Raw genomic sequence first — 214,232 nt, 5'->3', positions numbered from 1 at the left:
CCCAACCAGGGCCAGTGATTGAGCCTGCAACCGACTTACCTGCCCGTGTTCGCAAAAGAACCCAGGACCCTTCCATCCACAGCCTATGGCTCTCTCCACTGAGCAAACCGGCTAGGGCACTAACAGTATTTTTTAATACTATTTACATAGCTCCCTCTGCAAACTGCCTGAACTTGGGGATTCTTTTTCTGGGAAGCCCAGAAGATTCTCTGTGGCTGTCCCAAGGGCCTGTCAGGCCTTCCCAGACATCCAGCCCAGGAAAGGCAATTGCTCCTTAGTCATGATTTCTATATCATGAAATCTTCATGGGTGCATACAAAATAGTTTCTTTGAATTTCTTCTCCCTAATTTTTCTGCTAAACTAAAAGGTATGTGTCACTATTATCTTTATTTTTCTTATTATTATCCTTATATGATATTATATTAGGTGTTCCCAAATAGCACATAATTTATTTTGTTAATGTTCTCTATTATTTCTTTTTGATTATTTATGATTAGTTTTTTATGTTAAAAATTAGACAGTTTTTTAAATTTCATAATTAATTATTTGTTTTTTCTAGAAATGTTTAAAAGTTTATTTTAAAAACAAAAATTTATCCCTGACTGGTTTGGCTCAGTGAATAGAGCATCGGCCTGCGGACGGAAAGGTCCCAGGTTCGATTCTTGTCAAGGGCATGTACTTTGGTTGCAGGCACATCCCCAGTAGGGGGCGTGCAGGAGGCAGCTGATAGATGTTTCTAACTATCCCTCTTCCTTCCTCTGTAAAAAATCAATAAAATATATTTGAAAAATAAAAAACATACACTTTTAAAAATAAAAAACAAAAACAAAAATCCTATATAGTTTAAACCACTTCATTCAGTGTTTCATTAAAATGAATTGTATATCTTTAGGACTTCAGAAAATCAGTTTTTCAAAAATAATTTATTATTTTTTGTTAATCCTAACTCAAGGATATATTTTTTCCATTGATTTTTAGGGAGAGTGGAAGGGAGGGATAGAGACAGAAACATTGATGTGAGATAGACACAATGATTGGTTGCCTTCTACATGCACTCCAATCAGGGCAGGATTGAGCCTACCAAGGTATGTGCCCTTAACCAGAATTGAACCCACTACCCTCAGGCTGAGGGCCCATGCTCTAACCATTGAGAAAACCAGCTAGGGCTCAAAAATAATTTTTAATATAAGACTAAGCCATTTTATTCAGAGTTTTAATTATTGAATAAAAATTGGTATTTTAAAATTTTTCTATTTTTATAAACTACGTGTTTAATTTTTTTAGTTTTTCAGGACATGTTTTAGAAATTTTAGATTTCAGAAGACCTTCAAATTTCTCTTATCCATTTCATGAAGCATAAAGTGTTAGTTTCCTTAAATATTTTATATTTAAGACCTAGCCAGTTTGGCTCAGTGGGTAGAGTGTCGGCCTGTGAACTGAAAGTTCCAAGTTCGATTCTGGTCAAGGTCACATGCCCGGATTGTGGGCTCACTCCCCAGTGAGGCACTTGCAGGAGGCAGCTGATCCATGATTCTCTCTCATCATGGATGTTTCTATCTCTCTTTCCTTCTTCCTCTTTGAAATAAATTATATATATATATATATATATATATATATATATATATATATATATATATTTAATAGATTCTGTTTTTTTAAAATATTTTTTTCAATGTTTTTTTTTAATATATATATTTTATTGATTTTTTACAGAGAGGAAGAGAGAGGGATAGAAAGCTAGAAACATCGATGAGAGAGAAACATTGACCAGCTGCCTCCTGCACACCCCCTACCGGGGATGTGCCTGCAACCAATGTACATGCCCTTGACCGGAATCGAACCTGGGACCTTTCAGTCCACAGACTAATGCGCTATCCACTGAGCCAAAACGGTTTCAGCTAGATTCAGTTTTTTAACTTTTTTTTGCTTTGAAATTCAGAAAAAATTTATTTAAGATCTGAAATACAGTTCCTAAAATATCAACTTCTCCAGAAAACCGTGGCTACACAATAAAGCATTGCCTCTATCATGTTAGAATGTGCATTAGACTCAAATACAAAAATCATGAGACAAACCACCATCCTTCAACAATCAGAGCAAAGAAAGAATGCCTGAGGGACAACATAGATGGACTTGCAGAGGCTGGGCCGTTTTATTTCAAGCACCATTTAAAAAAGAGCATAATTGCATGTGTTTTCCAGAATATACATTAAGTAGAACCTTTGGCACTAGGAATCAGGGCATTTTTTATCACATAGCATTAACACATAATTAGAAAATTGTGTCATGTAAAAGAGATAGAACCACCAACATTCAAGCAATGTTGTCAAGCATGGAAGAAAATGTTCTACTGAATGTATCTTTTTTGTCTAATTACTGCATACAATGGTTGAAATGAGAAAAGGAGCTTGTAATCCTTTTATTTTCTGTTTAAAACAGAACAGAAAAACTGAAATATAAGTCCTGTTATACATTAACAATTTTTTTAAATTTCTTTATTAAGGTATCACATATTTGTCCTCATCCCCCCAGTCCCATCCCCCACCCCTCCCCACCCCCCTTTTTGTCCTTGACCACTGGTCAGGCTCATATGTATGCACACAAGTCCTTTGGTTGATCTCTCCCCTTTATCCCCACCCTCCGTCTGAGGTCCAACAGTCTGACCCATGGCTCCTTGTCTCTGGGCCTGTGCTTGTTCATCAGTCTATGTTGTTCACCGTTTCCCCTGGATGAGTGAGATCATATCCTACTGGAAATACACGTATAAGAACCGAAAATGAGACAAGCAATAATGGTTATGCTGAAAGGCAAGTGAATCAGTCTGTAGTGAGTTTCTTTCTGGGCCAACAGTTCTTTTGAGACCCAATCTCAATGTCAGACAGTTCCTTATGTGTACATGTCAGCAATGATATTTCTGTTCTGGATGGTGGACAGGTGGTGGTAGTGCAGGTCCTACATTAACAATTTTAAAAGACATCAATTATATGAGAAAAAGTCTAAGGACAAAAAGAGTGTTTACGGATACCAGACATGATGGTGAGTGCTCAGAAGACCCTCACAGGGCTTTGCGGTGGTACTCAGCCAAAGCTGCTTCGTAATCACTGGCAGTAAACAGAGATGCAGCGTTCTTTGCCAGATATTTTAGGATATCACACCAATAGCCCAACAATAACCTAAGGCTCTTCTCATCAACGGGCGTGTATGCCAGAATTCTCCAATTCTTACAAATAATCTCGGTCTGGTGCTCCAGAAACTTGGGACTCGGGCGCATCAAGGGGAGCCAGAGGATTTCAGCTCTTAAATCTGTAGTGCGGCGGAGTGCCCAACATCACGCTGAAGTATTCTTCCATTTCTGCAACAACTTCATCCGCTGCGTATTCCTTGTTGTTGACATTTCTCTGCGATTTCTTGCAGCTTGCATACTCTTCTGGAATGGCATCTACATGTTTCTTAGCAGGGAGTTGAAATAGCTGCTTCTGCCTGGTAACTAAGTCCCAGTCCTCAACAAGCCATGGTTTTAATTCTTCAGGAATCTTTACTGTAACGGCGATTCTATTCTTTTTTTAAAAAAATATATTTTGCCAAAACTGGTTTGGCTTCATGAATAGAGCGTTGGTCTGCGGACTGAAGGGTCCCAGGTTCAATTCGAACCTGGGACCCTTCAGTCTGCAGGCCGATGCTCTGTCCACTGCGCCAAACCAGTTAGGGCCTTTCTATTCTTAAATGCATTCTCGCTTTCAACAGTGGGGTCAGCCCAGGCCCTTTTCTTTTGAGGCGACTGAAGGAGCTTCACTGGTATTGCCACCATCCCTGTTTCCAAGAGTCTTCTGCTTGTTCTTTGTCTTCCTCACCAATACAGAAGAGGGATTCTCTACAGAGCACCCCACCCTCTACCATCTGCCTGGGAGGGCTGGTTCCAGATTCTGCTGTGGACCAGCTGTCTTTGCTGATGAGGCCCCTCTCATCTTATTTTTCTGCATATTGCTTCTAATTGGTTTTTTGAAGTTGTCTTTTTCTGCAGATTGTTATCCACGAGTTTGAGAACCCTGTTTTCTGAAACTCATTCAACCCTGTTTTTATTTCCACCAATAATCCTCTTTCTTCTTGCTCTTCCAAGAACTCCTAGTGTTTTCCCAGATAGAATCTTACAGATCTCCAGGGTTGTTTGAAAGGATGAGGTGGGAGACAACTCAAGATTCTATAATCAGGATCAAGTCTTCTGATCCTTACTATGCGGCAAACTTAGTTTTCCTGGTAATGGCCTGAAATGGAATCCACTTCCTCCCAGCACCGGACATGTGATCACTGCTGTCCCTCCAATAGCCATTAACCTTTTATTTTGAAATAATTTTAGATTTATGGAGGCGTTACAAGATGGTACAGAGTTCCATATATTCTTTCCCCAGTTTCCCCACTGTTAATATCATACATTTATCACAACAAAGAAATTAACATTTGTATAATGCTATTAAATTAAATTATGGCCTTCCCCCCCCTCCCCCGCCTCTAAGTTTTTCTGTAGTCCTTTTTCTGTCCCAGGAATAGATTTAATTTTTATACATAGCTACTTTCCCACATTTTTATTAAATCCAGAATATCATTAAATTCACAAGACTGACAACTGGTTTTAAGAAATATATTTTATTGATTTTTTTTTTTTTTTTTTTTTTTTTTTACAGAGAGGAAGGGAGAGAGATAGAGTTAGAAACATTGAGCTGGGACCGGTTTGGCTCTGGATAGAGCGTCGGCCTGCGGACTTGAAGGGTCCCGGGTTCGATTCCGGGCAAGGGCATGTACCTTGGCTGCTGGCACGTCCCCGGTGGGGGGTGCGCAAGAGGCAGCTGATCGATGATTCTCTCTCATCGATGTTTCTGACTCTCTATCCCTCTCTCTTCCTCTCTGTGAAAAAATCAATAAAGTATATATTTAAATAAATAAATAAACTGATTTAAAATTATTAAAAAAGAAAAGAAACATTGATGAGAGAGAAACATCGACCAGCTGCCTCCTGCATGCTCCACACTGGGGATGTGCCTGCAACCAAGGTACATGCCCTTGACTGGAATCAAACCTGGGACCCTTGAATCCACAGGCTGATGTTCTATCCACTGAGCCAAACCGGTTTTGGCACAACTGATAAATTTTTTTAAATATATTTTACTGATTTTTTACAGAGAGGAAGAGAGAGAGATAGAGAGTTAGAAACATCGATGAGAGCGAAACACTGATCAGCTGTCTCCTGCACAGCCCCCACTGGGGATATGCCCGCAACCAAGGTACATGGCCTTGACCAGAATTGAACCTGGGACCTTTCAGTCCGCAGGCCAGTTTTGGCACAACTTATATTTTTTAATGACACTAATTAGGTAGTATAGCTGTTGTCTCAAACATGTATTCATATGTCCTGTTTTCATCTCTGCTTGAATATCTTTTTTTTTTTTTTTCCTGCCTAAATGTCTTATTTGCACAGAGAAGTTACCAAATGGCACAAGGGTACCAAGCATACCTCATGGTGCTTTCCCCAACAACATTATGGCAGAGAAGCATGGGGATTTAAAAAATAATCTGCAGTTAAAAAAAAAAAAATGTATGGTCTTTGTATGTTAGTGTCAGATTGTACTTGAGAAGTTGGGTTCATGTGATTTGTTGCTAGAGATGAAATGCCCCATACACTGGCAGCAGGCTCCTTTCACCCAACCATGTAGAATTTGTCAGCACCACGCTTGGGACTGCGGATGCAGTCAGTGGACACATTGACCCATGACATGACAGAGACACGCCAACCAACAAAACCTCCCACTGCAGATTGCTGAGTCCGCAGGTGTATCACCGGGCTGCTTGGTTAGTTCCCTGGTGAGAAGTGCCCCAGCTAGAGGGAGCCTACAATTCTGATCTGGTCCAGGGAGGCCATCCACAACAGGGAAGCTCATGCAGTACAAACAGCCCAGCCTGTTTGTTTGTTTGTTTTGTTTTAAAATACATTTTATTGATTTTTTACAGAGAGGACGGGAGAGGGATAGAGAGTTAGAAACATCGATGAGAGAAACATTGATCAGCTGCCTCTTGCACACCCCCCACTGGGGATGTGCCTGCAACCAAGGTACATGCCCTTGACCTGAATCGAACCTGGGACCCTTCAGTCCGCAGGCCAATGCTCTATCCACTGAGCCAAACCGGTTTCGGCCCAGCCTGTTTTTATCCAGCAAAGAGACAGAAGCAGACGTCTGCTCGATTTCATACTCAAGGGCACTGACTGGCAAAGGACATGTTTTGTCAAAAACAAGTTAAACATTGAAGAGGAAAAAAAGTGTGAATTTTTATTTTTCATTCTGAATGGTTATTAACTAAAAAAAATAGATGAGTGGGCTGACACTTTGGAGTATCTAAATGAACTTAATAAAAAATTGCAAGGATTGTAAAAATGTATAGTGAGAGAATGTGTGGCTTTGCAGCAAAATCCAATTTTGGAAAAGTGAAAATAGGTTATTTAGTAATAGGTTTGGTCAGTTTTATTTTGAATCCTAAACAAAAATTAACACGAACAAATGCAACGAAAATCACTGTGAAATAATTATTGGGAAAATAAGTGGGATGGGGGATGGGGAGTCCTTGATGCATCATATTCAGAACTGGCCACACACGTGGAGGAGAAGGAAGCACTGGACTTGAAGGAGCGGAGCTTTGCTCCCTTGAAGATTTTTTTGTTGTTAATCCTCACCAAATGATATTTTTTCCATTGATTTTAAGAGAGTAAAGAGGAGGGAGAAAGTGAGAGAGAGAGCCGAAACCGGTTTGGCTCAATGGATAGAGTGTCGGCTTGGGGACTGAAGGGTCCCGGGTTCGATTCCGGTTAAGGGCATGTACCTTGGTTGCAGGCATATCCCCAGTAGGAGGTGTACAAGAGGCAGCTGATCGATGACTCTCTCTCATCAATGTTTCTATCTCTCTCTCTTCCTCTCTGTACAAAATCAATAAAATAAAAAATAAAAAAGAGAGAGAGAGGGAGAGAGAGAGATACATACATGGATGTGAGAGCAACTTATTAATTGGTTGCCTCCAACATGCACCCAGGGATCAAACCTGAACCTGCAACCTGGGTATCAGGTATCAACTGGCAACTTTTTGGTGCATGGGACAACACCCAACCAACTGAGTCATACTGGCCAGGGTGCTCCCTTGAAGAATTTAAAAGACTGCATTAGCCCTAGCTGGTTTGGCTCAATGGATAGAGCCTCAGCCTGTGCACTGAAGAGTCCTGGATTTGATTCTGGTCAAGGGCACATGCCCAGGTTGCTGGCTTGGTCCCTAATAGGGGGTGTGCAGGAGGCAGCTGATCAACGATTCTCATCATTGATGTTTCGATCCCTCTCCCTTCCTCTCTGAAATCAATCCTTTCTATATAATAAAAGCCTAATATGCAAATCAACTGAATGGCAGAATGACTGATGAAATGACCAGTTGCTAGGACACACACTGACCACCAGGGGGCAGATGCTCAACACAGGAGCTGCCCACAGGCCCCAGGCCAGCCAAGGTGGGTGCCAGCGGGTGGGGAATGGGGGGCCCATCACCCCACCAGTTGTCCCACAGATTGGACCTGATTGCACGCCAGAGCCTTTAGTAAATTTCGTGCACTGGGCCTTTAGTAAAAATATATTTAAAAATAAAGACTGCATTAGCTGATTGAACAGTAAGAAAAGTTTCTGTCCATCACAGGAGCTGCACACCCTGCTCCAATTGCTGCCAAGGCCAATGTAAACCAAGTTCTTGCCTAGTTTTTGTTTTCTCTCGTTAACACAGCCTGTCATGTAGACATGCTCCATAAAAAAGAGGAATGACCGGGACCAGTTTGGCTCAATGGATAGAGCGTCGGCTTGGGGACTGAAGGGTCCCGGGTTCGATTCCGGTCAAGGGCATGTACCTTGGTTGTGGGCATATCCCCAGTAGGGGGTGTGCAAGAGGCAGCTGATTGATGACTCTCTCTCATTGATGTTTCGAACTCTCTATCTCTCTCCCTTCCTCTCTGTAAAAAAATCAATAATATATATATTAAAAAAAAAAAAAAAGAGGAATGAGAGGAGCGACCAAATGTCTTGGCCCTAATCTGTTTGGCTCAGTGGATAGAGCATTGGCCTTCAGACTCAAGGGTCTCAGGTTCAACTCAGTCAAGAGCATATACCTTGATTTCGGGCACATACCCAGTGGGGTATGTGCAGGAGGCAGCTGTTCGATGTTTCTAACTCTATCCCTCTCCCTTCCTCTCTGTAAAATATACCATATATATATATATATATATATATATATATATATATATATATATATATGAAAATTGCTTGGATCCCTGTCATATAGAAAATTTAGTATCAAAAAGTCATGTTCATCAAAATGAAAATATTTCATCTGGAAAGTTATATGAGTCAATGTCTTTTCCAATACCTAGGATTTTGATTGTGTAATGTAAATGAAAGCATAACACCTCTTCCACCTGTCTGGCTCCTTCCAGTGCCCCTCCCTTCCTCCCTCAGCTGCTTTGGGGCGTTTGCTCTCCTGTGAAACCGATGCTTCTCTCTCTTTCCTTCCATTCTGCTTCCTCGCTGTGCTGCTCAGCGTGCAGACCGGCTCCTGCCCCTCTCTCTTCCTCTGTGGCTGCCTCGGAGAAAAGACAGTGCTTTCTGTCAGTGTTCCTGCTGCTGCCCTGGTGGGTGGGTCCTGGCCCAGGTTGGAGAGGTCCTGTGGCACAGATGGATGGAAGCTAGAGTTTCCAGTTCCTCCTCTGAACCAAGAGCCTCAGCCTCCAGACCTTTTCACAGGACATGTCCACCCCGCAGTCGCTGCAGTGCCCCTGCACCGGGACCCTTCCCCTGAGGCCCCAGCGGACAATGCTTTTCCTTTCCAGCCTCCCCATTTCCTCCCCTGGAGACTGTCACCCTGAGAGCAGGAGCCCAGGTGGTGCTGCTGGGCTGCTGGTGTAATCTGGGGTGTTCTGAACAAGAGGTGGGTGTGCACTGGTCTCACATGGCAGTGTGCATTTCTGGGGCCTATGGTTGGGGGGTGCCACCAACAATCTCTACAGTGACAGCTTTTTACCCAGCATAGGACCATCTCATGGTTGACATTAGATACTCTGACCCAGGCTGGAATTGGTGAGGAATGACCTGGCCTGGGGAGCGGGGGACAGGGCTGGCTCTGCTGTTCCAGAAGCCTGCCCGCCTCAGGCCGGGTCAGCTCACGTGGCCACAGTGTCTGCTAGGACCTGACCAGACGGAAACACCCCCTCTCCTGCTCCCACCACCACCTCAGGTGGACGGTTTGGGGGCATGGTCCATGGTAATTGTGTGCCATTTCAAGTCCTCATCTCTAGTCAGCCAAGGAAGCACTTTGTTTTTATCTTTTTTAAAGATTGAATTTAACAACTTTATTTTTATTTATTTTTTGTTCCTTACCCAAGGATATATTTTAGTGATTTTTATTTTTTAATCTTTTTAAAAATACATATTTTTATTGCTTTCAGAGAGGAAGGGAAGGGAGAGGGAGAGATAGATAGAAGAAACATCAATGATGAGAGAGGATCATTGACCTGTTGCCTCCTGCACTCCCCACACTGGGGATCAAGCCCACAACCCAGGCATGTGCCCTGGCTGGGAATCAAGCCATGACCTCCTGGTTTGTAGGTTGATACTCAACCACTGAGCTATGCCAGCCTGGCTGCTTTACTGATTTTTAAAGAGAGGGGAAGAGAGAGAGAGAGAGAGAGGGAAGGGAAGGGAAGGGAAGGGAAGAGAAGGGAAGGGAAGGGAGATGATAGAAGCATCCATTTGTACACACGCCCACCTGGGTAGAACTCTCAGCCTAGGGATGTGACCCTACCAGGAAGCGAACCAGCAAACTTTCCGTGCACTAGACAACACTCCAACCAACTGAACCACACAGTCAGGTCTGAATTTAACCATTAAAGTGAACAACTCAAGTGGTATTTAGGGCATTCACAGGCTGTACAAACACCACCTCTAGTTCCACATTTTTATGCCCCCAAAGGAACCCTGTGCCCATTAAGCACTTGCTCCCCATTCCGCCCTCTCTTATGGTTTTTGAAAGGTAAAATGCACCTGGTAAAAAAGCAATAGATCAGTACAGCCATAACTGCTTTGACTCAGTGGATAGAGCGTCGGCCAGTGGGCTGAAGCGTCCGGGTTTGATTCGGGTCAAGGGCACATGCCCAGGTTGCTGGCTTGGTCCCCAGTAGGGGGCGTGCAAGAGGCAGCCAACCAATGATTCTCATCATTGATGTTTCTCTCTCTCCCTCTCCCTTCCTCTCTGTGAAAACCAATACATATGAGAATACCCACAATGGGTAGTCTCTTTCCCCACCAGGTCCCCAGGAGCCTCCATTGTTAGCAGTGTTTCATGCATGTTCAGGCAACTCATCTGTGCACTCTTCCCCATCCTGCTTCTTGTCACTTAACTGCCTCTCAGATCACCCACACCAGAATGTGTCCACCTGTTTCCATCTCAGAAACAGCTGTCCAGCATTCCCTGGTCCGCAATTTAAGTTCTAGCTAGATCTCTAGCTTCCCTGCTCAAACCCTCTTCCTCTTTCTTAACACCTCCTTCCTAGATCACTGCCCTGCAGGCAGTCCAAGCTGCCCAGCCCCTCCCTCCTCTGTAACCCACTCCTGGTACCCACTTTTCCAGTTTAGGGTTGGGACAAGGCCAGCCCCCATGGCTGTGGGCTCCCAAAGGGTAGGAACTCTCTTCCTACATGTTGTATCCCCAGAGCCTAGTGTGGTGTCTACACACAGTAGATGCTCACTAAATGTCAGGTGAGTGGTTAGGGTGGAAGGCAGATGGCCAGGAGGCTGTGAACTGAGTGGTGGAGGTTGAGAAGGTCGGGCTGGCCTTCAGAGGGAGGGTGCAGAGCAGCCGGTGTCTCTTGTGTACCCTTTCTGAGAGCCTGCTGCCTGTATCAGGCTGTGCCAGGTCCTGGTTTACTGTAAACCCCCAGGATTCTCCCTCCCTCACACCCTCCCTTCCTTCCTTCCTAAACCCAGGGAGAGAGCCTCACACTGCGCCCTGGTGGTCAGGGTGCCCTCTACCAGTGACCACGTGGCTGCAGGTCCCGCTTCTATCACGCTGTGTTTACCTACAGGACATATTTTATTTTTTAAAAAAAATAACAAGGGCCCTGGCCAGATGGCTCAGTTCACCAAAAGGTTTCGTGTTCGATTCCTGCACAAGGCACATACTTAGATTGAGTGTTCAATCCCCAGTTGGAGGCAACTGATAAATATCTCGTGGGTGGTTTTTGTTTTTTGTTTTTTTCTCTCTCTCTCTTTAGCCCCCTTTCCTCTTTATCTAAAAATCAATAAAAAGCATATCCTTAGGTGAGGATTAAAATAAATAATAAAAATAACGTATCATTTTATAAGCCAAGTTTTTTTCAACCATACAAAAAATTGCCTTTACCCATCTCCCCCGCTAGCACAACTAAGTTTTTTGTTTCATCTCCTCCCAGCCTTTCCCGGGCCACTTATCCAGCCAGGCCAAGAGAACAGGGTCATGTCCCGGCATTATGCCCCCTCTAGCATACCTTCTTGGCAACTCACCGGGAGAATGGGACTGTTCACGGGGAGAGAGCACCCTGCCTGGAACTCCTGCTTCTCTGCAGTTTCCCAATGTTCTTTCTTAAAATATATTTGTATGGCTTTCACAGAGGAAGAGAGAGATAGAAACATCTGTGATGAGAATCATTAATTGGCTGCCTCCTGCATTCCCCACCCTGGGGACTGAACTTGCAACCTGGGCACGTGTCCTGACTGGGCATCTAACTGTGACCTCCTGGTTCACAGGTCGGTGCTCAACCACTGAGCTGCACTGGCCGGGCCCTGACGTTCTTTTATTTATTTATTTTTTAATATATCTTTATTGATTTTTTACAGAGAGCAAGGGAGAGAGATAGAGAGCTTGAAACGTCGATGAGAGAGAAACATCGACCAGCTGCCTCTTGCACACCCCCTACCGGGAATGTGCCCGCAACCAACGTACATGCCCCTGACCGGAATCGAACCTGGGGCCTTTCAGTCTGCAGACCGACTGAGCCAAGCCGGTTTCGGCCTGATGTTCTTGATAAGGCCATGCATCAGACTATTCCACCTCTTTAGATACGTTCACCTTTCCAATCACTGGAGGCCACTTGGAACCTGATTGTCGTTTTCTCTCTAGCCATATCCCTCTCCTCCCTCGGGTCTTGCAGAGTTCCACTGGACTTTTCTCTCTGCCACCAACTTTCCGTGGGGACGGTGCGCCTTTGCCCCCATTAAATCTCTTGGAGGATAAGGACCCCAATTCACATCTCTCCATGCCTCCCTATCAGGGCCTCCTACCTGAGTTTCCCAAAGCCCCTTCTTCTTTCTCCCTGGAAATCCCCGCTTGCATGACAAGCCAGGAGCTCATGACACTGTGGTTTCAAGCTGGGGACCCAGCTGTGAGGGAGACGGCAGAGATGTGTATCCCTGGCCACTCCCTTCCACAGCCACAGCCCAGCCCACCCAGAGCCCGGCCAGTGCTGGGAGGCCCAGGGGAAGGCGGTCCATCCCTCCCGGGCCCATCACTGGTCACTAGAGCCCCCTGAGCCTTGGCGTGAGAGGCAGGTGGAGCCTGAACCACGTGGGCCAGGCTTAGCCGGTGTCGCCGGAGTTTCAGTTCCGCCACTCTAGCTGCCTGACCCCGGGCAAGGTGGCCAGCCTTCCCAGGACCATTTCCTTTTTCAGACAACGACAGTAACAGTGACATCTTCCTCAGAGGTCACTGTGAGGATTAGATAAGATCACCCCCCTCCAATGCTCAGGACAGGTTGGCACACACTTAGTGATCAATAAATGTTAGCTGTGCCGAAACCGGTTTGGCTCAGTGGATAGAGCCTCAGCCTGCGGACTAAAGGGTCCCAGGTTCGATTCCAGTCAAGGGCATGTACCTTGGTTCGGGGCACATCCCCAGTGGGGGGGTGTGCAGGAGGCAGCTGATCAATGTTTCTCTCTCATCGATGTTTCTAACTCTCTATCCCTCTCTCTTCCTCTCTGTAAAAAAAAAAAAAATCAATAAAAAATATATTAAAATAAAGAAATAAATGTTAGCTGTGTGCACCAGGCACCCTACCGGGGGGTCAGGGATACAGAAAAAGAGGCACAGGGACTCTCAGTGGGGAAGGCAGTGAGTGAGAAAAAGTAGTAATGGAGTACAAGGGATGAAGAAGGGGCCTGAGGAGGAGGAAGAGAGGTCAGGAGGGCTTCCTGGAGGAGGTAGCATTCCCTAAGAAGGAAGGAAAGATGGTTGGTGCAGAGAGAACTACAGGATCAAGGACAAAGGCGAGGAGAGGCAAACACGAGGATAACAGATAGATAGGGAGGACCGCCGAGGCTCGGCCTGTGTCTGAAGGACGGTGAAGAATTCTAGGCGGGAGCACCTGGGCAGATGCGCCAGTGGGAAGGAACCTATAGCTTACAGGTGGAGGATGGGCTGGATGGTGAGCGAAAGCGAGCAGGTCCATCATGTGGAGGCTGTGAGGAGACCCAGGCCGGAAAGGAAGGACCGCCCCAGGGGCAGCGGGCTTCTGGCACGGTCAGAGCTCAGCACTGGGAAGCTGAGGGCTCGGTGAGTAATGATGAATGAGTGAGCAGTTCGTGACTCGAAGGCTGCTGATGGGAGCCGTTGGGTGGATGGTTGTGTCTCTTGCCCAAGATGGAAATAACCGGATGAAAGCCGGTGGTGATGTGGATGGGACTAAACTCAGTTGGGGGGCGTCAGCAGCCCCACTAGAGAACCAGTGTGACGCCTCATTCCAGAACTTGGGCAGAAAACCAGAGGACCGGGAGCAGAGCTGACCTGCTCCCCGAGCCCAGTGAGGAAACTGTCTCCTGATTTCCAGGCTTGGAATTTCAGCCATACTAAGGCTCTGTGGACTTCGCCCACCACTGTACTTCAGACTGTTGTGGACCGTCCTGCCCCTCCTTTCCTTGGTCCGAATTCTCCCCCTGGACCCACTGCCCCTGGCACCCACTGTCCCCGGCACCCCAGCCAGCATCAGCCTGGCCTGGGCTCCCTGGTCTGGATGCTAAGTGCCTAGAGCTATGGAGGGTGGGCTTGGAGCTGGTCTGGTAAGGTACAGACAGAGACTTGATCACTCAGGGGTGGAGGTGGGAGGGGTGTGAAGCCCTGGGAACCACTGTAGGACCCGGGCCTGTCCTCGCTCCTCCATGGAACGCCAGGAAGGAATCAGGGCGTCCGAGCCATGGGAGAAGATGAGCTGAAAGAAAAGAGATGGTGGAGGAGTGGGCAGTGGGCCACAGCAACAGAGAAATCCACTCAAGACAGCCTGACAAGTGTCCCTTGGCTTAGAGAAATGGCAGCCTCCAGTGACCTTGGCAAAGGCAAGGAGCTGGGGAAGGGCGGAGGGCAGGAGAGATGGAAACACAGAGACAAGATTCCTCTTTCCAGAAGTCAGAGTCAGGGCAAGGAAGAAGGCGGCAGAGAGAGGTGGGGAGGGCTTGGAGCTCAAGGGAGACCCAGAAAGCACTCAGCCAGGGCTCCTGAAAGGGAGGAGACAAAAGAGCACAGGAAACCAGAGCTGGTGGGTAGATAACCAGGTAGCCAGTTGGGGTGCGGGGGACCACCGCCTGGGACCAGCAGGGCGGTGTCAGTTCCAGGCCAGGCTGCATGCTGGGCTGGAACCATGGCTGCTGCTCCAGAAATAAGGACAGCTCTGCAGGTGCAAGCTTTGCCTGAGGACAGACAGGACAGGGACCCCAGAACGGGCAGTCCTCTGGGGAAGCCTGCACAGGCCGCACGCAGCTCGGACGGACTTCACGCCAGTCACGCCTTCATCTGGAGGGAACAGAGACACCCCTCCCCCCAACCGAAGTCTGGGTCCCTAATGCCAGAGAGGAGACAGATGAAGGGAAGGGCGTTCCTTTTCCTAGGAAGCCGGGGGAGAATTCATCCATTTCTGAGTCAGAAGCTGGTGGGTCTGGGTCTGGAGGAGACTGTGGTCGGGGTCAGGGTGGAGCGACCGAGGGGATCCCCGGGTGGGCTGGGGACTCTCCGGGGACTGGAGCCTCCGAGGCAGGCGCCCGGGACTCGCGTTGGGCTCCGTCCCCTCGGGTGCTCACACCGCTCCGGGAGGAGGAGAGAACGGCCCTGGGTGCCGCCGTGAGGAGCCGGGGGCCGACGACCCACGCCGCAAACGCAAAGAGAAGCAAACCCGGGAACCGAGCCCTGGCGGGCGCCGCGCAGCCGCAGAGGAGGCGGGGCGCCGCCACGTCCGGCCCCGTATGGTAATGTGGCCGCCACCGCCCCGCCCCGAGGGGGGGCCGGACCGGCGCACCGCTGCGGGGGCCGGGGTGCGGCGGAGCCGGGCGGCGCGCCCGCGGAGGCCGGAGAGCGGGCGGACTAGGCCAGAGTCCGGGCCGGCCGGGCGGCCGCGCGGGGCGGGCAGGGCAGCGGGCCGCCAGGGGGTGCGGGGCCAGGCGCCCCCCGCGGCGCGCAGTGGTACGGCCCGGCCCGGCGGGGCGGGGCCAGGGTCATGTGACGCGGCCGCTGCGGCCATTTTGTTTTGCGGAGCTGGTATTTAGAGCGCAGCGGCTGACTGCCCGGGAGCCTTCGCCGCCGCGTCCGGTCGCCCGCCTCGCGCCGCCGCCCGCCGCCCGCCCGCCCACCCGCTCGCCCGCTCGCCTCGCCCAGCCGGTCCTCGCCCCCGCCGCGGCCCGCCGAGCTCGCCCCCTCCCCACCCGCAGCCATGTCCGAGGTCAAGAGCGGCGGCCCCGAATACGCCTCCTTTTTCGCGGTCATGGGCGCCTCGGCCGCCATGATCTTCAGCGGTGAGCGCCGCGGCCGGAGGGACCCGGGGGGGCGCCGGGGCGCGTGGGTCTCGTGCCCGCGGCTTGCCGGGGCTTCGGTGTGTGACGTCACTCTGACGTAATCCCAAGCTGTCGGGGTCCCGGGGCTCACGTGACCGCGGGCGGGGGTCCGGGCCCAGGAGGAGGATGCCTGGGCCGCGGGGTGTCCATTGCAGGGCATACGGGTTGGGTCGGGGTGCGGGTCCCAAGGGTCTCCCCGGGATACCCGGGCCGGCCTCCCTGCTCCCGTTCCGAGCCGGTGCGGGGGTGGGGCGATGGCGCCGCTGCCATCTTAGTCGGGAGAGGTGGGGGGAGGCTGGGGTGGGGGCGCGCGGTCCTGCGCCTGCTCCGCATCCTCCGGCCCTCCCCCTCTCCCCCCTCTTTCCTCCCCCCAGTCCTGCGGGAAGGCGTGACATCACACCTCACACAGCTTTCCACACGTAGGGCCGGCCCAGTCCGTGGGCGGTGGGAATGGGGGATCGGGTCCTGGTGCTCCCAGCCGAGGACCACAGCCCTGGCCCTTCCCTCCATCCCCTCCTTCCCGCAGCCCAGGCCCAATGGGTCTAACCCTGAGGTAGGTGCTTCCGGTTAGGGCTTGTCACTGTTTCCCAATAGCCCTGTGTGGGTTTGTTGGGAAAGCTGGGCTGAGCAGTTGGTCCCGAAAGCGGGCAGGAACCCAGGGGTGGGAGTGTTTGGGATTGAGACAGGCCGAGGACAATGGGAGCCTGGCCAGCGTCAGCGCCGTGACGTGTGGACGCTTGCTTTAGAGGGGATTGCACAGAGGATCTCAGCATTGAGGGGATTGGGTCTTTGTCCTTCAGGGAGTTTTCTAGTTGAGGCCCCAATGAATGAATGAATGAATGACCTTCCTTTCCGTAAGGCCTGGTATTGGGAAGGGCTGCCCTAGGCATGGAGAAAGGGGCCTTCCAGGGTTCTTGATGGCACCCTACTTTTGAAGTTGGGTCTTGACAGTCCTGAGGTGTTGAATTTAGTGAAAATTGGCCCGGGAGAAAGATCACTGGGGGCAGGCTCAGGAATGTGCAACCCAGGGAGGTGAGTCCTGGCCCAGATGCAGCCCCCATGGACTGGTCTGGCCTGGTCTGGGTCTGGTTTTTGGCTTTGATGACCACGCCCTGCCCCACCCTACCTGATGCATTGGTAGGCTCCCAATGCAGGTATGTGGAGGGTTTGAACTCCAAACAGCCTCTGCTGACTGTAAACACTGGTGAGGCGGGGACTTGGGGGGCTCTGCTCTCTGGGAGGCCTCCCTCTCCCTGAGCCTGCCTGCCAGTCACGAGCTGCTGAGTGAGGCCTGTCCTTTCTATCATGTGCCCGTAAGAGGTCATTTGTGGTGGGAGAAGGCTGAACTTCCCCTTCCCTTCTAGCCAGCGCCTGCTCTTTCCACATCTTCAGGGCTGACTGCTCCCCAGAACCTCCCGGCAGGCTGCCTCGCCTCCTTACCCCAGCCTTTTCTGGGCTTGGCCTCCAGGATTCTGCTTAACTGGCCTCCTTGGGGTGCTACTTGTGGCTGTCACTTATTCAACAAGTCTTGATTGAGCTCCTACTATGTGCCAGCCACTGAGACATAAGTGAATAAAACATAATGCCTGGGGGTTTCCCACCATCTTGCTTTCTCCCGCCTCCTTACTCCATCACCAATGAATTTCATGTAACCCACCTATGTCCCTCCTTTGATTGCAATGTATAGAGAAATAAAAAAAAAAGAAACCCGCCATTCTACGGAGCATTATCTCAATCCGTTGAGGTTCTGCTTCCCGGCATATGTCAACAGTTTGGCTCAAATAAACTCACAAAAATTCTTTAAAAAAACCATAATGCCTGCCCACCTGGAATTCTGGCTGTCACTGTTTGCCCCCGAAGCTGAGTTTGCCTGTTAAGCACGTTATCTGTATCCAGCCCCTAGTCGCCCTCTGAATACCAGGTGCCTCTCTTTTCCTTCTAGAACTTACTTTGTACTTTCTTTTCCCCCCATTTATTTTCATTGATTTCAGAGAAGAAGGGAGAGGGGGAGAGAGAGAAACATCAATGGTGAGAGAGGATCATTGATTGGCTGCCTCCTGTAAGCCCCCTACTGGGGAATGACCCAACAACCTGGGCGTGTGCCCTTGACCAGAATTGAACCCAAGACCCTTCAGTCCACAGGCGGACACTACCCATTGAGCCAAATCAGCCAGGTTTACTTGGTACTTTCAATGGAACCTGACCGGCAGAGCTCCAAAAGTTACTGAGCATAGGATAGACTGATCCAGGGCTCTTTGCTGATCCCAAGCTCCTGGATTTTGAGGCCATTCATTCCTATTGTTCTAAATGCAGCTTCATTCCTTCTTTCCCTACCTGGGGCTAATTGTGGTTTACTTCTTTTTTTTTTTTTTTTAATTTTGATTTTAGAGAGGAAGGAAGAGGGATAGAGAGAAACATTAATGATGAGAATCATTGATCAGCTGCCTCCTGCACGCCCCCTACTGGGGATCGAGCCCAAAACCAAGGCATATGCCCTTGGCCGGAAACAACCTGGGACCCTTCAGTCTGCAGGCCAACACTATCCACTGAGCCAAACTGGCTAAGGCTGTGTTTGACTTCTTATTTCATTTCTCGTTTAACATATGGTCGGCAAACTGCGGCTTGCGAGCCACATGCGGTTCTTTGGCCCCTTGAGTGTGGCTCTTCCACAAAATACCACAGCCTGGGCAAGTCTATTTTGAAGAAGTTGCATTTGAAGAAGTTTAAGTTTAAAAAATTTGGCTCTCAAAAGAAATTTCAATCATTGTACTGTTAATATTTGGCTCTGTTGACTAATGAGTTTGCTGACCACTGTTAAGTGCCCAGAACTGACCAGTAACTGACACTATACTCTCTGTCTGGAAGACAACACAGGCTGGGCGCTTGACGTGTTAAATATGTCTTTCTCCAAGGCTTGTCTTCCTCTGCCTCCTGTGCCTATGTGAACAGGCCCCTCGGCTCTCAGGCCTCAGGTGTCGCTGCTTGGCTGACTCCAAACTGTCCCCAGCTCTTGGCCTAGATATACCCTGGCCTGCCTGGGGCTTTGCTGATTGGTCTTCTTACTCTCAGGCCTCAATCTCCATCTCCCACTTCAGCTTCCTCTTTTTTTTTTTAAACTTGTGACCAAAAGAATCCTCTTGATTCTTCATCATGTCTTCCACGAAGCTGTCAGATGTTCCTTTTCCATAATTTTGTGGCTTCCTCCCTGCTGGCAGACACCTTGTGTTTGGTGCTGTTTTCTTGGAACTGCCATCTGATCACAGTCTCCCTGTCTCCATTGGATCTGGAGCCCCATGAGGCTTGGCCTTCAGAACTATCCAGGGCTTTCTCAGACACCTGCTCCCCAGCCAGACTGCTTTTCTCTCCTGCTGGTCACTCCTGTTTCTTCCCTTCGTTCTTGTTGCCATCCCCAGCTACGTGATCTCCCTGCTGCCCCCTGAGAGAGGGGCCCAGCTCACTTCCTGCCTCGCAGGATTCCAGTGCTGAGTTCCCTGAAATGGTCTCCCGCTAAGTGCCATGGCAGCCTGTGCTTTCACCCTTGAGCCGTGGCACTGGCCCCTTGCACATATGTGACAGCCTGACGTGCTGGGCCTCCATCAGGAGCCCAAAGGATGCAGTGCAACCAGGAGAATGCCAGGAAAGGCTTCATGAAGACAGAGGCCCTGGGCCCCAGGCTAAAGCCGCTGAATGTTGAGGCAAGCCTGTGTTGAGGTGCCTCTGGGACCATGGGGAGGGAGGCAGTTCAGTTCCTTTGCCCCACCCTTGTCTCCTTCCTCCAGTAGGTCCCCATCCAGCACTATCTTAGCATCTCCATTCAGGCTGTTTGGAATCTTCCTGTTCGTCATCCCTCACTCAGATGTTACCTCTACGAAGCCCTTTCCCAGACCCCGTCACTATCCACTCTCCTGAACATGTCACTGTGCTTGGAGGTGCTGCCTCTGTGTCCTCATCAAGCCTAGAGCCCTAGGAAGGCAGCAACCCTCTGAGTTCTCCCCTGCTTAGTAAAGAGCAGAATAGGTACCTTGTGGCCCACATTGGTGAGCAAAATGTGCAGAGGAATGGCCAGGATTTTCTTGGCCCCTTCCATCTCCAACCCATGTTGTCCTCTGCTCAAGAAGTGCAGTGGAACCCTGGAGAGCAGGTGACTGAGTCAGAAGAGCTACCTTGACCTACTGTGGTTTTCTATTCTGGGCAAAAGTTACTCTAGACTTCAGAACCAGAAGAGGGTAACTTTCAGGAAGGCAGCTACTCTAAGAAGAGAGAGGAGGGCAGCGGAAGAGGAGCCAGGCTTTCCTAGAGCCCAACCCCATTACTGGGGCGTGGACAGAGGCAGGCTTCTGGGAGGTCTGCGGAGGCCTCACAGTTGTGCTGGGTGATGACTCCACAGCCCCTTGTCTTCCTGTGCCCTTTATCCTCTCTGGTTATTTAGAGGATCCTCCCCAGACTTAAGGGTCTGGGTCTGCTGTATGGTTGCGGGTGTGCTCATCCCATCAGCACAGACGCCACCTCTCCTAGCATTGTGTCCCAGGGCAGGTGCTGGGAGTTTAGTGGGCAGGGTGGGGAGTCGGAGAAACTCCGGCCTGAGAGAACAGGACTTAGCAGGCTGCTTCCCCTGAGTAGTGGCCAGACCTTGTGTGTCCTGAGGCTCTTCCATCATATTGTCCTTGGGCACAGCCCTAGGGCCAGCAGGCTGACGCTGGCCTAGCATCTGGGCTGCCAGTGTGCAATCCCGTGCTTTTCCAGGCCTTGGCGCCCCGAGTGCCTGGGACCCCGGGTGGGACAAAATGTGTCCAGAATCTCCAGCAGGACAGCAGGGGCCCAGCTGCCTATTCCCGTGTGACTGCCGCAGCCTGTTAGAGCTCCTCCTTTTAGGTTGGGGCAGCTGAGCCGAACTTGGGGGCACGGGATGGTACGGCAGGATTGGGGAGTGCGAGCACAGGGGGGGTTCCTAGCAGAGCAGGAGCCCAGGTGAGCCACCCAGCTCTCAGGACCTCTGGCAGAAGAAAGGGGCAGTTACTGGGGTTTTGAGTGCTCGGCTGTGACCATTTCCCCTGAGGGTCACCTCCTGCCCCTGGCCGGGCACCACTGCATTGTCTCTGTGCCAGAGTTACCGACAAGGTTCTGGTTCCAGATGCCGGGCTCACTTTGCTTCCTCCCCAACAGCCTTGGGTGCTGCCTATGGTACCGCCAAGAGTGGCACCGGCATCGCGGCCATGTCTGTCATGCGACCAGAGCTGATCATGAAGTCCATCATCCCAGTGGTCATGGCTGGCATCATTGCCATCTATGGCCTGGTAGTGGCAGTCCTTATTGCCAACTCCTTGACTGAAGGCATTAGTCTCTACAGGTGAGTGCTGGGTTCCTCCCACCACACCAGCCTTGCCCTGGTTCAGGCCACTGCACAGGGCTGGAGGGCTGGAGGGCTGAGGAGTGGGCTAGTGGCCTGTGCCTACCGCCTTCCCCAACACAGCTAATGTCTATCTCATGTCCTCTCTCCCCCAGGAGTTTCCTCCAGCTGGGCGCTGGCCTGAGTGTGGGCCTCAGTGGGCTAGCAGCTGGCTTTGCCATTGGCATTGTGGGTGACGCCGGAGTTCGGGGCACTGCCCAGCAGCCCCGACTATTCGTGGGCATGATCTTGATCCTCATTTTCGCCGAGGTGCTGGGTCTCTATGGTCTCATCGTCGCCCTCATCCTCTCCACAAAGTAGCTCCTCTCTAAGCCCACCAGCCACAGGATATGATGTAAAGACCACCCCTCCTCATTCCAGAATGAACAGCCTGATACACATGCACGGGGCAGCTGCCCCCCTCTCCCCCCAGTAGTTGGTCTTGTAAATGCGCAGTGTCCTAGTGCCCATCGTCTGTTGCCCCCTCCCGCCCCGTGCCGTGGACATCTGGGCCCACTCATCATCACCCACCCAGGTCCCCCGACCAGTGAGGATGGTGGCTTCTAGCCACCCCCACCCATTTACCTGCCCTAGAGTGCTCTGTGTATAGGGATGAATTCGAGTTGTCGTTTTCACTGGATGTTTATTTATAAAGATTTGACCTGTTCGCACGTCTGTGGAGCAGCCCTGCAGTCTCCCAACTATAATAATCTTTAGAGTGTTGCTTTGTGGGGTTACCGTGTGCCCTGAGGTTTTTTTGTATGGAACCACTGCCCTCCAGCCCTAGCTGCGGGGCCATGAGCTGGGCCTACCAGGCCCAGACCCGTGTCCAATAAAATTCTCGGATGTGACTGGACATCTGTGTGTGTGCTTGTGTGGGCCAGGGGAAGGGGAGGGCTGCTAATCCGCGCGTCAGAGGGCCGGAGGGGGTGCGGTCACGTGGGCACGCTGGCCACGTGACATGCGCTGCAGTCAGCTGAGGGTCATGTGGGTGGGGCCCGCTCCGGGCAGGATAGAACTGCGGGGCTTCCGGCGCCCGCAGCTGAAGTCGGTTCATTCGGCTCAAGATGCGCGGCGGGGAGGGCGCCTCGCGGGCCCCAGTGCTCCAGCTCACCAACTGCCGCATCCTGCGGGGCCGGAGGCTGCTCAGGTGGCGTGCGGGCCGGCGGGCGCGGGGCCGGCGCTGCTGGGGTGGAGCCGGCGGGCGCAGGGTCTGGGCGTGGTGGACGCGGGCTGGGTGCCGGGGCTGGGCCGGCGACGCGAGCCCCCACCCTCTGTCCGCAGGGAGGATCTGTGGGTGCGCGAGGGCCGCATTCTGGACCCAGAGAAGCTCTTCTTTGAGGAGCGGCTCGTAGCCGACCAGCGGCGGGACTGCGGGGGCTGCATCCTGGCGCCCGGCTTCATTGACGTGCAGATCAACGGTGCGGGCAGGGCCTGGGGGCGGAGGCCCGGGAGGAGCTCCGAGCACCGTGCGACCTCCTCTTTTCTGTGGCCACAGGTGGATTTGGTGTTGACTTCTCCCAGGCCACAGAGGATGTGGGTTCGGGAGTAGCCCTGGTAGCCCAGAGGATCTTGTCGCACGGAGTCACCTCTTTCTGTCCCACCTTAGTCACCTCGCCACCAGAGGTTTATCACAAGGTGAGGTCAGGCGCCCGGCCTCCAGCCAAGGGGGCCCGAGAAGTAGCCAGCTCCTTAATTTTCAGGTACCATCTCCTCTCCCCACAAATGCCCCTGGGCGCTTGGGTCTGACCTTCCGCCATCTGGTCCTTGGGTCCTGTCCCCTGGTCGTTCTCAAATTCAGGTGTCCCTCTGCCTGCTGCCCAAGGCCCGCTGTCATTTCCGGTCTGCCTGCTGCAGCTGTCCCCACGGGCCTCCACATTTGCTGCCTCAGCACCTTCACCTGTCACGTGCCTTTCCCACTCTATACTCTGGCTACCTCCAGGTCCCAGAAACTGCCTCCTGGATCAAGGCCATGGACTTTCCCATTGCCACACCCTTAGCCACTTCTCAGCCTTTCCCTAGCTAACCTGCCTGTGGTATAGGTATGTGGTAAACATCGTCCAGAGAGAAGCTCCATTGTACTCCAGCCTTTCTCTGCTGCCCCTGCTGCCCCTGCCTACACCCCACACCCTCCCACTCCACTTCTCACCTGCAAGGCCTGCTCTTCAGGTGTCTGGGGTCCTTTTTCCTTTAAGAAGTTTTACTTTTCATGCAGTTTCTTCACTTCTTGCCACATTTAATTATTTGGTCTCGTTCTCTGTGTGTGTATGTTTTATTTTTCCTGGAGGAGGTTGTATAGGTTGTGCCTCTTCTTAACACCTAGCTATTTTAAAAAATATATATTTTATTGATTTTGTACAGAGAGGAAGGGAGAGAGACAGAGTTAGAAACATCGATGAGAGAGAGAGTCATTGATCAGATGCCTCTTGCACACCCCGTACTGGGGATATGCCCGCAACCAAGGTACATGCCCTTGACTGGAATCGAACCCGGGACCTTTCAGTCCCCAAGCCGACGCTCTATCCATTGAGACAAACCGGTTTCGGCCACCTAGCTATTTCTTAATAGCATGGGTATTGTGTAGGCATAATAGAGTTATTGAATTTAGGAAATTGTTATCTTTTAAACTACCCTCTTTGTTCCAGTTTTGTAGTATTTTTTCTTCCAGTACAGCAGTGTTTCCCAAACTTCTCTCATGAGAATCACCTGGTTAAGTATACAATTTTACCAATTGTTCCCAAAAATTCTAGTTTAGCACTTCTTAGTTGGGATTCAGGAATCTGTAGTTTAACAACTCCACCAGGTGATTCTCATCATGAGAGAAGTTTGGGAAACACTGCAGTACAGGATCCATTCCCCGATCATTGATTGCATTACCCTCTGTGGGTTCCCTCCTGGGTGCGGGGAGATAGCACCAGAGCCAGGAGCTGTGGGAGGTGGATGTGGGCTCCTTACTTTATAATCTGTCAGCTGGGAGATTCATTACTTCTTTAAAAAAAAAAAAAAAAAAAAAAAATATATATATATATATATATATATATATATATATATATATATATATATATATAAAATTGATTTTTTACAGAGAGGAAGGGAGAGGGATAGAGAGTTAGAAACATCGATGAGAGAAACATCTATCAGCTGTCTCCTGCACACCCCTATTGGGGATGTGCCCACAACTGAGGTACATGCCCTTAACTGGAATTGAACCTGGGACCCTTCAATCTGCAGGCTGAGGCTCTATCCACTGAGCCAAACCGGTTAGGGCCGTGGTCGGCAAACCGTGGCTCATGAGCCACATGCAACTCTTTGGCTCCTGAGTGTGGCTCTTTCACAAAATACCACTGCCTGGGCTAGTCTGTTTTGAAAAGTGGCGTTAGAAGAAGTTTAAGTTTAAAAAATCTGGCTCTCAAAAGAAATTTCAATCGTTGTGCTGTTGATACTTGGCTCTGTTGACTAATGAGTTTGTCGACCACTGGATCAGGGCTCCTTACTCCTTCTTAGCCTCAGCTTCCTCAAACCTAAAGTGAGACTAATAATGGTATTCATCTTTTAGAGTTGTCGGGTGCTCAGCACCGTGCTTGGTATATATTAGGCACGAGCTAATGTCAGCTGTGGACGTGGTTCTGGAGACCTAGCACAGCTCTTCCATCAGAGTCAGGCGTTCAAAACCAAACTCACCTTCCTGTAACAGACTCGCACCTGATTCCATTCTTTCTCTCCTGGTCATTATCCTATAATTTACCGAACCTGGAATCCTGGGACATGCTCTCCCTCTTACTCCTTTGTTCTTTGTCTTCCCCCTTCCCAGTGAGACTTAGTGACTGTTATCCTGGTCTCCTGAAGAGCGTACAGGGCTCAGCTCAGTACGCACACTCCTCTCCTGCCCTTATCTGCAGGGTGAACACCACCGTCCCAAACATCGTCTCCTGCCTGCCACGCGTTTGCTCTGCCCAGGCACATTCTGGCGGTTCCAGGCAGCTGCTCTCCTCCCACCCCCACCCCTCACCCAGCCTCTGCCTTTCTGTGTCTGCTGCGCCCGCTGGTTCACATCCTTCTCCATCTACCTGCTCAGTACACTGGCCCATCTGATACAGACTGAGGTCTTTTCCTCAGGAGAAGGGGCTATGCGAACACTTTTATTCCCAACACTTACAGGATAAAGGCCTTGGGAAGCAGAGAGTAAACGGATTTATGGTGGGAATTGTTGAGGGCTCTGAACATAAAAGTTTTAATACAGGTTTTTATCATCTTAGAAACTATAGGACTGCTCACTTGGATGTCTCCCGTAGCCCCACTCCAGTCCACGCCCCCTTCTTCGATGGCCCGTTCATACTGAGCAGAGCTGGATTGCCACTTTGTCCGAGTTACCCGAGTTTTGTCATCTTGCTCTGGTCCACTGAGATCACCTGCTCTTTCTCGGCTGTCCTCCAGCCTTGCCCTTTTCTGCCCTTCCAGGAGGGAGGTTAGCTTGCATTGTTGTCTGCTTTTCTGAGGCAACGTCAGGTACCTCCTCGGGGGGCAGCCAGGTCACGGCCTCTGGCCCACATCTGCACTTTTACCTTCCCCACTCTTTCCTCCCTTGTAGGTGCCTCATTCCCTTCACCTTTACACTGTTTTTCATTCTGTTCTCTCTGCTTAATGCTCTCTCACTTTCTCTCTTAAAGCTGTTCTGGAAAAACCCACCTATTGTCTCTTCTTTGATCTTCAGTGAACTTGTACATGTTATAACTTACATGTCTTATTAGGAAAAATAGCCCTTTGCCCCCCCCCCCACTTCTCACTGAGGGACAGTCACTTTTTTTTATTTTTTTTATGGGACAGTCACTTTCAACTCAGTTGACCCTTTGGAGTTTATCCTATTATCTCTAAAAACTGCGCTGGTACTCCTGCTTGGCTTTAAGCTTAGAGCAGTATATACTTGCTTCCCATCAGGAACTTAATGACTGGCTCTCTTTGGCCCGTTGAGCAGAGTCTCTTTTAGCTCCTCTGGCTTCTATCTTCCCCAGTAGTTTCTTGCAATTTTTGTAGATTAGTCACTGGGACTATGTAAAGAGGACTTGCAGCTCATTTACATTTTTTAAAAATCCTCTCCTGAGGATTTTCCATTGCTTTTGGAAGGGGGGGGGGGGGTGGGGGCAGAGAGAAAGAGAAAGAGAAAGGGAAAGAAACATATGTTTTTGTGAGAGACATATCGATTGGGTGCCTCCTGCATGCTGACCAGGGCTTAGGATTGAGCCTGCAATCCAGGTGTGTGCCCTTGACTGGGAATCCAACCCGAAACCCTTTGGTGCTTGGGGCTGGCACTAACCACTGAGAAACACGAACCAGGGCTACGTTTTTTAAAAGATATATTTTTAAATTAAATTTTTAGAGGAAGAAGAAAGAAAAGGGAGAAAGAGAAACATCAGTGTGACAATGGAACATCAATCATCTACCTCCTGCACAGCCGAACCCCAGGCCTGTGCCCTGATGGGGATCAAACCAGCACCTTTCGTGTAGGGGATGATGCTCCAATCAACTGAGCCACCCGGCCAGGGCTGCATAGTTTTTACCTGCTGACTTAATGCCAGGCTTTCTGCCAGTTGTTTCTCTCCTCTTTGGGGATATTTAGACAGACCACGGGTTCCATCTGGCTCGTCTTCTTGTGGAAGCTTTGGGACCTACTTTTCCAGCGCTGGCTGCTGGCCTTACCTGGCCACGCTGTCTTGGAAGTCCCCTGACCCTCACTTGGGGGGGTCCCTGGCCTCTTTCTGCTGGATCTTTCTGCGTCCCGAGTCTTCCTCTCTGCTGGCTTACATCTGTTCGGTGGAGCGAAGTGACTTTCGGAGAGAGGGGTCGGAAAAGGTAAAGGTTTGAGATCTTGATAGTCTGAAAATGTTGTCTCTGGATTGATGGCTTGACTAGATTAGAATAATAATTCTTTTAATATATTTTTATTGATTTCAGAGAAGAAGGGAGAGGGAGAGAGAGAAACATCAATGATGAGAGAGAATCATTGATCAGCTGCCTTCCACACTCCCCTTACTGGGGATGGAGCCCGCAACCCCAGCCTGTGCCCTTGACCAGAATCTAACCTGGGACTCTCAGTCCGCAGGGTGATGCTCTATCCACTGAGCAAAACTGGCCAGGGCTAGGAGACATTTTTCTCTAGGATTTTAAAGGCACTTAACTTCCAGAGTGCCGATGAGAACTTGCAAGCCATCTGACCCTGACCCTGTGTGTGACCTGTCTCTTCTCTCTGGAAATTGTGGGATCTTCCTCCGTCCCTGGTCTAACGTCTCAGCGGGACATTTCGGGGACTCGGGGGAGCGCTTCGACTTCGCTGGCCTTCGTCGGGGCCTGTCAATCTGGAAGTTCAGTTTTGGGTTTTTTTGTTTGTTGGGGTTTTGTTGTTTTTTTTTGTTTGTTTGTTTGTTTTGGGGTTTTTGGTTTTCTTTAATGATTTTTCTCCATCATTTCTTTGTCTTTTCCTTGTGGGAGTTATTCTGCTGTTTTAACATTTAAAAAAATATAAGATATAAGATGTGCAAGGGAGTTCCTCTGGCCTGGTAGCTCTGGTTCCATCCTGTAGTGACATTTATTATATATTTTTGGCACTTTAATGTGCAAGTGCTTGCTTTCCCTCCTGAATGTTCTTTTTTTCTAACATCCCATTCTTTTTGTTGTTGTTTTATTTGTTTTGTTTTAGGAATAGTTTATTGATTTTTAGAGAGAGGAAGGGAGAAGAGAGAAACATCAATGTGAGAGCATAACATAGATTGCTTGCCTCTTACATACCCCCTCCTGGGGATTGAGCCTACAACCTGGGCGTGTGTCCTGACCAGCAACCACCTGGGGCATTGCAGGATGGAGCAAACTGAGACACACCGGCCGGGGCTCACATCCCATTCTTATTTCATGGGTACAAGGCCTCTCTTACATGTTCTCCTTTCCTTGGGTTTTGCTCTCAGCCAGGCGTGTCCTTTCCAAGGCTTTCTCGAGCTGGTGGCCCTGGCGGTGTGTTCTGATTGAGAACAGCTCTCAGCGAGCCACCAGGAGCCGGGGGTGTTCTGAGAGCACCCTTAGGCTGAGATCTCTGAGTCCTTTCTCCTGAGCTGGTCAGATCCCCAGAGAAGAGTCCAGTTCTGTTCAGAGGGAATAGTCCTGACTGGTGACATTCAGGGAGCATTAAAAATATAAACTTCAGCTGAAACTGGTTTGGCTCAGTGGATAGAGCATCGGCCTGTGGACTGAGGGGTCCCAGGTTCAATTCCGGTCAAGGTATTGGGCACATGCCCAGTGGGAGGTGTGCAGGAGGCGGCTGATAGATGTTCTTCTCTCATCGATGTTTTTAACTCTCTACCCCTCTCCCTTTCTCTCTGTAAAAAATCAATAAAATATATATTTTTTACAATATATATCTATATTATAGACTTCAGCCCCAGCTGGTTTGGCTCAGTGGATAGAGCATTGGCCTATGGACTGAAGGGTCCTGGGTTCAGTTCCGGTCGGGGCACATGCCTGGATCTTGGGCTCGACCCCCGGTGTGGGGCGTGCAGGAGGCAGCCAATCAATGTGTTTCTCGAATCATTGATGTTTCTATCTCTCCCTCTCCCTTCTTCTCTGAAATCAATCAATCTGTGTGTGCGTGTGTGTGTGTGTGTGTGTGTGTGTAACAACATACACACACTGCAGCCCTAGCTGGTTTGGTTCAGTGAATAAAGCATCAGCCCACAGACTGAAGGGCCCCAGATTGGATTCTGGGCAAGGCGTACTTTGGTTGCAGCTTGATCCCTGGCCCTGGTTGGGGTGCATTTGGGAGGCAGCAATCAACGTTTCTCACATCAGGTCTCTCTCTGTCTCTCCCTCTCCCTTCCACTCTCTAAAAATCAATGGCAAATATCCTTGGGTGATGATTAATGACAACAATAAAAAATATATAAAAACGTCAGGCCCTGGCTGGGTAGCTCAGTTGGTTAGAGCATTGTCCAGGTTGTGGGTTCAATCCCTGGTCAGGGCACATATAAGAATCAACCAATGAGCCCTAACCGGTTTGGCTCAGTGGATAGAGCGTCAGCCTGCGGACTGAAAGGTCTCGGGTTCGATTCCGGTCTAGGGCATGTACCTTGATTGCGGACACATCCTCAGTGGGAGGTGTGCAGGAGGCAGCTGATCGATGTTTCTCTCTCATCAATGTTTCTGACTATTCCTCTCCCTTCTTCTCTGTAAAAAATCAATAAAACATATTAAAAAAAAAATCAACCAATGAGTGTATAAATGAGTGGGACAACAAGTCAATGTTTCTCCTTCTCCCTCTCCTTTTCCCTCTCCCTCTCCTTCCCCTTCCTCTCTCTCTCTCCCCCTCTCCCCCCTCCTCCCTTCCTCTCTCCAAAATCATATACATTTCATTTTAGTTGCCCCATTTTCTGCTTCTACCCACGTGTGGTTTACTTCTCTAGGCTCTTGGCATGGCATATCGGGGGCCCAGCTGCTCTTTAATGAGGCTCCTGCGGTCTGTCCGCCCACTTCTCCAGGTGCCAGGTGTTGCCCGCCTGCGCCCACGGGGGCTTTGGGGCCTTGTTCCCTTCCTTTCCCCGCAGCGTGGCTGCACCCATCTGCCCAGCACTCACTGTCGGGCTCCAGCCAGGAGGAGGGAGCTGTGGGCTGGGATGCCTGCCTGCCTGCCCACCTACCTCCACGATCACTACATTGTGTGAGCACCTGCCACACACAGTGACCCTCATGACTGTCCTGCTCTGGGCACAGTATGGCCGGACTGGCGGTGCCTGAAACCCTTCTCTGCCCCTTGCTCTGCCTGGATTGCATGCACTCCTTCTGCCTCTGGCCCTCAGGGAGGCCAGGCCATCGCCCTGTCTGGGTCCAAACCCTTGGTGCATGCTGCCTGGACTTGGGCCATGCCCCTGACCCTTGCCTGGGGGTCTCCTCGCCTCCCGGTCCTCCTAGGAAGGCCTGTCATCCTTGGTGCTGCTGACCTGCCCCGTGGTTCTGAGCGCCATGCTTTCCCGGACCAGGGATGGGGGGCGTTGACCATCTTGAGCACTAGACCAGGCTCCGGACTGTGGCCGTGGCTAGGCTGTCTCATTGGTGCTGGGCCACTGGGGCAGGGCTTTAACAGCTGGTTCCCCCCAGGTCCTTCCTCAGATCCCTGTGAAGAGTGGTGGCCCCCATGGGGCAGGGGTCCTCGGTGAGTGGCTGACCCCCCTCCTCGCCCCCACCCTGGGAGGTTCCTGTGGGACCTGTTGGCAGTCCCTATGCATCCAGATGCCCAAACGGGGTGGGAGGGTGGGCCGGTGAGAGGCCTGCGGGAGCCATCCACTCCCTCCTACCAGGTGTGCACCTGGAGGGTCCGTTCATCAGCCGGGAGAAGCGGGGTGCGCACCCCGAGGCCTACCTGCGCTCTTTCGAGGCCAACGCCTTCCACGACGTCCTGGCCACCTACGGGCCCCTGGACAACGTTCGCATCGTCACCCTGGCCCCCGAGCTGGGCCGGAGCCAGGAGGTGATCCGGGCCCTCACGGCCCGTGGCATCTGCGTGTCCCTCGGTGAGGGGGTGTCCCCAGCGGGGGGGGAGGCCGGCGGGGCCCTGGGCTGGCCGCGGGGTCTGAGTGCGGGTCCCCGTGCAGGGCACTCTGTGGCTGACCTGCAGGTGGCAGAGGAAGCCGTGCAGAGCGGGGCTACATTCATCACCCACCTCTTCAACGCCATGCTGCCTGTGAGTGCGGCCCCGGGCGGGCGGGCGGGCGGCCTGGGCCCCTGCTGTATGGAGCTCAGCGTTTCCATGCTGGCCCTGCCCAGTTCCACCACCGGGACCCTGGCATCGTGGGGCTCCTGACCAGTGACCGGCTGCCCCCAGGCCGCCACATCTTCTACGGAATGATCTCCGACGGCATTCACACCAACCCTGCCGCCCTGCGCATCGCCCACCGGGCCCATCCCCAGGGTGAGCGCCTGGGCAGGGCGGGGGCAGGGAGGAGGGCCATGTGGGGCAGGTCCTGAGGCCTCTTCCCCCCCAGGGCTGGTGTTAGTCACCGACGCTGTCCCTGCCCTGGGCTTGGGCAATGGCCGACACACGCTAGGGCAGCAGGAGGTGGAAGTGGATGGGCTGACGGCCTATGTGGCAGGTGAGTGACCATTGTCCCCACCTGATGCCCACATCAGAGGAGCCTCTCAGCCCCTCTGGTGGAGTGCAAGCGCCTGGGTGTCCCCAGCCAACCCACATCCCATCCAGCGTGCCTGGTGGCCCCTGCCCTCCACCCCCCCAGAGCCTGCCCTCTCTGCTCTCAAGGCACCAAGACCCTGTGCGGCAGCATAGCTCCGATGGACGTGTGCATCCGGCATTTCCTGCAGGCCACAGGTCAGCCAGGCTGGGAGGCGGGGGGGTGTGCGTGTTGGGGCAGAGGCTGCATCTGAGAGAAGCTGGACATCCCTTGTCTGTCATGTCTAGTGGGGTTCCTCAGGGATGGGCGTTAGTAAGTTGGTAAAGTCCCACCCATAGGGAGGGGGAGAGGAGGACAAGCAAGCAAAGAGCGGGCACCCAGGGTGACAGGCACCCAAGCCAGGGCACCCAAGACTCTGCCCCCATGAGAGCAGGGCACTGGTCCAGGGCCTATGGGATTGCAGGACTTAGCAGGTACAGAGCTGTGATGAGGTGGAGGGGGCCAGAGCAGCAATCTAGGTTCTTGGGGTTATCTGGCAGAGGTTGTGGTTGGCCAGGCCCCATGGGGCTCTTTGCAGCTGGGAGCTGAGGGCCACCAGGGTCCAGGTTGCTGTTTAGAGCAGCAAGGAGACAGGCTGGATGCAGGAGGCGGAGGAAACTGGGTTTGGTTGACTTCTTGGTAGCGGCAAGCACCAAGTCCTGGGTGGCCTCATGGATGCCCAGGGTACTGCTTTCTTATGGGGTGCTCTCCCTGGGACCCAGGAGAAGGAGGGTCCCCACAGGGTTGGGATGGGTGAGTGGCTGCCAGGGATGAAGCTGGGTGGGGGAGGGTGGGTCTTGTCAGCTGCTGCAGAGTCCTGGGATGTGGCCCCACCACCCCCTATCCCTAGGACTTGGCGCTCCAGGGCTGTGGGGGTGGTGAGGATGGTCACCCCTGTGTCTCCTGAGCAGGCTGCAGCGTGGAGTCGGCCCTGGAGGCGGCGTCCCTGCACCCCGCCCAGCTGCTGGGCCTGGAGAAGCTCAAGGGAACCCTGGACTTTGGGGCTGATGCAGGTCAGGGTCCAATGTGGGGCGGCCTGGGCAGCCTGAAGGTTCAGGAGTCCTGGGGAGGCCTGGCACAGGGACCGGTGGGCAGAGGTGGAATCTCTCCTCCGTCCAGGCAGCCTTCCCCAGCCAGCCAGCCAGCCAGCCTCAGCAGGTCCCACTTCCCCAGCAGGCCAGGCTTTCTGACCTCGGAGACAAGATCGGGCAGGGGCTGCTGGGACCCTTACTCCTTTCTCCTACTGCCAGAGTCTCGGTTCCGGGGCCTCGGTCAGTCTGTGCTGGGTCAGGGTACCCTCTCCTACAGAAGTGGTGTCCCAGGCTTTGGTTTTCCCACCGGCCTGGGGCTGGGGTAGCTGAGGCAGCCCCACCCCTGCCTCCTCCTCACTGTCCCCCTTGGCCCAGACTTCGTGATGCTCGACGACTCCCTCCACGTCCGGGCCACCTACATCTCCGGCGAGTTGGTGTGGCAGGCGGCAGCGGCCAGGCAGTGACCTGGGCCCCAGCTGGAGGACACCCCGCCTCACCTGGACACGGACAACATGGGCTGCCGAGGAGCTGGTCTCCGAGGAGTGAAGGGGAGCCCTGTCCTGGGTGAAGACCTTAGCCCTGGAGGCAACTGGCTCGGATAAACCGTCTACCCCAAAGGGACTTGCCTGGTCTCTGAGTTTTGCTTCAAAGCAGGCTTCTTGCTGTTTCCGCTGTCACCCGGGTGGCCCTCCTGGGGCGGGGGCTGGGGCTGGGGCTTAGGATTGGGAGCGGGTGGACTCCAGCTCAGCCCAGCCTTGCAGGGAGGCATCATGGGGTTTGTTGGAACTATCTGAGGCCTGCAGACTCGCAGGCAGATGTGTCATTTGGAAATGAATGGAGGGTGGGAGGCGGAAGCCACAGGCTATCGGTTGAAAAGCTGAAAACTGGCAGAAGACACTTGGGGACAGTGAATGGAACAATTTCAGAAGTTTGCCTGTTGTGGGGGCTGAGGGAAAGGGTACATCTTGGAATTTTAAACAGAAGAGCATTGGTCTTAGAGACAAATTAAGATATGGGCAAGGAATATTTAATTTGTGCTCTCGGGTGGGCACTGCATACAGAGGTCTGGAGGCCGGGTGTGTGGGTGTCCTGGCTGCTCTCTGCACATCACCCCGCACTCCTCGCTGGCCTCAGAGGGAGCACACTGGCCTCCGGACCCCAGGTGGCCCAGCTCTGAGTTCAGGAGGCAGTGGTTGGACGCCCCCTGAGCTGACAGTGGCCACTGCTCCCTGGCCTACCTGACTGGACCGGCCCTCGTGCCACCTTCACAAGCCCCCAAGATCGCCCAGGCTCAGAATCTCTAGAATCTTCTGAACAACCCAACTCCCAGGAGGGCTCCATGAGCCATCCTGTACCTGCTGTTTGTGCAGCTGGAGGTAACCCTGTCTGGAGTTGGTGGGCAGTGTGTGGTCACCAATGCCCTGTGCCCTGCAGGACACAGGGTCCGACTGGACCCCGCCGTCCGAGTCTCCTCGCCCTGGCAAAGGTCCCTGGGAGAGGGCAGATGAGCTCGGCTAATAGGTTGGCAGCTGAGCAGTGGTTGTCAGCACTTTCCTGGCACTGGGCCTCATTCATAATCTGTGGGTATTCACATGCTCCGTTCACCGGCCAGAAACTCAGAGGGCTGTCCTCTGTCATCGGGGCGCTGAGTCGCAGCTCTGTGAGCACTGGCCAGCACTTGGCCCCGCCTGGTCACCCATGGGAGCCTTCCTTGGGCCTGTCAGCTCTCTGGGGGGGAATCGTGGGGGACTGGTTGAGATAGATGGTGGCCAGCCAGGTGACACCAGAGAGGGCAGGAGCTAGCACTGGCTGGGAAGAAAGCACTCAGGCAGAGGGAACTGCCCCGCAGTGCAGAGGCTCAGTGTGTGGAGGAGCAGAACTAATGGCCCCTGGGGCTGGAGCGGGGCCCCGCAGCTGCAGGGAGAGCTCTGATGTTATTTGAAGTGTAGAGGCAGTGGCTGAAGTATCTTATTTTTTATTGTGATAAAACATGTAACAATCATCATTTTTTACCATTTAAAAATATATATATTTTTTTATTGATTTCAGAGAGGAAAGGAAAGGGAGAGAAAAATAGAAACATCAATGATGAGAGAATCATTGATCGGCTGCCTCCTGCATGCCTCCTACTGGGGACCAAGCCTGCGACGGAGATATGTGCCTTTGACTGGAATCGAACCCAGGACTCTTCAGTTCTCGGGCCAACACTCTATCCACTGAGCCAAACCAGCTTAGGCATTTTCCCCCCTCACTATTTTTGAGTATACAGTTGCTGGCATTAAATACATTCACATCATTGTGCAATCATCACCACCATTTCCAGAACGTTTTCATCACCCCAAACGGAAATTGCATCCATTAAACACTAACCCACATTCCCCCTCCCCCCGCCCTGGCAGCCGCCTGCCCACTTTGTTTCTACGTCTGAGGCTGCCATTTTAAGTTTGCTTTGAGTTGCTGGGGGGTATGTGCTGGGCAGCAGGGAGACGCTGAGGGGCTGGCTGGCTGTGGGATGAGATGAGACGGGCTTGCCCAGGTGGCAGTGAGATGAGACGGGCTTGCCCTCCCGTGGGTGTGGACGGGGAGGGGGAGGTGATGCTAGGTGTGTGCCTGACTCACTGCAGCGGGGGTGACTCACGGAGATGCGGAGGCTGAGGAAGGATCCCTGGGAGGCGGCCTGGCCTGCCCTTAGGCTCTCCCGGCTTGTTGAAGGTGTGTGAATGGGGAGGCTCGAGGGCCCGGTGTTGGTCAGAGCCTGGCCCAGGGACTGGTTTGGCCCAGTCTGCCACCACGGTTTTGTTTTTTTGTTTTTTTAAATTGTATGAGAGTTTATTCCATTTCTGCTGGCAGTATGGGAGAGCAGCAGGTCATCCGCAGAAATCTCTGCAGCTCCCCATGAGCCAGCAGCTTACACAGGCAGGATCACGTGGTGGAGCAGGGACTGCGGGCTGAGGAAGTGGGAGGCTGGGGTGGGACTCCTGTTTGGGCAACGAGGCTCTTAATCTTTCCGTGATCGTAGGCAGTTCCCCGGGAAAATGGTTTCAACACCCAGGTCCGCGGGCGTACAACTCCCCGCGGGCGTACAACTCCCGTACAACTCCCAGCTGGTCCTTCTTTAACCAGCATAGGGCCATCACGGTTAACAGCCTGATTAATATTTCCCATAACCATCGCTACTCCCCAATGTTCTGTTCTTGCCCCTACCATTTCCCCACTGCTGTTTCTGTCATCTCATATCTACCAGATTAGTTTTAGATGAAAAGTCTCGTCCTGCTGGACTGGATCTGCTTCTGCCTTGAAAGCAGTTCCTAGGGATGGAACACACCACATGCAGGATCTGGGATATGTTTTATATCAACTGAGAATTATCAGAAAGTTTAAAACAGCACATTCCGTTATGCTGAAACAGCCTGGTTTTCTAGAACTGTCTCCCTGGCCTGGCTCAGCTCTTGATTTATCCCACGTGTAGCCCGGGAGGCGGCATTCGGGGCTTTTCCGTGCTCTGCATTCAGGAGCCCCCCATTAGCGGCTTTAACAAAAGTGGTCAGAGCGACACAGGGCTCCACAGGCGGGAGCGTCATTGCAGTCCAGCGCCATGGGCTTGAGAATGTCTCTCTCTGGTTCAGACCCTGTGAAGTTTCCGAGGCTTAAAGATAGTCATCCTAAGGAACAGGGCTCCCCTCCCCGCCCACCCCACTCCCGTGCTATTGGCAGGGAGTCACCCTACATCTCAGAAAACAGCCAGCCAGCGGCTAAGTATGTCCATTACGGTAAGGGAAGGTGAAATAACCAGAACAATTCCTATTGTATAATAGTTAGGAGCAACTGAAAGACAATACTGGACCAGACCTTTGCCAGAGGGAACCACTGCAGCGATCTTTAGAGGAAACATCCCTACATCCTTCTCCCAGACAGTGGGTCCCCACATAGAAAGGTCCCTGTATATGACTTCCCAAAACGAATGGATGAGTGGGATAATTCTGTATATTATCAGTAGGTGTCCCGACTCCGACTCAGCAACATGTAAGGCCAGTTCTGCGTAGGTTCCTCCACTGCCAGCCTCCGGCACCTCTTCACACTCCCAGCTGGGACGAGGGCCTGCCGCTGTGGGAGATGGCCAGCCGCACATGGGCCTCAGCGCTGGCAGGTTCCTTCTGAAGCCCCAGGCTTCACCTCGGGATGACTAGGACACTGTGGAGAAGATGCACTCAGGGCTGGACGCTGATCTGCAGAAAGGTTTTGAGTGGTCCAGGTCAAAGAAGGCAGTTTGGGAGTGGGGGCTGGACCACAGGTTTCAACCATTGGGAGAGTGACAACCACCCCCCAAAGAGGGGCTGAGCCTGAGCAGCCGGCTTTCTCAGTGAATCTGTCGTAGGCAGTTAGGCCTGAGTGAAGAGGAAGATATGCCCCCTGCAGAGGGTCCCCACCACAGAGCACCAGGGGCCTAGCAACAGGCAAAACTCCAAGCACCACCACTGCCGTGAGCATTAGCCCCTGCAGGTGACATCTGGCCTCCGCGGGTTTCAGCTCCAGCCCCGAAGCAGCAGCCAGCCAGCAGGGCAGTGACGTGGCTGACAGACCCAGCTGCCGTGACTAATGACCCTCTGGCCTGTGCTGACCAACTAGTGAGAGTGTGACCTTGAGGGGACACACTTGGGAACCAGATGAATATCCTGAGATTTCCCCCTGAAACCTCCTTATAAAAGCCCTCAGCACTGAGCCCCAGGCAGCTACCTATGCAGCTGCCAGAGCCTCTCCTCACCCCGTTCTCCCACATGTGTTTTCCTTGCCTTTTTCCTCACCTGAGTATATTTTCCCATTGATCTTTAGAGAGTGGAAGCGAGAGAGAGCAAAATACTGATGTGAGAGAAACACGTGGATTGGTTGCCTCTTACACGTGCCCCTCCAGGGCCCGGGCCAGGGAGGAACCTGCAGCCAAGGTATGGGTCCTTGGTCAGAACTGAACCCGGGACCTTTCAGTCCACAGGCTGATGCTCTATCCACTGAGCCAGATTGCCTAGGTTGCCTTTTATCTCCTAAGTTCCAAAGGCCCTTCTTTTGCCCTGATAACTTGTTTCTTGAACCCATTTCTTCTATGGCTCACTTCTACCTCGCAGACTTTCTAAATAAACTTTATGGTTTTCATCTTGGCTCTGAATTTCTTCTTAGGCAGGACTCAAGATTGCTGAACCCATGTCTGTCTGACTCACCAGGTCTAATACCTGGCGCCCTTTCTCCACCAAAACTCCAGCTTAACCTGCTCCACTAGACCCTAGACTGAGGGTGCCTTCTCAATCCTCCCAGGTGCTCTCCGGGGACCCACAGGCCCAGGATGGGATGCAGCGCATCAGAACGCTCCATAGAAGGGCTCAGCTGTAGAGAGAGAAAATGGAGCGGGCCTCTGTGGAGCCAACCAGGAATCCCAAAGGGCGGCATGCACCATGGCGAAGCTGAAGGGGCGAGGTAGTCCTCTGAACCAGCAAAAGGGGAGACGGGCCGGAAGCCAGGAGCCAGCAAGGCAGAGTAGCCCAGTGCTCTCATGGCACCTACAGACCGGGCTTAGCCCCACCCTGCTGGGCTCTGCCTCTGCACATCTTCCTGCCCCACAACCCCCCGCCCCCCAGCTCTTAACACCCCTATAGGCCTCCCCTTTTCCCTCCTCATGCCACTGCATCTCTGCAGACATCAATTGTACCCCTAAATGCCCTAGTACCTCAACCCTCTCCCCTCTGCCTGCCTTGGAACTTCCCTTCCATTAACAGCTTGGTGCTGTCCTTCCCGTGTGATCCTGCACGGGTTTCCCCATTTGTGGCTGGTTTTGTTTTATAAACTGACATTGCCTTCTTGATAGAGCTCTTCCATTCACCATTTTCTTAAAATATATATTTTATTGATTTTTTTACAGAGAGGAAAGGAGAGAAATAGTTAGAAACATCAATGAGAGAGAAACATAGATCAGCTGCCTCCTGCACACCCCCTACTGGGGATGTGCCCACAACCAAGGTACATGCCCTTGACTGGAATTGAACCTGGGATCCTTGAGTCCGCAGGCTGACGTTCTATCCGTTGAGCCAAACCGGTTTCAGCCATTCGCCATTGTTTTAGTTGAACATGAAGTAGAGGGCTTCCCTGTTGGGGACACATGCATCTGTTTCAATACTTTAACAAGGTGTCCCGTGTTCCCTAAGATGGATATTCCCTAACTTAAACATATCCTGCTTTGGACAATTTCATTCCTTTTCATTCCTGCTTACCCCAAGCCCAGCTGCTCTGGATTCCTACTCCACAGAAACTACATATATATATATATATATATATATATATATATATATATATATATATATATATAAACCTAAGTGACCAGGAATCCAGGCGACTGGTCACTCTGAGGCACACTGACTCTCAATGCACAGAGTTAGGCTCCCTCCTATCTGGATCGGGCCTGCAGGAATCAGGCTTTCTCCTGTCAGTATCAGGCCGAAACCGGCTCTCTGACATGCCTCCAGGGGTCCTGGATTGCAAGAGGGCACAGGCCAGGCTGAGGGACCCCACCAGTACACAAATCTGTGCACCGGGCCTCTAGTAAATAATAAATGTTCTCTGTGCCTTTAAGTTTTTTTTTTTTTAATATATATATTTTATTGATTTTGTACAAAGTGGAAGGGAGAGAGATAGAGAGAAACAATAATGAGAGTCATCGATCAACTGCCTCTTGCACACCCCCTACTGGGGATATGCCCGCAACCAAGGCACATGCCCTTGACCGGAATCGAACCCGGGACCTTTCAGTCCCCAAGCCGATGCTCTATCCATTTAGCCAAACCGGTTTCGGCTGTGCCTTTAAGTTTTAAGGAAACATTACACAATGCTAGATAACTAATGCACTCGCTGTGTGAAGTTAGGCAAGTTCCATTGCCATGGAACCCCATTTCCTCCTTTGTGCTGAGCAAGAAATACCTGAACTGGCACAGGCCAGGTGCAAGCACAAAGCCTGGCTTGCAGTTAGTACTTCACGCAAATGGTCCGTGTACATTATTAGGCAGCCTTTCAGCCACCTCCCAGGATGGGTGTGGTCATCCTGCCTCTTCCTCAGTGGCACTTGCATCACAATGTCAGGCCAAGACACTGCACTCTTGGCCCAAGGTCACCCTTCTGCCAGGAACAGGCTCTGGGCACAGGAGGGACAGAGAAAAGCTGGGGGCTGTCCCATTCCTCCAGCCAGGATGCCCGTGAACTCTGCTGGGACAGGTGAGTACCCCTCCCCTCCTCTCACTGTCCGGGGAAGGGCAGCCAGAGCTAACACACGGAGGAGGTACGCTGCCTCTCGCCAGGAGTGAGGAGCGGCCTGGCCTGGCCTGGGCTTTACACACTGGCTGCCACGGAGGCCCCACCAGAGCTGAGAACTGTCCTACCCTCCTCTGTCAGCGCCACTCCCTGCCTTTCTGCTGCTGCTGCCTGCTCAGCTGCCTCCTTCAGGGCTACCACCACCCCCCTCTCCACACCCTCCCTCCTCACCCCTTCCCTGTGGCTGGCCACCATGTGCTTGGCTCCACCTGCTGCTCCACTGGCTCTAGTGCTCAACCTGCTCTTTCTCCTGTTCTCTCTGTTCTCTGAGTTACTCAGGAACTGCATGGCCATGTTTTGGTGTAAGAGGCTCTAAGTTTTTTAAAAAATTTAAGACCCCAGTTCATAGTCTGCAATTTGCTGCTTTGCCTTCACTCTCTTTCTCTGCAGAGCTTTGCCTTTTTTTTTTTTTTTTTTTTTTTTTTTTTTCAGTAGCTGCATAGAATTCTCCAGCAGTAAGTTACCATTCTTTTGTTGCTAAGTATTTTGGTTGTTTTTCTGTGTGAGTGTGTGTGTGTCACATTAAAGCCATGCTGTCACAAAGATCCTAGCACAGCTTTACGTTCCCATGGGAGAGCTTCTTAGAATTTCCACAAAGAAGATATACCCATTTCATTAATTTTTATTTGCATCAATGCTGAAGAGGCTAAGGAATTCTAAAGAGGTTTGTAAAGAGAAGCAGTAGCTGCTGAAACCGGTTTGGCTCAGTGGATAGAACGTCAGCCTGTAGACTGAAGGGTCCCGGGTTCGATTCCGGTCAGGGGCATGTACTTTGGTTGCTGGCACATCCCCAGTGGGGGGTGTGCAGGAGGCAGCTGATCGATGTTTCTAGCTTTCTATCCCCCTTTCTTCCTCTCTGTAAAAAAAATCAATAAAACATATATATTTTTTTAAAAGAAGCAGCAGTAGCCCCTGCCTCATGTCTCCCTACTCGTATTCCACTTACTACTGTTTCAGCGTTCTTCCTGTGATTTATGTCCATCTTTTTATTTATTTATATATTTTTTCTTAAATATATTTTATTGATTTTTTTTTTACAGAGAGGAAGGGAGAGAGATAGAGAGCTAGAAACATCCATGAGAGAGTCATGGATCAGCTGCCTCTGGCACACCCCCAATGTACATGCCCTTGACCGGAATCGAACCTGGGACCTTTCAGTCCGCAGACCGTATGTCCATCTTTTAAACACTATCTCTGACTTTTGTTTTCATTATCTACTACCTTTCCACTAAAAGGGGTGAGGAGTCAGCTCACTCATACTTTCTCCAACTCCAGTTTCTACCAAGGTGGAGTTTGATAATTACCAGCTGAATCAGCGCATCTGTATTATGACTGTTAACATCACCCACAGCTGAGGTGAGTGAGGTGCCTAGGAAACTGTGTTGGCCCTTCTTTCCTGTATGGCTCTTTTTCTGGAGTTTTCCTCATAATCTCTGCCAGCTTCTTAATTCAGTGTTGTTGTTTTTTCAAATTTTATTGATTTTTTACAGAGAGGAAGGGAGAGGGACAGAGAGTTAGAAACATTGATGGGAGAGAAACATCAATCAGCTGCCCCCTACACACCTCCTACCCAACCAAGGCACATGCCCCTGACTGGAACTGAACCTGGGGCCTCTCAGTCCACAGGCTGAAGGTTTGGCTCGATGGTCTATCCACTGAGCCAAATCAGTTAGGGCCTTAATTCAGTTATTTATGTGGTTAATCCCACTAAAGAATCTATAATTTTCAGTATTTTTTCTGAAGCTGTTGAGTCTGTGTGTGTGTTCCCCCTTGTCATAGTGGGATTTCTCCTCATTATCCACTTAAAATCGCACCTTCTCAAAAACAAAAAAATAAAATAAAATTGCACCTTCTCTCTGAGCACTCTTGAGGCCTGCATACCTAATGTTCTTTCTCTCCCACAGCATTCATTACCTCTAACACCACATAAGACATGTTTGTTATGCTTGCTGTCTCCACCCCCACCCCAGCCACAAGTCAGTGGTATCAGAGTTCCCTTGGGGCAGAGATTTTTGTTGTCTCAGCAATGAACTGACAATGTGTAGTGCAGCGCTGGCAGAGTGAGGACACTCACTGTGTATTTGAACAGACTCCCCTGCATCCCTTCCTGCCTGTTCTCTTTCTTCCTACTTCCTGGATCTCATGCTTTTCTTCTTCCTTTTTAAAAAAATACATTTTATTGTTTTTTTTTTTTATAGAGAGGGAGAGGGAGAGAGAGTTAGAAATATCGATGAGAGAGAAATAGCAATCAGCTGCCTCCTGCACACCCGCTACTGGGGATGTGCCCACAACCAAGGTACATGCCCTTGACCGGAATTGAACCTGGGACCCTTAAGTCTGCAGGCCAATGCTCTATCTATTGAGCCAAATCAGTTAGGGCTCATGCCTTTTTTTCTTGGTTTAGTGGAGCACATTCCTCAGTCACTTTCTGTGAAAAGGTGCTTATGAGATTATATATATAAGACTCTATAGTGTATATTTACACTCACATTTAGTGCACACTCTGGAAGATTTCTTCACATGCAAGATGGTAATGAATATTGAGTATCTCATAAGGTTGTGATGAGAATTAAGGTAAATCATAAGATGGTTAATATTCTCTAACGGTTACCATTAGTGGAGGACTAAAATAAATATAAAACAAGGTTTGCTGGGAGGCAGTTGAGTACAGTGGCCGAGGTCAGGGTGTCATGGTTGATCAGGGCAAGTTTTGAGTCCTGAGCTCTGTGACCTAGTAACTGTAACAGGGTAGGAAAGTCACTGAAGCCTCCGCTTCTTCATGTAAAAAATGGAAATGGCCAGAGAACCTACGTTTTGTTGTTGTTAGTCCTCACCTGAGGATATCTTTTCCATTGGTTTTTAGAGTGGACAGGAGAGAGAGACAGATTGGTTGCCTCCCGAATGTGCTGGGCTTGGGGGCCTGGAATCAAACCTGCAACCCAGGCATGTGCCCCCTTGACCAGGAATCAAACCCGAGACCTTTCGGTGCCCCAGCCAACACCTAATCGCTGAGTGACGCCAGCGAGGGCCAGAGTGCCTACTCTTAACACACAGTAGGGGTTATTGATTAAGTTAATGTGCCTAATGTTCCCAACTGTTAGGTGTGGCTTGGTACCATGGCAAGAGCATCTACCTTGAGCTTGTCTTTGTGCCAGCTGAGGGTGAGACTGTCTGGAGGAGGGTCGGCAATGGGCAGTTGGCAGCATGCATCAAGTCCTGAGAGGAACGCCTGCATTTGACCCAGCAGTTCTATCTGCTAATAATTTACGTTAAGGAAATAAGTATGGGTGTGCCTGGATTTAAGTAGGGTCTTGTTCATGGGGCAGGAGGCCGGGATCCACTTCGGTGTAAGTTAGGAGGGAGCTTCATCAATATGGGCCTATAAGCTGTACACTTCCTCCAATAGTCCTCCTGGACAGGGCATGGTTAAGTGAAAAAGGTGAGTGTCAAAGCAGCAGGAGCCCTTCTGGGGGACAGAGGCTCCACTTGCCTTTTTATTGTTTCTAAAGATCAGTCCATGTGCCGAGGACTGGAAGTCTGGACAGTCAAACACAGGTTTTAGCCTAATGGTCCAAGGACAGCCTGGCACTATGTATGGGTGTGCCTGGCACAGTCTGGCACTACCAGACCTGGGGCAAGTTACAGAACCATGTGCTATGCCTCAGCCCCCTCACCTGGAAAGTTGGGCAACAATCGCTGGATGTTTGTTTCCAGTAAATGAGATCAGACATGAACATTCCTTACTAAGAATAAGTGTTAGCGGGGCTATTACTGCTACCCAACAATTAAGTCTGCCAGTGAGAATTAAGGGTTCGGTGATTTCATTGTTGCTCCTGTATTGCCTAAAGTGTTATGTTAAAAAATAAGCACGTATGTCTTTTGGAAATAGGGAAAAAAGTTATTTTAAAACATGCAGACCTTCGGGTACTGAGATGATTCTACTTTTGTTTAAAACATCATACTCGTGCTGTGGCCAGTGGTTGAGCATTGACCTATGAACCAGGAGGTCACGGGTTCCGCCAGGATCTTTCTATTTCTTGATACCTCTCTCTTCCTCTCTGAAATCAATAATAATAATAAAAAACCTTATTTTTAGCCTACACCGGTTTGGCTCAGTGGTAGAGCGTCAGCCTGCGGACTGAAGGGTACCAGTTTCGATTCAAGGGCATGTACATTGGTTGTGGGCACGTCCCCGGTGGGGAGGGGGGTGCAAGAGGCAGCTGGTCAATGTTTCTCTCTCATTTGACGTTTCTAGCTCTCTATCTCTCTCCCTTCCTCTCTGTAATAAAAATCAATAAAATATATTTAAAAAAAAACACCTTATTTTTTAAAAATCACCATCACACAACAATGTGAATGTACTTCATGACACAAAGTGTACACTAAAATGGCTAATGTGGTCAATTTTATGTCTATTTTACCACAATTTAAAAAACCAACATTAAGTGCTTTAATTGCTGGTTTGCCGAGAAGTTCCTCAAGGGGGACAGCTCCGGGGACCCATGCACCGACCTCTTCAAGCGCTACCAGCAGTGTGTCCAGAAAGCAATAAAGGAGAAGGAGATTCCCATCGAAGGACTGGAGTTCATGGGCCATGGCAGAGACAAGCCTGAAAGCTCTTCTTGACCTTGACAGTCACCTTGAAAAGACTCCTCAAATCAGGAAATTTGAGCCCTCTGGATTTTGTCAATTAAGGCTGTGAAGATAGCCATCAATTTAATGAGGACTTATTTTCCTCCTAGATGTTTTCTTCTCACTGTGAACCACCACTTTTTACTTGGGGATGACTTCTCACTTGCTCTGACATCTTGCAGGAACTTGCTAAAATGGAATTTCTTGGGATTATGGTTGCAATACTTCATCTGGGATCAGCTTTAAATATATCTTGTATCTAAAGACTGATAAACTTGTCAGGATAATCATGGTTGCCTGACCCCTTGCCTCGAGTTACTAGTATGTCTCAAAGGACATTAGAGATACTGTACTGTGGTCATTGTTCATGGAAGCAACTGGTTAGGACCTCTTTTCTCTCAGGGAGCTAATGCTCTGAAAAGGGATCCCAGTATGACTGCTTCAATCAATGCCTGGGAGTTTTATTTTATATAGTAACTTAACTGTTAAACTTGCTCAATGGTTAGCCAAGAGGAAGCTTTTAACAGTTCCCAGCCTTAACAACAACAGGTGTCAGATCTCAGATTACGATGTGAAAGCTTCAAGAACGTTAGAGCGAACACTATTTCAGTTCATAGTGCAGTTCAGTCATTAAGATCTTTGGAGTATGCTATGGAGGAAGATGCCAAATTGCAAAGATTTGCTGCTGTGGCCAGCTTTCAAGCTAAGTCAATGAATTAAATAATCCTGTATATCATGAAAATGCCAAAATACTGTATCTGGTTAGGGGAGAAAGGAATTTTCTTTATTTGTGTGGTTTATCCACCCTGCCCTGTAATGTCTGTAATCATGAAGATGGAATAAATTGTAACATTTAGTTTCTATAACAAACAAACAAACAAACAAACAAAACAAAAACCAACATTAACATCATCATTAACAATAACAACTTCCAAAAAATTAACATCATCATCATCATCATCATCATTATCAACTACAAAGAAAATTATAAGCAAAGAAGTTCTGAGCGTGCTCCTGGGGCCATCAGCGGAGATGAGAAGGGACTGTTCTTTGCCGTGTAAATATGACTCGATGGCCCCCATCTCCGACCGGGAACAGCTCTCGGTTTTGTAACCGCTCAGGTTTCCTCTCGGCGTTCATGCGGAGCCGGGCTTCCGAGCCTGAGCGCGGGCGGGAGCCCAGCCTCGCCTCGGGTCCGGGCGTGACCTTGGCGGCCCGGCCCCTGCGAGCCCCGTCTCCCCAGTCCGGGAGCCCGAGATGACAGCTCGCCCCCCGCACCGCCCCGCGCCGCCCCGCAGCCTCGGGATTGGCTCCCACCCCGTCGCGCCTCCGCCTCCCACCACAGGGTCGCGCGGCGCCAACCAGCTGGGCCCCAACCCGGAAGTGCGGCTCCCGGGCGCCGCCTCAGCGGACCGGGGCCGCCGCGTGACGACGGCGAGCGCGGCCAATGAGCGCGGGCGGCGGCCGCGGCTTGAAGGAAGTCCCGCCCAGCGCCGTGCGGGGGCGGGGCGGCGAGCGGCGGGGCGGGCGCAGGGTGAGGGCGGCCATTGCTGGAGCTCCGCTGCGGAGAGGAGGACGCTGAGGAGGCGCAGAGGCGCGCGGGGCTGCGGAGAGGAGCCCGAGCCGCCGCGGGGCCCATGGCCAGGACCACCAGCCAGCTGGTGAGTGCGCTCGCGGCGGCCGGGGCCACCGGCCCGTCACCGCCCCGAGCGCGGCGGCCGCCTGGGCCCGACGGAGCTCGGCGGCCCAGGATTCCGAGGGCCGGGCGGCGTCTCACCTGGGGCCGGGCACCGGGGCGGAGGAGGGCCGCGGGCGCTGCGGGGACCCCATCAGCCCCCGAGGGGAGCCCGGCGTCCGTGAGGTGGGCGCCGGTGCTGACAGGGGCGCAGAGGGCGGGGAAGCCGGGGAGGTGTCACAGCCGGTCGGGGTGCAAGTGTTTGGAAAGTTTGTTTTCGGCGCGGCCTAGAGCCGAGCCTTCGGGGTTACTTTTCCTTCTGTGCGCGGAGGGGCCGCCAGGGGCCTTCACCGCCAAGAGGTGCCGGTGCTCTGCCCCACAGAAGCAGGAGGTGGGAGCTCGTTCCTCAGAGCACCTGGGGATGCTCCGGGCCTTCCGAATTCCCGGTGAGCACGGAGGCCGCGGCTCCTTTCCCGGCCCCGGGGCTGCTGTTCCTGACCTGTGTCCGCGCTCCTGCGGAGCAGGCACCGGTGCTGGGGAAAGCCCCTGGGAAGCTCGGCTTAACCCCACTGACCGGGGAAAAGGGAGCATGGCAGGGCGGAGAGGTTTTGTGGGGAAAGAAAAAGCATTTGATAGGTTAAATGTTTTGCTAAAAGTATATCTAGCGTTTCTATGTTTTCTCTATTTTGCTAATAGTATTCCTATATTTTTATGTTTATTTCTCTTGACCTTGGGTTTTATACCTTGTGTGCGAATGTGGAGTGAGTGAGGGGAGAATGTCTAGACAACTTGCAAAGAAATGTGCTTGACCCTTATCGTTTGGGGGTGGCGGTCCTGAGCCCTTTGAGGATCTGAGGGAAGGTATGCGTCCTCGCCTGAGAAGAACGCACAGCTGCATTGCATTTTGTAATGACTTCAGGAAGCTCTCGAACCTTCTGCAGCTCACCCGTGGACTTCGCGTTAAGAACACTGAGCTTGTGGAGATGGGTGATAACCCAGGGTCCAAGAGGAGGAGAACCTGTTCTGTGGAAGAGAATGGTGAAAGGCACAGGGGATGTCTGTGATTATTGCCACAGGGGCGCCTGGGTGAGCACACACAAACAGCATTTAGGAGGTTTGGTGAAGCTCAGTTGAGGCTGAGGCCGATGTTAATCCTGGATGTTTGTAAAAGAAACTTGCACACAGTGATGCTGTTGCAGTGCACAGTGTGTGCTTTGATGGTGTCCATTGGAGGAGAAGAGGTGCATTTTCTCATAGTCTGGGTAGCTCCACGGGATGGTATTTGACACGGGGTGTTTTCTTGGCATGAGGCAACTTTTTAGTGCAAAACGCTGGAATCCAGTGAGAAGAAATGAATTACAGAAGAGATTAGACCTCCCATCAGGAAGTGAGAGGAACCAGGATTTTGTGTCTGCAGCTAGGTTCCTTCACATGTGGACTCTGCCACGTTTCCCATCAGTAATGGCAGACACCCCAAAATAGGGTTTTCTTTCTTTCTTTTCTTTTCTTTTCTTTTCTTTTCTTTTCTTTTCTTTTCTTTTCTTTTCTTTTCTTCTTTTCTTTTCTTTTCTTTTCTTTTCTTTTCTTTTCTTTTCTTTTCTTCTTTTCTTTTCTTTTCTTTTCTTTTCTTTTCTTTTCTTTTCTTTTCTTTTCTTTTCTTTTTTCCTACATGAGGACCGGTAGATTTGCATGGTTCAATGAGCTTGCTGTCCGTAGATTTGCATGGTTCAATGAGCTTGCTGTCAAGTTTGGAATTCTAAGGAGGCACTGTATGAGTGATTTATTTTCCTGTTTCTATAAGTGTGCTCAGCCAGCAGGGGGCAGTAGGAGTTGTGAAGTGTGAAATGGCCCGCCCAGCTGGATAGTGAGGTGGGCCCTGGGCGGTGGCCCCCTGAGTGAGCACTTCCTCTCAGGCAGGCACTGGGCTGGATAGTTCACACTGTGCTGCTCGGCTTCTGTCAGCAGCTTCCAGGTGGGGTCATTCCCATTGTACAGGTGTGGGCACGGGCGCAGGAAACGTTAAGAACCTGTGTGGTAAATAGAGTCTGTCTGAGGGACAGAGACCAGGTGCTCCCCTGCCCCTCACGGGAGGGTCTGCTGGGCAGCTCAGTGCAGCACTCAGTGTAAGGAAGTGCTGCGTCCCCTGCCCAGGAGTCTTTCCCCGGGTTGTGCCCGAATGTCTTAACTGGGCTGGAGGCTGGAGGGACGGTGATAGGTGGAGGGAAGCACACTATTGCTTTGGGCAGAGCTGAACTCTGTGGCCCCGGAGCCTGTTGCAGCCTCACACTGTCAGAAAGCAGCTGTTTGGAAAGAGGCTCTGGTTCATCCTCATTTGAGGGCTGGTGTTCTGAATGGTGAGGCTTGGAATCCTCCCTTTGGAAAAAAGAACTGTGCAGCGATTTTGTTGAAGGAAGACGTGGTCATTAGCAGAGTGGCTCCCTGCAGCTGCAGGTGGCGGTGTGTGTGCAGAGGTGGCTGTGTCTGTGTGGGCCGCTGGTGGGGAAAACAGAACATGGAAAGAAGTGGGTTCTGACTTTCATTCTCCCTTTTGGTAGGTAGCTCCTCCTCTAGAGTGATGTATTTCTTCCCCATGACATCCCTACCGCAGTTACTGAGCTGAGTCCAGCCTGGCGAGGTGAAGTCCCATGCTGATGAGGTGGAAGTGTGGGTTTGTTCTACTGTTTGGACATGTGTTTCATGAGAGGTGTCACAGCACATGCATGTAGAGATGTGGGGCCTGGAAAGAGGCTTAGCTTTGGGCAGCTAGGGAAAGCAGGTGTGGCCTCTAGGCTGCCTGTAGCACAGCTTGGGGAGGAGGGAAAGGTATCTCCTGGGTGTGTGTCCCTTGAATTTGTGCCCTTATCTCCTGAGACTCCTGATGGGAGGTTTGGGTGCACGTAGGGCAAGTGCATGATGACCTGGGAAGCACTGCATAGATGGGGGCGGGGAGGGGGGGTCCATTCCTTCTGAGATGATGATGTGTGGAGAGCCTTCACTGGCACTTTACTCTGCCCCCTCCTAAGGGAAACCAACTTTGACTAGAGTGAGGAGCTGATGCTGAGGACACTTGATGCAGAAATGACTCCCTCAGCAAGTGCAGGGCTGGACTCACGTGTGCCAGCTCTGCCTGCCTGCCCTTGTGATGACAGCTGGCCGGAGGGGTGTGGAGCACAGTTGTTTTGAAGGCAGGTTCAAAGGGCAGATCACCAGGGAGGAAGTGCTGGTGTGGAAACTGTAAGTTTTAGACAAGTATCATTTAGGACCTGACAGTAGTGCCTTCTCGTGTAACCAGATAGCGTTCTTGTTCATTGTGACACGAGGCCCTCAGAAAAAAATTTGTTTGAATATTGAGAATTGTTTGTGTATCCACTAGCTGAGTCAACACAACAGGCAGAGTGTGTTTCTCAAGGAGAGCGGGGAATGTGTTCTGATGCTCCTGTCTGAGAGAAGAAAGGCCTGTTGGGTTCACGATGGTTCTTGGAGTCTGTTTACAGAGCTTGATGCTGTTTGCATTTATATAATTGCACAAGGTTTGTTTCTTTTTCCTCTATTTTTTTTTTATTACTTTAAAATCCTTATCCAAGGATATTTTCCCATTGATTATTAGAGAGAATGGAAGAGAGAGGGAAAGCCCATCGATGTGAGAGAAACACCTTGATTGGTTGCCTTCTACATGTGCTCCGACCAGGGCCCGGGCCAGAGAGGAGACTGCAACCCAGGTACGTGTCCTTTACCAGAATCGAACCCGGGACCCTTTGATCTGCAGGCTGACACTATCTACTGAGACAAACTCGGTAAGGCTTCCAGATTGTTTTGACTTGGTTAGCGAGATAGTTCATTCCAAATGATTTAGGTTTGAGGGCGCCAAATGCCTTATCAGAGCAACCGAGTCAGGTTTCTGTTTAAATAGTTGGATCACACCCAGCCCTACAGAAGCAGGAGTGACAGCATTGCAAACTGTGTGTGAAAAAGATGGCCAGGTCTGACATTAGCAGCCCATGACCAGGCACATGGCCCACAGAAGGACAAGCAAGTGTGCTTTCCACCTGGAGTGTTTCTGAGGGGCCTGAGGAAGGGGACACATAGTTCCTGATGGCCCAGTGACCTCCTCTATCCACAGACAAGATTGCACGCCCTCTGTACCAGCCACTGGGCTTTATTTATTTATTTATTTGTTTTTTAATGATATTTTATTGATTTTTTTACAGATGGGAAGGGAGAGAGACAGAGTTAGAAACATGGATCACCTGCCTCCTGCACACCCCCTACTGGGAATGTGCCTGCAACCAAAGTATATGCCCTTGACCAGAATCGAACCTGGGATCTTTCAGTCTGCAGGCTGATGCTCTATCCACTGAGCCAAACCGGTTTTGGCTGTTTTTTTTTTTTAATATTTTTTTATTGATTTCAGAGAGAGTGAAAGAAACATCAGTGATGAGAGGGAATCATTGATGGGCTGCCTCCTGCACGCCCCTTGCAAGGGATCAAGCTCACAACCCCAGGCATGTGCCCTTGGCCCGAATCGAACCTGGGACCTTCAGTCTGCCCTTTCCACTGAGCCAAACCGGCTGGGGCTGGGCTTGTGGGTATTGAGCCCACAAGCCGGGCATGTGCCCCTTCGGAAATTGAACCGTGACCTCCTGGTTCACAGATTGACATTCATGCACTGGGCTGTAAATCAGCTTGCAGCCTGGGGGAATAGTAATATTGACAGGTCCGGTTTGAAGGAATGTCTGGGTGCTAAGAATTTCTTTCCGGTAGTCCTTGTCCTCTGTTTGTGGAGCTGGTGGCAAGCTGCCCACGTTGGAGAGGGCTGATGAGAGGTTGCATGTGTGTGCCTCTGCATATAGAATTCTTTAGGCTAAAAGCTTAGCGTTTACAATGAATTCCATTGTTAACATCTCATTCTCCAACCTGTTTTTCTCTTTTGGAATTAATTTCACAGAAAATTCAATCTCCTTTCGGCACAACCACAGAAAAGGCAAGGCAGCTATGCTAGGAAGGGGGCGCTGAGGCAGGGGAAGCACTGGGAAGAGACGGTGGTGGCCGGCAGCGGGCAGATAGGCCTCAGGGTGTTGAAGGCTCTCACTGGGACTCCTGCCGTCTGTAAGCCTGAGACAGGTGCTTGGAGTTGACTAACACAAGGTGAAATATAGACTGGCCTGGCTGCCTCCCTGCTTTTCTTCCTCCTCCTTTCCTTGTTTCTGGTAAGTGAACTCCAAATTGATGAGTGGTGGAGGTGTGGCTGAATGTCATGCTAGGCACAATAGATCTTTCTGATAGCGACCCGCAGGTTGAGAACTGCTGCTATAGAGCCTAAGACCACGGAAAATACAGATATTTACATTACAATTCATTCACAGTAGCAAAATTACACTTATGAAGTAGCAACGAAAATAATTTTATGGTTGGGGGTCACCACATGAGGAACTCTGTTAAGGGCCGCGGCATTAGGAAGGTTGAGAACCACTGGTCTAAGAGCTCCCCTGCTGTTTGTGCTGATCTTGCCCACATCACACTGTGTCCTTTGTCGCCATCCAGGTTAACAGTTACAGGGGATCAGCTGGGTGGTCTGTCACTCTTCACCCAGAGGTGATACTTGTTTCAGAGAGTAAAGGAGAGGGGAAGAGAGAGAGAGAAACATAAATGTTGACAGAGAATCATTTATTGGATGCCTCCTGCATGCCCCACACTGGTGATTGAGCCCACAACCCTGCCTGGGAAATGAACTGTGACCTCCTGGTTCATAGATCGCATTTTAACCCAGCCAGCATGGCTCACTTCACTTTTTCCCCCCCACTTCACATTTTTGAATACTGCCTAGTATTCCTCTTTCTAAATGAACCAGAGTAGCCATTTTTCTACTAGTGGACATTTACCTAAGCCATTTCCAGTTGTTAGGAGTCATTTCTTAACCTGTTAACCAGGGAATTCCCTTTTTAATTACGCAACATATAATGGGCGTGTACTCTTTCATTAGGACGTGTCAGTACGTCACGCCCGGAGGATGTAATTTCATATAATTTTTAAAAAATTTATACTTAAAATAAATGAAAAGACTATGAAATATAAAGCAGAAAGGAAAATACAAAATTACAAACAAATAGAAAAGAATACCAACAAAAAAATGGAAACATTGAATTAAAAAAATTATAAATTTTACAAACAATTATAAAGATTACAAAAAATATATATATTTTATTTCAACACACAATAAATAAAAAAAGTTAACAATTATAGAACAGTAAACAAAAGCACACAAATAAAATAGAAATATTGAGTTTAAAAAATTAAAATATAGATGTAAAAATTCAAAACTCAACTTCCGTGTGATATATTTTAAAACAATTGTTGATACATAGTGCTACCTTACAATCCAGATACCAGTATGTAGATTCTTTCCTAACACCTTTTTTGTAACAAATCCATTTTCTGGATTTAGTTTTTCCTATATCGCTTTTCATTTGTTCTGGAAAATGCCTTTCAACTAAGCGTGATGGTTTAGATGTAGAGCTGCTTGTTGATGTCTTTGGGTGGGTTTTCACTATGTTGTTATCTACCAATTTCTCTACACACTCTATCAAAAAGTGTAATCGATCCAAATGACCTTTATCTTTTTTTTTTTTTTTTAAATATATTTTATTGATTTTGTACAGAGAGGAAGTGAGAGAGATAGAGAGTTAGAAACATCGATGAGAGAGAGCCATCGATCAGCTGCCTCTTGCACACCCCCTACTGGGGATATGCCCGCAACCAAGGCACATGCCCTTGACCGGAATCGAACCCAAGACCCTTCAGTCCCCAAGCCGACGCTCTATCCATTGAGCCAAACCGGTCTCAGCTCTTTTTTTTTTTAAGCAAACAAGATCTTTAATCAATATCTTTATCTTTTTTGTATATAATATATGCATTGAAGCAGCACATATCAATTAATCGTAGGAAAATTTTTTTATAAAATTTTTTTACCCTATTACGGGCAGCCATGTAGGCCACCATAACTCCATCTCCCAAATCTACGTCGCCCATATTCTTGTTATAATCCAGGACAACATTCGGTTTTTCTTGCCTTCTTCCTCTCTTTTTAATCATTGTCTTTTCGTCACTATGAATAGAACTGAGCATCAATATGTCTTTTTTATCCTTCCATTTTAAAACCACAAGTTTGTCTTACGTTAAAAATGCTCCTAGCACGCTCCCTTCTAGTCAGATTAAGTACTTTTCATACATTCACTCGTTAAATCCTCACAGCAAGCGGGGGGTTCCCGTTCTCCTTACCCCTGACTATGAGGTAAGCAGGGGTCCTCAAACTTTTTAAAGTGGGGGCCAGATCACGGTCCCTCAGAGAGCTGGAGGGCCGGACTATATGAACTACTAATTCCTACTGTAACACCTCGGTTGCGCTCACTGCCCAAAAAACCTGGTGGGCCGGATCAGACTCCTCTGCGGGCCGCATGTGGCCCGCGGGCCGTAGTTTGAAGACCCCTGAGGTAAAGGGTCTGAGCCCCTGAGAGGTGACGTACCTTGTTCAAGGTGAAGCAGCTAGTGAGGAACAGTGCTCAACTCAGCAGAGTGCATGTTGTAACAGTTCAACAATAAACAACCCTTCTCTACTTGTAGCTGTAATTGAGATTGTCTATCCAAGGCCCATGACTATCCAAGGCCCAGGTTCATTTGCAAAAGGTTTACACAGTTTAGTAACTAGTGATTAAGCTATTGGAACTCTTGAGGGATAGAGAGTTAGAAACATCAATGAGAGAGAATCATCCATCAGCTGCCTCTTGCACACCCCCTACTGGGGATGTGCCCGCAACCAAGGTACATGCCCTTGACCAGAATCGACCCGGGACCCTTCAGTCTGCAGGCCAACGCTCTATCCACTGAGCCAAACCGGTTTCGGCCTTCCTTGCTCTTGATAGCACTGTGCCATTGGCACACCTCCCCCAATTCTCAGAGGCAGTGAAGTTACAGAAGCTTGTCCTGAGAGGACCAGGAGATAAGAGAGAGAAGCACAGGAGGGGTCCTATCTGAGGGGAAGTAGGGGAGGAAGAGTGGGCTGGGGCACAGCCTGTGGGAGACTCCTGGTGGGAAAGGCGTGGCCTTGAGGTAGGGCTGTGGCCATGGAGAGCCAGGGGGACCTGAGGGGCTTGCATTTGGGGTGCATGCATGTCTGTGTGTAAGAAAGGCTAATGATCATAACTCTCATGGTAACTCGGTACCTGCAGGAGCGGGCAGAGGGTCGTATGGTCGAGAATGTCTCTGTGAGCAGCTCCATTTTATTAGGGAGGACAGGGATAAATGTAGGGCACACTGGGGCTTTGTTGCTTTAAATTTTTCCAGAGAGCTCTGGCCTGGTAGTTCAGTTGGTGAAGCGTTTTGTACACCAAAAGGTTGCAGGTTCCATCCACCATTGGCATGCATGTGGGAGGCACCAATTCAGGTCTCTCCTCTCTCTGAACATACCCAAGTGAGGACTTAAATTTTGTTTTTCTCTCCTGAGATTGAAAATTCAGAAGCTATTGAGGAACCAGAAGTACAGTAGAGAGAGATGTGCTGGGAGGGAATGACTGACCCACAGGACCTGAGGGCTGGCAGGCTGGATGGGGATGCCTCAGGAGCCCTCACCGCCACACGTGCCCACTGGTCAGCAAGTGTACGCCAGATCCTGCAGGTGTCAGAGTGCTGTTTGTGCAGCTTAATTACTTCTCAAGATGTTTTTAAAAATTATCCCTTTAGAATAACACCTATAGTATAAGTAAACATTTGGAGTTTTCATACTGGAAGAGGGCTTTTTTCTTTTTCATTTCATAACTGATGCTTAGATGCTTTACAAGGTAATATTGCAGCCACCATTTTCTTTAGTTGCAGAAGTAAAATTATTTCTTAAACATACCCATGCTAGTGAGTTATGCCTGTGGGAAGAGAAACCACGAAGCACCAAGTCGACCCTGTAAACCTCTCCATCTGGGAGAGTCCCTGAGACTGGTCTTGCGCTGAGGTGCTTGGCTGGCTCCTGTGGCCGAGGCAGGAAGGAGGAAGGCTGCTCATGACTTGTTCCTGTGTCATCGTGCCGTAGTGTGGAGTGCAGGGGACACTGCTGGGTGCTTTTGCAGCGGTAGTGGTCTAGTGACCAGCATCTCTGCCTTGGACTGATGCTGGGCAGCACAGCCTTGGTCAGGCTGTCATCAGACAGGAGGTGCCCGGGTCCTCGTGGGCAGCCCTGTTTCTCAGGCTCCTCCTCCTGTGGGTTAAGGTGCCCCTTGGGGTGTTTCAGGGGTGCTGAGGTCCCTGCCTGGTACCCAGGGGTTTGTCTGGAGGTAATCTGGCCGCTGTGAGTGTAGAGCTGCTCCTGCCTTGGGCCCATTGCACTGGCTGGTCCTCTGTGGAGAAAGCTCTCCCAGTGTCCTTAGGGCTTTCCCCACATCCTCAGAGTCACCTTCCCAGTGAGGGCTTCTCTGTGTACGTACATTTACACCAACCCATCCAGGTACTCCGTCTCCCTTCCTGCTGTATTTTTCTCACAGAGATTATCACCATATGACACACTGTAACTGTTACCTGGTTTCTGTTTTTTGGGGGTCTTTCTACCCCACTAAAATGTGGGCTTCTTGAGGTCATGGGCTCCGTTTTGCTCTTTGCTGTCTCTCCAGGGCCCAGGAGAAATGTATGGCTCACAGGTGTTCAGTAAATCTTAGTTGATGAAGTGGTAAGAGCAGTGTGATCTCAAGAGCACTGCATTTGCCTTAAATCTTTGAAGCTGCCACGAGGTGCTGGCGGAGGCCCTGCCATTTCACATAGAGCATGTGACGGAGAAGCAGGTGTGTGTGTGTGAGATCATCTATTATTGCCATTTCCACACTCAGAGTTCTTTCTCTACTCACTTGGATGCTGATTTCAAAATGACTGGTTTTTCCTTCTGGCTCATGAAGGCTGCTGTGTTGAATCTGAAACAGAGAGGAAAGCAAAACTTTAAAAATATATTTTATTGATTTTTCAGAGAGAGGAAGAGAGAGGGACAGAGAGTTAGAAACATCGATGAGAGAGAATCATTGATCAGCTGCCTCCTGCACACCCCCCACCGGGGATGTGCCCACAACCAAGGTACGTGCCCTTGACCGGAATCGAACCCGGGACCTTTCAGTCTGCAGGCCGACGCTCTATCCACTGAGCCAAACCGGTCCCAGCGGAAAGCAAAACTTTAAAAAAAAAAAAAATGCTTTAAAGTTTTGCATGATTAGCTCTTCTTACATTTCACTTTCTGAACATTAGCATCTCTCTCCTGGCCATTGCAGCACCATCTGAGCCTCCATCACCTTCCCTGAACAGTACTGCAGCCCTGCCACGCTCCCTCCACGCCGCTCGCCACCCAGCCAGCGGGCTGCTCTGCACCCCACACTTGTCCCCCTCTGCCATAGCCACCCTCCCAGCTTAACCAGCTGGTTCTGTCAATGACGTCGGCTTGTCACCCCATTAAGATGTAGCTTCATAGGGGCAGGGACCATGTTTGCCTCAGGCCGTGTCCTAGGACCCTGGCTGGCACAGTGGCCATGTTTGTTGAATATTTGGGTTAATAGCATCATTGATTTACCTCTTTTAAGGAACTCTGATAAATAAAATGAGTGTGTATATTTTTTAATGAAATAATAGGATAACCGTGGCTTTGAAGAGTCAGGTGTTCTTAGAGAAGTCACTCCATGGCCTGAGTTGCTTGAACTGGGCACATTAACGTCTCAGAGTGACCCTTGGCCACCCCAAGGCTGAGGATACGGAATTGCGGGACATGCTGTAACTGGCAAACAAGATATGTCTGCTGAGCTGGGTGGAGCAGGCGGAGGGGTGGCAGAGAGGTTTCTGGGGTGACGCGTGGAGTCCTGTGAATCTGAGGTGGAGAGGGATGGTGCTTGTGGACCATGGGTGCTGCCAGCATCCTCTCCTTGCCTCTTCCCATCCTGACTCGGGGCCACCTTCCTCATCTTCCTGTATCTCTGCATGCTCCCTGTTCCCTCCTTGCACTGTGGTCCCCCCAACCAATGCAGGCACGACTCCACTCAGGCCCCCGAGCATTCTGCAGTCACAGAGCATGCTTATGGTGACAGCCAGCTGCCAACAACAAAGTGAAGGTGACTGACTAGTTCATGGTAACTTATAGGAAGGTGGCATGTGTCCCTTTAAGGAGAGGCTTGGTAACACCTTTCAACCTCTCATTGGAATTGTGCTTTGTGCTGAGTGAACTTGCCAGGCATCTTGTAAAGATAAAACTTAGCCTCAAGTGCATTCATGTTTACAGATGGGAAAAACCTTGGCTCATACCTTTATCTTGTGACAGACCCTGTAAAGTGTGCAGCACACACAAGATCTCGATCCTAGACCACCCACAGGATCCAATCTAAGAATATAGATACAGGTTTAAATCTTAATACCTTTCACCTGCTGTCAGGGGACTGGGAGGGCGGGTCTTCCAGAGGTGATGCCCACGGGAGCAGCTGTTTCAGGCCTGCTGTGTGTGCCCAGGTGCTTTTCATGTCCAGTGCCCCAGCTGGATATATTCTCATTCTGCAGTGGCTAGTTTTATCATGGAATAATCGGGGCATTCTTCATGGCAAACAAAAAAGCTCCTAGCTGCGCTTTAAAAAAAAAAAAAAAAAAAAAATATATATATATATATATATATATATATATATATATATATATATATATATATATTATTAAATTATTATTTGTGTACATATTTAACATTGCCCCCCCCCATACATACCCTCCCTCCCCAGAGTTTTGTGTCCATTGGTTGTACTTATATGCATGTATACAAGTCCTTCAGTTGATCTCTTATCTCCCGCAGATCTCCCTCCCCTCCCCGCTGTAATATATATATATTTTTTTAATTGATTTTTTTACAGAGAGGAAGAGAGAGGGATAGAGAATTAGAAACATTGATGAGAGAGAAACATCAATCAGCTGCCTCTTGCACACCCCCAACTGGGGATGTGCCCACAACCAAGGTAGGTATATGCCCTTGACCAGAATTGAACCCGGGACACTTCAGTCCACAGGCTGACGCTCTATCCACTGAGCCAAACCAGTTTTGGCCTAGCTGGGCTTTTCAAATCCCTACTCTCAGTTGAATTTGCTTCATTCCTTTAAAAAAAAAAAAAAAAAAGCACAGGAATGTAATTCAGAAATTATTGGGTGCTGCCGAAACCGGTTTGGCTCAGTGGTAGAGCGTCGGTCTGCGGACTGAAAGGTCCCAGGTTCGATTCCGGTCAAGGGCATGTACATTGGTTGCGGGCACATCCCCCGTAGCGGGTGTGCAAGAGGCAGCTGGTCGATGTTTCTCTCTCATCGACGTTTCTAGCTCTCTCTCTCTCTCCCTTCCTCTCTGTAATAAAATCAATAAAATATATATTAAAAAAAATTATTGGGTGTAATCTTATAGGAAGTGAAATGTCAAAGGCTGGCATTTGGAAACAGCAATGTTGAGCTGAGTTGCAGCCCCAACTTGCATGTGTTGAGTCAGGAGTCCAGGAAAAACTGAAAAAGCAAGCAGGTGCTGTGCTTGGCGGTGTCCTTGGGCTTCAGCTCTGCGGCTGCTGGAGTGACGGGACTGCTTTCCCGGGAGCAAGGGGCTGTGCTGAGACGTGGATGAGTGCGTTCTACCCTCTTGGGAGTTGAATGTGGATGAGGGTCACTCCACCCTCATTAGAGATATGCCCACTCCCTCCTCAGCCTCCTCCACCTCCCACCCCCACCCCTTGAGCTTCCTGAATGCCCATTGGCTCTGGAGGGCTGTGAGTGCCGCCTTCTGCTCTGTCTGGTGTTTCTCAATGTAAAGCTGCAGCCCTGGCTGGCAGTCTTACTGTGAAGCCTCATTAATACTGCCATTTTATACTGTAGGTCATGGGTGTACCTTTCTTATTTCCCTAACACTAAACCCAGAGCCACTTCTGTGCTCTGCTCCCCTGGCCTGGGTACCCCCTGGTCCGACATCTTGACCTCCAGGGCATTGCCCCAACTACACAGACTTCCCAGATTCCTCCTTGGGTCCCACCCCTGGTCACATACACTCCCACGGGCCCGCCCCTTCCTCCTCATCCTCTGGACTCCCATCGTTCTTTAGGTAAAGCCAAAGGACCCCACAGATCAGCTTTAGCAGCCTCCCTACTGGTGAAAATAATCACCATTTTCTTTAAAGGGGCTGTGGTCTGGAACAAGGGTCGGAGCTTTACCCATTGTGTGAAAAGAGCGGAACCATAATATTTGTACTCACCAGGTTCAGGAGGTATTCATCGGCTCACTGCTACCTCACAGCCAGCTGTCAGGTCGGAACAGGATCAGAGGGAACAGGGCTCCGCTGCACCTTCAGAGCCCCCAGGGTGCCTCCCTTGTTACGAGGGCTGAGGCCTCAGTGCCAGCCTCAGTCAGCTAGGACCCTGGGCTCAAGGCCATGGCACTGAGCTGGGTATCATGCTTGGGACTGGGAACCAGTCTAGCAGGGAAAGGAAGTTTATTGAATGCCAACAGTGTCAGCAGCAGGATACACACAAAGGTGACGCAGGCCTAAAAAGTTTGGACGGACGTTGGATGGGACAGAGGGAGGGCAGGTGAGCCAGAAGGAACTGCAATGCTCAGGTGCAGAACACCCCTGGGGAGCCCAGGAGAGCATGGGGAGAGGGCCTTGCGCTGAGCCTCTGAATGTGAGCATATGTGGAGAAGGCCAGGTGTGGGAGTGCCCCTTGCTGAGGCCCAGCCGCTCAGAGCCACTTAAAACAGTGTCCTGTGTGGCTTTACTTAACAACTCATGTGAATTTTACACTTGAATCCTTATTCTTTTTTTTCTTAATCCTCACTCGAGGAGATTTTTTCCTTTGAGTTTTACAGAGAGTGGACTGGAGGGAAGAGAGGAGAGAAAGAGACAGAGAGAAACACTGATGTGAGAGACATTGATTGGCTGCCACCCACACACACCTCCGCCAGGGCTGGGGATTGAACCTGCAACCCAGTTATGTGCCCTTGATTGGGAATAAAACCCGAGACCCGTTCCATGTGTGGGCTGAAGCTCTAATCACTGAAGCACACTGGCCAGGGCTCCTTGTTCTATTTCGAATACAAAAATGTTTTCCTAAAAACCCCATAGAGGCCACCCTGACACACTGGATCAGACACACTGATTTAGAACTGGGGGTTCGCTGGGGAAACCCTGAGATGCTGAAAACCAAGCGGCCTTCAGTGATAGGCTACACCACCACCAGGGACAAGCCAGCCTGTCCAGCTTTGCCGCTGATGAGCAGCACGTAAGGAAATTCAAAAGCAGTCTCCGCCATGGAGTCATTTCAGTTCCCTCTGGCCAATTTCCTCTTGAGGACTCCTTGTAATTGGATGAGTTTTCTTAAGAAACAGGCCCGAGGTGGCAGGGTTAGGACAGGACAGGCAGCACCATATGAAAGCTGTGTGCTTAACACTGCGATCCACACTAGTTGGTTCATTGATGCCAGGATGGCTGAATTGCTGAATCCCACTCCCAGGGGCTCCAGACAGTGTTGATGGCAAATGTTTGCGCACAGAAAATCCTATGCTTTTGTATTTAGATTTCAATGGAGAAATTTGACAGAAAGACTATATTCTGCATTTAGGTCAGACACTGAACCCTCTTAGTTTCCAGTTTCCAGTGGCCACCCCTTTTCCATTGCAACAAAGGAGTGGTGGTGTCCAGTTCCTAGTGTGTTCGTGGAAATCCAGGAGTGACCCAGCCCAGCTGCAGGTGTCCGGGGGAGGTGTGAAGCCTGCATCCATGAGCCTGCGCCAGGGGTCCTGGGGCCTGAGCACGGTGCCTACAGCCTTTTGTCAAGAGCAGAGGCAGGGCAGAGCCCAAGTCATATGCTGTCCCAGGAGACCTCTGACCGAGGTCCTAAACTGAGGGAGGCAGTGAAGACAACCCTGGCTGGGAACCCCACGCACCACTCCTCCCCGCCTGCCCAGCAATGCTCTGAGGACCAGGCAGGCCTCCCAGCCTCTCAGACAGCCCACCCCACACAGCTAGGCACACCCTGCCCATGCTGCAGGCCCAGCAGTAAAACTCAGCCCTTAAGTTCAGAATTGAATGCACTGCCTAGCCAAGCATCATGGATAAATTGAATGCCACTTGTCCTTAACGGCTGCCACTCCGGGACACCAGGTCTTGAAAATGGCAAGGAACAAAGGTAGAGAATGACAGGCTCTTGCATAAGATTCTAAACAAAGTATCTCTGTTGACATGTCACACTCCAGCTCCATCAGTTTCCTTTATAGAGAGCTTTTGCACTTGGCTCCTTTCCATCACTTCCGGATTTCCACAAACACACGTCCACAAATGGACACGACCACTACTATGTTGCAACAGAAAAGGGATGGCCACTGGAGACCTGAAAATAAGAGGGCTGAGTGTCTTGAGTTAAATGCAAGATTTATTCTGTCAAATTTCTCCCACTGAAATCTAAACGCAAAAGCGTAGGATTTTCTCTGCACAAACATTTGCAACCGATCTAAATCAGAGGCACAGTTTTTAGATATTTCGAATTTGCACATAAAAGCTTCACCTATGCCCTCTCTTCTGCTTTGTTTTCTAGTTTCTCACATCCTTGACCAGAAGAAGCGGTAGACATCACCCACTGCAAGTGAGGAAACGGAGGCCCAGAGACCAGACGCTTGTCCCAGGCACCAGATGCACACAGCAGGGATTGGACCTCACACAGCACACACTGCCCACATGTCAGCTGAGTGTCAGCTGGTTCTGACTTAGTTTTCCCTACAGGAGACCCCACAATGCCCTGTATGCACCGAGATCTGAAACCTTCCGGCACACTTGGGAATAAAGGAAAAACAGGCTCCAGGTAGAGACGAGGATGCATACGTCAGGGGCTCCAGGCCATTCTGACCCTCAGCACTGCCCCTGGACTCCCACCCGGGAGACAAACCCTGACATCAGGACTCTGACCCCCGGTGCCTCCCCAGCTGCAGACACACCGTTCAGTGTCGCTTTGACTTCAGGATGACACACACGACTCAAATAAGGCTCCCTGAAGCAAAGGCCCCTCAGTGAGCCTCCCGAGGAGGCTCCTGGAGCAGCTGTGCCTCAGCTTATCTGAGGGAGTGCCACCAAGCGCCAGGAATAGCAGAGATGGTCCACAGGGCCCGACCCATTTAGAGATCATCACCCGAGGGGGGAGGACAGTCGTGAGCATAATGCAGCCCCAGTGCCACCTGCCCAGGTCACGGCTGCTATGACCTTTTACGTCACAAGGCAAGGGGACACCCATCTGCCAGGTTTTATCAGGTGCTTCCCTCCTGAGAGACATCTCAGGTACAAAGCTCCTGCACGGAAATCCCCTGCAATATAACATGACTATGAGTGTGGGTGTTTAACATAACTGCTGGCATTAGAAAATCAACGAGAGACAGAAACAGGTGAGACTTGTGACCCCCTGGGGCAGAGGCACCTTGTAAGAACCAGGGGCCCTGCCAGCCTGGGAATGGGGGCTCCTCAGGGCCAGTCTCCAGTCCCCCTGGGCACCAGCCGCTCTGAGGTGGAAGGCAGGACACTGCAGACAGGACACCAGCCGCTCTGAGGTGGAAGGCAGGACGCTGCAGACAGGACACCAGCCGCTCTGAGGTGGAAGGCAGGACACTGCAGACAGGACACCAGCCGCTCTGAGGTAGAAGGCAGGACACTGCAGACAGGACACCAGCCGCTCTGAGGTAGAAGGCAGGACGCTGCAGACAGGACACCAGCCGCTCTGAGGTAGAAGGCAGGACGCTGCAGACAGGACACCAGCCTGGGTTCATACCTGGCCCACTGCTCTAGAGGCACCTGAGCCCTCAGCACAGCTGTCTCCGGCCACCGCCCTGCTGGCTCCCAGGTGGCCTCTGCTCTCCCTGCACTTGGCTCTGCTGGCAGATTCCACCCTTCCTCGCTCTGGGGCTGAAGGGCAGGCCTGCGGCTCCTCTGCTCCCTAACCCCCTCCTCAACTTTTGTATAAAACACTGTGTATAAAAGTTATGTGTTCTATTTAATTCTTATGCTTCTGGTCATCCTCACAATAAAAAATTTTTTGAAGATATCAAAAATTTTTTTTTGAAGATTTAAAAAAAATAACTAGGACTGCCTGGGACTCAGCGCCCCTATATCTGTTTTGAGATACCTCAGCCTATCTATCACAATGAGTGGCTGGCCCACCTCATCCTTCCAGAACCATCCGCACACACCTAACCTGACTTGCAAAAGCCAAGATCCTGGAGGCCAATGCTGAGGAAACCAGGGCCCACCAGAACACAACTGTGGGGGGACATGGGTGCATCCCCCCTTAGATCCCACCCGGGATGCCTTGAGCCTCTCCCAACACACACCACCAAGGCATGCCAACTCAGAGCAGTGTCCCCAGTTTCTTGCAAGAAACCAGGAAGCTGTGACCCTCCCCCAGGCACAGGCTCCAGTGCCCGCAGCGGGAGCTGGCCTTCCAGGACCCGTCCTCCCACCACCAGGGGCTCTGAGCATGAGGAGGCACCAGGAAGCAGGGAGATAGCGTGTGTGTGCCTGAGGGCGAGTTGGCACCACGAGGTTTGGGTGAGCCAGGGAGGCTCTGTAAGAGACATTAACAAAAAGACATCATAAGGGGAGAGTGAAAGCATTTTCGGTACCTTCTTTCTAAAAGTACTGAAGTAAGATGAAGACTATTAAGAGCCGACCCCACTGACTGCAGTAACCCAGCTCCAAGCACCAGGCAGGGCAGATGTTCCAGCCACCATCTTCCTTAATGCTCACCAGGCCGCCATGACTTAGAGGCACATTAACTTGCCCCAAGCCACACAGCCCATTAAGTTGTGGGTGGCGTCAGTCAGGGCCAGAGTACCAGCGGGGTTGCTCCATCCCACCCAATACCCACATCCCCATCGCAGACTGGAGTTTTCTGGGTGCTCTAGTGTGGGGACAGATGACCATTAAGACCTAGTGAGAGCACTGGTGCTTGAACTGGAAGGGTCCTGGGTTCATTCTGATCAAGGCCTCATGCCCAGGTTGGGGGCTCGATTCTCAATTGATCAGGAGGCAACTGATCAATGATTCTCATCATTGATGTTTCTATCTCTCCCTGTCCCTTCTTGGAAATCAATAAAAATATATTAAAAAAAAAACACACAAAAAAACCACCTGCTGGCACCCAGGCCACACAGACCTCCTCCCTTGGTGCTCCTTTAGAGGACCTGAGACTGCGGGCCCAGCGCTGCTGACCAGGAGAGTCCCTGGAAAAGAGGTTTCACCGCTCACAGGTGAAAGCAGCCTGACAACCTGGCCACAGGCGGGCATCTCTGCCCTACAACTCCATTGGTAAGATCAGTGTTCTGACGCCGCTTAAACTAACACCAGCCACCTGTGCTCGGGCAGAAAGAGGAACTGCTGTGGGCTGACACCACTTCCTCCGGCTCCCTCAGATGACTGAGGGCGGGACAGCTGATGGCCGGGGGGGCCGGTGCCCTGAAGCAAGCGCTTCTCACCTTTTTAGGACTTTACAGCATTGACTGGGGCTGGCTCAGGCTCAGGGCAGAGGAGCCCTCCCGTTAGGCACATTGTGGAGAGATGACCCCTCTTCTGGGAGCACCTGCTGGGCTCAGCGGAGGAGAAGGAGGAGGACTGCTCCCCGCACGGGACCATTCCCTCCGGTCCTGAACCAACCTGGATGCGTGGTTGGGGCTAAGCACAGACCCAGAGCCCCATCCTCCAGCAAAGTGGGAACTGACACGCACCAGTGTCTCAGGACACCCACTCGTGGCCTCAGGCTGGCGCACAGCTCTCATCAGGACAGGAGCCACTCGTAAGAATTCGGCCAGTTAAGCCCTTCACCTCTGATCTGGTTATATGAGACAAAATCTACCATTTCCACTCGGAATAATCCCCTTCTCTTACCAAGTGGCTTAAAATATCATATTTCCACCCACAGCCCCATCACTGAGCCCTGCCTATAAAGTTCCTTTCACTATCTTCCCAATCCTGACTCTTGCCAACACCAAGCACGCCTGGAGGGAGCCCAAGCAAAGAACTGAAAGAGCAAGTCATCAGAAGCAGCACGATGGCCCCACCCCTCAAACACCCACCTGCTGCCACAGAACCTGCAAGCGCAAAGCCAGGACTGGCCCTGTCAGAGACCAGGGCAAATAGGCGCCCACAGTTTTCTCCCGGACGGGCTCAGCTGCAGACCAAATCCCCTCAATCTTCCTTCATCTGAGTGCTTTACCATCAACAAGCAGTCGTAGTTCCTGTTGCCCTTGTACTCCGAAAGTAGCTCCACATTGAAACGGGGGCTGATTCAGCTCTATACAAGGTCTAACCTGTTCAACAGTACCTATGGGCCAGCTATCTTGGAATACAAAGACTTAACCAAAATGAATCGCACATCAAGTATGACAGAAAGCAAGCCCATGTTTTCTCCTCTTAAGCATGAATTTTTAAAGTAGTCAAAGGGATGAATGGACTTACCTGTGTGCAAGCTACAGTTAACTGGCTCAGAACCAATTGTTTCAATGTTGAACAGCCAGCCATTGCCTCAAAACAACCCGAAAGACAGGAGCAATTTACAATCTGACTCAATACATGAAACAGGAACGCAGGAGTAGAAATGCCGGTGAATGACCGCTAGGACCCACTGTTTAAAAAGAAAAACAAAACAGTAAAACACACCCGCACTATAAAAGGAAAATCATAGCTCACAAAGCCTATTTCTATCCTGGAGAGGACTGTCATTTTCTGGGAGGTCAGTTCTCTCAGAGAACGTGCTCTAATGAGCAAAGGAGGGATCTGAGGAGTGGGGGTGGGGTGGAAGGTGGGGAGCCAGAGGGCTGGCATCCCAAACTCTGATTTCTATCCAGGGGTGGTGTTTCTGCAGTAACTCAAGAATTCTCATTTCCTGATCACAGGTCATGCCACCCTGAGGACAGTCTCTGGCATGCCTCTCAGACTGGAAGGATGTGAAGTTTTTGGGAAGCCTTATGCCTGGCAAGTGCTGGGCTGGCAGGGAATGAAGCCACGTGCTATTCAAGCAGGGGTCTTCAAACTACGGCCCGCGGGCCACATGCGGCCCGTAGAGGAGTCTGATCCGGCCCGCCAGGTTTTTTGGGCAGTGAGCGCAGCCGAGGTGTTACAGTAGGAATTAGTAGTTCATATAGTCCGGCCCTCCAGCTCTCTGAGGGACCGTGATCTGGCCCACACTTTAAAAAGTTTGAGGACCCCTGTGCTATTGCATAGGCCCAACTGAACGACCCAGAAAAGAGAAGGGTTGTGAATTCCCTGGGACAAACATAGGTAACAACTCTATTCCAACAGCCTTTTCTGAGTTTCAATCCAATACAGCTTGTATACCTCCCAAGATATACTCTGCCTTAGCCACACAGTCTTATAAGAGTAATGAACAAAGTAATTTACTTTCTATTACTGTCTGGAACAACAGTGTGAGCATTATATTATACGAAGACAAGCTGCAAACCAGCCTAGAGATTCCTATCCTTTTGCTAGGGCAGTGGGAAAACTAGCATAGTGAGGAAGCAGTCTGAAAAAGACTTCCCACCTGGCCCTTCCATGACGCCCCTCATCCACCCCTTACTGTGAACCACATTCCCTCTGAAACATCCCTCTGTGGACACCACCTTCCCAGAATGCTCAATGGGGTGCGTGTTGTGGCTGAAAACAAAGCACCAATTCTCCAAACGCAAGTCCCGGGGAAAGGAAGACGGCCGTGTCGGCCCCCCTGGCCCACATTAAGTCAAACGCCTGGAACGGGAAAAGCGAAGGACGCCAGGGCTCTCTGGTTCCAAACCCAGTGAGTACACCGGGACGGGACAAGGCGGTGCTGACACACCGGGGCCAAAGAATGAGATGTGGGGTGGAGCGGCAGGTGCCAGGGTGCCAACCTCTTTCCCAGGCCCAGGGCAGGGAGTTTGGGGGCTTGGGTGGAGCTGGGGACCAGGGGAGTTCGGGCCACGCTCACCTTGTCGGAGTCCAGGTTGAGTTGGCTGGCACAGAAGGTACAGGTAGATTTGGATCCCGGGACAGCATGTGCCAGATGCTGAGGAAGTAAATGCTGAGCAGGTTGAGTTAGACATGCTGGGCCAGGCGCCCAATCCTGGGATGCAGCGGGGGAAGCAGCTCGCTAAGGTTCTCTGCCATGATTCCAGCAAGCCCTGCTGCCCTGCACCAGAAGCACTGGCCTTTCCTGAAGTCCCCCGAGCTGCCCAGCACATTCCGTGCCGGCCCCGCCTCACCGAGAGGTGGAAATCCGGAGACGTGGTAGGCTGTGCCTCTCCCCACGCCCACCCCAGCCATGTGCGTGCAGCCTGTGATCCATTGGCTTGGGGCTCAGGACAAGCTCATGACCTCAGTCCAGCGTGTGCTGTGCACCGACAACTGCTCTGGCCCAAATCCAGGCCTCGCCCACCCCGATCCCCAGCCAAAGGAGAAGCTATGCAGCAATGTCTACACTCTTCATGCTTTTTTATTACAAGACTACCTCGCATGTGTGTAAAACTCATCATCCAGCAACTACATCTAAGCACAAATATTTGGGGGAAAAAGATTCATTAAATTATATGATTAAATCATTGACCAAATAGAAAATTTATATAATAAAGCCAGAGAAAAAGTTGTAAAATATAGTTTACAATAATTATTCACATTCAAGGCTGTACATCAATACATATAACAACCTGGCCCCCAACATGAATTCAATCCAAATAATTCATATATTAGATTTTAAATAACACAGACTGAATTAGAGGCCAACAATAGCCAGCAAATAATCTTATATAAGAATAAAAATACAAAAGTGTATATCCTAATATCATTGCATTATTTGTTTCTCTTTTTTTTTTTCTTTTTTAATTTTTGCTTTGCCTGTACATCACAGTTACAGCTACAGACCAGGTAGAGAATATCACACGTTCTAAGTGACTGCCACCAACCCTGAAAGACAACTAACAGACTATTGCCTCGTCTGATTTTGTATCAAGGAACAGGTACAGCAGCTCTAAATACTGTGGGAATTAAATTTTGCCGACGTCCAATCAAACCTATGATGGTGATAGAGGCTTTTCACCCGCAAAATGAACCCGACTCATGGTCATTCAGCTAGACAGATTAGACTAGGGTGGATCACACAGGTAAAAAAGGATTGCCTTTTGTAAAAAGGTCTCTGTACATAATGTCTGTTGTTCCCTCGTATTGAAGAATGACTTACGGGGGAAATGCAGGTACACGAAGGCTTGCTCAGTGGCACACCACAGCTGTCTGAACCAGAGAGAACTGCTCTTTGCTGGAACAGCTTCCTCCCCAGACCAGTTCTCCACAGGCCGCCTGCTCACAGCCCTGCCAGCAGCCGTGCCCCCCAGAGGCTCTGGCAGTGACTCCTGCCCTGGTTAAAGCATTGCCCGGAGGCTGCCCAAGAGGCCAGGGCCACACCCACTTGAGTCACCGTCCGTCCAGGTTAGGTTTGGATGTGGAAAGAAAGAATATGGAAAAGCAGCCGAAACCGGTTTGGCTCAGTGGATAGAGCGTCAGTCTGCGGACTGAAAGGTCCCAGGTTCGATTCCGGTCAAGGGCATGTACATTGGTTGCGGGCACATTCCCGGTAGGGGGCATGCAAGAGGCAGTCTCTCTCATGGACGTTTCTAGCTCTCTATCCCTCTCTCCTCCTCTCTGTAAAAAAATCAATAAAATAAAATAAAATTAAAAAAAAAAAGAATATGGAAAAGCATGTATGGCAACAGCTCCAAGAACAATACCGTCTCCAAATGCTCCTGGCGACTGCATCCTCAGTCTAAGGACTGGCCAAGGGAGGGGGGTTTGAGATTCAGAGGAGGGCAGGAGACCTAATTCTGGGCAATTCAGCCACAGTCTTTGGCGGAGCGATGTGCCACTGAGCATGGTACCTAGAAAAATTCTCATGCATGTTTCCCTTCAGAATCAATAGACCCCAAAGTAAAGCGGAGAAATTAAGAATGAAACCGAATGTGGATGGTCTGAACATGAAGACAACTAGACAACCTGCAATACGGTGGGTGAGGAGAGGGAAGTCCTTATCAGCCAGGATGACCACTTTCTGCCATGAAAAAGCCTGGCCGTGTGCTATTCTGAACCAAGACCCTCTGACAAGTCCCAGGATCTGAAGAATGGGGGAGGAGATGGGCACACACTTCTGTAAAACACAACTGTGTCTGTGACTTTTTCCCTTCCAAGTACAGCTTTTGCTTTTTCACTGCTTCCAAACGGCCCAGCACATCAGGCGCCAAAGCTTGCCCAGAGGACGGCAGTTGCTCACAAACACAGGCGACAAGTCCGTCAACATCCATTACCTCAAATTATGAGATGGAAAGCATCGAGCAAGTCCGGCGGATTTTGAAGCCTGTGTCAATTCAGTCAACTCAAGATGCCATCGCAACACTTACAGTGCTGATCAGCTGTCTGAATCTTTAAAGGATATTCAAACTCGACTCGTAAATAGAGTCTCATCTCCTTATGTCAGATGCACGATTTGATAAGCTTGAAAAACTGATAGGGGCTGTTCAAGTTAAAACTACTCAGACAGGATTTTCACAAATAATCGGTTCTAAAATAGGAGAGGATATAGTAGACTTCAGGCCAGGGCTTAATCCACAACCTGGTCTGTCAAAACAGCAAGCGGGGCTGGGTCCACTGAGACAGCAGGAGTTCCTAAGTCATCTAATGCAATCCTTGATTTCATACAGGGCATTTAGTGTCACTGATTTATGATAGTTAAGAATTAAAAAAACAAAAAACAAATGGCCCAGCATACTTTGAGTCTATAAACTCAAATTACAAGTCACCCAATAAGCATGTGGCAAGATCAGTTCAGCACTTTCTATCTCCTGACTGTGCAGATACAAATTCAGTACCATTGTAGACACAAAGCACAAGATTCTGAAAATGTCACCAAGCACTTGAAAGCCATAGCAGCAGGGGTGGGAAAGTAACTAACATGCAAGCACACCAGATTTTTTCAATGAAAAGGAGGAAACTGACTTTTGGAAAAATCTGTCACAAAAATACTGCAGTAATGACATCATTTTTAACATTAAAAAAGAAAAAGAGCAGTCTTATTCCAACACTGTTTGAATAAGAGTTTCAATACAGTTTACCAGGAATTCATTCATTTCTTCAAAATCTGAAGGAAACAACTAAGGAGGTCCTGTTTTAGAACTCTGAGCATCTAATCATCAGATCAGAGAAATAAATTAATACCACCTTTGAAACAAACTTTTACTCAAAAATACTACTTGTGGGGATGGGGGTAAGAAGGGTCAGAGTAAAAAAATCAAAGATTTAGAAAGATAGTCATCACAGCATTATTTAAATAATGAAAAACTAGAAACCATCTAAATATTTTATAACAGGGAAATAGATAAATTATAAGACTTATAACAAACTCTACAATCATTAAAAACAATGCTTCTGAATCATTATTCATGATATGGGGAAATGCTTAAGATAAAATATCAACTGAAAAAAGCTGGATGCACAGCGGTATATATTGGCCCTGGCTGATGTGGCTCAGTTGGTTGGAGCATCATCCTGTGAACCAAAGCGTTAAGGGTTCAATTCTTGGTTAGGGCACATATAAAGGTTTCAGATTTGACCCCCCAGTTGGGGGGTGTACAGGAGGCAACTGATGGATGTTTCTTTCTCACACTGAAGTCTCCCTTCCTCTCACACTAAAAATCAATAATAAAAAGAACATGTGTTTTATGTTCCCAGTTTAGATGAAAAAAAGCAAACGAATTTGGGGCAGGGAGAGGATAGGTTATACACCAAAATGTTCACAGTGGTCTTTACTGTTTTTTTTTGTGTTTTAGGAAACAATGTTTTAAGAAAACAGTGAGTCACCTAGTGCCCCCTGAGCTGGCACACTGCCCAGGGTTGGGCTGGTATGTGTACCCTGGGGCCATCTCCTGCAATTCCTTCAGGTCTGGGCCACAAATACCCCAAGAGGGCTGGAGTAGGTGTAGTTCTCGCCAGCTTTGGCATGATCACAAGAGCCATTTTTCCAAAGCAAGTCTGTCACAAGTTGTTAGGTTCAGAAAAGCAGGCAGTCATTGGTGCCAATCACTGGGGGGGGATTTGCACTCCACAGGGAGCTGCCCACTGCCCATGGCCCTGGTCAGGTCCAGAGAGAAGGGAGGGAACCACCCTCTGCCAACCCAGTCTCCTCAAGTCCCTGGAGACAAGCAAGGCACAGGGAAGAGCACAAAACCACCTAGCTGTCCTCCCTCCCCTCCGTGCCAGGACAGGCCACATGGTAAGGGGCCGTCTCCAGTTGGGGGGTACTGGGTTTCACTTGTCTTTGCCAACTCTCAGTAAGACACATGGCTCCTGGATCTATTAAACAGCAGGGCATTTTCTTTCTCACTTGGGATAAATCCACATTCATATTTCTAGGTATGTCTGTGTATGTACAGAGACCCTTGTCCACAACTCAGAATGTAAGGCACCTGCATGCCAAGATGATGGTTGTAAGGACAAGTTGGATAAAATTAAAGTTGGCAGAAGTATAGGGTAAAAGAATACACATGGGCCTTTAAAAAAAAAAAAAAAAAAGGCCTCTGAGTGAAACAGAAAGTTGGCTTACAGAGAAGGGCTCAGCTTATGCTGGGCGGGCGAGGGCAGTCACTTCAGCTGTCAACTTCGAGCTCAACCTGAGCCCCTCATTTTCTGGTCTCAGAGGTTAGGATGGAGCTTGTTGGTTAAGCCCAGGAGGTAGTGGCGACATCCAGAAGGCAGAATGCGAGGGAGGACTTGTCTCGTGAGTAGCCCAGCTGAGTGCTCTTTCTAAACACCAATACCAGCCATGCTCATTCCCTGTAACCAGACGCCTGGGGAGATGCTGCACAGAAACCGGCTCCTAACCCTACACACACACACACACACACACACACACACACACACACACAGATGTGAGCTGTCGTTTCCTCAGATTTCACAGCAGAGGACAGGCCCGAACAGAAACCACCAGCAAACCTGGCTACAACCTCTGCTCAGCCCTCTCCTGCCCAGCAGTGAGTCCCCACGCCCACTCCCTCCCGGGTGAAGCACAGCCACTCTGACGCCAGACAATGTGAGCAGCCTCTCCTCTCCGCCTGGACGCCGGCCACAGAGGCGAGCGGTGTGTGAGGGGACAGGCAGGGAGCCCGAGGGGCCTTCCTGTGGGAGCCTCTGCCCGTGCCGTGGTGGAAGGCTGAAGGAAAAGGTGTTCACCCCCTGAGCAGCCTGCAGGGCCGGCTCTCCCCACTGGACAGGGCTGCCCCCGGGACACCGGGAAGGGAGAGGAACAGCCAAGACCCACCGTCTGGGGAGCAGCAGCGGAGAAAATCAAAGGACGAGCGGGACCCGGACCATGTGAGGCTACCGGAGGGTAGGTCTGCCTCTAAGCACTGAAAGGAGGGAACCGGAAATGGAAGGAGAGCAGGCTGGGAGCTGGGTTCAAGTGCAAGGCGGGTTAACCCTTTTTTTCCAGGCAAAGTCCACTTGACGGTGACCAGATAACCTGGCACCATGAGAAGGCATTAGATTCTCACTGCTGGGATGTAAGAATTTTTGGCTGTGAGCATATTCAATCGCAACATTGAAAAGGGTGCGTGTGGGTACTGGCTGGGAGCGTGCACTCCTCCCACCACCCAGATGACTGAGTACCGTTCAATTTGTGAGGAGTCTCTTGGTTCCTAATTAACTGGTCCTGCACTTTTAAACAGACCCTCGGGAAGGCTCATCAGGTCTCACTCCTCCACGTGGAGACCACCAGGCTGCCCTGGTCTCAGGAGGCTGGCAGAGCCGTCTGCTGGTGCAGCTGGGCTCACCGGGCTTACTGCTGACCGTGCTCCCTTCAGCATGTGTGTGGGCTCCAGCCCTGGAGGGCAACACTGCTCCACGGGATGATGGATCGGAACCTTGCAGGCAGTGGCTTGTATTTCACCCGACAGCCTGTCCCACTTCTCACCACTGGGAGCCTGCCTGGCAGTCACATGTGGAGCACCTGCAGACAGAAATCCTGCAGCCAGAGCTACTTCAGGAGGAAAGCAAGAGCCCGCAGCCCAGGGGATGAGCCGTGATCTGGGGACACGAGGAAAAGGGCCCAGAACCTCCCCACCCCATGGAGCTCAGAGGCCGCCCCAGCAGAGCGCACACAGCTCCTGTGAGGAGTTCCATGGTCACCCAGAGGGCAGAAGGGCCCAGACACACCGTCCCCTAGGTCACAGCAAGACCAGCAGGTGACGGGGTGCACGGCGAGAGCTGGAGCCACTGGCCCGCTGGTCCGGGTGGGAATCAGGCAGACGTGCACAGCACTGGGTCCTGGCACAGGACAGCCCGGGGGGCTCCACAGAGCACAGAGAGCAAGCAAAGCGACCCTGAATTCCTGTTCATTATCGTTTGTTCTTTGTGTTGTTGGGTATTTTTTTCTTCTTTTCTTTTAAATAAAAAAGCTGCAAGGGTCCACTGTCTACATTCCCCTGGAGACGGCTGGCAGGTGGTCTGGAAGCGTCCCGGAGCGCGGTGAGCTGGGGGGCGCGTGTCCTGGCAGCGAGGGCGGGCGGTGGGCTGTCACTGCACGGTGTTGTCTGGGTGGCTCTGGTATCGGTGCCTCCACACCTCCTGGATCTTTTTGCACCATTTGTGAGCATTCCCGCTCGGATCCATCAGGTAATACGTCCTGTTTGGCTGCAGAGAAAGAAACTATTAATGTTCTCAAAGAACTGAGTCTCCCCAAGACCAGCACCTCAACTTGTGGGGGAGAAATCACAGAAAGAAACCATCACGTGGCCAGTGTGGCTTAGTATTTGAGCGCCCACCTATGAACCAGGAGGTCACGGTTCAATTCCTGGCCAGGGCACATGCCCAGGGTGTGTGCTTAATCCCCTGACTGGGGTGTGCAGGTAGGCAGCCAACCGATGATTCTCTCTCATCATTGATGTTTTTCTCCCCCTCTCCCTTCCTCTCTGAAATAAATAAAAATACACTAAAAGATGCCGAAACCGGTTTGGCTCAGTGGATAGAGCGTTGGCCTGCGGACTGAAGGGTCCCGGGTTCAATTCTGGTCAGGTGCATGTGCCTTGGTTGCAGGCACATCCCCGGTGGGGGGTGTACAGGAGGCAGCTAATCGATGTTTCTCTCTCATTGATGTTTCTAACTCTCTATCCCTCTCTTTTCCTCTCTGTAAAACAAAAAATTCAATAAAATACATTAAAAAAAATATATATATATACAAAAGAAAGGAAGGAAGGAAGAAAGAAACTGCCATCCTATTGCAGGTACCTCTGAAAGCACATGAACATGAACATGTGGATTTCTTCCTTGAACATACATGCAGATATTAAAATTGCAGGTGATGACTTACAGATCCCTCAGGTCACCCCCAAAGTAAAAAACAAGCACAGGTATCTCCCAGCCCAACTCAGACTGAGCCATGAAAGAGGGGCTCTGACATGTGGAAAAGGGGAGACAAGTGCCGTGACCCCAGCTCCCTCCCCATGCTTCACATGGAAGTACAAAGGCCTCCAATGCCTTGCGAATGAGAACCCACAGGGACAACCTTACCGTGTGGACAAAGAAGGTTTTAAAGTTCTTGGCCTCTGGTCGGAGTTCTTGTGACCATGGAATTTCACCTTTCAGGACTTTGTTGACAGGATCCACATAATATAAGTGTGGCCCTTCTGTAAGTAATAACTGTCGTCGTCGTGCAAATAAACCCTGACAAAAAAAAAAAAGGACCCCGCTGGTTAAGGCTCAGAAGTGGGTGATGACAGTGCTTACTGCTGCCTCAGAGGCTGGACTGTCAGAGTAGCTCAGAGTACAAGAACCACTGCCAGCCACCTGTCCACTCACCTGGGGAAAAGGGAGCGTGCACACCTCATCCCCCATGTGGACCGGCTTTGGATGAGAAAGTGGAAGCACTTACTGCTTGGTTTTGGCGATCTGGATATGGTCGCCCCATTTTAGACTCCCCTCCTTTGGCTGCCATGTGCAGGAACAGCAGCACAGGCCGCCCACCAGCTCACGTCTCTGTGGCTAAGCAAACTCTGACAGCCCCACAATCAGCGGTCAGCCCACTGCTTCTTGTGCCTTCTGCTCCATCCGAGGCACAGAGCTCTGCCTGTGAGAATTCACCTTCATGGAGGTTCTCATCCACCGAGGACACCCCAGGGTGGGTCAGAAAAGGGTTTCATGAGGCCTTGGCTCAGCAGATTTATGGAGTCTGATATGTTTTGATAAAATTAATCCATAATAAAATATATAATAAAACATAATAACAATTTTCCAAAAACAATTCTAGGCCCAGTTGGTGTGGGTCAGTGGTTGAGCACTGACCCATGAACCAGGAGGTTACAGATTGATTCCTGGTCAGGGCACATGCCTGGATTGTAGGTTAATCTCCAGTAGGGAACAAACAGGAGGCAGCCAATCAATGATTCTCTCTCATCATTGACATTTCTCTCTTTCTTTCAAATCAATAACAAAATTTTTTAAGTTAACAAACAAACAAAACAATTCTAATGAAGTATCAGATGACTGTGGTGATGTCAAGCAGAACCTCCTCAATGGAACAGAACCTTTACTAGTGAACCCAGCCTTGTGGAGACACCGGGACCCTGGCTTCTGAGAACAAACAGCCGAATAGCTGAAATCTCCCTTAGCTAGGGAATCTAGAGATGATCTCTCAAAAGGAAAGATGCTATGTGTGACAAGTTACCGCAGGAACCTGAGAGGAAGGCATGATCCTGATTAAGAACTAGGAGGGAGGAGGCCTGGCTGGTATTGCTCTGTGGTTAGCAAGTTGGCCCTCACACTGAAGGTCACGGGTTCGATCCCTAGCCCTGGTCAGGATGCAGGCAGAAGGCAGACAATTGATGTGTCTCTTTCACATGGCTCTCTCTCCCACTATCTCTCTTTCCCTCCCTTCCACTCACTCTGGAAAAAAAAAAAAAAAATCAACGGGAAAAATATCCTTAGGTGAGAATTAACAATAACAAAAGAACCAGGAGGGATACACAGAAAGATGCAGTGGGAATCTGACTTACCTTTCGCTTATCTACTGGACCCATTTTTAGTATTAAATTATTTTCTACAAACTGGTGCCTACAAAAGAAGAAAACAAGAATGAGACACTCATGAGTTAGACAGAAATTCTCCAAACTCCTCCCTTCAAAACAAACCTCCAATGGCATTTGTGAACTTTGCTTTAACCAAGCCTCTCTCTTCACAGATCCAAACTCACTTGAGTAACACGAGGAAACTCCAAATGTAACTGAGCATACAAGCTCTGTTGCTGTATAGAACTTCCAATCTGCCTTTGGACCAAATGCCAGAAATATCACCTGCTGTCCCCTCTCACTTGGCAGCCTTCACACAACCAAGGAAAGGTAGAGGGAGACAGGGCTGCAGCGTTGAGCCCATCACACAAGTCTTTGTTTCTTTAAACAAAGCAAGACCCAGACACAAAACCCCTCCTAAAGGGCAGAGACTGCTGGGAGTCATTCTGAGGATGAAGCCTGTGTTCATATGTCACCTCCATAAGCTGGGACCCCAAGTCAGTGTTCAGAATCCACTGAGCCACTTAGAATCATAAATCTCTAAAAGACTCAAGTTGGACTTGGTTTAAGAATATCTCATCTTAGCCGAAACTGGTTTGGCTCAGTGGTAGAGTGTCAGTCTGCGGACTGAAAGGTCCCAGGTTCGATTCCGGTCGGGGGCATGTACATTGGTTGCGGGCACATCCCCGATAGAGGGTGTACAAGAGGCAGCTGGTCGATGTTTCTCTCTCATCGACATTTCTAGCTCTCTATCTCTCTCCCTTCCTCTCTGTAAAAAATCAATCAATAATATATATATTAAAAAAACATTAAAAAAAAGAAAAGAATATCTCATCTTAACTGATGGCTCAGTTGGTAGAGTGCTGTCCCTATACCCAAGGCTGCTGGTTCAATCCCTAATCAGAGCAATCCAAGAATCAAGCAATGAATGCATAAATAAGTGAAATAACAAATCCATGTTTCTTTCTTAAAACCAATTTTAAAAAAAAGAACATTTCATCTGGTGTTTCTACCATAGTATTAAAGTACTTTTATTCAAACATGATAGAAATTTGGAAGAGAAAGCTTTAAATACAGTTTTTTAAAATATATTTTTTTATTGATTTCTGAGGAAGGGAGAGGGAGAGAGACAGAAACTCAATGATGAGAGAGAATCATTGATCGGCTGCCCTGCCTCCTACACACCCCCTACTGGAGATCAAGCCTACAAACCGGGCATGTGCCCTTGACCAGAATCGAACCTGGGGCCCTTTGATCCACAGGCCAGCACTCTATCCTCTCAGCCAAACCAGCTAGGGAAAATGCAGGTTTTGATTTAATACACATAATTAGCAAAATATAGGTCTCTTTGATTTCTAAGAGTTTAAAAGAGGCTGTTTTAATGTCTGCAGGCTCTTCTGGTTAAAGCTAACAGTTACTGGTTTATGTTCTGATTTTACTAAAATTCCTGATCAACCAAGGTTCTATTGTAGAAACAAAATATTTTATATTTGAAAACATGTCAGACAACTGTTCTATCAAACAGTGACAATTTCAGCACGTAATTATCAGCTCGCTCACATACTTCTCTGGCTCCTTTTGGGACCTAGAGCATTTTCAAGCAGAATGGCCAAGCTGCTGGAACCATGTTCTCCCACTGAGTGTGCCTGGCCTAGCGTGACCCAACCAGACCAACACCCACACCCCAGTGCCCACTGGGCTTGCCTTGCTGAGACCCCATCAACAAGGAATGAGGCCCAAGCAAACTGATGCAGCATCATGTGGATTTTGAAAACTACTAAGATGAATATTAACAATAAAAAAGGGCTGTGTCCTCTACAAGGAAAAGAACAGTACTTCACTCTCAGAGGCACTAAAAAACAAACAAAACAAGGCTTGAAGCAAAGAGAAAAAATCAAGGAGCTTTCTGAAAAGGACATCCAATGCAGCTCTGCTGCAAGACAGAATTACATGGAAAAACAATGGAGCCTAATAGCTCTCTAACTTACAGGCCCTGCTCCATAAGAACTCATGTATAATAAAGAACCAAAAGTTTATAACAAGGGGAGACTTTAATTAAACAAGGGCAGGGTGGAGGGTGTCAATGTAAGCCTAGGCCAGTTCACAGCCTCAGTCAGCTGGGCTGCTGGGATCCTAAGCCAGTGGGCATAAGATCGCCATCAGGCAAATCTGTCAGACGTGCAAGGGAAGAAAAGACCTTCCAGCATTTTTGCAGCCTCACATGGATTAACAGGAGAGACAATTTAAATTATTATATCAAACAAAAGAAGAACTGCCGGACCGGTTTGGCTCAGTGGATAGAGCGTCGGCCTGCGGACTGAAAGGTCCCAGGTTCGATTCCTGTCAAGGGCATCTACCTTGGTTGCGGGCACATCCCCAGTAGGGGGTGTGCAAGAGGCAGCTGATCGATGATTCTCTCTCATCGATGTTTCTAGCTATCTCTCTCTCTTCCTCTCTGTGAAAAATCAATAAAATATATTTAAAAAAACAAACAAAAAACCCCCACAAAAGCCGGGACTGGTTTGGCTCAGTGGACAAAGCGTCGGCCTGGGGACTGAAGGGCCCCGGGTTCAATTCCGGTCAAGGGCATGTACCTTGGTTGCGGGCATATCCCCAGTAGGGGGTGTGCAAGAGGCAGCTGATCAATGACTCTCTCTCATTGATGTTTCTAACTCTCTATCTCTCTCCCTTCCTCTCTGTACAAAAATCAATAAAATATATTAAAAAACAAAAAAACACACAAAAACCCCACAAAAAACAAAACAAAAGAAGAACTGGAAGGAAAAAAGAAGGGGATATTGTTCAAGCCTACTTGGGAAGGGCTACTAATAAATTAATTAATAAAAATACTTTTTATTGATTTCAAAGAGAAAGAGAAGAAGGGAGAGAGAGAGAAACATCAATGATGAGAGATAATCATTAATAGGCTGCCTTCTGCATGCCCCCTACTGAGGTTCGAGCCTGCAACCCTGGCATGTGCTCAGACCAGAATCCGAACCGTGACTTCCTGGTACATAGGTCCATGCTCAACCACTGAGCCACACCGGCGGGCAAGGGGGGCGGTTACTTTTTAAAGCTGGAAACAAAACAAGCTACCTAATACAGAGTAACAGACAAGACTACATAAGAACAAAAAGAACCTTTAACTACAAAAATAACCAAATTAACAAACAAACGCACTGAAGAACATTCAGCAAACACAACCATCTGTACTTTACTGAGCATCTACAAAGGGAATGACATAAAGGCTTAAAACCTCAACAGCTAAGGATACAAACTGGAAATTCCCCAAAGAGGAATTAAGTGACCCCAAAAATTCTCAAAAAGACTGCCCTGGCCAGTTTCCTCAGTGGTTAGAACATATTCCCCATCAAGGTCATGTACCTGGATTGCAGGTTCAATCCTGGCCCTGGTGGAGGCATGTGGGAGGCAACCAATTGATGTGTCTCTCTTCATTGATGTTTCTGTCTCTCTCTCCTCTTCCCTTCCCTTTCTCTCTCTCTCTAAAAAGGACCAAAAAAAAAAAAAAAAAAAAAAAATCAACGGAAAAAAATACCCTCAGGTGGGGATTAAAAAATAATAAAAAAATAAAGACAGACCCCAAATTTTTAATTAAAAAAAAGAAACTAAGCGCCACTTTCACATGTTCTACTGAGATGCACTGGTGTGTAGGCAAGTGCCGTATGGATACGGTGGAAGGTGGTCTCACTCAGCACCGGAACAAACAGCCTGAATTAGGAGGACCTGCTGAAAAGGTAATTTGGAAATAATGTCTAAGGACAAGCAAAGGCCGGGAGCACCCACCTTCACAACTGTTATTCACACTGGGACTCTGAAGCCACAAGATGGTTCAGCAACAGAACGTGCGAGCTCCATCTTTGTCCCCGCAGTGAGGACTCCCTACGGACAGGCACAAGCCGCTCCAACGCACATGGATACACATTCTCTCCCTCACACATGCCTGCCAGCACACAGCCAGCTCTCTCTGCCGCTCCAATGACAGGGCACAGGAGAGCCACTCGTGTTCCAGATGGTGCAGAGCTGGTTCTGGAGTCCTGACCGGATCCAGTGGCTGGGGTAGCCTCTGTCTACTCCTTGAGTCCAGGAGGCAGGACTCAGGAGGTAGAGAAGGTCAGAAGCTCCCTTATTAGCATAAATACCACAGTCTACTCATTTGTTAGTTAACCAATTAGCTTCAACAAGCTACTAGTTACCTACTTTGAAAAGTTTACTTAAAGGAACCCTTTTGATTTTTACTTCAAAGGGTCAATTCCTACTCTCCTGAAGAAAACACCTCTATCCCAACGAGGCACCTTTTTCTCTCTGGCAGTTGGCAGGACATCTGCAGACTCAAAGATGAAAGCAGACCTAAGAGAAAGATATGTCTAACTTTTGGCATACTGTTAGCATGCACAGGAAGCTTTACCATCGATGTTTCTCCCTGCCTCTCCCCCTTTTCCACTCTGTCTAAAAATCAATGGAAAAATATCCTCAAGTGATGATTAACAAAAAAATAAAAAGTCAATTTAAAAAAATACAAAACATAATTAAATAGTCAGCCGAAACTGGTTTGGCTCAGTGGATAGAGCGTTTGCCTGCGGACTGAAAGGTCCCAGGTTCCATTCTGGTCAAGGGCATGTACCTTGGTTGCGGGCACATCCCCAGTGGGGGTGTGCAAGAGGCAGCTGGTCGATAATTCTTTCCCATCGATGTTTCTAACTCTCTATACCTCTCTCTTCCTCTCTGTAAAACATCAATAAAATATATTTAAAGAAAAGAAAAAGAAAAATAGTCAAAGGACTCAAAGTACCTTGACAAGTAAATACAATTGGTCAATGTATCTAGATGTTTGCTTTGATAAGAAATCAAATGCTAATCCACAGGAGCCCATTTTTTATTTTATTTTATTGATTTTTTGCAGAGAGGAAGAGAGGGGGTTAGAAACATCGAAGAGAGAGAACCATCGATCAGCTGCCGCCTGCACACCTATTACTGGGGATGTGCCCGCAACCAAGGTACATGCCCTTAACCGGAATCAAACCTGGGACCTTTTAGTCCGCAGGCTGACGCTCTATCTACTGAGCCAAACCAGTTTCGGGTTTTTTTTTAATATATATTTTTATTGATTTTTTACAGAGAGGAAGGGAGAGGGAAAGTTAGAAACATCGATGAGAGAGGCATCGATCAGCTGCCTCATGCACACCCCCTACTGGGAATGTGCCTGCAACCAAGGTACATGCCCTTGACTGGAATCAAACCTGGGACCTTTCAGTCCACAGGCCGACGCTCTATCCACTGAGCCAAACCGGTTTCGGCTGAGCCCATTTTTATAAATATATTTTATTATTGATTTTTTACAGAGAGGAAGGGAGAGGGAAAGTTAGAAATATCGATGAGAGAGGCATCGATCAGCTGCCTCTTGCACACCCCCTACCGGGGATGTGCCCGCAACCAATGTACATGCCCTTGACCGGAATCGAACCTGGGACCTTTCAGTCCGCAGACCAATGCTCTACCACTGAGCCAAACAGGCTTCGGCTGAGGCCATTTTTAGAACATCAAAATGCTCAAGGGTAGGCATGCCCATTAGGGAAATGGGGTTGTTCACAGGCACTGCAGCTACAAAGCACTGCCTTCCTAAATGTGCACCTTTTCACTCCACCTGCCACCCCAGGACTCCACCTTTAAAGAAATATTCAGACAAGTGAGAAAAACTATGTGCAGAGGATGAGTTACAACAGCAAAATCCCTGGAAGACCCCAAACATCTCACCAAGGAGCAGTGGTTATTTAAATCACGGTGAATTATGTCCAATCACAGATGCCTGGCCTGCTGAGACCCAAACGCACTCACTCCCTGCCCAGCGCTTTTTAACACCCACTTCCAGTTGTCATTGAGTGTTGCTGGCAGTCTGGGAGCAGCGAGCTGGTACGGAGCCTCGCGGGCAGCGGTAATGAAGACTAGGATGCCTGCTTTCTCTGTTTACTGTGTCTCGCAATCCCTGTATTCTGCTCTGCATTTTTAAAGCGAGTACTACTTATGCCTATAAATTCTTACCAAGGGTTTCCACTGGCCTGCTTCTCCAATAATAACCTCTTCTCATCTTCAGAAAACTGTAAGTCCAGTTCAAAAGAATTAGTGTCCAGGTCATGGATATACTGCTCGATGTTGCTGCCCGCCCTCTGTGGCAGACCCGTGTCTGAGGCAGACAGGGAGTGGGAGGATGACGATGATGACACCTGCATGCAGCCAAACTGGCTCAGGAGATTGTCGTACTGCAGGGAAGAGAGAAAAGTGAGAATAGCGCCTAATGTTCCGTAGGGTCCAAAGATGCAAACAACATTCTGACCTACGCTGTACCAGCAAGCTCATGGCCCGAGGGCCCCAAAGCCCAGTGGGAGATGAGCTTCAAAGCTGCAGCCCAGTTCTGTTTCTCCTGTTAAGTGTGGGCAGCCCTGACTTCTCCTCCATTGGCTGGCTGGCCACTAACCAAGGCAGGGCTGAATCCTGCCTGGTCTGGATCCCTCTTTCCGAGGGGAACATGAGAAGATGCTCACCCCAGAGCGAGCTAATCCGAAGGGGAACTTCTATAAGCCCCATGGCGCCCCCACTTCAGGGGGTTAGGATGCCTTCTGGGAAGAGGAGGGATGAGCACCTATGGCCCCAGAGAACCCCCTCCGCGGTGCAGAGACTCAGTGGCAGGAGTTCAGAGAGCCCTCCTCCTTTAGCCCTGTGGTCCTATGTCTCTGAGTCTATAGCTGTCACTATATGTTCCAATTTGACTGAGTTCAATTAAAATTTTAAAAAATACTCCTTTTCATCTCAGCAAAGTTTAATTAAGCTTGATATAGTCAGAGTTGCCTGCTATTCTAGAGAAAACGACAAACACTGTTGACACAGAAAATGGAATGACTCACAAATGTACCAAAAGGGAGGGGCTGTGTACTCGCACACTCCTAGGCTGCTGAACGGGCCAGAGACCCCAGTAAAGACCTGGAGAGAGTGGGCACCCTGGACAGCCAGCTTCTCCATGGCTAGCAAAGAGGAGAAGGAAAGATGCCACCAGGAAGAGGTGACATCCTTCCAAGTCCCTGTGTCTCTAGAGTCGACTCCCTCCTGCAGACCCTGTGCCCACCCTCCTGTGTTGCCCCAAGCAGCCTTCACTCAGGTGCTCACACAGCTTCAACAGCAGCCTCAGCCCTGCCCACTGGCTCCCAGGTAGGAGTGATCCTAGTGACACTCCTGGGGCCCCTCCACCTAAGGCCTGGAGCATTCTCCACTTCCTCTCTGAAAACGGCCCCTAGGCCACCACTGGGCAGTGTCTCTCAGCTTACAGAGGCTTCCGTCTCAACAAGCCTGCAAAGCCAGTGAGATGGCTATTACCACCACCTCCATTTCTGCATCAGGGAAATAAGGCTCAGAATGGGCCCGAGGCCACAGCCTGAGGGCCAGTGCGGAGTTCAGAACCAGACTCCTGGTCTTTCCAGTGCAGTGACTGCCTCGCTCCCATGGCGGACTGCTGGCTGACCACCACGCCCACTGTTTGCTGGGTGAGTCCTATCTTGGGGCCTCCATTGTACTGTTCCCAGGGAAAGCTCCAGATGCTCTACCTCTGCACTCCCCTCTTCTCCCCTCAGCAGCACCTAGGACAGACAGAGCAGCGCAAACACCAACCTAGAAAGGACATGTGACAAGAGTGACAGTGGGTGGAGTGGAGGTGCTCACCAACGCACAGGGAGGAAACACCAGACTGTGCTGAACAGTGAACTTCTCTCCGGGGGCCACATGAGCCCAGACATGAGCATCACCACAGCACCAGCATGGGGGGAGGAACACAGATGAGAACAGGGTGCCTGCTCTCTTCATTCCCTGAATGAAAACAGTTTCTGCTCCTCTCGTTCACAGGGACGTCCCCTTCCTGCTGAAAAGGACACTAGACTCTCTTGGAGCCTCACAGGTGGTGAGATTGTCCCCTGTGACACAAAGTCTACCTCTGCAGTAAGCAAGCATCTTCTGGAGCAGGTTTTCTCTGTATTTGATACTTTTCCAGGTCAAAGTATTTTTCAAGGTTCACTAAACTGTCCAATTGTGAAGTGTGGTATAGGGAGCTCAGGCCAAATACTTTCCAAGGTTTTCAAACCACACAGCCTTCAAAGCTGAGGATGAGCCACCTAACAAAAAGTAAGTTGTTAACCTGTAGAGCCAGTTTGAGATGGTAACATTTGAGTACCAAGAAGCCAGAGCTCTTGACATGGCAAAGGCAATAAAACAGCAGAGGGCCTGAAAAAGACACTCAAGTGTATACAAGCATACACAAACACTCACATGTACGTACATACACACACAGGCTACAGGAAGCTGAGATCTGAGACAACTGCGCCCTCCTTCAGAGCTCAGCTCCATCAGAGCTCGGCCAGCCAAACATGCTGCTTCCCTGGACACCCCTGCCAAAGGCACTGGAGACACTAACATACTCCTACCGGCTGTGCCTTAGGAACAACAGAGCCGGGGGAGGAAGGCCTGGGGTGAGCCTTCTGCAGTCTGCAAACACGGAGGCCGCAGCCACTGCAATGGGGAAGCAGGTCAGGCTCCCTTCAAGTCTAGGCACAAAGGATATTTCAGGAGAAGCAAAGGGGGATGTGTTGCTTATAACTATAAGCAGGAGACATAAGGAGCTCTTGATCTTCGAGAGGTGATACCAGTAATAATTTTAATTTGGCTCTGATTCTTAGATAAAGTATAGAATTCCCACATCAACTAAAGTGGAACTCTACACATAACTGGTTAGAATAAACTAGTGACAGAACTCAAGCCAGAAAAATGGACTATACTATCTAATAAAGAGGAAATACGCTAATTGACTGCACACCTATACAAATATGACAACATCCACAGCCAATAAGGAGGGAATATGCTAATTGACAGCTACACCATCAAAGATGGTGGCACCCATAGCCACAAGATGGGGGCACCAGTCCCTCAGCCCTGCGGGGGCAGCAAGTGTGCAGCCACGCCCACCCCCAGGTGGGTCCAGCCGCTCTGCCCACCTGCCTCCTGAGTCCCTCAGCTCCCCAGGGACGGCCCAAGGCGCAGGCAAGCCTTGGATGGCGCTGTGTAGCCAATGCCCGAGGTGCAGGTAAGCCTTAGATGATGGTTGCCCAGCCGACATCCAAGGCGCAGGCAAGCCACCAATGGTGGCTGCCCAGCCACCCAGGGCTGGCCCAAGGCGCAGGCAAGCCTCAGGTGGCAGTTGCCCAGCCACCCAAGGCCACCCAAGGCTCAGGTAACCAGAGTGTGATGGGACATCACCTTTCCCTGATCACCAGGTCACCTCCCTCCCCTGCGGGCTCCTGGACTGTGAGAAGGGCCAGGCCAGGCTGAGGGATCCTCCCTCCAGTGCATGCACCGGGCTCTATTCAATGATAATAAAAAACACTTGAAGGTGGACGGAGGGTGCACTGCAGTTCCTTGTACTCCTCTGTCCAATTCCATATGCTTCCATAAGAAAAGTTTAAAGAACAAAAAAAAAAATGAAAGAAAAGAAAAATTTAAAGAACAAAGTGTACTTACACTTACATCTGAGTTTAAGCTGGTGACTATAGCTTCCCACACATGCCAGGTGCTACACCCCTTGGGGTTGTACCACAGTCCCCGCTTTTACCAGGAACTAAAAGCTGACATTGACCAATATCTATCCTAAATGTCATGTCCCAAAAAGTTCAAAGCAACAGCACCCCAGGCTTCTCTTGGAAAGATCAGAGCATTCCAGAATGTTTTTAGATGTATGCTTACAAACCAAAGATACCAGCCAAGAGCATAAGAAAGATGCCCACCAGGAGACTCAGCACCAGGAGCCCCGGGGAAAAGTGGAGGTTCCTACTAGCTCCAGACTCCCCCACCCACCATCTGCTTCTGGTTCAATCCCTATGAGTAAAAATAATCTAGAAAAAATGAGGAAAAGGGACTTGACCACCCCAGGGCCTGGTGACCTGCACTCGGGGCAGACTCACAGACAAAAGCCACTTCGGCCTCAGTCTTGGTGAGACTCAGGCCTGGACTGCAAAGTGTCCAGATCTATGCTGGCTCCCCCTTGAGTCCTTCATCCCATGAAGCAGAGTCCTGTGGTCGAGGGGCACAAACTTCCTAAGCACAGAGGAAGCATTTTCACAAAGTATGACAAGCGGAATCCATCTCTGCCTGGTTGTTCCTGACACACACGAGCCAGCTTACATTTCCATAGCAGTCTTCATCATCTTCCGACATGGCTGGTAAATAGGCGGTGAGTTTCGGAGGTGTCTGGTGATGCAAATTCTCCCACGTAATGGACTCAAAGAATGAATGAGCTTTCAGGGGGCCGTATCCTTCCATTTCTTCACAGCCTAATCGCTTTGTGGCATCTAAAACCTTAAATAAATGTCAAGACATGTTAGTATTAGGGTTAAAAAGTAACTCTGACAAAAGTTCTTTGTGAGTAGTTCCTTTAACTTCCCAGTACCCTAGAAATATAAAGTGCCGTGGCCCATCCCACCTGGTCCTACCATGGGCCAGGGACATACCGAGTCACCTTCTGAGCTTCCTTCTACTTCTCTCCAGTTTCTGTTCCTTTCCCTCTCACAGGTGAAAAGAAATCACAACTCAAAATTAATGGAAGCAGCAAGCTCCAATCAAAAGCCATAGAGTAGCTGTATGAATAAGAAAACATAATCCATATACCGTGTTTCCCCGAAAATAAGACATCCTCTGAAAATAAGACCTAGCGCATGGAAAGATAAGACATCCCCTGAAAATAAGACCTAGCACACCTTTGGGAGAAAAAATTAATATAAGACACTGTCTTATTTTCGGGGAAACAGGGTATATATGCTGACTATAATAGAACCACCTCAGAACAAAAGATACAAATAGGCCATGGCCGGGTAGTTCAGTTGGGTAGAGCATCATCCTGATAATGCCAAAGTTGTGGGTTTGATTCCCAGTCAGGGAACATATAAGAGCCAACCAATGTGTGCAAAAATAAGTGGAACAACAAATCAATGTTTCTCTTTCTCTAAATTAAAAACAAAACAAAACGACAGACTGAAGTTGTGAAGGGATGGAAAAAAATATTCCACGCAAATGGAAATGGGGAAAAAAAAAAAAAAAAAAGAAAAGAAAAGAAAAAAAGCTGGGGCAGCAATAGTTATCTCTGACAAAAGACTTCATAACAAGAGACAAAGAAATTCACAACATAATACTAAAGGGATCAATTCAACAAGAGGATAAAACCCTTTCAAACATACATGCACCCAACATAAGAGGACCTAAATATATAAAGAAAATCTTGGTAGACATTAAGGGGAGCAACTAATATGGTCATAGTAGGAGATTTTAATAATCTACGGTCACCAATGGATCTTCCAGACAAAAAAATCAACAAGGCAACGACAATCCTAAATGACACAATGAATTAGTTGGACTTCATTGATATTTATAAACTATTTCATCCCAAAACAGTAGAATATACATTCTTCTCAAGTGCACGTGGAACATCTTCAAAGACAGATCACATGTTAGGGCACAAAATAAGTCTTCATAAATTCAAGAGGATTGAAATCGTATCAAGCATCGACTCTGATCAAAATGATATTAAACTAAAAATCAACTACAGTTAAAAAACGGAAAAACATTTAAACACATGGAGGCTAAAATAGCATGTTAGTAAACAACTAGAGGCCCGGTACATGAAATTCATGAATGGGTGCGGGGAGGGGTCCCCACAGCCCAGCCTGCACCGTCTTCAATCTGGGCCCCCTCAAGGGATGCCCAACTGCTGGCCCTCACTGGCTTGCCTGCCTGATTGCCCCTAACTGCTTCTGCCTGCCAGCCAGATTACCCTTAACCACTCCCCTGTCAGCCTGATCGCCCCTAACTGCCCTCCCCTGCTGGTCTGGTCACCCCTAACTGGCCTCCCCTGCTGGCTTGGTCATCCCTAATTGCCCTTCCCTGCCGGCCTGGTCACACCTAACTGCTCTTCCCTGTTGACCGGATCACTGACAACTGCCCTCTCCTGCTGGCCATCTTGTGGGGACCATCTATGTCCACACGGGGAAGGCTGTCTTTGACCACATGGGGCAGTTATCTTGTGTGTTGGAGTGACTGTCAATTTGCATATTACCCTTTTATTAGATAGGATGACTGGGCTAATAATCAGATTAAGGGGAAATAAAAACATTAACTGGAAACAAATGAAAATGAACATACAACAACCCAAAATCTATGGGACAAAGCAAAAGTAGTTCTATGAGGGAAGTTCATAGCATCACAGGCCTACCTCAAGAAAAATCTCTATCAATCTAACCATTTCACTAAAAACATTAAAAAAGAACAAACAAAACCCAGAATGGAAGGAAATAAAAAAGATCAGAGCATAAACGACATAGAAACTTAAAAAACAACAATGAGAGTGGTTCTTTGAAAAGATAAACAAGATTGATGAACCTTTAATCAGAGTCATCAGAAATTTTTGAGTGGCATCAAAATACAAATAAGTAAAATCAGAAAGAGGTGAAGTAATAACTGACATCACAGAAATACAAAGGATTGTAAGAAAAGACTATGAACAACTACATACCAACAAATTGGACAACCTGGGCAAAATAGATAAATTCCTAGAAACATACAATCTTCCAAAACTGATTCAAGAAGAATCAGAAAACCTAGAATAGACAGATTACAACTAATGAAATTGAAGCAGTAATTTAAAAACTCCTGGCAAAGTTCTGGACCAGATGGCTTCACAGGCAAATTTTACCAAACATTCAGAAGAATGCACACCTATACTCCTCAAACTGTTCAAAAAAATTCAAGAGGAAGGAAGACTTCCAAGCTCTTTTTATGAGGCCAGCATTACCCTAATTCCAAAACCAGACAAAGATACTATGCAAAGAAAGAGAAGTATAGGCCAATGCCCCTGATGAACACAGATGCCAAAATCCTCAATAAAATATCAGCAAACCGCCTGGTTGGCGGCTCAGTGGTTGAGCAATTACCTATGAACCAGGAGGTCACAGTTCAATTCCTGGTCAGGGCAGAGATATGCCCGGGTTGTGGACTTGATCCCCAGGGAGGGGCACGCAAGAGGCAGTTGATCAATGATTCTCTCTCTTATTGATGTTTCTATTTTTCTTTCTTCCTCTCCCTTCCTCTTTGAAAGCAATAAAAAAATTTTTTTTTTTTAAATTAGCAAACATTAAAAAGACCATACATCATGGCTAAGTGGAGTTTATTCTGGGGATGCAAGGTTGGTACAATATTCTAAAATCAATAAATATGATACACCACATAAACAAAAGGATTAAAATCACATGATCATATGAATACCGTAAATGCAGAAAAAGCATTTGATAAAATCCAGGACCCTAAAGAAAAGGCAAAAAAACAAAAACCAACCCCCGACATACAAACACCCCCCACACACACACACACACAAAAGAAACACACACCAAAAAATAAAATCCAGCACCCATTTATGATAGCACCCATCTGTGACGTCAGTAATATGGGAATAGAGGGGTCATACCTCCACATAATAAAGGCCGTATATAACAAACCTACAGCTGACATCACACTCACTGGGCAAAAACTAAAAGCATTTCCCTTAGATCAGGAACAAGACAAGGATGTCTACTTTCACCACTCTTATTCAACACAGTAGGGAACTCCTAGCCACAGCAATTAGACAAGAGGAAGAAATCAAAGGCATCCAAAGGAGGAAGTACAACGGTCATTATCCTCAGATGGCATGATATTGTACATAGAAAGCCCTAATAATGCCACCAAAAATTACTAGAATAAATGAATTTAACAAAGTGGCAGGATACAAAATTAATATTCAGAAACCAGTGGCATTTTTATATACCAATAATGAACTATCAATAAGAGAAATTAAGAAAGCAATCCCATTTACTATTGCAAAAAAAAAAAAAAAGATTCCTAGAAATAAACTTAACCAAGAAAGTAAAATTACTCAAAAAATTATAGAACATTAAAGAAAGAAACTGAGGAAGAAACAAATAATTGGAAGCATATATTATGTTTTATGGATTGAAAGAATTAACATCATTAAAATGTCCATACTACCAAAGTAATCTACAGTTTCAATGCATCAAAATTAAATCAGCTAAATCAAAAAACTTCTATTAAAATACCAAAATAACCAAAGTGTGGCTTATTGGTTAGAGAATGGGACGGGCACTGAAAGGTCTCGGGTTCAATTCCCAGCCAAGAGCATGTACCTGGGTTGCAGGTTCGACTCCCGGCCTTGGCCAGGGTGAGTGCAGGAGACAACCAATTAATGTGTCTCTCTCACACAGATGTTTCTTTCTGTCTCTCCCCCTCCCTCCCACACTCTCAAAAAAAAAAAAAAATTTTTTTTCAATGGAAAAATTATCCTCAGGTTAGGATTAACAACAACAACAACAACAAAAAATACCAACAGCATATTTCACAGATCCAGAACAAATATTCCAAAAAATTTATATGGAACCAAAAAGGATTCCAAATAACCTCAACAATATTGAGAAAGAAGATCAAAGCTGGAGTTATCACAATAACTGATATCAAACTATAACAAAGCCTGGTAATCAAAACAGGCCGGTACTAGCATAAGCACAGGCATATAGATCAATGAAACAGAACAAAGAGCCAGAAATGAACTCACACCTTTATAGTCTATTAATATTTGACAAAGGAGGTAAGAATACATAATGGAATACGGACAGTTTCTTCAATAAATGGTGCTGGGGAAACAGAACAGGTACATGCAAAAATAAAAGAAACTAGATCACCAACTTAACACCATATACAAGAATAAACTCAAAATGGATAAAAGACAACTGCAAGCTGAAAAACCACAAAAACTCTAGAAGAAAATATAACCAGTAAAATATCAGACATCTTTTGTAGTAATACTTTTTCCAATATATCTCTCAGGGCAAGGGAAACAAAAGAAAAATAAACAAATGGGACTATATCAAAATAAAAAAACTTTTTTTGCAAAGCAAAAGAAACCATCAACAAAATGAAAAAGGAATCCAATGTATGGGACAACATATTTGCCAATGATACATTTGGTAAGGAAATAATTTCTAAAATATATAATGAAAGCATACAATTCAACACCAAAGGACAAAAAATCCAATTAAAAAGAGAGCAAAGGGCCCTAACTGGTTTGGCTCAGTGGATAGAGCGTCGGCTTACGGACTGAAAGGTCCCAGGTTCTATTTCTGTCAAGAACATGTACCTTAGTTGCGGGCACATCCCCAATAGGAGTTGTGCAGTAGGCAGCTGATTGATGTTTCTCTCCCATTGATGTTTCTGACTCTCTCTCCCTCTCTCTTCCTCTCTGTAAAAAATCAATAAAATATGTATTTTTAAAAAACCAACAAAAAAAACCACCCCAAACAAACAAACCAAAGTGAGCAAAGGCCGTAGCTGGTTTGGCTCAGTGGGCAGAGTGTCAGCCTGTGGACTGAAGTGTCCTGGGTTCGATTCCGGTCAAGGACACATGCCTGGGTTGCGGGCTCGATCCCCAGTGGGGAGTATGCAAGAGGCAGCTGATCAATAATTCTCATTGCCGAAGCCGGCTTGGCTCAGTGGTAGAGCATCGGTCTGCGGACTGAAAGGTCCCAGGTTCGATTCCGGTCAAGGGCATGTACCTTGGTTGCGGGCACATCCCCGGTAGGGGGTGTGCAAGAGGCAGCTGGTCGATGTTTCTCTCTCATCGACGTTTCTAGCTCTCTATCTCTCTCCCTTTCTCTCTGTTAAAAATCAATAAAATATATATATAAAAAAAATAATAATTCTCATCATTGATGTTTCTATCTCCCTCTTCCTCTCTCCGAAATAATTAAAAATAAAAAATAAAAAAAATGGGCAAAGGATTTAATAGACACTTTTCCCAAGAGGATATGCAGATGGCTAATAAAGACATAAAAATTATCAGCATCATTAATCATCAAAGAGATGCAAATTAAAACCACAATGTGATATCACTTCCCTCCTGCCAGAATGGCTATCATCAATAAATCAATAAACAACAAATGCTGGTGAGGTTTTGGAGAAAAGGGAACCCTTGTACATTATTGGTGGCAATGCAGACTAGTGCAGCCACTATAAAAAACAGTATGAAGTTTCCTTAAAAAAATAAAAAAAGTTCTATATAATAAAGAGATAATTAATATGCAAATTAACCCTCAAACCCTCACAAGATGGCTGCCTATGACCAGGTTGGCACTGGGGTTAGTGAGGGACAACCAAACAACTGAACAAGCAAGCTGTGTGGGACGACCAGGCCAGTGTGGGGGGCGGGGGGGAGGGCCATGAGGGGCGACCAGGCCGACAGGGGTGAGGAGGGAAGGCAGTTAGGGGAGACCAGGTCGGCAAAAGGGGTACAGTTGGGGGCGACTAGGCCGGCAAGTGGGGGAGGGGCAGTAAGGGGTGACCAAACTGGCGAGGGGGGCAGTGAGGAGCAACCAGGCCAGCAAGGAGAGGGCAGTTGGGGGTAACCTGGCTGGCAGTTAGGGGCGACCAGGCAAACAAGTGATTAGGAGCCAGCAGTCCAGGATTGTGAGAGGGATGTCCGACTGCCCGTTTACTGACAGTTGGACATTCTCCAAGGAGTCCCAGATTGGAGAGGGTGCAGGCTGGGCTGAGGGTACCTCCCCACACACAAATTTCATGCACTGGGCCGCTAGTGGTGTGTGTGTGTATATGTATATGGCCCTAGCTGGTTTGACTCAGTGGATAGAGCATTGGCCTGCAGACAAAGGGTCATGGGTTCTTCCAATCAAGGGCACATGCCCGGTTGTGGGCTTGATCCCCAGAAGGGGGCATGCAGAAAGCAGCCAATCAATGATTCTCTCTCATAGCTTTTTATTAAATACTAGTGGCTCAGTGCAGAAATTCGTGCACATTGAAAGGAAATTAGAAGAAATATTTTAATATCACTATTCACCCTTTCTCTATAATACAAGTGTCAACCAAATTTACGACTGACAATGACAGATGGAAACATATGCATGCGATTGGCACCAGTGAGAGCTTTATATGTATAGTACATGCACAAGTCAACTTAGCCTTTTATATATATAGAATAAATTTGCTTAATTCGACCTGCTTTCTGATTTAGCTAAATTTTTCCAACCCAGTGAAGCACCCCAACTTCTCATTTAGGTAACTGTCAGCAATACAGCAGTAAATATCAACACAAAGCAGATTATTGCTGTAGATCACACAAGGAGAACAAAGGGTAAAATATTTAACTGCAGCAGTTTGACTATATTCTGCGCAGTGAGAAAACCTGAAGTTATTTTCAAGGTCCACCATTTCTTACTTCTTTTCAGTCAGGTCAAGTTTCTAAGCTTTCTAAATCTCCGTTTTCCAGCTAATGTAAGGAAAATAGGATTCCACCGAGTCTCCTATTTACCTACTCCAGGACTTCTGTGAGGATTAAATGAGAGGAGGCATGGGAAAACACTTCACAGACTTTTGGTTAAAGTGTGAAATGTTTGCATCTGGTTATAAAGCAAGTTGTTCCTGGGCTGAAGAAACTGCAAGGAGAAGAAGCCAGGCATTGCTACGTGATATTATTACCCAGTGCCTACAGCGACTGTTTCAGGGCTGGGCTGGGCTGGGCTGGGCTGTGGGCAGCATTTTGCGCCTTGGAGTCTTGGCAGCATAGGCTGTGATTTGGTGGGGTGTCACTCCTGGGTGGTGGTGGGGCCTGTATTCCACTTGGGGGAAGCCGAGTGTTGCTTTGTGGGTGCCAGGTCCAGGGTGCCTTTCTCTGTAAATGGCCAGTGTGCATCGAGGCAGCTTTTGCATTGAGCATCTGCCCCCTGGTGGTCAGTGTGCATCATAGCGATCAGTTGGACACTTAGCATATTAGCCTTTTATAGAGATAGATAGGTGCCTCCAGGTTCAGAGGGACTGGTTGACTACCAGATCATCTTACAAGAAGAAAATGCAAAATATTTACCAAAAGTTTTTCCACAAGGTCTCTTGCCTTAGGAAAGAATTTTTCAGGAAAGTCATATTCCAACTTAATGATCTTCTGAAATATAAGATATTCGTTTCTGTAAAATAAGAGAAACCATCATTCTGGGTAAGGTTACAAAAATCTCCCAGAAGCAAGCTGTATCTTTCCTGGGACAGTGTCTCCTCTCCCCAGAGTCACTGTATTCATTAGAGCATCATTGTAAAAGTTCTCCCACCTTAGTTCAGCCTCCTCCCACTTCTCTGGCTGCTTCAATGGGCAGAGGTATGTGGGCGGGGGTGGGTAGAAGGTGGAGAGTAGAGGGTAGGACCAGAGGGTGTCTCTTACCCGGCTCGGAACGGTGGGAGTCCTGCCACAAGCTGGTATATTATACATCCAAGAGCCCAAAGGTCTGAACTTTGAAGGGAAAAACAAAGAATGACATTTGTAAAATTTCAGTGACATGCAGAGGTCCTTCCATTCCCTCTGTTCATACCAATCCATCTCAGCTTCCTATTTATTGCACTCCTTTAAAACCAGGTCAGTGTGAAGGTGGGAACCTACTTCAGGCCCTTTTCAAAGGGGCCTCCCTGGGAACTTGGGCCCAGAGTATCGTACACCCACCTTTTTCCAGTGTCAGTGGTTAGCGGGGTGCTGAGGAGGCTGCTAAGAGATTCTCTCACTAACTCACTGTTTACCCCACTGTTTACCCCCAGGACAGAGACACAAGCTCACATATACCAAGAAACCAAATTAGACAATCTAAAGGATGTGCACAAAGCAAGCTTTCTCTTCCCCTTTTTGGACTCACAGTGCAAAGCCCTGCTTCTTCTTTATAAATATTTTAATTATATGTTTCAAAAGAAACACACTACAGTTCTAACTTGCCCTAAGTCATTTCCAGAACCAGCTGACATGGACTCGGGGGGGGGGGGGGGGTGGGGGGGGTGGGGGCAGCATAGCTCTCCTTGCCCTGGATGCCACCCACCTGCTCTGGTCTGTTCTCTGTTCCCTCAGTGCCACCTCAGAGCTCACAGCTGACATCTACTTTGTACATTTAATTTCCTCTGTACGTGTTGCATTCTATTCCCAGCTCAGCCCGAAAAAATCATCACGATACTCCTCGACCTGCACTGCCAGCTGCCTCTACCTACTCCCATCTCATCCCAGCCCTATCTATCTGTAGGGCTCAGAGGTGACTGGATGCAGTCAGTTTCTGGAAGAGGCAACAGTCTGATATCTGGAAAATGAATTCAAAGGGCATGGGTGGAGACAACAGGCCAACTGCAGTGCCAGGGCTTGGATGAGGGCTCTGTATGACCAGCACCAGGAGAGATGAGGAAGCTCTTGATTTGGAATAGAAATGCAACAGGTCAGAAATCTGAGTCACAACACAAAGATGGAGTGAAGGACATTTAAAAAAATGAAATCTACACCCTAGCCTGTTTTGCTCAGTGGATAGAACGTCAGACTGAGGGTCCTGGGTTTGATACCTCAGTTGTAAGCTCAATTCCCAGCCCTGGTTGGGGTGCATGCAGGAGGCAACGAATCAATCAATGTTTCTCTCTCTGTGTCTTCCCCCTCCCTTCCACTCTATAAAAATCAATGGAAAAATATTCTTGGGTGAGGATTAACAAAAAAATTAATAAACACCTACATTCTACCCAGTAACTAGTTTGTTTTTTAAAAAAAATATATTTTATTGATTTTTCACAGAGAGGAAGAGAAAGGGATAGAGAGTTAGAAACATCGATGAAAGAGAATCATCGATCAGCTGTCTCTTGCACACCCACCACCGGGGATATGCCCGCAACCAAGGTACATGCCTTTGCCCAGAATCGAACCTGGGACCTTTCAGTCTGCAGGCTGACGCTCTATCCACTGAGCCAAACCGGTCCCAACCAGTAACTAGTTTTTATACTTGATTTTCTCTATTGTTTAGTCTAGGTTAAAATAGGAAGCTACATAAGTAAGACACCTACAGCAAAGCATGCCCTTTATATGTGGACACAGTCAGAGAGGATGGAAAGAGGGGACGGGGTGGAGGGGTGAGGGGAAGAAGATGGAGAGGAAGAGGGGAAAAGGGGGAAAGGGAGAGGGAGAAATATCGATGTGAGAGAGACACATTAATCAGCTGCCTCTCGCACAGGGCCTGACCATGGCAGTGTTTCTACAAACCAGGTGCGCGCCCTTGACTAGGAATTGAACCCATGACCTCTTGGTCTGCGAGCCAACACTCTAACCACTAAAAAACTGAGCCTGGGGATTGGTTGATTCTTGTATATGCCCTGACCACGGATCGAACCCACAACCCTGGTGTTTCGGGACGACACTCTAACCAACTGAGCTACCCAGTCAAGGCTTGAAAATGTTTTAAAATAAAATAAAAACTAAAGGGGAAGTCAGTTTTATATTTCTAGTATGTATATACCAAAGACTTTAAAAATGTTCAGAGAGGGCAAGTCATTCTACTTAAAAAATAAATATATATATATATATATATATATATATATATATATATATATTTCTTTTTTTTCAAAATATATTTTATTGATTTTATACAGAGAGGAATTGAGAGGGATAGAGAGTTAGAAATGTCGAGGAGAGAGAAACATCGACCAGCTGCCTCTTGCACACCCCCCACTGGGGATGTGCCTGCAACCAAGGTACATGCCCTTGACCAGAATCGAACTCGGACTTTCAGTCCTCAGGCCGACGCTCTATCCACTGAGCCAAACCGGTTTCGAGGAGATATATATATATATATATATTTCTTTATTGATTTCAGAAAGGAAGAGGGAGAGAGATAGAAGCATCAATGATGAGATAGAATCATTGATCAGCTGCCTTCTGCACTCCCCTACTGGGAATTGAGTCTGCAACCCAGGCATGTGCCCTTGACCAGAATCTAACCTGGAACCCTTCAGTCCACAGGCCGACGCTCCATCCACTGAGCAAAACTGGCCAGGGCTCATTCTACTTTTTGAAATTCAGCACAGGGACTTAGGGCAGCCTTGGGGCAGCCCTGGTGCTGCCTGGAAGATATCCCATCTCTCCCACTGGACAAGCAGGAGTGCCCCTCTGCTCCCCAGCACAGAATATGCAGCACACAGTAGGCATGCCAGATTGTGCCAAGTAAACAAAACCACTTCAACATCCAATGATAAAGGAAGAGTTTGACAAACAATAGTAAATCATATGCTAAAACACCCCACAGCCGTTAAAGATGACTGCAAATAATTTTGGCGACATAGGGAAATGTTCATCATATAATTGCAATAATTATATAGAGAACCATTATATATTTAATAATTAGATAATAGCCATCAAATATTTAATGGTTATTTAACTATTCAAAATTCGTTATTCAGTATGACTTCCAGTTGCATAAAAATTACATAACCATATGTAATACCCTTAGAAAAAAATAACTGGGAAGATACAGCAACTCATTATTTGAGACTGTAAGTGGGCTGGAGACTGAGTGTTCTTGTGTTTTTATTCTCCATATTTTCTAAGAATTCTTTTCAATGAATATGTATCACTTTTTAAATGAAAAAATCTGAACTATTTTTGAATATCACATGCTAAAAATTCTAAAAGCATACAAAGATATACAGTATACTGATCTCTCTCACAACCCTGTTCTCAACATTACAGTGTTATTTGCCAGTCCTTGTATACTCTTCTAGTGCTGTAAAATGCATGAACAAACAGATCTGGGTAGACATTCTCCCTCCTTTTTTCACAAAAGGTATCTTCCTTATCACATTCAGTAGAGCTTGGAGATCTTCCCCATCATGCTAATAAGCTGCCTCATCCTACAAGTAAACCCAAAATTGAGGAAAAGCTAGTACTTAGCAGTGACACACACTTCAAGAATTTGGCCAACAGTACTCACCATCCTGAGGAGGGTGTCTCAGCCTCAGCACTGTGACATGGGGAGGGGGGGGGCATCATTCTTGCTGTGAGTATGGCTCTGCACTGCAGGATGCTGAGCGGATGTGCACTGAATGCCAATAGCACTCTCTCCCAACCCTCACCAAGTTGTGACACCAAAACTGTGCCCATACACAGCCAAATGTCCCCTGCGGAGAATACTGTTTAAAAAGCCCCACGTAGGCATCCCTGACCTACAATAGCATTTAGTTCTTGACAAAAGCTCAAAAATAAACAGCCTGGAGACTGAAGTTTAATTCTTAAGAGAGCATCCTTCTATCCTTCATCATGTTTCTGCCCCACAGCACCACCCCTTAAAGAGTTTTTTAACTCATGAAAACCATACATGGTGTCAAAACAAGCCAGAGGAAAATCATTTGAGAAAAGAAAGAAAAAAAAGAAAAGGGATCCCAAGTCAAATTTATAGAAAATATCCCTTTATTAGCGGCCAGGCCCGGAGCAGCCGGGTCTGGTGTGGCCAGGCCAGGAGCAGCGGCTGCCAGGCTGGGAGCGGCCAGGCCCGGAGCAGCAGCTGCCAGGCTGGGAGCGGCCAGGCCCGGAGCAGCCGGGTCTGGTGCGGCCAGGCCAGGAGCAGTGGCTGCCAGGCTGGGAGCGGCCAGGCCCGGAGCAGCCGGGTCTGGTGCGGCCAGGCCCAGAGCAGCAGCTGCCAGGCTGGGAGCAGCCAGGCCCGGAGCAGCAGCTGCCGGGCTGGGAGCGGCCAGGCCCAGAGCAGCAGCTGCCAGGCTAGGAGCGGCCAGGCCCGGAGCAGCAGCTGCCAGGCTGGGAGCGGCCAGGCCCGGAGCAGCCGGGTCTGGTGCGGCCAGCCCCGGAGCAGCGGCTGCCAGGCTAGGAGCGGCCAGGCCCGGAGCAGCAGCTGCCAGGCTGGGAGCGGCCAGGCCCGGAGCAGCTGGGTCTGGTACGGCCAGGCCCGGAGCAGCGGCTGACAGGCTAGGAGCGGCCAGGCCCGGAGCGGCCGGGACCGGAGCAACCGGGCCCAGAGCAGCCGGGTCGGGTGCGGCCAGGCCTGTAGCAGCAACAGCCAAGTCCAGAGCAACTAGGTCGGGAGCGGCAGTGACTAGACCCGGAGCAGCTGGTTGTGGAACGAACCAGAGCAACAGAGGCCAGGCCCGGAGCAGCCAGGCCCGAAACAGCTCGCTCCTCGCCTGTACCTGCCCACGGCTGCCTCTCAGACATGGCTGGAAACTTTTGCGGGAACTTGAGGGTCTGCTGAATCAAGTGATGAAGGCTTAGATCTGGATGTGTTGAGTTAGTATAGCGCTGGGGTGTTGATCTGTGAGTGCCTTGGGTGGGGCCTGGATGAGGCTGGTTGACCTATTTGAAAATGTCTTTTGTGTGAAGTGTATCATTGGGCATGTGGAGGTATTATTGATATGAGAAAATGCTAAGTAACAGATTTACTATCTGAAAAGGGATTTACTATCGGGGAAAGGGAGGGAGGAAGAGACTGAACATAAACTGTGTACCTATGGATGAGGACAATGGGGGATGGGGAGGGGGCAGAGGGTGGGGTGGGAACCTGGTGGAGGGGGGAAGAAATGAGGAACCTTTGTAATAATATGAACAATAAAGATTGATTTTAAAAAAAAAAGAAAAAAAAAAGAAAATATCCCTTTATTAACTTTTGGTCAAGAATATGTTTGCATATTTTCAGAAAACAACTCCGAGACCATGTGGATTCCTGCAACAGAGAGAAACTGACAGGAGTGCCCCAGCAATGAAGACAGAAGAGAAAGAGTTCAGAGATGGAAGACACTGACAACGCCTTGCCATACCAGCAGACAGCAGCTGTGCGTCGCTGAAGGATGCCCAGGACCAAACCAGACGGTCAGACCTGCATCAATACCATTTGTCCACCAACCAGATCTGAAATACCATGGCTGACATGTACACATAAGGAACTGTTTGACATTGAAATTGGGACTCAAAAGAACTGTTGGCCCAGAAAGGAACTCACTACAGACTGATTCATTTGTCTCTCAACATAACGATTATTGCTTGTCTCAGTTTCGGTTCTTATAAGGGAATTCCTTGTATCACATGATCTAATGCATCTAGGGGAAATAATTAACAACATAAATTAATGAACAGAATCAGACCTGGAGACAGAGAAGCAGCGATCAGACTGCTAAGAGGGAAGATAGGGAAGGGTGGGGGTAAAAGGAAGAAATGAACTAAAGGACTTGTGTGCATGCATATAAGCCTAACCAGTGGTCATGGACAACAGGGGTGGGCATACATGGGGAGGGGGTTGGGATGGGAATGGGGGATGAGGACAATTATGTGATACCATAATCAATAAAGGATTTTTTTTAAAAAGTTTTTTTAAAAAATCTGTTATGCTCACAAACACAGAGCTGCTGTCCCCAGAATCACTCACTCCTCTGATAGCTTTGGCACTGTTACTTTGTCATTTTAGGAAGGTAGCCCCTTGCAGCCTGCCAATCTAGGTCAACTCAAGGGAAGGTGCCAGCAGACCACGTGCTTGGCTGGCCCCTGGGGAGGAAGAATCCAAAGAAAAGCTTAAACTACAGAATCTGTCACCATCTGGAGCCACTCCCCAAACTCTGTAACCCCAGATTCTACTGCCACCTCAGTCTTCCACCTGCCTCATAGCCTACCTGACAGCTCCCCAGACTTCTCAGCACTCCTAGCCATCAACACCCCCTCCACCTTCTTTTCTTCCACTGCCCAGATGCCCTGCTGCTGACCCTTCTCCACTCTTCAGATTACTGCCCTTGTGAACAGAACCCCAGCTCCTGTGTCCTCTATACCCTAATTTACTCTACACCCACCAAAACCCTCAACTCTGCAGCCACTGCCAGGCCTGTGCCAAGTCTGAGCACTGAGCAGAGTTGGCTAGTGCTGCCTGGGGCCCCTGCCAGGAAACTGACTCTGTCCCCTCCCACACATGCTGCCTTCTGGGCCTCTTCCCATAGTCTGTAGAGTCCATAACACCAAACAGCTGATCTGCGGCTGCCAGTAATGCCAGTCTGCCAAAGCAGGAGGCAGCACAAGGATCCCTGGGATTCAAAACAAGCAAGAAGCCTTGTTAAATAATAAAGACTTGTCTGCCACACTTCTTTTCACCAGACAGTTATTCTAAGGGAACAAGATCCAGTCTCAAAGTATAAAGCAACAGCCACCCCAGGAAGTATAAAGTTTAACAATAAAGTAAGTAGCACATGGGTTATTAAAGGAAAAATACTGGTTAAAAGGCAAAATCCTAACTTCTTCCAAAGTAAGCTTAGCTATATAAAGGCCATGAAAGGCACTCTCATTGAAAAAAATAAATAAGAAATAATTTTTTTCAGAGAGAAATAAGAGAAATTTCAATGATGAGAGAGACTCATCAGTCAGTCGCCTACTGCACACCCACCTGGAATCAAGCCCACAACCCAGGCATGTACCCTGTCTGGGAATTGAACAATGACCTCCTACACAGACACTCAACCACTGAGCTACACTGGCTGTGTGAAAGGCAATCTCTTAACTATTAATTTCATATGTATTAGCTACTTTAGAGAAAATATTATTATGGATCAGGGGGGAAAAATACACACACACACACACACACACACACACACACACACATGTCGATAAAAACAAGAACTAGAAAAAAATCAGGTTACCTTTTACAGGCCGATTTCTCTGTGAGCAGCTCTGGAGAAACATACTGGGCTGTTCCTACAAACGAGTTGGCCCTGGCTGATGAGAAGAGGAAAATGGTCATGCTGAGATACAAAACACTTAACATTGTGGACGTTCCTATCAGGACATCATGGCTGACATGGCATCCCCCCCTCACACACCGTTTTGAGACCCTCTCCTCCCAGAGATGACTCCAAGGTCACCTGCTCAGTGACTTTTCCCTGGCCACCTCCCTAACTCATGTTCTCCTGGTGCCTCTCACCAACACCAGAGCAGCCTCACCCAGCATTCTCTCAGCTGGAGCGTCTCAAGGAGCCTGTGGTGCTTAACAACAGTCCGGACATGCAGCAAGCATACAATGAACATGCACAGAATTCAGGAAAGGACTGGATCCCCTGGATGGCAGGAATACCTTCTTATAACAAACTGCTCAGGGATATAAAGGGAATGAGACTCATGTGTCCCAGCTGGGCAACCTCCACAGCATACTGCTGTTTCTAGTACTGGACTGTGTGATGCAAGATTCACAAAGATCAACTGCAGAGCTGGGTTGGGTGGCAGCAGGAGCCTCTGGACCTGCCCATCACCAGAGAGAGGAGGCACTGACACCCATTCACCCCAGTGGCCCCAGGGATCTTAGGGACTTCACCAATGGCCTTGCACCCCTGACAAAGAACCACAGGCATAAGCGGCGTGCCCGCCACACTGCTCCTGAGGCATCCTACATGGAGCGTCTCTGGCACTGGGGACCACAGCCTTCCCTATGACTCTCACAGGATGAAGGATCAGGGATGCCGGTATGAGAGCCACCTACCATCCGAAAACAAATTGGTTCTCTAAGGAGGGGAGCCACATATTTCACTCACAGCAACCTTCCAGGCTGGTACTGTGTAAACCAGCAGACATTTGCTGTCTACTTTTATAATTGAAGGAAATGTTCGATTTCACTGAAAGATTAATGAAAAACAGTGACTTTTCTCCTCTCCAGTGTCATGGCTGACTGGCTTCTATCTGTGACACCAGGGTAAAAACCCCAAAGAGAGCATTAGAAAATCAGAGAGGTAATCTAGTCACCTCCCCCTGGAAGTTCAGAGATAAGCTAAAAATCAAACTTCCCCAGATACTGAAAAACCAGACCCAGAAGCCATTGTTGGAAAGCATGGCATCCTCTATGCCACTGACCTCCTCACCTGTAGGACACACAGTCAGGGGAATGGAGAAAGATATTGGGCTGGGTTGCTGTTTCTATCCTCAAAGTGGTTCAAAGAAAGTGATCAGCATCCTGGGCTATGGACCACTCTGGTCACCACAAATCTGTAAGTCAAGCTGAAGTGCCAGTGCGGAAGGAGGGACTAAAGAAGTATTCCTAAGGTGTGGGGACCCTCACACTCTTTTCAAGCCAAAAGTGCAGACTGCTAGTGTCATACCCATAAACCCACACGAAGCACAGCAAACATTCACAAAATATGGTCACCTCTGGGACAGAAGATGAGAAAACAGACTACTGCAACAAATAAAAAGGAGTCTGGCCCTGGCCAGTATGGCTCAGTTGGTTGAACATCGTCCTCTCCGCTGAAAGGTTGCCGGTTTGATTCCCAGTCAGGGCACATGCCTGGGTTGTGGGCTCGATCCCCGGTAGGGGGCATGCAAGAGGCAGCTGATCTATGTTTTCCTCTCACATAATTATTTCTTTTTCTCTCCCCCTTCCTCTCTCTATCTCTAAAACTCAATTTTGTTTTTAAAAAGGGAGTATGCAAGCGAGATTTATCCCAAGAATGCAAAGGTGATTAAATATATATAAAACAGTCAATGTAATACATCATATCATTAAAATTATGGACAAAACCACATGGTCAACTCAATAAATGCAGAAAAAGCATCTAACAAAAATTCAACATTCCTTCATGATAAAAATACATAAAATAAGAAGAGAAAGAAACCTCCTCAACCTGATAAAGGCATCTATGAAAAAGCCAAAATTAGCCGAGACCGGTTTGGCTCAATGGATAGAGCGTTGGCTTGGGGACTGAAGGGTCCCGGGTTCAATTCCGGTCAAGGGCATGTACCTTGGTTGCGGGCATATCCCCAGTAGGGGGTGTGCAAGAGGCAGCTGATCGATGACTCTCTCTCATCGATGTTTCTAGCTCTCTAGCTCTCTCCCTTCTTCTCTGTACAAAATCAATAAAAATATATTTTAAAAAAAAGCCAAAATTAACTTGTTACTCATAGTGAAAGATTAAGAGCTTTTCCTAGGATTAGGAACAAGACAAGGATGTCACTCTTGCCATTTCTATTCAACATAGTAGAGGTTCTACCAGGACAATTAAGACAAGAAAATTAAATAAAAGGAATCCAGATTAGAAAGGAAAAAGTAAACTACCTCTAATCACAGATGACATGACCTTATACACAAACATCAACTGTATTTCTCTTTTCTCTTAAACCCTTACCCAGTGTGATTTGTGCCTTTGGTATTGTATCTAAGAAACCACTCCCTAACCCAAGGTCATGAAGATTACTCCTATGCTTTCTTCCAAGAGTGTTAATAGTTTTAGATCCTAGATTTAGATCTCCAATCTATCAAAGTAAACATCTTAAGTTAACTTTTGTGTATGGTGTGAGGCAAGGGGTAATAATGCTTTTGATAATTTGGTCATCACTGGAGGACGATGGTGAACCAATTCATTATTTTCAAAAGTGGCAAGTAAAGGGGAAAGAGCAAGCATTTATTTTGTTTTTTCCTCCACGATTAATAGGAAGTAGTTAAGGAAATAGTTGCTATGGGGAAATTTCTCTTTTAAAAAAAGAATTCCAGCCGAAACCAGTTTGGCTCAGCGGATAGAGCTTCGGTCTGCGGACTGAAAGGTCCTGGGTTCAATTCCAGTCAAGGGCATGTGCCTTGGTTGTAGGCACATCCCCAGTGGGGGGTGTGCGGGGGGGAGGGGATGGTAGCTGATGGATGTTTCTCTCTCATCCATGTTTCTAACTATCCCTTTCCCTTCCTCTCTGTAAAAAATCAATAAAATATATTTTAAAAAAGAAAAAGAGAATTCCATCTCATGAGTAAAAGAATCTACACTAGCTAATTGACCGTACCTTTGCTATGCCCACAGCCAATCAGAGTATGCAAACTAACCCAACAAGATGGAGGTTAATTTGCATATGCAGGTGTGAAGCCTGCTAAGAGGGGAAGCAGGGTGGCGGAGGGAGCTACTGGAGTGATGCTCCAGACAGAAGCGAGGACTTGCTGGCTCTGGGTGGCCTAGGAGCTGGGACGTGCCGGCTCCCTGGCAGCTGGGGCGGGGAGCAGGGACTTGCTGGCTCCCGGGTGGCTGGGAGTGAAGCCAGTGCCTATTCTTGCACGAATATTGTGCAACGGGCCTCTAGTTAGACTATAATCATTCTGTATTCTTACTGAATTAATGAATCCTAGCCACTATGGCTTTAAAGGGCTGTTGACAACATAGAGATATGAATGGGTGTCAAATGCTTCCTAATAAAGAAGGCACCACCACCAGACTCTGGTGTGAGATAATTGAACTTGAATGTGATCAAAGTGACCAGCACCAACTGCCAATTTACAGGATGTACAGAGGAGAGGAGCATGTGACATGACTCCAAAGAGATGTAATCAGGAAACTTTAGAAGACAAATGACCTGGTTTCTTCAACAGACTGCAAGGGAAATAAAGATTGGGGGGAGTGGGGGGGCGCTGTGGAAGCCACAGACTAAAAGAAATTTAAGAGATAAATTAACTAAGCTCAAATGTAGTAACTTTGGTGGTCCACAGAGGGAATGTGCAGAAAAGCTGCAGCTGGAGTGACAACGATTTAGGCTCCGAAGCCTTCCCCTGGATCCCCCCTTCCAGACCCACCCATCCTGTTTAGTAAGTGAAGCCTCCACATCTGGCTGTTACCAGAAAGCCTACATATCTCAGAACACAGGTTTCCAGATACAAACCCCAAGTCTGAACCTCCAGCATCCCCAAGTAACTCAAGCCTTTTTGCAAAGGGAGCAAACGCCAGAGACAGCCACAGACAAGGGGCTTACTCAACATGATTAAGCTGTCCTCACCCAGATATGTCTGTGGTACCCTTGTGCAAGGTCCGAAGTCACAAGTCCTCTGTGTTGGAAATTGTTCATCAATCCCGTATGCCCTCAACAGTCCCCACTGTGTCCCACCCTGCCCATTATAGACAGGGAGACTCTGACCTAACAAGCAGCAGTGAGAGAGATGCAGGGCTCATCCCCTTTCAGGAGCAACCTATTGTGACAAAGTTCTGTAAAGATAGACAATCTGCCTCCTGCTGGGAGGACGGCAAACATTTTCAAGGCCACTTAGTAACTTGCACAGTGCCCTTGGCTTCCCCCAAACCTCACCATAAAGGGCTTTATCTTCTCTCTACACTAACGCTTGACAACAATTTTCAGAAGTAAAATTGCCATTCTTTATACTTCCAGTTTGAGAGCCATTCAGTCCCTGCTGAGATGTCGCTGGCTAGCTAGGAAACCCAGGACACTCCTTCTAGATGATACAGCTGTCATAATACATAATCCAATGCTAAGAATCACCCGAGGGGAACAGTGATTAGGATGGTTTGCAATCAGAAATATGCACCTGACCAAGTAAAAATCAATCCCTGTTCTGTGATTCTGTAGAACCTCACGATAATGGGTGTGCCTGGGCCACCACTGCAGCTGCACACAGGATTTCCTCACAGGCACATGTGAGGAGGAAAAACGCTGGCAGGCACGGGGATAGAGGGATAGTCCCCCACTAACCTCCAGTTACAAACTACAGTGCCAACAGGAAGAGCTGCGAGCTGACCATATTGATCCCATGTACTTGCATGGGCGACCAAGAACAAATGTGGCACCCCAGCACTTTCTAAAACTAAGGAGGGTTAGCCACAGGGCACTCAAAAGTGCTCTAAGGGACCTATGACTACAACATGCAGAAAGCACCTGGTGACCCAGCACCCCCACTCAAGACCAGGCGGACCAACCATAGCAGCTAGAAAGCCCCTCCCACCCCACCCACTAGATCAGACATACAGCTTTGCCTGTGAAAATTCAAAGCATGTTTACAATAACAAAGTATTACAAACATCTGTCACCACATGAACATATGCAATTCACTGAATTTCGGAAAGGTTGTTTGTGATCTAAACACTAAGCAGGATTGACTGGAAATAAAGCACTCACACACCTTGTTTACTCTCTGGGGATAATACTTTTGCTGTTCCAAAATCTGTGATCTGGATGTGCATATCTTCATTTAACAAAATGTTTTCTGGTTTCAGGTCCCTGTGAAAGCAGATTTTTTATATTTGACATAAGTATTTAAAACAGCAATGTTATTACATACTTTAAATTTTGCCAAAAAGAAAATAAACTGGTTAATGCTAATCTTTATAGGCTAACAATCAAGAATATAAATCTAAAGTTCACAATGAACAAATATCAGTTGCATATAATGAAGACATTCAAATTACATCACTTCAAAACTGCCATCTATTATTTTTAATAAACTTTTTAAAGTATAATTTATCATTTTAACCCATAAAATAGCTTTTATACCTATTATTGTAATCATTTCACAAAATATAGAAATCAAACTATCATGCTGTACAACTTAATTTTTACATAGTCCAATTTTTAAAAGTCAGTTAAAAAAGCTCTGGCCAGGTAGCTCAGTTAGTTAGAGCATTGTCCTGATATGCCAAGGTTGTGGGTGCAATTCCCAGTGAGAGCACATACAAGAAGCAACCAATGAATGCATAAATAAGTGGATAGCAAATCGATGTATCTCTCTTTCTTCCTTACCCTCTCTCTCAAATAACTTTTTAAAAAAGAGCTTATTTGAATACTTTCAATTTGACTTTATCAGAAAGTCATGGAAAACAAGACCAGAAGAAAGTACACACAAAAGCCTTAAGTAACAAAATAAAAGCAGCAATCAAAATGGGTAAGAAAACTGCTAGCCTGGCAAAAAAGACATAATTTCATCTAAAGGTTGAGGGTCTGTGAGGCTCTCAATGTCAGAGTGGTGTGAACTCTTCATAGTTTTCAAGAGGCATCCCACCCTCCATTAAATAAACCACAGCTGCCCCCGAGCTGAGAGCAGAGCCCAGCCCTCAGCTTGGTACCTGTGAATGATGCCCCTGCCATGCAAGTACTCTAGAGCAGACACCATCTCAGCTGTGTAAAATCGGGTGCACGTCTCATCGAATGAACCAATTTTGCGAATGTATTTAAGTAGTTCTCCATTTTTGGCATAACTAAGGCCAAAATCTAAATATTGAGTAGTTAAGGAAGGATGCACAAACCATTTTTAAAAAACCTTAACCCAATAGAATTTTTTTAAATTAATGGAAACTGAAAGTACCTGTGGCCCCCTCGAGTCAGACTCTGTCAGGTTCAGACTCATGGCCAATGGGAATCCCAGACCCCCGCTCCAGGGCGAGGCACAAGGATAAGTTTTTCACCACGAACACAATGACATGAGTCTTTCAGCCCAAGTGACCCTTCTGGATTCCACTGGCCCAGAAGGCACATGTGGCACCAGTGAAGGGAAGCTGCTAGAGATTGCAGTCAAATGCCTCTTTGCAGGCTTCAGCCAAGGTGTGTGTATGGGAGTGGGGGAGGGGGCGTGTTTCCATCATAATCTAGTCTCCACACCTGCACAATGTGTATAGATATACTGAGCACCAGCTGCATTCTATTGTACATGCTGAGCTAAGAGCCAATTCATGTAAAGGTTTCTCAAATTAATGCTCTGTTTCCAAGTATAAAGTGACAAGTTTTATAAGAGAAATCCCATTTTATTAACTTCTTGCTTCAATTTATTTATTAGGCACCCAATGGGGAGAGACTGGAGGAACACTGTCATCTTTCCTCTGAACATCACTACATTGTGCTATGTTTTATATCTACTTTCCATTTTCCAAAGAGGACTAATGGTTGCAAAAATAAATGGATCCCATATAACTTCTTCCTCCTAGAAACACCAAACATATGTGCCTATTAATGGAAATCTACAGGGATGTCACCACTGGCAGCTAGGGACAGGAAAGGGTTGGCCAGTGCTCAAGGTGTTCCATCTTGTTTCCATCTGCCACGGTACTACCATTCCCACCAAGAAGGAACCTGAAGCTGCAGTACAGCGAGGGCAATCCCAGGAGGAAGGGACCAACCACCAAGACTGCCCAAACCTGCCCTGAATCCAGCCCAACCTGTGACTACTCAAGCCCTTCTAACCGGGACATCTAACCGGAACCTGAGGCAAAAAACAAACCTTACTTCTGAGAAATTCAAAAAGGGTCCCAACCAGGCCCCCTTCCCTCCTGGTCCTGCTCTGCCCCCTCCACAGGGAAGGTTAGAGATTCTGGCTTGCCCAAACCCAAGCAGGAGCTCAGCACTGCCTGGGCAGGTGGCCTCACCTGGAATAGCCAAGGAGCTTCACCAGTTAGGAATGCCATCTCCCAGGAGCCTACATTCCACAGGGGCTCAGCCATAGCCACAGTAACAGCACCTTTTCCTGCTTCACAGGTTCTGCTCCTTGCCTGATCATCCTCTGTGTTCCTATTTCCTATTTAAGAGATACTTCTAGTTCTGTGCTCAACTGTGAAGCTAAGGTGATTGATAGGTTTGGAATATGACAGATGTTAAGGATCACAGCTCCAAGCCCATATTTCCCTCCAACCACACACATTTCTCATCCTCCAGAAATACTTTTTCAGATCTCATTGGTCCATTCCCCATACTACCTCCTTCAGCATAGCCATAGGGCACTGAGGAAATCTGTTCTAGTGCATGGAGTGGGCCATTCCAGAAGGATGAGCACAGATCAGGCCTTTTGCAGAGCCTGGTGAGCCCAAAGCCTGCACTTTGCAGAGGAACCTGGCTCAGAGAGATTAAGCAACCCAACTGATTCAAGGTGATAAAGCCAAGGGAGGACAGGACTGAAGCCCAGCCTCCTGAGGCCTAGGTGCACTGCTCCTGTCCCCAACCTGCAAGAGGGGACACACAAAGATGAGCAGGTGGGGGACGGAGGAAGAATGCAGGCTAGCCGAGTAACAGCCTCTGAAATCCTCAACCTCCATCTCTGCAGGAGGGAAACACATCACTGCAGCCTGGAAGGAAGGGTGGGCTTGAGCTCAGCAGTGTCTTGGAGCTTGGCTCACTGTCCAGAGCCCCCGTTTCCAGGCTGCAACAGGGAGGTCACAGACTCTGCCTTACCTGTCCTGAGGAGAGTTTGCCCCTGCAGTCACTCCAGTGTCTCCTCAATGTGTAAATTATGGCTAAAGGGAAGTACTGTTTTAGCTTGGTGGTCCTGGTTGATAATATCAGGCAGAGACCTGCACTGGGTAAGGAGAGGAGCAGGTATGTGTGGGTGGAGCAAAAAGGCTGGGTAGGGGTCAGCTATTTGAGCTGATTTTACTATTCTTGGTTCCTTAGGTATTGATCACTTGTGTTACCTAACTCCTGCATGGAAATTTAAAGTCCCCGAAGACAAAGCCCTCATCTCATTTACCAGCACACTGCCATCACCCAGCATTCACCAAAGACTTCTCAATAAACAAAAGAACAAATTCAGTTGACAGCTGACGAAGCTAGAAAATGGTGTTAAAAGGGGAACAGGACTGAGCACAGCTTTAACCCAGAAGAATTGTGTATAGAGAGGGAGGGGAAAGGAAGCCTGAATCGGTGGGAATGGAAGATGGGGAAGGCAAACTCTCAGGCACTGAACCAACTTTGGAAGTGGTGTGGTGAGGAGACCTTGAAGACAAGAGGGGAAAAAACAAATACAAAGACTGTGGTTTAAACCTGAACAAGCTCTTAACCTATTCCATTTGACAGTCCAACCACTGTTGGCTGAGTAGAAACCAAGAGCATCTGTTGAGATTGAAAACAGTCACCAGGCAAACAGGGGCTGAGGGAAGTCTTGGTTTAGAAGAACTACAGTAAAGGGACTAAGAAGTGAGGAAATACTGGCCAGTCTGGCTATATGATGGGTAAGCCCAAGATAAGCTGCATGACATAGACGTGTGGTCCACCCTGAATGCCACGGTACCCTGCCTCCCTTATCCCTAAGCAAAGGTAAAAGAGTTAGAGAAGTCAGGAAACATAAGATGCCCTCAAACAAAGCAAAGAATCAGCGAGTATGATATCTCTGATGGAGATGCAGTTGCAAGCCATGAAGAGCCAGAAGCACTGGGTGATCAGAGCTTTTTTAAAAAAGGCACGGAGAGCAGACTCCACAGGGAGCAGGGGGAGGGAGGTTGGAGAACCCAGGGAGAGGACAGCATCTTTGTATAGGGAGAAAGGGTTTGGACTCCTAGGGGTCACCGCCTGAACTTCTCACCGGGGACTGAGCCTTGTAAAAATGTCCCTTCCAACCAAACCCCACATGCCTGAGCCAAAGAAGTCAGACAGTTGCCCACCTTCTAGGAGCCCCAGGTGCCCAAGATCATTCTTCCTCTCACTTCCCTGTTTTGAGCACAGGACTTGACACCTGATAGATATTCCAAGGATGCTGGTAAGAGGAATGAGGAAAGCCTTTGAATAAATGTATAGCAACCATGGGGTTAAAATAATAAAAATCCTTTATATACAATGCTTATCGATGAAAAATAAAAAATAAAAAAATGTTTGTGATGGTCTCCCATGAAGTAACCCCAGGGGACCACAGCCATGCTATGAATTCCTTTGTATTTAGAATACACAGCCTTTTTCCTTTCCAGGAGAAGGGACTACTTGCAAAAACAACAATGTTGTCATGATGCCAAACCAATAGGGCTCACTGTGTGATTTCAGAACGCTTTGACTATTCAAAGGATACACAGCTTTTCATCATCCTGAAACGTGAAGTAAAGTTTAACAAAGAAGGGGTGATCCAGGCGCGACATCACATCTCTCTCTCTGGTTACATACGGGACCTTGTTCTCTTTGATAATGTGACGTTTCTCTAGAATTTTAACTTAAGGTAAAAGAGAAGCAAGTTACTATGATTTGAAACGGTAAGAAAACACTAAAGACACAACTCATAAAGTTTAAATTTTTGGCATAAATTTAAATTTTTCACATAATGTGGCTACTGACTTCATACTCTCTAAGACAGACCAACAGTGTCCTCTCCTCTAAAATCAGCACAGAAACGCCCAAGCACTAGGCAGTGCCGAGTGGCCATGTGCCCAGAAGTGTACTGTCCCTGCATCCCAGACAAAGATTGCTGGAGTTAGTACTTACTAGCATATTCCCTTGAGGTTGCCAGTTCTCGGGCCAGAACAACCTGGTTTGGGAAGAAAAGAGGGAAAGAGGAAAAAAACACTAAATGTAACCAGGGCATTGAGTTTCACAAGTTACCCTGCAACCAATCATACAGGCTACCCCACCCCCACTGTAAAATTACATTTAAATATTTTTGGTCCTGTGTTAACAAATACAGCTGAATGTCAATGACAAAGTTAATTCATTCCAAGAGTTAACAGCAAACACATCTCTCTACTGTTTCCATAAGGTTCTTCATCAGCTGCCAATAGTCTCCATTGTGCAGTGAAGTGCATGCGTAGGAACATCTAGACCTGTGTCACCCTCCCCAAAAGTAGGAAGAAGCAACAAATAATACCTCCACAGGTATGTATTTGGAATGTCTTAAAAAATAACTTAAAAAATATGCCCTCAGTATATGTTCATTGCAAAAAGTAACACTGTATGAGGCTTTTTCAAATAATTGTTACCATACATCTCATTTGATGCTGCTCTCAGACACCACAAGTACCATCTCTGCTATCAAGGGCACAGGAAATGAAATCACAGTGGCCTGCGGACAGTGGCTCCTGGGAGTCCTACACCCTCATCAGAAGTGCAGTCACACTCCAAGCTGTGTCCTCTCTGTGGTACACCTGAGTCTGGTGCTCAAACTCTATTTGAGTGACAGAGTGCCAATGAGGCATCACACAACATGGAAAAGGCCTTTCTACATAAGGAAACCCTAGTTGCAACCTAAGCACCAACTTCCAAATGCCTAATGAGCCCAGTTTGACGATGTACTGGGTGGCCCCCACCACTGCCAGCTGGCACAAACATCTCTTCAAAGATACCTGCAGGGGGAAGGCCCGAGGACCAGAGAAATAGATGAAAACCTGCCCAACTCCTGGAGTATCCCTGGGCCTTCCGGGAAGATATCAGGAGGCCACAGCCGGGTTCATCTGGCCCCTGAGTGTGAGTTAAATGCCAGTACAGAATTCTTCACCAGACTCAATCCTGGAAAAGTACTGTGTAAAATGCCCTGCAGTTATTAAGGATGAGGCTGGATTGTACATACGCAAGTATAAAGATATCAAAGATCTTTCCAGAGGAATGTACCTATGTGGACTGTTCTCACAAGCTGGGGAGTGATGGGGGAGAACTGCTTATGTATTTATGCAATATTAAATTTCTGCTGGGACAGGTTTGGCTCAATAGATAGAGCATTGGCTTGGGGACTGAAGGGTCCCAGGATTGATTCTGGTCAAGGGCATGTACCTTGGTTGCGGGCATATCCCCAGTAGGGGGTGTGCAAGAGGCAGCTGATCGATGACTCTCTCATCGATGTTTCTAACTCTCTATCTCTCTCCTTTCCTCTCTGTACAAAATCAATAAAATATATTTTTTTAAAAAATTTTCTTCACAGGATTAGACTAGCTATGTAAGTAAAAAGAACTGTTAAGGAGTACTAATATTTAAATGGAAACTTTTCTGAAGGAGATGTCATCTTTCTGTTGAGTGTGAATTCAGTACTTCCATGCAGGTTTCCTATGGACACGGGGCAGGGAGTGCCCCTCTTCCACAGGACATGACTTGACACTGCTCTCCCCCCACCGCCCCCACCACACACCACTCGGGCTGATTACAGAACTAATCTGGACATCAAGATCTGCCTCATAAAGCCAGACATGGAGGAATTTCACAAATAAGTCCTCATTTTCCAGTCAAAATAAATGTCCATTGAAGTAAAGTTCTTTTACTGGACCGCTGTAAGAAACCATGCAGAATTCCAAGGCTCTCTTCAAAATAGCTTCGTCCTCCTAAAAGGATCTCTAAGTACCATAAGGACTGGGGATTATCCTCACAGTTGAAGTGTTTTTGTTTTGTTTTTGATTAGTCCTCATCTGAGGATAATTTTCTTTTCATTTTTAGGGAGAGTAGAAGAGAGAGAAACATCGATGTGAGAGAAACACATCAATTGGTTGCCTCCTGCATGAGCCGGGCAGGGAAAGAGCCTACAACCAAGGTACATGTCCCTTGACTGGAATTGAACCCGGGATCCTTTGGTCCGCAGGTTAGTGCTCTATCCACTGAGCCAAACAAGCTAGGGCTGAAGGTTTTTATTCTACCCTGTTTCCCTGAAAATAAGACAGTGTCTTATATTAATTTTTTCTCCCAAAGTTGCGCTAGGTCTTATTTTCAGGGGATGTCTTATCTTTCCATGCGCTAGGTCTTATTTTCGGAGGATGTCTTATTTTCGGGGAAACTTGGTAAGAACACAATTCTTTCGTAATTTAAACAAAAACTGCTAATTTTAAAAAATCTAAATCAAAAGTATAAAGGGAGTCTTGGCTGGTTTGGCTCAATGGTTAGTGTGTCGGTCCCCAGACCAAAGGGTCCTAGGTTCAATTCCCTGTCAAGAACATGTACCTCGCCGAAACCAGTTTGGCTCAGTGGATTGAGTGTTGGCCTGCAGACTAAAGGACCCCAGGTTTGATTCCGGTCAGGGGCATGTACCTTGGTTGCAGGCAAATGCCCAGTTGGGGGTGTGCAGGAGGCAGCTGATCGATGTTCCTCTCTCATCGATGTTTCTAGCTTTCTGTCCCTCTCCCTTCCTTTCTGTAAAAAATCAATAAAATATATTTAAAAAAAGAAAAAAGAACATGTACCACGGTTGCAGGTACCCCAGCCCCAGTAAAGGGCACCTGTGAAAGACAACCAATTAATGTATCTCACATCTCTCTCTCTCTCTCTTAAATATATTTTTATTGATTTTACAGAGAGGAAGGGAAAGGGATAGAGAGTTAGAAACATTAATGATGAGAAACATCAGCTGCCTCCTGCACTCCCCCTACTGGGGATCGAGCCCATAACCAAGGTACATGCCCTTGACTGGAATCCAGGAGCCTTCAGTTCTTGGGCCAACGCTCTACCCACTGAGTCAAACTGTCAGGGCTTTCTCTTTCTAGAAATCAATGGAAAAAAATATCCTCAGGTGAGGATTAAAAAAAAAAAAAAAAAAAAAAAGTTTAAGGACAGCAAAAATTAACATTAAAACAACGTTGACAATATAAGTGAGCTATAATATTTTATGTTCTTTGCATTTTAAAATATTTTATAAATGTAAAAAGAGAAAAGGAAAACAAATTTCAAGTAAGGTTTCTTCACAAAAGCCAGGTAAGGAAGATTCATTGTTCAGAAACCCTGCTTCTTTAGGGGCCTCAAGCACCACCCTGCTGCGACCATAATGCATGCTGAGCCCAGCCTGGAGACCATGGCCACAGGGGAGCGATCTTTTTATGAAGTTACAGATTTAGACTGTGCACCCCAGCTGGAGAACAAGTACTCTAGCCTCCACCAAGCTTGCAGCAAGCCTCCAGCACTGCCATAGCCACATAGAGCTGACACTTCAACAAAGGAGCTGATTTGAACCTTCACTTCTTTGCTGCAAGAGGAAAAATACCATAGGACAGACACAACTCACTCAAGGAGCAAAAAAGAGTTACCTTGAGTGTGACTTGACAGTGCCATGATAACATTTGTTTATAAAACAAATGACACAGAATCTAGAGGCCAGCAGGTCTTGGTCTGTAACTCTAGCAAGTGTCAAGAATGTAACGCTTTGCATATTTTAAAATAAAGGTCTTTAAATGTTTCCCCAAAAACTCTTGAGGAGATACTAATACCAATACTAACTTTTAAAAAAATATGTTTTGTTTTTTTTATCAATTCCAGAAAGAAAGGGAGAGAGAGAGGGAGATAGAAATATCAATGATGAGAGAGAATCATGGATTGGCTGCCTCCTGCATGCCCCCCACTAGGGATTGAGCCCACATCCCGGGCATGTGCCCTTGAGTGGGAATCGAACCCAGAAACCTTCAGCCTGCAGGCCGATGCTCTATCCACTGAGCCAAACCAGCTGGGGCCCAATACTAACTTTAAAAAATATATATTTTTATTGATTTCAGAGAGGACGGGAGAGAGAGAGAAACATCAACTATGAGAGAGAATCATTGATCGGATGCCTCCTGCACATCCTCTACTGGGGATTGAGCCTGAAACCTGGGCATGTGCCCTAACCGGGAATCGAACCATGACCTCCTGACTCATAGGTCGACATTGAACCACACTGGCCAGGACCAATACTAACTTTTAATCTAAGGAACAGAAAAGCTTTCCAGAGTCTTGCCAATGTGACACAAGGACATGTAATGTTACTGCTGATGCCTGGTTTCAATAAAATGAACTGCCATTTAATAAAAATAAAAAAGATCAAATGATGCCTTTTAAAGCTTCCAACTACAAAATCATGGTTTAGATATTTTAGCCACATGATCTACTTGTGGCCCCAAGTCACCTTCAGAACAGAAGAGGAACCCCAAGAGGCCTGAAAACCCTCCTCCGGGGAAGAACACCACCTCGTATCTGGTTCTCCCAGTTCTGAGCCTGGAAAGTCAGCCTATCTAAGGAAAACACACTTATTCAACAGCAGCAGCATGTACTCACTGTTGAAAAAGATCCTTCACCAAGAATTTTCCCAAATTTGAAGTCTTCTGGCCGTTTCTTCCGAGGCTGTGGTGGCGGCTGTGCAGCATGTTGCAGCGAGTTGGCACTTGGTCGGGACTCGGTTGCAGTGCTGTCCATGGTGGGGCCCTGCCTGCTACCACCACTGGGAACCACAGGGGCCGTGCCGGAATCAGTCTGGGTCCTCACCATTGATGGGGATGGGCAGGAACATAACACCACGCTGGACTGAATAGGAATGGTGTCATACTGGTGGATCCAGGAAAAAGAGATAAGACTCAAAGCAGCTCTTTTTAAATGCATGAACTCAAGTGTTGACACTGTTGAAACACAAAGTAGTACAGACAGGCTATCTGATGTTGTGCCACATGGCTCATGCTACCCTCCTCTCCCAAGTCCCTTTCCTGCTCAAATCCCAGCCCTCCCTGTCTTGCTTTCCCAATAACTCTACCACCCAGTACCAATCTGCCCTCCTCCTCCTCCCTTAGCAATGTATGAGTTCCCAACACACACCCCACCCCACTCAATGGCCATTTAGCCTGCCCATCACCGCCCAGCTTAAATACCATCTGCAGCCAACCCTTCAAAAAGAAAGTCAGTCCAAACCTTGGGACAACAGTTTATACTGTTTCAGGACCCTGGCCCTGTTCACCCACCCATAGCTGATATAAGACTGGATATATGTGAAGGCACTCAATCAGGGCTTGAACAAATAGAATGGCTTGAGCCTGCATCCCACAGCCAAATAGAATGTTAACCACACATTCCTGGAACACTGAAGCACAACTTAATGGAAAGAAGAGTCCAAGAAATACCAATTACACATAAAAGTGATAGTTGATAAAAAAAAAAAAAAAATAAGCTTAACAAAGCAAAACAATAGTGGCATAATTGGTTAACAGTAACTGATTTAGCCGGGACTGGTTTGGCTTAGTGGATAGAGTGTCGGCCTGCGGACTGAAAGGTCCCGGGTTTGATTCCGGTCAAGGGCATGTACCTTGGTTGCGGGCACATCCCCAGTAGGGGGTGTGCAAGAGGCAGCTGATCGATGATTCTCTCGCATTGATGTTTCTAACTCTCTATCCCTCTCTCTTCCTCTCTGTGAAAAATCAATAAAATATATTTAAAAAACAAAACAAAAAACAAACACACAAAAAACAACAGTAACTGACTTAGAGCCAACTGCCCTCTAAACACCAAATTTAAAAACTTAATTTTAAAAATTATTCAATGTGATCCCTATTAAAATTCCAACTGGCTTCTTTGTAGAAATTGACAAGCTGATTCTAAAATTCACATAGAAATTCAAGGGAGCCAAAATAGCCAAAACAATCTAAAAAAACAAACAAACCACACACACACACACACACACACACACACACACAAACAAAAAACCCAAAGTTGGAGGACTCACATGTCCGGATTTTAAAACTTACAAAGAAATTATAGTAACCAAGACAAGATGGTACTGGTAAAGTATAGGCACACAGATGAATAGAACAGCGTCTAGAAATAAACCCTTACATCTACTATCACCAACTGATTTTGAAATGGATGCCAAAACTCTTCAATAAGAAAACAAAAAACAAAAAACAGTCTTTTCAACAAATTGTCCTGGGACAACTGGATATCTACATGCAAAAGAATGAAATTGGATGCCTTTCCCACATCATTTACCAAATTTAATTCAAGTGGATCAAAGATCTACCTATAAGAACTAAAACTATAAAATTTTTAAGAGAAAAATATAGGAAAAATATGAAAAAAAATTCATAACCTTGGCATTGGTGTCTAAGATATGAAACCAAAAGCACAAGAAACAAAAGAAAAAAACAGGTCAAAGGGACTTCATTAAAATTAAAAACTTCTGTGCTTCAAAGGCACCATTAAGAAAGTGAAAAGACAACCCATAGAACGAGAGAAAAATATTTGCAAGTCATATCTGATAAAGAACTTATAGCCAGACTATATAAGGAACCCTTACAACTAAAAAAACAAAACAAAACAAAAAAACAAAAAACCCACACACACAATTAAAAAAAAAGGCAGTGGATTTGAATAAACATTTCTGAAAGAAAGAAAGAAAGAAAGAAAGAAAGAAAGAAAGAAAGAAAGAAAGAAAGAAAGAGGAGAATCCAAGATGGCTGCACAGGTAAACACCTAGCTGCAGCCACACACAACAATTTCAATAAAATACAACTAAAATATAAAATGGACATTACCCAGAACTACAGGAAAGTCGACTGACTGCAAATTCTACAAGGAGAAAACCAGAAGGAAGAGCGGAGGAGCTGTAAAAGCCTGAGGTACGGAGACACACGGCGTGCACACGGAGAGGACAGAGCCGGAGAGGAGGGTGAGGCTGAGTGCCTGGCTGGCGTTCCCTAACGGGAAGGATATAAAAGCTCCGACTGTGCTGAACCCCAGACCCGGCAGCGCTGAACCCCAGTTCTAGGCCAGACCCCGGGGACCCAGGCTCATCCATAGGGAGCTGGGCTGTAAGGCGAAACCCTGGGGGAGCGGCGAAAGGAGGTCCCAGAAGCGCGCACATTGCGCACAGAAAAGGGACGGTTGGCTGTGCCATGGGATTGCCTTGGCGGGAAGGAGACAAAAGCTCTGGACTGCTCTGAACGCCACCTCCAACCCCACTTCCAACTAAACTGAACCCCAGTTCCGGGCTCATTGGGGGAGAGCCTAGACTGTTTGGGAGCAGGCAAAAATCGAGGGCACCTTTCTCTTAGAGGTGCTTGCAAAGAGTACTGAAGAACCCTGGGGATTACTGAGACTCAGGAACCACATAGGGCGTGGCTGATGGAAGCCAAGGCTGTAGGCTCCACCCTGAAACCCCGCCCCATCAGGGAAGCTGCGAAAATGCCGAGACATCGAAATAGATCACAAACAAAAGAAATGGAGGACAAAAAGCGACTGGATATAGAGTTCAAATCTACGCTAATAAGGTTTTTCAAGAATTTCCTAGAAAAGGTCGATAAGACCTATGAGGATATGAAAAGGGGTCAACTAGAATTAATTAGGAATCAACAAGAAATGATAAGGGATCAACAAGAAATAAAGAATACATTGTCTGAAATAAAAAATATTATACAGAGTCCTAAAAATAGAATGGAAGATCGCAAGAATCAAGTCAAAGATTTGGAGCATAAAGAGCCAGAAGACACTCCTCCGCAGAAGCAAGAATACAAGAGAATCCAGAAAATTGAAGATAATGTAAGAAACCTCTGGGACAACTTCAAGCGAACCAACATCAGAATTATGGGGGTCCCAGAAGATGAGAGAGAGCAAGATATCGAAAACATACTGAAAGAAATAGTGACAGAAAACTTCCCCCGCCTGGTGAAAGAATTAGACTTACAAGTCCAGGAAGCGCACAGAACTCCAAACAAAAGGAATCCAAAGAGGACCACACCAAGACAAATCATAATTAAAATTCTAAGAGCAAAAGACAAAGAGAGAATATTAAAAGCAGCAAGAGAAAAGCAGGTAGTTACCTATAAAGGAGCACCTATACGATTGTCAGCTGATTTCTCAACAGAAACCATGCAGGCCAGACGGGAATGGCAAGAAATATTCAATGTGATGAATAGTAAGAACCTACAGCCAAAAATAATCTACCCAGCAAAGCTATCACTCAGAATCGAAGGCCAGATAAAGAGCTTCACTAATAAAAAAAAAAGATAAAGGAGTTCATCACCACCAAACCATAATTATATGAATTGCTGAAGGGGGTTCTTTCGGAAGAGAAAGTAAATAAAGATAAAAATTATGAACAAAAATGTAACTATCAACAAGTGAATCTAAAAACCAAGGAAATTAAAAAACAAAACAAAAAACTGATGAACAATATTAACTGTTGAATATAATAGAATCAGAGATATGGAAGGGGAGTGAACTGACGATTCTTGGGGAAAAGGGGAGAGGGGGATGTGGGAAGAGACTGAACATAAACTGTGCACCTATGGATGAGGACAATGAGGAGTGGGGAAAGGGCAGAGGGTGGGATGGGAACCTGGTGGAGGAGAGCAATGGAGGGGGAGGGGGGAAGAGGAACATTTGTAATAATATGAAGAATAAAAATTTATTTTAAAAAAATTAAAAAAAAGAAAGAAAGACAAATGGCCAATAAACACATGAAGATGCTCAACATCACCAGACATTATTGAAATGCAAATCAAAGCCACAATGAGATTCCACTTGAACCCACTAGGATGGTTAGAGCAAAAATGACAGATAATAAGTTCATGGGAATGTAGAAAAACTGGATCCCTCACACATTGCAACTGGTAATATAAAATGGTGCAAGCATCTTGGCAAATAGTATGACAGTTCCTCTAAAAAAAAAATAAATAAATAAAAAGAGGTACCATATAACCCAGCAATTCCAGTACTTAGTACCCTGTTTCCCTGAAAATAAGACAGTGTCTTATATTAATTTTTGCTCCCAAAGATGCGCTAGGTCTTATTTTCAGGGGATGTCTTATTTTTCCATGAAGAAGAATGCGGTACACATTTATTGTTAAATGAAAATAAAGGAAATTTATTACCTGTATACGATACGGTAGTATGGTAGTTGTCAACACAAACCAGACAAACTGTGAATCCTACAGTATCAAGAATTTACTCATTTATTCAATGACAATCATGTCATCATCTTCTGGAACATCATCATAACAATCCAATTCCTGAATTTCCTGGTGAATTTCTTGTGACTCCATTTCTTTCAGAATCAGTGGACTAAATCTCTCATGTTTAGCCTAGGGGGGCCTTATTTTCGGGGGAATGCCTTATATTTCACTCAGAAGGAAACCTGTAAGTAGGTCTTATTTTCAGAGGATGTCTTATTTTCGGGGAAATATGGTATATACCCGAGAAATGAAAACGCATATGATCATAGCATATACTCATAGCAGCGCCAAAAGATGGACACAATCCAAATTCCATAATGGATAAATGGGTAAACAAAACATACTGTAGGCATAAAATCAAATAGTACACAGCCATTAAAAGGTAGGAAGTATGGACCTATGCTACAACATAGTTGAAAATGGAAAGCATGATGCTAAGTGAAAGAGACCAGGCATAAAAGGCTACATTATTGTATGATTCAAATGACATAAAATGTCCAGAACAGGCAAATCTATAGAGACAGAAAGTAGATAAGTGGTTATCCGGGGCTGGGGGAAGGGGAGAATGGGGAGTGACTGCTAATGGTTCTAGAGGCCTGGTGCACGACATTTGTGCAGCACTGGGGAAAGGGGGTCCCCTTAGCCCAGCCTGAGCCCTCTCGCAGTCCAGGACCCCTCTGGAGATGTCCCACGAGGGGTCCTTAGTGCTGCCACAGAGGTGGGAGAGGATCCTGCCATCGCCGCTGCACTCACCAGCCGTGAGTCCGGCTTCTGGCTGAGAGGTGCTCCCTGTGTGGGAGTACACTGCCTGCTGGGGGCAGTTCCTGCATTGAGTATCTGACCTCTGGTGGTCAGTGTGCATCATAGCAACTGGTTGTTCCGCTATTCGGTCTATTTGCATATTAGGATTTTATTACATAGGATAGTTGTATCACATATGACTGCATTAAATTATAAAAACTCATTCAAATCTCTAAATCAATGAGGACACATATGTAATATCTTAATCAATAAAGAAATTAAAATGTAAAAAAAACCAAAAATACAACCCACACAAATCTCTAAATCACCAAGACTTTAAAGAAGAAATAGGTAAGGAACAGGCACCAAAATACCTCAAGTAACCAAGAGATAAAAACACATACAGTATTCAAAGACAATTTAAAGCAACCAGAGTCCTGGCCAGGTACTCAGTTGGCTAGAGTGTTGTCCTCACATGCCAAGGTTGTGAGTTCAATCTCTGGATAAGGCACATATATGCAAGAAGCAACCAATGAATGCATAAATAAGTGGAATAGCCAAAACCGGTTTGGCTCAGTGGATAGAGCGTTGTGGCCTGTGGACTGAGATGTCCCAGGTTCGATTCTGGTCAAGGGCATGTACATTGGTTGCAGGCACATCCCCAGGAGGGGGTGTGCAGGAGGCAGCTGGTCGATGTTCCTCTCTCATCGATGTTTCTAGCTCTCTATCCCTCTCCCTTCCTCTCTGTAAAAAATCAATAAAATATAAAAAAAAAAAAAGAAAGAAAAGAACCGAGAGCATTTGACTCCATGTCTTATAACAGAAGAAAGATAATTAGTATGATCCAAGAATCCCTTGCTGGGACTGAAAAGAAGATGCCTTCACAAATTAGTAGGAAAGCTGGCCTGTAGAGGCTGCTACTGGCCAAGTTTTGTTATAAACACTAAAAGATCAATTAAGTACATCTAATTAGAATAAGCTGAAACAGGGAAAAATCATGAGTCTGTAACAATACATACAGGTATATCAATATTATAACATAACAACTGAATGCTTAATTTTATAAATGTGAATAGCTAATGGAGTGGAGCCATACAAAGCTGTTCCTTGTATTGTGTATATATTTGGTCATATAGGATAGACAAAAATATTCCTTTTTCCACTTAAATAGGGAAGGGAAAAACAGAAAACTATGAAAAAGTCAGAGTCCTATAGAAACTGTGCCTAGGACAGGAAAGACAGGTGGGCACAAAGTAATCAACAGTGTGCAGCGGGTGACAGCTCAGCCACCACAAGAGACGATGTTCATCTTGAGATGCATAAAACACATAACAAAGTCAAAACCAAAGCTAGCCAGCACATCCTGTAACCCAAACACGATGAGCATGGAGGTGGAGAACGGAGGCAGGAGATGGCAAGAACAGGCAAGAGCCTGGGCAGTCCCGCAATGCCATATAAACCACAGCTCCATGTGGCAGGCAAGCTCAAGCCGGGTCACCCTGGAATACACACCACGTCCCTGTTCCTAAGAAGCCATCATCAAGAACTTTGGAGCTCCACCAAGCCAAGAAGAGTCAGACTTCTTTTACTTAAATGTCTGCTAAGATCATTATAACTCCAGGCAAAGTATGAAAATATGAAGGAATTAACCAAACACACAGTATCAATGAAGGTTAGGAGAATATGACTAATTGATTTTGTAAAAAACACCTAAGAGAATCTGATATTAAATGAGGCAGCCAGCAGTACATATCCTCTAGCTGGAATGGGAGCCCAAAGTGCCACATTTACTTATGAAAAATTGCTATTTTCTCCAACGCCTTCTGGCTCTGCAGTAAGTGTGCCTTATACATTTTATAAGTACTCCATCTCACAGGAGGTATCAAAGGTTGGACCATGCTCTGAGGTTCAGTCAGTACTTTAATAATTTGTCCCTATAAGCAAAGTATATAAACATAACAGAAGTACATTAAAGTTAATTACTTACCTGGAGATCAGCAGAAACTTATTTTTTATTGACTAAGGTATTACAAATGTGTGCTTATTCCCTCATTGCCCCTTCACCCCCTCACTTATGCCCTCACCCCCCTGGTGTCTGTGTCCATTGTTTAGGCTTATTAGTATATGCATGCATACAAATCCTTTGGTTGATCTCTCACCCTTACCCCCAGCCTCCCCTACCTTCCCTCTGAGGTTTGATAGCCTGATGATGCTTCTCTGTCTCTAGATCAGTTCATCAATTTATGTTGTTCATTATATTCCACAAATGAGTGAGATCATGTGATATTTATCTTTCTCTGACTGGCTTATTTCACTTAGTATAATGCTCTCCAGTTCCATCCATGCTGTTGCAAATGGTAAGAATTCTTTCCTTTTTTTACAGCAGCGTAGTATTCCATTGTCTAGATGTACCAGTTTTTTAATCCACTCATTTGCTGATGGGCACTTAGGCTGTTTCCAAATCTTAGCTATGGTAAATTGTGCTGCTATGAACATAGGGGTGCATATATCCTTTCTGATTGGTGTTCTAGTTTCTTGGGATATATTCCTAGAAGTTGGATTACTGGGTCAAATGGGAGTTCCATTTTTAGTTTTTTGAGGAAACTCCATACTGTTCTCCACAGCGGCTGCACCAGTCTGCATCCCCACCAGCAGTGCACGAGGGTTCCTTTTTCTCCACACCCTCGCCAGCACTTGTCATTTGTTGATGATAGCCATTGTGACAGGTGTGAAATGGTATCTGATTGTCGATTTATTTGCATCTCTCAGATAATTAGTGACTTTGAGCATGTTTTCATATGTCTCTTGGCCTTCCTTATGTCCTCTTTCGAAAAGTATCTATTTAGGTCCGTTGCCCATTTTTTGATTGGGTTATCTTCTTTTTGTTAAGTTGTATGAGTCCCCTGTAAATGTTGGAGATTAAATCCTTATCGGTGATATCATTGGCAAATATGTTCTCCCATGCAATGGGCCCAAGGCAGGAGCAGCTCTAGACTTACAGTGGCCAGATTACCTCCAGACAAACCCCTGGGTGCCAGGCAGGGACCTCAGCACCCCTGAAACACCCCAAGGGGCACCTTAACCCACAGGAGGAGGAGCCTGAGAAACAGGGCTGCCCACGAGGACCCGGGCACCTCCTGTCTGATGACAGCCTGACCAAGGCTGTGCTGCCCAGCATCAGTCCAAGGCAGAGATGCTGGTCACTAGACCACTACCGCTGCAAAAGCACCCAGCAGTGCCCCCTGCACTCCACACTACGGGCACGATGACACAGGAACAAGTCATGAGCAGCCTTCCTCCTTCCTGCGACTCCTTCCTGCCTCGGCCACAGGAGCCAGCCAAGCACCTCAGCGCAAGACCAGTCTCAGCTCTCCCAGATGGAGAGGTTTACAGGTCGACTTGGTGCTTCGTGGTTTCTCTTCCCACAGGCATAACTCACTAGCATGGGTATGTTTAAGAAATAATTTTACTTCTGCAACTAAAGAAAATGGTGGCTGCAATATTACCTAGTAAAGCATCTAAGCATCAGTTGTGAAATGAAAAGAAAAAGAAAAAAGCCCTCTTCCAGTATGAAAACTCCAAATGTTTACTTATACTATAGGTGTTATTCTAAAGGGATAATTTTTAAAAACATCTTGAAAAGTAATTAAGCTGCACAAACAGCACTCTGACACCTGCAGGATCTGGCGTACACTTGCTGACCAGTGGGCACGTGTGGCGGTGAGGGCTGCTGAGGCATCCCCATCCAGCCTGCCAGCCCTCAGGTCCTGTGGGTCAGTCATTCCCTCCCAGCACATCTCTACTGTACTTCTGGTTCCTCAATAGCTTCTGAATTTTTTAAAAAAATATATTTTATTGATTTTGTACAGAGAGAAAGGGAGAGAGATAGAGAATTAGAAACATTAATGAGAGAGAGTCATCCATCAGCTGCCTCCTGCACACTCCCTACTGGGGATATGCCCGCAACCAAGGTACATGCCCTTGACCGGAATCGAACCTGGGACCCTTCAGTTCCCAAGCCGACGCTTTATCCATTGAGCCAAACCGGTTTTGGCAAGCTTCTGAAATTTCAATCTCAGGAGAGAAAAACAAAATTTAAGTCCTCACTTGGGTATGTTCAGAGAGAGGAGAGACCTGAATTGGTGCCTCCCACATGCATGCCAATGGTGGATGGAACCTGCAACCTTTTGGTGTACAAAACGCTTCACCAACTGAACTACCAGGCCAGAGCTCTCTGGAAAAATTTAAAGCAACAAAGCCCCAGTGTGCCCTACATTTATCCCTGTCCTCCCTAATAAAATGGAGCTGCTCACAGAGACATTCTCGACCATACGACCCTCTGCCCGCTCCTGCAGGTACCGAGTTACCATGAGAGTTATGATCATTAGCCTTTCTTACACACAGACATGCATGCACCCCAAATGCAAGCCCCTCAGGTCCCCCTGGCTCTCCATGGCCACAGCCCTACCTCAAGGCCACGCCTTTCCCACCAGGAGTCTCCCACAGGCTGTGCCCCAGCCCACTCTTCCTCCCCTACTTCCCCTCAGATAGGACCCCTCCTGTGCTTCTCTCTTATCTCCTGGTCCTCTCAGGACAAGCTTCTGTAACTTCACTGCCTCTGAGAATTGGGGGAGGTGTGCCAATGGCACAGTGCTATCAAGAGCAAGGAAGGATGCCTGTTCTCAATGACCTTGGTTAGGAAGCATCAGCCAGCAACATCGCCACCTTTGCAGTCTCTGGAAAAGTGGGTCTCACCATGTCCCACAACTCCACTCAAGGTCAACCTCCTTCTACACCCTCTTAGTGTGTCCTGGTGAATCTGTAAGTAGGACTGCCACCTGCTGTGCTCACTCCACCTTTTCAGAGCAGGCACAGCCCCCGGGGAGCTGGAGAGCACACAACCATCCCTTCACAAGGGCACCTCTGACAGGAAGACAAAGACAAGCTTTAAACCACTGACTTCCAATGAACTTCAGATAGAGTCATATGTAAACTGGGCATCTTCTGTAGACTTCAACTTATTTCACACAATTTGTAAATAAGAACTTAAGAGTTTTAACTTCTTTGACTTCTAAAGTACTGGGTTCAGCAGTCTCCTCTTAGAAGTAGAAACTCTCAAGGGAAAATTCCTTTGAGATCAAATTACATTTTCACCCTAACGGGTTTGGCTCATGTGGATTCAGCCTGTGGACAGAAAGATCCCTGGTTCAGCCTGTGGATTGAAGGGTCCTGGGTTCAATTCCAGCCAGGGGCATATGCCTGAGTTGTGGGCTTGGTCCCCAGTGTGGGGGCATGCAAGAGGCAGTCAATCGATGATTCTCTCTCATCCTTGATGTTTCTATCTCTCTCTTCCTCTTCCTTCTTCTCTAAAATCAATAAAACATATTTAAAATATTTTAATTATATTTTCATAGCCACCAAAAACATATCAAGGCTCAATTTAATTATGGAGTACCTTACTCAGCCACCAAGAGAGTTTAGGAAAATACCAGCATCAAAATATCCAGTATTAAATATTCAAATATGCTAAATGTAGCAAACATTTTGGTTGACAAATAGATTGAATTTGGGGCAAGGAAACAAACGATCCAAGGGTATTTTTGGATTTCTTTTCCCTCACGTGATCAAGTCTCACAGTAGACACCTCGCCTCCTCCATAGCTGCAGACAACAGCTTCCATCGCTCTTAAAAGATTAACTGCCAGGCAGATGGAAGCTGGTTTTTACAATATAGAACCATGTTTTTTAAATGGCACACCTCCCCCAATTCTCAGTGGTGCTGAAGTTACAGAAGCTTGTCCTGAGAGCACATAGGACGTGAGAGAGGGCTTGCTGCACTGGGCAGATGAGGAAGTGAACCCTGAGTTAGCGCCAGGAAACCAAGGAATTGAATTTGGGAGTAGAAGGTTGACTGATGTTCCTAGATCCCCTGCATCTTTATCTGTCTCTGTATCATTCTCTCGTTAGGAAGAATAAAAATGAAAATTAAGCAAGGATTTCATATGAAGACTGGGCTTGGGGATGTTGAAGCTAGACTCAGGGTCAGTGCGGTGAACAGTCTTCATTGGATTCAAAGCTGAGGCCTATATACCCCAGAGAGTTCATTAACGACAACTTCTCAGTGTGTCCTGGCTCTTGTGTTTTATAGTTTCTACAGACCTGCTGAAGAATTTAATTGCAGGATATCACACAAATAAAGAGTTCCACTAGTTACTAAAGTGTGTAAACCTTTTGCATATGAACTTGGGCCTTAGATAGACAATCACAGTTACAGATACAAGTAGAGAAGGGTTGTTTATTGTTGAACTGTTACAACACACACTTTACTGAGCTGAGCACTGTTCCTCACTAGCTGTTTCACCTTGAATAAGGTAAGTCACTTCTCAGGGGCTCAGACCCTTTACCTCATAGTCAGGGGTAAGGAGAATGGGAACCCCCCACGCTTGCTGTGAGGATTTAACGAGTGAATGTATGAAAAGTACTTAATCTGACTAGAAGGGAGTGTGCTAGGAGCATTTTTAACATTAAATAGCACAGAAGACACAGACAAACTTTCTCCAACCAGGGACCGTCAAATCATAAAATAAGCCCCTCAAGCCCTTTCCAACTGTTGTTTATTCATCTGTTACTAAAACTGAGTTAATTATATACTGTATTATGAGGCCCAATTCTGTGAGTCAGACAAAACAATATAGGAAGCCTGAGCTCCCCTAACACACCAGCAGAGGAAACAACATTAAATCAGAGTCTTGCCCTAGCTGGTTTGGCTCGGTGGATAGAGCATTGGCCTGTGGACTGAAGGGTCCCGGGTTCCATTCCAGTCAGAGGCACATACCCAGGTTTCGGGCTTAACCTCAAGTAGGAGGTGTGCAGGAGACAGCTGTGCAATGAATCTTTCTCATCACGAATGTTTACGTCTCTCTCTCCCTCTCTTAAGTCAATCTATACTAATAAAAGGGTAATAGTCTAAGTAGAATGGAGAGACCAGACACACCTTCCAGACAAAGCCGCAGCGGCTGTGAGGGCTGAGGAGGGCCGGCAGCCATGGCTGGCAGTGGTGGTGGCAGCAGGGTGATGAGGGCGGCGCCTTCCCTATTAGCAGTCACCTCCAGCAGAGGGAGGCCAGACTGCAGCTTGGGCTAGCTCCTGAGGTAATATGCAAACTGACCCTCACACAAGATGGCCACCCCCAATGTGGTCAAAGATGGCTGCCACAAGATGGCCAGCAGGGGAGAATAGTTATAGGCAAATAGGCCAGCAGGGAAAGGCAGTTAGGGGCAACAGCCAGCAGGGAAGGACAGTTGGGGGCAACCATGCCTGCAAGGGAGGGTAGCTGGGGTGACCAGGCTGGCAGGGGAGGGCTGTTGGGGGCGACCAGACCTGCAGGGAGGGCATTTGGGGCGGAGGGTGGGCAGGCCTGCAAGGGAGGGCAGTTGGGGGCAATTGGGCCAGCAGGGGAACAGTTTGGCATCGATCAGGCTGGCAGTCAGGTGAGCGGTTGAGAGCCAGCAGTCTTGGATTGTGAGAGGTTTGTCCAACTGCCGGTTTAAGCCCAATCCCTGCTGGAAATCCCCTGAGAGGCCCAGATTGGAGAGGAAACAGACTGGGCTGAGGGACAACCCCCACACTGCACGAATTTTGTGCACAGGGCCTCTAGTTTAAAAATAAAATAGCAGAAACTGGTTTGGCTCAATGGATAGAGCATCAGCCTGCGGACTAAAAAGTCCCAGGTTCGATTCCAGTCAAGGGCATGTACCTTGGTTGCGGGCACAGTAGGGGGTGTGCAAGCAGCAGCTGATCGATAATTCTCTCTCATCGATGTTTCTAACTCTCTATCCCTCCCTCTTTCTCTCTGTAAAAAAATCAATAAAATATATATTTTTTTAAAAAGTCAAGTAGCTCCACACAATTAAAAATAATTTTTTTAAATAAAATAAAATCAGAGCCTTGTCACAAAGATGCTATCAGAAAGCTTAAGACTCCAGCCAGCAAGAAAAAGAATCCCAAACTCAAAATGTTAAGCTGCCTCTTAAGTGCTGCCTGGTGGAGTGTGCTCTGGATGCACCAGGACAGGTACCTTCCTCTAGGATTTGTATAAAAGGAGAGGGAGGCTGCTGTCAATCCAACCAGCTCATCCCTAAAGGGACTCTGCTCTCAGGTCAGCTGTGCTCACCAACAAAGAACATTCTAAGAACGTTCTCGCACCCCAAGAATTTCACAAAGGTAGGCCCAGCACAGAAAACCAGTCAATGGTAAGGACAGTAACCACAGCTGGCTCTCCCATACCCAGACTTCCTCCATGAAGAACCACAGCCCTCGCTGGTGTGGCTCAGTTGGTTTAGTGTTGTCCCATGCACCCAATGGTTGTGGGTTTCATTCCCATTCAGGGCACATGCCCAGGTTCGTGTGGGAGAAGCTGATGGATGTTTCTCTCTCACACTGTTGTTTCTTTCTCTCTCACTCTTCCTCTCTCTCTAAAAATTAATAACAAATAAACATATTTAAAAAAACTGAAACTATGGTGGAGCAGCAAAACCAAGGGCCTGAATTCTAGGTGTGTGACTTAGCTGAAACCAGGGATGGTAAACACAGATGAGCCACACTCATATTTTCCTTTTCTATTAAATGAGGTTGATAACACTGACCCACCGCTTGAGGGCTGCAGGGCTTCCCTGCCAACAACAGACACAGGAAGGTGCTCTCTGGATGAAGTATGCCGTATGCTCATGGGGAAGACGGGATGACTTACTGGCTAAGGTGGTGGCAGAGGAGTCTTGGGCCTGGGATCCTGCTTGCACGTGCTTCTAACAGACTGTGCCACACGCTCTGACCACCTTGGACTCTGACTGAAGGCAGATGGGGAGCTGGCAAACATGAGATAAGTGGTCCCCAATGCTCTTGTGCAGTGCAACACATAGCAAAATGCAGCTTGTCCTAGCCAACATGGAACCAACTTAGGAGCAAGAGCTCCAAGTGGTGGCTGTCTGGATTTAAATGAAGACCAGATTATGTCTGCTTCTACTGTTCCACAAAGCAGGGTGAGGAAAAGGACCAGAAGGGAGGGTGTGAAGTATTCACTAGGTACCTTCACCACATTTGGTCACCTAATCTGTCCTCCCATTCTTTCCTCCAGCCTCTTCTCAGAGCCTCTTATCCAACCATAGGTAGGTAAGGTGGGCGGAGTACACAAGGTTGGGCTGCCAGCAGCCTGAAGTCTAGTCCTCAGACTTAACTGGTCTCAGAACTCCATATATACCATGTCTGTGCATTTCACCAATCTTCACCATTGACATTAACTTTGCACTTATGTCACCAAATATATGAAATACTGAAATACAAGACTTTGCTGAATGGACACTGAAGCTCTGCTCACCTCCTGCATTTTGGAACTGCCTACCAGTATACTTTATACACCATGAACTTGATTGACATGAATATCAGGATGCAGGTTACCTCTGGACCCGAGGGAAAAAGATTATGATCAGGAAGGCCTCTCAGAGGGTTCTAAACAAAACCCTGTTTAAAGCAGGGAGGTGGGCACAGGGAATGTGTTTTGTGTTCATTCTTTAGATTTCCCATAGAATTATACACTGAGTGGCCACATTATTAGGATCTCTGAATGCATAATAATCTGACCACTCAGTGTATGTATGTACATGTGTGTGTGTTTATGTATATATATTTGTCTATATATACACTAGAGGCCTGGTGCATGAAATTCGTGCACGGGGGCAGGTGTGTGTGTGTGTGTGTCCTTCAGCCCAGCTTGCACCCTCTCCAATCTGGGACCCCTCACAATCCAGGACTGCTGGCTTACAACTGCTCGCCTGCCTGCCTTCCTGATTGCCCCTAACCTCTTCTGCTTGCCAGCCTGATCACCTTAACCACTCCCATGCCAACCTGATTGATGTCTAACTGCTCCCCTGCCAGCCTGTTTGCCCCCAACTTCCCTCCTCTGCCAGCCTGGTCACCCCTAACTGCCCTCCCCTGCAGGGCTGATCGCCTCCAACTGCCCTCCCTTGCAGGCCTGGTCCCTCCCAACTGCCCTCCCCTGCTGGCCATCTTGTGGTGGCCATCTTGTGTCCACATATGGGCAGCTATCTTGATCTTGTGTGTTGGAATGATGGTCAATCTGTATATTACTCTTTTATTAATTAGGATAGAGGCCTGGTGCACGGGTAGGGACCAGAGGGTTTGCCCTGAAGGGTATCCCGGACCAGGGTGGGGGTTCCCTTGGGCATGGGGCAGCCTGGGCAAGGGGCCTGTGGTGGTTTGCAGGCCAGCCATGCCCCCTGACAACCCAAGCAAATGCCCTGGTATCTGGAATTTATTTACCTTCTATAAATGAAACTTTGTATCCTTGAGTGGAGGCCTGGGCCCACCAGAGTGTGTGGGAAAACCAAGCCTACCTTCCAGTAGCCATCTTGGTTGGGTTTATTTGCATACTTGCTCTGATTGGCTGGAGGGTGTAGCATAGTGATAGTTAATTTGCATATTACTCTTTGCATGCTGGCCAAACTCCTGATCAAGGGGACAAATTGCATATTAGCCTTTTATTATATAGGATATACACTGAGAAGCCAGATTATTATGCGTTCAGAGATCATAACAGTCTGGCCACTCAGTGTATACATACTTTACAGATGCACCTTTAAATACCATTTCTCAAAATAAAATCAATGAAATGTGAGAAAACAACATGGAGGCATGCTGAACTTGCTGCCTCACACAACCACTTCAAATTTACAACTAAAAGGATATCATCCAGAGCCACGGGAAGGCTGGCAGAGTGGCAATTCTACAACTAGAAGGAAAGAAATGCACACTGAGACTTGGAGGAGGTGCAGAGGTGAAGTACGGAGGTACGAAGGAGTGCGCGTGCACGCGCGGAGAGGGGCTGGCAACTGAGTATGCTGTTGCCTTTTTCAATCAGGAGGGAGATACAAGCTCCTGACTGCTCTGAACTCCAGTTCCAGGCAAGACTCTGGAGACCCAGGCTCATACAGGGAGAAACTGGACTGTCTAGCATCAGGCTGGAACACGAGTGAGGCTTTCTCTCAGAGGTGCTTGCAGCAATCATTGTTCCTGCACGGTGCCGCAGGACACAGAGACCCAGGGGCCTCTTCTGGACAGGGCTGGCGGTCAGCCATTGCTGTTTGCTCTGCCCTGGTGATTCCCTGAGACCTCACCCCACACAATTTATAACCCCACCCAAGCTGTGGCAGAGGCTTTTGCATATGAATGGCCTGGCCTTTTGCAATCTAAAATTACCTAACAAACTACAGCTGGGTCAGAGAGCCCCAGAACTTCCAAAAGAAGGCCCAAGGCTCCACAGCAGCTTGCAGTGCTTCACAGCTGTGCCTCATCTGGGCACTTCTAAACCCCAAACAAAGAGAAGGAATCTGTAGATCTCTCTGTAGATCCTGCTGGGTGGCCTCAGACACTGGCTGACTTTGCACCTCCTTGGAGATCCAAGAGCCAGTGTACCCAGTGGTCAGAGTGAGACCATCCAGATTACAACTCTTCAGACCCATAAGATACACACTCAGGGGGCAGGCTCCTGTTGTTGTGATACCAACAACAATCAAGGCTTAACTACAAGACTGCGCACACAGCCCAAAAGGGGTGCACCAAGAGTGTCCACCTCAGGTAATTGGGGAGGCTGAGCCACTGGGCCCTATAAGACACTTAGCACACAAAGCCAGTCTATCAACACAGGGAAGCCGCCAAAATGCGGAGACAAAGAAACCGGTCACAAATGACAAAAATGGAGGAAAGCAAACTACTGGATATAGAGTTCAAAACCAATTATAAACTTACTCAAGAATCTTCTAGAAACCACCAATAAATTTAGTGAGACTCTCAAGGATACGAAAAAGGACCAACTAGCCTGTTAACTGGGGAATTCCCTTTTTAATTACGAAACATATAACGGGCGTGTACTCTTTCACTAGGACGTGTCAGTACGTCACGCCCGGAGGACGTAATTTCATATTATTATTATTTTTTTATTTATACTTAATTAAATAAATGAAAAGACTATGAAATATATATTTTTTCGTTTATTTATATATAAAGCACAAAGGAAAATACAAAATTACAAACAAATAGAAAAGAATACCAACAAAAAAATGGAAACATCGAATTAAAAAATTATAAATTTTACAAACAATTATAAAGATTACAAAAAAATATATATATTTCAGGGCGCAACATATATTTCAAGGATGTATGCATATGTCCTACCTGTACCCAACGTTGTTTACGTTTGATGTATTTATACGTTCCGCTCGGTTAACAGGCTAGAAATTAAGCTTACACTGACTGAAATAAAAAATAATATACAGAGATCCAACAGCAAACTAGAGGATCCCAAGAATCAAATCAAAGGTTTGAAATATGAAGAAGTAAAAAACACCCAACCAGAAAAGAAAAAAAGAATCCAAAAATATAAAGATAGTGTAAGGAGCATCTGGGACAACTTCAAGTGTACCAACATCTAAATTATGGGGGTGCCAGAAGAAGATAGAGAGCAAGATATTGAAAACCTATCTGAAGAAATAATGACAGAAAATTCCTCCTATCTGATGAAAGAAATAGACTTACAAGTCCAAGGAAGTGCACAGAACCCCAAACAAAAGGAATCCAAAGAGGACCACACCAAGACACATCATAATTAAAATGCTAAGAGTAACAGACAAAGAGAGACTATTAAAACAGCAAGAGAAAAACAGTTACCTACAAGGGAGTACCCATACAATTGTCAGCGGATTTCTTAACAGAAGGGAGTGGCAAGAAATATTCGAAGTGATGAATAGCAAGAACCTATAACCAAGATTACTCTACAGCAGAAAAGCTATCATTTAGAATTGAAAGTCAGATAAAGAGCTTCAGAAATAAGAAAACGCTAAAGGAGTTCATCATCGCCAAACCAGTATTATATGAAATGCTGAAGGGTATTCTTTAAGAAGAGGAGGAAGAAGAAAAAGGTAAAGATAAAAATTATGAACAAAGTGACAACAAATACATATCTATCAACAAATGAATCTAAAAATCAAGTGAATAAAAAATCTGATAAATAGCCGAAACCGGTTTGGCTCAGTGGATAGAGCGTCAGCCTACGGACTGGAGGGTCCCAGGTTCAATTCCAGTCAAGGGCATGTACATTCGTTGCAGGCACATTCCCAGTAGGGGGTGCAGGAGGCAGGTGATCGATGATTCTCTCTCATCTATGTTTCTAACTCTGTCCTTCTCTCTTCCTCTCTTAAAAAATCAATAAAATATATTTTTTTAAAAATCTGATAAACAGAATAAACTGGTGAATATAATAGATTCAGGGGCATAGAAAGGGAGTGGACTGAAAATTCTTGGGGGGAAAAGGAGGGTGCAGGAAGAGACTGGACAAAAATCTTACACCTATGGATGAGGACAGTGTGGGGGGGGTAAGGGCAGAGGGTGGGGTGGGAAATGCGTGGATGGAGCTTGGGGGGGGGGGGGGGGGGAAGAAACAACTATAATAATCTGAACAATAAAGATTTTAAAAAATTGATTAAATGCGCCGGGACCGGTTTGGCTCAATGGATAGAGCGTCGGCTTGGGGACTGAAGGGCCCCGGGTTCGATTCCGGTCAAGGGCATGTACCTTGGTTGCGGGCATATCCCCAGTAGGGGGTGTGCAAGAGGCAGCTGATCGATGACTCTCTCTCATTGATGTTTCTAACTTTCTATCTCTCTCCCTTCCTCTCTGTACAAAAATCAATAAAATATATATTTTTTTTAAAATTGATTAAATGCTATTTTCCTCAACTTCTAAAAATCATAACTAACATTTAAGTGCTTATGATCCACCACACACTTTTTTTGAGTATTTTACATATATGTTATTACAGTTATTCCTCAAAACAACTCTTGGTGTAAAAACCACTGGCATTCTTTTCACAGATGGGGACACTGAGGCACAGAGCAAGTCTTTGTCCATAATCATATGCCCAGTCATATTCAAACTCCTTGCTCTCAACCCCTTCCAGTTAGTACCAGTTAGTAGAGTCTGGGTGATGCTGATACTCTGTGTCAGCAGGGACCAAGGAAGGGGAGCCCTAAACTGGCAGGGCCTTCCTGGGAAGCATTTAGGAATCAGCACCATATCATACCTTGGGCTCTTGCCCTTCTGACCTGGCCATTCATCTACACTGAATCTAGTTCAAACAGTCAGAAATTCAGAATAAGACTTGTATTAAGTAAACATTCATTAAGAAATGACTCCTGCCACAACTGGTTTGGCTCAGTGGTAGAGTGTCGGTCTGCGGACTGAAAGGTCCCAGGTTCGATTCCGGTCAGGGGCATGTACATTGGTTGCGGGCACATCCCCGGTGTGTGCAAGAGGCAGCTGGTTGATGTTTCTCTCTCATCGACGTTTCTAGCTCTCTACCTCTCTCCCTTCCTCTCCGTAAAAAATCAATAAAATATATTTTTTAAAAAAGAAAGAAAGAAAGAAATGACTCCTAACAACTAGGAACAGCTTATGTAAATGTCCACAGGTAGAACAATGGCTACTGTGGTTCATTTAGAGAGGAGTACTAGGCAATGTTCAAAAATGTGAAGTGGGGGGGGGAAAGTGAAGTGAGCCCAGCCAGCGTTATCTATGAACCAGAAGGTCACAGTTCATTTCCCAGCCAGGGTTGCGGGCTCAATCACCAGTGTGGGCGTGCAGGAGGCAGCCAAACAATGATTCTCTCTCATCACTGATTTTTCTATCTCTCTCTTCCTCTCTGAAATCAATAAAAATATATTTTTAAAAATAAATAAGAATAAAGCCGTGTTAATAAATATACCACTTCAATATAAACTTTTCCTTGGAAATTACATGCATACAGCACGTGTTTCCCCCCATGATCTAGTTTTGGAATCTGAGGGACACGTAACTTGACCAAAAATAGGTTATTTGGTTAAGTAAAGTGATGTGGCGAGGCCAGCACGTGTTGAGCTGTTTCGCTCCTCTTTCCCACTCTCCAGCTTCCAATCCCAGCACCTGACAGGAAACGAGTCAAAGCTAAAATAAAACCTAAAGCATGTGGGCACTTCCAGTGAAATGAGCGCCTTTTTCTGTGGCTCCAGCCTTACTAATCCCTCCTCTCTAGTATCCCCTTCCCCTCTCTGGTCCCCTCTGCTGGGCTGGGGACCCTCAGCACTTCTCACCCGATTTCTGCAGCTAACACTAACCTTCTCCTCACTGACACTAATGCACTAGCTCTGCCCCGTCCTCCTGTGTCCTTCAACTTCAGTGTGGACTGAACTGCACTCTGTCCTTGCCGACCCATGGCTAATGTACCTCGGAAGAAATGGCATCTCTCCAGGCAAGAAACAAGACCGTTGAGAGCAGCGCAGGGACTTGCAAGAACTTCCCACGGTTCTTAAAATGCCCAGGATTTCATTTACCCTCCATCAGTGTTCCCCACACATAAACCTACATCCACAGTGATATGGATAATTGTGCTAATAACCCTAACAGGCTATCCTGCAAGGAAAATGCAAGATTAATGTAGTTAGACTTTTGTTTTTTTAAAATCAGAAGCTATTTTCTCTTTAAAATAGGTAAACACACACACACACACACAAACCAGCCTCATAGAATGCTACAGGACTTCCTATATAATTATGTAATATGCAAATTAATCCTCACACCCTCACAAGATGGCTGCCTACAACCAGGCCCACAGGGGAGTTAGTGAAGGATAACCAAATGACTGAACAGCATGCTGCGTGGGGCAACCAGGCAGGCGGGGGTGGGGGTGGGGCAGTTGGGGACAACCAAACTGGCAGTGGGGCAGTTGCAGGTGATTAGGCTGGCAGGGAGGTGGCAGTGAGGGGCAACTAGGCTGGGGGGGGGGCAGTAGGGGCGACCAGGCCGGCAGAGGTAGGCAGTTGGAAGCAACCAGGCTGGTGGAGGGGAGGGGGCAGTTAGGAGCAACCAGGCTGGCGGGGGGGGGAGGGGGGGGGCAATTAGGGGCAACCAGGCAGGTGAGCGATTAGGAGCCAGTGGTTCAGGATTGTGAGAGTAATGTCCCACACTGGTCCCAGATTGGAGAGGGTGCAGGCTGGGCTAAGGAGGACCGCCCCCCCTCCCGCCCATATTTCATGGACTGGGGCCTCTAGTAATAATATCATCTGGCAGGAACACCCCTCCAGCATTGTAAACTCTGTGGTTTGCAACACAGGAGAGCCCCAGCTTACTCCTAACCCAGAATGCCTATCCTGACATCTGAAAAGGCACCATAAACAGATGCTCTCCCTTCCTGAGCTTCTTATCTACAATTTTTGAATAAAGAGTTTGTTTGGGGGAGAAATAATGGCCAATGAGATACAGAGAGACTCTATCGCAACTTTACCAGCCAACTCCCAAAGTATAACTTCCCAACATCATACGCATACGAAGAAAGATCTATTGTGCCTAGCGTGACATACAACCACACCTCCACCACTCATCAATTTGGAGTTCACTTACCAGAAACAAGGAAAGGAGGAGGAAGAAAAGCAGGGAGGGCAGCCAGGCCAGTCTATATTTCACCTTGTGTTAGTCAACTCCAAGCACCTGTCTCAGGCTTACAGACGGCAGGAGTCCCAGTGTGAGCCTTTAACACCCTGAAGCCTATCTGCCCGCTGCCAGCCATCACCATCATTTCTTCACAGTGTTTTCCCCTTGTTTCAGTGCCCCCTCTAAAGATATCAATTCCTACCTTAATAACTAACTGTCTTGCTTTTGCAAAACTGTGGTTGTGCAGAAAGGAGATTGGAGGAGCAAATCTGTAGATGGATGGGAAAACAAACCAAATTCATGACTTTCCTAAAGTGCCTATCTTCTGAATTATGACTAGAACAAACTCTATACTCTTGTTCAATCTAAGAGCCTCAAAGTAATGGCCCATAGCTTGGTCTTTGACTGGAGGCAAAAGTCCATAGACAACAAACACTGTAGCTTCACCTGAGAGAAAAGAGCTAGAGGAGAAATGTATCAGAGTCAACCACCTACTTTCACAAAGACCTGTAACAAGTCCATACTCCAACCTGCAGAAACACCAAGAGACCCAGTACGTGAACCTGTGCTGCAGGTCGCACAAAAGCCAACAAGATCACAAGCAACAGACTCCAAATGTTCTGAAGGGATGCAGTCCATCAGATTGGCAACCAGTTCTATCAGTGAGTTCAGGTCCACTCTGCACCTAGAGACATCGCAGCCCCTGCCGAGTGTCCTGGGAGTGTCCATGTCTGCAGAAAGTGGTCAGAGTGGGCAGGGGCCTGGATACCCATGCTGGCTCTGACCTGGTACATGCTAAGTCTGAAGCCCTCCAGGTCCCAAGTGTCTTAATCTGAAAACTGGAAGAATACAACAGGGTAATAAGCATGAAGGTTCTTCCAAAATAAAAATACCATGGTCATCCTATGACTACAAACAGCACATATCAGAGAGCAAGGCAGGGCCCTGGGACTAATTGCAGTCAACCAGCACTAACCTTGTTTCATCTCAACAGTGACAGTCAGTGGGTATCAGGCACCCCTGACAGGATGCACTAGGGGCACCCATCTCTGTAGGGTGCTTCCTGAGCCTTTAACCCCAGCCTCATCACCAAAACACCTCAGACACACCCAAACTAAGACACACTCCACGAAATACCTGACCATTACTCTACCAAAGCATCATGTTCACGAAAAACAAGGAAGGCCTGAAACTGATGCAATCCCAAACAGGTCTGCAGTTTACTTAATAGTGGTGCCCATGTAAATTTATTGGTTTTGACAGACGTAGCATGGTTGTGTAGAATCAACATGAGGGAAAATGGGGTGATGGATATTACGGGAATTCTGAGCTGTCTTTGCAACTTTCCTATATATCTATAATTATTCCATATCAAGCTTATTATAAAAATAAGTTTGTTTGGAAGCTATTTTGATAGCTTCAAGCAAATTTAAAGGATCTGAAAACATACTGTGTCATTAAACACCAGATTCAGAATTCACTGCTCAAAAGTAATTTGAAAAACATAGGGCTACTGAAGGAAAATAGTATACCTGAAAAAAAGTGAAGATAACTAAACAAAGAAAAGTTTAGTATAATTTTCCTAACCCCACCACCTTCTTCAGCTCGCATTCTCCAAAGGCCTCCATGTTCGAAGCAGAGCAGGTCTCCCCTATTTGAGCAGTGGCCAAGTCGTTCCAGCATGCTACAAGGTGAACCGGTTAATAATGCGGATATTTTTCAGTAGGTGGAGCTACACATATATTGATATTTATGCAATTTGATATGTATGCTATTTTGTTGTATTGACAGTAAGCTTCAAAACTTAATATGTCAAATTTGCTGAAGGTGTTAACATCTAATATCATAGATATTTTTACCCTTAAACATGTCGAATCTCATGCCAAACAAACAGCATTTGTGGCAAGTTTTATCCTGAAGAAAAGTGCTGCTAAAAGTTATCGTATACTTCGGGGAGCTTATGGTGAACATGCTCCATCTCAAGATACTTGTGAACGCTGCTTTAAACACTTTAAAAGTGCTGATTTCCATGTGAAAGACAAAGAATGTTCAGGTCAACGGAAAAAGTTTGAAGACCAACAATTACAAGCATTATTGGATGAAGATGCGTGTCAAAACTCAAAAACAACTTGCAGAAAGATTAAACATTGCTTAGCAAACAATTTCTGATCGTTTACAAGCAATGGGAAAGATTTTAAAGGACAGAAAAAGGGTGCCACATCAACTGAATGAAAGAAAAATGGAAAACTGAAAAGTCATCAGTAAGATGTTGCTTCAGTGGCACGAAAGCATCGAATTGTGACTGGCGATGAAAAGTGGATTTATTTTGAGAATCCCAAACGCACAAAATTATAGGCTGATCCAGGTCAACCATCAACATCATCTGCAAGGACAAATCACTTCAGAAAGAAGACCATGCTCTGCATTTGGTGGGATCAGGAAGGTAGTGGTGTACTATGAGCTTCTAAAACCAGGTGAAACTGTTGATCGTTACCGACAACAAATGATCAATTTGAACCATGCTTTGATTATGAAATGACCAGAATGGGCCAGAAGACACAGAAAAGTAATTTTACTTTATGATAATGCACCATCACACACTTCAAAACCAGTTAAAGGCACATTAAAAGATCTTGCCCGGGAAATATTAACCCACCTGCCGCATTCATCAGACCTTGCTCCTTCAGATTACCACTTGTTCCAATCTATAGAACACGCACTTTCTGAGCAGCACTTACGAAGAAGTGGAAAATTGAGTCTCTGAACGGTTTGCCACAAAACAAGAAAAGTTCTATTGGGACAGTATCCACAAGTTACCTGAAAGATGGGGAAAATGTGTAGGTTATGATGGACATTACTGTGAATAAAAAACGCACTTCTGATGTTTCTCTTGAAATTATCATATGTTTTCTTTCATTACAAAATCCGCATTTTTAACCGGTGCACCTGGTAAACTGCCTCCCTCCCTCACTCCTTGCACTTCTGCTATACTTGGCCACTTTCTTGCTCACCTGCCTTCTGGGTGCCTCAGCCTTCTGGCCCCCATGCCAGATGCACTCTCATTCCAGGCTCTACTGATTCCACTCTGCAGCAGCCCCACAAAGGCCGACCAACTCCTCCCTCCACCATTTGTAATGGCCCTGCTGTTGACTGATTCCCTTCAGCCCCAGGAGTAGAGCGGTGGTTGGCGGGCTCATAGAGGGGTAGGAGCGCATGCAGACTGTCCCCACCCACTAAACTACAGATTTGGTCCTTTTCACCCAAGGATTCCTCAGGCCAGGAGCACAGAGCCCTATTCTGTTGATGCCTCTTCTCTAAATCATCACCAGCCCATCCTCACCCACTTTCACTATAGAAACACATATGACAGCAGCTTCAGGGATGGAAAGTTTTCTAAAATTAAAAAAAATAAAATAAGGAAAGAGAGGAAATTAAGATTATAAGTTTTAAAAATTTTTTTAGGAAGGAATGAGAATAAAATGCAATCACAAATTTTGTGTTTATATGCACATATTTAATATTAAAACTGTAAATCTGATAAGAACCAGCTACATACTAGTACTTACAATCAGTAGAAGACAATAATTTTGACCAATGAAAACAACACATGAAAGAAAATGCCAAAGAGCAGAAAGAAAAAATGAGGTAACAATGGGGGGAAAAGGTAGTAAATGCTAAGCTTCTGAGATTGTGCACTGAGAAAACAGTGTATTCTCTCAGCCTCCTGTCCAGCCTAAATCACAGGCCACTGAGAGAGAAAAATGGAAAATTGCTCACTCTCAAGGACGTTGGTTAATAATGAGAAAACCTCAGAAATTATCAGTTATCAAGCTTCTTAACTTGCTAAAAAAGTTAGCTTGCTAACCTATCTGCTTCCCCAGGGTCAGGCTGCTGTGGTTTTCTAGAGCCTATGTTGGCTAGCAGAGCCAGTATTTGGGCAGTTTTGCAAAGACTGGGCTGTTCCATCGTTTTCCAAAAGAGACAGCCAGTGTTGGCACACAATGGCTCTAAAGTTCCCATTCCACTCCTGCCCTCCTCCTAGGCTGATGGCACTCTGGCTCACCATCTTCCTCACTGTGTACCCTTCCACAGGTGCATGGTGGGAAACCGGGAGAAAAGGTGGGCTACCCAAGGAGTCCAGAAATCTCGGCTGCACAATGATTTCAGAAGAGTGGAGCCTCTTAACACCTCGGGGCACAGCCGTGGTGCTGTATGTGGAGCACACGCCCCTCTTGGGACAGGACACCTAAAAATTAGAGCAAAGTTGAGGCCTGGGAAAAGCTGTCTCTGACCCTGCCCAAAGAGGCAAAGAGAGGTGTGCCAAAGGGACTGAACATCATGGGGGCCGTTTCCCCCAAGGTCCTTCCCTTTTCAAGGGAAAGCAGCTTCATGACTAGTCACAGGGACAGCTAGGGTTATCCTGATCCTCAGAGATCTTCAAGAAACAGTTCTCCCAATGGGAAAACAATTGTCTCCTATGCAGGGTCCACATCACCAACACTGGCTCCTGTACAGGTTAAGTACTCAGGATCCAGCTCAGAGGACAGTGATCCAAGGCAGGCCTCACCTGCCATGGCGGCAGTGCCAACATGGAGAACTTCAGCCCAGAATACTGCATGCCTGATACTAACTATTGGCTAAACCAAATTTAACCCAACACTTGATCGCCAAGACTTCCCGGGAAGCCGAAACCGGTTTGGCTCAGTGGACAGTGTCAGCCAGCGGAAGAAAAAGTCTCAGGTTCGATTCTAGTCAAGGGCATGTACCTTGGTTGCGGGCACATCCCCGGTGAGGGGTGTGCAGGAGGCAGCTGATCGATGTTTCTCTCTCATCGATGTTTCTAACTCTCTATACCTCTCCCTTCCTCTCTGTGAAAAAAAAAAAAATCAATAAAATATATTAAAAAAAGACTTCTCGGGAAGAGCTACAGTATATAAAGGAACCAATGGCTTTGAAATATAAGCTTTCAAGGGTCAGGTAATGTGCACACAGAAAAAAGACCTATTCCCCTTTTAAACTATATTGCCTTAGACAATGAAGAAGTGAAAAAGGAGTCCATGTTTTGTTTTGTTTTAAAATATATTTTATTGATTTTTCACAGAGAGGAAGGGAGGTTTCGGTTTGATTCGGGTTAGGGCACATGTCTGGGTTGCGGGATCAATCCCTAGTGTGGGGTGTGCAAGAGGCAGCCAATCAATGATTCTGTCTCATCATTGATGTTTCTATATCTCTCTCCCTCTCCTTTCCTTCTGAAATCAATAAAAATATTTTTTCAAAAGAGTAACAGAAACCATCTAGAGACTCAAGGTTTAGAAACATAAGAAGATAACAAGGTATAGAACCTATTTTAGAGAAACAGAACACAATATATAACAAAACGGGGTATAGACCAAGGGGGTGGGGGGTCATGAAAAAACTGATTGCTCCAAAAAGGCTTCACAGCCAGCTTGGGGAGGGGATCCACTAATCAGAACATCTTCGGGCAAATAGGAAGGGCCTAGAGAGAACCTGGCAGCCAAGAACATCTTGGACACTGTCCTGGGCTGTGCAGGCTGAGAACAGAGGCCACATGGTAGGGGTGCCTGAGAAGGGACCCTCATCAAGGAGAATCAGTGACAAGCCAGAAGAGGAAGGGGGAAGTCACAGGAGCCAGTCCTAACCCTAACCCTAGTTCTTCCCTGATTAGGAAGAGAATGTGTCAATATTTTCAGCCTCACCAGGCCTGAGTGCATGTGCCCAACCTCTTCTAGATGTAACTACTTCCTTATGCAGAAGAGGATACACAGCCATGCTACAATCCAGCACACGCACTGCATTTGAGATGGGGTTCAAGAACAAGATCTGTAAAGTACAACCTTCTCCTAAGTGGTCAGATTTCCCAGGTTCAATGAAGACATTGTCCATCCAATATCCCAGAAAGAGGGATGGAGAACAAAAAAATTAACGACAAGCACCTTTTCCCACAGGTGTCCACTACAATGGAGGTCAAAGCACTTCAGGAAATTTCAGTGAAGAGTCGAGCTTCCCTGCAAATCTTATCAGCCTTCCCTGTCACCACCCAATACACAGCTGTCACTTTGAGATACAATTCCTGCTGCAGTTAAATTAATTCCAAAAGAGAAAAACAGGTTGGAGAGATATGTTAACAATGAAATTCACTGTAAAAGTAAGCTTTTAGCTGGATGAATTCAGACTATAATACACCAGACACACACACACACACACACACACACACACACACACAGCCCCTGCATGCAGCCTCTCATCAGCCCTCTACAACGTGGGCAGGACTGCCTAGCAGCTCCACACACATGCAAAAGACAAGAACATCCAGAAAGAACTTGGCATCCAGACATTCCTTCCAACCATCCCAGCAGGCTGCAAGCTGACTTAAAGCCCAGTGGCTAGTACAGAGGGCGTGCGATCTTGTCTGTGGATAGAGGTCGTCACTGGGCCATCAGGAACTATGTGTCCCCTTCCTCAGGCCCCTCAGAAACACTCCAGGTGGAAAGCACACTTGTTTGTCCTTCTGTGGGCCATGTGCCTGGTCATGGGCTGCTAATGTCAGACCTGGCCATCTTTTTCACACACAGTTTGCAATGCTGTCACTCCTGCTTCTATGGGGCTGGGTGTGATCCAACTATTTAAACAGAAACCTGACTCGGTTGCTCTGATAAGGCATTTGGCGCCCTCAAACCTAAATCATTTGGAATGAACTATCTCGCTAACACAGTCAAAACAACCTGGAAGCCTTACCGAGTTTGTCTCAGTAGATAGTGTCAGCCTGCAGACCAAAGGGTCCCGGGTTCGATTCTGGTAAAGGACACGTACCTGGGTTGCAGTCTCCTCTCTGGCCCGGGCCCTGGTCGGAGCACGTGTAGAAGGCAACCAATCAAGGTGTTTCTCTCACATCGATGGGCTTTCCCTCTCTCTTCCATTCTCTCTAATAATCAATGGGAAAATATCCTTGGATAAGGATTTTAAAGAAATAATTAAAAAAATAGAGGAAAAAGAAACAAACCTTGTGCAATTATATAAATGCAAACAGCATCAAGCTCTGTAAACAGACTCCAAGAACCATCATGAACCCAACAGGCCTTTCTTCTCTCAGACAGGAGCATCAGAACACATTCCCCGCTCTCCTTGAGAAAACACACTCTGCCTGTTGTGTTGACTCAGCTAGTGGATACACAAACAATTCTCAATATTCAAACAAATTTTTTTCTGAGGGCCTCGTGTCACAATGAACAAGAGCGCTATCTGGTTACACGAGAAGGCACTACTGTCAGGTCCTAAATGATACTTGTCTAAAACTTACAGTTTCCACACCAGCACTTCCTCCCTGGTGATCTGCCCTTTGAACCTGCCTTCAAAACAACTGTGCTCCACACCCCTCCGGCCAGCTGTCATCACAAGGGCAGGCAGGCAGAGCTGGCACACGTGAGTCCAGCCCCTGCACCTGCTGAGGGAGTCATTTCTGCATCAAGTGTCCTCAGCATCAGCTCCTCACTCTAGTCAAAGTTGGTTTCCACAAAAGGCACCCCTTAGGAGGGGGCAGAGTAAAGTGCCAGTGAAGGCTCTCCACACATCATCATCTCAGAAGGAATGGACCCCCCCTCCCCGCCCCCATCTATGCAGTGCTTCCCAGGTCATCATGCACTTGCCCTACGTGCACCCAAACCTCCCATCAGGAGTCTCAGGAGATAAGGGCACAAATTCAAGGGACACACACCCAGGAGATACCTTTCCCTCCTCCCCAAGCTGTGCTACAGGCAGCCTAGAGGCCACACCTGCTTTCCCTAGCTGCCCAAAGGTAAGCCTCTTTCCAGGCCCCACATCTCTACATGCATGTGCTGTGACACCTCTCATGAAACACATGTCCAAACAGTAGAACAAACCCACACTTCCACCTCATCAGCATGGGACTTCACCTCGCCAGTGCTGGCCTCAGCTCAGTAACTGCGGTAGGGATGTCATGGGGAAGAAATACATCACTCTAGAGGAGGAGCTACCTACCAAAAGGGAGAATGAAAGTCAGAACCCACTTCTTTCCATGTTCTGTTTTCCCCACCAGCGGCCCACACAGACACAGCCACCTCTGCACACACACCGCCACCTGCAGCTGCAGGGAGCCACTCTGCTAATGACCACGTCTTCCTTCAACAAAATCGCTGCACAGTTCTTTTTTCCAAAGGGAGGATTCCAAGCCTCACTATTCAGAACACCAGCCCTCAAATGAGGATGAACCAGAGCCTCTTTCCAAACAGCTGCTTTCTGACAGTGTGAGGCTGCAACAGGCTCCGGGGGCCACAGAGTTCAGCTCTGCCCAAAGCAATAGTGTGCTTCCCTCCACCTATCACCGTCCCTCCAGCCTCCAGCCCAGTTAAGACATTCGGGCACAACCCGGGGAAAGACCTCCTGGGCAGGGGACGCAGCACTTCCTTACACTGAGTGCTGCACTGAGCTGCCCAGCAGACCCTCCCGTGAGGGGCAGGGGAGCACCTGGTCTCTATCCCTCAGACAGACTCTATTTACCACACAGGTTCTTAACGTTTCCTGCGCCCGTGCCCACACCTGTACAATGGGAATGACCCCACCTGGAAGCTGCTGACAGAAGCCGAGCAGCACAGTGTGAACTATCCAGCCCAGTGCCTGCCTGAGAGGAAGTGCTCACTCAGGGGGCCACCGCCCAGGGCCCACCTCACTATCCAGCTGGGCGGGCCATTTCACACTTCACAACTCCTACTGCCCCCTGCTGGCTGAGCACACTTATAGAAACAGGAAAATAAATCACTCATACAGTGCCACCTTAGAATTCCAAACTTGACAGCAAGCTCATGCAAATCTACCGGTCCTCATGTAGGAAAAAAAAAGAAAGAAAGAAAACCCTATTTTGGGGTGTCTGCCATTACTGATGGGAAACGTGGCAGAGTCCACATGTGAAGGAACCTAGCTGCAGACACAAAATCCTGGTTCCTCTCACTTCCTGATGGGAGGTCTAATCTCTTCTGTAATTCATTTCTTCTCACTGGATTCCAGCGTTTTGCACTAAAAAGTTGCCTCATGCCAAGAAAACACCCCGTGTCAAATACCATCCCGTGGAGCTACCCAGACTATGAGAAAATGCACCTCTTCTCCTCCAATGGACACCATCAAAGCACACAACGTGCACTGCAACAGCATCACTGTGTGCAAGTTTCTTTTACAAACATCCAGGATTAACATCGGCCTCAGCCTCAGCTGAGCTTCACCAAACCTCCTAAATGCTGTTTGTGTGTGCTCACCCAGGCGCCCCTGTGGCAATAATCACAGACATCCCTTTTGCCTTTCACCATTCTCTTCCACAGAACAGGTTCTCCTCCTCTTGGACCCTGGGTTATCACCCATCTCCACAAGCTCAGTGTTCTTAACGCGAAGTCCACGGGTGAGCTGCAGAAGGTTCGAGAGCTTCCTGAAGTCATTACAAAATGCAATGCAGCTGTGCGTTCTTCTCAGGCGAGGACGCATACCTTCCCTCAGATCCTCAAAGGGCTCAGGACCGCCACCCCCAAACGATAAGGGTCAAGCACATTTCATGGATCTTCCTTCATTTAAGGGATCTGCCCTTTCAACCAAACTTTGCAAGTTGTCTAGACATTCTCCCCTCACTCACTCCACATTCGCACACAAGGTATAAAACCTTAAACCGTCTTCCCAAGAGCAAGAGAAATAAAGATAAAAATATAGGGATACTTTTAACAACATAAAACAGAAACGCTAGATATACTTTTAGCAAAACATTTAACCTATCAAATGCTTTTTCTTTCCCCACAAAACCTCTCCGCCCTGCCATGCTCCCTTTTCCCCGGTCAGTGGGGTTAAGCCGAGCTTCCCAGGGGCTTTCCCCAGCACCGGTGCCTGCTCCGCAGGAGCGCGGACACAGGTCAGGAACAGCAGCCCCGGGGCCGGGAAAGGAGCCGCGGCCTCCGTGCTCACCGGGAATTCGGAAGGCCCGGAGCATCCCCAGGTGCTCTGAGGAACGAGCTCCCACCTCCTGCTTCTGTGGGGCAGAGCACCGGCACCTCTTGGCGGTGAAGGCCCCTGGCGGCCCCTCCGCGCACAGAAGGAAAAGTAACCCCGAAGGCTCGGCTCTAGGCCGCGCCGAAAACAAACTTTCCAAACACTTGCACCCCGACCGGCTGTGACACCTCCCCGGCTTCCCCGCCCTCTGCGCCCCTGTCAGCACCGGCGCCCACCTCACGGACGCCGGGCTCCCCTCGGGGGCTGATGGGGTCCCCGCAGCGCCCGCGGCCCTCCTCCGCCCCGGTGCCCGGCCCCAGGTGAGACGCCGCCCGGCCCTCGGAATCCTGGGCCGCCGAGCTCCGTCGGGCCCAGGCGGCCGCCGCGCTCGGGGCGGTGACGGGCCGGTGGCCCCGGCCGCCGCGAGCGCACTCACCAGCTGGCTGGTGGTCCTGGCCATGGGCCCCGCGGCGGCTCGGGCTCCTCTCCGCAGCCCCGCGCGCCTCTGCGCCTCCTCAGCGTCCTCCTCTCCGCAGCGGAGCTCCAGCAATGGCCGCCCTCACCCTGCGCCCGCCCCGCCGCTCGCCGCCCCGCCCCCGCACGGCGCTGGGCGGGACTTCCTTCAAGCCGCGGCCGCCGCCCGCGCTCATTGGCCGCGCTCGCCGTCGTCACGCGGCGGCCCCGGTCCGCTGAGGCGGCGCCCGGGAGCCGCACTTCCGGGTTGGGGCCCAGCTGGTTGGCGCCGCGCGACCCTGTGGTGGGAGGCGGAGGCGCGACGGGGTGGGAGCCAATCCCGAGGCTGCGGGGCGGCGCGGGGCGGTGCGGGGGGCGAGCTGTCATCTCGGGCTCCCGGACTGGGGAGACGGGGCTCGCAGGGGCCGGGCCGCCAAGGTCACGCCCGGACCCGAGGCGAGGCTGGGCTCCCGCCCGCGCTCAGGCTCGGAAGCCCGGCTCCGCATGAACGCCGAGAGGAAACCTGAGCGGTTACAAAACCGAGAGCTGTTCCCGGTCGGAGATGGGGGCCATCGAGTCATATTTACACGGCAAAGAACAGTCCCTTCTCATCTCCGTTGATGGCCCCAGGAGCACGCTCAGAACTTCTTTGCTTATATATTTTTTTAATTGATGGAGGTGATATTGAATGTTTTGGAAGTTTTTTTTTTTATAGTGACGCTGTTATTTTTGTTTCTTTAAATTGCGGTAAAATAGACAACATTTATTACATGAACTATTTTAGTGTACACTTCAGTGGCACTAAGTATATTCACATTGTTTGTGTGATGATGTTTTATATGATGTGAAAAAAATAACAGTTATTTTAAGTTTTATTTTTTAGTCTTCACTCAGGGATATGCTTTTTTATTGAATTTGTAGAAAGTGAGGGTGGGAGAGAGAGAATCATTGGTTCCTTATTAAAAATGGAACCCATGACCTTCCCAGGTGCAGGAGGACAGACCAACCAACCCGCCACACACAGTTTTGTGTGTGTGTATGTGTGTGTGTGTGTGTTTTAATATATTTTATTGATTTTTTACAGAGAGAAAGAGAGATACAGAGTTAGAAACGTGAGAGAATCATCGATCAGCTGCCTCTTGCACATATCCCACTGGGGATGTGCCCGCAACCAAAGGTACATGCCCTTGACCGGAATCGAACCCGGGACCTTTCAGTCTGCAGGCTGACGCTCTATCCACTGAGCCAAACCGGTTTCGGCCACACACAGTATTTTTAAACAAAAATTAGACTCACCTTTGTTACCTGAACATTTGCATATTTTAAGTAACCTTTTTTCCTTCCTATTTCCAAAAGACATAGGTGTTTATTTTTTAATATAACAATACAGAAGTAACAATAAAATCACCAGACCCTTAATTCACCCTAACCAGACTTTTTTTTTTTAATACATTTTTATTGATTTCAGAGAGGAAGGAAGACGGAGAAATAGAAACATCCATGATGAGAGAGAATCATTGATCTGCTGCATCCCGCAAATCCCCCACTGGGAATTGAGCCCACAACCCAGGCATGTGCCCCTGACTGGAATTGAACCTGGGACCCTTCAGTTCTCCGGCTTACACTCTATCCACTGAGCCAAACTGGCCAGGGCACACTAGCCAGACTTAATTGTTGGGTAGCAATAATAGCCCCGCTAACATTTACTCAACACTTATTCTTAGTAAGGAATTTTCTTTTTTCTTTTTTTTTTTAATATATTTTTTATTGATTTTTGTACAGAGAGGAAGGGAGAGAGATAGAGAGTTAGAAACATCAATCGAGAGAGAGTCATCGATCAGCTGCCTCTTGCTCACCCCCTACTGGGGATATGCCCGCAACCAAGGTACATGCCCTTGACCGGAATCGAACCCGGGGCCCATTGAGCCAAACCGGTCCCGGCTTAGTAAGGAATTTTCATGTCTGATCTCATTTACTCTAAACAAACATCCAGCTATTGTTGCTCAACTTTCCAGTTGAGGGGGCTGAGGCATAGCACACAGTTCTGTAACTTGCCCCAGGTCTGATAGTGCCAGACCATGCCAGAGGCTGTCCTTGGACCATTAGGCTATAGAGCAGTGGTTCCCAACCTTTTCGTGGCCATGCCCCACCTAAGCATCTCTAAAATCCTGATGTGCGCCTCCCCTCACCCCACCCCCAGTGTTACATAATTCTTATTATTCAAAAAGTGAACCATTCACGTGGAAGAAGCCTAAAAGGCCATTAACCTGGTCTAAACAACCTTCCAAAGAACATGGCATCCATGACAGAGAAAAGAAAAGAAAGAGTCGAAACCGGTTTGGCTCAGTGGATAGAGCGTCGGCCTGCGGACTGAAAGGTCCCGGGTTCAATTCCAGTCAAGGGCATGTACCTTGGTTGTGGGCACATCCCCAGTAGGGGGTGTGCAAGAGGCAGCTGATCAATGATTCTCTCTCATTGATGTTTCTAACTCTCTATCCCTCTCTTTCTCTCTGTAAAAGATCAATAAAATATATTAAAAAAAAAAAGAAAAGAAAAAAGAAAAGAACGAAAGGACTGAGGAAGAAATCACTAAGAAATGGTTAAGCCAAAACCAGTTTCGCTCAATGGATAGAGCGTCGGCCTGCGGACTGAAAGGTCCCGGGTTCAATTCCGGACAAGGGCATGTACCTTGTTTGCGGGCACATCCCGAGTTGGGGGTGTGCAAGAGGCAGCTGATCAATGACTCTCTCATCGATGTTTTTAACTCTATCCCTCTCTCTTCCTCTCTGTAAAAAAATCAATAAAATATATTATAAAAAATACAATGAGATGTTATTTAAAAAAAAAAAGAAATGGTTAAAAATAATAATAATATGAAGAGATGTGAAAAAATAGCAAATAAAGTTTTGAAACAACTGAAATGCACAAATATATCACAACATATATACTGTATATGAGGCTCCTAGAACCATAAGAAATGCAAAAAAAAAATTACTGTTAATTCATTCTCTAATTGCCCCCTTAAAAATCAAATTTTTAGTCTTTATTCAGACTTCCAGTCCTCGGCACATGGACTGATCTTTAGAAACAATAAAAAGGCAAGTGGAACCTCTGTCCCCCAGAAGGGCTCCTGCTGCTTTGATACTCACCTTTTTCACTTAACCATGCCCTGTCCAGGAGGACTATTGGAGGAAGTATACAGCTTATAGGCCCATATTGATGAAGCTCCCTCCTAACTTACACTGAAGTGGATCCCGGCCTCCTGCCCCGTGAACAAGACCCTACTTAAATGCCTGGATTTAAGTACTTATTTCCTTAACGTGAATTTTTAGCAGATAGAACCACTGGGTCAAATGCAGGCTTTCCTCTCAGGACTTGATGCATGCTGCCAACTGCCCATTGCCGACCCTCCTCCAGACAGTCTCACCCTCAGCTGGCACAAAGACAAGCTCAAGGTAGATACCAGCTCTTGCCACCATTCCAAGCCACACCAAACATTTGGGAACATTAGGCACATTAACCTAATCAATAACCCCTACTGTGTATTAAGAGTAGGTACTCACTCTGGCCCAGCCAGAGTGGCTCAGTGGTTCGATTCCCAGTCAGGGCCACATGCCCAGGTTGCAGGCTTCATCCCCAGTGAGGAGTGTGCAGGAAGCAGCCAATTGATGTTTCTCATCATTTCTATCTATCACTCTTCCTCCCTCTCTCTCTCTTTTTCTAAAAAGCAAAACTTATTTTTCAAAAAGAGTATGTACTCTGACCATTTCCATTTTTTACATGAAGAAACTGAGGCGCCAATGACTTGCCTAGTCCCTGTCACAGAGTTCCTAGATCACAGAGCTCAGGATTCAAGACTCGTCCTGACTAACCATGGCACCCTGACCTCGGCCACTGTACTCAATTGCCTCCCAACAAATCTTGCTTTAAATGTATTTTAGTCTTCACAAAGTAATATTAACTTGTCCTCAGAGAATGTTAACCACTTTATATCACAACCTAATGAGATACTCTATACCATCTTGCATGTGAAAAAATCTGCCAGAGTGTACACGGAATGTGAGTGTAAAGCTATATTTATTTTTCTCAGAAAGTTACTGAGGGATGTGCTCCACTAAACTAAGAAAAAAGACAAAAAGAAGGCATGAGATCCAGGAAGTAGGAAGAAAGAGAACATGCAGGAAGGGGATGAAGGGGAGTCCTGGATTCGTCCATTCCACAAATATGTACTGATATTCCCACCATGCCAAGCACTGTGCTAGATAGTGTTAATTCATTCGTGAGTAAACACAAAAATCTCTGCCTTCATGGAACTCTGATACCATTGGCTTGTAGTTGAGGATGGGGGTGCACATAGCAAGCATCTACATAGATAAAAGCCTAAGGGACCAGAAGAACAGGAACAACTGGTCGCGGTGATGTGCCCTGACCACCAGAGGGCAGACACTTAACACAGGAGCTGCCCCCTGGTGGTCACTGCCTCCCACAGCAGAGCGCTTCTCAGCGAGCCTCTCCGGCCTCCAAGGCAGCAGGGCCGGGCTGCAGCAACAGCAGAGCAGGCACAGTGAAGCTGGAATGAGCTGCACCTACTAGGGCTCCTACTTGGCCACCTGCTGCTTGGGCACTGCTACATCCCTCGGGGGATGTCAGACTGCCGGGTTTTGGCCCGATCCCCACAGGCCCCGGCAGTCCAACATCCCCCCAAGGGATCCCAGATTGCGAGAGGGTGCAGGCCAGGCTGTGGGACCCCACCAGTGCACAAATCCGTGCACCTGGCCTCTAGTAATAAATAAACACATCTTATGGGATGTTAGAAGGTAATAAATGCTGTGGGAGAGAAAGAAAATCAGATAAGGAGTGCTTAAGGAGAAGGTGTGATTTGAAATGGATAATGAGAAGAAATCCCAGCATAAGATTGTGGAACACGTAGACTCAAGGGCTCCAGAAAAATATTGAAAATAATAGATTAAACAACAAGAAAGCTCACTACATGGGAGGACATATTTGCCAATGTTATCACCGATAAGGGTTTAATCTCCAACATTTACAGGGGACTCATACAACTTAACAAAAGGAAGATAACCCAATCAAAAATTGGGCAATGGACCTAAATAGGTACTTTTTATTTTGTTTTAAATATATATTATTGATTCTTTACAGATAGGAAGGGAGAGGGACAGAGAGCCAGAAACATCAATGAGAGAGAAACATTAATCAGCTGCCTCCTGCACACCTCCTACTGGGGATGTGCCCACAACCAAAGTACATGCCCCTGACCTGGGAACTTTCAGTCCAAAGGCCGACGCTCTATCCACTGAGCCAAACCACCAGTTAGGGCAATAGATACTTTTTGAAAGAAGACAGAAGGAAGACCAAGGGGCATATAAAAAACATGTTCAAAGTCAGTAATCATCCAAGAAATACAAGTCAAAACAACAATGAGATACCATCTCACACCTGTCAGAATGGTTATCATCAACAAATCAGTTGAAACTGGTTTGGCTCAGTGGATAGAGCGTTAGCCTGCAGACTGAAAGGTCCCGGGTTCAATTCCAGTCAAGGGCATGTAGGTTGGTTGCGGGCACATCCCCAGTAGGGGGTGTGCAAGAGGCAGCTATCAATGATTCTCTCTCATTGATGTTTCTAACTCTCTATCCCTCTCTCTTCCTCTCTGTAAAAAATCAATAAAATATATATATTTTAAAAATCAACAAACAACAAGTGCTGTTGAGGGAGAGAGAGAGAGAGAGAGAGAGAGAGAGAGATCAATGGGCTGCCTTCTTCACACTCCCACACTCCCTACTGGGGATCCAGCTTGCAACCTAGGCATGTACTGTGATGAGAATCGAACCATCAACCTTTTGGTGCATAGAACTATGCCCAATCAACTGAGCCACACATGCCAGGGCCAAATTTATATTTCAATTAAGCCTTTCCTTGGAAAAATTAGAATTTTTGTTTTTGTTTTAAGTCAATACATGTTTAGATATGTTGTTGAATTATATGCTAAATAATATTAAATTATTTCATTATCCAAAAAAACAAAACAAAAACAAGTGCTGTTGAGGGTGTGGAGAAAAAGGAACCCTCGTGCACTGCTGGTGGGAATGCAGACTGGTGCAGCCACTGTGAGAACAGTATGGAGTTTCCTCAAAAAACTAAAAATGGAACTCCCATTTGACCCAGTGATCTCACTTCTAGGAATATATCCCAAGAAAGAAACTAGAAACACCAATCAGAAAGGATATATGCACCCCTATGTTCATAGCAGCACAATTCACCATAGCTAAGGTTTGGAAACAGCCTAAGTGCTCATCAGCAGATGAGTAGATGAAAATCGACGGAAGTCGGAGAAGGTATGAGTGAGCTGACTCCTCACCCCTTTTAACAGAAAGGCAGTGGAAAATGAATGAAGACAAAGCACAGAGATAGCGTTTGGAAATATGGACATAAATCACAGGAAGAACATTGAAACTAGTAGTAAGTGGAACACGAGTAGGGAGACATGAGGCAGGGGCTACTGTTTCTCTTGACATTGGTATAAGAATGAGATTTTTATAAAAATATATTTTGTTGATTTTTTACAGAGAGGAAGAGAAAGGGATAGAGAGTTAGAAACATCGATGAGAGAGAATCATCGACCAGTTGCCTCTTGCATACCCCCTACTGGGAATGCACCCGCAACCAAGGTACATGCCCTTGACCGGAATCGAACCTGGGACCTTTCAGTTCGCAGGCCGACGCTCTATCCACTGAGCCAAACCGGTTTCGGCAAGAATGAGATTTATCATATCAAGACCTGGGTAAGTCAAGGTCCTATTTGTTCCTTCAACATTGATGCAAATAAAAATTAATGAAATTTGTGGAAATTCTAAAAAGCTCTCCCATCCATGGGAATGTAAAGCTGTGTTAGGATCTTTGTGACAGCATGGCTTTAATGTGACACACATACACACACACACACACACACACACACACGCACACACACACATAGAAAAACAACAAAAATACACTTAGCAACAAGAGAATGGTAACTTACTGCTGAAGAATTCTATGCAGCTACTAAACAAAGAAAAAAAAAAAAGGCAAAGCTCTGCAGAGAAAGAGAGTGAAGGCAAAGCAGCAAATTGCAGACTATGAACTGGGGTCTTTAACTTTTTGAAAAACTTAGAACCTCTTACACCAAAGCATGGCCATGCAGTTCCTGAGTCACTCAGAACAGGAGAAAGAGCAGGTGGAGCCAGTGGAGCAGTAGGTGGAGCCACCATGTTTCAGCCAGCCTCAGGGAAGGGGTGAGGAGAGAGGGAGGGTGTGGAGAGGGGGGTGGTGGTAGCCCTGAAGGAGGCAGCTGAGCAGGCAGCAGCAGCAGAAAGGCAGGAAGTGGCGCTGACAGAGGAGGGTAGGACAGTTCTCAGCTCTTGTGGGGCCTCAGGGGCAGCCAGTGTGTAAAGCCCAGGCCAGGCCAGGCCGCTCCTCACTCCTGGCGAGAGGCAGCGTACCCCTCCGGTAGAGAGCCCCCTGAGAAGGCACATGGACGTTCTTTGAATTCTTATCAGCCGAGCCCGAGGGCACTGGCAGAGTCCAGTTATCAGTACTGATTTCTTATCTTTATCCATGTGCTTGGAATGAGGAACAAATAGGACCTTGACTTACCCAGGTCTTGATATGATACCAAAAAAAAAAAAAATGAGGAACTTACCCAGGTCTCGATGAATAGGACCTGGGCACACCCGAAACTCCTTTTGACCTTAAACTTCCCCTTTGGAAATCAATAAATGTGCTGTGTTGTCTGTGGTGGGTGTGACTGCCTCTCCTTCAGAGAGGTGGGGCCCACCTAGCGCCCAGCTTGATGAATCTATGTCTGCCTCTTGTCTCTTTCTTTCTCTAATTTCTTAATCCCAAGCTCCTCTACTCAGGAACCTGTCGTTTTCCGTGATGGACACGGGAAACAGAGAAAATGCCCACCGCACCCTCCCTGTGTTAGCTCCGGCTGCCCTTCCCCGACAGTGAGAGGAGGGGAGGGGACTCACCTGTCCCAGCGGAGTTCACCGGCATCCTGGCTGGAGGAATGGGAAGGACAGCCCCAGCTTTTCTCTGTCCCTCCTGTGCCCAGAGCCTGTTCCTGGCAGAAGGGTGACCTCTGGACAGAATGCAATGACTTGATCTGACATTGTGAGGTCAAGTCCCACCTAGGAAGGGCCAGGAGGATGACCTTAACCATCCCGGGGGATGGGGGTGGGGGAAGAGCTAAAAGGCTGCCTTATGTACATGGGCCATTTGTGTGGAGTACTCACTGCAAACCCAGCTCTGTACTTGCACCTGACCTGCGCTAACTCGGGTATTTCTCATTCATTCCTCTCGGCACAAGGGAGGAAATGGGGTTCTGTGGTAACGGAACTTGCCTAACTTAGCACAGCGAGTGTGTTAATTATGCAGCACTGTGTAATGACTTACCCCAGAATTCACAGGCATAGAACAACAAACATCTATTATCTCGTGGTTTCTGAGGAGCAGGAATCCGGGGGCATCTTGGGTTATTCTAGTTCGGAGTCTCTAATGAGGTTGCCATCAAGATGTTGGCGGTGCTGAGTCATCTAAAAGCTCGACTGGGGCTGGAGGATCCGCTTCCAAGGTTGTCCATTCACCCGGATGTTGGTAGATGCCTCACTCCCTCACCCGGGGGGCGGGCCTCTCCACAGGGCTGTCTGGGCGTCTGCACCCCCTGGCAGCAGCTGGCTTTCCCCAGAGTGAATGCTTCAAGAGAAATGGAAGAAGCCACAGTGATGTGCTTTTTTAAAACAATATATTTTATTGATTTTTAAAAAATATATATTTTATTGATTTTTTACAGAGAGGAAGGGAGAGGAGAGAGATAGAGAGCTAGAAACATTGATAAGAGAGAGACATCGACCAGCTGCCTCTTGCACACTCCCTACTGGGGATGTGCCCACAACCAATGTACATGCCCTTGACCAGAATCGAACCTGGGACCCTTCAGTCCGCAGACTGACGCTCTATCCACTGAGCCAAACCAGTTTCGGCCTAATCTCAGATTTCATACGGCATCACTTCTGCCATATTTTATGCGTCACCCAGAACAGCATTAACTTTTTAAAATTGTTATAAATATATTTTATTGATTTTAGAGAAGGAGGGAGAGGGAGAGAGAGATAGAAACATCAATGATGAAAGAGCATCATTGATTGACGGCCTTCTGCATGTCCCCTACTGGGGATCGAGCCCGAAATCTCAGGGATGTGCCCTTGGTCGGAATCAAACCTGGAACCCTTTAGTCCCCAGGCCGACGCTCTATCTACTGAGCCAAATCAGCGAGGGCAGCATTAACACTTTGTAACATGGGCTTTTCAACCTGGGTACTGCTACCTCTGCAGATCTCTGTGCTTGGGCTTCTTTCTCCCTCCTGTCCAGCTCAGGGCTCAACACAGGTTGCCCTAATACTGAGTGTTCTGTTTTTGTTTTTAAATATTTTATTGATTTTTTACAGAGAGGAAGGGAGAGGGATAGAGAGCTAGAAACATTGATGAGAGAGAAACATCGATCAGCTGCCTCCAGCACATCCCCCACTGGGGATGTGCCCGCAGCCAAGGGACATGTCCTTGACCGGAATCAAACCTGGGACCCTTCAGTCCACAGGTGGACGCTCTATCCACTGAGCCAAACCGGTTTCGGCAATACTGAGTGTTTTGAGGTCGGTCACCATACAGTTGAAGGGGTTCTTCCTGGGGGAGAGAGGGTGGAGTCTACAAGATCATTCAGGACCTTTCAAACTGTCACAGTGGAGTATTACAGCATCTCTGCCCCTATGTACTAGAATCAGGGGTCCTCAAACTTTTTAAAGTGGGGGCCAGATCACGGTCCCTCAGAGAGCTGGAGGGCCGGACTATATGAACTACTAATTCCTACTGTAACACCTTGGCTGCGCTCACTGCCCCAAAAACCTGGCGGGCAGGATCAGACTCCCCTGGGGGCTGCATGTGGCCCGCGGGCCGTAGTTTGAAGACCCCTGTACTAGATGCTAGTAACACAGATTCTCCCTTTCCTGGGATGGCAACCCAAAATTTCTCCAGATGTTGGCAAGGGTCCATGAGGTAGTGGGGAGGCAGAATTGCCCCAGTTGAGAACCACTGGGGTATAATATACTTCAAGAGCCCCAAACGTCCTAAGACTGGGAGCTCATGGTGGTGGGCTCCCTCCTAGCAGACTATACGGCAGCTCCCAGGACAGACCTCACACTGCGGCAGCCACAGGAATTCGGCCATTGGCTGTTCTCAGGCTCATTGCTCGTGGACTGGACTTGAGCTTTGGTCACACAACTGATTCTGACCAGGTGTTTTGGGGACTGGGCTGCCACAGAATCAGGTGTAGAATCCTCTGCCTCCGATCGTGTGGACACAAAGCTGCACATCTGAATTTTACATTCTGCAGAGAGAAGGGAAGTTCTGCAGTGCCATCTCTGTGGTAGTGGTCTTCATGTCCAGACCACCTACATTTCGTTTTATACTTTATTTTCTCCACTTTAGTTTGGGGCCCATTGATTCTGAAGGGAAACATGCATGAGAATTTTTCTAGGTACCATGCTCAGTGGCACATCGCTCCGCCAAAGACTGTGGCTGAATTGCCCAGAATTAGGTCTCCTGCCCTCCTCTGAATCTCAAACCCCCCTCCCTTGGCCAGTCCGTAGACTGAGGATGCAGTCGCCAGGAGCGTTTGGAGACGGTATTGTTCTTGGAGCTGTTGCCATACATGCTTTTCCATATTCTTTTTTTTAAAATTTTATTTTATTTTATTGATTTTTTACAGAGAGGAGGAGAGAGGGATAGAGAGCTAGAAAAGTCCATGAGAGAGAAACATCGACCAGCTGCCTCTTGCACGCCCCCTACCGGGAATGTGCCCTCAACCAATGTACATGCCCTTGACCGGAATCGAACCTGGGACCTTTCAGTCCGCAGACTGACGCTCTATCCACTGAGCCAAACCGGTTTCGGCTGCTTTTCCATATTCTTTCTTTCCACATCCAAACCTAACCTGGACGGACGGTGACTCAAGTGGGTGTGGCCCTGGCCTCTTGGGCAGCCTCCGGGCAATGCTTTAACCAGGGCAGGAGTCACTGCCAGAGCCTCTGGGGGGCACGGCTGCTGGCAGGGCTGTGAGCAGGCGGCCTGTGGAGAACTGGTCTGGGGAGGAAGCTGTTCCAGCAAAGAGCAGTTCTCTCTGGTTCAGACAGCTGTGGTGTGCCACTGAGCAAGCCTTCGTGTACCTGCATTTCCCCCGTAAGTCATTCTTCAATACGAGGGAACAACAGACATTATGTACAGAGACCTTTTTACAAAAGGCAATCCTTTTTTACCTGTGTGATCCACCCTAGTCTAACCTTTAAATTTTGCCCAGACTGTGATGAACTTCTATGTTGTTTGAGTAAACCTTTGAAGACAGTCCTAGTCCTTGGGCAGGTGTGAATCAAGTCATATTGTTGAATGACTATTGAATAGGGTTCATTTTGCGGGTGAAAAGCCTTTATCACCATCATAGGTTTGATTGGACGTCGGCAAAATTTAATTCCGCAGTATTTAGAGCTGCTGTACCTGTTCCTTGATACAAAATCAGACGAGGCAATAGTCTGTTAGTTGTCTTTCAGGGTTGGTGGCAGTCACTTAGAACGTGTGATACTCTCTACCTGGTCTGTAGCTGTAACTGTGATGTACAAGCAAAACAAAGATAAAAAAATAACACTTATGAAAAGCAAACAATGCAATGATATTAGGATATACACTTTTGTATTTTTATTCTTTTTAAAAAATATATATTTTATTGATTTTTTACAGAGAGGAAGATAGATAGAGAGTTAGAAACGTCGATGAGAGAGAACCATCAATCAGCTGCCTCTTGCACGCCCCCTACTGGGGATGTGTCCGCAACCCAGGTACATGACCTTGACCGGAATCGAACCTGGGACTTTTCAGTCCACAGACCGACGCTCTATCCATTGAGCCAAATCGGTTTCAGTTGTATTTTTATTCTTATATAAGATTATTTGCTGGCCGGGTCGGGTGCGGCCAGGCCCGGAGCAGCAGCAGCCAGGTCCAGAGCAACTAGGTCGGGAGTGGCGGTGACCAGACCCGGAGCAGCTGGTTGTGGAACGAACCAGAGCAACAGAGGCCAGACCCGGAGCAGCCAGGCCCGGAACAGCTCGCTCCTCACCTGCCCCTGCCCCACGGCTGCCTCTCAGACATGGCTGGAAACTTTTGTGGGAACTTGAGGGTCTGCTGAATCAAGTGATGAAGGCTTAGATCTGGATGTGTTGAGTTAGTATAGGGCTGGGGTGTTGATCTGTGAGTGCCTCATCCAGAAGTAAAAATACTTCTGGATGAGGCTGGTTGACCTATTTGGAAATGTCTTTTGTGTGAAGTGTATCCTTGGGCATGTGGTGGTATTATTGATATGAGAAAATGCTAAGTAACTGATTTACTATCTGAAAAGGGATTTACTATCGGGGAAAGGGAGGGAGGAAGAGACTGAACATAAACTGCACCTATGGATGAGGACAATGGGGGATGGGGAGGGGGCGGAGGGTGGGGTGGGAACCTGGTGGAGGGGGGAAGAAATGAGGAACCTTTGTAACAATATGAACAATAAAGATTGATTTAAAAAATAAATAAATAAAAATAAAAAATAAAAAATAAAGTAAAAAAAAAAGATTATTTGCTGGCTATTTGGCCTCTAATTCAGTCTGTGTTATTTAAAATTGAATATATAAGTTATTTGGATAGAATTTATGTTTGGGGCCAGGTTGTTGAATGTATTGATACCACATTGAATGTGAATAATTATTGTAAACGGTACTTCACAACTTTTTTTTGGCTTTATTATATAAATTTTCTATTTGGTCAATGATTTAATCATATAATTTGATGAGTCTGTTCCTCTTGCTAAAAAATACTTGTGCTTTAGATGTAGTAGCTGGATGATTTTGTGCGTATCTATGGTAGACTTGCAATAAAAAGGTGTGGAAATGGGAAGACATTAACCACAGAACTTATATGCACATAGAGGCCTGGTGTACAGGTGGGGTTCCTCAAGGTGGCCTGTGGAGATTGGGGCCCCAGCTTGCACTGCCAGTCTCACAGCCCAACAGCCCTACCTGGCACTCTGCCTTGGCCTAGCACTGCCCCCCTTGCCCTCTCACCTGCTTCACCATCCTGCCTGTAGGACCATCGATTGGGGCCAGGCCCCCTGACCCCTTGCCCTCCCTGCTCTCCCTCCCCCCTCCGCCAGCGCCTGGGAGCTGGGCAGCAGCCCCACCCCCTGCACTGATGCTGGTTGCTGTCTGTGGGATGATCAGCAGGGTAATCAGGTCCCTGCTTGCACTCACCTGGGCTGGCACTGCCTGCTCACCTGCTCCACCATCCTGCCATGTCTTGCTCTAGTCGGGGCCCATTGACCTGCAGTGCCTCCATAGCCCTCTGATGCCAGCACCATGTTCATTGCCACCCCCTGGTGGTCAGTGCACATCACAATCCGACTCAGCTCTCCCAAACTCCTGCTGGAGGGGACAATTTGCACATTGGGCTTTTATTAGATAGGAATAGAGGCCCAGTGCACACTCTCCAATCTGGGACCCCTCAGGGGATGCCAGGGATCTGGCCTAAACTGGCGGTTGGACATCCCTCTCATAATCCTGGACTGCTGGCTCCTAATTGCTCGACTTCCTGCCTGCCTGATCACCCCTAACTGCCCGCCCTGCGCCAGCCTGATTACTCCTAACTGCCCCTGCTTGCTGGCCTGTTCACCCCTTACTGTCTCCCCTGCTGGCCTGATCTCCCCCAACTGTTCCCACGCTGGCCTGGTTGCCCTCTACTGCCCCCCCCTCCCCTGCCAGCCTGGTCACCCCCAAGTGCCCCCTCCCATTGGCCTGGTTGCCCCACACAGCCTGCTGTTCGCTGTCTGTCTGGTTGTTTTGGTTGTGACAGCCCCTGGCTTTTTATATATTAGGATATGCATAACCTCTGGACAGAGACAATAGTGCAGTGAAGGCCTGGGGAGGGGGTGGGAGCAGGGTGGAGGGGGTCAATGGGGGAAAAGGGAGAAGGGCATCTGGAATACTTTTTTTGTTTTGTTAATCCTCACTGGATATTTTTAAAATATATTTTTATTAATTTCAGAGAGGAAGGGAAAGGGAGATAGATAAATCAATGATGAGAGAGAATCATCAATTGCTTGCCTCCTGCATGCTCCTACTGGGGGTTGAGCTCACAACCTGGGCATGTGCCCCTGACTGGGGTCGAACCCAGGATCCTTCAGTCTGCAGGCCAATCCACTGAGCCAAACCAGCAAGGGGTCCATTGATATTTTAAGAGACAGTGGAAGGGAGGAGGGGGGAGACTGAGAACGAAACATCAATGTGCCTTTCGACTGGTTGCCTCCTGCACGCCCAAGGATTCCCCGACCTTTTGATGGGATTTGAATCCCCTGCCCTTCAGTCCACAGGCCAATGCTCTAACCACTGAAAAACCAGCTAGGGCTGTCATACTTTCAACAACAAAGATTAAAATAAAAAAAGCATGTAGAGCGTAGACAGTGGCACTGACCGGTGTAGTTCTTTTTTGGTGGATCTTTGTCGTGACCTGTATTTAAGACTGAAGTGGGGCGGGGGTGGGGAGGCCAAGCTCCAGCCCAGCGCCTGTCCTCATCTCTGTGCTTCTACGCGAGTCCCACAGACCACGTCACTCCCTTCTTTGGCCAGAAGAGGGCGCGATCCTCGGCTTTTCCGAGTCGGAACTTTTCATCTACCTCGCGACGCCCGGGCGGGCGCTTTAGCAGGGCGGACCCGTGGGCGGGACGGAGCGCGGAGGAAGGTATTAAAGGACGGACGCTTCCGGCGGAGGGGAGCTGTGGCTGGGCTTGCTGGGATCATGGCGGAGAATCACTGCGAGCTTCTCCAGCCGGCTCCGGGCGGTTTCGGGGCGGGGTTGGGGGGCGGCTTGTGCCGCCGCTGCAGCGTGGGGCTCGGCGCCCTGGTCCAGCGCCCCGGAAGCGTGTCCAAGTGGGTCCGGCTCAACGTCGGCGGCACGTATTTTCTCACCACCCGGCAGACGCTGTGCCGGGACCCGAAATCTTTCCTGTACCGATTGTGCCAGGCCGACCCCGACCTGGACTCGGATAAGGTGAGGGCCGCGCAGGCCGGCCAGAAGGGGCCGGTGGCCCTGGCCTGCGGCCCGCCGTCCACCCCCGGCCCCGTGCGGAGGAGGCCCGTTCGGGTCTCCGGGCGCCGCGCTCCCCTCGTCACTCGCTCGATCCGACTCCCCACACTCCCTGCTCCGGGCCGGGCGGAGAGGGGATGGCGCCCTGGCACCGACTACTTACTCTCAGGGATCCCCGGCCACTCCGCCTTGCGTCTCTCTCTTTCTCTCTAGCCTTCACTCTTCTTCGGTGCGAGAGGTTTCCCACATCCCGGACTGTAGTGGATCTACTTTCTTCTCCTCCTTGGATTCTTTGGCCCCGGTGTGTCAGCACCGCCTCGTCCCCGTCCCAGTGTACTCACTGGGTTTGAAACCAGAGAGCCCTGGCGTCCTTCGCTTTTCCCGTTCCAGACATTTGACTTAATGTGGGCCAGGGGGAGCCGACACGGCCGTCTTCCTTTCCCAGGGACTTGCGTTTGGAGAATTGGTGCTTTGTTTTCAGCCACAACACGCACCCCATTGAGCATTCTGGGAAGGTGGTGTCCACAGAGGGATGTTTCAGAGGGAATGTGGTTCATAGTAAGGGGTGGATGAGGGGCGTCATGGAAGGGCCAGGTGGGAAGTCTTTTTCAGACTGCTTCCTCACTATGCTAGTTTTCCCACTGCCCTAGCAAAAGGATAGGAATCTCTAGGCTGGTTTGCAGCTTGTCTTCGTATAATATAATGCTCACACTGTTGTTCCAGACAGTAATAGAAAGTAAATTACTTTGTTCATTACTCTTATAAGACTGTGTGGCTAAGGCAGAGTATATCTCGGGAGCTATACAAGCTGTGTTGGATTGAAACTCAGAAAAGGCTGTTGGAATAGAGTTGTTACCTATGTTTGTCCCAGGGAATTCACAAGCCTTCCTCTTACTTTTCTGGGTCGTTCAGTTGGGCCTATGCAATAGCACGTGGCTTCATTCCCTGCCAGCCCAGCACTTGCCAGGCATAAGGCTTCCCAAAAACTTCACATCCTTCCAGTCTGAGAGGCATGCCAGAGACCGTCCTCAGGGTGGCATGACCTATGATCAGGAAATGAGAATTCTTGAGTTACTGCAAAACCAGCACTCATGGATAGAAATCAGAGTTTGGGATGCCAGCCCTCTGGCGCCCCACCTTCCACCCCTCAAATCCCTCCTTTGCTCATTTGAGCACGTTCTCTGAGAGAACTGACCTCCCAGAAAATGACAGTCCTCTCCAGGATAGAAATAGGCTTTGTGAGCTATGATTTTCCTTTTATAGTGCGGGTGTGTTTTACTGTTTTGTTTTTCTTTTTAAACAGTGGGTCTTAGTGGTCATTCACTGGCCTTGCTACTCCTGCGTTCCTGTTTCGTGTATTGAGTCAGATTTTAAATTGCTCCCGTCCTTCGGGTTGTTTTGAGGCAATGGCTATTCAACATTGAAACAATTGGTTCTGAGCCAGTTAACTATAGCTTGCACAGTTAAGTCCATTCATCCCTTTATCTGACTGTTTCAAGACTACTTTAAAAATTCATGCTTTATTGTAAAAGTTCTCTGAGGGAGGGCAATTAATCTATCAGAATATATCTATGTTGTTGCTTTTCCAATTATCATCCGCTTAGCCATATTTGTTTTCTAAAATGTAAAACAGAAATTTATAACGTGAAGGTAAAGTTATAGTTTCTGTCTCATAAAATAGTTGATAGTAAATAAGGGTTAATTTTAGTCACAGATAATGTGAATTTGTTAGAAAGAGTAATGCTAATTCACATTAGATATAGGAGTAGGATCTTTTATTTCGAGTGAGAAAATGTATAAGATACTTTGTCTCTTCAGTTTCTTTCCAGAGCCCTGGCCAGGTGTGGTTCAGTTGGTTGGAGTGTCATCCTGTACACTGAAAGGTCTCGGGTTTGATTCCTGGTCAGGGCACATACCAGTCGGGGTTGGTGCAAGAGACAACTGATAGATGTTTTTCTCACTCCCTCCTTCTCCCTTCCTCTCTCTAAAATAAGTAAAATTTATCCTTTGGTGAGGATTAACAAAAATTACAAACAAACAAAAAATGTCCAGAGAGTCACTAAACCCTTAGAGAGGAATCTGAGGATTAGGGAGGAGGGAGGGGCTGTTTGGAGGAGTGGGACACTAGTAATTACAAAATGGAAGAGAAACAGGATGTTGATTCACAGGTAAACATCTCAGCCCTGACCTCCCAGTTAAGATTAATGAAAGCATACCTGGCAGATAGTCCTAGGGCTTCAGCCCCCGTGGTCCTGGTGGAAGATTCCCTGTTGAGTGGGACTAGTGTTCACTGAGCACCTGGGCTTGCAGAAGGTGGTGCTGGGAGAGGGGTTGGGTGGGGAGATTTAGGGGTAGGAGTTCCAAGGGTTTGGAGTTCACCAGGAGAATGCCTGTGGCTGCTGTTAGAGAGAATGTCTGGGGGAGCTCAGTGAAGCCATGTGGGAGAGCTGGAGTTAAGGACATTCTCAGAGTGCTTTTTTAGAAGTGGGCGGGCCGGTTGCTAGGGAAGGTGGAGAGCTGGGATACAACTGGCCCCCCTTCCCCCAAGTCATCACATTTCCTCTCAGGACTGAGCTTGAGTGGGACCCAGTGCCCACCAGCCCCTACCTCCTTGACTCAAGTTCTGACTCTGGGCCCAGTGCCACCACAAAGTCCTCTTTATGGACGGTGTAGTGAGGAGTCTCTTTTCCTCCTGGGGCTTCCTCCATGGGGCTGAGTCTGTCCTGGGTCGTTTTTCTCCTCCACAGTCCCTTAGGGACTGGCTAGGTGTGATACTGCTTCCTGGAAGTGCTCAGTAAATACCTGATGTGTGATTCATTTTGGTTAAGTCTCTTTGTATTCCAAGATAGCTGGCCCATAGGTACTGTTGAACAGGTTAGACCTTGTATAGAGCTGAATCAGCCCCCGTTTCAATGTGGAGCTACTTTCGGAGTACAAGGGCAACAGGAAATACGACTGCTTGTTGATGGTAAAGCACTCAGATGAAGGAAGATTGAGGGGATTTGGTCTGCAGCTGAGCCCGTCCGGGAGAAAACTGTGGGCGCCTATTTGCCCTGGTCTCTGACAGGGCCAGTCCTGGCTTTGCGCTTGCAGGTTCTGTGGCAGCAGGTGGGTGTTTGAGGGGTGGGGCCATCGTGCTGCTTCTGATGACTTGCTCTTTCAGTTCTTTGCTTGGGCTCGCTCCAGGTGTGCTTGGTGTTGGCAAGAGTCAGGATTGGGAAGATAGTGAAAGGAACTTTATTTTTTTTTTTTTTTTTTTTTTTTTTTTTTTTTTTTTTTTTTTTAAATCAATCTTTATTGTTCATATTATTACAAAGGTTCCTCTTTTCTTCCCCCCTCCACCAGGTTCCCACCCCACCCTCTTCCCCCTCCCCATCCCCCATTGTCCTCATCCATAGGTGCACAGTTTATGTTCAGTCTCTTCCTCCCTCCCTTTCCCCGATAGTAAATCCCTTTTCAGATAGTAAATCTGTTACTTAGCATTTTCTCATATCAATAATACCTCCACATGCCCAATGATACACTTCACACAAAAGACATTTCCAAATAGGTCAACCAGCCTCATCCAGGCCCCACCCAAGGCACTCACAGATCAGCACCCCAGCGCTATACTAACTCAACACATCCAGATCTAAGCCTTCATCACTTGATTCAGCAGACCCTCAAGTTCCCGCAAAAGTTTCCAGCCATGTCTGAGAGGCAGCTGTGGGCAGGTACAGGCGAGGAGCGAGCTGTTTCGGGCCTGGCTGCTCCGGGCCTGGCCTCTGTTGCTCTGGTTCGTTCCACAACCAGCTGCTCCGGGTCTGGTCACTGCCGCTCCCGACCTAGTTGCTCTGGACTTGGCTGTTGCTGCTACAGGCCTGGCCGCACACGACCCGGCTGCTCTGGGACCGGTTGCTCCGGTCCCGGTTGCTCCGGTCCCGGCCGCTCCGGGCCTGGCCGCTCCCAGCCTGACAGCCGCTGCTCCGGGCCTGGCTGCTCCCAGCCTGGCAGCCATTGCTCCTGGCCTGGCCGCACCAGACCCAGCTGCTCCGGGCCTGGCCGCTCCCAGCCTGGCAGCTGCTGCTCCGGGCCTGGCCGCTCCTAGCCTGGCAGCCGCTGCTCCGGGCCTGGCCACACCAGACCCGGCTGCTCCGGGCCTGGCCGCTCCCAGCCTGGCAGCCGCTGCTCCGGGCCTGGCCACACCAGACCCGGCTGCTCCGGGCCTGGCCGCTCCCAGCCTGGCAGCTGCTGTTCCGGGCCTGGCCGCACCAGACCCGGCTGCTCCGGGCCTGGCCGCTCCCAGCCTGGCAGCCGCTGCTCCGGGCCTGGCCGCACCAGACCCGGCTGCTCCGGGCCTGGCCGCTCCCAGCCTGGCAGCTGCTGCTCCGGATCTGGCCGCTCCCAGCCTGGCAGCCGCTGCTCCTGGCCTGGCCGCACCAGACCCGGCTGCTCCGGGCCTGGCCGCTCCCAGCCTGGCAGCCGCTGCTCCGGGCCTGGCCGCACCAGACCCGGCTGCTCCGGGCCTGGCCGCTCCCAGCCTGGCAGCCGCTGCTCCGGGCCTGGCCGCACCAGACCCGGCTGCTCCGGGCCTGGCCGCTCCCAGCCTGGCAGCTGCTGCTCCGGGCCTGGCCGCTCCCAGCCTGGCAGCCGCTGCTCCTGGCCTGGCCGCACCAGACCCGGCTGCTCCGGGCCTGGCCGCTCCCAGCCTGGCAGTCGCTGCTCCGGGCCTGGCCGCACCAGACCCGGCTGCTCCGGGCCTGGCCGCTCCCAGCCTGGCAGCTGTTGCTCTGGGCCTGGCCGCTCCCAGCCTGGCAGCCGCTGCTCCGGGCCTGGCCACACCAGACCCAGCTGCTCCGGACCTGGCTGCTCCCAGCCTGGCAGCTGCTGCTCCGGGCCTGGCCGCTCCCAGCCTGGCAGCCGCTGCTCCAGGCCTGGCCACACCAGACCCAGCTGCTCCGGGCCTGGCCGCTCCCAGCCTGGCCGCCGCTGCTCCGGGCCTGGCCGCACCCAACCCGGCTGCTCCGAGCCTGGCCGCTCCCAGCCTGGATGCTCCGTGCTTGGCTACTGCTGTTCTGGGCCTAGCTGCTCCCAACCCGGCTGCTCTGGGCCGGGCTTCTCCGGGCCCAGCCACTCCGTGTCTGGGTGTTCCTGGAATGGCCACCCTGGGCTTGGCCGCCTCTGCCTCAGGCCTGGCTGCCACTGCCCCAGGTCTGGCTGCTCCAGTGCTGGCCGTTGATGCTCTTGTTCTGGCTGCTGCTGCTCTGGGGCCTGGCCACTGCTGCTCCAGGCCCAGCTGCCACTGCCTTGTGCCTGGCCACTCTAGGCCTGGTCGCCGCTGTTCCAACATTCTGTCCCTTTTTTCTCTTTTTTTTTTCTTTTTTTAAAAAAAAACAAAACGCATTTATGTTGCAATGTTGGCTGGTACGTTGAGTTCTGACGTAGTCTTTGATTTTTCAAGATCTTCTTTGTATTCTTTCTTAAGTAATTTTACTATCATTTGCTCTCACTTGATTTCTTCACATTGAGAACTTCTTTGGTTTCTTCCTCCTTGTCCTGGGAGCTCAGCAGGTTGGCCTGTGGCACCCCTTTGTTCTCCGCGGGCTCCTGCGCTGCTCCAGTCTGTTGCCGGGGTCGGCGCCGCCCAGGAAGTAGCCCCAGTCCTTGGCTCCGTTGCCAGCGCTCAGCAGTCGAAGGCTCAGGGGCACCCCCCCCACTGGGGGCCCCGTCGCCCGGCTCCTTGCTGGCGCCCTGCTGGCCGGTGTCCGGCAGGGGCTCCTGCTCCTCGTGGCGTTCCTCCAGTCTGGAGCTTTCTTTCTTCCTCCCACTAGGGGAGTCCAGGATCAGAGTCAACAGACTGTCCTCTGCGCACAGTGTGCGCGACTCCGGGGGCTCGGCCTTTCACCGCGCTCCCAGGACTCCACCTCACAGCTCCGTCTCCCCCTGCCCGAGCCTGGGTCCCCAGGGACTGGCCCAGACCTGGAGTTCGTGGCGGTCTGGACTGAGGCTCAGAGCTGCCGCCGGAGGCTTTGTTTCTTCCGGCTAGGGTAATCCAGCATCAGAGTCAACATTCAGTCCTCTGCGCGCCATGTGCGCGCGACTCCGGGGGCCCCGCATTTCGCCGTCCCCCGGGATTGTCTCCCCCTGCCGGAGCCTGGGTCCCCAGGGTCTGGCACATAACTTGGGGCTCAGCGCTGCCGGTTCGGGGGTTCAGCCCAGGCTGGGGGTTCTATTTCCTTCCTGCTAGGGAACGCCAGGCAGCACCCAGCCCTCTCCTCCTCTCCGGCTGCGACCTCTCCGCGCGCGCGTGCGTGCGAGCGCGCAGCATGTCTCCGTACCTTAGGCTTTTTTTCAGCTCCTCTTATTTTCCTTCTGGTTTTCTCCCTCCTTCCTATTGTAGAGTTTTCAGTCAGTCGACTACCTGTAGCTCTGGGCAATGTCCACTCTACATTTTAGTTGTATTCCCTTGAAATTGTTGTGAGCTGCTGCGGCTAGGTGTATACCCGAGCAGCCATCTTGGATCCTCTCGTGAAAGGAACTTTATAGACAGGGCTCAGTGATGGGGCTGTGGGTGGAAATATGATATTTTAAGCCACTTGGCAAGAGAAGGGGATTATTCCGAGTGGAAATGATAGATTTTGTCTCATATAACCAGATCAGAGGTGAAGGGCTTAACTGGCCGAATTCTTACGAGTGGCTCCTGTCCCGATGAGAGCTGTGCGCCAGCCTGAGGCCACGAGTGGGTGTCCTGAGACACTGGTGCGTGTCAGTTCCCACTTTGCTGGAGGATGGGGCTCTGGGTCTGTGCTTAGCCCCGACCACGCATCCAGGTTGGTTCAGGACCGGAGGGAATGGTCCCGTGTGCGGGAAGCAGTCCTTCTCCTCCTCCGCTGAGCCCAGCAGGTGCTCCCAGAAGAGGGGTCATGTCTCCACAATGTGCCTAACGGGAGGGCTCCTCTGCCCTGAGCCTGAGCCAGCCCCAGTCAATGCTGTAAAGTCCTAAAAAGGTGAGAAGCACTTGCTTCAGGGCACCGGCCCCCAGGCCATCAGCTGTCCCGCCCTCAGTCATCTGAGGGAGCCGGAGGAAGTGGTGTCAGCCCACAGCAGTTCCTCTTTCTGCCCCGTGCACACGTGTCCTCTGTTCCCCTCCTCCAGCAGCACAGTGGCTGGTGTTAGTTTAAGCGGCGTCAGAACACTGATCTTACCAATGGAGTTGTAGGGCACAGAGATGCCCGCCTGTGGCCAGGTTGTCAGGCTGCTTTCACCTGTGAGCGGTGAAACCTCTTTTCCAGGGACTCTCCTGGTCAGCAGCGCTGGGCCCGCAGTCTCAGGTCCTCTAAAGGAGCACCAAGGGAGGAGGTCTGTGTGGCCTGGGTGCCAGCAGGTGGTTTTTATTTATTTATTTTTAATATATTTTTATTGATTTCCAAGAAGGGACAGGGAGAGATAGAAACATCAATGATGAGAATCATTGATCAGTTGCCTCCTGCATGCCCCCTACTGAGAATCGAGCCCCCAACCTGGGCATGAGGCCTTGATCAGAATGGAACCCAGGACCCTTCCAGTTCAAGCACCAGTGCTCTCACTGGGTCTTAATGGTCATCTGTCCCCACACTAGAGCACCCAGAAAATTCCAGTCTGCGATGGGGATGTGGGTATTGGGTGGGATGGAGCAACCCCGCTGGTACTCTGGCCCTGACTGACGCCACCCACAACTTAATGGGCTGTGTGGCTTGGGGCAAGTTAATGTGCCTCTAAGTCATGGTGGCCTGGTGAGCATTAAGGAAGATGGTGGCTGGAACATCTGCCCTGCCTGGTGCTTGGAGCTGGGTTACTGCAGTCAGTGGGGTCGGCTCTTAATAGTCTTCATCTTACTTCAGTACTTTTAGAAAAAAGCTACCGAAAATGCTTTCACTCTCCCCTTATGATGTCTTTTTGTTAATGTCTCTTACAGAGCCTCCCTGGCTCACCCAAACCTCGTGGTGCCAACTCGCCCTCAGGCACACACACGCGGTCTCCCTGCTTCCTGGTGCCTCCTCATGCTCAGAGCCCCTGGTGGTGGGAGGACGGGTCCTGGAAGGCCAGTTCCCACTGTGATCACTGAGGTTTCTTGCAAGAAACTGGAGAACACTGCTCTGAGTTGGCATGCCTTGGTGGTGTGTGTTGGGAGAGGCTCAAGGCATCCCGGGTGGGATCTAAGGGGGGATGCACCCACGTCTCCCCCACAGTTGTGTTCTGGTGGGCCCTGGTTTCCTCAGCATTGGCCTCCAGGATCTTGGCTTTTGCAAGTCAGGTTAGGTGTGTGCGGATGGTTCTGGAAGGATGAGGTGGGCCAGCCACTCATTGTGATAGATAGGCTGAGGTATCTCAAAACAGATATAGGGGCGCTGAGTCCCAGGCAGTCCTAGTTATTTTTTTTAAAATCTTCAACAAATAATTTTGATATCTTCAAAAATTTTTTATTGTGAGGAGGACCAGAAGCATAAGAATTAAATAGAACACATGACTTTTATACACAGGGTCCCCTGGCGCAGGCTCATGGATGTAGGCTTCACACCTCCCCCGGACACCTGCAGCTGGGCTGGATCATTCCTGGATTTCCACAAACACACTAGGAACTGGACACCACCACTCCTTTGTTGCAATGGAAAAGGGGTGGCCACTGGAAACTTGAAACTAAGAGGGTTCGGTGTCTGACCTAAATGCAGAATATAGTCTGTCTGTCAAATTTCTCCATTGAAATCTAAATACAAAAGCATAGGATTTTCTGTGCGCAAACATTTGCCATCAATTCTCCCTTGGGTCCCCTGGGAGTGAGATTCAGAGATTCAGCCAACCTAGTATTAGTGATCCAGTGCATTCTTGCCAGTGTGTGAACTGGAGTGAGGAGTATGCTGGCTTCCATTAAATGTTCAAGAATCAAAGGCCAGCATTTTTCTTTTTTATGCCTTTAGGGAAGACATATGGTTTTACAGCCAGCACTTCACAAGTAGGTCAAATGCTAACTCAGTGAGAAGTGGGAAAGGTCAGTAGAGGGAATTGATTTGAAGAGAATCCAGTGTTAATTTTGGCTCTTTAAAAAAAAAAAAATTAAAAAAAATAAATAAATAAGAAAGAAAAGAAAGAAAGAAACCTAGCCTGGCTACTCTAGAAATGTAGCACACGCTTGTTATGTAACTTGAAGAAAGGACGGAAAGAGAGAGGAAGGGGCGAGATCCAGGAGTCTTGGTCTTGGTCCAGTTCCTTGCTGTATAAGTGTGAGTACCCAAGAGTACATCATCAGGTTATCAGTGCAGCGTGCTGATAGCTGCCCTCTAGATAGCACTGAGATGGCCCTGTCTGTGCTTGTGCAAACATGAACCTAAGACTTCTGAAGTTGTGATATTTTCTATTTTTGTGTTCTGTACTTTTCTTTATTTCCGCATTAGCAATACAAGCACATGAGGTTGTGAGGGGCTGACGCTTGGCATACACCTGGTCAGCTAGCCCAGCAGTGATGTCCGAGGGTGCCTGTTCATGGCCCACCCTTGCCAAAGCTCCTGGACTCGAGCACGCTGCTCACGCTCAGGTGCTCAGAGACAGGCACAGGTGCTCAGAGACAGGCACACTCAGGTGCTTCTAAATGAGTGTCCAGCCTGTTGTCACGTGGACTGCAGCTGGAGATGAGGCCCCGTGGAATTTCAGGGTCTTGGTGGAAGGCCCCTGGCACATCTTGTAGAGTTTGAAATCTCCCTTCTGGTAAGCTCAGTGGTGAGAGCACAGTTCTCATATGCTGCTGTCTATTCTGTCCTAACCCTGCCATCTCGGAGCTGTTCCTTTCTTTTCCTTTTTCTCTTTGTTTTTAATATTTTTTCCGGACCTATTTCTTAATGAAGCTCATCAAACCAAAATGAGTCCACAAGATGAAATTAAACCAGAAAGTACTGACATGACTCCACAGGGGAGACTGCTTTCAAATTTCCATACGTGCGCGCATCAGTGGCAAAGCCGGACAGGCTGGCTTGTCCCTGGTGGAGGATGGTGTAGTCTGTCACCGAAGGCCGCTTGCTTTCCAACGTCTCAGGGTTTCCCCGGTGAACCCGAAGTTCCGGGCCCCGGTGGTGGGCCTCGAGGCAGGTCTGGGTCATGGGCTCTGTGGCCTTCCTTCTTGGGGGAGTGCTAGCGCCACGTTGCTGGGACTGTTAAACAGAAAAGATAGTTGCTGGACCAGGAAAGGAGGAAAGAAAGGGAGTGGGTTTTTTAAAATTTAAATATATTTTATTGATTTTTTTACAGAGAGGAAGGGAGAGAGATAGAGAGTTAGAAACATAGATGAGAGAGAAACATCGATCAGCTGCCTCCTACACAACCCCCACTGGGGATGTGCCCGCAACCAAGGGACATGCCCTTGACCGGAATCGAACCTGGTTCCTTTCAGTCCACGGGCTGATGCTCTATCCACTGACCCACACCGGTTTCAGCAATAAAGGGGAGTTTTATCTACGTACTAAACAAGTCAGCCGCTATAGGACTTGCCAAACCAGATGACCAGATGTATGTATAAACATGCTGAGATAAGCCACAACGTGTAGAGGGGGACTTTGAAACTTAGTCTGCCACCCAAGATAACTGGCAGGGGAACTTTGAAACCTCTAGGGGGAAGGGTATAAAACCCCTTGAACCCCTGCCAGGTGATAGTTGAGCTGTCCACTTGTGCTTTATGCTGAGTGCATTTTCAATAAATTTGCTTGCTTTACTTCCTTAATAAATTCGCTTGCTTTGCTTCAATACTGCTTCCTTTCACCTGTTTGAATTCTTCTCAGGAGACTGACAAGAGCCTAGGAGGGGAGAGCTCTCCCCTGTAGTTCAGGGGGTTATCCAGTAACAGGACCAATGTGAAGGAGCCACTGGCGGAGTGTCCTACCTTCAGAGCCTGGTGATGCCTGAGCAAACCTGAAGTTCAGAGTCACACCATGTGGGAGAGACACAGTATGATGAGGGCCCCTTTGACGATTTTTTAAATTAATTTTTAGAGATAGAGAGGAAGGCACAGAGAGAGGGGAAAAAAACACATCAATTTGTCCCACTTGTTCGTTCATTCATTGATTCTTACATGTATTTTATTGATTCTTACATGTATCCTGACTGGGGATCACAGCTGCAACCTCGGCATATTAGGAGGAGGCTCTAACCCACTGAGTACCTGACAGGGCCTGGATGAGGGTTCCTTCTGAAGCCCACTCTGGTTGTCCGTGACCTTGTGGAGGCCAGCCCAGCAGCAGGCGTATCTGGAGTAACTGGCAGGTTCTGGATGCCAGAGAGCTGGCGTGTGTTCTGGGAGAGTGGACGAGTGCCCAGTTCGGGGTAACCAGGGTTTTGTTGTGTGTCTGAATGCCTGGCCCATGCACACCTCTCTCTCTAGGAACGCTCTTTGCCCGAGCTTTGTAAATTAGTGTGTTTGATTCTGTGTGTCAGGATGGCCTCTGAAACAGTCCAGCTGGCGTTCTGGTTGAGTATTGACCTACGGACCAGGAGGTCATGGTTTGATTTCTAGTCAGGGCATATGCCTGGGCTGTAGGCTTAGTCCCCAGTATGGGGAGTGTGCAGGAGGCAGCCAATCAATGATTCTCATCATTGATGTTTCTCTCTCCTTTTCCCTTCCTCTCTGAAATCAGTAAAAATATATTTTAAAAAATAGAACAAATTGCTCTATTTTTGCACTGTTTCTCAGTGGTTGAACATCGGCCCACACACTGCAGGGTTGTGGATTCGATTCTTGGTCAAGGGCATGTACCTGGGTTGCAGGTTTGATCCCTGGCCCAGTTTGGGGTGAGTGTAGAAGGTGCCCAATTGATGTGTCTCTCTCACATTCAATATCTCTCCTTTCTTTCTCTTTTCTTCTCCCCCTACTTCCTTCCCTCTCTCCTTCCCTTCCCTTTTTTCTGAAAATCAATGGAAAAAATATCCTTCGGTGAAGATTAACAACAAAATGGAACAAGAATTCAGTTGTAAAATTCACATGAATTTTTTTTTTTAATCCTTTAAAAAACTCAGGATCTGTAGGGTTTGTTTTTGTTTTTACTGATTTTAGAGAGAGGAAGGAAGAGGGAGAGAGAGAAACATTGATGTGGAAGACACATCAATTGGTGGCTGCCTATACTCACCCTGACCAGGGATCAAACCCAAAACCTGGGTATATGCCCCGATCAGGAATCAGTCCACCACCCTTCAGTGCACAAGTCAATGTCCTAACCCCGTGGTGGGCAAACTGGCTCACAAGCCACATGTGGCTCTTTGGCTCCTTGAGTGTGGCTCTTCCACAAAATACCATAGCTTGGGTGAGTCTATTTTGAAGAAGTGGCATAAGAAGAACTTTAAGTTTAAAAAATATGGCTCTCAAAAGAAATTTCAATCGTTGTACTGTTGATATTTGGCTCTGTTGACTAATGAGTTTGCCGACCACTGTCCTAACTAACTGAGCCTCACTGGTCAGGATTTTTAAAGTTGGCTACACAGGGCACTGCTTTAACTGACTTGGAGCTGCTGAGGGACATGTTGTCCCTCCTGTTCCTGCCCTTTTCTGGATAAGCCTCACATTTCAAAGTCCATCCCCAGTGCCAGCTCACCCATTCCCAGTCTAGGCTCCCCATCCAGGTCTGTCTGTGCACGGGCTGCTGCACTTCCGCTGACTCCCAGCCCCTTCTTTTCTCTCCCGCCTTTCCTCCAATATTTTGTTGTTGTTAATTCTCATCTGAGGCTATTTTTTCCATTGATTTCTACTGAGAGTAGGAGGGAAGAGGAGAGAGAGAGAGAGAGAGAGAGAGAGAGAGAGAGAGAGAGAGAGAGAGAGAGAGAGAGAGAGAGAGAGAGGGGGGGGGGAGGGAAACAAACATCAGTGTGAGAGAGAGACATATATAGATTGCTTGCTGCACACACTCTGACTTGGGCTGGGATTGGGCCTGCAACCCTAGGTACATGCTCTTGACTGGGAATTGAACCTGGGCCCTTCCTTCTGAGGGCTAACACCCTGAACCACTGAGCCAAACCAGTCAGGGCTCCCTCCAAGCTTTTTAAGCTTGGGTTACCTTTGTGTGTCTTATGCTGCTCCACCTACTGCTGGCATTCAATAAACGTCCTTTTCACCGTGGCCAGTGTGACTCGGTTGGAGCATTTTCGCATAAACTGAAAGGTTGTGGGTTTGATTCCCAGTCAGGGCACATACTCAGGTTACAGATTTGATCCTTGGTCAGGGTGTGAACCAATCAACTTCTCTTTCTCTCTCTCCCTCTTCCTTTACCTCCCCCCCCCCCCCCCCAATCTTCTCTCTAAAAAATAAAACACAACCCAAAAGTCCTTTCTTCTGCCATGTCCCCCTCCAATTGCAATGCCTCGGTTGTGGCTTGTGTGGCCTTGAGTCCAGGATCTGACCATACTGAGGCTGGCCCTGAGTTCTAAGCACCTTGTGACAAGGGAGGCTCCTTGGGGTGTCCTGAGGGCGGAGATGAGCCCTGTCTCCTCTGATCTTTCCTACATAACCTTCTACCAGCTGACTGTGAGGTGGCAGTGAGCTAATGAATAACTTCTGAGCTTGGTGAGTGCAAATGTCATGGTTCAGCTCTTTTCATCCATGGGGGATAAAATTTCAAATTGTTGATTTCATTCTCAGAATTCTCTACTCTTAAGTCCTTGTATATTATTCTTTATTTCATTCAGTGTGTGCTTTTCCATTTTTTTTATTTTTTTTTTTTAGGTTTCTATAAGATTCTTGAGTAACCTTTTAACTGGTTTTGAACTCTATATTCAGTAGTTTTCTTTCTTTCATTTGTGACATGTTTCTTTGTCTCTGCATTTTGGCTGCTTTCTGTGTTTGTTTCTATGTAATAGTATTGGGTAGAGCTGCTATGCCTCATTGAGTTGGTAGAGTGGCCTTGTGTAGTAGGTGTTTTATGGGGTCCAGTGGCTCAGCCTCCTCAGTCACCTGAGCTGGGAGCTCTAAGTGTACCCCTTTGTGGGCACAGTCTTGTAGTTGAGACTTGATTGCTGTTGGTGTCACTGGGAGGACTTGACCTCCAGGCTAACTGGCTGTGAGGACCAGCTGCGACTACAGTGTGAGAACTGCTGTGCAAGACTTACTTCAGTGGGGCTTTGGTGTTCACTGAGTTTGCCCCTTGAGTGTGTTGTTTATTGGTGTGTAGAGTTGTAATCTAGTGTAATCTGATACTGACCACTGGGTGCACTGGCTCCAGGGAGGTGCAGTCAGACATTGCCTGGGGCCATCCAGCAGGAGCTATAGAGAGATCTGCAGATTCCTCCTCTTTGTATTGGGTTTGGAAGTACCCAGATGAGGCCCAGCTGTGAAGCAAGGTAGGCTGGTGCTGGTGTTGGGTCTTAGGCCATTTATTGATATACTAGTGGCCCAGTGCATGAAATTCATGCACATTAAAAGGAAATTAATTGGAGGAAATATTTTAATATTGGTATTTGCCCTTTCTCTATAACAGAAGTGTCAGAGAATAAAGAAAATTAATAAAATGCATATGAAAATCTCCCTCCTGTCAGAGTCTGGGCCACACCATGGGACCCAGAGACAAGTCCCTGCCCATCCTCATGCACCTTGAAATCACACCAGACTGAGACCTGGCTGGCTCCACTTCTTTGGGTTGGCCCCACCCCTGCTAAGCCCCACCAGGCAGGGAATGCGTGGCGTCAGGTCCCCTGTCAAGCCCTGCCTGGTGGGGAGCGTGGCCTCAGGTTCCCCATCAAGCCCGACCACATGCCCTCAGGTCACCCCGCCCAGCGCTATACAGCCTCAGGTCCCTGCTGATTGGTTGTTATAGTGTCATGGTGTGATGACTCTTTGAATACTAGCCTTTTATTATGATGATTTAGGGCTCTCTGACTCAGCTGCAGCTTGTTTTGAGTGATTTTAGCCTGAGCAAGGACAGGCCATTCATATGCAAAAGCCGTTACACACAACTTGAGGGATTGTAAATTGCATGAGGCGATTTTGAAGTGTGTGATGGTGCATGCATCATCATGAAGTAAAATTACTTTGCCGTGTCTTCTGGCCCATTCTGGTCATTTCATGATCAAAGCATGGTTCAAATTGATTATTTGTTGCCAGTAGCAACCATTATTAACTGTTTCACCTGGATTTAGAAGCTCAATACACCACTACCTTCCTGATCCCACCAAGCACAGAACATGGTCTTCTTTCCGAGGTGATTTGGCCTTGCAGTCAATGTTGATGGTTGACCTGGATCAACCCATGATTTTGTGCGTTTGGGATTCTCAAAATAAATCCACTTTTTTTTTTTTTAATATGTTTTATTGATTTTGTACAGAGAGAAAGGGAGAGAGATAGAGAGTTAGAAACATCGATGAGAGCTAGACATCGATCAGCTGCCTCTTGCACACCCCCTACTGGGGATATGCCCGCAACCAAGGTACATACCCTTGCCCGGAATCGAACCCGGGACCTTTCAGTCCCCAAGCCGACGCTCTATCCACTGAGCCAAACCGGTCTTGGCAAAATAAATCCACTTTTCATTGCCAGTCACAATTCGATTTAAAAAAGATTTCCTGTCGTTGAAACAACATTTTACTAATGACTTTTTGGTTTTCCATTTGTCTTTCGTTCAGTTGATGTGGCACCTATTTTCCTTCCTTTAAAATCTTCCCCATTGTAAACGATGGGAAATGGTTTGCTGAGCAATATTTAATCTTTCTGCAAGTTGTTTTTGAGTTTTGACACGCATCTTCATCCAATAATGCTTGTAATTGTTGGTCTTCAATTTCTTTTCGTTTGAACCCCGGACGTTCTTTGTTTTTCACATGGAAATCAGCACTTTTAAAGTGTTTAAAGCAGTATTCACAAGTATCTTGAGATGGAGCATGTTCACCATAAGCTTCCCGAAGTATACGATAACTTTCAGCAGCACTTTTCTTCAGGATAAAGTAATGAATTAAAACTTCCTGCAAATGCTCTTTTTTGGGCATAAAATTCGACATGTTTAGGTGTAAAAATATCTATGATGTTAACACCTTCAGCAAATTTGATATATGAAATTTTGAAGCTTGCTGTCAATACAACAAAATAACATGCAAATCAAATTGCATATATATCAATATATGTATAACTCATCTATTGAAAAACAATCTGCATTCTTTTTTTTTAAAGCAATATGTTTTGTTTTATTTTATTTTATTTTTTAAACATATTTTATTGATTTTATACAGAGAGGAAGGGAGAGAGATAGAGAGTTAGAAACATCGATGAGAGAGAGTTATCGATCAGCTGCCTCTTGCACACCCCCTACTGGGGATATGCCCGCAACCAAGGTACATGCCCTTGACCGGAATCGAACCCGGGACCCTTCAGTCCCCAAGCTGACGCTCTATCCATTGAGCCAAACCAGTCTCAGCACAATCTGCATTCTTAACCGGTACACCTAGTTAGTTCAGTTCCTGGTTCCAGCTCTTTAAGAGGAATAGCTGGGTCTCCAGCAGCCTCTGTGTCACTGAGCCCCAATCCGTACTGGTTTTTACAGCCTGTAGTTCATACTTCTTTTCCCAGCTCTGGGACTCTGGGCTGGGGGTCTGGTGTGGGGCTGGGACCCCTTGCTCTTCTGGGAGGCCTCCGCAGAGACGATCTCCCTCCCTGATTAAAAAAGCAGCACAGGTGGGTGCCGGACCAGCCGGGTTCGCATCTTCTACCAGTCTCAGTGTGCTTTCTTCTCTAGCTGTAGGACTTCCATTCAGCCAGCTTTCCTGCTGTTCTGGTGATGATTGTTCTGTATTTTAGTTGTAATTTTGATGTGGTGTGAGAGGTGGTGAGTACAGGCGTTTACCCAGGCTGCCATCTTCTGTCCTCCTGATGGTCTGTTTTATAGACAGCTTGGACTCTGGGACCACTACCCAATGGGCGAAGCTTCCTTGGTGACCACCAGTCACTGAACCTCTGGAAAATGAGGTTCTGTTTCTTGTGCCTCTGACCCAGGCCATCTCCCTGACACTCAGTCCTGCACCCTCGCTCAAAGAGTAACCCCAAAATGAGAAGGGCAAGCACTGGCTGCGGAGGCCCATGTCTTGGTGTCCTTCAGAAGTGGACCCACCAGTGTCAGCCCTGCCTTTAAGAGCTTTCCACTAAGGACAGTCTGAAGTCACTCTTGTGGGATGGTTTCTAAAATGAAAAAGGATCAGCTTTTTTTCTTCCTTTGTTAATCCTCACGTCCGAAGATATTTTTCCATTGATTTTTAGAGAGAATGAAAGAGAGAGAAAAACATTGATGTGAGAGAAACACATTGATTGGTTGCCTCCTGCAGGAGCCCCAACCAAGGCCTGGGCCAGGGAGGAGCCTGCAACCAATGGATGTACCCTTGATCATAACTGAATCTGGGACCTTTAGGTCCGCCGGCCGCCACTCTATCCACTGAGCCAAAATGGTTCTGGCGATCAGCTTTTCTTTAGAAATATTTGATCCTGTTAGGAAAGAGGCTCAATACCTAATTGCCTTGCCTCACAGTAGCTAAAGGAAGGTTACCTAATTACAAAACAATTTTAACTTGGCTTAGACTTGACATGATGACAGATAGGGGTTGGAGGCTGCAGACGGCAGGAGGCATACAACACTGCTTGGGGTTTCACTGAAGTGCCATGAACGTTGATCTGGTTGTGGGTTAGCTGTGGGGCCAATACCATCTTGTCCAGGATTCACGTTGCTTTGTTCTTTGCAGGATGAAACAGGTGCCTATTTAATCGACAGAGATCCCACCTATTTTGGGCCTGTGTTGAATTACCTGAGACATGGGAAGCTGGTCATTAACAAAGACCTTGCAGAGGAAGGTGAGTTGAGACTGGGATCTGGTGAAGATGACACCTGGACCCCTCTGGGCCTGAACAGGCTCTGTGCCCCCGGCTGGCATCTTGAGTGCCCTTGCCCCCTGCAGAAGTCCAAGGTGCCCAGGTCCCCTCACTTGCCCCCCTGCTTTCTCACAAATGTGTCCCATGAGGCAGCAGGTGCTGGTCTCAGAGAGGTGAGAGGGCTGTTTAGCCTGCCTTTTCTCCTCCAAGAAGTGAAGGCTCATTAGAGCCAGGCTGGCCTATTAGGACTGTTGTATTAGGTCTAGTAATAATTAATGTCGTTTTCTAATACTTTTTTTAAATCAAATTTATTTAAACAATACAACAAAATTTAATCAACAATATAGTTGCCGTTGTTTTCTACTACTTGTGCCCAACGCTCAGGAAGCATTTTAATCCCTCTGTTGTAAAATTCTTGTGATTTTGATGCAAAAAATTCGGTCAATGCATTTTTGAGGCATTCTTCATTATTGAATTTTTTTCCAAGAAGAAAGTTTTGCAAAGAACGAAACAAATGGTAATCGGAAAGGGCAATATCAGGAGAATATGCAGGTTGAGGGAGAACTTCCCATTCCAACTGGTGCAGTTTTTCAGCAGTGATTCTTGCAGTATGCGGTCGTGCGTTATCGTGGTGAAGAATTACGCCCTTCCGATTAATCAGCGTGGGTTTTTTTTCTCTTAAAGCTTGGGCTAACCTTTCCAATTGGGCACTATACACTGCACTTGTAATGCTTTGGTTAGATGGTAAAAGTTCATAATGAAGAATTCCTTTAAAATTCCACCAAACACACAACATCACTTTTTTCGCATGCAAGTCAGGTTTTGGCGTGGCCTGCGGAGCCTCATTTTTGTCCAACCATTGAGGCCGCCTTTTCAAATTAACATACAGCACCCATTCTTCATCTCCGGTAATAATTTGCTCTAAAAATGGCAAATAGTTTTGACGAGAGAGGAGCGAACTGCAAATTGTGACTCTTTGATTACGGTTGTTGTTGGTCAACTCATGAGGAACCCATTTTCCAAACTTTTGGACTTTGCCAAGTGCACGCAATTGATTGGAAATTGTTTTTTGTGAACAATTAAAGTTGTCACAAGCTCTTGTTGGGTAATTTGAGGATTTTGCACCAAAAGAGCTTGAAGAGCTTCTTGATCAAAATTGGACACACGGCCTCGACCACTCTTGTCATCTAACGAAAAATTTCCCTCGCGAAATTTCTCAAACCAACGCTGGCATTTTCTGCCGCTAACTGCATCTTGACCAAGAGCACTACAGATGTTTTTTGCAGCCTTACTTGCTTTTCTTCCTAATTGGAACTCGTAAAGCATGCAGTGCCGAATATGCTCTTCATCCGCCATCTTCTTAGCCCTAGTTTTGCAACAAAAACCAAACCAAACACAAACTTTTTCAAGCAAAACTTGTTAATTGCACTTCACACGTTCTGTAGATACCACGTGTTTGAAGGTTATGTCAATACAAGTCAACGCCAAGCAAGATTTTAAACGAATGTTTAAAAACGACATTAATTATTACTAGACCCGATAGCAGAAGGGCCTGGGGACTTTGGTCCAGGCTCCTGCAACCCCACTTCCTGGCTGCAAGGGTCCCCCTGACTGTGGGTAAATCTGTGGGCTCCCTCTTCTGAGTGTCTAGTTAGTGATGCGAGAGGGTGGGGACTCCTTCCCTGGGAAACCACCCATTCTCAGAGATGCTTTGGCTTCACAATCGGAGGGTGGAATGTTAGGAATGTGCCCACCATGCCAGTCTCCGGTGTCCCTCTGTCTCAGTCACCCCAGGTCCGCTCTCCTTCCAGGGCACCACTGTATTATCACCTCTGAGTTCTGTCTGCATGTCCAAATGCCATACTACATTCCGACTCGGTAACAAGGAGCAGGGATGCCAGATGCAGCCCTGTGGGCACCAGGTCTAAGGCTGGTGTTTGCATGCTCTGGTCTGGGCTTGGCTCCCCGCACCAGGGAGGTCAGGAGAGGTTCAGGGCACCGTGACGCAGAGTGGGCTCTGGCATCTCTGCTCTGCTTGTGGCCTGGATTGACCGTCAGTACTGAACTTTGTCCTCCCTCAGCTCTCATCACATCTTACTCCATGTCTTATCTGGAGCCCTTTTTCTTGCTCACACACTTGTATGGTTTGGGGTACCCTCCCTTTATGTTGTGTGTGGGCAGCTGTACAATCTGAAGCTAAATTTCACAGCCTCTTCCCAATGCAGTTTGCTTAGAAAGGGGTATTTGATGTGACCAAGCCCTGCCAGTTCGCCTCACTCACCTGCTTTCCTACTGGCCTTAAACACAGTGTTTTCAGGAGCAGCACCCACGTGAGCACCATTTCCTGGTGTTGCCCTCCGAGTACAGTGCATGCAATGCCCTGGTGGAAGAAAAATGTGCCCTTTAGGCCCAAGCACTTGTCCTAAAGCGGAAGATGCTCATTTGTAATGCCCTTCAGTCCCCACCCATGGATCTGGAGAGAGGAGTTGACCGTTGCCTAAGTTATCCTGAGAAGAAACAAACTAGATTTTGCCTCTCTTTGGGTGGCTACTGCCTGTCCCAACCTTCACCCTCTGTCGCCTCACCTGGGGACCTTGTTAGGAGGCCGCCTGAGTGAGTCCGGCAGCTGGAGGCCACGGCACTGAGCTCCTGGTGTTGCCAGTGGGAGCTACCGTGCAGAGTGAGGTCTAGCCAGGATGACCAGGCTCACTCTGAACCTTCTGGAATACCCATGAGGAATCCCTGAAGCAGAGCCTCTCTAATTTGTTTTTTAGAATTCTTAGAGATTTCAAGTCCCTAAATAAGGTACATTTCAAATGGCCATCTTTGGGGGAAAAAGGAGTTCCTAAATTGGAACAAGTCCTAGAGCACATGTGTCAAACACAAGGCCCGCGGGCCAAATCCAGCCCGCCAGGCCTTGCAATGTGGCCCGCACCGCGCTGTCATCACTGCACTCCGCTGTCAGTTTATGACATTGTCAGTTTATGACTGTTCAGTAAACCATTCGGCCCGCGATTTAGGCTGGATTTTAGGTTTTGGCCCCTTCTCTGATTGAGTTCGACACCCCTAGCCTAGAGTGAGGAGCTACTCCCTCAACCAGCCACAGCCTAACACTTGACTAGGGAAACTGACGTGCTGAATGACTGAGATCTGCACAAGGCCGCCTGGCCAGGCCTGAGCCCTCCATGAGGAGAGTGAGCCAGCCCGGAGAGACAGATGCAGGCTGTGGGGGAAAGATGCCTGGGTTCCATCCCACGTGCCCAGCGTGGAGCTCCCAGTCCACACTCGCGGACCTGTGTGTGAGCCAGCTGTATGTGAATTCTGCACCCAGCAGGTCACGTGGAGGGATTCATGCGGGAATATGTTCAGTAAACACATGGTTCTCCACATGAGCCCTCTGTGCCAGGTCCTGGCGAGCCCTACTGAGAGCCAGTCGTGTCTGCGTAGTGACCGTTGGGCGTTAGGATGGGGGCTGAGGAGCCTTTAGTGGGTCAGGGATAGGCCACGGGTCCACAGTAGGGCTCACATGAAATGTTCCTTTTTTGATTTGGTGAAAATTATAGTTACTTTTCTTTATTCTAGGAGTGTTGGAGGAAGCGGAATTTTACAATATCACCTCACTAATAAAACTTGTAAAGGACAAAATTAGAGAACGAGACAGCAAAACATCACAGGTGAGACCAGTGACGAATGTGCTGGAAGCTTCCAAGGCCTGGTGCAAATGTGGAGCTCCCTCCACTTCCTCCTTCTCACGAGGCCTTGAGATCTGGCTGTCTTATCTAGATAACCGTCTTCCTCTGTACTTGTTCTAGTGCCTGATGGCACCGAGGCAGGCATGAAGGGTAAATTCCTCCAGCCCCGTCCAGCCTGTCCTCAGGACACCCACTCCAGTGTCTGCTCTCCCCCCTCAGAGGCTTCCCCGTTCCCCACCACCTCCTCCCCCTCCCTGGTCTTTCCTCCGTCACCCAGCAGCCCCACCTAGTGAGCTGTGTGACCCGGACCAGTACACACTGTATGCCTCAGTCTTCCCCTGCAGAGTGGCATAGTGGGTAGAGGAGCCCCTTGTCACAGGGCCGATGTGCGGATGAGAGGGCTCAGGAGAGGTAGTACTCCAGTGCCACTCACTGTTTCTCAAATTAAAGAAATGAGCTTTAGGCTGTGACCCTGTCCCCGGAGTGTCACCATGTGAGTCGCTGGTTTAACCTCAGAGAACAGCCTGGCACGCCTATGGCCCCTTCCCCTTGGTTACACACGTGTTGTGAGTGGTGGCCGCAGCTCCATGAGAGCACACCCCCTCGGCCTCCCAGCACCAGAGATGCCTGGAACAGAGCTCAGAGAAGGAGGGGTGGTGGCTGGCTCAAAAGATATGTCAACTTTTTGGAAGCCAGTTCATGTCTGAGCTGCTGTGCGTGAATGAAAGCTTTGCTAGGAGCAGGGTCCGGGCTGGTCCTGCATCGCTTTCAAGCCTCCCTGTCGGTCCCTCCCGGCTGGTGGGTCCAGGGGCTTTGTGTGTGCCCCTTGGAACAGAGATGGACACCCTCATGCATTCACATCGAGACAGGTGCTCTGGACATTTTAGGAACATGACTCATCTTATTTTGGAATGTCGAAATTGAATTATATTTGGAGGCAGAAAGGGAAGAAGGAAATGGCAGCTCTTCCAGCCTGTTTGCTTTGTTTCGGTATGTGTGTTTGGGGCCGCTTTAAGGCATCGTGACCTGAGCCTGAGAGGTGGAAAGAAACGCCAGCCTCACTGGGTCTCCTGTTGTGCCATCTCCTCCAGAATCAGCAACCCGCGCCAGATTGCGGGGCTGGGGCGGGAGCAGCAGGGCCTGTGGAGCTGTCTCACCGGGGCCCTTGTCCTTGCAGGTGCCAGTGAAGCATGTTTACCGCGTCCTCCAGTGTCAGGAGGAGGAGCTCACGCAGATGGTGTCCACCATGTCCGATGGCTGGAAGTTTGAGCAGGTGAAGCGCACACGCACCCCCCCAACCCAACCCCCGCCTTGATTGATGTCCGCCTGTTAATTACAATGACCCCACCTGGGTCCTCAGGGTTGGCCCCGGGATCACAAATGATGATGCACCTGTGATTCCTGGAAGTGTGGTTTACTGGCGCCTCTCGAAAACAGCCTGTGCCTCCTGGGGAGGGTGTTTTGGTAGGGAGGGTGGAGTTGTTCTTAAGAGTGCCTCTGCCCCACCCCCTCATTCATTATGCAGTTATTCTGGTTCTAGATCATTCTTTTGGGAGGAGTGTTCTCTGAGCTTCTGTCTTTTGTCTAATGTGTGTGGGGTTGACATTCTGGCCACATCCTGGCCTGGCCCAACCTCCCTGTCCCACCTCATGTCCACCCAGGTGTCCCTGTGCCGGCTGAGCAGATGGTGCCTCGGGCTTCCCTGTGCTGGAGGTGGCACCAATGGCCTTCCCAGTGGGACTGCTCTTCAGCCCCCAGCCCCTTTCCTGCCCTTGATTGGAAAGGTGCTGCTGATGCTGGCCTGGCTGAGCCCCTGCGCTCTCCTCAGCTCTGCTCTTCCACCGGCTGGGACTGATGTGCTGAGTGCTGGGTCCTCTCTCCTGCCGAGTCCCTCCCTGCACTTCCTCTGCTGCTCTTGTCGCTGCGCTCAGGACCTACGGCCTCAGAACACATCAGGGTGTTCTCTGAGTGGCCAGCACCTTTCCTATCAGTTCATTGTTGCTATTCCACTTTTTTAGGCAGAGGCTCTGAGGTTTGGGCTTGTGACCCTGTTTGACCCCCAGCCCAGGATACTGGCTGTGAGCCTGTGACCCAGCCCCATGTAGTGACTGCCCTGATCACTAGGCCCCCTCTGGCCTCTTGGATTTTCCTCTGTTGATAGCTGCCATCTGGGGCAGGTGCTCCCCAGAGAGAGTGTGAGAAATTACATGGTCACCCAGCATCCCTCCTAATTAAGCTTACCGGTATTCTTTGGGTCTTTTGAAATAATGGATTGCATTGTAAAGTGCGTGGAGTCCCCTTAAGCCGTCACTAAAGATCAGTGCAGTAGGCATTTGTGTCCCTCCCTCTACCTGGCACCAGCCACCAGGGCTGCTCTGTGTGTCCCTGCTCTGATGGTTTTGCAGCTTGTCCTGCCCTGCCCTTGCCCTTGCCCTGGGGAATCCAGGCAGGGTCCTGTGGTCTGCATATGTTTCTTATGCTCAGGCCTCATCAAAATCCCGCCAGAGACTCACTCAGCTGCCTCCCACTGCCCCTTCTGTTGCCTCTTGGCGTGCTGCCTGGACAAGGGCTGTGGAGGTGGGAGCTGCAATCAGGATTTGTGAACTGGGTCACCCTCAAGTAGAGCTAAGTACCTCTGTGACTCCTGCTGGGAGGGAGAGTGCACCTCTGTGCCTTTTCACGGCAGCTTCCTCCCCGTGATCAGCTTAGGGCCTTTGTCCTTAGCTCCTCTGAGTGGGTCCTAGATCCATTGAAAAGAGCAGGGTCCTCTCTTTTACTCAAGCCTTACTCCCTTGGCCTAGCTTGTTCTTTGCGAGCATTATTCATGCCAGTAAAAGCCCAGAACCAGAGTCATGTTTATTAATGGAGACGCTCTACTCTCAGAAGCAGGGGCTGGACCTGCTATAAGGGACACGGAGCAGATCAGCTAGTGGTCAGTAACGAGACCAAAACAAGGTTCTGAGTGAGGGGCTTGCAGGCTTCTTGAGAACATGGCCTCCATGCAGAACCAGTTATAAGTGACCGCACACCCACCGCCCATTCTGCATCCAGGGCCAGGCACCACTGTGGTCCCATGGTGGCAGGGCCCATCTCCTGAGGGGCGATGGTGAACCTGGAACAGACTTCTAGAAACACAGGGAAAGTGTGTCCCCCTTTTTCCATGGGCCTCCTGTGCTTTCCCCTCCTCTGGCCACACTGGCATTAACTCTCTGACTGTCCCTCACTGCACCCACCACCCCCATCTCATCCTTCCCACGTCCTCGCACGCAGAGCTGCCTCACGTCTCTGGCCTCTCCTATGAGTACAGAGTCATACGTAGGGAGGCCAGAGATTGGGGGCCTTCCAGGTGTTGGTAAGCTCTATAATTATTCTATTGATGATCTTACTACAATTGTAGTGGTTTTCCTTTGGTTAATTTTACATTTACCAAGGGCACAGAAGCCCTTGGTAACCCTGGGGTAGGCTGGAGCGGGCAGGTTGGCCCTTGGCCCCTGGATGGCTGTGTTAGTGACTTGGAAGCCCACGAAAATGTGGACTCACACAGTCTGAGACTGAGACATGCAAAGCCACAGCTTCCGAGCATCCTCTTTGAGATTCAAACAGCTCTATCCTCTACGGCCCTCTGCCAGCATTTCCTCCTGCCACCAGAATATATGTCTTCTCGGTTAAGAGCCCTTCTCTGTTAATAGCCCCTGGGGGAGGAAGGTTCCGTCCCGGCTTCTCCTGGGAAGGCCTGGTGACCACTCGAGAACAAGCAGAACGGGAGCTTGTCCTCGTGTGTGTGTGTGTGTGTGTGCTCACATATGTGCTTTGGGCCTGTGTTAAGGAGCATCTGGTGTGCTAAATGCCCCAATTCTACTGCCTGCTCCAAGAGCATCTCTGAGCACGACACCCCCATCCTGCAGTCCTTCACGCTGTGCTCCCCTCTCCCTGTGGTCAGGTAGCATTGCACTTTACAGTGCGACCCATTATTTCAAAAGACCCACAGAATAGGGGTAGACTTAATTAGGAGGGATGCTGGGTTCTGTGGGCCCAGGAACCCTGAAATTGTTGACCATCCTGCAGAGAAGGCCTGTCCTGCATGAGGTTTACGCGTGTGGTGAGTATAGGCGTGTATGACCCCGAATATGGATATGTCGGGACTTCATTTTTCAGAATTTCATTAAAAATCTCTTAGCTGAAACCTGTCTCTTAATCTCCCCTTGTGTTGGCTCTTTGCCACGGGTTTTCACCCTTTGGCGCTTCCTAGTGGGTGGGCTGGCCTTGAGCCTGGAGCATATGTGGCTCTGCCCACATCACACCTGTCTTCTCTCCTTGCAGCTGGTCAGCATTGGCTCTTCCTACAACTATGGGAGTGAAGACCAGGCGGAGTTCCTCTGTGTGGTCTCCAAGGAGCTGCACAACTCCCCGTACGGCACTACCAGCGAGCCCAGCGAGAAAGCCAAGGTGAGAAACGGGCCAGCGGGCAGGCAGCAGCCCTACGTACTCTGGCTCCTGCCAATGGAAGGGGCTTCTGAGGGCAGAAGGCACCCTTTGTAGGGTTGGTTTTCCCTTCAAGCTTTATAGTTTCTTGTACTCCCTGCTATGCAGGCTTCCTGGCACTCGCTCACCTGTGCTGCTGCTTCATTATCCGGTAATTGTCTCGGAGTGTCATAGGCAGAGTCCTGTAATGAAAGACATATATGCCCGCAGGATGTGGTGGATCAAGAGGTCTTTGTGGCTTTCACAACCCACTCTCTCCGCCGACTCCCTCTTCTAACAGGCAGAGTTGCTCCTGGAAGTGTGTGGCTGTGCTTTTAAGTGATGCCGCCATTTGTGGGCTGTTTTCCTGGAGATTTGGGACCAAGAGGCTTCCGGGTGGGGCCCGAGAGGCACCTGCGCTGGCCACACCCATCCTGAATGGGGAGTTGAGTTTGGTTTGTAAAAGAAGTGGATCCTGCAGATTCTGTTATTTTAGAGTCCATTGAGTATTATCTTGGTCTGGCCTGGCCAGTACCTATATAAATTGACATCACTCCCTACTGGGTACCGGCTTCTCTGTCTCATGGGGAGGGCAGTGCAGCCAGGGCCATGCCATTTGCTTTCAAGTTGGCAAAGGAGTGGCATCTCCTCTGGGTTTGTTTCTGAGGTTAGGGGTTCCAAGACAGACAGAACCTAGCATTGGCTTGGGCTGGCTGTACCTGGCAGGTAGACCTTTGAACCAGGTGGTAGCCAACTCTGAGGGGGACTCGGGAGGGGCGGCGGGGGTGGGGTGGGGCGGGTCCTAAATAGCCTTAGCAGAGCCCAGGAGATGGGGGCAGGCTCTGTGGCAGCCCTGGTGAAGGCTCAGGGTGTTGTTTACCAAAGGGCATTTTGAGTGAGTTTAGGAAAAGTCCAGAGCCAGAAGGATTTTTAAAATCAATAATGTTTTTATTGATTTCAGAGAGGAAGGAAGAGAGAGAGAGAGAAACATCAATGATGAGAATCATGGATTGGCCGCCTCTTGCACGCTCCCCACTGGGGATTGAGCCCACAACCCAGGCATATGCCCTTGATCAGAATCGAACCTGGGACCCTTCAATGATGCTCTATCCACTGAGCTAAACTGGCCAAGGATTTTAACTGAACACATTAACCCAGGGCTCCCAGGGCTTTTTCAGACTGGCTGGCCACCACCTGCTCAGAAACAACCTTTGAACCTTTTAGGGTCTTGCTTGGAGGTGTGGTCTTGGCGACTAAGAGCAGAGTCACTCACTGCTGGCCCTCCACCGGCTGCAGGCAGCATTTTTACCATAGCATGATTATCCACACCCAGGGCCCACCGAGTGCTGCAGTCCCCACCCTGCCCTTCTGCAGTGTTTGCAGTGGGTGTTCAGGTGTGGGCTGTCCTGCTGCTGCTGAGGACAGGACAGCGGGGGTTGGTGCGGTTTCCCTCCAATGCTGGCCGGCACGCCAGGGCGGGAGGAGTCACGGTGCCGCATCCTGGGGGCGTGCTTCCCACAGAATCTGGGATGGAAGGTGAACCCACCTCCCTGCGACCCCCCAGCCTCACGAGAAGGCACATCTCTCTCTGAGCAATTGCAGGACTCTTAGAAGCTTTCATTTCTGAACTTGAAAAGTTTTCATAGCCAAGCTCAGCAGGGCAGCCCCCCAATTTCATTTCCCTCAGGTGGCTTTTCCGCTGCAGAAGAATGTGTGTATGAGGGAGCTCCTAACATGACCCCAAATTTTTTTGTCATTGAAAACGCAGCCCTATTTCTCTCTAAAAACACCTGGCTCTGAAGTGTGGTGGCCACAGTGACTTCTGAACGGGGGCAGTGGCAGGAGTTCCTGAGGATGTGGAGCGCGGTGGGTCCTCTGGAAAGCCATGGGGACCATTGGGGCTGGACTGGGGGGTGCTTTGGGGACACCCACGTGCAGCCCGGTTGTGGCAGTGCTGCACCTCCTGAGGGTAGTGAATGTCACTGCTGCGGACTTATCTGTTCCCCAAATGAGAGCCTGCAGCTCATGATAGCCTCTCTTGTCAAAGAGCAGGGGGATGGGGCAAGTCAGCCAGGGGAATGCCCACACAGGAGCTACCAAGTCCATCACCAGCTGCAAGTTCAGGGGCTTCCAAACCACTGCTTTGCCAGAAGTATTCACAGAACTCACCGCTGTTATGCTCACGGTGACAATTATTGCAGGAAGTGCAGAGAGAGCATTCAGATGCACCAGGGGAGAGCTTGGTCGGAGGCAGGGAACCAGCCAGATGCAGGGCTTCTCCGTTTGTGCTGCTCATGGAGTCAGGATGGGTGGCCACCTGAACAGAGCATTGACCACCAGGATGTTCCCTTAGCCTCTGCGTCCAGAGATTTTACTGGGCTCGGTCACATAGACATGATTGATTGATGATTAATCACCCACATACCTGATTGCAATCTCCAGCCCTCTTGGCCAGTTGGTCCTGCCTCCCAGCACATTGTCTGACTGTCCAGTGTAACCAGGAACTGAGTGCAAGGTTCAGTTCTTCACTACGAAGGGGGAAGGAAAACGGGCACTTTGGGAGTGCCAGGGCCCAGGGACGATGGGGCAAAAGATATGCTTGAGCCCCGTGTTCCTCCATAGTGCGATCTGGGCGTGTACGTTTGGGGCCCAGATCCCCATGGTGAGGCTTGGTCTGTGGTTTGCTGTACAGAACAGTGGGAGTCCCTGGCCCTGAGCATCCATGGTCCCCGAGGACTCTCTGGGCCGGCTTCCCTCTGCTGCCCCTGTTTGGCCCTGCACTGATGGTGTCCTCTCTTCTTCTCCCTTGCCGCATGGTGTGTGCCGAGCCAGAGTGATGACGAGGAGACGGGTCACGATGGGAATGACTCAGATTAAGTGTAATGTCCTGGTGAGCTCTGCCGCCCTTAGTTTCCTTGGCCCAGCCCCTCCTCTGCTGTGTCTGTCTCATGCCTGTAGTTGACAGAGAGCTCTCCACACTAGTTGGCAGTTGTGTAGATCTGCAGTAGAGCTGGCCTGTCTGGGAGTGGAGCTGTCTGTCTGTCCTCTGTAAAACACCTGTCTGGGTGAGACCTTCACTGGGGGGGTCTGAGAAGAAGCCTTCCCACCCTGTTGCTGGGCCATGGGCTCAGGGCCGAGGAGCTGGGCTGTGCTGCAGAAGATGGACTCGGATCCTGAAGCCGCAGTCCGGAGTGCCTCTCCTCCTAAGTGCCTTGGGCTAAGGATGCTGGTGGAGAGTATGTGTGCATCCTCCTTCTGTTTGCCTCCTTAGGCCCCATCTGGTCCTCACCTCTGTGCCACCTCCCAGAGTCTTCTCATTGCCTGAGATTCACAGGCCAGCTGGTTCCAGAAGCCCGCTTCCTTCTCTGTTAGCAGGAACCACCTGGCCTACTCCCTTGTCTTGCTCACAGGAAGTCGAGGCCCAGAGAGGGCAGGTTGAAGGTGGGTGAGCCAGGCAACATCCTGGGTGCCCTCTCCCACCAGGAACCCCCTTGTAGGCTGAGCCCTGCAGGCGGGGATCCTCAGCCTTTGTCCTGAGAGGAGCTCAGACAGGCAGGAGGCACTGAAAGGCTGACCCTCTGGCCATGAGAGGTTTAGACTGGGGGCTTTTTTTACACTTTCAGTGGTTGGTGTTTTTGTTTGTTTTTGGGGGGGTGACTATGTAACTACATAACATCCTCCATTTTCCCCTTTGATCCATAAATCCTAAAATATTTACTTATATGACCCTTGAAGAAAATTCTTTAAGAAAATGTTTGCTGAGCAGAGGTCTAGACCAGCTGCCAGAGCCCAAAGACATGCAGCATGAGCTCCACCTGTCCTCTTGAACTCTCCAGCAGCCACATTAGGAAGAATGTGAAATGGATGCTGGTGCCCCTTTTTTGTTTGTTTTGTTTTTGGTAATCTGCACCTAGGGATATTTGGGTATTTTTCTATTGATTTTTAGAAAGTGGAAGAAAGTGGGAGAAATGGAGAGGGAGGGAGGGAAAGAGGGAAGAAGGGAGAGAGAGAGAGAGAGAGAGAGAGAGAGATTGATGTGATAAAGACACCGATTGGGTGTCTCCTGCATGTTCCCCACCCAGGGCCAGGGATTGAGCCTGCAGCTGAGGTACATGCCCTTAACTGAATTGAACCCGGGATCCTTCAGTCCGTAGGCCAGTGTTCTTATCTACTGAGTCAAACTGGCTAGGGCCATGCTAATACTCTTAATTCAGTACATGCAAAATGTATTTTAATTTGAACCTAAAAAATCATTGGGATAGTTATGCTTCTCACTTCAAAATCTCTGAAATCAGATGTAGAGTTTGCATTTGTGGCCCTTCTCAGCTTGGGGCCACATCTTAGTTGGCTCAGCAGCATATGGACAGCAGGTCCTAGACTTTGGCCTGATGGTCACCACTGGCAGAAACCTGGCTAGGCTGGAGGGGAGCTTGGAGGAGCCGTACCTACTGGTTAGCTGCCAGGTTCTGGCACTGGGCCTACATTGGGGAGGGACAAAGGGACTTCTTTCAGCTCCCTTTCTCAGTTATTGATCTTGCATCTGCTGGCTGGAGCTGCTGTAGGCCCTCACATAGGTCTGGGCTGTGGGAGGGTGGGTGTGGACTGATCACAGAGCAGCCTGGAGCTGCCCTGGCCTCTGCATCTGCCTCAGGCTGCCTGTGGGGGTGCTGCTCATGGTGCATGGCCCGCCCTGGTCCCTGAGGGAGGTGGCTCAGGTAAGAGCTGTGTCCAGGGCAGACAGGGCTATGACTGTCCTCTGAGCTAGAGGAGGGGTCTTCTGTCCTCGTTGGGAGATAGTTGTTGGGGCTTCTGCTCTGGCAAGGCAGCCCTTCCTGTATTGCCATGCTGCTCTCAGGCCATTCCGGTTATATGGGCCTCATCGTGTGTGTGGGCCTCGTTGTTTTCACCACTTAGTCCTGTAAACTCAGTCTTCTCTGCTGGGTTCCCACAAAGTGAGGGCAGCTCTGTACTTCATGGTTCCCTGCCAGCCCTAGCTCTCCCTGCAAACAGCAAAGATAAAGAGTAGCAGCCCCTTGTAGTGACTAGCACCTTGGGGCAGGAGAGACTTGCAGGGGCTGATCTGGGCTTTTGCTCCCCAGCGTAGCGGAAGGTATGCCTTGCAAGGGCTGCAGCATGGGCTGTCTGCGCAGCCCCGGAGCTCTCGGACTCAAGGGGCCAGACCTCTGGACCAGTATGGGTGTAGGGGTATCGAGACAGCTGGAACAACTCCCCAGAACTTGTGCCTTTTCTTGAGTCGTCAGATGAGCCCTAGATGACTGAGGGACTGTGCCTACTAGGGGCAGTGCTCTGGCTGGTGAGTTAGGGGTCAGCAGGACACTCAATGGGAGCCTGAGAATTTGCCTGCTTCTACAGGGTCTTGCTGGGAGGCAGTGAACCTCACTCTGGCCAGAGCATCCGTCTGGGTCTGGGCCTGGCACAAGCAGAAATGGCTCCCTTCCAGGGCATATCCCTTTGTTGTGCCTGAGCCCCAGGGCTCAGAAGCACACAGTGTCCTCGAAGCCATATCTCTCGGCTCTGAAATTCAAGTGCAGAATGCCCCTGGGTGGCTCACTCTTATACTGCTGATGGGATCCTAGGGAGGGTCATCTTACAGCATTGGCCTTGGCTAGGATGGGCAAGGCTGGGGCTTGGGGCCTATCTGTCCTGGTTACCTGATGCTCAGCAGCTGTACTTGATGTATGGAAACAGCAGTGTTTGCCAGCCTTGAAGCCCCACCTAGGGACACAGGGTGGTTCCAGCTCTTCACCTGTGTGGGGTTCAACTCCATAGGCATTTGCCAGTGCACAGGCATGTCCCCAGGTGGCACCAGGCCTTGAGGAGCTCCTAGTCCGCTTTGGAAGTGGGTGGGATGCACAATTGAACCCAGTGGTGAGGGAAGGACTGGGTGGCGTGTACGGCTGCTCTGGCCCTGAAATGCCAAGCAAGAGTGGGAGGGAGAGGCGGCTGTTGGCAGTCCATGGGGCCTGCTAAGGAGCTGTCCCCCCTCCAGCCATGCCTGTGCTCCTCAGACCTCCTGAGGAAGCCAGGGGAGGCGCCTGATGGAGGTGGGAGCATGCCTTTCTGATGTCAGGTTGGGATGGAGGGTCGAGAGTTGGAGGGGCCAGCCCCTCGTGTAGGCCAGGAGGTACGCAAGCCAGGTCCCTCCATTGAGGGTCAGCTGGGCTGAGCCCCAACCTCTTCTCAGACCCTAGCTGTGGTGCTGGCTTCCTCTGGCCCCTGAGCCGAGCCCTCTGTGGGCTGATTGGGGTCTGTGGGCTCCACTTCCTGAAGCAGGGCCTTGGATCCAGGGCTGCACAGTTCCCACCTCCCTGTGCAAAACTCACGTCCTCATTCTCTGCATCTGGATTTTCAGATTTTGCAAGAACGAGGTTCCAGGATGTGAGGAGCACAGCGCTGACAGCAGACGAAACGTTTTACTTTTCCCAAGATGAAATGAACCGCCATGTTGAGGAAGCTTGGCCGTGAGAAGAAACCTGCTTTTGACAATTTTCTATAGAGATCTGGGTGTGAATCCTTTTTTGCCTCTGAGGTGGGTGGTGAGAGACGTGACCAGCTGTCCGAGGCCGGGCACCCCCCACTAGGAGGAGGTGTGCTGCCAGGCGGGCGTTGCTATGGGAGCCTTCGCTCAGTTTTTCCAAGTGCCACACAGGCCCGAGGAAGGATGCTCCTGGCCCACCCCTTCAGTCACCGAAGACCATTGAGAGGATGGCGTTCTTGGTGCTACATAAACAGCCTGTCACGGAGCCTGCCTTGCTGGTAGGAAGTGGGCTCCGGGTGTCCGCTGGTCACCCACACCGCACCAGGCCCTGGTTCTCGGGTCAGTCCTGCCTACGTATGATTGGTTTCTCACAGCCTTGGGCAGCTTTTGACAGAGGCGGCCTCTGTATGTTCACTACTTCCTGGACCCCCACCCCAAGGATGGGCCTCCGTCAGGGCCACGTTCCCCTGCCTGACCCGGCCTGGAACAGTCAAGTCGTCTTCACTTGTATTTTCCAGGCAAGAGACCTTTGCATCTCTTATTTCCAGTGTGGATAGACTTCCCAATGTTTTCACTTTTCAGAAACGCCTAAAAGTGTTGCTGCATTTCGGATCGATCTGTTAAGTCCTCTAACGGGAGGTGGAAGCTTTGTTTTGTCCTCCCACCCACGGGCTCCTGGAGGAGCGGGCGCTCGTCAGTGCCTTTGTCTCGCCTGGGATGGAGGTCAGGCGGGAGGCCTGTCCACCAGCTCCCGGAGCTGAGATTCCGGGTCCTGTTGAAAATTGGATGTTTACAGTGCATCACAAATACTTCTCTTTCTTGCCGGCTCTTTCGTTTTCTTTGTATAACTATGCAGTTCTCCGATCTTTCTGGGATGTTCGAGACTCCACACACGGGCTCTGCCCACCTTACATGACATTGGAACTACAAGGATTCCTCTAAAACCTGCTCTCCACACGCTTTGAGAACAGACCTTTCTGAGCTGGTCGTGGAAACCGTTAGAGTCCGGGGGACCTGGCTCAGACCAGCAGCTGTCTGCTCCTGACCCAGGGCTTCCCCGGAGCTGTGCACACTGACACCGGGGCTGCTGACGTGTGACTAGGTTCACATGCTTCCGGAGGCATCTCACCTGTGCCCTCTTCTCCTTTGCCAATAAATAACCTGATTAACCAAGTTCTCCAGCACCTAGGACTTACCTACTCCTTTTTGTAAGGTCTGTTGTATGTTGTTAAACGTTTGGCTTCAACCATTTATAGCAACCTTTCTATAGGGCGCATTTAGCCCCGTGACCCATTCTCCTATGGGGCCTTGGGGGGAGGGCGGCCTCTGTGGGCCTCAGGGTGTACCTGTGGGCACTGCTGGCCGCTTGTTGTTTCATTTGTGACCTTGACATTATAGATAGGATTTTTTTTTTTTTAATTTAAAGATAAGACTTAATTCACTAAAATTTATTCTAAGGGGATATTTATACTTTTATACTTTTTTAGGTATCGTATTTTATCAGCTGATAGTTTAATGCCTAAGTTTCCCTTAAAAATAGCAAATAAAATTGTGTATTTATGAATGAGCAGAGCAACTGTTAATATCTTAAAATGCATGCAAAAGCTCTTGGCAGCACTGGGCTCGGTTAGCGGCCAGGGTGGAGCCGGACCATCCACCCGTCTGTCGCTGTCCGGCCTGGGATGGCGAGGGGTTAGCAGCACATGCCCGGGGACAAGATCATCTCTGAGTGACTTATTTTAAAGGACCGATGCCTCCTCAAGTTTAGCTTGCCCACCTGTCTGGTCTCTTACTCTGGCCAGTAACACCAGCTTCAAATTCCTTCACGTCCTTGGGCACTGCGAGCCTCCCACCCCCAATGCCACCCTCCCCACCGTCACTCTGGCTCCCACTGGTGGCTGCTGTGTGACAGCTCCTGGGGTGCTCGCCACGCCGTAGGGAAAGTCCTGTCCTGTGTCCGTGGGGAGCTCTCTCCCTGAGGCTTCTAGGATGTCCTCCATCACAAGGTTTTGGCGGCTCCGGCATTCCAAACTTCCAGCCTGTTTCCAGGGCGTGTCTGTCCTGTTTCCAGGTGTGGGGCCAGCCTGGCCAGGGGCCCCAGGGCCCTGGGTGGGGACCTGTTCTGCCTTCCCAGGCTGAGGGCAGGAACTGCCTGCCTAGGGGCTGGACCCTTCCATAGCTCCATGTGCAGCCCCGGCACATGGCAAAGGACTCCACGTTCTGCTCTGAGGAGTTTAAACAGGCTACACTTGGCATCACGCAGCTCCCTGATGTCAACAGCAAACCTGGACACGCCCCCAGTGCCCTCTGCCAGGTGGGTACGTGGGAGAGGTTCCAGAGTGTCTTGGGTGTCTCTGTCGAAGTCCTCAGATTGTCTTCTGTTTGCGCCAAGGACTGGGAAGGAAACAGCCATCTAATCTGGGTCCTGAGGTTGATGAGGGAGCCCCGCCCCTTGGTCCTCATCCTCCAAGCACAGCCTGCCTGCCATGGGGTGTGTGAGGAGGGGCAGCCTCGGGACCTCCAGCCCTGTGGCTCCGGAGAGCCAGAGGACAGGACAGGAGGGGAAGGCAGGTGCTTGGCGTGTGCAGACTCCCTTCGAGGATCCCCAGCGGCTGGCCTCCTGCAGAGCCCATGTCTGGAAGCTTCCAGGGTTCTGCACAGGTGCAGGCACCACCCCTTGACCCCTTGCTTTGCCCCTCCGCTCCCCTGTGTTTACCTATGTCCACCCAACAGGTGCCTCTGTCATCTTTTGTCTTGCCCTGAGCTCGTGCAGTGGCGGCCAGGTGTCCTGTTACCCACTGGTCACTGAGCCCTATAGAGGCAATAAAGAGTTGAGCCTATAGGGCAGCTGTTAGTCCCATGGAGCCTGTGGCAGGCCTGTGGGCGCGGAGGCCCAGGTGCGCCTTCAGCGGAAGCAGCTCCACTCTGGCACCTTTGGAGCTAGCTGTGCTTCCCTGAGACAGACTGAAAATCTGACACATGCGCGCACGCACACACAGACACACACACACACACACACACACACACACACACACCATGGGAAAGGTGAGGCTCTGGCTTTAGGGGCTTTGATTTGCATCCTCTCTTGTCTTCCCCTGCTCCATGCCTCCTGAGCATCTGAGCTCTTGGTGGTAGCACAGACCTAGGCACACAGTCAGGCATCCTGCTACCTCAGAGCCATGGCTGACCTCTGGTCCTTGAGCCTAGAAGGGGTTGGGTATGGGCTCAGCATTTTCCTTCCTGGGGTTCCCGTGGGCTCGTCATATGCTTATGTGTGCACTCCCATGTGTGGGATATTTGGGATTTCTGGGCTTGGTTGTGGCCCACAGGAGGGGTATCTGGTCCCCCAACGCTTGCTTCACCTGTAAGCTGATGTGGTTCCTGCCCTGGGTTGGTCCTGCTCCCCTCGGCCCCTGTGGAGCAGCAGACAGTCTCCGGTTCTCCGGAGTGTTCTTCCTGCTACCGACCTAGACCTGGTACTGCCGTACACCCCTTGGCAGATGGCTCTTGAGGTCCTGCTTGAGACAGTGTGGAAGGTTGTGTCAGAGCCACGCCCCTGCCAAGGGTGGGAAAGGGGACTGGTGACAGGTGGGGGCACGTCTCTCCTTAATCTCCGTTCACAAGTGTGCCGTGAGCTGTGAAAGGCATGGAATAAATCTGCCTTCCCTTTTACTCTCCTGGTCTCTCCAAGAGTATTTGCCTTTCCGCTCCACAGCCCTCTGGTTGGGCATCTGCTCTGGGTCTGGGCGGGGACAGTGGGGGGCAGCCCAGGGCTGGGGGAACTGTGCCCCAGGTCATATGCTGGCCACCACCTTGGCTGTCTCAGGGACCCCACCCAGGACTCCAGACTCGCCCTCCCAGCCCAACTGGGCATGGTGTCCCTGGAGGCTAGGGTGCCTGCCACCTGTGACCCTCCTCCCTACTGGCCAGACCCCTGCCCTGGGTAGAATGAGAGGGGTGTTCATGGGGAAGAAAGCCGGGACAGCGGCTGGAGGAGGCGGAGAGAGGGTGGCAAGTCCTCTGAGAGGAGCCTGGTCTTCTCTCATCCCCATGAGTGAGGCTTCATTCTGGCCTCCCCACAGGGGCTGCAGAGACCACATAATCTCTAATCACAGGGCCTGAAGCGTTCTTTTTCTTTTTCTTTTTTCTTTTTTTAAATGTTTTTATTGATTTCAGAGATGATGGGAGGAGAGAGAGAGAAACATCAGTGATGAGGGAGAATCTGATCGGCTGCCTCCTGTGCACCTCCTGCTGGGGATCGAGCCCGAAACCCGGGCATGTGTCCCGATCGGGAATTGAACCGTGACCTCTAGTTTCATGGGTCAATGCTCAACCACTGAGAAGGAATATTTCACACTCAGAACAGACACCAGGAGACAAAATGACAAGTGTTTACCCCCAGTCCTGTCCTCCTCCCCTTTAAGAGCAGACAGGAAGGAGACAGTGGGAGCAAACAAGCAATTCTGTTAAACAAACGATTTCAAATCCCTACAAATATGATTAAAATCTAAATTGCTTTTGCTTAAAATTTTTTTAGTTTATCAAAAGGCCTGTTTTAGTGACACACTAGTCCCCCAGAAAATAACCCAATACCCCCTTGTCCGTAACATACAGGCTCAAGTTGACCAGCCAACTCATGGTTCTAAACCCCTGTGCATATCTGTGTCTGGACCAAAGCCATGGGGCTCGGTGACCGCTGCTGCTGGCTCCTGTCGGCCAGCCGTGTCCAGCAGGGCAGGCAGGCCACAGAGACCCTTACATGGTAGAGAGAGTTTAAGAGCCGCTAACAGCCAACTTCTCAAGCACCAACACCCTCCCCCCCCCCCCAAAAAAAAAAAAGGAATGCCTTATTTCTAATCAGACTACTTGCCTCAAATGTGGCTCCCAGTGACCAGAGCAGGTTTTCTCCTTTAGAAAAAGCACACACATCCGCACACCCGTATATGTGATTTTTTAATTTTTGCATTTAAATATAAAAAACACTACTCTGATTTGTGTTATAAACCGAGGGCCAAGCAATGAGAACTTTTTCTTTGGAGGTAGGGCTACCCGTCCTGTCCCTATGTGCTGAGCTTGCCTTCCAGTGAGGGCACTCAGCCCCACGTCAGGGGAGCAGATCACTGCAAATGGGTCACAGATGGCAGGTGTGAGGGCATTTTCCTGCCTACTGCCCCCCACCTTTCCTAATTCTCATTTTCATTAGAAAGCTGGTTATGCCCTGGCCTGCTTGGCTAGGTGGATAGAGTGTCGGCCTGTGGCCTGAAGGATCCCAGGTTCGATTCCAGTCAAGGGCACAAGTCCGGGTTTTGGACTCCATCCCCAGTAGGGGGCATGCAGGAGGCAGCTGTTTAATGATTCTCATTATTGACGTTTCTATCTCTCTCCCTCTCTCTTCCTCTCTTAAAATCAATTAAATCAATTAAAAAAAAAAAAAAAAGGTTGTTATAACCTTTAAGAAATGGAACTTCCCCGCAAAAGGGAATATCTAACCTAACCACAGAGCAAGCCCAGCCCTCCTCCCCCTTCAGTCACCTCCAAGAAGAAAAAGGTCCTCCCCTCCTTCACAAACGGTGTGCTCACTGTCCACACAGCTTCGCCTGTGGGACAAACACCTGGTGAAGTGAGGCAGTGGTTATGTTTCCCCGCCACTAACACTAGGAAGCTTCAGTGATGGGGGGAGGGGTATGTGTGTGAAGTGACTAAGATCTTGACCCTCTAACCCGGCCAAAGAAAGCAAGAGAGATTAACTGGCATGAGGAATTAAAAAAGACCTTGATATTCTGCGCTTGAGTTACGTTTGTTACGACGATTGAGGTTCGAGAGTGGGAGCTGGGTGAGGTAATTATCAATAGAAGGAGCTGGGTGGTTGCGAGTCCAGTCCACTTAGTTTTTGTTCTGGAAGGAATGGTTGCCCCTTCCGTTGAGAAGACACGTGCGGATGAGGGCGTCTGTCACTGTGAAGGGGTCACAGTGGGCAGAGGGGTGCCCTCCTTCAAAATACTCCTGGCCCCCAGCCCGGGGAGTGTGGATGCTGGCGGAGAAGTAGTTGATATTGGAGGTTTCACAAAGGGGGCATGGTCCCGGCCCCTCTTGGATTGTAGTTCGGATGTGGCACTGGTGCTGCCTGCTCAGCCTCTTGATCGACTCCTCAGTGTACTTCAGATCGGTCTCTCTCCTCTCGCATGGCCGTGGTGCTGAAGTTGGTGTGGCAGCCTGCACCATTCTAGTTTCCAGGAGTGGGCTTGGGACCAAAGGTTATGGTCACTCCAAAGTCTTCATACACTCGGTGCAAGATGAAACAGGCCACCCAGAGATGATCTCCCATGTCGATTCCTTCACGGGGTTCTATCTGGAATGCCCACTGAGCGGGCATGACCTCGGCATTTGTCCCTGTGATCTTGGTGCCGGCATACAAGCAGCCTGGGAATGAGCCTCCACAGTATCCCTGCCATAGGTGCTGTCTGCTCCCATGCTGCAGTAGTATGGACCTTGGGGTCCAGGGAAGCCTTTGGAAGGCCTACCAAAAGGATGCTCATCTGTGCCCATGGGAGCATATTCCTGCTCCATTCCAAACCAGGGATGCTGATTGCTCATCACGTCCATTATCCGTGTGCAGGTATATCTTAAGTCGGTCTCTGCAGGTTTGCGGTTGTACTTTAAGACTTCACAGAACACCAGCTCGTTGGGGTCCTCGCAGAAGCATGGCAGCAGGAATGAGATACATGTCATGTTGGAGCCTTCAGATGTCATAGTATAGAGCCATCAAAGTTCCACTCAGCAGCTCTTCTGTGCTCCGGCTCACTGTCAGGGTCCGGGTCTTGCATCGCAGTCCTTCTCCGGTACCGTCAATCCAGATGCACACAGCTTGACTGTATCACCCTGAGGCAGGGACACGTATACCTGCCTGATGCCTTTGTTCAAGTGGAACTCGGTACCATCAATCCAGATGTACACAGCTTGACTGTCTCACCCTGAGGCAGGGACACGTACACCTGCCTGATGCCTTTGTTCAAGTGGAACTCGCTGAGGTGGACATGGTGGAGGTTGTTTTGGGGGAGGAGCAGGCAGCAGGGGGCAGGCCGGGCAGGCCATGAGAGCGAGGCGCAGAAAGAAGAGGAAGCTGGGAGCGCTGCTCAGACACTGCTCTGCTCCCATCCTCCGCTCTTGGCATGAAGCTTTGTAATACCTCCAGAACTAGGGGGAGGGGCCAGCCAGGCCTTTCTCCAAGGCTGCGGGACCCAGGCCAGACCCTGGTCCCAGCCGGGAGGATCCAGAACTTGTTCCTATGGCTGCCCTCAGGATACCTGTAGCCTGGGCCTTGGTGTACCTGCTGGCCCCTGAGGGACTGAGAGCCCATCTCTGGTCTAGAGAAGGCGTGTAGCAGACGGTCCAGTCCTCAGAGGGTCCAGAGCAGCCAGCAGGGGAGTGGGGCCACCATGAGCCTCTGCCAGTTGCGCCTCTGGGCCTGCCTGCCTGCAGGCAGGGATGTGCCCAGCAGAGTGGAACACGGAGAGGAGCTAAGTGTTTGTTCCCACTCTCCCCAGGCACAGTTCACAGCAGGTGCTTGCTAAGTTCCTGCTGATTCATCCCATAAATATCCAGGCCCGCTTTCTTCCTGGCACCAGGTGGAAAGCTCTGCCTGTGTGTACACAGGTGTGTGCACGGGCTTGCATATGTGTGGGTGTTTCCTTGTGCATGGGTGTGTGCATGTTACGTACTATTGAGCATGTGTGCATAAATATGAACATCTGTGAGTGGAGGCATGACTATGCTCACATGTCTGCATGAATGTGTATCTGTGGTGTGCTAGGGAGTGTGTGCATGGGTATGTGGTTATATATGTGTGCAAGGCCCTCCTAGGAGTCTCATCCAGTTCATTATTGCTGATCACGGCAGGTAAGCCCAAGCACCTTTTGAGAGTCAGTCTACATGGTGGGGAGAGCTGGCCCTGGCCACAGACCAGGCCTGCCGTGGACCTGTGTGAACCAGCCTGCGAACCTAACGTTGCCCGATGGGTAAACATTGCCATCCTGGCAGGGCCTGAGCACCCTGCGGGCCAGAACTCCAGAGACCTGTTTGTGCTGGATTCCTGGTTTTGACCAGCTACAGCAGGGAGCGCTGAAGAGGGGGCAGGTCTTCTGCCGCCCGACCTGGCCTGCTGAGACTGCAGTTCCGGGATGATCCGTGGATCCAGTTATAATGGGAGGTAACCCGGATGTAGACACCTGGGCGCTTCTGGCAGGCACAACCCTCACCCCAGCCTGCAGCCACAACTGGCCCACAAGGCACACCAGAGGGCCCCCGAGTCTCCTGGTGGATATGGGCCCCAAATCCAGCCTCCTCCTGCAGCTTTGGACTCACCTGGGAGGAGGTGGAGGAAAAGGAGCTGGGGTCAAGGGAACCTGGAGAGCAGGGAGCTCCTGGAGGGGCCCCTACCTACTCCCCACTGGGGGAGGAAAGTATGGTTGTGGGGGCATCACCCCTGATGTTATTTGAAAAAGTGGGGGTGATTCAGAAATAGAAAGTGGGGGCTGTGAGTCCCCATGCCCCCAAAAGCCCTCTCTTCAGGCCCTGCTGCCAGGCCCCCATTCTTCCTGCTGGTTTGGTTGCTGCCCCTCGTGTGTAACCCAGGGTGCCCTGGGGCAGCTCCTTTCTCACCGGAAGCCTTGCCCTCCACATTCCCCACCCAGTGTTGCCCCCAACTCACACTCCTCAGTACTCCTCCCCACCAGGTACCTCTCCGCTCCCCTCTTGCCCTAAGGGCCCATTCCTGGCAGCTGGTACTGAGGTTAGGTTTTTATTGGAGGGGGAACATAAATAAAAATAACTGGCATTTGAAAGAAGAGAGAAACGGCTATTTACAAATGTACATGTGGGCTCCAGGGGTTACACTCCCCTGCTTGCCTGAGCAGGTTCTCAGAAGCAGGTGAGTAGGGCCATGAGGACCAGGAGGGCAGTGTGGGCCGCCAGGCAGGGTGCAAAGTTTTGCATGCGGGGCTGCTGGACCTGGGGCCCCCGCTTCTGGCCGCCAGACCTGGCCTTCTGAAAATGCAGTTCCGGGATGATCCGGTGGATCCAGTCATGGTGGGAGGTAACCCGGATGTAGACACCTGGGCGGTTCCGGCGGGCACAGCCCTCACCCCAGCTGATCACGCCAGCCTGTAGCCACAGCTGGTCCACAAGGCACACCAGCGGGCCCCCCGAGTCGCCCTGCAGGGACAGCAGAGGTGCATCAGAAATCATACAGGCCTGAGAGCCAACAGGTACACAAGCACACACACCTGTTTTCCTCCCGTCATCCCTCCCCTCCTCCCCTAAGAATGTCCCTGCCCAGCCCCCCTCACCCCAGTGGCTGGCCCTTTTGTGGCCTGGGTTGCCCATTTCTCTAGCATCTCCAGTCCACCTGCTCAGAGCAGTATGTTGAAATTGCATTTTCCTGAGTCCCACTGCAGACCTACTGACACCTCTGGGTGGGATCCAGGAATTGGCTTTTCTGGGCTGACTACACATCTGTGGTCTGGACCACGGACCCACCTAGCGGGCCTCATGGGGCCGGGCTGACTCTCACCTTGACCTAGGCCTGGGCTCAGCCTCCATCACAGCCTATTCCAGCCCCTACCTTGCAGGCGTCCTTCTTGCCCTCCGCGAAGCCAGCACACAGCATGTCTTCCTTGATGGTTTTCACCTGAATGCCAGACTCTGCGTCTTTGCTGTAGAGTAGGTTACACTTGGGCGTGTCAATGATGGGCACGGCGAGTTTCTGGAGGATTCGAGGGTTAGGCAAGCGGTCTGGGGAGGGGCAAACAGCCTCAGCTCAGCGGACAGTCCTTGAGAAGCACAGCTCCGTCCCTCCCTATTTTGTGCTTGGGTTTAGACCTCTCTTCACTTAGGGCTTTGTGAAACAGAATTCTCCTCCCCTATTCATGCACCAGGCTGGGTCCTTCCTTTTGTCTCTCCACTTCCCATGCCTCCTCCTGCATCTGCTGCCCCTTTCCCATACCCACTTCTCCCATTGGAGTGGAGATCATGTGTACCAGTGTCAACAGAAAAAGACGGTTGGTTCAGAGTGGCCCTCACCTGCCTGGGACCTTCTCTGTGGCATGTCCCCCATTCTTCCCTGATCCTGCCACATTACCTTGCTCACTGGGGCTGCCCCAGCCGGTGGCCCAGCATTCCATGCCAGACTCAAAGATGACCGAGGGGTCAGGCATGCACACGGGGAGGATGTAATTGGTGAAGGTTACAGGTGCCTCCAGCTCCACCAGGGCCACATCGGCGCTGGAGGCCATGCCCTGGTACAGGGGGTTGCTTTCCACCCGCTTCACGCGTGAATATATGGTGTGTGGTCCCGGCTTCACCAACTGCCGCGCCCCCAGCAGGACCCGGTAGAAGGATGTCTGAGAGGTGCTGGAGGGAAAGAGCAGAGAGCTGGTGTGAGGCGGCCCCTCTGAGGTTTCAAAGGGGGAATGGCTGCAGGTTCGATGGAGAGGGGAAGGGAGGAGTTTATTCGTTCCTCTGCTGCCAGACACCTTCCTCCTGGTCTCCAGGCCAGTGCCTGACATCTCTGCACAAAAACGTAACTCCAGCCCTGGCCGGTGTGGCTCAGTGGATAGAGCGTCGGCCTGCAGACTGAAGGGTCCCAGGTTCGATTCCAGTCAAGGGCATGTACCTTGGTTGTGGGCACATCCCCAGTGGGGGGTGTGCAGGAGGCAGCTGATGGATGTTTCTCACCCATGTTTCTAAATCTCTCTCCCTTCCGCTCTGTATAAAAAAAAAAAAAAAAAAAAAAAAAAAAAAGTAATCTCCAAGGGGACACACATCCGGGTGAGGCCGTTAAGGATGTAAAGCTAAAGCAGCTTTAAATTCTGATTTTAATTCCCAGGTCCAGCCCTGGCCAGCTGGGTGATGTTGAGCAATTCACCGATCAGGTTCCCTGTGACTCAGTTTCCTTGGCTGTGAAATGGGGACAATAAAAGGCTTGCTGTGAGGGGTGAAGGAGTTGACTGCCCGCAAGGGAGTAGCTGGGGGCCAGCCAACTGGGGGTTGGGCCCAGCCCTTCCCGTGAGCCTTGGGCAAGCGAACTACTCCCTCTGAGCCTGCATTGCTGAATTTAAAATGCAGAGCTGTGATGAGGCAAGAGCTAAGGTGCTTGGGAAACTGAAGGCCAGGGACCATGTGACTCAGTGTAATAGCAGGGATGTGTAGCCTGGCCCCTCTGGTCAGGAATGACATGGGTGATCTTAGACAGGGTGAGGAGGAGGAAGAGACAATCTACTCCAGTCCTTGGGCTCATCTGTAACCAGAGTCGCAGCAGGAAAAGGGATCTGAGGTGTGTGAGGGAGGATCAGAACAGGGCCACAGGTCTGGCCAAGCACATCACGAGTGAGACCAGCTGGGGCTGCAGGGAGCAAAGGCTGGGAGGCAGAGATGGAACCGGGACGTTAGTCTCCAAGTGGGAGACTGGCCAGAAAGGTGGGTCAGTGCTGGACAGGCAGTAGGCACTGTCCAAGGTGCTGAAACCTGGCTCTGTCAGCTGTGCCCCTGGTGTGGAGAGAGGCAGAGTGGACATAGGCAGTCGGTAGTGAGGGAGAATGTGTGTGTGTGTGTGTGTGTGTGTGTGTGTGTGTGTGTGTGTGTGTAGGGGGGGTGTAGGGGGGCAGGGGGGACTTACTTGGAGAAGCAGTGTGCCGCAGTGAGGACCCACCGATCTGTGATGAGGCTGCCCCCACAGAAGTGGCTTCCATTTCGCTGGATGCTGACCTGCCATGGCCACTCGCCCTCCAAGGCATCCTGACCACCCACCATCCGGTTCAGCATCCTTGGGCGCCCGCAGACTAGGGGAACACAACCAGGGCAGCACTCACTTGAGGGTTGGTTCCATCAGCTGATTACCTACCCCAACCTCACGTTCCAGCTTCCACTTTCTGCTTAATCCTGGGGCCTCCCTGTCTCTGACCTGCTCGGGGACTTGGGCAAGTCAGAGGCCTGGGCATCAGGTCAGCCTCTGACACAGGCATACGCTTCCAAGCTTTGGGAAAGGACCCCACCCCCATGGGCCTCAAACACCTCACTCATCAAATGGCGACACCATGAGGAAGGTTGAGGTAACACATGTAGACGACCTGACAAACTGGCTCCTGAAAGCACAGTGTATGCTGGGAGGGCCTCACCCAGGGTGGGTGACCCTAAGGGAGTCTGTTATTGTTACAGCAGAATGATCTTCAGGTTCTATCCTTTGCTTCTCTCCTGTCACTTTTTCCTGCCCCATTTCCATGTTCCATGCCTCAATGTACAGATCTTCATCCTGCCTGGGCTCCAATTCCATTGAGCCACAGTTTTCCCCTAAGAGTTACTTTGGGATTTCCCTTGCCCTGCCCTTCCCATTTATTCTGGGTCTCCTTCCGGGTGAGTGTGAGAGCCTCTGGCCAGTCTTGCTGCTATCAAGCCTACTGTTATCCCCCCACCCAAAGGTCTTGCTGCTTACCGTTCAATGCTTTGGCCATCTGTGTCCCTGAAAGGGAGAAAAGAGGGGATCATCAGCCAACTTTGCCAGAACAGTTTCTGCTCCTCCTTTCCCCTCTGCTGGTCAGTGTGACCCTCCTTTGCTCCATACCCAGTCCCCTGAGGACTCAGGACAGTCCACAAAGGGACCCAGCAGGAGAGGCCAGGTTATAAATTCAACTTTCCCCGCAGGCCCTCACTTCAAGGTCTGCAGGCCCAGGCCTATGGGCCAGAGCTTATCTGCAAGGGCAGACAGAGTCCCTGCCGTGCAGGGAGCCAATCAGAAGATTCCCATGAGGAGGCCATGTCATGGTTTGACTCTCCTGCTTAGGGCAGGATGGCTCCTCTGGTCCCTGAAGAGGTCTCTTCCTCCACACCCCACACACATCCTTGTCTGGAAGCTCTAGGGAGGATCCAGCCTTCAGTCCTGCAGTGGAGTCTGCATTTCCCACTTTGGACAGCCTTGAGCTGGGATAAAGGAAGAGTCTCTGAGAGCGGCCTTTGCATTTCAGAGGTCTGGATGTTCTCACAATCTGTTCCAAGGAACATGTTTCCAATCTAATGTCAATCCCCAGGCCACAGCCCAGCCCACAGGTCTCTCTAGTCTCCGGGGAATGGAGCAAAGCCAGTCAGCGGTCATTGTGGGTTGGACTTCCCAAGATTCCAGGTTCCCAAGAGCTGACCCTTCACTCAGGCATTTTAGCGTGCTCTGCAGTTGGAACCCAAGACCCTCTGCTGGCCATGGCACCCTGAGGTGGGGGAGGTGAGGGGACAGTTAGGGGAATGAGGTAGAGCTGTTCTTGGGACCCATCTCCCCAGGACCCATTGCCCCTCACATCTCTGGACACAGACACAGAGCCTGCTGCTAGGCCTTTACAGGAACGTCAACCCCAGCCCTGAGACACCAGCCAGGCGATAGTCTCATCCAGTGCCAGCAACAATCTGGAAATATCTTGAGATGAGGGGGGTGAGGGAGAAGAGAGAGAGAGAGAGAGAGAGAGAGAGAGAGAGAGAGAGAGAGAGAGAGAGAGAGGGAGAAACCCTCCCCCTAGCATATATGGTTCACTGGGGACAACTCTGACCAGAGCTGCGGTGAGTAGCTCAGGACAGCCTCTCCTCACCGCAGCCCTCGGAATTTCTCTGGTGTCTCAACTTCTTTCAGGGCATGGAGGGTGGGGAAGCTGCTACTGAACCTGTCCTCACTCTAATCAGAATGGTAACCAGCCTCTTGAAGGTGGGAGACCGGGGGTAGGGGGTGGGGTGGGGGAGTGGGGGGATGAAGCACAGAGCTGAGCAATGCACCCCCATAGGGTGCCCCAGGAGGACGCTGTTTTATATATATATATATATATATATATATATATATATATATATATATACACACACACATACATACATACAGGGGGACCCTGCTTCCCCGAAAATAAGACAGTGTCTTATATTAATTTTTGCTCCCAAAGATGCGCTAGGTCTTATTTTCAGGGGATGTCTTATTTTTCCATGAAGAATACGGTACACATTTATTGTTAAATGAAAATAAAGGAAATTTATTACCTGTATACGATACGGTAGTATGGTAAGTTGTCAACACAAACCAGACAAACTGTGAATCCTACAGTATCAAGAATTTACTCATTTATTCAATGACAATCATGTCATCATCTTCTGGAACATCATCATAACAATCCAATTCCTAAATTTCCTGGTGAATTTCTTGTGACTCCATTTCTTTCAGAATCAGTGGACCAAATCTCTCATGTTTAGCCTACGGGGGCCTTATTTTCGGGGGATGCCTTATATTTCACTCAGAAGGAAACCTGTAAGTAGGTCTTATTTTCAGAGGATGTCTTATTTTCGGGGAAACACGGTATATATTTTATTGATTTTTTTTTTTTTTTTTTTTTTTACAGAGAGGAAGAGAGAGGGATAGAGAGTCAGAAACATCGATGAGAGAGAATCATCGATCAGCTGCCTCCTGCACACCCCCTACTGGGGATGTGCCCGCAACCAAGGTACATGCCCTTGACCGGAATCGAACTCGGGACCTTTAGTCCGCAGACTGACGCTCTATCCACTGAGCCAAACCGGTTTCGGTGACCCTGTGTTATTTTTATGGGATCCCCAGTCTTCCAGCCTAATCCAAGGCATGCACTCTCCATGCTGAGGTGTTGGGGTTGGATGATGCAGAGAGCAGGAGGTGGGGAGAGCTATGGGTGTGGCGAGAAGAGGAGATAGACATGGGGGGGGGGGCTGAGAAGGGACAGGCAGGACTGACCATTCTTCACAGTAGAAAGGGGCACCAAGCAGAAGTGCCAGGGCAAGAGTGAGACCAGCCTGGTGGATGAAATAGGAAGTCTGTCCTGGACATCCTGCTCATGGATTCGTGTTACAAGTTGCCCTTTGAAAGTGCAAATATCCTCTGGGCCTGCTGCTCCCTGTGGCTCCCTCATCCTAGCACAATATAATTTAGTCAGATTGGTAACACCTGACGCCCTGCTCTTTCTGAGGCCTGAAGCTTCTGCTTGCACATGATGCCCCAGTCCCCCACCCCCACCCCACGGCCCCATCTACTCACCAGCACTGATGTGCCTACAGACTTGTTTCCTGCCTGTGGGGATTTCTCAGAGCTTTGTCCTGGTTCTCCCCATGGCCATCCCCCTTCCCAAACATGCAGATGGACCGAGGGTCCACTCCCAGGATCAAGAGTGCATGCTGGTGGCCTGGCAGGACCCCTTTGAAGCTTTGCAGACTTCTTCACCCCAAACTAATGCAGCTCTGCTTCTCATGCCCACTGAGTCCTCTGGCTTCTGAAGGTTTGCTCACAACACATCTCTTCCCGGAGGCCCTTTACTTCTGGTCTCTATAGGTTCAAATACTACAGGTCCTACTCCAGATGGAGGTATAAAAGCAATGCCACCTCCTCTGGGCATCTCTCTCTCTCTCTCTCTCTCTCTCTCTCTCTCCCTTTCTCCCTCTCTCTCTCTCTCTCTAAATTAAATATATTTTATTGATTTTCCACAGAGAGAAAGGGAGAGGGATAGAGAGCTAGAAACGTCAATAAGAGAGAAACATCGACCAGCTGCCTCCTGTACACCCCCTACGGGGATGTGCCCGCAGCCAATGTACATGCCCTTGACCAGAATCAAACCTGGGACTTTTTAGTCCACAGACCAACATTCTATCCACTGAGCCAAACCGGTTTCGGCATGGGCAGCTGCCTTGCTTGCACTAGCATTTGGGAAGCCTAGCTTCCTCTCCCGAATGCTCAGTCTTCCCTCCAGGCCTCACAGAGCTCTGCCCACCTCGCTCACCCTGGAAGTAGCATTGCTCGCCTCACCTGTTAGCCCAGCAGCTTCTTGAAAGCCCACATCCGGGGGCTTGAGCCCAGGGGATAGAGAGGGACAGAAAGAGAGTGGCTACGGGGGCTGGGCTGACCATGAAGGGGTGGAGGCCTGGGCTCTGCAGGGTGGGTGTCCTGTCAGGAGCTGGGTGGGCTGGCCGTGGGGTCAGGCCCCTTGTCTGGGTGCAGGGTCCCCATGCTCCTGCAGTGGGTAGGGGCTTGGCTGTGGGGATGGCAGCTCCAGGAGGAAGAGCTAGAGGTGAGGGTGAGGAGGGTGTTGAAGAAGTCAGGCCTCTGGTCACAGCTGTTTGTGAGTCAAATGCAGGCCTCTGTTTCCGCTGGCATTGACCTTGATTACTCAACCCGTCAGGAGCCATCACTGTGCTAACACTGTCTGACGCCTGACGGAGCTGGGCTCCCTCAAAGAATATTGTTGTTCCTATGCCAGGAGGCCAGACGTGGAGGCCTGGGGGGCCGAGAGAGGCTGGCCCTCCATACCCCAGTGCCATCCTGGTGGGAGGCCAGGATGGCCCAGTCTGGCCCGGGGAGGTGATGTGAGGACAGGGAAGTGAGGCGGTGGCTGGACTGGCCAGGCTGGCCCAGGAATGCGGGGAGATTTTCCTAGTAGATAGTAGCCCGCCCCACCAGGAAGGGCCTGGCAAGGGGGTTCCCCTGCTGGCACCTGCTGACCCCAGCCCAGGGTCGGAGGAGGGCCCAGGGATGCAAGGCTCTCCCCATGCCCTTTCTGTCCAGTGGGCGTGGGAGCCTGCTCCCCACTCCATCCCCACAGCGTCCAGGGCTCCCGGGCTCAGGCGGCAGCTCTGCCCTCTGGAGGCCCAGCCGATGGCCATTCAGGGATTTGGAACCCAGGGGCCCTGAGGTCAGGTCCTGGATTCAAGCAGCCTGTGTCTTCACACACAGGCAGGGAGAGGCCAGATGCGGAGAAGCAGAGGCAACAAGCCCAGAGCTTGGCCAGTGAGTGCGGACACAGGGGGGGGAGGAGAGCAAAGGGCCTGCCCGTGTGGCTGCCTTTTGGGCCTGTGCCTACCCCCATCCCATCCCACCTCCCCCTCTTCCCTTCCCCAGGTGGGGCATCCAGACTTTCCCGCCTGCCTGTGCTGCAGCCCCAGGCCTGGCCAGGGAGCCGGGCTTGGCTAGAGCTCCAGGCAGGGCAGCGGAGGCCCCTCCGGGAGGGGAGGAGAGACTTCCTGCAACAGCCGGGACTCACCACACAGAAGCAGTACCAGCAGGAGCAGGGCCACAGCTGGCGGTCGCCTCATGATGTCAGGCCTGGCAGGGGCGCCGGGCGGGGGACAGCAGGAACGGGATCCAAGAGCACCAGTGTGAGGTGCTGGCCTCCATGAAGTGGGGTTTTATGCTGAAGGTGAGTGTCAGCTTGGCTATGCCACCCAACCTGTTGGCCCAGCCTGCCCAGCTCCTGTTGGAAGGAAGGAGGCACTCCAGAACCCCAGCTCCTCCGTGACCTGGCCCTGAACCCCCTGAATCCCAAAGACCAAGCCCTTCACCCTGACACCTAGGGTTTTGGAGTAAGGCTGCAGCTGCCCAGGTTTTCCGCCTGCCACCCGAACTGACCACAAACACCCCACACCTGACCACAGTCCGCACATAGGCAACTTGACTGCAATCCACCCAGGAGAATTTCC

General features: G+C 49.0%; 5 protein-coding genes, 2 long non-coding RNA genes and 2 pseudogenes across 12 annotated transcripts; 4 read left to right on the top strand and 5 right to left on the bottom strand.

The window, feature by feature from the left end:
* Nucleotides 1-1,676: 1,676 nt before the first annotated feature.
* Nucleotides 1,677-5,512, bottom strand: LOC311621752 (mortality factor 4-like protein 2; annotated as a pseudogene). The gene is made up of 2 exons: nucleotides 5,508-5,512; nucleotides 1,677-3,553 (listed from the first exon to the last, which is right to left on the bottom strand). The product of its transcript is annotated as a mortality factor 4-like protein 2 (transcript).
* A 10,076-nt stretch (nucleotides 5,513-15,588) lies between these two features.
* Nucleotides 15,589-22,151, top strand: ATP6V0C (ATPase H+ transporting V0 subunit c). The gene is made up of 3 exons (XM_084881842.1): nucleotides 15,589-15,870; nucleotides 21,073-21,256; nucleotides 21,412-22,151. Exons 1-3 carry the CDS (start codon nucleotides 15,789-15,791, stop codon nucleotides 21,614-21,616), a joined length of 471 nt encoding a protein of 156 aa, XP_084737968.1. The 5' UTR covers nucleotides 15,589-15,788; the 3' UTR covers nucleotides 21,617-22,151.
* A 112-nt stretch (nucleotides 22,152-22,263) lies between these two features.
* On the top strand, nucleotides 22,264-35,426 carry AMDHD2 (amidohydrolase domain containing 2). Of its 2 annotated transcripts, none has more exons than XR_014794887.1 (11): nucleotides 22,264-22,445; nucleotides 22,580-22,716; nucleotides 22,794-22,933; nucleotides 30,428-30,482; nucleotides 30,628-30,840; nucleotides 30,922-31,010; nucleotides 31,094-31,238; nucleotides 31,312-31,419; nucleotides 31,561-31,652; nucleotides 32,406-32,507; nucleotides 32,901-35,426. XR_014794887.1 is itself a non-coding variant. In XM_084882419.1 (11 exons), exons 1-11 carry the CDS (start codon nucleotides 22,363-22,365, stop codon nucleotides 32,987-32,989), a joined length of 1,230 nt encoding a protein of 409 aa, XP_084738545.1. In that variant the 5' UTR covers nucleotides 22,264-22,362; the 3' UTR covers nucleotides 32,990-35,425. The 2 variants fall into 2 exon arrangements, 1 of the variants encoding a protein (XP_084738545.1); XM_084882419.1 differs by having other exon boundaries at nucleotides 31,584-31,652; nucleotides 32,901-35,425.
* A 10,583-nt stretch (nucleotides 35,427-46,009) lies between these two features.
* On the top strand, nucleotides 46,010-63,486 carry LOC311621958. 2 transcript variants are annotated; one of them, XR_014794905.1, is made up of 3 exons: nucleotides 46,010-46,162; nucleotides 61,773-62,772; nucleotides 62,945-63,486. It is a non-coding gene; the product is annotated as an uncharacterized lncRNA (long non-coding RNA). The 2 variants fall into 2 exon arrangements; XR_014794906.1 differs by having other exon boundaries at nucleotides 61,773-62,729; nucleotides 62,945-63,485.
* On the bottom strand, nucleotides 51,396-61,766 carry LOC311621962. The gene is made up of 3 exons (XR_014794912.1): nucleotides 59,438-61,766; nucleotides 53,657-57,797; nucleotides 51,396-53,453 (listed from the first exon to the last, which is right to left on the bottom strand). It is a non-coding gene; the product is annotated as an uncharacterized lncRNA (long non-coding RNA).
* Nucleotides 63,487-67,661: 4,175 nt separating the features above from the next.
* On the bottom strand, nucleotides 67,662-149,167 carry PDPK1 (3-phosphoinositide dependent protein kinase 1). Of its 2 annotated transcripts, none has more exons than XM_084882332.1 (14): nucleotides 149,020-149,167; nucleotides 116,657-116,923; nucleotides 112,151-112,193; nucleotides 111,744-111,881; nucleotides 108,049-108,193; nucleotides 107,109-107,206; nucleotides 101,881-101,956; nucleotides 94,640-94,708; nucleotides 94,295-94,391; nucleotides 86,509-86,682; nucleotides 82,336-82,553; nucleotides 76,267-76,324; nucleotides 74,786-74,938; nucleotides 67,662-73,909 (listed from the first exon to the last, which is right to left on the bottom strand). In XM_084882332.1, the coding sequence occupies exons 1-14, from the start codon at nucleotides 149,041-149,043 to the stop codon at nucleotides 73,793-73,795; spliced, it is 1,677 nt and encodes a 558-aa protein (XP_084738458.1). In that variant the 5' UTR covers nucleotides 149,044-149,167; the 3' UTR covers nucleotides 67,662-73,792. The 2 variants fall into 2 exon arrangements, with proteins under 2 accessions (XP_084738458.1, XP_084738459.1); XM_084882333.1 differs by having other exon boundaries at nucleotides 116,657-116,902.
* Nucleotides 149,168-163,917: 14,750 nt separating this feature from the next.
* KCTD5 (potassium channel tetramerization domain containing 5) lies at nucleotides 163,918-198,294 on the top strand. Its single transcript, XM_084882520.1, has 6 exons — nucleotides 163,918-164,218; nucleotides 181,949-182,057; nucleotides 185,658-185,749; nucleotides 186,945-187,040; nucleotides 190,088-190,213; nucleotides 196,602-198,294. Exons 1-6 carry the CDS (start codon nucleotides 163,967-163,969, stop codon nucleotides 196,629-196,631), a joined length of 705 nt encoding a protein of 234 aa, XP_084738646.1. The 5' UTR covers nucleotides 163,918-163,966; the 3' UTR covers nucleotides 196,632-198,294.
* Nucleotides 198,295-202,603: 4,309 nt separating this feature from the next.
* On the bottom strand, nucleotides 202,604-203,763 carry LOC311621168 (glutamine synthetase-like; annotated as a pseudogene). Its single transcript has 2 exons — nucleotides 203,682-203,763; nucleotides 202,604-203,596 (listed from the first exon to the last, which is right to left on the bottom strand). The product of its transcript is annotated as a glutamine synthetase-like (transcript).
* Nucleotides 203,764-205,575: 1,812 nt separating this feature from the next.
* On the bottom strand, nucleotides 205,576-213,902 carry PRSS27 (serine protease 27). Its single transcript, XM_084880544.1, has 6 exons — nucleotides 213,797-213,902; nucleotides 209,212-209,238; nucleotides 208,399-208,561; nucleotides 206,863-207,134; nucleotides 206,347-206,516; nucleotides 205,576-205,937 (listed from the first exon to the last, which is right to left on the bottom strand). Exons 1-6 carry the CDS (start codon nucleotides 213,846-213,848, stop codon nucleotides 205,644-205,646), a joined length of 978 nt encoding a protein of 325 aa, XP_084736670.1. The 5' UTR covers nucleotides 213,849-213,902; the 3' UTR covers nucleotides 205,576-205,643.
* Between the last annotated feature and the right edge of the window lie 330 nt (nucleotides 213,903-214,232).

The sequence above is a fragment of the Pipistrellus hanaki genome, assembly GCF_964339955.1.
Source record: "Pipistrellus hanaki genome assembly, chromosome: 4".
NCBI lineage: Eukaryota > Metazoa > Chordata > Mammalia > Chiroptera > Vespertilionidae > Pipistrellus > Pipistrellus hanaki.
Note: the sequence above shows the minus strand (reverse complement) of the source record. Positions and strands in the feature narration are given on the sequence as shown.

Excerpts from the sequence above, each read along its gene's own strand:
- PDPK1 (XM_084882332.1), bottom strand. The coding sequence starts at position 149,043 with ATGGCCAGGACCACCAGCCAGCTG. Across the intron at positions 101,957-107,108 it reads ATCCCCAGAGAGTAAACAAG|CCAGGGCCAACTCGTTTGTA; the intron begins GTGTGTGAGTGC and ends TCTTCTCATCAG. Across the intron at positions 94,709-101,880 it reads GAGAAATCGGCCTGTAAAAG|TTCAGACCTTTGGGCTCTTG; the intron begins GTAACCTGATTT and ends TTCCCTTCAAAG.
- KCTD5 (XM_084882520.1), top strand. The coding sequence starts at position 163,967 with ATGGCGGAGAATCACTGCGAGCTTCTCCAGCCGGCTCCGGGCGGTTTC. Across the intron at positions 164,219-181,948 it reads CCGACCTGGACTCGGATAAG|GATGAAACAGGTGCCTATTT; the intron begins GTGAGGGCCGCG and ends TGTTCTTTGCAG. Across the intron at positions 190,214-196,601 it reads AGCCCAGCGAGAAAGCCAAG|ATTTTGCAAGAACGAGGTTC; the intron begins GTGAGAAACGGG and ends CTGGATTTTCAG.
- ATP6V0C (XM_084881842.1), top strand. The coding sequence starts at position 15,789 with ATGTCCGAGGTCAAGAGCGGCGGCCCCGAATACGCCTCCTTTTTCGCG. Across the intron at positions 15,871-21,072 it reads GGCCGCCATGATCTTCAGCG|CCTTGGGTGCTGCCTATGGT; the intron begins GTGAGCGCCGCG and ends CCTCCCCAACAG. Across the intron at positions 21,257-21,411 it reads GAAGGCATTAGTCTCTACAG|GAGTTTCCTCCAGCTGGGCG; the intron begins GTGAGTGCTGGG and ends TCTCTCCCCCAG.
- PRSS27 (XM_084880544.1), bottom strand. The coding sequence starts at position 213,848 with ATGAGGCGACCGCCAGCTGTGGCCCTGCTCCTGCTGGTACTGCTTCTG. Across the intron at positions 209,239-213,796 it reads GCTGGTACTGCTTCTGTGTG|GGACACAGATGGCCAAAGCA; the intron begins GTGAGTCCCGGC and ends TCTCCCTTTCAG. Across the intron at positions 208,562-209,211 it reads GATGGCCAAAGCATTGAACG|TCTGCGGGCGCCCAAGGATG; the intron begins GTAAGCAGCAAG and ends GTGTTCCCCTAG.
- AMDHD2 (XM_084882419.1), top strand. The coding sequence starts at position 22,363 with ATGCGCGGCGGGGAGGGCGCCTCGCGGGCCCCAGTGCTCCAGCTCACC. Across the intron at positions 30,841-30,921 it reads TGGCATCTGCGTGTCCCTCG|GGCACTCTGTGGCTGACCTG; the intron begins GTGAGGGGGTGT and ends GTCCCCGTGCAG. Across the intron at positions 31,239-31,311 it reads CCACCGGGCCCATCCCCAGG|GGCTGGTGTTAGTCACCGAC; the intron begins GTGAGCGCCTGG and ends CTTCCCCCCCAG.